Raw genomic sequence first — 288,358 nt, 5'->3', positions numbered from 1 at the left:
CTTATTTATGTGCTCCAAAGTTTTCAAAATTATTAGTCTTTTATTGCATTTAAATATGTTGATGAATATATTGTCAAAAGATTGTAACTACCAGTATGATGTAATGCTGGTATCATGTTACTTGCTGGCATGTCATGTTCCATTCATTGATGTTTAGCGCCCCAAGGAGGGGTTTAATTGTAATTGGACATGTTCATAATGGATGTTTTTATGGATTCCAAAATAATAAAAACACAGTTGATAAAAAAAAAAGCTCTGCTCCAACCAATTACCTTCAGAAGTCACATAATTAGTGAAATTATGTCCACCTGTGTGCAATCTAAGTGTCACAGGTCTGTCATTACATATACACACCTTTTTTGAGAGGCCCCAGAGGCTGCAACACCTAAGCAAGAGGCATCTCTAACCAAACACTGCCATGAAGACCAAGGAACTCTCCAAACAAGTAAGGGACAATGTTGTTGAGAAGTACAAGTCACGGTTAGGTTATAAAAAAAATATTCAAATCTTTGATGATCCCCAGGAGCACCATCAAATCTATCATAACCAAATGGAAAGAACATGGCACAACAACAAACCTGCCAAGAGACGGCCACCCACCAAAACTCAAGGACCGGGCGAGGAGGGCATTAATCAGAGAGGCAGCACAGAGACCTAAGGTAACCCTGGAGGAGCTGCAGAGTTCCATAGCAGAGACTGGAGTATCTGTACATAGTTTATAAGGCTGAAAAAAGACATCTGTCCATCCAGTTCGGCATGTTATCCTGCAAGTTGATCCAAAGGAAGGCAAAAAAAAACCCTGTAAGGTAGAAGCCAATTTTCCTCATTTTAGGGGAAAAAAATTCTTCCTGGCTCTAATCAGGCAATCGGAATAACTCCCTAGATCAATGACCCCTCTCTAGTAGCTATAGCCTGTAATATTATTGCCCTCCAGAAATACATCCAGACCCCTCTTGAACTCTTTTAGTGAACTCACCATCACCACCTCCTCAGGCAGAGAGTTCCATAGTCTCACTGATCTTACCGTAAAGAATCCTCTTCTATGTTTGTGTACAAACCTTCTTTCCTCCAGACGCAGAGGATATCCCCTCTTCACAGTTGGGAAAGGTAGTTGTCTTTGGTTATTGCCAAGAATTTGTTTCCTTTATGAGATATACAGGTTTCAGTTTCCCAGTCTATATCTGGGGAGTTGAAGTCCCCCATAATAACTACCTCATTATGATCTGACGCCTCGTCTATCTTGTTTAGTAGCAGATTTTATGTAGACACTGGTATATTAGGTGGTTTATAATAAACTCCTATTACCCACAGTGACTCCACATGTTCATGTCCCTCACTTATATCTTTCCGGACTGTGGGCTTTAGACAGGACTTTACATAAAGGCAAATCCCTCCCCCTCTCTGGTTTTGGCGATCCTTTCTAAACAGACTGTAACCCTGTACATTAACCGCCCAGTCATAGCTCTCATCCCGCCATGTCTCAGTTATTCCCACCATGTCATAGTCCTCCTCACACATCACTAATTCCAGTACCCCAGTTTTATTAGTCAGGCTTCTGGCATTAGTATACATACAGTACAGACCAAAAGTTTGGACACACCTTCTCATTCAAAGAGTTTTCTTTATTTTCATGACTATGAAAATTGTAGATTCACACTGAAGGCATCAAAACTATGAATTAACACATGTGGAATTATATACATAACAAACAAGTGTGAAACAACTGAAAATATGTCATATTCTAGGTTCTTCAAAGTAGCCACCTTTTGCTTTGATTACTGCTTTGCACACTCTTGGCATTCTCTTGATGAGCTTCAAGAGGTAGTCCCCTGAAATGGTTTTCACTTCACAGGTGTGCCCTGTCAGGTTTAATAAGTGGGATTTCTTGCCTTATAAATGGGGTTGGGACCATCAGTGGCGTTGAGGAGAAGTCAGGTGGATACACAGCTGATAGTCTTACTGAATAAACTGTTAGAATTTGTATTATGGCAAGAAAAAAGCAGCTAAGTAAAGAAAAACGAGTGGCCATCATTACTTTATGAAATGAAGGTCAGTCAGTCAGCCAAAAATTGGGAAAACTTTGAAAGTAAGGGCTATTTGACCATGAAGGAGAGTGATGGGGTGCTGCGCCAGATGACCTGGCCTCCACAGTCACCGGACCTAACCCAATCGAGATGGTTTGGGGTGAGCTGGACCGCAAGTGAAGGCAAAAGGGCCAACAAGTGCTAAACATCTCTGGGAACTCCTTCAAGACTGTTGGAAGACCATTTCAGGGGACTACCTCTTGAATCAAAGCAAAAGGTGGCTACTTTGAAGAACCTAGAATATTACATATTTTCAGTTGTTTCACACTTGTTTGTTATGTATATAATTCCACATGTGTTAATTCATAGTTTTGATGCCTTCATAGTCATGAAAATAAAGAAAACTCTTTGAATGAGAAGGTGTGTCCAAACTTTTGGTCTGTACTGTATAATTAAGAGGTTTATGTATATTTTTTACCCTACACCTTTCCTTCTGAACTGTTCTAGTCCCTCCTTCCATTCCTCCCCCAGTCCCATTCCCTTGACCCCGGTCTCTATCTGCACCATCTTCCCATCCTATAAGGTAATTACCCTCCCCCCAGTCCCTAGTTTAAACACTCCTCCAACCTTCTAGCCATTTTCTCCCCCAACACAGCTGCCCCTTCCCCATTGAGGTGCAGCCCATCCCTACGATAGAGCCTGTAGCCAACAGAGAAGTCGGCCCAGTTCTCCAGGAACTCAAACCCCTCCTTCCTACACCAGTTTTTGAGCCACTTATTAACCTCCCTAATCTCCCTCTGCCTAATCTCCCTACTTTCTGATGTGGCTCGGTGGTACAGGTAGTATTTCAGAAAACACTACCTTTGAGGTCCTTGCCCTAAGCTTGTGACCTAAATCCCTAAAATCATTTTTAAGGACGCTCCACCTACCTCTAATTTTGTCATTGGTTCCGATATGGACCATGACTGCTGGATCTTCTCCAGCCCTCCCCAGTAATCTGTCAACCCGATCCGCGATTTAAGAAGACAATAAGCCGTACGCTCCATAGAGTTGGGCTTTATGGCAGAGTGGCCAGAATAAAGCCATTCCTTTCAGCAAAAAACAAAAAGGCACATTGTGAGTTTGCGAAAAAGCATGTGGGAGACTTTTTGGCCATCAAAGAAAACGCTATGTCTGGCGCAAACCCAACACATCACATCACCCAAAGAACACCATCCCCACAGTGAAACATGGTGGTGGCAGCATCATGCTGTGGGGATGTTTTTCAGTAGCTGGGACTGGGAAACTGGTCAGAGTTGAGGGAAAGATGGATGGTGCTAAATACAGGGATATTCTTGAGCAAAACCTGTCCTACTCTGTGCGTGATTTGAGGCTAGGATGGAGGTTCACCTTCCAGCAGGACAATGACCCCAAACACACTGCTAAAGCCACACTTAAGTGGTTTAAGGGAAAACATGTAAATGTGTTGGAATGGCCTAGTCAATGCCCAGATATCAAACCAATAGAAAATCTGTGGTCAGAATTAAAGATTGCTGTTCACAAGCACAAACCATCCAACTTGAAGGAGCTGGAGCAGTTTTGCAAGAAGGAATGGCCAAAAATCCCAGTGGTAAGATGTGGCAAGATCATAGAGACTTATCCAAAGCGACTTGGAGCTGTGATTGCCGCAGTGTCCTGTTTATAGGGTGAGATTTAGAGCTAGTATCCCAGACATTCATCATTTTTACATCCATGCCCTTTTACTTTCTCTATTTTTGAATATATTATCATTTATTTTCTTTATTTTTGCTGTTTTTGCTATTTTATGGGTTATTTTTAAATACTAATATTAAAGGCTATGTTTTAAATGGTGGTAGTCTGTGATAGCTTTTCTCAGGGGGCATCTCCTTCTCCCTGGCTGTAAGCTGCCCAATCGCAATGGAGAGCATCACAGCCAGGGAGAAGTTGAGCTGTTTTTATCCCTGTCTGTGACACTGCTGCGATTAGACCACACCACATCCAGAGAGAAGGAGATGCCCCCTGAGAATCGCAGCTTCATAAACAGCTGTCATAGTCACACCCATTCCTTTGTCCTGTCAATAAATGATTTGGCCTGCAACATTGCTTTTAGCTACACAGTCCCCTTTGTGTGATATCCCTGAAACATTTATACAGCCAACCTGCTTTCCTGGAAACACATGCACAACACACCCAGAATTACATTAGAGAAAGATATACCATGATCTTGATTGCCTGTTTCTGGCATTACTTGCCAAGGTCTTATAATCTGGTGTACACTTTGCAATCAATCAAAATATTATAACAAAACAGTATTCACAAATTTGGAGTGGCATGACCTTTACTACCCTTTTAATGTATAACCCTATCAATAATAAGCATATTTATTTACTCAAATCCCACTTCTGACACCATGTGTTTTAACAGGAATTCAAATATTTAAAAATATATTATAAGTGAGATTAAATATATTAAATATAAGACAGACAAACAACTCATATACACACAAAAAAAAACAATCACTGTAACCTGTGTTTAAACCAACGAGCAAGCTCCAGTTGGTCATACTACAAACAAGGTAATACAAGAGGTGTAGTGACAGGCATTCTTCTTTACATTATGTCTCCTAGAGCTTGAAGCTCTTTGTTAAATGAGTAAAATTTATATATTCTGGCCCTCCTGAGATGCTTCCCTGTGTGCAGTATGCATGTCCTGTCAGTTAATCACTCTGGAATTTGGCCGGGTGATCCTCTGACACAGACAATGGGTTTGTATATGTTAAATAACTTTCCCTAACTCACGACATTAAAAGGAATATAAAAGGTACTATTATAATTAAAGGACAAAGAGCCAATCAGTATTTAATTTAAAATGATACTCTCCCAATAAACTTATTATTTTGCTGTAATATTGTAATCACTTACATATATGATCATTTCATTCACAAATAGAACATTTAATTTGATTCCAACAACTCCTTTTTGGTGCATTTTTTTAAATGTAAATGACTATTTACAAAAGACAGTGCAGGTGATTTCTCAAAACTTCTGCAGAGAGTAAAAGTGAAATACATGACCATGACAGCTAATTAGGTTGCTACTTTTATTTTCCAAAGGGCAATTGAAAAATGAGAAGTGTAATTTCATTGGTCATCTACAGTGCATTCGGAAAGTCTTCAGACCATTTCACTTATTTCACATCTTGTGGCCTTGCGCTAAAATAAAAAAAAGTTTAAATGTTTCCCCATCATTCTGCGCCCAGTACCCTATAATGAAAAAGTGAAATCAGAATATTCAAAATCTTTGCTAATTTATTGGAAAGAAAAAACGTAAATATTGCATTGACATGTGACATGGCATATGACAAGTATTTAGACTCTTTACTCAGGACTTAGTTGAAGCACTTTTGGCAGAAATTACAGCCTACAGTCTTCTTGAACATGATGCCACAAGGTTTGCACACCTGAATTTCAGGATTTTCTGCCATTCTTTTCTACGGATCCTCTAAGTTCTGTCAGGTTGGGTGGAGACCATCGATAGACAACCATTTTCAGGTCTCTCCAAAAATGTTTGATTGTATTCAAGTCAGGGATCTGGCTGGACCACTCAAGGACATTCACAGAGTTCTACTTATACCACTCTTGTGTTGTCTTGACTGTGTGCATGGGGTCATTGTATTGTTGGAAGGTGAACCTTCTGCCCAGTTTGAGGTCAAAAGCACACTGATCAGGTTTTCATTAATAATATCTTTGTCCTTTGCTCCATTCAGCTTTCCCTCAACTCTGACCAGTCTCCCTGTCTCATCTGCTAAAAAATCTCCATAGTATGATCTTCTATCATCATACTTGGCTGTAGGAATGGAATTGGGCAGTACCTGGCTTCCTTCAAACACGACCCTTAGAAGCAGGGGTGCACCTAGCCTTTCTGCTGCCTGAGGCGAAACCTGAAACAGTTCTTCCCCCTCACGAATGACAATTTCTTAACCTAACCCCTTCCCTTCAGCCATATGGCCTATTGGCTGCCCCCCTCTTGCCCCTACCTGGTACTGACTGAATCGATTGCCTCAACTGGCCTCATTGGTGGTGCACCCCTACTTAAAAGTGATGCCAAATAGTTCAGTCACACAAGAGAATCTTATTTTTACGAACTTTTATGTGTCTTTTACTGAGGAGAGGCTTATTTCTGTCCACTCTGCCATAAACCCCAGATGGTTGGAATACTGCAGTAATGGTTGATCTTCTGGAAGAGTCTCCTATCTGCAGACAGGATCTTTGGAGCTTAGCCTAAATGACCATTGGGGTCTTGGTCACCTCTCTTACCAAGTGTAAGTATAAAGCTGTAGCCTGCTCCATGCATTCATTAGAAGCTGTCTGGCACCAGGAGAGGTAAAGAGTGGGCTCAGCATGCATGTTGGTACTTGCATTCCCTGGATTTAATGAAGGCCATTATGGCACAAAAATGGTAAAAGGAAGAGTGGACCCAGCATGCATGTAGAACCTGCATTCCCTGAAATTTATGCTGGCCAGTATAGCACATAACAGGTAGTATTTAGTGTTCGGTTCACATTTTATAGAGATCGCCTTGATGCCGGCAGATGGGCCCAAATAATTTTGTACAAAATGTATTTGCCAAGAATCTCAAATTTACAAAATAGGCGTAGCATTAGCACCAGAATATTTTCTATATGGTAATTATTGCATTATTGTACGTAAAAAGTAGCTGATGGTCATAGTCCATGTCTTCTGTGGCAATTACTAAGGGTATGTCCACATAAGACATATACACTATAGATTTTCTGTAGTGGAATTGCATGCAAAACTTCTGCAGTGTTTACAGCAGCAGCAAAGTGGATTATATTTTTTGCTGCAAATAATTTTCTCAATCGCATAATTTGACCTGCAGTGTAAATTTATGCTGTGGATTTCTGCCACAAATTTCACTGGGTCACATGTCACAGTGGCGACGTGTCCCCCAATAGCCACGTAACCCAGTGACATGCCGCAGCACACTTGGTACTCTCTACTCTGGAGGTTGACAAGCGGGAAACTTGAACTAAATGAACTGTAGGAGCTACAACTGAGTGGGGGAGGAGAGCAGGTAAGTATGCTTTCTTCGCAGATCTAGTGAGGATGGGATTAGAGAAAAAATTGTTTCAAAACTGGAGAACCCCTTTAAGGACCTGTGCACATACTTGGATTAAAGATTCTTGTTGCATGGATCTGTAACATGGCTCACACAGACTGCTATAGTCCAATACCATACCTTTGGGTGCTTACTCATACTGAACTATAAGTACTCAGTGTGTCACCACCCAAAATCTGTAGGCATGGCTTTTCTGTGTGCATGGATCCTGTGTTGTAAGTGATTGGCATATATTGTACTTTTGTATTTCATTTCAGCTATTTCACTCCCCCTCCTTCACTCTCTAATATTTTCTCCTTTCCGCCTGTCTTTACAAGAATGGCAGATGACTTTTGACGTTGCTAAGACAATACAAAGTTGATTCATTGTAATAATTGTTGATTGAAATACAATTGTTAGTATGTAATGTAAAGCTAGCCTGCTCCTTCTAAGCCTCTGCAAAGATGTGGATGATCTCCTAAGAGGATGACCTACATTATTGTGTGAAACTGTTCTGTGGTCTATCTAGAATTCACACAGCTGGTAAATGCACTTGATTTGTAATAATAGCATACTCTAGGGGGTAGAGAGAATTATCAAGGCCTGCACTCCAGAATTCTGGCTTCAAAAAGTTGCAAAATAATGCTCAGCGTAGCACTGTTTTGGGGCTACTTGTGAAAACATCAGTGATTTTTTTTTTGCATTTTTACACCATTCACTCCACTTTGGAAAAGTCGGCATGTTAAATTTTAATCCTGATTTATTGCTGACATTTGTACTAAAAAGTTGCCGAAAACTTGTACATACTCTAGTAGGAGGTGGCGTAAAAAAATCCTGGAGTAGTATTATTAGATAAAAGTGTTAGGCTTAAAGATGTGCCACATTAAACAAGCATGATACATTTGATAAATTGGATGCAAAGTACTTCATCCCAGATTCAAGCAAAACTGACTTTAATTATTACCCTCATGATAAATTACCCCCTATGCTTTTATTTATGAAAGTTTCTGGCATGATAGAAGCCTTAAAAAGCCTTGCAATTTGGCTAGGTACACCATGTTAGTAAAGTAATTATTGAAATCACATTAATTAAAAGCAAAAAAGAATAGTATCAGTTAGTGCATGGTGGAAGCCGGTGTAGAGGATAGGAGTAGAAGTGCCCCTGATATGGTGATGTAGTGTCACAGTGTCCTACCCTACCTGGGGTCTGTTGCAGTGAAGAATGAGGCCAGAGTTGAATGTAACAAAGTTATTTTTACTAAGTGCAACGTAGAACTTGAAATACCTACAGTAGCAGCAGGCTTTAGTGCAATTCTTCTCTGGCACCAGCTGAGGAGGTATGATGGCAGGTTGGATGGCTGCAGTTCTGCAGTTAGATGTTGCTGGCTTAGTGGTATTCTGGTGACGGGTGTCTTTAACCGTAGTCCCTCACCTCACAGCAGTGTCTGTAAAAGCGGTGTTATAGTTTACTCTGCTATCTGGAATCTCAAGGCTTCACTTGAGCTCTCCTTCAGATGTTGACAGTGGGTGCTCTACGAGATACTTCCCAACTCTCTGGCAAGAGATGGGTATCTGGATCCCGAAGTGGTTCCTGAGAGTTTGTGTTCTCTGAGCTGCTTCACTACACCAGAATTTGTGCTCTATGAGCTGCTTCTCTACGCTCCCCACTATCAGGACATGACCTTTTATGTCCCTTCTCTGCCCTGTACTTCTCTAGACTGCACTAAAACTCAACTCTAGACTTCTCCCTCCTGGCAAGAAGTTGGACCATCCTACTCTACCAGGAAGAGAGGAACAGAGTGGAAGCCCTGTTACAACCAGCCATTGCCAATCATTACCTCCTCTGCTGAATGAAATGACATGGTACATCTCACATTACATAGCTTTGTATTTAAATGTAAGAATGCTGCAATCAAAGAAATATACAGCAATTAAAACATACAATAGTAGTATCCTCAGGTCTTGGGTACTACACATCCTTTTTGCTGTCTGATTCGACAGCCCACCTGCAGCTCAGCCCCATTCACTCGAATGCACATGTACGAGAGTGCCATTGTGTCTGGTAAATCCACTGATCTTGTGATCAGTGAAAGTGTCAATGGTATCCACATGCACCACACATTGATGACATACTCCAGAAATATGACATCAATGTTTATCACAATCTAATCCCTATAAGATTGTTTACAGCATGTGCAGTGAGCCGCAGGGGAGGCGGACAGGATGGGAGTAGTTGTACTCACGATGGCTATGTCACACCCTGTGCTATGCAGTGATTGTAAGGATTCACCCTTCATTTCCTTTCACACCCTGGTTTTGGGGCTCTTGCCTGATGTGAAGTTGGTTGCTCTTGGTGTACATAAGTTTTGAGGTGCAAGGCAGGACCCCTGAATGATGTCACAGCAATGCAGGTGTTGGTGCATACAATGTGGAGACTAGGTTTTATACAAGTCATTTTGGAGGCTGTGTATGGGAGGCTGTCCTCTCTCTCTCTTTTCAAACAGGCTGTACAATCTCTCTTTTCTCAGCTTAAGGGATGCAACTGACCTTTCTCACTCTCACTATATAGTAGTTCTGCAGTATCCTCAGTGGAATACAGTATATGAGCAGAGGGCCCCTCAGTCCTTTTGAAATGATGGGGAACCTGAAGCTTATTACTTCTACTAGTATGCAGAGAAGTCTGTAGCCACAATGTAAATGTGTTACCTTTTTGTGAGAAATGCTCTGCACATTCCCTAATGTGGACACTTAACTTTCTGTTGACTCCAGCAGTTATTTCCCTTGAGCACTGTAACATATGATGTCACATTGCTGCTTTTTAATCCACAGAGCAAATAATTGCCTGGTTAGCTCTGGTCTCTTGCTGCACACACATTCACAGCTCACACTAGACTGCTCCACTTCCTCCTAGAGAGGAAGGGGTGGTGCCAGCCCTGCTTAGCAACTGTAGCTACGAACCTACAGCTCTCTTCATATACAGCTGTGGGATTTAGAGTGCACAGAATACAGTGACATTAAAGAGGGTATCCCATGACTAATATAAAAAATGAGAATCACACATAATTTTGTATATGACAACCTCTTTCTAACAAAGATCTCCCTATTCATTGCTTTAATTGTTCTGCTAGATTTATTTCAAGCTGACAGCTTAGGTGGCATGTCCATTATCAGGGGGCGTTTTCTTTCTTCTGAATCTGGTGGCATAGTATTTACATTATTTATATCTAGAACAAATGGTACCAGCATTAGTAAAATAGCAAGAAGATGATAGATTTCCAAGCTTGTATTGAGAGTGAAGATCAAGAAAGTTCTCATTTTACTTCATCCAAACAGAATCTCAGGTTGTTTCTTAAAATTTAGAAGGAATGTGATGTAGTATGAAATTATCAATATGAATATGAATTCCATTTGTGGAATAAAGGTATAATTGCCTTATTAATGTGACAGCATCAGAAGTCTAAGGCTAGTTTCACACTAGCGGCAGGGGAGTCCGGCAGACTGTTCCGGCGGGTGAACAGCCTGTCGGATCCGTCCCGCCGCTAGTTCACGTGTGCCCCTGGACTGCCGCTCCGTCCCCATTGACTATAATGGGGGCGGGGCAGAGTTCCAGCGGCAGCATGGCAGCGCACGGCGAGAGGCAGCCGGACTAAAAGTGCGACATGCAGTACTTTTAGTCCGGCGCTGCTTGCGCTTGGGGACGCAACCAAACGGAACGGAATGCATTTTGGTGCATTCCGTTTCGTTCAGTTCAGTTCTGTGTCCATTGACAATGAATAGGGACAAAACTGAAGCGTCTTCTTCTGCTGTTGAGATCCTATGACGGATCTCAATAACGGAATTGAAAACGCAGATGTGAAAGTGCAACATCCCAGAGTTATGTTACGAAACTCTTTTACCCCGCTACAATCTCTTAAGTGTATTTGTACGGTCATCTAATGTGATTTTATCTAATATCCTCACAAATGTGCATTGGAATCCTTGTTAAATATACTTTGCTGTAATTTTCATGTTCACCAGCAGGTGGCAGCAATGTGTTACCAGGGACTTAGTGTCAGTTTAGTGTTTCTAAACTGGAATAGTACATTCCAGTTTAGCTCCCCCCTTCTGTGAGCAAAGTGGGCTTGCCCATGGGAAGGGAAGGAAGTTAGAGAGTGTGTGCCAGCCACCCCGGCTAGGGGAAGGCTGTGCAAGTAGGAGCTCCCAGTTCTAGGGACCCAAAGCCAGGATCTTGTCTCAGTTGAGACAATTGATCATCATTCCCAGCCTGAGCCTTGCAGCCTCAGCCGGGGAAAAAGCAAGCAGCCACCTCCAGAACTCCAGGAAGAACCATACCCTGTGAAGTTAACTGTGAGTACCGCCCAGAGACCAGGAGAAGCCAAATTCCTCCTCAGCTAGTCAGTCCCCAATACAGCAGAGAACAGATAGCGCAAAAGATATAAATTCCTGCCACATTACAGAGCCACAAGCAGTCGACTTATCCTGTAAAGAGCTCCAGGCACATGATAGAAGCAGAAGATATAGATTCCTGCCACACATTGCTAATACCTGCTGGGACTTCAGACTAATGCTGTATCTCGCATGGATTAAAGCTGCATCAAGTAAAGACCCATTTGAACTATATTCCAAGTCTGGATCTCAATTATTGCTGCAAATCCCTCAATTACTCTTACTAGCAACACACTCATTTTATTAAGTGAGCTAGGATCCAGGAGTCCAGCCGTACCCAGGTAGGAGACACCGTTGACACCATTACTATTACCACACAGAGACATTACACCACTCAGGCATTCCTAGCCTGGTGATTTTTGGCGTCACTGGAACAGGATCGAGCTGTGTGCCATAACAGAATTGAGCTGTGTGCCAACAGGATCGAGCTGTGTGCCATAACAGGATCGAGCTGCGTGCCAACAGGATACGAATGAAATTGTGTGCTACAACAGAACCGGATCCAATTGTGTGCCAAAAGGATCAAATTGCATGTTCCACAGTATTGCAGAATCTGAGAATTGTGCCAAAACCCTGAAAATTGACTTTATTGCTTTGTTGCTGTGCCAGAAAGCGCTAAAACGTGCGCTCCAGCACTCAAAGGGTTAATTTGCGTTATTTGCAAAATGGCGCTGCTTCTTTATGCTCAGAAGCGGGAAAAGACAAGAAGGACTTCTCAACAGCGCGAAGATGCCGAATACGCCCCCCTAGAAGCGGGAAATCTAAAGCCTGCCCACCAAGAACTTTGCATTGTGAACCAAGGGAATGAAGTCTCCTCCCTCTGGGCTCCACCCTCACTTCCTGAAAGCACTTTGACAGTGGAGCCAAGGAAGATGGCGCTCCCTTCACCAAGATGGAACCAGATGGTTATTGGAGGAGAGCCTGTATACGAAGACCACCCACCGGAGATTCAAGTTTCTCAACTGGTGAAGAGAAGTGGTCCCACCATCTTTGCCGCAAGCCCAGAGGCAGTGGATCCCTCCGCGGCTACGGAGCCTGCAACCCAGATTGCTGCCAGCGCTGAAGAGAAGATGGCCACCGCACTCCAGCCCGCTCCCGCAAAAGCAGATATCAACACCCTCAAGTCACAGGAGGATATGACTGCACCAACCATCTTACCGGCTGCTCCAGCGACTGACGTCACGGACCAGAAGCAAGCCGCGATGCCTGCTAAGCGGACTACAGCTTCGGAGATGGCGTCATCCACCGCGGAGACCCGGCGCATCACCAGGAGGCATCGGAACCGGCCGCGACACCAGGTAGGAGCTGACGCGCTCCCTGAGGCCTAGGCCCGGTCCGTACCTGCCCCTGCACCGCTCCCTGTGGGTCCCGATACTTCCAACAGGCCTAGGCCTGCTCCGCCAAGGACACCTACTGGTGCGGCGGAGGCGGCCGGAACTTCCACTCTGCCGCCCAGTGCTGCTACTACTGCCAAACCAGGATGCCTTAACCCCGAAGTCCCTTGGGAGATAACTGCTTATGCCCAGACGGCCTGGGAATACAAATCCGCCGTTGAAGAGTGGGTGAAGCAAGCAGTAGATGACCCCCAGCCAGGGGACCCCAAATTGGCCAGGCACACTGGGACTGTGCTCTGGTTCTCAGTCGAGAGAGGAGTGGGATTCCTACAAGATAGCCACTCTGGGTCAGAAATATTTGTGGGCCGCCGCTCTGTCAAGCGCCATTACCTACCACAGGCCCGTCACAACCTGTACGCAGGGGATAAAGTGGAGTACACCCCTATGCGCTCCGTCCAAGGACCCTTTGCTGCCGGTGTGACCCTGCTGGCCAAACCGTTAACCCCTGCAGTCACCCCAGAGACCTGGCAGAAAGACCCAAGCTCTGCAGGGAAGATCATATCTTTACAGGAGACCCCAGACGGCAGGTTGAGGTTCAGAGAACATCCCCGACCAGAACCTGAACCACTAATCCCTGACCTGGCCGCACCACCAACACTGTGGGTGGGCTAAATCAACAACTCTGTCCTCACATTTAATTCCAGAGTGCAACCGTATGTTTTGCCGTGGAAGCAACCCCAGGCACCCTCAAGTTGTCTTCCAGGACCCCTTCACCCGGAGGTTTTACCCACCGCTGCACCGGCTAGGGATCCCGGCTTGCAGCAGGCTACAGCAGCTTTCAACAGGCTGTCTGCTCAACCAGTACCTACAGTACACCACTAGAGGGCAGTGGCGTACTACAACAGCTGCAACCCTGAGTTACCAGAGGCAAGAGCGCCCCCTGATGCGCTTTAGTAGCTCCAGCAGCGAGGAGGACATGGCCTGAATTCCTTTCGAACCACAAGTGTTTTTGCTTAATGATCTTTCCAAAATAAATAGCCATAAGTATCAAAAGATCTTCCTAGGTAGGATACTGATGTTGGCCAGAGTTTTGGTCAGTCGGACCTGGTTTGCCCGATATACTCCAGAGATAAATACATGGATAAACCTAATTAACAAGGTAAAAAATTATGAGAAAATCATGTATAAACAGAGGGAAGCTGAGGAGAAGTGGACTAAGATATGGGGCGGTTGGAGGATTTGAATAGCTGGGATAATTTATTTATTTATTTATTTTTGTTGACGCACCACAGGTATGGGGAGGGGGGTGGGTATAGGGAATGGGGATAAGGGGAAAGGAAAATGAAGAATTCTTTTTGTACTGTAATTTGTTTTTTATACATCAATTAATAAAGATAATTAATTAAAAAACAACAACTCTGTCCTCACATTTAATCCCAGAGTGCAACCGTGGAAGCAACCCCAGGCACCCTCAAGTTGTCTTCCAGGACCCCTTCACCCGGAGGTTTTACCCACCGCTGCACCGGCTAGGGATCCCGGCTTGCAGCAGGCTACAGCAGCTTTCAACAGGCTGTCTGCTCAACCAGTACCTACAGCCACCACTAGAGGGCAGTGGCGTACTACAACAGCTGCAACCCTGAGTTACCAGAGGCAAGAGCGCCCCCTGATGCGCTTTAGTAGCTCCAGCAGCGAGGAGGACATGGCTGTCCTTCTCTAAAGTGTCATTCTCTTTAAAAAAAAAAAAAAAAGACTTATGGGAGCCACGTCGTGGACTATTCCTGACAGGTGAGGACCCGTTGGCCTTGTTTTAACATTTTTATTTCAGGTTGCCCTGTTTTGTCCTCGCCCTGATGGTCATGTATTGTAAGGACTCCCCCCATCATCATTTAACCCCTCACATCCAAGTTTACATTGTTTTACCCCCTTTCTCAGGTTACTTGATAACCTTATGGAACTACGGTTCTTAAGCTGGGGATTCTGTCACCCCACTAAACTCATTATATTTTTTTGGGGTACTTATAATCTCTATACTGCGATATATCAATACATAATGTAATTAATCATTTTGGTTCAGTAGATACTGCAAAAAACGTACTTTTATAATATGCAAATGGTAGCAGCCGCATCCTCCTCTCATAAAGACGCCCCCTCCTCATGTTGATTGACAGGGACAGCGGACACGCTCGTTCTCTGCTGGCCCTGTCTGCATTCAAAATCTGGCGCCGGGTCCGTACCTAACTTCAGTCGGCGCAGGCACACTGAGGGGAGGACGCTTGCTCGGCCGCTCATTCCTCAGTGCGCCTGCGCCGGGTGTAGATGTGACGTCACCGGCGCAGGCGCCGTACCTGTCTTAAGTCGGCGCAGGCGCACTGAGGGGAGGACGCTCGCTCGGCCGCTCCTTCCTCAGTGCGCCTGTGCCGGGTGTAGATGTGACGTCACCGGTGCAGGACCATTGAGGATGGATCGGCCGAGCGAGCGTCCTCCCCTCAGTGCGCCTGCGCCGACTGAAGACAGGTACGGCGCCGATGCCAGATTTTGAATGCAGACAGGGCCAGCAGAGAACGAGTGCGTCCGCTGGCCCTGTCAATTAACATGAGGAGGGGGCGTCATTATGAGAGGAGGATGCGGCTGCTACCAGCAAGTAGCCGCCCTACTTGCTGGTAGACAGGTAATTTGCATATTATAAAAGTATCTTTTTTGCAGTATCTACTGAACCAAAATGATTAATTACATTATGTATGGATAAATCGCAGTATAGGGATTATAAGTACCCAAAAAAAAAAAAATGAGTTTAGTGGGGTGACAGAAGCCCTTTAAGCTGCTATTTTAAGTGCTTTTACATGACATTTTATACCTCCCATTGGATTACAATAAACTTTTATCCCTGTGGATTACAATTGACTTTTTACCTGTTTCCAGAGGATTTAACTATTAAACCTACAACACCCCACAATTACAACACATCAGTCCTCAGAAAAAAACAACATAAGGCAAACACCAGAAAACGAGGATACTGTTTGTATAAAAATGTATGTTTTGATTAAATTCCATCAGACAATAAATATCACTTATAGTCAAAAGGGATGGGATATAGAGAAACAAGCCTCTAAAAAATGGGCTCAACAATGCGGAGAATCGCATCGGAGGAAGATCGCACCTTGATGCAGCCACGGTTCAGAAAATACTAAAGAGTCGGGTGACAATCAAATTCATAATAACTTACAATAATGGGAAATATCACATCAAACCCCTAACATGATTATCCAAAAAATCCTCTCACCCTCCTCAATATAGAAATAAATTGGAATATCAGACTACGGCGTTATCTATTATATAACTGGTAATCAAAGCCTACAATCTTGATAACTGCTTTTCACTAGGTAAGTCCGCCGGTCTAAACATCAACTATATCTCCATATTACATACCCATATTACTGCTGCTCGCGGTGACAGATGGTCCCCAAATGCCTCAACCTCGACACGTGTTTCGCCACGTAGGCTTCGTCAGGAGGTGCATTAATAGTACATTCCAGTTTAGCTCCCCCCCTTCTGTGAGCAAAGTGGGCTTGCCCATGTCCTGCCTCATGGGGAGGGAAGGAAGTTAGAGAGTGTGTGCCAGCCAACCCGGCTAGGGGAAGGCTGTGCAAGTAGGAGCTCCCAGTTCTAGGGATCCAAAGCCAGGATCTTGTCTCAGTTGAGACAATTGATCATCATTCCCAGCTTGAGCCTTGCAGCCTCAGCCAGTGAAAGCAAGCAGCCACCTCCAGAACTCCAGGAAGAACCATACCCTGTGAAGTTAACTGTGAGTACCGCCCAGAGACCAGGAGAAGCCAAATTCCTCCTCAGCTAGTCAGTCCCCAATACAGCAGAGAACAGATAGCGCAAAAGATATAAATTCCTGCCACATTACAGAGCCACAAGCAGTCGACTTATCCTGTAAAGAGCTCCAGGCACATGATAGAAGCAGAAGATATAGATTCCTGCCACACATTGCTAATACCTGCTGGGACTTCAGACTAATGCTGTATCTCGCATGGATTAAAGCTGCATCAAGTAAAGACCCATTTGAACTATATTCCAAGTCTGGATCTCAATTATTGCTGCAAATCCCTCAATTACTCTTACTAGCAACACACTCATTTTATTAAGTGAGCTAGGATCCAGGAGTCCAGCCGTACCCAGGTAGGAGACACCGTTGACACCATTACTATTACCACACAGAGACATTACACCACTCAGGCATTCCTAGCCTGGTGATTTTTGGCGTCACTGGAACAGGATCGAGCTGTGTGCCATAACAGAATTGAGCTGTGTGCCAACAGGATCGAGCTGTGTGCCATAACAGGATCGAGCTGCGTGCCAACAGGATACGAATGAAATTGTGTGCTACAACAGAACCGGATCCAATTGTGTGCCAAAAGGATCAAATTGCATGTTCCACAGTATTGCAGAATCTGAGAATTGTGCCAAAACCCTGAAAATTGACTTTATTGCTTTGTTGCTGTGCCAGAAAGCGCTAAAACGTGCGCTCCAGCACTCAAAGGGTTAATTTGCGTTATTTGCAAAATGGCGCTGCTTCTTTATGCTCAGAAGCGGGAAAAGACAAGAAGGACTTCTCAACAGCGCGAAGATGCCGAATACGCCCCCCTAGAAGCGGGAAATCTAAAGCCTGCCCACCAAGAACTTTGCATTGTGAACCAAGGGAATGAAGTCTCCTCCCTCTGGGCTCCACCCTCACTTCCTGAAAGCACTTTGACAGTGGAGCCAAGGAAGATGGCGCTCCCTTCACCAAGATGGAACCAGATGGTTATTGGAGGAGAGCCTGTATACGAAGACCACCCACCGGAGATTCAAGTTTCTCAACTGGTGAAGAGAAGTGGTCCCACCATCTTTGCCGCAAGCCCAGAGGCAGTGGATCCCTCCGCGGCTACGGAGCCTGCAACCCAGATTGCTGCCAGCGCTGAAGAGAAGATGGCCACCGCACTCCAGCCCGCTCCCGCAAAAGCAGATATCAACACCCTCAAGTCACAGGAGGATATGACTGCACCAACCATCTTACCGGCTGCTCCAGCGACTGACGTCACGGACCAGAAGCAAGCCGCGATGCCTGCTAAGCGGACTACAGCTTCGGAGATGGCGTCATCCACCGCGGAGACCCGGCGCATCACCAGGAGGCATCGGAACCGGCCGCGACACCAGGTAGGAGCTGACGCGCTCCCTGAGGCCTAGGCCCGGTCCGTACCTGCCCCTGCACCGCTCCCTGTGGGTCCCGATACTTCCAACAGGCCTAGGCCTGCTCCGCCAAGGACACCTACTGGTGCGGCGGAGGCGGCCGGAACTTCCACTCTGCCGCCCAGTGCTGCTACTACTGCCAAACCAGGATGCCTTAACCCCGAAGTCCCTTGGGAGATAACTGCTTATGCCCAGACGGCCTGGGAATACAAATCCGCCGTTGAAGAGTGGGTGAAGCAAGCAGTAGATGACCCCCAGCCAGGGGACCCCAAATTGGCCAGGCACACTGGGACTGTGCTCTGGTTCTCAGTCGAGAGAGGAGTGGGATTCCTACAAGATAGCCACTCTGGGTCAGAAATATTTGTGGGCCGCCGCTCTGTCAAGCGCCATTACCTACCACAGGCCCGTCACAACCTGTACGCAGGGGATAAAGTGGAGTACACCCCTATGCGCTCCGTCCAAGGACCCTTTGCTGCCGGTGTGACCCTGCTGGCCAAACCGTTAACCCCTGCAGTCACCCCAGAGACCTGGCAGAAAGACCCAAGCTCTGCAGGGAAGATCATATCTTTACAGGAGACCCCAGACGGCAGGTTGAGGTTCAGAGAACATCCCCGACCAGAACCTGAACCACTAATCCCTGACCTGGCCGCACCACCAACACTGTGGGTGGGCTAAATCAACAACTCTGTCCTCACATTTAATTCCAGAGTGCAACCGTATGTTTTGCCGTGGAAGCAACCCCAGGCACCCTCAAGTTGTCTTCCAGGACCCCTTCACCCGGAGGTTTTACCCACCGCTGCACCGGCTAGGGATCCCGGCTTGCAGCAGGCTACAGCAGCTTTCAACAGGCTGTCTGCTCAACCAGTACCTACAGTACACCACTAGAGGGCAGTGGCGTACTACAACAGCTGCAACCCTGAGTTACCAGAGGCAAGAGCGCCCCCTGATGCGCTTTAGTAGCTCCAGCAGCGAGGAGGACATGGCCTGAATTCCTTTCGAACCACAAGTGTTTTTGCTTAATGATCTTTCCAAAATAAATAGCCATAAGTATCAAAAGATCTTCCTAGGTAGGATACTGATGTTGGCCAGAGTTTTGGTCAGTCGGACCTGGTTTGCCCGATATACTCCAGAGATAAATACATGGATAAACCTAATTAACAAGGTAAAAAATTATGAGAAAATCATGTATAAACAGAGGGAAGCTGAGGAGAAGTGGACTAAGATATGGGGCGGTTGGAGGATTTGAATAGCTGGGATAATTTATTTATTTATTTATTTTTGTTGACGCACCACAGGTATGGGGAGGGGGGTGGGTATAGGGAATGGGGATAAGGGGAAAGGAAAATGAAGAATTCTTTTTGTACTGTAATTTGTTTTTTATACATCAATTAATAAAGATAATTAATTAAAAAACAACAACTCTGTCCTCACATTTAATCCCAGAGTGCAACCGTGGAAGCAACCCCAGGCACCCTCAAGTTGTCTTCCAGGACCCCTTCACCCGGAGGTTTTACCCACCGCTGCACCGGCTAGGGATCCCGGCTTGCAGCAGGCTACAGCAGCTTTCAACAGGCTGTCTGCTCAACCAGTACCTACAGCCACCACTAGAGGGCAGTGGCGTACTACAACAGCTGCAACCCTGAGTTACCAGAGGCAAGAGCGCCCCCTGATGCGCTTTAGTAGCTCCAGCAGCGAGGAGGACATGGCTGTCCTTCTCTAAAGTGTCATTCTCTTTAAAAAAAAAAAAAAAAGACTTATGGGAGCCACGTCGTGGACTATTCCTGACAGGTGAGGACCCGTTGGCCTTGTTTTAACATTTTTATTTCAGGTTGCCCTGTTTTGTCCTCGCCCTGATGGTCATGTATTGTAAGGACTCCCCCCATCATCATTTAACCCCTCACATCCAAGTTTACATTGTTTTACCCCCTTTCTCAGGTTACTTGATAACCTTATGGAACTACGGTTCTTAAGCTGGGGATTCTGTCACCCCACTAAACTCATTATATTTTTTTGGGGTACTTATAATCTCTATACTGCGATATATCAATACATAATGTAATTAATCATTTTGGTTCAGTAGATACTGCAAAAAACGTACTTTTATAATATGCAAATGGTAGCAGCCGCATCCTCCTCTCATAAAGACGCCCCCTCCTCATGTTGATTGACAGGGACAGCGGACACGCTCGTTCTCTGCTGGCCCTGTCTGCATTCAAAATCTGGCGCCGGGTCCGTACCTAACTTCAGTCGGCGCAGGCACACTGAGGGGAGGACGCTTGCTCGGCCGCTCATTCCTCAGTGCGCCTGCGCCGGGTGTAGATGTGACGTCACCGGCGCAGGCGCCGTACCTGTCTTAAGTCGGCGCAGGCGCACTGAGGGGAGGACGCTCGCTCGGCCGCTCCTTCCTCAGTGCGCCTGTGCCGGGTGTAGATGTGACGTCACCGGTGCAGGACCATTGAGGATGGATCGGCCGAGCGAGCGTCCTCCCCTCAGTGCGCCTGCGCCGACTGAAGACAGGTACGGCGCCGATGCCAGATTTTGAATGCAGACAGGGCCAGCAGAGAACGAGTGCGTCCGCTGGCCCTGTCAATTAACATGAGGAGGGGGCGTCATTATGAGAGGAGGATGCGGCTGCTACCAGCAAGTAGCCGCCCTACTTGCTGGTAGACAGGTAATTTGCATATTATAAAAGTATCTTTTTTGCAGTATCTACTGAACCAAAATGATTAATTACATTATGTATGGATAAATCGCAGTATAGGGATTATAAGTACCCAAAAAAAAAAAAAATGAGTTTAGTGGGGTGACAGAAGCCCTTTAAGCTGCTATTTTAAGTGCTTTTACATGACATTTTATACCTCCCATTGGATTACAATAAACTTTTATCCCTGTGGATTACAATTGACTTTTTACCTGTTTCCAGAGGATTTAACTATTAAACCTACAACACCCCACAATTACAACACATCAGTCCTCAGAAAAAAACAACATAAGGCAAACACCAGAAAACGAGGATACTGTTTGTATAAAAATGTATGTTTTGATTAAATTCCATCAGACAATAAATATCACTTATAGTCAAAAGGGATGGGATATAGAGAAACAAGCCTCTAAAAAATGGGCTCAACAATGCGGAGAATCGCATCGGAGGAAGATCGCACCTTGATGCAGCCACGGTTCAGAAAATACTAAAGAGTCGGGTGACAATCAAATTCATAATAACTTACAATAATGGGAAATATCACATCAAACCCCTAACATGATTATCCAAAAAATCCTCTCACCCTCCTCAATATAGAAATAAATTGGAATATCAGACTACGGCGTTATCTATTATATAACTGGTAATCAAAGCCTACAATCTTGATAACTGCTTTTCACTAGGTAAGTCCGCCGGTCTAAACATCAACTATATCTCCATATTACATACCCATATTACTGCTGCTCGCGGTGACAGATGGTCCCCAAATGCCTCAACCTCGACACGTGTTTCGCCACGTAGGCTTCGTCAGGAGGTGCATTAATAGTACATTCCAGTTTAGCTCCCCCCCTTCTGTGAGCAAAGTGGGCTTGCCCATGTCCTGCCTCATGGGGAGGGAAGGAAGTTAGAGAGTGTGTGCCAGCCAACCCGGCTAGGGGAAGGCTGTGCAAGTAGGAGCTCCCAGTTCTAGGGATCCAAAGCCAGGATCTTGTCTCAGTTGAGACAATTGATCATCATTCCCAGCTTGAGCCTTGCAGCCTCAGCCAGTGAAAGCAAGCAGCCACCTCCAGAACTCCAGGAAGAACCATACCCTGTGAAGTTAACTGTGAGTACCGTCCAGAGACCAGGAGAAGCCAAATTCCTCCTCAGCTAGTCAGTCCCCAATACAGCAGAAGACACTGAGCGCAGAAGATATACATTCCTGCCACATTACAGAGCCACAAGCAGTCGACTTATCCTGTAAAGAGCTCCAGGCACATGATAGAAGCAGAAGATATAGATTCCTGCCACACATTGCCAATACCTGCTGGGACTTCAGACTAATGCTGTATCTCGCATGGATTAAAGCTGCATCAAGTAAAGACCCGTTTGAACTATATTCCAAGTCTGGATCTCAATTATTGCTGCAAATCCCTCAATTACTCTTACTAGCAACACACTCATTTTATTAAGTGAGCCAGGATCCAGGAGTCCAGCCGTACCAAGGTAGGAGACACCGTTGACACTATTGCTATTACCACACAGAGACATTACACCACTCTGGCATTCCTAGCCTGGTACGTGAGTTGCAACACCTTAAAGGGCCCTGTGTTAGTACCCTGCGCACGCTGCAATTGGCGTCACGAACAAACCATAGACTATTATACCCATATCCTGACCCACTGCATAATTGGTGTCCGTGTAACTGCACCCACGGTCAAAAGTAGCCGAAAAGTTCCAAGTTCTGGCTGAACCATGAGTTATCTCCAGGGTCACTATAGATAGCAAATCCTAACATAGCAATTTCTTACATATGCACATAAATCGTGTTACCCTCACAGAAAAAAACTTCCACTGCTTCTTCAGCTGCTCAACAATGTCAGGGATACTTCAGCTGCACACTGTGTCAGGGCTTCACTGGAGCTTCTTGGAATCAGACTGGCTGATGCTGACTTGCTGTGCCTACAGCAGCCTTAGTTCAACACATTCCATTTGTAATTCTACGCAGTATTGACCCTCGCTTTGTTTTTCACTACATTCTTACTCTAATCCCCTTGACTTTTGTTGACAGCCTCCCCCTGACTCCTGCTTGGTTCCTGATTATGTTTGTGATACTGCTCTACTATCACTGCTAATCCCACTATTCCAGGAGCTGCAACCTGGGGGTTCCCTGCAGCAAAGTCCAGATCCCTGTACAGGGATTAGGGGTGAAAAACAGGGAATCCCCTAGACCTCACACCTCAAGTCAGTGCACATGGAATTGCAGCTTAAAGGCTGAACCACATATTAGCAAAACACTGGTTGACTATAATGAGCTCTTCAGAAGATCCAAATGGCTTATCATCGCAATATGTAGTATACATCCAGGTAATGTAAATTAATTACTTTCCCTAAAACCTGTATTACACCAGCCGATTGAGCAAGCGATTGTCAGGAGGGAAACGTTCCCTCCCAGCAATCACTTGCTAGCTAGTAGAGGAGACCACTGCTATTACATGCAGTGATCTCCTCCACAGCATGGGGAGGTGATCACTATACCATCGCTCATCCCCATACTGTCTAATGGTTTGTCAGGGGCCGATTGTAGTTGCACAGCACGATCTGCTGCCAGCAAATTATGATTTTTAAGCGTGTTTAAAAATCACAATTGCCCAATGAACAAGCGTTTACTTGTTCATCAGGCAAATGGCGGCAGTATTACACTGCAAGATGATCGCTCGCAGGTGTAATACAGCCTTAAAGGGATTTTGCACGCTAGGATATGCCTCCATTGTCTGATAGGTGCGGGTCCTGCCCCTGGGACCAGCACCTAAACCGAGAACGGAGTGGGGAAAGTAGTGGAGGGCGCACTGCACATGCGCAGCCGCCCTCCGTTCATATGTATGGGGCCGCCGAAAATAGCCAAGCGCTGGCTCGGCTATTTCCGTTGGCCCCTTAGAAATGAATAGGAGCGGGGGCCGAGCATGCGGGGTGCACTCCTTTTCACTTGTATGGGAGCAGCGGGGTTGCCACAAATCTCCCCGCTACGTTCTTGTTGTCCTAGCGATATGCCCCCAATGGCAATGCTGCCATCAGTACTAGCTGATATGATCAGGCACGGAAATAATAGCAACAGTGATGTCACATTGCCAGGATGATGCACACAGTAAACATAATCATTGTTCTGCTTCGCGTTATTGAACTGTTGTATAACACTAGTCAGACAGCTTAACAATAATTCAGAAGTCAAAGCAGCCTCACTCCATCAGTGAGAGTACTCACAGACAATTCCATCATTAGTCCAGGAATAGATCAAGAGCTCCTCTGGATGCAGCCTGCTAGATCCAGGAGCAGTGATGAAATGGAGGAAATACAGTTCCAGGTTAAAGGTTACTGCCTCTGCCTCTGACTGTAAAGTTCTGGCGAAGGAGAAACTAACTTTGACCACTAGATGGCAGCAACGTCAAACATAACATTTCAGTATAATCTTTACAGTACATTACATCCATTTATTATGCACAAAATGGGCAGAACACTCCCTGTCTGGCATAATTTATTATGTCACTACCTAAATAACTACTGCAATGCAGAAAAAACATATAAACAGGAATGGAATCCTAGCTAATCTGGAACCAAAACTATAATGTCATTTATAGGTCTAAGATAAATTTTGGGAGTCCCATTCTTTGCAATCTTGACCTCCACCTTCCTAACATTGCCATCCCTGATTGGTAGAGCATTGACAATAAGTCCTACAGGCCACTCGTTCCTGCTCTCTTGGCCGTCCTTCAACAGAACAACATCACCCACTTTTACATTTGGGCGATCCTCAGTCCATTTCCTACGGCGTTGCAGATTTGACAGATACTCCCTCTTCCATCTTTTCCAAAAGGTGTCTGCCAAGCATTGTACTTGCTTCCATTGTTTCGCATGAACTTGTGCTGTACTTATGGTTCCGGATGGAGCAGACAAAGAGTTCCCCTTTTGAGTCAACAACATTGCTGGGGTAAGGACCATAGGTGTATCTGGGTCTGAGGACACAGAAACTATAGGTCTGGCATTCATAATAGCTGTAACCTCTGCCATAAAGGTGCTTAAAGTCTCATGGGTCAAGTGAGCAGTTTTGGTTTGTAGCAACATAGCGTCCAAGATTCGCCAGGCAATACCTATAAGTCTCTCCCAGACACCACCCATGTGTGAAGAGTGTGGAGGATTAAAGACCCAAGTACATCCTCTGTCTTGGAGAAAGTCTTGCAATTGTGATTCGCTGGCACAAATGTTAAGTTCCTTGCAGGCTCCTACAAAGTTTGTTCCTCTGTCAGAACGGAGCAGTTTTGCTGGGCCACGAATTGAGAAGAATCTCCTCAAGGCATTAATAAAGCTTGATGTTGACATGGTTTCAAGTAGCTCTATGTGTACAGCTCGGGTGGACAAACAAGTGAAAAGGACTGCCCATCGTTTACTGTCTGCGCTGCCTCCTCTAGTGCGGCGAGTTAAAACAGACCACGGACCAAATACATCTAAGCCCAAATTGGTGAAAGGTGGTTGAGCAATTACTCTGTCCTCTGGTAGCTCTGCCATCTTTTGACTTTGTAACCTTCCTCGCAGCTTGCGACAGATGACACATTTGTGTATAACAGCGGATACCAAGCGTTTGCCACCAAGAATCCAGAAACCTGCGGATCTAATAGCACCCTCTGTGATGTGTCGCCCTTGGTGAACTACTTGTTCATGATAGTACCTAACAAGCAGTGTCGCAATGTGGTGATCATAAGGTATAATGACAGGCTGTTTCTCTTCCTCTGAAAGTTCTGCAAGAGACAAACATCCACCTACTCTCAACAACCCATTTTTGTCTAAAAAGGGGCTAAGCTTCCTAAGACGGCTTAGGTTTGGGAATGTCTTTTGTTTTTTGATGTAGTCAATTTCCTTTTGGAAATGTTTGTTCTGAACAGAAGAAATTATAACAGACTTTGCCTGAGCAAGTTCTTCTAGATTGACCTGTTCATGGAAACTTTCCCACCTTCTGACCTGATTGCTGCTGGTTTCCCTCTGGAAGGTTTTAGCGACATGGATGAGTCTGGCTAGGGTCTTAACTAATATCTTCCAGCAAGAAAATCTATCAAAGCAATGTGAGTGAAGTGTGGCTTCAGAAGCTCTGGTGCTGAAGCTTGTAATTTCAAATCTGATTTCAGGGTCAGCTTCAGTCTCTATGAGTGGAAAAACATTAGCAGTGTCTATATCCTCACAGTGTGGTTGGTACAGAAAGGATGGGCCTGAGAACCATATAGAGTTCTGAAGGCATGCTGCTTGAGTAGGCCTAGTGGCATAATCTGCAGGGTTTTGCTCTGTAGATACATAGAACCACTGATCTGGGTGTGTAGACTGCCTGATTCTATTCACTCTGTTTGAGACATACAGATGGAACCTCCTAGTGGTGTTGCAAATGTACCCTAGGACAGTCTTGCTATCAGTGAAGAATTTCACTGCATCAAAATCAGTGTCTAGTTCATCTATGATTAGCTCAGACATTTCGACTGCAAGTACGGCAGCACACAACTCTAAACGAGGAATAGTGTGGGCTGGTTTTGTGCTTAATTTGGACTTTCCCATGACAAATCCAACATGACACACATTTTCTGCATCAATTACTTTCAAGTAAGCTACTGCACCTATAGCTGTGGTGGATGCGTCTGAGAAGATGCATAGTTCTTTCCTGCAAGCTGATGATAGAGATACGGGCACATAGCATCTGTCTATCTTTAGGTGCTCTAACGCTTGCAAGGATTCTGTCCATTGAACCCACTCACATAGTCTCTCTTGTGGAAGCAATGCATCCCATTCACTTTTCCCAGATGACAGTTCACGAACTAAGGCCTTACCTCTTATAGTCACAGGTGATACAAACCTTAGGGGATCATAGAGGCTATTTACGGTGGATAGAATACCTCTACGTGTAAAAGGCTTTTCCTCTGAGGAAACTCTGAAAGCAAAACTATCATTTTCTAGATCCCAACTTAGGCCTAGGCTTTTCTGAAAGGGAAGGGTGTCTGTACCTAGGCACTTTCATTCTGTACTCGACAATTTCTTTGTCTATGTCATTGTCTTTGTACCAGAGAAAACGTAGAAAGTCTCTGTGGTCTTCTCTGACAAAAAAGCAATAAAACATTTGTTGCACATCTGCTGTGAAAGCAACAGGCTCTTTTCTGAAGCGCATGAGGACACCTAGCAAAGTATTGTTTAGGTCAGGGCCACTCAACAGTACGTCATTTAAAGACACTCCTTTATACTCTGCGCTGGAATCAAAAACTATTCTGATTTGGTTAGGTTTGTGCGGATGGTAAACACCAAACATTGGTAGATACCAGTGTTCCCTGTCTGTCTCAAGTGGTCCTGCAAATTCAGCGTGATCATGGTCTAGCATCCCCTTAATGAATTCAGTGAAATGTCTTTTCACTTCTGGCTTTCTCTGCAGTGTTTTGCTGAGTGAATGCAAACGCTTCATGGCTTGCTCCCTGTTACTAGGCAGAACACGTCTAGGTGTGCGAAAGGGGAGAGGAGCCACCCAACTGTGATTGTCATCTTGGTAGGCCTCTCTATCCATAATCTGCAAGAAGATCTGATCCTCTATAGAGAGGGCCTGTTTATCATCATATTTAGTTTTCTGAAATACTGTTATCCCTAGATTGTCCGTCTCAATGTTGTAATTGACTTCTTCTTTACCATATAGTGTAGAAGAGTCACAGTGTTGTGTTGACCTGCCAAAGCTTTCCTTGACAATTAAGTTGTTGTGACGGACTGAGAAGGGATGTGCGTCCATTTGTTAAGGCCTCTTTCACACTTGCGTTGTTGGGATCCGGCATGCACTTCCGTTGCCGGAGGTGCCTGCCGGATCCGGAAAAACGCAAGTGTACTGAAAGCATTTGAAGACGGAACCGTCTTCCAAATGCTTTCAGTGTTACTATGGCACCCAGGATGCTATTAAAGTCCTGGTTGCCATAGTAGGAGCGGGGAGCGGTATACTTACAGTCCGTGCGGCTCCCGGGGCGCTCCAGAATGACGTCAGAGCGCCCCATGCGCATGGATGACGTGATCCATGCGATCACGTGATCCATGCGCTTGGGGCGCCCTGACGTCACTCTGGAGCGCCCGGGGAGCCGCACGGACGGTAAGTATACTGCTCCCCCGCTCCCCACTGCACTTTACCATGGCTGCCAGGACTTTAGCGTCCCGGCAGCCATGGTAACCACTCTGAAAAAGCTAAATGTCGGCTCCGGCAATGCGCCGAAACGACGTTTAGCTTAAGGCCGGATCCGGATCAATGCCTTCCAATGGGCATTAATTCCGGATCCGGCCTTGCGGCAAGTGTTTTGGTATTTTCTCCGGCCAACAAACGTTCCGTACCGGAACTGAAGACATCCTGATGCATCCTGAACGGATTACTCTCCATTCAGAATGCATTAGGATAATCCTGATCAGGATTCTTCCGGCATAGAGCCCCGACGACGGAACTCTATGCCGGAAGACAATAACGCAGGTGTGAAAGAGCCCTAACACAGACATCTTCAAAGTGCTAATGTTGTCAGGCTGGTGCACTGTCCCCTGGCAAACTTCTCCTACAATGACCCACCCCAGGTCCAGTCTCTGTGCATAGGGGGCATTATAAGGTCCATTGATTTTCTGGCGTACCTTGTGTACCTGAAGGATATCTCTTCCAAGAAGTAGAAGGATAGAAACATCTGGCTCAACGACTGGGATAAGGTGAGCAATTGAGCGGAGGTGAGGGTGGTGATGAGCCACTTCTGGAGATGGAATCTCAGTTTTGTCGTCAGGTATCATGCCACACTCTATTAGGGTAGGAAGTGGGAACTGCACTTTCTTATTGAAGGATTCTGTAATAACCGGCGTCACGCAAAGGGAGGGAAATGGGAAGGCCCTGTCCAAGGGAGAGGGAAAGGTGGTGACCCCTGACTCACCTTGAGGCTGGCACCGGACTGCCCTGACGTCCCTAGACGGGTTCCTCACCCGTACGCCGATCACGTGCCTAAACCCTGGCTTTCCCTAAGATGAGCCCTATGTAGTGAACGGGGCGGTGGGATCACTAGTCCGCACCACTGACACTAAAAGGAGAACACCAAGGAGAGGACAGACAATACAGACAAACATATAATCCCAGGTGGGCGGCAACAGCAGACCACAAAGGCCCAACAGGGATCCGGAGGGTAACGTTCTGGAACAACAACCAGGGAACACAGCTACACAGCTCCAGTGGGTCAGTATAGAAGTCCAGGCAGGAAGCTCTATATCTGGCAACCAGAGAAGTGGGAGGGGAATATAAGGAGGTTGGGAGTGCTGGACAAGAGACAGCTGAGGAGAAGGAGCAACGGATCCCTGAGTGAGCCAAAAAGGGATGCAAGGCAAACCCAGAAAGCTACCATTAAGAAACAGCACTATTTTTATACATAGAGCGCGCAGCCACCCGCTGCGACTTCCTGACCCCGGGTATAACGGAGTCAGGCGTGGCTCTTGACACCCTCGTGACAGTACCCCCCTCTCTACGAGGGGCCTCCGGACACTCAGGACTAGGTCTCTCAGGATGAGAGGCATGAAAAGCCCGAACTAACCTGTCGGCGTTTACCTCAGACGCTGGAACCTACATTCTTTCCTCTGGACCGTAACCCCTCCAATGCACCAGATATTGAAGAGAGTGGCGGACCTGACGAGAATCAACAATTTTGGATATTTTAAACTCTAGATTACCATCCACAACAACAGGAGGGGGTGGCAGCGGTGACGGTTCTAGAGGTGGAACATACTTCTTGAGTAACGACTTATGGAAGACGTTATGGATTTTAAAAGTCTGAGGTAGCTCCAGGCGAAAAGCCACGGGGTTAATGATGGCTACTATTTTGTAAGGGCCAATGAACCTAGGACCCAGTTTCCAAGAGGGAACCTTTAATTTAATATTCCTAGTAGACAACCACACATAGTCATTCACTCCTAGGTCCGGACCTGGCAACCGTCTCTTATCAGCCATGCATTTATATATACCTCCCATATTTTTAAAGTTAGCTTGCACCTTCTGCCATACAGATGAAAGAGATGGCGAAAACCGTTCCTCTTCAGGAACCCCAGAAGACCCCCCCCTCTTTGAAAGTACAGAATTGGGGATGAAAACCATATGCACCAAGAAATGGTGACTTACCAGTGGATTCCTGACGGCGATTATTTATGGCAAACTCAGCTAACGGTAAATATGATGACCACACCTCCTGGTTCTCAGACACAAAACACCTTAGATATGTCTCAAGGTTTTGGTTGGTACGCTCAGTCTGTCTATTCGACTGAGGATGGAAAGCCGAGGAAAAGGACAAGTGTACCCCCAAACGGGAACAAAAAGCTTTCCAAAATTTAGAAATAAACTGGGTTCCCCGATCCGAAACATCGGAAGGGACCCCGTGAAGCTTCACGATTTCACTGATGAATACCTAAGCAAGAGTCTTAGCATTAGGTAGTGCGGGTAACGCAATGAAGTGTACCATTTTGCTAAACCTGTCCACTACTACCAAGATAACTGTTTTACCCGCAGACAAGGGTAAGTCAGTGATAAAATCCATTGACAGATGTGTCCATGGCCTATTGGGAATGACAAGTGGCAATAAAGACCCTGCAGGACGTGTATGAGAGACTTTCGCACGCGCACAAGTAGAACAAGAAGACACAAAATCCATTACATCCTGACGCAACCTTGGCCACCAAAAACGACGAGACAATAGCTCCAAGGTTGCTTTACTACCCGGGTGCCCAGCAAGTGCCGAATTATGATGTTCCTTTAATAATTCGAGACGCAGGTTTAACGGTACAAACAATTTCTCTGAGGGGCAAGAGACCGGGGCGTCCCCCTGTGCCTCTAACACCTTCCCCTCCAGAACAGAGTGTACCGCAGAGACAACCACTCCTCTTTGTAGAATGGGTACCGGATCACTCACATTACCCCCTCCAGGGAAACAACGAGATAATGCATCTGCCTTGGTATTTTTTGCCCCAGGACAATAGGTAATAACAAAGTTAAACCTGGTAAAAAATAGCGACCACCTAGCTTGTCTAGGGGTGAGACGCTTAGCTGATTCGAGGTACAGAAGGTTTTTGTGGTCCGTAATCACAGTGACGGGGTGGATTGCCCCCTCTAAAAAGTGACGCCATTCATCAAACGCTAGTTTAATAGCTAATAGTTCCCTATTGCCAATATCATAGTTCTTCTCTGCTGCAGATAGTTTTTTAGAAAAGAAAGCACAAGGACGCCATTTGCCAGGAGATGGACCCTTAGACAGCACAGCCCCCACTCCCACCTCTGACGCATCTACTTCAACAATAAAAGGCTGGGAGACATCAGGTTGGATTAGTACAGTGCCGAGGTAAACCTCTCTTTTAGAGAGGAAAAAGCAATTTTAGAGGCGTCAGACCATTTAGAAAAATCAGTCCCCTTCTTAGTCATGTCAGTAAGGGGTTTTACAATCACCGAATAATTTTTAATGAACTTTCTATAGAAATTTGCGAAGCCCAAGAACCGTTGCAGTGCTTTGAGGTTCTCAGGAAGATCCCAATCTAAAATTGCCTGGACCTTCCTAGGATCCATACGGAAACCTGACGCAGATAATAATAAACCTAGGAACTGTATTTCCTGAACGGCGAAGACACACTTTTCAATTTTAGCATATAATTTATTCGTCCGTAGGACCTGCAGTACCTGTCTGACATGCACCTCATGTGAATAAATTAAAATATCATCTAGGTATATCACCACAAACCTGCCGATAAGATGACTAAAAATGCAATTAACGAAATGTTGGAAGACAGCAGGAGCATTGGTCAGACCGAAAGGCATGACTAGATTTTCATAATGCCCCTCAGGGGTGTTAAAAGCTGTCTTCCACTCATCCCCTTCCTTGATACGAATCAGATTGTAGGCCCCCCTAAGATCAAGTTTGGAGAACCACCTAGCACCCGCAATCTGATTAAACAGGTCAGGAATGAGAAGAAGAGGGTATGGGTCTCGGATGGTTATCCGGTTTAATTCGCGAAAATCTAGGCAAGGACGCAGGCCCCCATCTTTCTTTTTAACAAAGAAAAACCCTGCAGCCACGGGTGAAGAAGAGGGTCTGATGTGTCCCTTAGCCAAGCTCTCGGAGATATAATCTTTCATGGCTTGTCTCTCCGGACCCGAAAGATTATATAACCTGGTCTTGGGTAATTTTGCACCGGGAATCAGGTTAACCGGGCAATCATAAGGACGGTGAGGTGGTAACTTATGGCAACCCTTTTCAGAAAAAAACGTCCTCAAAGTCCGAAACAAATGTAGGTAGGGTAGCTATGGAGGCGACTAAGCAATTGCTATTTAAGCTATTTTCTCTGCAATGCTCACTCCACTCCAATATCTCCCTGGCCTGCCAATCACCACTGGATTGTGCGCTACCAACCAGGGAATACCCAACACCACAGGAGTGGGAAGCCCCTCCAGAACATACATGAAAGCAACTCGTTATGGTGGTCCCCTACCCAAAGGTGTAAGTTATGGACAATGTGAGTGAGGTTTCTCTGAGACAGAGGAGCAGAATCAATAGCGAATATGGGAATAGGTCTCTGTAGCGTACAGAGAGACAAACCCATAGTGTGGGCAAAATGGGCATCTATCAAGTTTACCCCTGCTCCACTGTCTAGAAAAAAGGAAATAGTCTCCGTCTCAACACCAAAAACAACAACCACTGGCAACACAAATTGCGATGTTCGTATGGAGGAAACGTATACCCCCCGGCTGACATCCTCCACACAGCCTGGGGTTAGTAGTTTTCCGACAGTCTTTTGTTTTTGAGAAAGGAAGGACAGACATTAATAAAATGACCCCTCTCCCGACAGAAAAAACAAACCCCACGCCTACGGCGAGCCTCAGGAGGATGGACCTGACGAGTAGTTCCTCCTAGCTGCATAGGCTCGTCTAAGTCCGTACAGACTAACTGCTGCTTGGGAGGGGTTACCAATTGCTCCGGATTTTTCAATCTGTCCCTAAGACGTCTATCTATTCTGATAGAAAGGGACATAACCGCATCAAGGGAAAAGGGAGTCTCATACAGCGCAAGCGCATCCTTAATCCTTTCGGATAACCCAGAGCAGAACTGACTCCTGAGAGCCGGGTCGTTCCACTGGGTATCCGTAGCCCACCTACGGAACTCTGAGCAATACTCCTCTACTGGCTGCTCTCCCTGTAGGAGTCTCCGTAATTTTGATTCAGCCAGTGCGACTCGGTCAGGGTCATCATATATGAGACCCAAGGCCCCAAAAAATTCATCCACTGACCAGAGAGCCTGGGAATCAGTGGGTAAAGAGAACGCCCAGGATTGCGGGTCCCCCTGAAGCAGGGAATTAACAACCCCAACCCGCTGTTCTTCATTACCAGAGGAGTAAGGGGGCAGCTTAAAATATAATTTACAGGCCTCACGGAACGTCACAAATTTGCGACTTCCTGACCCCGGGTATAACGGAGTCAGGCGTGGCTCTTGACACCCCCGTGACAGATTCAATGGTAAAGTCAGTAGCTCTTCTCCCTGTGGTTTCAATTGTCCCCGCACATGCCTTAAGGTTAAAGATATCAAAGAAATCTGACTTTGCAAGGGATCTGTTGCTCTGTTCATCTAGCACTGCATACATTTTCACTGCCCTTTCTCTCTTGCCAGTGGGATACACAGTCACTAAACAGATTTTAGAGCATGATCGTGCACTCTTGCCTTGTCCACATACTTCTGTGCAATTAGACATTACAGAGGAGAGTGGGGTCTCTTGTTGCTCCCTGCCCTGATCTTTCCTGGGTTCTACAGTCTCTAGTGGGGCAGGAGCAGGGCCAGGGTGCAAAGCTGCAATATGTCTCTTACTGCCACATTCTGTACATTCTACTGGTATTTTGCAGTCTTTGGCAATGTGATAAGTAGATCCGCAGCACTTGAAACAGATGCCGTTTTGTTTAAGGAAGGACATCCGCTCTGCAATGGGTTTGCTTCTAAAGCCTTTGCATTTCTTTAGTGGATGTGGTTTTTTGTGTATTGGACAATGTCTATCAGGGTTTTCTATGGTGTGTACCTTGTGGGTGCTTTGGTAGTCTGTGACTTCTGAAGGTACAGCTGTTTTGTGTGTGGATACAGAGGTCCTACCGTGAGGTTTGTGGGGTCTCTCAGGTCTGTATGATTGATTGCCGCTAGTGGTGAAGGCGAAACTGGGATCACTTCGGATTTTCGCTTGCTGTCGGACAAACCTAGAAAACACAGAGAAAGGGGGAAAAGCGACTCCATAATCTTCTTTGAATTTACCTCCCACAGACATCCACTTGTCTTGCAGATTTGAGGGTAGTTTCTCTACTATGGGATTAGTGCCTCTAGCTGTATCTAGATACGAAAGTCCTTGCAAGTAGCCATCCTCTTTGGCATATTCTATCTCTAGTAGAAGATCACTTAGTTCTTGTAGCCGCACGTTGTCTCTGTAGCCCACCTTGGGAAAGACTTCAAGTTTTTTCAACAGTGCTCCTTCTATTACCTCTGGGGATCCATACGTTTCTTCTAGTCTTCTCCAGGTCATGTTGAGTCCTGCTGCAGGATTGAACAGGTTGCAGGTCTTCTCATCCTCTTAGCATGCTCTGCTGACTCGGTGCCAAGCCATTTTATCATTAAATTAAGCATTTCTGCTGGTGATAAGTTCAGACCTTCAGTGGCATTCAGAAAGGAAGATTTCCATGCCCAATAGTTTTCAGGACAGTCATCAAATTGGAGAAAGCCTGAGCTAACTATTTCTTTGCGGATGAGATATTTGGTGACATCCACTGCACATTGATGTTCACGCATGTAATCTATGGGTTGAGGTGATGGGAACACTTGTTTTTTGTTCTTAGGGGTTTCTGGTGCTTCCTTCTTGGTTTGCTGGCAGCCGCTGACCTCATGTGGTTGATTGGGCCTGCTCAGGGGGTACGTTGATCTCGGCCTGAATTCCTTTGCTTCAGGTTTAAGAGACTGTTCCTTTGTATGCGCATCAGTAAGGTTCTGGACGTACTCACTTGTACGATCTGCAGAGAATAGAGGTTTTTCTGGAACCTCTGAGTCTTTATATGATTTTTCACTTCCTGACCAACTTGTTGCCATGTAGGCAGTGGCCTCTGCTTCAGCAGCTGCAGCTGCAGTCTGTCGCTGCAGGATGAGCAATTTTGATTCTAAAACCGCTTCTTCTTCTGCTATGGCAGCTTCCCTCGCTGCTCTCTCTTGTGCTATGGCAGCTTTCTTTGCTGCTAACTCCTGCATCATCATGGCTTCTTTTTCTGCGTACTGTAGCTGGACGCGGGCAGCTTCTGCCTTGGCACGAGCTCTAACTGCTGAGAAACTTGCTGAGGACATCTTGCTAGCCCGTGAAGTTCTGGACGCATGCGACTTTGCATCGTCTTGCTGGGCACTAGGAATGTTCTCCCTGCCTTGCTGTGTCGGCAGTAGCGTGGCATCAGCCTGGTACTTTGTTCCTGATCTTAGACTCATGCTGCAGTAATGGCGTCTCAGTTTATTCCAGACCGCCATGTGGGTTGTCTTTTTACTGGCTATTCCAGACCGCCACGTGGGTTGTCTTTTTACTGTTCTGCTTCGCATTATTGAATTGTTGCATAACACTAGTCAGACAGCTTAACAATAATTCAGAAGTCAAGAAACGTGAGACATCAGATCTGTATGTATTCTCTTTTCTGAAAAACTTTGTAAAACTACAATATAAACATAAACAAAACATATGTGTCAGTACATTACACATAATACAGCAACCTCACTCTATCAGTGAGAGTACTCACAGACAATTCCATCATTAGTCCAGGAATAGATCAAGAGCTCCTCTGCATGCAGCCTGCTAGATCCAGGAGCAGTGATGAAATGGAGGAAATACAGTTCCAGGTTAAAGGTTACTGCCTCTGACTCTGAGAACAATACACTTCCTGTAAAGTTCTGGCGAAGGAGAAACTAACTTTGACCACTAGATGGCAGCAACGTCAAACATAACATTTCAGTATAATCTTTACAGTACATTACATCCATTTATTATGCACAAAATGGGCAGAACAATCATAGTTTATCACTATATAGGGATGATGCACAGTGACATCACAACATGAGAATAATGTGAGCTGTGATGTCGCAGTACAGGTCTAGTGTCACAAAATAGAGATAATAGCAAACAACTGTGACATCAAGGAGCACAGTGATGTCACAACACAGATAATAATCTATATATATATATATATATATATAGAAGACAAAAATCGGACTGCACTCCAAGCGACTCTTCAGAAAATGTGTTTTATTCACCCATTTGGTGGCAAAAGCGACGTTTCGGCTCAAGCATGAGCCTTTCTCCTGCTTGAGAAAGGCTCATGCTTGAGCCGAAACGTCGCTTTTGCCACCAAATGGGTGAATAAAACACATTTTCTGAAGAGTCGCTTGGAGTGCAGTCCGATTTTTGTCTTCTATAAGTGGGTAAGCACCTTTTACCGTACTTGGACATTGCACCCGTCTATTTTTCCATACTTCTCAGGGTGGTGCTGCCAGTGGTTTTTTACTTTATATATATATATATATATATATATAAAGAAGGATGTATATATGTGTGTATGTTCCGCGATCACTCAAAAATGCAACCATCGATTTCAGCGAAACTTGGTATACACATCCCTTGCTACCTGGAAAAATTTTTTGTGGGGGGTCACAGCTCTCTAGGACAGTGGTGGGCAAACTTTTTTGTCAACTGAGCCAAATATCGCCAAAACCACGATTGAAATTTCTTTCGAGAGCCACATTTTTAAAACCTAAAATTTTGCGTTAACACAGCCAGAAGCACCACGGAAGCACTCTGTAGCACTCATATCCCGGATCCTGGACCCATTGAAGTGAATGGGTCCATGATGCGGGCTGCACGCGGCTGCACACGGCACATGGACCCATTCACTTCAGCATGCGCTACTTTTTTGCGGTGCGGGCAGTCGGATGCGGATCAGGCACGGCACCATTACATTCGTGGACATGAGCCCAGAGTGTGTTTTTACATACTTTCATATGTACTTTCTTTTATTTGGATCTTGATTATTATTTCATTTTATCTTTATCATTTTTTACTTTTATTAAACTTGTCTGCAGATGTGGATGTAATGTGGATGACGCACTTATGGGGGATATCTGTGGATGACGCACTTATGGGGGATATCTGTGGATGACGCACTTATGGGGGATATCTGTGGATGACGCACTTATGGGGGATATCTGTGGATGACGCACTTATGGGGGATATCTGTGGATGACACATATATAGCATAAGATGCTATATAAGTGCCCTCCACAGATATCCCCCATAAGTGCCCTCCACAGATATCCCCCATAAGTGCCCTCCAGTAAGTAAAGTAATGTATTAGTGGGGGGAAAGGAGGAGGCAGGGACACTTGCGGCGGGGCCGGTGCAGTGCCCGCCGCTGTGCACACACCGGGGGCAGCTCCTACCTTTCTGCTGCAGGACATTTCGCTCCTCCTGGACCTGAGCGGCGGCCTCTTCACCACTCCTCACATGGCCGGTGTTCTGCTGAAAGTCCGCCGCTGCCCGCCCTTCTGTTGCTGTGCGCAGCATGACATCTCACCCTCCGTCATGCGCCTCCTGCCCCGCCTGCCTGCTTCATTCATAAAGTGGAAGGAGCAGACAGACGGGGCAGGAGGCGCATGACGGACATTTTGCAAGCTTGAGTAGCGCGATATGGCTGCGCGGCCGCCCCCCCCCCCACCAGCCCGAACCAAAGAGCCGCATTCAAGGATCAAAAGAGCCGCACTTTGCCGACCACTGCTCTAGGACATACCATTCCTGAGATATTCCCAAAAAATGACCTGCATTACCCAATACAAGCCTGGAAGTCTTTCTATTCATATCCAAACTGCCATACACACGGTCACATGTCCCTTATCAACCAATAGAAGCTCGCAGGCCCTTAGTCTCCACATACACACAGTTTTACTCCAGGTTTCCATAACAACCTAGCCATTTTTCTTCTCCGCTGTAGGTCAGCTTTAGGCTGGGGTTACACGACGACATGTGTCGCGCAACAATAAGTCGCGCGACACATGGGGCACAACTACACTGCTACATGTGTTGCACCAATGTCGCGCGACAATTTTTATAATATTAGTCTATGGTGTTGCACTGCGACATGTGACATGCTGTGACGTGACAGTCGCATAAAAATCCATCTGGGATAGATTTTTTGCGACTGTCGTGTCGCAGTCGCAGCATGTCACATGTTGCAGTCCGACATCATAGCCTATCATTATAAAAATTGTTGAGACAAAATGTTGCACGACACATGTCGCAGGGCGCTGTGGAGGTTACGCTATCACTGAAACCAACTACCTAAAATATAACTTTTATTCAAAATTGCTAAAATAAAGGTCCCTAACGAGGGGACCAAAATATACATGGACAAACACAGAAAAGAGCAACTAAGGACCAGGCAGAGGACTGATGCTGACGGAAGGAGATAGGAGCAACACGTGTGGGTTTCTAGTGTCTGTCCCTAAGGTGTCCCTCAGACTATCCTCAGCCCAGAGATACACCTGGATGGTAGGAGCACACTGTCCACGTGCCTCGACTGCCTGTCCTTATAACGCCCTTGCTAAAGGTATATTAACCCATATGGATGCCTGATTATACACTGATTACTAAATTAAATTACTAAATTAAATACACATACAAAACTTGATATCACATCACTTGTCCCGACGCATTTCCCCTTATAATTCTAAAGGGGACACAGGTATATAAGTGTGTGTCACAGATATACACCAGATACAAAAACAAAACAAAAACAAAAAATGGAGAACCCCCAAGCCAGCACTAGTCAGCGAGGGGAAACACAATATACGTGTAGCCAATAGGCTTAAAAGGAAGAAGACCAGTATGATGCCTGGCGAACAGTTTCCAATTCCTGCTCACAGACCTCGGGTGTCTGGCTTGAGGGGCTCCAGGGGGCAAAAAAGATGTGGCTCCAATTAGTTCATTCATACACACTTCCTTTTAAACCTGATATGGGGCGGTCCCTGATGCTGTTAGCCAATCCTGAGCTGTGCAGCCTACCAGCCGCTGTGGAGATTACTGTTAAAGGGGTGGGCACTGTGGAGGTCACTGTTAAAGAGGCGGGCGCTGTGGAGGTCACTGTTAAAGAGGCGTTCACTGTGGACGTTACTGTTAAGTGGGCAGGCCACTGTGGAGGTCACTGTTAAGGGGACAGGGGCCACTATTAAAGGGGCAACTGCTGTGGAGGTCACTGTTAAGGCAGCAGTGTACTGGGAGGTCAATTTTAAGGCAGCAGGGTACTGTGGAGGTCACAATTAAGGGGGCAGGCCCCTGTGGAGGTCACTGTCAAGGGAGTGGGGTGCTGTGAAACTCACTGTTAAAGGGGCGGGCTGCTGTGAATGTCAAAATTAAGGGGATAGACTGCTGTGGAGGTCCCATTTTAAAGTGGCGGGGCACTGTGGGGGGGTCAGTGTTAAGGGGTGGGGGACTGTGGAGTTCACTGTTATGGGGGATACTGTTGATATCTTTTAACGACACACACAAACATTAAATGAAATAGATGAAATATACCCATGCGAAGCCGGGTCCTTCTGCTAGTTATACAGTATATATACAGCTGAGTGTATGTATGTGTGTGTGTGTGTGCATGTCCGCTAAAGGAATCCACACCATCGCATTTACAATCACGAAATTTGGCACACAGGTACATCAGATGTCCGGGAAGGTTTTAGACCGGGTCTCAGCTCTCTAGTACGTACCGTTCCTGAGATATTCCGAAAAAATTCATTAGTCAATAGAAGCCTGGTCACATGACCCTTATCAGCCAATAGAAGCTCGCAGGCCCTTAGTCTCCACATACACACAGTTTTACACCAGGTTTCCATAACAACCCAGTTATTTTTCTTCACTGCTGTAGGTCAGCTTTAAAGGAAATCTGTCACCAGGATAATCGCTATTGAAGTAAAGCCTTAGCCTAATAGCACTTAGTACCTTATTTCCATATGTGCCTTTGTTCCAGCAATAGATGTTTTTTACCCTCTGAAAATCAAATTTATTTGGTATGCAAATGAACCAGTAAGGTGCCCAACGGGGCGTCACTTTTGCAGGAAGGAGCCCAGGCATGCCTCCTGCCACAATGTGTCTACTCACCCCTCCTACATCACATTCAAGCCATAACTCTGCCCTCCTTTTTCCTGTGCCCAGCATGAGGGCGGGCTTGAGCCTTAGCAGGAGGCGTGCCTGGACTCCTTCCTGCAAGAGATTCTCTTTAAAGGGGCAGGGCACTGTGGATGACAATGTTAAGGGAGTTGAGTGCTGTGGAGGTCACAGTTCAGGAGGCAGGTAGGGTGGCTATTCAGGCCACCCACAAAAGACAGATTTAAAAACCCCGCCCCCAGGTCTCGCTTAGCCATGCCCCCGACCCAGTTAGTGACTTTCTCCCTGCAGCTCACACTCAGACAGCACAGTGCCGCTATCTGAGAGTGAGCTGTTCAAAAGGACATCCCTGTGTCCATTCAGGCCCTGCACCGGACGCAGGACAGGGAGTCTGAAAGCCATACTGTCTGGCCTAAAACCAGACCACTGGCCACCAAGTTACGGCCATTATCAGACACAACCATGCCTAGTTCTAGGTTGAGTGGCGAGAGCCACAGCTCAGTCTGGTCTCTTATCCCCTGCCACAGCTTTGCTGCGGTGTGCTGTTTGTCACCTAAGCAGATCAGCTTAAGCACGGCCTGTTGACGCTTCCCCACTGCAGTGCTACACTGCTTCCCGCTACCGACTGATTGTCTGACTGGTTGACTGGTGCTGCAAGAGGATAATTCTGAGGTGGAAGTTGAGGAGGAGAAGTGAGGGTTGGAGCCACTAACGAAAGTAGTAGCGGAAACCCTAATTGAAGTAGGGCCCACAATCCTTGGCGTGGGTACAGGGCCGGTGCAAGGATTTTTGCCGCCCTAGGCAAGATAAAAATTGCCGCCCCCCCCCCCTTATCAGATGATCTGCCCATATCATGTTCCACCCCTTTCTCAGCTTTTAAATTAAAAGAACTGCTATGTTTCCCTTAGGGTTAATCCAGCTTCTTGTAGCCGTCTCTTTTTGCGGAACGGAATTGCGGACCCATACATTTCTATGTTGTGCGGCCCCGATCAGGAACTGCGGACCCGGATCCGCAATTCCGATCCTGAAAAAAATATAACATGTCCTATTCTTGTCCGCAATAATGCCGGCAATGTGCGGTCCGCAAAATGCGGAACGCACATTGCCGCTGTCTTTGTTTTGTGGATCCGCAAAACACACACGGATGTGTGAATGGACCCTAAATGTGAGGTAAATTAGTCTCCAATGTAGTATTAATAACTAAACAATTACATAATAAACATATTGCATTGTCTGCTTACCACCAGGACAATAAGATGATCTGGTCTCTGGCTGCAGTCTGGCTCTGGGGACTCCCTTGTCACTCTCTTCCCCCCCACCCTCCCTCCTTTGTCACTCTCCCCCCCCCCTCCCTTGTCACTCTCATTATTTCCACCCCCCCCTCCCTTGTCACTCTCATTATTTCCAGCCCCCCTCCCCCCTTGTCACTCATTATTTCCACCCCCCCCTTGTCACTCATTATTTCCACCCCCCCTCCCCCTTGTCACTCATTATTCCCCCCCCTCCCCCCTTGTCACTCATTATTTCCACCCCCCCTCCCCCTTGTCACTCATTATTTCCACTCCCCCTCCCCCCTTGTCACTCATTATTTTCACCCCCCCTCCCCCCTTGTCACTCATTATTTTCACCCCCCCTCCCCCTTGTCACTCATTATTTTCACCCCCCCCCTCCCCTTGTCACTCATTATTTCCACCCCCCCCCTTGTCACTCTCATCATAACCCCCTTCCTTGTCACTCTCATCCCCCCTCCACCTCTAGTGTAGCGTGGCCGAGCTCTGTTAGATCTGCGGTACAGGAGTACAGGAGGAAACAAAAGCTCCTGTACCGCGGACCGAACAGAGCTCGGCCACGCTAGATTAACAGCACACAGCAGGCGCAGGCAGGATTCTTTAGAGCGGCAAGCGCTCAGCCTCAGCCGCTCAGGCGGTGCCGCATGAGGGGCGCTGCCGGCCGCCCGAACTTATATAAGCAATTATTATTATTTATTTTTTTAACCGCAATGGGCGCCGGGCGCCCCCTGCTGCATTGCGCCCTAGGCGACTGCCTAAGTCGCCTTACTGGTGGTGCCGACCCAGCGTGGGTAGCACCTGTGCCATTCCAGGGTACGACTCGCTTCCGGCCTCCACAACGTTCACTCAGTGTGCCGTCAGGGAAATGTAGCATCCCTGGCCGAAAGCACTTGTCCATGTGTCAGTGGTTAAGTGGACCTTCCCAGTAACTGCGTTGGTCAGGGCACGGGTGATATTACGGGACACATGCTGGTGTAAGGCGGGCAAGGCACACAGTGAAAAATAGTGGCGGCTGGGGACTGCGTAACGAGGGATGGCCGCTGACTAGAGATGGCCTTGAGGTTCGCCCAGCGGTTGTTTCGCGGCGAACTCTGCGTGTTCGCGATTCGCCAAACATGCGAACATATGGTGATATTCACGCCCACCATATTCTTTTACATTGTGAAGAACATTGACCCATGACACATCCATCAGGTGGTACAGGACAGCCAATTGAGACGTACCAGCACATGGACATACCCCCTACCTTATAAATAAACTTGATCTGGCCGCCATTTTACATTCAATCTTTTGCCAGTGTAGGGAGAGGTTGCTGTGTGGAGCAGGGACAGGCTGTTAGGGACACCAAACGCTAGCTAATAGGGCCACAAAAGTCCTTTTAAGGACTGGTATAGGTGTGATATCGATAGCTGTGATACACAGAGGGGTGCGATATACTTATAATATACTTTTATAATGAGTCAAAAACACATAGATAGATCTATATAGTGATCACCTGGAAGTCAGGGGCTTAGGGGCTTACTAGGGCCATTTTTATATAGGGTAAGGTTCCGGACGGGGTCGCTCTTATCAGGGCGGGTGCTCTGTGGTTAGGCTATCAGGGCCAGAATAGCACCCCCCTGTAGGGCAATATCAGGGACAGTTCTTTGCCCACCCTGTCCTTCAATACCACATCATCATCTAGCCCAGGGATAGATGTTTTTTGCTTTCCCTCCGGGATTCATCGATGTGCACTGGAACCCCCATATTGTGGTAGGACATATGGTTTCTGATTTGGTGCTGCCGAGCACCTGATTTAGTGCCGCCGAGCACTTGTTATTGCCTACTATGCTTTTTGCTTAACTTTAAGGGTCCATTCTCATGTCCGCAAAATGGGTCCGCATCCATAACGCAATTTTGCGGAACGGGTGCAGACCCATTCATTTTTAATGGGGCCGGAATGTGCTGTCCGCATCCGCATTTGCGGATTCGCACTTCCGCATCTGTGCTTCCGTTTCCGCAAAAAAATAGAGTATGTCCTATTCATGTCCGCAATTGCAGACAAGATTAGGCATTTTCTATTATAGTGCCAGCGATGTGCGGTATGCAAATTGCGGAATGCACATTGCCAGTGTCCGTGTTTTGCTGATCCGCAAAACACTTACGGACGTGTGAATGGTCCCTAATAATTTCATTTATTTTCATTTTGAGGGATATCTTTTAGGGCTCATTCAGACGGCCGTATGCTGTCCGCAAAAATGCGGATCTTTTTTTTTGCGGACAGTTCAGCATGTCCGTAAAAAAACGGATAGCATTCAGTATTTTTGCGGACCCATAGACTTCAATGGGGCCATGTCACGGACTAGTATAGGACCTGTTTCATTGGTTTTGCGGAACCGTGGAATAGAAAAGGGCCCCATAGAAGTGAATGGGTCAGCATCTAATCCGCAAAAAAACGGATCCGCATTTTTGCGGATAGCATACGGCTGTTTGAATGAGCCCTTAATAGTAACATTATTAAAGGTTACGTTTTATCTTTATGTATATTCTAATGGATTGCCTTCCTTGTACAATGTTATAATATACTTTCTAACATAGAAAGTATATTATAGTGCATTTGTATTGTGCGGCAGTTGTGTGCGGTTCTGCTGCGATACCGCAGGTATATAGCGGGACAAGCGTTATTGGAACAAATAATTTCTACTGGTGTGATATACCATTTGCCCCCCCAAAAAAGTGGTTGAAGCGGGGTGTTATATACCAATATACTTTCTTTATAGTGCATTTGGGTACTGCAGCATTTGTTTGCGGTTTTGCTGCGTTCCCTCTGCTACACACATTTACAAACGGTATTGGAACAAATAATTTCTACTGGTGTGATATACCAGTCGCCCCCCCAAAAAAACTGATAGAAGCGGGGTGTATACCAATAATATACTTTCTATATAGTGCATTTGGGTACTGCAGCATTTGTTTGCTGTTTTGCTGCGTTCCCTCTGCTACACACATTGACAAACGGTATTGGAACAAATAATTTCTACTGGTGTGATATACCAGTCGCCCCCCCAAAAAACTGAGAGAAGCGGGGTGTTGCTGTAGTAGGTCGTGCCTATTTTGCGCATGCGCGTACGCAAAAATTATATTGCCGATATTTCGCATTGAAAAAAATAATGAATGGAGATCGCAAATTCGAATAATACATCTGGTATGTCACTGTCCATGTTGTGGGACTATTTGTGCACTTCAAGTAATTATTTCTTGGCTGCAAGGTTTTTCAGGTTCGCCTGCCATTAAAATGAATGGGACCCACCGCGAACTTGCGGTTGGCTAAACATTTGATCGCGTTCGCGAACCGTCCCGGCAGATGTTCGTCCATCACTACCACTGACATCAGGCTGCAGAAGGCCTCAGCGTCCACAAGTCTAAATGGCAATATTTCCAGGGCCAGTAATTGGAAAGGTTCGCATTTAGTGCTATGGCCTGTGGGTGAGTGGCTGGGTATTTGCGCTTGCATTCAAATGCCTCGGGTAAGGCATTTGTTTTGATACCATGTGGCGGATCGTGCTGGTGATGGTGAGGTTGCTAGTGTTCACGCCCCTGATCATTTTTGTATGGCACAGGTTGTAAATTATAATTGTTTTGTCGTCTGCACTTTCCTTAAAAAAGCGCCACACTGTGGAACACCTACCCCTTGGCAAGGGAGATTTCCGCAAGGGTGTGCTCCAGGGAACAGTTGCGGGCCTGTTTGGTGTGGCCCGCCTTCACTCTTTTGGCACTCCACTGCCTCTTCCAGCCTGTTGCGGTGCTGCGGATCCCTCCCCCTCTGTACTACTGTCCTCGCTCGGCTTGCCACCTGCCCAGGTTGGGTCAGTGACTTCATCGTCCACCACCTCCTCTTCCACTTCCTCACTATGCTCATCCTCCTGACTTGTTGACCTAACAACAACCTCAGTTATTGACAACTGTGTCTCATCCTCATCATCAACCTCTTGAGAGACTAATTGCCGTTGACTTATTGGCAACTGTGTCTCATCATCATCCACCTCGTGAAACACTAATTGCCGCTTCCCACCGTCATCTTCTTGTGCCTGTGGATGCTCAAGAGTTTGGGAATCAGGGCACAAGATCTCATGTCCCTCTTCAAGCGGACTTGTTGAGAGGCCTAAATGAAGGAATGGCGCTAAAAATAGCTCCTCGGAATATTCGAGTGTGGGATCACTTGTTTGGCAAGACTCTCCATGGTGGGAGGAAGGAGGATCAGGGTGAGGATTGTGTTGACCAGACTCTTGGCTACTGAGACTGGACTTGGTGGAAGACAAGTGGTGGTGCTTAACCGACTGGAAGCATTATCTGCTGCAATCCAACCGACCACTTGGTCGCACTGGTCTGACTTCAAAAGCGTTGTTCTGCGCCGCCCTGCAAACTGGGACATGAAGCTAGGTATCGTGGATGATTGTTTTTCTTGTGCTCTGACAGCAGGCACAGTTTCAACGTGCCCAGGACCATGGCCTCTGCGTACACCATCAGCATCACGGCCACTTCCGTGTCCCTTACTGCTCGCCTTCTTCATATTAAATGTTATATATGCTTGAAAATATGTCACACGTACAGTAGCGTAGGATTTGTATGCCCAAAAAAATTAAAAAAGGTATTTGGGATTTGGAAACGTCACACAGGAGATATACCGCAGATAATGTCGCCGATGTCAGCAGTGGCTAATATAAAATTACAGGAAATGTCACAGGTATTTTGGATGTGGAAATGTTACACAGGAGATGTACCCCAGGTAATGTCACTGTCCGCAGCGGACACCGTCTACGGAAAGAGTACACTGAATGTCACAGATATTTTTGGGATGTGCATACGTTACACAGGAGATGTAGCACAGATAATGTTGCTATCTGCAGCAGCTAATATAAATTTACAAGGAATTTCACAGGTATTTTGGATGTGGAAACATTACACAGGAGATGTACCCTAGGTAATGTCACTGTCTGCAGTGGACACCGTCTGCGGAAAAGGTACACTGGATGTCACTGATATTTTTTGGATATGCACACGTTACACAGGAGATGTAGTGCAGCTAATGTCACTGTCCGCAGCGGACACCGTCTATGGAAAAAGTACACTCGATGTCACAGATATTTTTGGGATGTGCACACGTTGCACAGGAGAAATACCGCAGATAATGTCGCTGATGTCAGCAGCGGCTAATATAAAATTACAGGGAATGACACAGGTATTTTGGATGTGGAAACGTTACACAGGAGATGTACCCCAGGTAATGTCACTTTCCGCAGCGGACACCGTCTACGGAAAAAGTACACTGGATGTCACTGCTATTTTTTGGATGTGCACATGTTACACATGAGATGTAGCGCAGCTAATGTTACTGTCCGCAGCGGACACCGTCTACGGAAAAAGTACACTGGATGTCACAGATATTTTTGGGATGCGCACACGTTACACAGGAGAAATACCGCAGATAATGTCGCTGATGTCAGCAGCGGCTAATATAAAATTACAGGGAATGTCACAGGTATTTTGGAACTGGTTTTCTGCCGAGCATGTTCGATCAACACTAGTGGCCTCAACCCCCACACACTGAGTGGTCATAGAAGGTGACCCATCACATTCTGAATAAATAGCAACAGAGAAGGTGACCCCCTCATACCTTATCTGTATGCAACTACAAGATGTGTATTTAGGATAACAAGTGAGGTCAACACAGTTTGGGGCCCAGGGTATTGCAGTCAAGTTCAAAGATGGGCCGTTTCTATTAAATAACATCCTTGGTTTCTCTACCCATGCGGCCAGAGGGAGGGGCACTACCCTTTCCCTATTTTCATTTGTCACCCCGATGTTAATGGTTTTATTATATAATTCAAGCATCTCTTCCAAGGTGACAGGAATAGACAGGTAAGGCAAACTGTTTGCGCTCCCCAGGCTATGGGTACAGATCCAACAGTTCTTTAGACTTTCCCCATTGTCCACTAAATCTCTGTGGAGCACCTGGTGGTATCTGACAAGTTTATTGTCCCAGTCATCTTTTAGCATCTCATTCAGAGTCCAAATTCTTTGCATCAGGACCAATAGCCATACAAGGGGAAGGAGGGACATCATGTCTTTCAACTTCAACTTTTCAAACCTTTTTGCAATGGCTGTTGTGGACCAAGTTTGTTTTTCTTTGCAACTTTATGGAAGTGGCAGTTGTCAAGAGGACTTGGAAGGGTCCATCAAACTGAGGGTCCAGGTTTTTTCAGATGTGTCTTTTCAAGACCACCCTATCACCTGGTTCCAAAGAGTGGCTCCCTTCAAGACTGTTGGGATCTGGAATAGATGCAAACACCTGTTTATGTACCTTTTTAAATTGTACATGTAGGCCTGCACATACTCTGACAGTAAACTGTGTTTTAATGGCTAAAACTTGTGGAAAATACAGGATCAGACCCAAAGAGGATTTCATAATGGGACAACCCAGCTTCCCCACTTGGAGTGTACCTTATTGAAAACAAGCAGTCAACCCAACTCTTCCCTGTCTCCTCCATGGCCTCTTGAATTTTTAACTGAAGTGTGCCATTCATTCTCTCTACTTTTCTCGAGCTTTGTGGGTGATAAGGAACATGGAATGCCTGTTGGATGCCCAAGGCCCCATGATTTCCCCATGAAGTGTGCGCTCCTGTCACTCTCTATTACTTCTGGAACCCCTTATCTGCATACTACTACCTTAAAGGGGTTGTCCGAGTTATGAAAAAAATATATAGCACTCTTGGGCAGCAATATATAACTGAGCTAAGCAAGTTTTAGGCAAAAAAAAATTATATTTCCTAATTTCCCTGGTTCTCTTCTCTTCTGGCCGTTTGTTTACATGCAATAATAACAATCTCTGCCCTTCCCCCTGCTCTGCAAAGGTAGTGAATAAGTCTGCCCTGAGTGACATGTCTGCCTGCTTGGAGACTCAGCAGCATTTTGTATGTGTAGGACTACAGGTCCCAGCTGTACAATGACACTGCTGATACACACAGGATCTTCCTTCTACCTGTGCAATGCTCTGCAGAACTCCTCTGTCAGCTCCTGTGCCCAGCATTTGTCTCCTCACTGCATGCAGCTACTCAGTAAAGCCTTCAGCCCTGAGTCTGTACTGCTGAAGGGGTTAAGAATCCAGGGAGAGAGCAATAAGCAGCAGCAAGCAGTGCAGTGGGGCGTGGCCAGCTCTGTGTCCTCTAGTGTACAGACTCATATCTGCTCTCTCAGGCTTGTGCACGAAACATTATCAGAGCAGGGAGAGAAGCTGACATCACAGGTCATGTGACCCTCAGTGAAATCTGAGAAAAGAGCAACTACTGATGCAGTAATTGCATGGTAAAGCTGTTACAGTTGATTAGTTAGAAACATACAAAGAACAAAAAAATAATTCGGAGAACCCGTTTAAGCAGTTTCTGAGCAGTGGCTTTTGGAGTAGCGTGTGTCACTGGGTATGCCTCAGGCCATGAGGAAAACAGGGCAACACACACAATCACATACTCGTATACACCTACCTTGGGAAGTTGTATATAGACAAACTGCAGTCTCTGAAAGGGGTAAAGTGGTTTGGGGGTGTGCTTAAGTGGGCCCTTGACCATTCTCCCAATGTGCATGCCTGGGTCAAGCGGGCAGCTAAGGTGCTAAACCCAGGGGCTATCCAATGTTCATCCACTACTGAGCACATAGCTCTTTTGGACAAGTGAGTCTTTCCATGTGCCATGTCACGAACCAGCGGGTGTGAAACCACTGTGCCACGTGTCCTACCTCTTCTAAGGGCGTTGTCTAAGTGAACCCCTCGATCTTCACTGTACCCCTGATGGTGGGAATAGACTTTCCCAAAGGGAAACAACAGGTCGCTACCTCTTGAGGAGGATAGGCACACGAGGCAGCTGGTCCAGGTGGACCAGGAGGTACCTCAGAAAGGTACCAGAGGTACAGGTGTTGTCAGCAGGCTGAGTCGTTACCAGGAGCAACAGTGCAGGACTGAAGGATGGAGCAGAGGCGAAGTCAGGCAGGCAAAAGGTCAGGGCAGGCGGCACAGGTACACATCAGGCAATCTGGATCGGCAACAGGAGAGTCAAGGCAAGCAGGCAGGGATCAAACGGGTAGCAGCATCCAGGAACACAAGTATGAGTCAGGAACACAAGTGGATATCAGGAATCTTAGCAGGACACAAGGACCTTGGCACTGAGACATCTGGGAAGAGGGCTGAGCCACTTATATATGTGCAGGAGGGCTAGGATTGGTCAGTAAGGTCACATGACCTAACCCATAAAGCCCAGGAAGTGACGAGCGCCTGCCCTTAAGGAAGTGCTGCAGGAAACAAGCAGCAAGGATGCTGTGGCCAGGGCTGAGAGGAAACTGTGGAGCTGATCCCAGAACCACAGTACCTACACAGACAGAGCCCAGGACTGCAGCAGTGAATGGGAAGCACCGGCCGCAGATCACCGCTGAACATGGTGCCTGGGACAGCGGCGGTAAGCAGGGGAACAGCGTCACACAGCAGCTGCTGTTACATGCCACCTGTGCCATCATGGGGAAAAAAATCCTAAGGCAGGCACATCCAGTTTCCCAGGTGCCACATACCATCCTCCCCTTCTTTTGCCCCTACCCTCTCTCACTCCTTCTTTTCCTGGCCAGTTGCCTGTTTCTGTAGGGAGCGGAGAATATCAGGTGTTATCAGTTGTTATTGCAAGAAGTTACGCCTGGCCCTTAATCCTAAGCTTTTGGGCGGCTTCTTTTGCAGCTTTATCTGCCTTTTCATTTCCTTTTGCAATGTCTGTCTCTGCCCTTGTATGGGTCTTTACTTTGATAATGCCTAGCTCCATGGGTAGGAGGAAGCAGTCCATGTGTTCCCTAACTTGTTCTGCATTTTTGATTGGCTTAGCATTCGACATCAGAAATGCCTTTGCTTTCCATATGGGGCAATCCCAAAACCATAACGCGAACCAGTATATGTTAGCTGTCTTACCCTTTGCCACTTGTCTGTCCTCTTGGTACCTGGATCCATCTACAAAAAGCTCAAAATCTGCATTACTAACGGCATTCTTGTGCCGTTAAAGCAACACAGTCATGTGCTGCTAAAGATTCCTCTAGTTCCTTTACTGAGGAACAACAGGAATAGGTATGAATCACTCTCTCCCCCCTTGGAATCTATAGGCAGCAAAGTGGCTGGGTTTAAGGTGGTACATCTCAGAAGGGTGACATTTGGGGACATTAAGAGGGCACACTGCAGCCACAGTTGTCTAGCCATGGAGATGTGTCTAGTTTGGACTTGGGAAAGTACCATGAACATCATGATGAGTAAGTACAGTGACTGGATAATCCAGTACAATCTCAGAGGCTTTGTTTAGCATCAGGTGTACAGCAGCCACAGCTCTGACACAGGAGGGCGCACCTCTCGCACTTGGGTCCAATCTGGCTGAGTAGTATGCTACAGGCCTCTGTTGTTGTCTGTGCGTCTGCGTGAGGACTGAGGTGGCATGTCCTCCTAACTCTGCACAGTAGAGTGAAAAAGGTTTTCTGTAGCTTGGAGTACAAAGTGCCGGGCCGACACAATGGCTACCTTCAGAGAGTAGAAACAGTTAAAGGGGTTGTCCCAGTTCAGCACTGAACCCGGACATATCCCCATTTTCACCCAGGCAGCCCCCTGATATGAGCATCGGAGCAGGGCAAGGGCTGCTTGTCTATATTTTTACACTGCTATGCAGAGGCTTCCGCCTAGCAGTGTTGCCGGTGATGTCACCAGCACTGATGGACAGGCTTTAACGCTGCCCTAGCCATTTTACAGAGCAGGGCAAATGAGAGCATGAAATGCTCCAAAGCTCATATCATGGAGGTGTCACGGTGCAGTGTGTGTGTGTGTGGGGGGGGGGGGGGGGGGTACTCCACAATGAACACCGAAGAGAAAAAGGAAGAGCAACTAGGCAAGGACACTGGGGACAGGGAGCAGGAGACCTCCTACAGCTTCCCTAATCCTTGCTCTGACTCCTATCCGTATGAGCAAACCCAGATGGTAGGAGGGCTCATACACAGGAACCTTGGGCCCTGAGTCACCCTGAAAATCCCTGAAATAGAGACAGGGCTGAGACAACCTGTTCTTCCAAGACACGGAAGAACAGGAGTCTCCACCAGCCTAGATGCAAGGAAAGGGGAAGACAGTGAAAAGCAACTAGTTCAGCAGGTAAGAACCCAGAACAACAAGCACTTACCTACCGCAGCAACACACCAGAAACTGCCTGGACCCCCATGCAAACCGGATACATGACGGCACCAGGCAGAGCTGCTCACTGGCTTGTAGTTCCCCCTCCGGGGAACCCAGGAGCCCTCTCACCGAAGGCAGAGACAGACAGGGGAACATCTAGCATCCATGCAGGACAATACACCAACGACACCCCAGACATGGAACAACAACTAGACATACAACAGACCCTGAACATAACCCACACCAAACATATACTAGGGAAGGTAGGGTAGAATACATAGAAACATAGGGTTAACATTGATGTCTAACTAGGTGGCCCTCACACTGGACAGAAGGAATATCGAGGAAAGGAGCAAGGCTCCAGCACCAACCAAGGCTGGAATACCACTGACCTCTCGCTCGCAGCAACAGGATAAGTAGAGCCATGAGACCACACCCAGATCCACACTATAATCCCATAACCACCAGACTGGGGAGAGGCCAGGAAACAGGAGCAGTGCACACACATGCAGAAACAACTGCATGCACAGCAGACGTGTCACGGCAATCTACACCGGGACCGAGACACAGCCGTGACAGGAGGCTGCCTGGGTGAAAATGGGGATATGTCCGGGTTCAGCTCTGAACCCGGACAACCCCTTTAACTGCCTCTTGTGTGGGTGTAAATGGCGTCGTAGTGCAGTCATAGAGAGGTTGCATTAAATTTGAGGCAGACCCCATCCATGGCCTACAATAAGAAACCAGTCCCAGGAATGTACCTAGTTGGGAGACATTCCTGGGAATGTTCATGGCTTCCACTGCCTGTTTCCTTTCAGGTGACGAGATCCTTGAGATACTGTATGCAGTGGCCCAGGAACACAACCTTATTCTGACAGAACTGAAGTTTAGACATAGAGGCCTTACATCCCTGTTCGGCTAGGAAAGAGAGCAGAGATGAAGACGCTCGAGAGCAAATGCCTCGATCTGCACAACAAAGGAGAAGGTCATCCACATACTGGAGGAGCACCACCTGATTATGGGGAGGATGCCAACCCTGCAGTATAGATGACATGGCTGCAGTGTACATTGTGGGGGAGTTCTGAGCTCCTTGTGGCAACACAGTCCATGTGTATTGTCTCCCCTTGAATGTAAAAGCGAACAGGTACTGACAGTCCAGGTGTAAAGGGACTGATAAAAATGTATTTGCCAAGTCAAGTAAAACAGGCTGAATCATGAGGTATCTGGGCTAACAGTGTGTGCGGGCTCGTTACAACAGGTGTCACTAACTCATTCCCTGAATTCACAGCCCAGAGGTCATGGACCATACGGTAGGTGTCTGGCTGGCCCTTTTCTGTCTTTTTCCCTATTGGTTATAAAGGTGTGTTACATATTGAAGTAGTCAGTTTCAGGGCTTTCCTTAATGGTGACCTCAATGGCTGCCTCTTGAGCTAGGCTAAGTGGGTATTGCTTCTGTTGAGGTGGGATAGCTCCTTGCTTTAGTCGTACCAGAACCTGAGGAACCCATAGCTTCCGTATTTCTGTTTTACTCTGGGCCCATAGTGTGCTTGGGACTTGGTCTAATTCCTTGCACTCTGCAGTAGCTGAAACTGCATCACATACATCATGGGGGTAGTGGACCAGTGCTCCCCAATTTGTTTGTCAGTGAGGTCACTAGAAAAGGACACTAAACCATTTTCATGAAATTGGATATTGGCTTGTTAGAGCCTGTAGTACATCAGCCCCCAAGAGGTTAACTGGTGCAGTGTCACTGACCATTAACTGTGTTATAAGTTTTTATGAAGGGGGCAGCATAATATGCATTGGTTTAGTCAGGGGGTTGTCCACGGGTTTGCCATTAAACACCTGCACACTGGATAAAATCATCTGTTACTTCATAGGGAAAGATATGACTGGTGTGCACAACAGATTTGGCTGCCCCAGTGTTGTTTAAGAAGTCAATGCAGCGCCCATCCCTCAGTGTGACTTGCACCATAGGGGCTGGGCCTACCTCCTCTCCGACTCTTATTGTGTGCACACCCACTTCTACACCTTTGGCTACTTGGAGAAGATCCTTGGGTTCCAATCCTTTCCACTCAGGATGTGCCTTAGTGAGCCCCTCCCTTATGGGTTTACTCAGTCCTACCACGAATGCAGTACCCAACAACCTCATATCCAAATATGTCTGGGAGTATATCCCATGTAAGACCAGTGTATTTGCACCTGAGCAAAGTATTTTTCTACACTTTTTCCAGTAAAACTTCATATAAAGTGACTGACTGCTCTGCCTGTTTTTTCTTTGCCCAGTTTGATATTAAATGACCCCCGAGGCTATAGTTTTCAGCCAGTCTGTGCCTCCACTATAAAAACGAGAATTTTTATGATGACTAGTGACTTGTTCTAGGATATGGTTCGTTGTGTGAAAGATCCATTTTTCCTGCATTTCTTATACACTTCAATAGTTTTCTCTTACGAAGTAGTGCAAAAATTATCTCAATATAGAAATTTCTAAAATTCATTTTGTATCAAATAATGAAATAAAATACAAGGAGGGCTCTAATATGCACATGGGAACTAGCCAAACACTTTCTGGATCAATATTGGAAATGTAATAATGAAAATCTATACCTCAGGTCAAAAAGAGGGACATTTATGGAGCAAAGAGGGACAGAGGGACTTGGGTCAAAAAGAGGGACTGTCCCTCCGAAAGAGGGACACTTGGGACGTCTGCCAGCATAGTGTTGGTAGCCACCTAAAACCCGGCCACTGTACAAACGATGCTACAAACACATACAAAATGCTGACATTGTGACAGAGGACAAACGAACAAACAACGCTACAAACAAACGAACAAGCAACACTGCAAATACATACCACATGCTGACAATGTAAGAGAGGACAAACAGACAAACAAAGCTACAAACACATACAACTAGCTAAAATTGAGTCAGAGGAAAAAGGGGGCATATTCATAAATTATACCTATATCAGAGTGACATGAGGCTTTACCAAAACAGTGCAGGATGTGTTTAAACTCAGGGTCACAAAGAGCCTTTTCTCTGCTGAAATGCTCGGTCTTATACTGGTGTCCCAGGAAGTAATGGCAGGGCGCACCTCCTCCAGCAGTCTGACAATAGTTGGTATCGACAGGCGGCAGAAGGCCATAAGTTTATTTGGGTGCAGATAAATGATCCACAAGAAGAGTATGGAAGTGCCCTTTGCTGGACCGTTGAGAGACTAGATGGTGAACTCATAGTAGCATAGTGTCTCTTTGGTTCTTGCCTAGAAAGGAGCCGCACAAGTGCTAGACGGTGCAAGGGCATGCTGGACATGTTTGCAAAGAAAACCAAACCACCAACAGCCCAAGGTACAAAAGGAAGTAGTCCATCTCAAAAGCTATAAAAAAAAGTCACCTGGGCACTGAGGTTCCTTTTATGTAATTTTAGTGGGCTGGCCTGTAATGGGCCTCATTTCATTTTCTTTTAACATCTATGATTCACAAATGGCACATGAATTGTAAACTACAGATCCATAGACCAAAAATGGAAGCTCACAGATGAAATGCGGTTCACTTTACCATGAATCTAAAATGGAAATGGACGTGTAAATAAGGCCTAATTATGATTAGGAGAACGCATGTTCAGTCTTGCCTCTGTCTCTGCTCCTACAGTATGTAGAGGGAAGCTTCAGAATCAGCCAACTGACCACACCAGGGAGCCCAACTCATACCTGAACAAAAAATCCAAGGATGACAATAAAAGTAAGGAAATATGATTCCTCACAATATGCAAACTAATAAGGCCTTGTGCTTATTATGTTACACTGCTCTGTTCATGGATATAACCTGGTATGCTCTCAATAATATACTACTCCTGCATTTACACCTAAATATTGGGCATAAAAATACTACTTTTATTGAATTACAAATATCAGATTAAAGGGGTATTCCCATCTCAGACAATGGGGGCATATCGCTAGGATATGCCCCCATTGTCTGATAGGTTCGGGTCCCATCTCTGGGATCAGCACCCACATCAATAACAGATCCCGGAAATTTGTGAAGGGCGCACTGTGCATACGCAGCCGCCCTCCATTCGTTTCTATGGGTCCGTCAAAAATAGCCAAGTGCTGGCTCAGCTATTTCCGTCGGCCCCATAAAAATGAATGGGAGCATTTGCCGTGCAAGTGCAGTGCGCTCCCATTCACTTCTATGAGGAGAGTGCTTGGCGGTGGCTGGATGGGAATACCCCTTTAAGGCTTCCTCTACACTTCCGTTTTTCATGGACGTGTTGTCATGCCCTGCTCAGATTATGTGTGGAGTTCTGCCAGGTTAGCAGCACGTGTGTAGTTTTTTGTTTTTGTTTTAGAGTTGAGCTGTATCCGCCTCCCTTCAGGTGCTCTGGGTGGGGTCATTTGTAGGAGTTTAAATCACGCCTCTTCCCAGTGTTCCGTGCGGGTTATAGCTTCAGTCTTGCTCTGTGGAAGGAAGGATTTGCTATTTCTGCTCTGTGACAAGATAAGTTGATTTTGGTTTTCTTTTGGGTGTTCTGTCTAGGCTGTTAGGGAGACGCCTGCCTCCTCCAGGTCCTGAGGAAGCAGGCTGTCTCTTTTCCCCTGTGACCATCTTAGGGATTTTAGGGTATCTTCAGCCTTAGGCACGGGGGCACGTTTATTCCCACCTTCAGGGTCTGAAAGTGGGCACAGTAGTCTAGGGAGAGCTGGTAGGGATTTGTAAGGAGGTGACCTTTTATCCCCAGCTTCTGGCCTAGACACTTGTTTGTGGTTTTCTGTGGTATCTTGTATCCTGTCCAGCGTGACACGTGTGCTGTCTGTATTTTCCACAGACAGCTTGCGTACCCATTGATTTAAATGTGTCATATCAGTATGTTTTTTACCGACCGGCTCTCTCTCCCGCAGCTCAGGGGGCGTGCCCTTAACTGTCACAGCTTCTAGCAAAATATATGGCAGGTGGCAGTTGAAGGATGTGACTGAGCATGTGCGTCCACCTCAGCGAGGTGGACAGAGAAATGGGGTAAAAAATAAACAGCAGGTGGTGCTATATACATATACAGAATATACATTTTTAATTACATACAGTTACAAAAGTATTCATATCCAGGTGCTGGTATGAAAAATGTAGAATATTTTTCATGGGACAACGCCTCTAAATAATGAATGCCAATCGAGAGAGGGCGACATCACTGCGGGAGAGGCCTGTAAAATATATATATATATCTGTCACAAAGAACTCATAATCAGGCTCGGACTGGCCCACAGGGGAATCCCCTGGTGGGCCCCTGAGCAAGGTGGGCCCCTAGTCTCCCACCCGCTGCACAATTGGCGCATAACACAGTAGACTTACTGCACTACATACATATATTGAATGAACAGCACCTCAACCAGCCTATGTTCATATAAAAAACTTGTTAGATTATTTATTATATTTAAATGTATCCGTACAGTGGGCACCCAAAACATATTTTACTGGTACCCCAGTCCAACACTGCTCGTAATGCACCAGTTTTTCATATATCAAACAAGACTTCACAGCGTGAACAAAAATAATTGAAATAAATATAAAGTAATACAATTACTAGAACACTATATCTAAAATTCTGGGTGCAAGCATCACTTTATAAGGTGCTTCTATAAAAGGGAGATGTTCATCTCTGAAGCAGTCTGCAGTGCTTTTGTCAATGACATTCCTCCCACTCCTGTGAGGTTTGACATCACTGCGCAGATGGATCCATGAGACAGAAGATCAGAGATCAGTGTTGACTCAATACAAAAATGTTTTCCACCAAAACAAACCAAAAGCTAAAATGGATGGAGATATAGTAAGTAATATTACAGGTTAATTTCATTACTTGTAGGATATCAATCATTGCACCTTTTACATTGAAGCTCTATATTAAAGGGAACCTGTCAGCACCAAAATGGATCATAAACCGCCAGCAGTACCTTAAAGCTGTTAACATCAGGTTTCTAATGATGTTCTTGTGTAAGACGTCTGAGGCGCATGATCGCTGTAAAACAACTTTCATTCCCCCACAGGTCGGATGCAAATGAGGTTTCCTTGCTTCGAGTCTAGGTAAGCACGCCCCCTAACCGACCCCTCTTTTGTTAGATTGACAGCCTGCAGCGCGGCCGGGATGGCATAAGTCTCGCGCATGCGCAGTGCGCCGCTAAAACCCGGCTAACGGCGGCAGCCGGAGACAGGATCGCGCCTTACCAAGGAGCGCACCGCGCATGCGCGAGGCTTATGCGATCCCAGCCACACTGCAGGCTGTCAATCTAACAAAAGAGGGGACAGTTAGGGGGCGTGCTTACCTTGACTCGAAGCAAGGAAGTTCACGCGAGATTTTATCTATAGGCGCGTTTCTTAGGCGGAGCTGAGGAGCTTGACTCGGGGAAAATATGACTCTGGTCACACAAGTAAGATATGACTCTTTTATGTAAATTTGCATAAAAGGCGGGAAGTACAAAAATACATAATACTTATTTAATTAGTCTGCAAATGAAATTAAAAGTGTAATTTATATGTTTAGGGTAACACAATGAACATTCAGAAATGCTCAGTGAGGTGACAGGTTCCCTTTAAAAGACTGGACTATGGCAACACAAACAAATGATGTAAATGAAAAAAGTTTTTTCATGCAAAAATAGTAAAACATAAAAACCTTTACCACTAAAATTTAACTGTGCAAAGTTTTAAATGCTAAATTCAGTATCAAAATTTTTGTTTTTCTGTTCCCATCCAAAAGCAATTAATAAATGTTAATCATTAAAAGGGTTGTCCAGACTACAGCACCCTCACCAATCAGCTGCCCTCGCCGGAAACCATACAGTGCACAGAGCTGGCAGCAGACTGCTCGGTGCACTGGGTACTGTGGCTCAGTTCTTATTCTCATAGAGTCCCATGGCTTTCAGTATCACTCCTACGCTGACGACACACAAATCTCTGGTCCAGACATCACCACCTTACTATCAAGAATCCCACAATGTCTATCTTCTATATCATCCTTTTTCTCCTCTCGCTTTCTAACACTTAACATGGATAAAACAGAATTCATCATCTTTCCCCCATCTTGCTCAACACCCCCAACAGACCTATCTATCACGTTCAATGGCTGCACACTCTCCCCGGTCAACCAAGTCCGCTGCCTTGGAGTGACCTTGGATTCTGCCCTCTCCTTCAGACCGCACATCCAAGCCTTTTCCACCACCTGCCGCCTCCAACTCAAAAACATCTCCCGCATCCGCGCTTTCCTTACCTTTGAATCTGCGTAAATGCTTGTACATGCCCTCATCATCTCCCGCCTAGACTACTGTAACACTCTCCTCTGTGGCCTTCCATCTAGCACTCTCGCACCCCTCCAATCTATCCTCAACTCTGCTGCCCGACTAATCCACCTCTCACCCTAGTACTCCTCTGCCTCTCCCCTCTGCTAATCCCTTCACTGGCTCCCCATTGCCCAGAGAATTCACTTCAAAGTACTAACAAATACATACAAGGCCGTCCATAACCTGTCCCCTCCCTACATCTCTGAGCTACTTTCCCGATACATCCCCACACGCACTCTCCGATCCTCACAAGACCTCCTTCTCTCCTCTCCTCTTATCACCTCTTCCCACAATCGCCTCCAAGATTTCTCCCGTGCATCCCCCATACTCTGGAACTCGCTACCCCAACATATCAGACTCTCACCTACAGTGGAATCCTTCAAAAGAAACCTGAAAACCCACCTCTTCAGACAAGCCTACAACCAGTGACCCTGCTGCCTCCATACCGCCATGACCAACTTCACCTGCACCTACTGTGTCCTTCTCCCATACCATGTAGATTGTAAGCCCTCACGGGCAGGGCCCTATTTCCTTCTGTACCAGTTTGTAACTCGTCTTGTTTATGATTAGTGCAATTGTCTGTATTATGTATGTATACCTCTACTCATATGTACACCGCTGTGGAATGAATGGCGCTTTAATAATAATAAATAATAATAATAATAATTCAAATGAATGCACCAGTGCGCCGGTGGCGGAAACGACACAATATATGGAGTCTCTGTATACTGCATAGTTTCTGGCCCCACGCCTGCCTGAAGCAGCTGATTAGTGCAGGGGATGCTGGACCCCAACCACTCCGCTATTGAAGACTTTGGCCTCTTTCACACTTGCGTTGTCCGGATCCGTCGTGTACTCCATTTGACGGAAGTGCCCGCTGGATCCGTAACACCGCAAGTGAACTGAAAGCATTTGAAGACGGATCCGTCTTCAAAATGCGTTCAGTGTAACTATGGCAGCCAGGACGCTATTAAAGTCCTGGTTTCCGTAGTAGTAGTGGGGAGCGGGGGAGCAGTATACTTACAGTCCGTGCGGCTCCCGGGGCACTCCAGAATGACGTCAGAGCGCCCCATGCGCATGGATGACGTGATCCATGCGCGTGGGGCGCCCTGACGTCACTCTGAAGCGCACCGGGAGCCGCAAGGACGGTAAGTATACTGCTCCCCCGCTCCCCACTACACTTTACCATGGCAAACAGGACTTTAGCGTCCCGGCAGCCATGGTAACCATTCAGAAAAAGCTAAACGTCGGATCCGGTAATGCGCCGAAACGACGTTTAGCTTAAGGCCGGATCCGGATTAATGCCTTTCAATGGGCATTAATTCCGGATCCGGCATTACGGCAAGTGTTCAGGATTTTTGGCCGGAGCAAAAAGCGCAGCATGCTGCAGTATTTTCTCCGGCCAAAAAACGTTCCGGTCCGGAACTGAAGACATCCTAATGCATCCTGAACGGATTTCTCTATGCCGGAAAAGAACAACGCAAGTGTGAAAGAGCCCTTATCCTGAGAATAGATCTGTGATGGCTAACCTCCGGCACTCCAGCTGTGGTAAAGCTACAACTCCCACGATGTACACTTGCCTGGCTGTTCTCAGAACTCCATAGAAATTAATGAAGCATGCTGGGAGTTGTAGTTTCACCACAGCTGGAGTGCCGGAGCTTAGACATCACTGGATAGATCATCAATATCAGTAGCCTGGATAACCCATTTAAAGGGGTTGTCTCACTTCAGCAAAAGGCATCTATCATGCAGAGAAAGTTAATAAAAGGCACTTACTAATGTATTGTGATTGTCCATATTGCCTCCTTTGCTGGCTGGATACATTTTCCCATCACATTATACATTGCTCGCTTTCTTGGTTATGACCATTCTGTAATCCAGCAGCTGTGGCTGTGCTTGCACACTATAGAAAAAATTATTCGCACTTCTACAGTCCCAGCCACCAAAGAGGCCGGCGCTTTTTCCTATACTGTCCAAAGGAGACAATATGGACAATCACAATACATTAGTAAGTGGCTTGTATTAACTTTCTCTACATGATAAATGTCACTAACTGAAGTGAGATAACCCCTTTAATGTATATGTGCCCTAAAATGGTGCCATTAAAAATGCAACTCATCCTGCAAACAACAAGCCCTCATACAACTATGTTAATGTGGGTGGGGGTTGGATTACTTAAAAATATATGGTTTGGAATTCAAGGGTGCTTGGTCATGAAGCCATGAAGTAGACCTGGTCATAATAATTTAAAGGGGTAGTCTCAGTTCGGCATAATAGCATTTATTATGCAGAGAAAGTTAATACAAGGCACTCACTAATGTATTGTGATTAGAGAGTAGTGCATTTCTCAAAAATTCGATTAGGTCGGTTCACCGAATTTTCCCAAAAGATTCAATTCGATCTGAATTTATTCATGGCGAATCTCATTACAAACAGCTATTTCTTGGCTGCAGAGAGCCTGTATAGTGGTGTAGAACACTGAGCCTAGCAGAAACACGCATAGTGAGTCTGCTGTGGTAGTGAAACAATACTGTGAGTCAGTATAACACGCAGATAACAGGTGTCGCTCTTACAATCACTGCACACTTCATGGGGCCAAAACTGACCAAATAGCTCAAGTGTGAACTCAGCCTTACAGGTCAATGTTAGCACCAGGTATAAAGAACCATGCAGAGGCCCAAGATCCTACTATAGAGTAAAAGAGCGCACTCCATTTACACTGTTGTCAGCTGATTCCACATAGATTTCTGCAGAACCTGTTCTATTAAACGCTGATACAAGTAGAGCCCCGCTGACAGAGTGGAGAGGGTGTCAGCAGTAAGTTGTGTTGACATGAGGAGACCACAGAGTGGCCCAATGACAGAGTGTTGAGGTGGCAGCAGCATGAGGAGACCACAGAGTGGTGAGGTGGTAGTAGCATAAGGAGACCACAGAGTGGTGAAGTTGCAGCAGCATGAGGAGACCACAGAGTGGCCCAGTGACATAGTGTTGAGGGGGCAGCAGCATGAGGAGACCACAGAGTGGCCCAATGACAGAGTGTTGAGGTGGCAGCAGCATGAGGAGACCACAGAATGGTCAGGTGGCACCAGCATGAGGAGACCACAGAGTGGCCTAGTGACAGAATGATGAGGTGGCAGCAGCATGAGACCACAGAGTGGCCAAATGACAGAGTGTTGATGTGGCAGCAGCATGTGGAGACCACAGAGTGTTGAGGTGGCAACAGCATAAAGAGACCACAGAGTGGTGAGATGGCAGCAGCATGAGGAACCCACAGAGTGTTGAGGTGGCAGCAGCATGAGGAGACCACAGAGTGGCCCAATGACAGAGTGTTGAGGTGGCAGCAGAATGAGGAGACCACAGAGTGGTGAAGTTGCAGAAGCATGAGGAGACCAAAGAGTGGCCCAGTGACATAGTGTTGAGGTGGCAGCAGCATGAGACCACATAGTGGCCAAATGACAGTGTTGAGATGGCAGCAGCATTTGGAGACCACAGAGTGTTGAGAAGGCAAAAGCATGAAGAGACCACAGAGTGTTAAGATGGCAGCAGCATGTGGAGACCACACAGTGTTGAGATGGCAACAGCATGAAGAGACCACGGAGTGGTGAGATGGCAGCAGCATAAGGAGCCCACAGAGTGGTGAGGTGGCAGCAGAAGGAGGAGACCACAGAGTGGTGAAGTTGCAGCAGCATGAGGAGATCACAGAGTGGCTCAGTGACATAGTGTTGAGGTGGAAGCAGCATGAGACCACAGAGTGGCTAAATCACAGAGCGTTGAGGTGGCAGCAGAATGTGGAGACCACACAGTGTTGAGGTAGCAATAGCATGAGGAGACCACAGAGTGCTGAAGTGGCAGCATGAGGAGACCAGAGAGTGGCCCAATGACAGAGTGTTGAGGTGGCAGCAGCATGAGGAGACCACAGAGTGGTGAGGTGGCAGCAGCATGAGGAGACCAGAGTGGTGAAGTTGCAGCATGAGGAGACCACAGAGTGGCTCAGTGACATAGTGTTGAGGTGGAAGCAGCATGAGACCACAGAGTGTTGAGGTAGCAATAGTATGAAGAGACCACAGAGTGGTGAGGTGGCAGCAGCATGAGGAGCCCACAGACTGTTGAGGTGGCAGCAGCATGAGGAGACCACAGAGTGTTGAGGTGGCAGCAGCATGAGGAGACCACAGAGTGTTGAGGTGGCAGCAGCATAAGGAGACCACAGAGTGTTGAGGTGGCAGCAGCATAAGGAGACCACAGAGTGGCCCAGTGACATAGTGTTGAGGTGGCAGCAGCATGAGGAGACCACAGAGTGGCCCAGTGACATAGCGGTGAGGTGGCAGCAGCATGAGGAGACGACAGAGTGGCCCAATGATAGAGTGTTGAGGTGGCAGCAGCATGTGGAGACCACAGAGTGTTGAGGTGGCAGCAGCATGAAGAGACCACAGAGTGGTGAGGTGGCAGCAGCATGAGGAGACCACAGAGTGGGGACGTGGCAGCAGCATGAGAAGACCACAGAGTGGCCCAATGACAGTGTGTTGAGGTGGCAGCAGCATGAGAGGACCACAGAGTGTTGAGGTGGCAGCAGCATGAGAAGACCACAGAGTGGCCCAGTGACAGAGTGTTGAGGTGGCAGCAGCATGAGGAGACCACAGAATGGTCAGGTGGCACCAGCATGAGGAGACCACAGAGTGGCCTAGTGACAGAATGATGAGGTGGCAGCAGCATGAGACCACAGAGTGGCCAAATGACAGAGTGTTGATGTGGCAGCAGCATGTGGAGACCACAGAGTGTTGAGGTAGCAACAGCATAAAGAGACCACGGAGTGGTGAGATGGCAGCAGCATGAGGAACCCACAGAGTGTTGAGGTGGCAGTAGCATGAGGAGACCACAGAGTGGCCCAATGACAGAGTGTTGAGGTGGCAGCAGAATGAGGAGACCACAGAGTGGTGAAATTGCAGAAGCATGAGGAGACCACAGAGTGGCCCAGTGACATAGTGTTGAGGTGGCAGCAGCATGAGACCACATAGTGGCCAAATGACAGTGTTGAGATGGCAGCAGCATTTGGAGACCACAGAGTGTTGAGGTGGCAACAGCATGAAGAGACCACAGAGTGTTAAGATGGCAGCCACATGTGGAGACCACACAGTGTTGAGATGGCAACAGCATGAAGAGACCACAGAGTGGTGAGATGGCAGCAGCATGAGGAGCCCACAGAGTGGTGAGGTGGCAGCAGAAGGAGGAGACCACAGAGTGGTGAAGTTGCAGCAGCATGAGGAGATCACAGAGTGGCTCAGTGACATAGTGTTGAGGTGGAAGCAGCATGAGACCACAGAGTGGCTAAATCACAGAGCGTTGAGGTGGCAGCAGCATGTGGAGACCACACAGTGTTGAGGTAGCAATAGCATGAGGAGACCACAGAGTGCTGAAGTGGCAGCATGAGGAGACCAGAGCGGTGAAGTTGCAGCAGCATGAGGAGACCACAGAGTGGCTCAGTGACATAGTGTTGAGGTGGAAGCAGCATGAGACCACAGAGTGTTGAGGTAGCAATAGTATGAAGAGACCACAGAGTGGTGAGGTGGCAGCAGCATGAGGAGCCCACAGACTGTTGAGGTGGCAGCAGCATGAGGAGACCACAGAGTGGCCCAATGACAGAGTGTTGAGGTGGCAGCAGCATGAGGAGACCACAGAGTGTTGAGGTGGCAGCAGCATGAGGAGACCACAGAGTGTTGAGGTGGCAGCAGCATAAGGAGACCACAGAGTGGCCCAGTGACATAGTGTTGAGGTGGCAGCAGCACGAGGAGACCACAGAGTGGCCCAGTGACATAGCGGTGAGGTGGCAGCAGCATGAGGAGACGACAGAGTGGCCCAATGATAGAGTGTTGAGGTGGCAGCAGCATGTGGAGACCACAGAGTGTTGAGGTGGCAGCAGCATGAAGAGACCACAGAGTGGTGAGGTGGCAGCAGCATGAGGAGACCACAGAGTGGGGACGTGGCAGCAGCATGAGAAGACCACAGAGTGGCCCAATGACAGTGTGTTGAGGTGGCAGCAGCATGAGAGGACCACAGAGTGTTGAGGTGGCAGCAGCATGAGAAGACCACAGAGTGGCCCAGTGACAGAGTGTTGAGGTGGCAGCAGCATGAGGAGACCACAGAATGGTCAGGTGGCACCAGCATGAGGAGACCACAGAGTGGCCTAGTGACAGAATGATGAGGTGGCAGCAGCATGAGACCACAGAGTGGCCAAATGACAGAGTGTTGATGTGGCAGCAGCATGTGGAGACCACAGAGTGTTGAGGTAGCAACAGCATAAAGAGACCACAGAGTGGTGAGATGGCAGCAGCATGAGGAACCCACAGAGTGTTGAGGTGGCAGCAGCATGAGGAGACCACAGAGTGGCCCAATGACAGAGTGTTGAGGTGGCAGCAGAATGAGGAGACCACAGAGTGGTGAAATTGCAGAAGCATGAGGAGACCACAGAGTGGCCCAGTGACATAGTGTTGAGGTGGCAGCAGCATGAGACCACATAGTGGCCAAATGACAGTGTTGAGATGGCAGCAGCATTTGGAGACCACAGAGTGTTGAGGTGGCAACAGCATGAAGAGACCACAGAGTGTTAAGATGGCAGCCACATGTGGAGACCACACAGTGTTGAGATGGCAACAGCATGAAGAGACCACAGAGTGGTGAGATGGCAGCAGCATGAGGAGCCCACAGAGTGGTGAGGTGGCAGCAGAAGGAGGAGACCACAGAGTGGTGAAGTTGCAGCAGCATGAGGAGATCACAGAGTGGCTCAGTGACATAGTGTTGAGGTGGAAGCAGCATGAGACCACAGAGTGGCTAAATAACAGAGCGTTGAGGTGGCAGCAGCATGTGGAGACCACACAGTGTTGAGGTAGCAAAAGCATGAGGAGACCACAGAGTGCTGAAGTGGCAGCATGAGGAGACCAGAGCGGTGAAGTTGCAGCAGCATGAGGAGACCACAGAGTGGCTCAGTGACATAGTGTTGAGGTGGAAGCAGCATGAGACCACAGAGTGTTGAGGTAGCAATAGTATGAAGAGACCACAGAGTGGTGAGGTGGCATCAGCATGAGGAGCCCACAGACTGTAGAGGTGGCAGCAGCATGAGGAGACCACAGAGTGGCCCAATGACAGAGTGTTGAGGTGGCAGCAGCATGAGGAGACCACAGAGTGTTGAGGTGGCAGCAGCATGAGGAGACCACAGAGTGTTGAGGTGGCAGCAGCATAAGGAGACCAGAGAGTGGCCCAGTGACATAGCGGTGAGGTGGCAGCAGCATGAGGAGACGACAGAGTGGCCCAATGATAGAGTGTTGAGGTGGCAGCAGCATGTGGAGACCACAGAGTGTTGAGGTGGCAGCAGCATGAAGAGACCACAGAGTGGTGAGGTGGCAGCAGCATGAGGAGTCCACAGAGTGGGGACGTGGCAGCAGCATGAGGAGACCACAGAGTGGCCCAGTGACAGTGGTGAGGTGGCAGCAGCATGAGGAGACCACAGAGTGGCCCAATGACAGAGTGTTGAGGTGGCAGCAGCATGAGAGGACCACAGAGTGCTGAGGTGGCAGCAGCATGAGAAGACCACAGAGTGGCCCAGTGACAGAGTGTTGAGGTGGCAGCAGCAGGAGGAGACCACAGAGTGTTGAGGTAGCAACAGCATTAAGAGACCACAGAGTGACCCAATGACAGAGTGTTGAGGTGGCAGCAGCATGAGGAGACCACAGAGTGGCCCAGTGACATAGTGGTGAGGTGGGGGCAATACCAGTACCAGCTGAAGATGGTGGGTGACAGTAGAAGCACATGGCAGAAGGTGTGTGGCATCAGGCGGGTGGCAGCATCAGAATAGTAGCTGAAGCAGGTAGCCAGAAGAAACAGGTCTCTTTTGACAAACTTTAGGTGTGGCACCATGGATGATCTAGTCTGATGCATCAGGCACTGATGTATGGAAATCCTGGCTGATCCACGCCTGATTCATCTTCACAAAGATCAGTTTCTCCACATTTTGGGTGGACAGACGAGTTCTTCTTGGGGTAACTATGGCCCCCACTGCACTAAACACCCACTCTGATGCCACACTGCTGGACGGGCAGGAAAGCTTGTCCAGGGAAAACTCAGCCAGTTGCGGACATAAATTGAGTTTGGCTGCCCAGTAGTCCAGGGAATCTTCGATGTGCGGTGGCAGGGTGCACTCCAAGTATGCCACAACCTGCTGGTTAGTTCTGCTCTATGTTTACCTGCTGCTGCTGGTGAGTAGTTTCTTCAGTAGGCGGGTAAAGAAAACTTCTCATTGGCGACTCTAGACTTAATTTGCTGCTGATGGAGGGTCTAACATGGTGGAGAGCCAGTAGTCAGCCCTCTGCCGAATGGTGACAATTCGGCTGTCGCTACACAAGCAACTGAGCATGCATCGGGACATTTGTGCAAGTGACTCGGAGGGACTCACTGCCTTCTTCTCCACTGCATACTGCCACAGTGTGTCTGCGTCCTCTGCCTCATCTTCCTGTAGCTCCTCCTGCTCCTCGTCTCCTGTGTAGATAAACCACCCATTTCTCTACGCATTGCTTGTGCTCGAATGTCCTCCTCCTCCTTCTCTAGTTCAGCTCCCACAGGGCTCATGTGGCCTTGAGATATAGTCACCATGTCTCTTGTCCTCTGGCCAGCCAGATTTACTAGCATCTGTTTCAGGACATGAAGCAATGGAATGACGTTATTCATCCCGTATTCCTGGCAACTGACAAATAACGTGGCCTCCTCAAAGGGCCCGAGCAAACGGCAGGTGTCACGCATGAGCTGCCACTGGCTAACCTTGAAGTTACACAAGGGGAGTACCTCTGTCCGCCTATATGATCAAGAAATCGTTTATGGCCTTTCTCTGTTCATATAATCGGTCCAACATATGGAGGGTGGAATTCCAACAGGTGGAAACATCTCATATCAGCCTATGTTGGGGGACGCTGTTCTGCCACAGCAGATTAAGGAGGGTGCGCTTTGCGGTGTACGAGCTTAGTCAGGCAGGCAGAGACGTTACCAGAAGCAATGGTGCAGGACCGAGAATAAGGCAGAGACGTGGTCAGACAGGCAATAGGTCAGGGCAGGTGGCACAGGTACAGGTCAGGCAATCCGGATCAGCAACAGGAGAGACAAAGCAGGCAGGCAGGGATCAGTCGATAAGCAGAGTCCAGGAACAAAGTATAGATCAGGAGCACACGAGAGTATCAGGAACCAGCAAACTCAAGGACCTTGACACTGAGGCATCTGGGAAAGGGGCTGAGCCACTTAAATATATACAGGAGAGCCATTGTTGGTCAGTGAGGTCACCTGACCTAACCCACACAGCCCAGGGAGTGATGCGCTCTGCCCTTAGGGTACTTTAAACACTAATGCCTACACAGCTACTAACCACTCTTGTCCCAGACTAATAAAACATAACTTTTACTTATTCATGTTAAGAAACTAGTGAAAAAATAATTGTGAGCTACCTAAAGGATTAAAAACACTGTGCCCCATGAGATTTGCTGTGTGTGAAGGGGTCTATAAGGTGCATAGGTTGGACTGCCCGACACCCCTGATGAAGCCAGAATAGCTGGCGAAACATGTTGGGGGGGCGGAATTTAGGTTTTTAATCTGCTGACCCTACAGAGCTATTGTAGTGATCTGTGTGCCTGATATAATAACATACGCTGCCATCAGGCTTATCTAACCTTGGTGTCTATACTGTATATCCCCCGGATACGGGGGCCAAGTACATATCAGGCACAGATTTGAATCTGTTTATACAGCTGGGTTGATGGTGCTTTGTTGAGCGGTGTTAGTGCACTCCTGCCAACCTATGCACCTTATAGACCCCTTCACACACAGCAAATCTCATGGGGCACAGTGTTTTTAATCCTTTAGGTAGCTCACAATTATTTTTTCACTAGTTTCTTAACATGAATAAGTAAAACTTATGTTTTATTAGTCTGGGACAAGAGTGGTTAGTAGCCGTGTAGGCATTAGTGTTTAAAGTAATAAATAAACCCTTCCCAGATAGGGTACTTTCACACTAGAGGCAGGGGACTCCGGCAGGCTGTTCCGGCGGATGAACAGCCTGTTGGATCCGTCCTGCCGCTAGTTCACGTGTGCACCCGGACTGCCGCTCCGTCCATTCACTATAATGGGGGCGGAGGCGGAGTTACGGCGTTAGCACGGCAGCGCATGATGAGAGGCAGCCGGACTAAAAGTACGGCATGCAATGGACTAGTGGCAGGACGGATCCGACAGGCTGTTCACCCGCCAGAACAGCCCGCTGAAGTCCCCTGCCGCTAGTGTGAAACTAGCCTTAGAGCAGTGTAACACGAAACCAGCCGAACTCATGCTGTGTCCAGGGCTGAGTGGAAGCTGTGGAGCGGAATCCTCAGAAGCAATAACACCTACAGAAACAGAGCCCAGGATCGAAGCAGTGAAATGGGAAGCACCGGCCACAGGTCACCACTGAGCGCGGCGATAAGCGGGGAAACAGCAAATATATTTTACTTTTGCCACTAATACACACCACAAAAGGCTTTAGAACATATAAATGCACCGCTGAACGGCAAATATATATTTTTTTTGCCACTAATACATAGTAACATAATATATAAGGCCAAAAAAAGACATTTGTCCATCCAGTTTGGCCTGTTATCCTGCAAGTTGATCCAGCGGAAGGCAAAAAAAACCCTGCAAGGTAGAAGCCAATTTTCCTCACTTATGGGGAAAAAATTCCTTTCTGGCTCCAATCAGAATAACTCCCTGGATCAACGACCCCTCTCTAGTAACTACAGGGTGGGCCATTTATATAGATACACCTTAATAAAATGGGAATGGTTGGTGATATTAACTTCCTGTTTGCGGCACATTAGTATATGTGAGGGGGGCACACGAGTCAAGATGGGTGGTGACCATGGCGGCCATTTTGAAGTCGGACATTTTGAATCCAACTTTTGTTTTTTCAATAGGAAGAGGGTCATGTGACACATCAAACGTATTGGGAATTTCATAAGAAAAACAATGGTGTGCTTGGTTTTAACATAACTTTATTCTTTCATGAGTTATTTACAAGTTTCTGACCACTTATAAAATGTGTTCAATGTGCTGCCCATTGTGTTGGATTGTCAATGCAACCCTCTTCTCCCACTCTTCACACACTGATAGCAACACCGCAGGAGAAATGCTAGCACAGGCTTCCAGTATCCGTAGTTTCAGGTGCTGCACATCTCGTATCTTCACAGCATAGACAATTGCCTTCAGATGACCCCAAAGATAAAAGTCTAAGGGGGTCACTGGATATGCAAAGATGCTACATGATGATGTGTTTCCCTCTTTATGCACTGAAGCTGGCACGTTCCCAGAGTTTTTCCAGCAAGATGGTGCACCACCACATTATGGGTGTCAGGTCCGAGCATTCCTAGATGAACAGTTTCCTGGAAAGTGGATTGGTCGTCGTGGGCCAGTTGAATGGCCCCCAAGGTCTCCCAATCTTACCCCCTTAGACTTTTATCTTTGGGGTCATCTGAAGGCAATTGTCTATGCTGTAAAGATACGAGATGTGCAGCACCTGAAACTATGGATACTGGAAGCCTGTGCTAGCATTTCTCCTGCGGTGTTGCTATCAGTGTGTGAAGAGTGGGAGAAGAGGGTTGCATTGACAATCCAACACAATGGGCAGCACATTGAACACATTTTATAAGTGGTCAGAAACTTGAAAATAACTCATGAAAGAATAAAGTTATGCTAAAACCAAGCACACCATTGTTTCTTGTGAAATTCCCAATAAGTTTGATGTGTCACATGACCCTCTTCCTATTGAAAAAACAAAAGTTGGATTCAAAATGGCTGACTTCAAAATGGCCGCCATGGTCACCACCCATCTTGAAAAGTTTCCCCCCTCACATATACAGGGAGTGCAGAATTATTAGGCAAGTTGTATTTTTGAGGATTAAATTTATTATTCAACAACAACCATGTTCTCAATGAACCCAAAAAACTCATTAATATCAAAGCTGAATATTTTTGGAAGTAGTTTTTAGTTTGTTTTTAGTTTTAGCTATTTTAGGGGGATATCTGTGTGTGCAGGTGACTATTACTGTGCATAATTATTAGGCAACTTAACAAAAAACAAATATATACCCATTTCAATTATTTATTTTTACCAGTGAAACCAATATAACATCTCAACATTCACAAATATACATTTCTGACATTCAAAAACAAAACAAAAACAAATCAGTGACCAATATAGCCACCTTTCTTTGCAAGGACACTCAAAAGCCTGCCATCCATGGATTCTGTCAGTGTTTTGATCTGTTCACCATCAACATTGCGTGCAGCAGAAACCACAGCCTCCCAGACACTGTTCAGAGAGGTGTACTGTTTTCCCTCCTTGTAAATCTCACATTTGATGATGGACCACAGGTTCTCAATGGGGTTCAGATCAGGTGAACATGGAGGCCATGTCATTAGATTTTCTTCTTTTATACCCTTTCTTGCCAGCCACGCAGTGGAGTACTTGGACGCGTGTGATGGAGCATTGTCCTGCATGAAAATCATGTTTTTCTTGAAGGATGCAGACTTCTTCTTGTACCACTGCTTGAAGAAGGTGTCTTCCAGAAACTGGCAGTAGGACTGGGAGTTGAGCTTGACTCCATCCTCAACCCGAAAAGGCCCCACAAGCTCATCTTTGATGATACCAGCCCAAACCAGTACTCCACCTCCACCTTGCTGGCGTCTGAGTCGGACTGGAGCTCTCTGCCCTTTACCAATCCAGCCGGGCCCATCCATCTGGCCCATCAAGACTCACTCTCATTTCATCAGTCCATAAAACCTTAGAAAAATCAGTCTTGAGATATTTCTTGGCCCAGTCTTGACGTTTCAGCTTGTGTGTCTTGTTCAGTGGTGGTCGTCTTTCAGCCTTTCTTACCTTGGCCATGTCTCTGAGTATTGCACACCTTGTGCTTTTGGGCACTCCAGTGATGTTGCAGCTCTGAAATATGGCCAAACTGGTGGCAAGTGGCATCTTGGCAGCTGCACGCTTGACTTTTCTCAGTTCATGGGCAGTTATTTTGCGCCTTGGTTTTTCCACACGCTTCTTGCGACCCTGTTGACTATTTTGAATGAAACGCTTGATTGTTCGATGATCACGCTTCAGAAGCTTTGCAATTTTAAGAGTGCTGCATCCCTCTGCAAGATATCTCACTATTTTTGACTTTTCTGAGCCTGTCAAGTCCTTCTTTTGACCCATTTTGCCAAAGGAAAGGAAGTTGCCTAATAATTATGCACACCTAATATAGGGTGTTGATGTCATTAGACCACACCCCTTTTCATTACAGAGATGCACATCACCTAATATGCTTAATTGGTAGTAGGCTTTCGAGCCCATACAGCTTGGAGTAAGACAACATGCATAAAGAGGATGATGTGGTCAAAATACTCATTTGCCTAATAATTCTGCACGCAGTGTACTAATGTGCCACAAACAGGAAGTTAATATCACCAACCATTCCCATTTTATTAAGGTGTATCCATATAAATGGCCCACCATGTATAACCTGTAATATTATTACACTCCAGAAATACATCCAGGCCCGTCTTGAACTCTTTTAGTGAACTCACCATCGCCACCTCCTCAGGCAGAGAGTTCCATAGTCTCACTGCTCTTACCGTAAAGAATCCTATTCTATGTTTGTGTACAAACCTTCCTCCAGACGCAGAGGATGTCCCCTTGTCACAGTCCTGGGGATAAATAGATTATGGGAGAGATCTCTGTACTGACCCCTGATATATTTATACATAGTAATTAGATCTCCCCTCAGTCGTCTTTTTCTAAAGTGAATAACCCTAATGTTGATAATCTTTCAGGGTACTGTAGTTCCCCCCATTCCAGTTGCGCCTGCTGACGTCTCTCCCTGCACCAAGTACTAGAGATGTCCGGTTCTTGAACAAATCGTTCTTTTGAATCGATTCCTTTCACTGAACTGGAGGAGTCGATTCATCTGACTGAGCTGATCCGTTTGATGCAGCTCAGTGTGACGTAGCAGAGACTCTAGCAGGTCTTGTGTAACATGATCCTAGAGTGAAGGCTGGGCCCTCCCAACCCACCTGGTCTTCAACCATTTTAATTATATTAATTACCCCTCCCCTCCAGTCCTGAGTTTTCCCCACCCCCTGGATGCTTGATTTTTTTTTAAACTCCTGAGCCTCGGTTCACTTTGCTTGTCAGCCGACTCAGCAAGTGAATTACATGATTTTCCTATTTTATGATGTAAAGTCATGATTTTATAAAAGACACGGAGGCGAGTATTGCATCAACTCTCTTTACTGTTCACCATAGCAGCAAAGAATGAACAGTACAATCAGAAAAAGAAAACCATAGCAACCAGCTCCACCCCTACATTCCAGTATATATGGGCTCAACCCTCTGGAATCCTCCTCTTTCTTTGTGCGACCACACCACCGCGAATACTTCTGCAACTGTAACTCCGGAATGAAGAGAAACTTCTGATAGGCGACATCCTCAACGGAAGGAGGCCACGAACTAGCGTAGGTATAGAACCCAAACAGGAACATCGATGAACATTCTCAAGCGTAAAGACGCTTCAACCTGTGGGTAGAAAGACAATCGAAAATAAAGAACAAACTGGTTGCCAACAATTACTGTTGCTAAAAGAGATATAGTCATTAAGCATATCTTATGAACAAACTTACAAGTACTACGTACTAACATTACATATAGATACACTGAAAAACCCAGGGTGGGAAAACAGGGCGGGCAATACTCGGCTCCGTGTCTTTAATAAAATCATGACTTTACGTCATAAAATAGGAAAATCATGTAATTTTATAACAAGACACGGAGGCTCATATTGCAAGTTTAAAGCTGAGAAACCACAGTCTCAAAAGCATGCGACTGAGGCCGGAAATAGAATTCTCGAAACGTGGAGACCCTAGACCAGTCTGCCAGCCTCATGACATCTTCAAGGCGAGCCCCCGATACCACCATAGAGGTAGCCGACGCACTGCGAACCGAGTGAGCCGTGAAAATACCCGTGTCTATGCCCGCCAGGCCACGAATCCACTTCACCCAGCGAGAAAGGGTAACACTGGTGACCGGAGAATAAGGTCTGCGAAAAGAAACAAACAAATGAGGAAACTCAGGAGAACGTAAGGAAGAAGTGCGGGACTCGTATTCCTGCAAGCAAGCTACAGGACATAGGTGGGGCGAATGTGAGAAGTAAGGATAAACCACCGAGCGGATATTAGTTTTAGTCCGCCTGGAAATATTAAAGTGAACTCCTTCCGGCGTAAACGAACAGGCGTCGACATCCAAAGCCCGAACGTCCGAGACCCTCTTACAAGAGATCAAGCAAAACAACGTGGCCAGCTTAGCGGAAAGCTGGCGGAGGGACAATTGAGAATTGGACGCCCACTCAGAGAGAAAATTCAAAACTACACAAACATCCCAGGTGGCCGAAAAACGTGGTCTGGGAGGCCGGGAGAGGCGAGACCCTTTTAGCAAACGACACACAAGAGAATGTTGACCTGCAGGACAACCATCAAAACCCTCGTGTCTAGAAGAAATTGCCGATCTGTACAGGTTGATCGTACGATAGGCCTTCCCTGCGTCATAGAGCGAGGACAAAAAGGATAAGATTGAACTCACAGGAGCTCGAAGGGGATCCACATCGCGTTCTCCGCACCAACGAGCCTAAGAGTCCCAAGCGGCTCTATAAGCACGTTGTGTACCTGGGGCCCACGCGCTTTCCAGTAGAAAGACAGTCGTCTCTGAAACGTCCGACATCTCGCTGGGGATCCCGAGACCCTGCATGCAAGAAGGCGAAGGGAACTCGACTGTAAGAGTGGATGAGGTACTCCTGCCGGGTCCAGGAGAAGGGAGGGCAGGTCCGGTAGGAGGAGAGGAAAATCGATCAGAAGATCCAGCAACTGCGGAAACCAAGACTGGGACCTCCAAAGGGATAGGACGAGGATTAATTCCGCCGACTGATGCCGCACCTGAAGAAGAACCCCTAGGAATGAGGGCAAACGGAGGAAATGCATACATTAGTGTCCCTTCCCAAGATTGAAGTAACGCGTCTACCACTTCCGCAAGAGGGTCCGGCCGCCAACTGAAGAACCTGGGCAATTGAGCGTTCAACCGGGATGCGAACAGGTCTACAGAGGGAGGGCCCCAGCGAGACGACAAAGCCAGGAACACCTCCTCATCTAACTTCCAATCGCTGGAATCCCGAATGTAGCGAGAATTCCAGTCCGCTAACGCATTGTGGAGGCCGGGAAGATGCTCCGTCACCACCATGATGCCTTTGGAAAGGCAGAACTCCCAAAAATCTTTCGCTAAACAGGTTAAAACCGAGGAGCATGTCCCGCCCATACCATTGACGTATCGAACCGCAGAGACGTTGTCCATCCGTAGTCTGATACAAGTTGTGACGATGCCATTGGCGAAACTGCGGATCGCCAATGATCCCGCTAATAACTCCAGTCCGTTGATATGGAGACGGGCTTCCTCCGGGGACCAAGGACCCCCTGTGGACACTCCATTGCAGTGTGCCCCCCACGCGTGTAAGTGTAAGTGTCACGAGGGTGTCTAGAACCACGCCTGACTCTGTTATACCCGGGGTCAGGAAGTCGCAGCGGTTGGCTGCGCGCTCTATGTAAGATAGGGCTGTTTCCTTATGGTAGCTTTCTGGGTTTGCTTTGCAAACCCTTTTGGCTCACTCAGGGATCCGTAGCTCCTTCTCCTCAGCTGTTCCTTGTCCAGCACTCCCAACCTCCTTATATTCCCCTCTCACACTTCTCTGGTTGCCAGATATAGAGCTTCCTGCCTGGACATCTATTCTGATCCTCTAGAGCTGTGTTGCTGCGTTCTCTGGTTGTTGGTCCAGAACGCTACCCTCCGGATCCCTGTTGGACCTTTGTGGTCTGCTGTGGTCGCCCACCTGGGTGTATGTGTTTGTCTGTATTGTCTGTCCTCTCCCTGGTGTTTCCCTCTTAGTGTCAGTGGTGCGGACTAGCGATCCCACCGGCCCGTTCACTATCTAGGGCTCATTTTAGAGAAAGCCAGGGTCTAGGCACGTGATCGCCGCACGGGTGAGGAACCCGTCTAGGGACGTCAGGGCAGTCAGGTGCCAGCCGCAAGGTGAGTCAGGGGTCACCACCTTTCCCTCTCCCTTGGGCAGGGCTTTCCCTTTTCCCTCCCTGTGCGTGTCGCCGGTCATTACAGTAAGCTGGCGTCTGACTCTATGATCAGGTCTGGCTGGGGACCGAAGATAGCCTTGCCGTTCCAGACCGAGAGATTCTGGATCCACCATCGCAACTCGTCTTTCGTATCCCTGTCTAAGGAGATGGTGTCGGCATAGGAGGCACCCGCACGAAGGTGGACGATCTTGAGCCGCTGAAGGGCTCGATAGTGCAAGGGGGCTGGGAAAACCGCTTGAATGGAGGAGGCAAGAAGTCCAATCAACCGGGCCAGGTGACGGAGTGACAAGTGCGGACGAAGCAATGCATGTTGAAGCTCCTTGCAGATGGCGCGAACTTTGGTCGGGGGTAGATTGAGCGTAAGCGCAATAGAATCCACTCTGAACCCCAGGAACTCCATTGAAGTGGAGGGGGTCAGGCACGATTTCTCCTGATTGACAATAAACCCCAGGTTCGCAAGAAGGTTGACCGCCATGGTGAGGTGTCTGTAAAGAATAGAACGACTTTGAGCGATAATGAGAATGTCGTCTAAATAGACTATCATGCGGACTCCCCTGCTGCAGAGCCAGGCCACTACCGGTTTCATCACCTTGGTGAAACACCACGGGGCGGAAGAGAGACCGAATGGTAGGCAAGTAAACAGCCAAATCTGCTCTCCCCATCGGAAACGGAGCAAGTCTCTGGAGACCGGGGACACTGGGACAGTCAAGTACGCGTCCTTGAGGTCTAACTTGACCATCAAGTCGCCGGGCAGGAGCATGTCCCGCAATAGATGGATGCCCTCCATCTTGAAGTGACGATATTGAACTATAGAATTTAGCGGTCTCAAATTGATGACGGGCGCATCTGACCTCCCTTCTTTTGCACAAGGAAAATATTGCTGACAACGCCCTCGGTGTAAGCCGAAGCGCGTTCTATTGCCCCTTTGTGAAACCATTCCGTCAGCTCCGAATGAAGCTGATGCAGAGCCAGCACGGACATCCGAATCGGAGGGGGAAGAGGAAGGTGGGACGGGGCCTCTATCAGTTCTATAAATGAAGCCCTTGATAGTGTTCAGAACCCATGGGTCTGAGGTGATTCCTGACCAGGCATGAGAAAAGAAACGGAGTCTGCCCCCTACACAATTTGTCAAAGAAGGTAACAGAGGCTGAAGATTTGTACTTACCCATTGGTCGTCTTGAGCTGGGAGCTCCACGAAACCCTCTGGATCGTCCTGGGATGCCTCTTGAGGGAAAAAACTACGGCTGGTATCGCTGATCTTGAAGGGAGGACCGGTAAGTATAGGAGCCTCTTCCCGAGCCGCGGGAATGGAAATTGGAACGGCCGGACAGACGGCCCCTGGAGCTGCCGGCCCTTCCAGAAAAACGAGGGTTGAAAACCTTCCTCATAGAAGTCTGGGCTTTGTCCAGCGTTGTAAAGGCGCCGACATACTTCCCCAGTTCTTTGATAAAGGGCTCTCCGAATAATAGGCCTTGGGCCTCTTCGCCCGCCTCTGATAAAGCTAGATTAGAAAGCTTGGGCTCCACTTTCATTAATATGGCCTTACGTCTCTCTATGGCCAGGGAAGTGTTAACATTCCCAGTTATGCAAATTGCTCTCTGGATCCAACCTCCTAACTCCACTGGATCCACTTGCCTACCTTCGGCTTTGGCGGCCTCCGCCATATCAAAAATTCTCGCCAGCGGGCCAGTAAGGTCAAGCAGCTTGTCTTGGACGGCCCTAAGGGCTGAATCGAATCCTTTTTAGGGTTAAACCCCGTTTTAGAGAGGAACTGCACCATTTTGGGATCCACCATGGGTGTCTCACATACCTTGTGAGGGATTAATTGTCACGGGCATTCCGCACGCAGTTTGTTACGTGACTCCTTGGATAAAGGAGTGCGTATCTTGGACTCCAAATATTGGGCTACGTGTGTAGCTGGGAGCCACTCCGCGGAGCGGGGGTGATGGAGCTCCTCTGGATTAAACAGAGGTTCCCCCAAAGTGTCTACAGGGAGGTCCCTTCCACGCGCAAAATTTTTCTGCCTAGCGTGGGCAGGCTCTTTTCCACGGGACAACCGCGTGATCCTGGGATGGATTTACACCATCAATCCGAGAGGTTCTGGAGGCTGAGGGCATAATAGCATTTGGGGCTGACATGTCAGACTGCGCACAAGTGGCCTGAGATATGGACTGTGTCAGGGCAGATGACATAGAGCCCATAGACGCGATAATCGCGTTAGATATGGATTGGTGCAACATCGTATTATGCACGTCAGGATGAGGGATAGCTACCCTGTTTTCTAAACTTGGGGAAACCTGAGCAGCTGGGAGGTTATCTTGAACAGGGGCAGTGTTAGAGCTCCGTACAGACATGATGAGGACCCTGTGGTAGGAGTAAGTCACCCCAGACCTCAGGAAGAAAAAAACGGCAGGGCAGCAAAACCACCTGTGAACAAATAAGGACGCAATAAGGGACTATTCCAAGGAATATGTCAGAAAAGAAACAGGCTGTGGGGAGAGGACTCACCAAAAAACGGAGCAGGTACCGATCGGTACAGCAGGCAATGCGGCGGTAATGAGGAGAAGGAAATGGCGGCGAGATCCCGGCGTAGAGGGGGAAGTGTGCCGCAACTCTCACGGATCTCGCGAGATCGTGGGCAGAGCACTAGGAGGAGAAGAAAATGGCGCCCGAAATCTCACCTCGCGAGACCTCGGGCGCAATAGGAACCAGGAGGCGCGAGATGATAGGAGGTGAGAAGCAAGGGAAAGGGGGACTAAGGAGGAAGAACCGCCCGACTAAAGTGAAAGCTCCATTGAGAGCCGCCGGAGACGTTCCGCCGCAGAGAGGGAGGGAGGAGGAGATAAGAAGGAACAACCAGAAAGGCAAAACGAATAAAAATAACCCAAGAGGGAAACGGTCACAAGACAATAAAATATCTAATAGATATATAAAGAGATATATAACGAAATATATAATCCCAAATATACATTCACAATTAAAATAACGAGCTAAAGCACAGAGGTACTTATCTGCTATGGTAGCAGCAAAGAAAGAGGAGGATTCCAGAGGGTTGAGCCCATATATACTGGAATGTAGGGGTGGAGCTGGTTGCTATGGTTTTCTTTTTCTGATTGTACTGTTCATTCTTTGCTGCTATGGTGAACAGTAAAGAGAGTTGATGCAATATGAGCCTCCGTGTCTTGTTATAAAATCGAAGATTTGATTCATGAATCGGTTCCGATTCATTTAAAAGATTTGAACTTCCCATCACTACTAAGTACACTGGTAAATGGCAGAATCCAAGATGGCTGATGGCTGTGACATCACAGGGCTGGCTGGCTGCTGATTGGCTGCATGCATGGCATTCTGGGTGATCCCGCCTTCCCAGAGTTCCCCGCCTTGCTCCATGCCCTCACACGTGCAGCAGCCATTTTAGAAAAAAATGTGATTCGTTACCACAAAGCGTGAGAAAATTTGCATTTGGTGCGAATCAAATTTTTCCTAAAATTCGTATCGAATTCCACTTCGTCAACTTCGATTTGCTCATCTCTAGTTGGTATCTTCTTTTTTCTTTCTTTTTTTTTTTTATCAGATTGTTTTTATTGCAGAAATATGACAAAAAGGCTTTACAACCAATATGTAATTTTTTTGTACAAATAGACGACTCTTGGCCCATTTGGTATGTTTGTTACAAGAAGTACCACTTTTAGTTATACAGGAAAAAGCAACAAACCTTAAAGGGATTCTGTCACCAGGTTTCACCCCTGTCAGCTAAACATATGCTGATGTTCAGGGCGTCTTCACGATTCCTAATGTGGGCTTATAAATGTCATCTGTGGGCTTATTTAGCTAAAAAACAGCTTTTACTAACCTGTCAGTCAAACAAATAAGGTGCCCAAGGGGATGTGAAGCGATGCCAGGTGCCGGCCGCACCCGCCGCCGTTCGTGCCCAGCGCTGCCTTTCCGAACTTCTGCGCCGCCTCCTAATCCTCTGTGCCGCCTCTCGCTCTCCCTCCTTCTGCTGCTGCTGCTGCAAGATCTCGCGCGTGCGCACAGGCCTCTGCCTGATGCGCCCGTGCGGACTTCTCCATTTGGCTTCTTACAGCGAAGTGCGCATGCGCCGGCACTTCGCTCAACCCCTGTATGCGCGAGATCTTACAGCAGGAGGAGGGGGGAGGGAGAGCGAGAGGCGGCACAGAGGATTAGGAGGCGGCGCAGAAGTCCGGAAAGGCGGCGCTGGGCACGAACGGCGGCGGGTGCGGCCGGCACCTGGCATCGCTTCACATCCCCTTGGGCACCTTATTTGTTTGACTGACAGGTTAGTAAAAGCTGTTTTTTAGCTAAATAAGCCCACAGATGACATTTATAGGCCCACATTAGGAATCGTGATGAGGCCCTGAACATCAGCATATGTTTAGCTGACAGGGGTGAAACCTGGTGACAGAATCCCTTTAATAACCCTCCCGACCTCCTCTGAAGTGACAGCCATCTTTTAAGTCAATTATAAAGTAAGGCCTCTTTCACACTTGCGTTGTCCGGATCCGGCATGTACTCCACTTGCCGGAATTACACTCCGGATCCGGAAAAACGCAAGTGTACTGAAAGCATTTGAAGACGGAACCGTCTTCCAAATGCTTTCAGTGTTACTATGGCACCCAGGACGCTATTAAAGTCCTGGTTGCCATAGTAGTAGTGGGGAGCGGGGGAGCAGTATACTTACAGTCCGTGCGGCTCCCGGGGCGCTCCAGAGTGACGTCAGAGCGCCCCATGCGCATGGATGACGTGATCCATGTGATCACGTGATCCATGCGCTTGGGGCGCCCTGACGTCACTCTGGAGCGCCCGGGGAGCCGCACGGACGGTAAGTACACTGCTCCCCGCTCCCCACTACACTTTACCATGGCTGCCAGGACTTTAGCGTCCCGGCAGCCATGGTAACCACTCTGAAAAAGCTAAATGTCGGATGCGGCAATGCGCCGAAGCGACGTTTAGCTTAAGGCCGGATCCGGATTGATGCCTTTCAATGGGCATTAATTCCGGATCCGGCCTTGCGGCAAGTGTTCCGGATTTTTGGCCGGAGCAAAAAGCGCAGCATGCTGCGGTATTTTCTCCGGCCAAAAAACGTTCCGTTCCGGAACTGAAGACATCCTGATGCATCCTGAACGGATTTCTCTCCATTCAGAATGCATTAGGATAATCCTGATCAGGATTCTTCCGGCATAGAGCCCCGACGACGGAACTCTATGCCGGAAGACAACAACGCAGGTGTGAAAGAGCCCTAAGGCGTTGAGACCGAAGCCAATGACTCCACAATTTATCACATTTCTGGGGACAGCCTCTTTTGAGAAAAACAGTTTTTTCACATATCAGCATGTCACGTACTCTCGCTATAATTTCTTCCCTGGATGGGGGGGGGGTCAACTGCATCCAATGTAAGGCAATAAGCTTCCTGGCCACATACAGTAACCTTCCCACCGCTATCTTCCTGTATTCATCTGTCATTAAATCGGATACATATATCAAAATGCTAATTTTAGGACCTTTTTCACCCTGACTTCCATGGAAAGCCGAATCAACTCTAATATATCTGTCCAGTATTTCCCTAAGGTACTGCAATTCCATAAGATATGGTTCTTTGCAGCTTTTAGTAGGAATAATAGAGGAATTATGGCACAACATAGAGTTACAAGTCAGAGTCCTGTATTACAGAAAGGTCGAGATTAGGGAGTACAAAATACAAAAAAAAAAAAATCTTTTCAGTCATGACATTATATCACATTGTAGGCAATAAATGGAGGAAATACTAACATACCCTCAGCCTCTGATATAAACGTATTTACGAGGACAAGTACAAGCACAATTACCGCCGACTGCTAGCTAGTCATGTGACCAGCGTGACGTCACCAACCGACTGGCAGAAGGGGCGGAAGTGACGTGCTGAAGCACTCCTGGGTGATGCTGTTGCCCTCCCTTCTGCTGTTTCGTCACCGGTAGACTGAGTGCGGAGAGTTGGGAGAGGAGTGCAAGTCAGAGGCCGGCGCTGTATTGACCCTCAGCGGGAGGAGGAGGACGGCAGCACCGGGGCATCCCGTCATGGGCACCAGGGAAGAGAGAGCGGAGCAGCTGGGCTTCAGACCGCAGAAGGAGATAGTGTATAACCTCCTGCTGCCCTATGCCGAGCGCCTGGACCGGGAGTCTAACGAGCTGCTGGCACAGATCAAGAGCAGCCTGGGCCGGGCCGTGCACCTGCGGGAGCTGTGGCCTGGGGTGCTGTTCTGGAGCCGAAAGCTGAACACGTGAGTGTCTCCATTGTGCCCGGCGCCTGTCACTGGGGTCATCCCACTGCAGCTGCCCATGGGCGCCCACACAATCCAGCTATTCTGCTGGCACCGGTGATGGGCATGCGCCAGTCCTGCTTTAAACTGTCATTTTAACTGTTCCTTAAAGTGTCCTGTGATCCCCACAGCCTGTTAGATCTGTTATGGTCTGCTGTCTATCCAGAGTTTATATTTTTTTTAAAAAATGGGTTTGTCAAAAAAACAAACAAAAACATTCCGATGACTGTAGTCCGCTCCCCAAAATACGGATCGCGTTAAAAGAACCGGTATTCCTAGTGCGCCTCCATCATGGCTGATTAATCATTGCACACTAATGGAAATTTATTTCTTTTTAAAAAAAATCTTGCTCGCTTTAAGTTTTTAATATTATTGTCGTCTATAAAATGTCTATAGATTGATTATCGACTCCTCAGTCTGTGGGCAGCGGGTAGGGAGAGGTGACTTCTGGCCATGCAGCCTTGTCTTCCAAATCTGTATGCTCCTCTAGGCAGGTGTGGACCTTCCTATGCAGGATCGGGGTGGGCGTCCTTTGTAAGCTATCCTAGTGAAAGCCCAAAAAACTGCAGATCCACGGATCATGTCAGAAGGTCACAGCCATGGTCTGATCTTGGTCACCACCACCGCCTGGAACGATGGGCCTTTTGCTCTCTGTAATGCCCGGGCACCGTTCAGCTTTATGTTCCTGGAAAACAGATACTTTGAGCACAGTACCATTGGGATAGGGGATAACTAACTAATCAGTGAGCGACCTCACCAATCCTGAGAACGGGGGTCCCATGTCCACATCCTGATGGAACAGCGGGCAGAACATGCTTCCTGCAGCTCCATTCATTCTCTGTGGGGCTGCTGGAAATAGCTGAGGCCTGTGTCCAAGACTTGGGGCGCCAAATATTTTTGCATAGTGACCCTCTGCCATGCAAGAAGGTCATCTTTTTTTATTATCCTCTTCTGTCAGATTAAGGGTCCATTCACACGTCCATATGTGTTTTGCGGATCCGCAAAACACGGACACCGGCAATGTGCGTTCCACATTTTGCGGACCGCACATCGCTGGCACTCTCATAGAAAATGCCTTTTCTTGTCTGCAATTGCAGACAAGAATAGGACATGCTCTATTGTTTTGCGGTTGCGGACAGCACATTCTGGCCCCATTGTTAATGAATGTGTCCGAACCTGTTCCGTAAAAAATGGCGGGACAGATGCAGACCCATCTTGCGGACATGTGAAGGGAGCCTAACAGTTCTGTTCAGCCTTCACTTAGATATGTCTTCTTCTTCACAATCAACAATGGCCAACCTTAGGTCGTTGTTTGGTCATATGAAATTCATAGAGGGGCCCCCAGCTCAGGACCTCCACCTTATGAGCCCTGGCTCTGAAGGAGTTGACACGTCCATATAATGTGCATCCGTTTGATTGGGAGCCCTGTAATGCCTTGTACGTGTGGCCACCTGCCGCGTTTCATCTGTTCCCACTAGGGCGTTTAGCTACTGGTCATCATTTTTTCTTTTAGATGGTGGCATCAGGACCCCTGAATGGAAAATTTGCCTAGATGCATCCAGAATGAGGAACCACACTCAAGGGTAAAGATGCAGTTGGGTCTCCTGAGGATCCAGTGACCCCAGAATCTAAAACTTTGAGCAACGTTTTGGGCCTGGATGTCCTTTATAAGTCTGGCTGTAGTGGTGTCTAGGGAGCGGAGTTCTTCAAACCCAGAACATCGCTTACGTTTTTTGTATTCTGGTGCCACTTTATCCTCAAGATCCTAATTGTATCTTTACCCTTTGAGTGCTGGTTCTTATAGTGGATATATCTGTAATACTGGTGATCCCTCGAGTAGTGCCCCACCATTCATATACAACCATAGGGTGTACAACTTCTAGCGATTAAGGCACGTTTACATAGTGATTTTGGCCACCAAAGCTGGCGCGCAACCAAAGATCGCTGGGTAGCGTCGCTGCCTTAGGAATGAATGGGTTTGCAGCGAGACTGGCACATTTGCTGCGGCACACGGTTTGCAAAAAATAAATCAGTGCCGAATTTTTTTGTGACGTGTGACATGTCGCAGCAAATGTGTTAATCCCGCTCTAACCCCATTCATTCCTATGGCAGCCCCACCACTCTGCGATCTTTGTTCAAGCAATAGCTATTGCGGCCAGAATCGTACAGTAGCCGCACCCTTATAGCTAGAAGTCATACACCCTGTAGCTGTATATGAATGGTGGGGCACTAGTCGAGGGTCCACTGCGACCCTATTCATTTCTGTGGAAGCCCTGGTACTCTGCGATCCTTGGTCACGTGACTGCCGTGTAGACGAACCTTTACGGGAAAACCTGCCTAGCCGTGTGGGAGACGGAAATGTAGGAACATCTATGAACTGTGAAGGTTCTGTCTGACAATACTACGTGGTGACTATTGGTTGTCACAGATAAAACTGAACCTGATTGTTACCAACCCGATAAGGACACATCTAGGGCTTCTGTGTATTTAGGGGCGGTTTGATGGGATTTCTGTATATTGGGCAGTGAGCGTACATTTTTGTGGCTGTCTCATGTACCTATGAAGCTCAGATAGCCTCTTCCTGCCATTAGTCTGATATTTTAGTCGTCCGCCTGATGGATGCACTTGGCGCACAGTATAAATCACTCTCGGGTTAATGTGACCTCTGGAGGAGAATGCAGACTGTGCCGCCAGGATCTGCTCTCGTCCTGCAGGACCTGTGTAGCGTACTTGGATCCATGTTCTGTTTGACCTTCATTCCGTTCTGGGTGATGTGACGGGGGCTCCTTGTCGTGTCCTGTGCTCCTCTCTAGGAACGCCATCCTTTCTGCTGATGGTTTGATTAGATGTCTTGTTTACTGAGGATCTGGTTGCTCCTGGCACACGTTTCTCCTTAGTTTCTATATCTGGGACACGTTCTGCTGTGTGATGTGTGGGTCATATTCTCTATTCCCGGAGTGTGATTCAGGCCTGTGTGTGTACTGTGTATAATCACGCTGCATGCCGCTCGTTTTGCACTGTCATGTATGACTTGCTTGTACTTTGTGCTTAGAGGGTTTTCTCTGCTTAGGTAGGAAAGTTTTCCAGGACAAGCGCCTGCGCAGTGTGACATGAGGTGTCAGCCTCTCATCGCTGTTATTTTATTTCTATTTAGCCAGATAAATGCATGGATCTAGCAGGTGTAGAGTGAGGTTAGTGGGTACGCTTCATGTGAGACACAGGAAAGAATTCTTTAAAGAAGTTGTATCGTCTTAGCCCTGTATCACACCAACGGATTATCTGACAGATTTTCTGACCAATCATTACACACACCAACTGATTGGTCTGATTGGACAGATATTGGTCAGATAATCTGTTGGTCTAATACAGGCCTTGGTGACATATTACTAGGACATGCCATCATCGTCATAGAGGTGCATGTCCCACCTCAGAGACCCGCACCTATCTCCCCGAAAGTGAAGGAGAGCTTACCACACATGCGCAGCGTGCTCTCCATTTGTTTCTAAGGGAGTTCTGAAAATAGCCAATCGAGTGTGCTCGGCTATGTTCGGACATTGCATAGAGATAAATGGAGAGCGCACCACGCAACTGCAGCTGCCCCTCCATTCACTTCTATGGGACTGTTGGCTGGTCCTGTCCCAGGGTTTCATCCTCTGTCTTCTTTCTCACTTCAGTTCTTATTAAAAAAAATATATATAAAACTTAATTAAAGGGTTTCTACCACCAGAAATACTGTTATGTAGCTGACTGACATTAGCGATGCGCTAATGTCCACACTACATAACAGTATGTTTCTAACGTTAGTTCCTGCAGCCGTTTTTGTTAAAAAAGCACTTTTATAATATGCTAATGAGCCTCTAGGTGCTATGTGGGCGTAAAATCAGCACCTATAGGCCTGTGTGTGTACTGCACCGAAGACAGAAGTGAACAGCGCAGGCGCGGGATTTCGGCAGCGATGCGGCGGACCGTGCCATCAATCAAGAGGAGCTGGGCGGCATAATGGGTGAGTGGACGGAGCCTCTAGGTGCTGATTTTACGCCCACGTAGCACCTAGAGGCTCATTAGCATATAATAAAAGTGCTTTTTTTTAACAAAAACGGCTGCAGGGACTAACGTTAGAAACATACTGTTATGTAGTGCTGACTTTAGCGCATCACTAATGTCAGTCAGCTACATAACGGTATTTCTGGTGGTAGAAACACTTTAAGTATATAAAATATCTTTTCAGTGCCCTGTAATAAAATCTAATGACTCGCATGGTGGTGACTTTCCATTCTGTTAGGTATTACTATTACTATTCATGTCACCACTAAAAAAGACAATCAAAAGGTGTAATTGGCACTGTTAAAGGGGTTGTCCTATCAATAAAAGTGTCTGATCAGCGGGTGTCCTTCTGCTTGGGCCCCCACTGATCATGTGCTCCCCAATTTGAATGGCGTGGCGGTCACGCATGCACGTTGCCGGAGATACTCGGCTATCTCCTGCAGTGCCATAGAGTTCAGTTGACCAGTGGACACACATGCGTGTCTGCTACTCCATTGAAACAGGGAGCACACGGGTCCTTATTCCTGTGATTGGTGGGGCCCAGCAGTTGGACCCCTGCTGATAAGACACATCTCCTATCCTGTGGATAGGAGATATGTTGTCTTCATGGGATAACCCCTTTACGGTTGAAAGCCTTGACACTGATGTGAACAGAGCCTTAAAAGTGTTTCGAGTTTGATATTGATGGCCTGTGCTCAGGATAGGCCATCAATACCTTATTGGTGGGGGTCTGCTACCACGTACCCCTTCCGATCCCCTCTGGCACTTGAACTACACAGCTCTGTCCATTGTGTAGTGGATGGAGCTGGTTACTGCAGCATCAGTAAGGGGTACCACTGTACCACATAAAAGGTTAGTATATAAAATGAGAATGCTCGGACTGGGAGAAAACGTCTGTATGTGGGTAAGTAACTGCCTGAGTGATAGAAAACAGAGGGTGGTTATTAACGGTACACACTCAGATTGGGTCACTGTCACTAGTAGGGTACCTCAGGGGTCAGTATTGGGCCCTATTCTCCAATATATTTATTAATGATCTTGTAGAAGGCTTGCATAGTAAAATATCAATATTCGCAGCTGACACTAAACTGTGTAAAGTAATTAACACTGAAGAGGACAGTATACTACTACAGAGGGACCTGGATAGATTGGAGGCTTGGGCAGAGAAGTGGCAGATGAGGTTTAACACTGACAAATGTAAGGTTATGCACATGGGAAGGAATAATGCAAGTCACCCGTACATACTAAATGGTAAAACACTCGTTAAAGAGGACCTATCACTAGAATAAAAAAATCTAAACTAAGTATACAGACATGTAGAGCGGCGCCCAGGGATCTCCCTGCACTTACTGTTATACCTGGGCGCCGCTCCGTTCTCCCGGTATAGCCTCCGGTATCTTCATATGTTCGGCTCCACCCAGTGGAACCTGCCGGCGTCTCTTTCTCCCATGTTGTAGCGCTGGCCAATTGCAGCGCTCAGCTCGTAGCCTGAGAGAAAAAAAAAACCCTCAGGCTATGAGCTGAGCGCTGCGATTGGCCAGCGCTACAAAATGGGAGAAAGAGACGCCGGCAGGTTCCACTGGGTGGAGCCGAACATATAAAGATACCGGAGGCTATACCGGGAGAACGGAGCGGCGCCCAGGGATAACAGTAAGTGCAGGGAGATCCCTGGGCGCCGCTCTACATGTCTGTATGCTTAGTTTACATTTTCTATTCTAGTGAAAGGTCCTATTTAACACTGACATGGAAAAGGATCTAGGAATTTTAATAAACAGCAAACTAAGCTGCAAAAACCAGTGTCAGGCAGCTGCTGCCAAGGCCAATAAGATAATGGGTTGCATCAGAAGGGGCATAGATGCCCGTGATAAGAACATAGTCCTACCACTTTACAAATCGCTAGTCAGACCACACATGGAGTACTGTGTACAGTTCTGGGCTCCTGTAAACAAGGCAGACATAGGAGGAGGAAAGAAGGTTTGTACACAAACATAGAAGAGGATTCTTTACGGTAAGAGCAGTGAGACTATGGACCTCTCTGCCTGAGGAGGTGGTGATGGTGAGTACAATAAAGGAAATGAAGAGGGGCCTGGATGTATTTCTAGAGCGTAATAATATTACAGGCTATAGCTACTAGAGAGGGGTCGTTGATCCAGGGAGATATTCTGATTGGAGTCGGGAAGGAATTTTTTATTCCCCTAAAATGAGGAAATTGGCTTCTACCTCAGTTTTTTTTTTGCCTTCCTCTGGATCAACTTGCAGGATAACAGGCTGAACTTGATGGACAAATGTCTTTTTTCGGCCTTATGTACTATGTTACTATCACTCCCATGGAAGTGAATGGGAGCAGGGCTGCAGTAAACAATGGACAGCGGTGGGTAGTACCAGGGCTGGAGCGACCTCTGATGATAGGCCTTCAATAAATTCTAGACCATTCCTTTAAAGAGGATCTGACCTGTCTATACTAGTAAACACTTGTATTCCCCATATCTCCCCAAGCGGCACATGACTGAAAAGTGAGGTGTTGCTTGGAGACGCATCACTGCTGAGACCAGTCATTGGCTGCAGCGTCATACATGACCTGCCCCCCCCCCCCCCCCCCCCCCCGGCCGGAAGTTTACGTGCAGAAGGGAACCATGGAGACTAATGGAGCCAGAACTGGGGGGTAGAAGTATGCTTCTCTTCGCAGGTCTGGTGAGGTGGTATTGGAAAAACACCTTGGTGTTGGACCTACGTTTGTCCTGTAGTTGGGATAAATAACAGCCAAATCAGCTTTGATGCTTTTCCTCCTTCCCATAATTAACTAATTGGCCATGTTTTTCACGCAAACTACCAATTTTCATCAAACATCCTGTTGTAAGTTTGATCTGGCGTCTCCACCGTGTATTTCTTGGCTGGAAGTACTTCTATTGTAATGTCGGGAACGGTGAAAGGTCCTCTTTAAAGCTGAACCTTTTTTTTTTTTTTATCAATGGAACAAAAACACACAGTGGCGCAGATTTACTATTCAAATGTGCCAGTTTTTTTGCAGCATTTTGTGCCAAAAAAACTGGCGTGCGTGCTTTCCATCACGTTTACCATTTTAGACACTTTACTAAGCATTTGATGTCTTGTCCGACAAGGGGGTGTGGTCTCATGGGGGATGGGCGTGGCTTAAAGCGAGGGTGCCTTAAAAATGTACTAAAACAATGGTGAATTTTTGGTGTGAAACTACACCAACTTAGAGGTAGCATTATCTTAGACAACAGTTATTTTATTTTATTTTTTTCGGTGAGCAAAGTTCTGGGCACATGGGCAAATTTTTGGTGCAGTGGCGAAAATCTGGTGTAAATCTGTCTCCCGATTTACGATGCTCCAACTTTATAAAGGTCTATGTGCCAGAATATTACGGTAAATTTGTCTAATATTAAGATTGATTTGTATTTTTAGGCAGTGAAAATAAAGCGCGCCGCTATAAATTAATCTGTCCCTGTGCGTCTTACCACTACTGTTTTCTTCATGGCATTATTTTCCTGTAGAAAAAGTGACGTGGAAATGCCAGAAAATATGCCAAGAACTACCACATACAGAGTTTTTTTCAAAAAGAAGCAAGAAAGACAAAAACGCCACTACCAAAAAAGCACGTTTGTGTCCTGCTTTTCATATTTCCCATAGACCTTCAGCGAATATCTGGAGCTTGTGTTTTTACCCCAAAAATGTGAAAGAACAGAAAAACACCACTGAAAACCTACATGTGAAAGCATCCTTAAGGTGGCAGTGCCCCTACCTACTGCCATCCTTCCTACTCCCATTCTTTTCACTTCGCACAGACCTGACCCAAACATGACCTGTACCAGTTACGTCCCCTCAGGGCGCACAGACCAGAGCCTTCACCCCAGTTTGTATCCTAAGTCAAAGAGAGTGCATGAAGTGGTAGGAATGTGAGTTCAGTGGTGACATCAGGGAGAGGAGTGATTTTGCTTCTCATCCTACTTACAAGGCTTTTCCATCATTGAGACTTCCGGCCTTGTATCTGCAGTAATCCATTGTGCCTTCTTAAGGAGGACCTCTCACCTCTCCTGACATGTCTGTTTTAGTAGATGTGTACACTCCATGTGAAGTGACAATTCTGGAGCTTCTGTTCTTAGAACTCTGCGTTGTTGTGACGTTCCTCTGTTATTCCTCCTAAATATGTATTAATAAGTAGAGTGGTACTCTTGTATCACTGATCTTTTTCTTATAGAAATACTGATGTGTTCTCGGTGCTTTACTGCATACACTGATCATAGTCCCGAGGATCCCCTTGTGTGGATCACAATTCATCAGTATATGGCAGAAAGTGTCCTCTTTAATGTGCGCCCTTCTGGATGCTACTTGACTGTAGGAGCGAAGCAGGTGATGTGACGCCACACAAGGTGGTGCTGATCTTGCCACTGGTCATTTATCATTTCAGATTGTTTTCATGTCACTTTTCAAGGCTATTAACACCTTTTGAGGACAGTTTTTTTATTATTACATTTGTACTCATTTTGAGCTAAAAATAATTTTTTCAGTTGGTCTTTATTACTAATATGGAACCCTTTTTTCTGTACAGGGCTGAGATCCTCTAAGGCTACTTTCACACTAGTGGTTTAGTTTTCCAGTATTGAGATCCGTCATAGGGGCTCAATACCGGAAAAAAACTCTTCAGTTTTGTCCATGTTCATTGTCATTGGGGAGAAAACGTAACTGAACAGAACGGAGTGCTCCAAAATGCATTCCGTTCCCTCTAGTTGCGTTCCCAGACCGGAGAGCAAACCGCAACATGTTGTATTTTGCTTTCCGTCCTGGGATGCGGAGCAAGATTGATCCGGCATGACCCCCAATGCAAGTCAATGGGGACAGTTTTCTCTGCCACAATTGAAAACTGATCTGTCCCCCATTGACTTTCAGTGGAGTTCATGACGGATCCGTCTCGGCAATGTTAAAGATAATACAACCGGATCCATTCATAACGGATGCAGATGGTTGTTTTATCAGTAACGTAAAATTCAATAATAATAAAAAATAATTAATTCAAAGGTGTACATAGCCTTTAAGGATGGTTAACAGTGTGTGGTTGCACCAAATTTAATGAAATGGTGCACAGTTTTCATGTATTTGGTGACTTAAAAAATACACCAGGGATCTGTCTGCAGTAGGATGCAACCTTTCAAGTGTCGCAGACCGTAAATGAGCCAAAATCCAGGTCCAATCTCACTGTTGGCTCTTAAACATAGACCACATTGAAAAGTGGCAAGGGTCGCGAAATGTCGCAAAAATGTCACAGCCTGACGACTTTTTAACGCCACAAAACGGACAGATCTGATTTCATAAATGACCCCCTGTATATTCTGTATGACTTACTCTTATCATTTGCACAGCGTTTCCCTGTTTCTGTAAATAGCTCCTCTAGTCCAGAAGGATGAATACCAGTGGTAGTGGAAACTGCTGGCACACGTGTGGAATGTTTCCATAGAGCCCCATGCCGCCGCTGTATGAATTGGCATCTGTATAGACTGCTTTCTTATACAGAGATACTATAATAAAGGTAGAATGCATGACATAGATTCTCGTTATAGGCGTTTCCTTCTTAACAGTGGTTCCGAAATGTGCCTAAATTGTATAATGTGACGCTTTGAACGTTAAAAGGCCATTTCACTCACCTCAATATGTACGGACACAACCCCAACCTGTAATAGTCAGTTATTAATTATTTATTCATACATTTCTGGGTGGAATAACAGAGGAACAGCACACCACATAGTTCTATGAAGAGATTCTCGGGGTGGTATAAGGTCCCAGAAGACTTTTTGTATTGGCAAAGCCGAGATGCTAATCATTGGAGAGATTTACCAAACTGGTGTAAAGTAGAACTGGCATAGTTCCCCAAAGCAACCAATCAGATTCCACCTTTCATTTTTGACAGCTCCTTTGGAAAATAAAGGTGGAATCTGGTTTCTGTGGGCAACTAAGCCAGTTCTGCTTTACACCTGGTTGATAAATGACCCCATAAATGTTTTCTCCAGCACAGATTAGTGGTTGGTTATCTGCAATAGCGCCCATGATGGAAGATTGGCTGGGTGAGAATTTTCCTTTTTCTGGGCAGCCCATCATTGCCTGGTCTCTCTGCTTTTCAGATGGTTCATGTGGTTGAGGCAAATTACCAATGTCCAGGCAGTAACCCTTCTCCATACTTCACTAGTCTCCGCATGTGGATTCACTTTGCTTTCTGCACTGAGGGGAAATCTACCACTATGGCACATAGACTTTGGATAACCCCTTTAAACCTAACACAGGCCCCCCAATGCCCGACCCCATCATATCAATTATACTTCCCCGTCACACGTGTTGCTCCTGATCCCCGCACGGCCACCGTTGAATCCCTCCCGTCGCACGGATCAAAACATCCGGCGACGGGCGTGGGGGTGGAAAACCAATAGCAGGCCATAATGGGTACAAGCCTCCCAGCATAGGGAGAGGCAGCTGCGGTCGTGCAGGGATCAGGAGCAATGCGGGTGTCGGGGAGCAGGGTAAGTATAATCTATATGAGGGGCCGGGGTGTTGGGGAGCATGAGTTAGACTGGATCCCTTTAATCTACAGTTGGGTCCAAAAATATTGGGACATCAACACAATTCTAACATTTTTGGCTCTATACACCACCACAACAGATTTGAAATGAAACAAACAAGATGTGTTTTAACTGCAGACTGTCAGCTTTAATTTAAGGGTTTTTACTTCCAAATCAGGTGAACGGTGTAGGAATTACAACAGTTTGCATATGTGCCTCCCACTTGTTAACCGCCTCCGAACCGCCAAACGCAGGATCGCGTTCCGGAGGCGGCTCACTCAGGCAGAGTCCCGCATATACACGTCATCTCTCGAGACGCGAGATTTCCTGTGAACGCGCGCACACAGGCGCTCGTTCACAGGAACTGCAGGTAAGCGAGTGGATCTACAGCCTGCCATACGGACGTCTGAATGGAGCCTTACAGGGGGGTGATCAATGACAGGGTGGTGATCACCCCATATAGACTCCCTGATCACCCCCCTGTCATTGATCACCCCCCTGTAAGGCTCCATTCAGACATTTTTTTGGCACAAGTTAGTGGAAATTGATTTTTTATTTTTTTTTGTTTTTTCTTACAAAGTCTCATATTCCACTACCTTGTGACAAAAAATAAAATCTCACATGAACTCGCCATACCCCTCACGGAATCCAAATGTGTAAAAAAAATTTGACATTTATATTCCAGACTTCTCACGCTTTAGGGCCCCTAAAATGCCAGGGCAAGGGCAGTATGAACACCCAAAGGTATTTCGTGAGGGGCATGGCGAGTTCATGTAAAATTTTATTTTTTGTCACAAGTTAGTGGAATATGAGACTTTGCAAGAGATAAAAAATTAACTTGCGCTAACTTGTGCCAAAAAAAAAAATATTCTAGGAACTCGCCATGCCCCTCACGGAATACCTTGGGGTGTCTTCTTTCCAAAATGGGGTCACTTGTGGGGTAGTTATACTGCCCTGGCATTTTAGGGGCCCTAATGCGTGAGAAGTAGTTTGAAATCAAAATGTGTAAAAAATGCCCTGTGAAATCCTAAAGGTGCTCTTTCGAATGTGGGCCCCTTTGCCCACCTAGGCTGCAAAAAAGTGTCACACATGTGGTATCGCCGTACTCAGGAGAAGTTGGGCAATGTGTTTTGGGGTGTCTTTGGGGTCATAAACCGCTGTACGGGCACACGGCAGGGCGCAGAAGGAAAGGAATGCTATACGGTTTTTGGAAGGCAGATTTTGCTGGACTGTTTTTTTTTTTTTTTTTTACACTATGTCCCATTTGAAGCCCCCCTGATGCACCCCTAGATTAGAAACTCAAAAAAAGTGACCCCATTTTAGAAACTACAGGATAGGGTGGCAGTTTTTTTGGTACTAGTTTAGGGTACATATGATTTTTGGTTGCTCTATATTACACTTTTGTAAGGCAAGGTAGCAAGAAATAGCTGTTTTGGCACTGTTTTTTTGTTATTTACAACCTTCATCTGACAGGTTAGATCATGTGGTATTTTTATAGAGCAGGTTGCCACGGACGCGGCGATACCTAATATGTATACTTTTTTTTTTATTTATGTAAGTTTTACACAATGATTTCATTTAAAAAAAAAAAAATCATGTTTTAGTGTTTCCATAGTTTGAGAGCCATAGTTTTTTCAGTTTTTGGGCGATTATTTTGGGTAGGGTATGATTTTTGCGGGATGAGATGACTGTTTGGCACTATTTTGGGGTGCATATGACTTTTTGATCGCTTGCTATTACACTTTTTGTGATGTAAAAATGGCTTTTTTGGCACCTTTTTTATTTTCTTTTTTACGGTATTCACCTGAGGGGTTAGGTCATGTGATATTTTTATAGAGCAAGTTATTACGTAGCGGCGATACCTAATATGTATACTTTTATTTATGTAAGTTTTACACAATATCATTTTTGAAACAAAAAAAATCATGTTTTAGTGTCTTCATAGTCTGAGAGCCATAGTGTTTTTTTTTTTTGTTTTTTTTTTTTTTTTGGGCCTTTGTCTCATATTTTTTGCGGGATGAGGTGACGGTTTGATTGGTACTATTTGGCATACATACGATTATTTTGATCACTTTTATTACCTTTTTTGGGAAGTAAGGTAGGCAAAATTTCTGTTTCATCACAGTTTTTATTTTTATTTATTTATGGCGTTCACCATGCGGGGAAAGTAACATTACTGTTTTTATAGATCAGGTCGTTACGGAATCGGTGATATCAAACATGTGTAGGGAATTTTATTTTTTTCATTTTTAATTATTGATGTGTTGTGTGGTGTTTGTGTTTTTTAACCTTGACCCAGACCCACTTGAAGATCCATGACCCATGCCTTCTTAAAGATCTAGTGGGTCTGATGTCTGTATAGTACAGTACACTACACTATATAGTGTACTGTACTATATTTTCACTTTACGAAGTCTGATTAGACTTCTGCCTTTAGCAGAAGTCTAATCAGCACCATGGACAGCCGGTTGCCATGGTAACCATCACTCGCTGCCACAGCAGAGCAGTGGGTGATGGGAGAGGGAGGGAGCTCCCTCCCTATTAACCTCTTCCATACAGCAGTCCCTACGGCCAGCACAGATGTCAGGCGTTTCAAGCAGAGTGTCAGCAATGTGCTGACACTCTGCAAACCGCTCGGCCATCCTGAGAGAGGGGGAGGGCAGATGATCGCGTGCCTGCCCAGCACCGCCCTGATGATTGCGGCCCGCACTGCCGCACCTCCCCGCGCGCTGTGCCCGTCGGCACATAGCACAGAGGGCTGCAGGGGGGGCGGGGTTAAACATAAAATAAAGCCATTTTGAAGTTTCTGATCCCCGCGGTCTGAAACCTCCCGAAAGCGCTGCAAACCTCAGATCTGAATTGACCTTCGATTTGCAGCGATTGTCGATACGGGGGGGGGGGAGGGTCACAGGACCCCCCCTTGGGCATTGACCCTGGGTGCCTGCTGATGACATCACCGAAATAGAAGACGTCATCTGCGCAGGCGCACTGAGGGAGTGCTGAGGAGGCGAGCCTCCTCATCTCAGAGCGCCTGCGCCGAATGAACACAGGCGCGTGATTTTTGAAATGATGACAGGGCCGGCCGGAGGAGGAGATCACGGCTGGCCCTGTCAATCAACACCACGAGGGGGCGGTTTTTTGCGGCGGCTACCAGCAAGTAGACGCCCTACTTGCTGGTAGAGACCTAATTTACATATTATAAAAGTTCGTTTTTATAAGAAACTGCTGAAGCAAAGTAAGTAAGACCATTATATTTTCATATATCACAGTATAAGTAAGTTAACTAGCCCAAAAAAAAAAAAAAAAGACTTTAGTGGGGTGACAGAAGCCCTTTAAGGATCGTGAAATCAAGGCGTACCGGTATGCCCTATGTCCGGAACAGGTTAAGGGAAAGAAGTGGAATGTTATGCAATGGCCAAGTCAATCACCTGACCTGAATCCGATTGAGCCTGCATTTCACTTGCTGAAGACAAAACTGAAGGGAAAATGCCCCAAGAACAAGCAGGAACTGAAGACAGTTGCAGTAGAGGCCTGGCAGAGCATCACCAGGGATGAAACCCAGCGTCTGGTGATGTCTATGTGTTCCAGACTTCAGGCTGTAATTGACTGCAAAGGATTTGCAACCAAGTATTAAAAAGTGAAAGTTTGATTTATGATTATTATGTTCCGTTACTTTTAATCCCTAAACAAGTGGGAGGCACATATGCAAACTGTTGTAATTCCTACACCGTTCACCTGATTTGGATGTAAATACCCTCAAATTAAAGCTGACAGTCTGCAGTTAAAGCACATCTTGTTTGTTTCATTTCAAATCCATTCTGGTGGTGTATAGAGCCAAAAATGTTAGAATTGTGTCGATGTCCCAATATTTATGGACCTGACTGTATGTGCCCAGGTTCCAAATTATGTAATTGGTGATGAGCGAGGTGAGCTTCGGATGCTACAGGTATTTGATTTTTAAAGTGGAAAACCACTTAAAACTCTTTCGGTTGTGAGGAACCAGTCGGAACTGAAGCGGAGTTCAGCTCCAAGTTTTAAAATGGGTTTCCACTTTAAAAATCAACTACCGAAGTTATTCAACGAAGTCTCGCGCGGCTTCGCGAATAACTAACTTTCTAGTACAGCATGAATCCGAAGTTTTGAGCGAAGCAACTTCAGATGTAGCATCCAAAGCTGGCTTCGTTCATCACTAGTAATAATATAAATGGCCTTTGGAGAATCCACAAACCGCACACACAGGGGGTTATCAATGATGATTTCTCCTTATTGAGGGGTTTATATACAGTCATGGACAATGCTGTTTGCACAGGCGCGTTATTTTAGAATATTACCGTATAGTCTCCATCATATTTGGCTAGCAGCCCAGAACATCTGTAGCCTTAGTCTGGGATGTGAGTGGTTATCAGCAAAACCTTGAAAAGCTACATGGTGAGCTAGCGTTATCTTCAGAAGCTGAAATCATGGTAAAAGGTTAGAAGACTCTTTGAGTCTGATGTGTGAATCTGACAGCTTCTGTAGAAAAAAATATGGAGTAAGCCTGCAAGTACAAAGACAAGATGGAGATCATAGTATTTTTGCTCACACAAGCGTAATATTTTTGCCAAAAGCTGCAGATTTTTGTCCTTTTTCAACTTTTTATTTTTTTTTTAAACAAAGTGAGCGGGATCTTGATGGACCGATTCATTTTAAGGGGTTGTCCGGGTTCAGAGCTGAACCTGGACTTATCCCCGTTTTCACCCAGGCAGCCCCCCTGACTTGAGTTTGAGCAGTTCATGCTCCGATGCTCTCCTTTGCCCTGCGCTAAATCACGCAGGGCAAAGGCATTTTTTTAAGTTCCAGTGATGAACCGGGCTCTCCATAGGGCTGCCAGGCAGAGGCTTCCACCCAGCAGTAAGCCCTGTGACGTAAAACGGCTAGGGCAGTGCTAAAGCCCGCCCATCAGATATATCCCCATTTTTACCCAGGCAGCCCCTCTGACTTGAGCATTGGAGCAGTTCATGCTCCAATGCTCTCCTTTGCCCTGCGCAGGGCAAAGGCATTTTTTCCCTACGCCTCCACAACGGCAGTAAACATGGAGATTATCCCGCCTTCTCAGGGACAGTAGAACTGCTTTGTGGACCAGCCCATATAAGGCCCCCTCCCTCTTACCTCTCCAGTTGTTTTCCTGTCCCTCAGAAGGTCATGACTTGCCGGATGGATCAGTCACGCGCCCAGCCTTTTCGGTTTGTTATCCCGGCTCTGGCCGGAGGGCTGAGGCAGGGGATAGGGTCGTGGAACTCTATTAAAGTTCCTCCTTCCCTGTGGTTTAAGCCCAGCGTTGCTGGCCACCCCGGGCTATGGACCCGCGTCCAGTGCGGATCGGCCCTGTTCTGCGAGCCGGGGGAGCGTTCCTGGGCCTGGGAGCGCTCCCCACATCTTCCCCTATGCGCGCGCGCCGGCGGTTGGATACTATGTGACGTCGGTGGCCGGCGCGTGACGCGAGGGGGGGGTGGAGCATATGTCGTCATCATTGGGAACCAGGAAGTAAAGGAGCGCGGCTGCCGGCGTTCCAATGCAGCTCCTGCGCTCCTCTCCTGAGAAAGATGTCCCAGCAAGCAGACGATTCGCCCAGGCGGCCCACAGATACCTCCAAGCCCTCTAGCCCGGTAAGCCTCCTCCCATTACTAAACAGGTTGCCTTATCCTGTATGGGGGTCTCCTTGGTGGTGGTTCTTTACCCTTCCTTTTTTTTTTTTTTTTTTTTTTTTTTTTTTTAAAGAGACTAAGGATAAACTTTTCCTCTCCAATTTTGTCTCTCAGGGTAAAGAATCCTCAAAAAAAGATCCACCTTTGAAGAAAAAATGCGTAATGTGCAAGAAATCGCTGTCTAGTACATACAAGAAATCCTTGTGCCAGAAGTGTTGTGACAAGGTTGTGTCAGAGGAGACCCCATCTTTAATAGAAAGTCTGAAAACCATAATCAGAGAAGATGTGGGTGCAGCTGTAGAAGCTAAGTTATCTACATTGTCTCCCAGACCATCTACCTCAGGAGCCATAGTCTCTAATGTGAAGGACTCTGACCTGGATGAAGGTGAAATTTCCTCTGGGTCTGATTCTGATATTTCAGACCAAGCATGCGGTAAACCTCTCTGTTCAGTTGAGGAGACGGATTCCCTACTGAAAACAATTAGGGCTACAATAAACCTGGAAGAACCCAGAGAACCCCTTTCAGTACAAGACCAATTGTTTGCTGGATTAGGGGACAAGAAAAAACGAGTTTTTCCCGTCCACCCTAACATCCGGGCATTAATACACTCAGAATGGAGAGACCCTGAGAAAAAACAATCCGCCTCTAAGTGGTTAAAAAGAAAATACCCTTTCGCGGAAGAAGATTCTGTGGCATGGGATAAGACCCCCAAAGTAGATGCCCCAGTAGCAAGAATCTCCAAAAAAACTGCCCTTCCATTTGAAGACCTCGGTCTTCTTAAAGATCCGATGGACAAAAGATGTGAAAGCCTCCTTAAAAAGATGTGGGAATCTTCTACGGCCACTCTAAGACCAGGGATCTCCGCAACTTATACGGCTAGAACCCTGGGCCTTTGGTTGGGACAATTGGAGGAACATCTAGAGTCAGGCACTCCACGAGAAGACATCTTAGCTTCTATACCAATGCTAAAACAGGCCGCTAATTTTATGGCAGACGCATCAGCAGATATAGTGGAGCTTTCAGCCAGATCTGTTGCCCTCTCTAACTCTGCTAGAAGAGCAGTATGGTTACGCACCTGGTCCGGTGACACAGCCTCCAAAAACAAGCTGTGCACTCTGCCATGTGAGGGGGATAGGGTGTTTGGTACGGCCTTGGACGACATTCTAGAGAAAGCTTCAGATAGGAAGAAGGGCTTTCCTACAGAATCAAAAAATTTTCAGCAAAGGCGGTCCTTTCGGTCCCAGAAGCGAGGTAGGCCGGACCAAAAAAGAAAGGACACTAGACCAGCCTGGCAGTCCAATAGGGGTAAAGGCAGAGGGTTCCTGTTTAACCCTGACAAATCGGCCCACACCTCTTCTCAATGACGCCAAAGGCGTAGTGGGAGGAAGACTGTCCCAATTCTATCCTGCCTGGGTAAATATCCAGGCCTCTCCATGGGTTCTGTCAGTCATAAAGAACGGGTACAGTCTAGAGTTAAAAACCTGCCCACCAGACAGATATATGGAGAACCCTCGTCTGGGGGAAATAAGCCAGCAAACTATGGATCATCAGTTGAGACTTCTGCTGAAGAAAGGGGCCATCATCCCAGTCCCAAAGCAGGAACAGAGGAAAGGGTTTTACTCCCCGATCTTCTTGATAAAGAAACCAAACGGCTCGTTCAGATTAATAATAAACCTGAAGATGTTAAACAAATACATCATATACAAAAAGTTCAAAATGGAAACCATAAAGACAGTCATCAGCCTGATCCCAAAGAACGGCGCCATGGTAACATTAGATTTGGCAGATGCCTACTACCATATACCCATCAGAAAGGAAGATCAGAAATTCCTGAGACTGGCGACATGGTTCAAGGGAGAGCTGTGCCACTTCCAATTCCGGGTACTTCCGTTTGGTCTCAGCTCAGCCCCAAGGCTTTTTACAAAGGTCATAACAGAGGTATCAAAGTTCTTTCACCTAAAGGAAATTCTATTTTTTCCGTATCTAGATGATTTCCTATTAGCAACCCCATCATCGTATCGGTTACTCCTGCAGCTCCAGACAATCCGGACCACACTTACCAACCTGGGGTGGATAATCAATACGGAAAAATCCTGTCTCCTACCCTCAACCCAGATAAGCTTTCTAGGAGTGCTGTTAGACTCGGAGAAAATGATCTCTTTTCTTCCTCTGCAGAAACAATATTTCCTGATCACGACAGTGAGAAGTTTTCAGAAACAAGGCGTGATCTCTTTCAGAGATATAATGGTCATCCTGGGTCTAATGACATCCACTATCCCTTCAGTAAACTGGGCACAGTTCCACTCAAGGACCCTCCAATCATTCCTCTTAAGAACCTGGGACAAGAAACAGACATCCTTAAACAAGAAGGTAAAAATCCCTCAGGCAGTAAAGACATCCTTGAATTGGTGGGTAGATCGGAAAAACCTTTTGAAAGGAGTACCCTGGAGACCATCAGACCAGGTAGTTATTACTACAGACGCCAGCCAACAAGGATGGGGAGCCCACATGGAAGGGAAACTAGCTCAAGGCCAGTGGGGTCTCATTCTGCAAAAAGCCTCCTCCAACAAGAGAGAATTGTCCGCGGTTTGGGAAGCACTGAAAACATTTGCACCCTCCCTCCTGCAGAAGAATGTAAAGATCTTGTCGGACAACTCTACGACAGTGGCATACCTGAACAAACAGGGCGGCACAAGAAGCCTATCGCTAGCCCTGGTGGTGAGAAAAATCTTCAGTTGGGCGGAAAAAATATTCAGTCTCTTTCAGCAGCCCATGTGAGAGGAAAAGAGAATCGGGTGGCGGACTTCCTCAGCCGGGACCAGCTAAACGCAGGAGAGTGGATGCTAAACCCCCAGGTATTCAAGCAGATCTGTTCCAGGTGGGGAACGCCGAAGATCGACCTGTTCGCCAGGAGAAAGAACAGACAGGTTCCGAATTTCTACTCTCTGGCAGTAGAAGATCAACCCTTAAGAGTGGATGCGCTTTCGGTACCCTGGCCACCAATCCTGTTATATGCATTCCCACCATTCTCCCTCATACAGCGGGTCATAGCAAAGATTTTGGAAGAAAGAGTACGAATCATCCTGATCACTCCATTTTGGCCCCGCAGATCATGGTTTCCGATCCTGAAGATTCTGGCAGGAGAAGAATTCTGGATCCCCCCCCCCCCCCCCCCCCTCGCCCAGACCTTCTACTTCAGGGTCCGGTTTCTCATCCTCAAGTCTCTCAACTCCGTCTGACGGCCTGGAGGCTGAAAGAAATATCCTGAGGAACAAAGGTTTCTCCGGGAAAGTGATCTCCACCTTACTACTTAGTAGGAAACCGGTCACCTCGAAAATATATCTGAGGGCCTGGAAATCCTTTCTACTTTTCGGGGAGAACAAATACGACCCATCAGGAGAACCTCAAATGTCCCTCATACTGGACTTTCTCCAAGCAGGGTTGGATAAAGGCCTCGCAGTAAGTACATTGAAAGTTCAGATAGCAGCCTTGAGTGTATTTATGGATTGTAAACTGGCTAACATGGAAATAATAAAAAGGTTTTTTAAGGCGGCCATCAGGATTCGCCCTAGGTTAAGATCCCTAGTGCCTCCCTGGGACTTAAACTTGGTACTGTCCAAGCTTATGTACCCTCCATTTGAGCCAATTACAGATATACCCTTAAGAATTCTTACTCTTAAGACATCATTCCTGCTAGCCATCACTATGTCCAGAAGAGTAGGCGAAATACAAGCCTTTTCTATCCTGCCTCCATACCTTTCTGTTTCAGACGACAGGATCACGCTAAAACATGCTCCTGAATTCCTTCCGAAAGTAGTCTCTAAATTTCACTGCCAACAGGAAATTATCCTTCCCTCCTTTTGTTCTCAGGCAAAGAACGAAAAAGAGAGACTTTTTCATAACCTGGACGTCAGGAGATGTATCCTCCAATACCTGGAAGCCACTAAGGAGATTAGGAAGACTAATCAACTTCTAATTCAATACCTGGGCATGTTGAAGGGGAAAGCTGCCAGCAAGACTTCAATATCAAGATGGATCAAGTCCTGTATCTATCTAGCCTACCAGACAGAGGGTGTTCCTCCTCCACCGTTTCTCAAAGCTCACTCTACCAGGGCCCTAGCCACATCCTGGGCCGAGGGTGCTTCAGCTTCCTTAGAGGACATCTGCCATGCAGCCACATGGTCCAATCCATGTACATTTTTTAGACATTACAAGTTAGATGTTTCTGCAAATAGGACCCTCCGCCCAAAGGCTAAATCCCTATTTGCAGTTGTCCCACCCTAGGCTATTCTCCTATGTTATTTCCTCCATGTTTACTGCCGTTGTGGAGGCGTAGGGAAAAGACTTACATTACTCTTACCGGTAATCGTTTTTTCCCTTTAGCCTCCACAACGACAGGAGGAATTCCCCCCCCCCCCAAAAAAATTTTTTTGGGTGTATGTGTGTGTGTGTGTATATATATATATATATATATATATATGTATGTATTCATGCTTATGTGTATATTCTATTGGTGAAATAGATATGTTCTTCTAATCCTATAAGTTAGAGCAGACTGGCTCTGATATTTGTTACTTTTGTTCTTTATTAAACCTTCCTTGCACTTATCTCTGAGTACTAGGGTACTAACTGGAGAAGTAAGAGGGAGGGGGCCTTATATGGGCTGGTCCACAAAGCGGTTTTCCTGTCCCTGAGAAGGCGGGATAATCCCCATGTTTACTGCCGTTGTGGAGGCTAAAGGGAAAAAACGATTGCCGGTAAGAGTAATGTAAGTCTTTTGGAGTTCCGGTGATGTACCGGGCTCTCCATGGGGCTGCCAGGTAGAGGTTTCCACCCAGCAGTAAGTCCGGTGACGTCACTGACACTGATGGGCGAGCTTTTGCGCTGCCCTAGCCTGTAAAATGGCTAGGGCAGCGCTAAAGCCCGCCCATCAGAGCCGGTGACGTCACCGAGACATGCTCCGATGCTAACATCAGGGGGTCTGCCTGGGTGAAATTATGGGTCTGTCCGGGTTCAGCTCTGAACCCGGACAACCCCTTTAACAGAAAGCTGGTGAATATTATCTATCATGGTGTACTAAGCACAGCGCCGTACATTGTATAGTGGCTGTGCTTAGTATTGCAGCTCGATACTATTAACTTGAATGGGACTGAGCAGCAGGAAGGTCATGTAACCAATGGACGTGACGGGCTGAGAAGGATGCTACAAAACTCTCCTGAGCACCGTGACCCCATTCTATAAGAGGTTGCAACATTCTTGAACACCGTGACCCCCACCAATAAGTCATATTGAGATCCTAAAAATTGAAGTCCTGGAAAACCTCAGGGGTTTTCTGGAACTTAAAGGCTATGTGCACCTTCGGAGGCAATTTTTGTTTGATTGCATTTTACTCATTTTTGGCTAAAAATCATATTTTTAATTGGCCTTTATTAAAAATATTGAGCTGTTACAAAGGGTTAGTTTTTTTTTTTTTTTCTGTGTCTGGTACTTTCACTTTGTGCTGGTCATCTAACAAACCTTATTTCTAAACTACTAAGAGGTCAAAAACACTTACCGTATATTTTGCTTTATAAGACGCCGTTCTCCCCGTGTCCGTGTGTCTTATAAAGCGAATACTAAATTATGGAAGTGCTCACTAGTCTACATTAGGAGTGGGGAAGAAGTCCAGCAAGCGCTTGCAGCACTCACTCTTCTTTGCTGGTGCTGCACTGTCCTGACCCAGTTAGAGTTGTTGCGATAACAAATTTTTGATTCGGTTTCGATACCATGAAAAAGTATTGCGATACTCGATACCATTCGATACCACGCGAAAAAAATAAACAAAAAAAGCCACGTGCATTCCTCATTTTTAAAAATGGCGAATCGCGCAGTTTTTATTTTATTTTTTCTGTTCCGGCATTCACCACCTAGATTTTTTTTTTTATATTTTAATAGTTTGGACTTTTCTGACGTGGCGATGTAATATGTTTATTTATATATTTTATATGTGAAATTGGGAAAAGGGGGGTGATTTATACTTCATATTTTAGTGTTTTTTTTTTTTTTTCACTTTTTATTTAATAACTATTTCCCCCCTTAGGGGCTAGAACCTGGGATCTTTCATCCCTTTTCCTATTCACCCTGATAGATCTCTATCAGGGTGAATAGGACTCCACACTGTCCCTGCTGCTCTGTGCTTTGTGCACACAGCATCAGGGATGTTACCATGGCAACCAGGGCTTCTGTAGCGTCCTGGCTGCCATGGTAACCGATCGGAGCCCCAGGCTTACACAGCTGGGGCTCCGATCAGAAGCTGCCACTGCACCACCAATGAGGGGGAGTGGAGAGGTCCCTGTGGCCACTGCCACCAATGATTTTAATACTGGAGGGTTGAGAGGGGCCGGCGCACTGTGCCACCAAGGATTTTACCCCTTTATACAGGAGGCGGGTACTAGCAGATCAGCGGCAGTTAACTGCCGCTGATCGCAGCTCCCTGTCAGGGGCAGGGTGCCGGCAATGCGATTCTGCTGCCGGCACCCGCCTCCTGTATGTGTTAAAGACTGACTACTGTATATGAGTCCAGACTTTCACTATTAGGCCACACAGAGCGGCGCCCAGCGATGTCTCAGCACTCACCATTTAGTCCTGGGCGCCGCTCCGTTCGCCCGCAGTGCCCCATTACTGTCTCCTCTCCTGCTCCACATGCTGCTGATTACTATCGGAGCGATGGGAGGAGACATCAGCTTCACTAGTGGGCGTTCCTTCTCCCTGGCTGTAGCGCTGTCCAATCGCAGCGCAGGGAAAAGGAACGCCCACTAGTGAAGCTGATGTCTTCTCCCATCGCTCCGATAGTAATCCTATCATTGGGGGCGCAGTGCGCCCGCCCCTCCTCCGCCCCTCTCTTCTCATTGCCGCCCCTCCTCCACCCCCTCTCTTCTCATTGCCGCCCCTCCTCCGCCCCTCTCTTCTCATTGCCGCCCCTCCCCTGCCCCTCTCTTCTCATTGGTGGCAGCGGCAGCAGCACAGGGGGAGGGAGGACAGCTTCCTTCTCCCCGTGCTGCTGAGAGAGAACATGAGCGCGCCGATAGCAGCGCGCTCATGTTCAGAGATTTTAGACTGCGCAGAAGCGCAGCCCAGTATCGAAAAAACGGAAATCCCGGTATCGTATCGATACCGGGACAAAAGTATCGATTGGGTATCGAAATTTCGATACCCGCAACAACCCTAGACCCAGTACAGCATCAGGATGTAGTGCGTTTACTATGACCTGAGAAGACGGGGGCGCGAGATGCCGGAGCGGAGCCGCGGTGCAGGAGAGGTAAAGAAGTTTTTGATTTTATTCTGATCTGAGGTCTGATGGGGTTAATATAATAAAGGGCTGATCTGAGGTCTGATAGGGGTTAATATAATAAAGGGCTGATCTGAGGTATGATAGGGGTTAATAATAAAGGGCTGATTTGAGGTCTGATGGGGGTCTGATATGCTGTCCTGATATGGGGGTCTGATATGCTGTCCTGATATGAGGTCTGATATTTTTTTTCTTATTTCCCTCCTCTAAAATCTGGGGTGCGTCTTATCAGCGGGTGCGTCTTATAAAGCGAAAAGTATTGTAATTAAGCCACATTCCTATCGATAAGAACTCAGCTATAATGAGTGTTTATAATGTCAGAGAGCAGCGAGAAGGAGCCCGTCAGCTCCCCACAGAAGCCGACAGAAAAGAGAGAAAATCCAGAGGCTGTTTCTAGAGCATCTCGGCTCAGTACACAAAAAAGGACTCCATATTTTTAATAAAGACCAATTGAAAAAAATGATTCTAGTTCAAAATAATTAAAAAAAAATTGCCCCCAAAGGTGTTCATAGCCTTTAGGTTTTTAAAGGGTTTTCCATAGCCCTTCCCGGGAGCTCTGTCTTGTGATGTTCCTCTTCATCAAATCCATCTTCCCCATCACATCTATTACCAGGTTTCCGGCTTAGGCTAGGAATGGGGTGCCAGTTCCTCTGTGGATTTGGCCAGAACTGGTCATCTCCTTTGTTGGATACGCAAACTTATAAATCAACTTCCGCTGCACAAGCACCAGGGAAAGGAATAATTCTGCCCCATCCACAGCAGAAGTGATGTCCTGTCCATAGCCCATGCCGGAAACCTGGTAAAGAACATGACATCAGCAGAAGCTGAATTTTCAGAACAGGAGCTTGACATCACTAGGTTCCTAGGAAGTTCAGTATATCGCAGCCTTTCTCTTACAGGCATGTTATGTGTAATTAAGATGGGTTTTGAACCCCTCTTGATCCCAGAAAATGTCTAAGTAACATGAGTGCCTTGACCCAGGATAGGCCACCAGAATTGGATCAGTGGGGACTCTCGACACCCCCACAGGATCAACTGTTTGTAGGGGCTGCTTTGTTTCCAGGACTCCTCATTACAGTAATCTGTATGCCGTACATACACTGGCGACCGCAGGATATTGTGCAGGGTTATTCCATCCAGGCAGTGGTGCATCAGTGAGCCTTGAGTGCCCAAGACCCTGTTGCTAGTTCACTGCTTCTCCCTCCTTTTTGAAAACTTTTTGTAGATACTAACCACTTCACAAACGCAGGAACACCTCCCCCTGGTTATCAGAATTTCACCCTTGTCAAAGTCGCTCAGATCCTTCGTCTTGCCCATTTTTCTTGCTTCCAGCACATCAGCTTCGAGAACTGACCGTTCCTTGAATATATCCTTATATACACTGGAGAAATGCCCTGACTCATCCCAGTGGAAGTTTTCTAACAATCAGTGCTAATAAAGCCTGTGTGGGAGGCGTTCTCCGACTTTCTGTAAGCCTCTATTATCACACGCGGTATATGCTGTGATGCCGGTAATACTTGAAAACAATTTCTGACTATTAGCGGTAAGACCTTGTGAGTCTGTTCCCTGTCGGGAAAAGTGGTAATGCTCTTTTTCTTTTTTTTCTTTGATTGGCCAGTCTTTTAATCAGTTTCGCTGTGTCCTACTTCCTTTTAGCTAATAATATTATCGAGAATGTGGGGTATTCTCCTGCACTTGTCACTTTCTCATTTATTCCATTTACATAATATGTTTTGTACAATAAAGCCATATACGTGGGTGTTTTTGCTTTTTAAAGGAGTTCTCCGGGACTAAAGACTTTGTCTCTAATGCCTTCCGCCTGCCTCCGTAAAGAGAAGAGTATACTTAGCTTTTCTGCTCCGATCCCCTGCACTGGCTACCGCATGTCGTTGTTCCGGTCACTGGACGGTTTACATCCGCCGCTGCACAAGCATGGTCGCGTGCTCCGCTGCAGCCAATAACTAGCTTTAGTGAAGTCGTGGCCACAAGCGGCACATTCCAATGAAGCCAGTTATTGGCTGCAGCGGAGCACTTTACCATACCCATGCAGCCGGAGCAGGTAAGTATGAATCTTTTAATACACTGAGGAAGGCTGCGGGTAGTAGAGAAAAATCTCATACACATGACCTTGTCTGAATTGCAAATATGAAAAACACAGATACCGGCCGTGTGCGTTCCGCATTTTTCTGTTCCACACATCCCGCTCTGTGTTAAAAATGTTCTATCTTTTTTGCAGATCAGATGTGTGGATGTGGACAGCACACATTGTGCATTGAGGCCACATTGAGATGAATGGATCTCCATTGCATTTGCAAAAAATGCTGATTGGATACAGTACAAAAATACATGTGCTTGGGGCCGTAAGGTCAATTTCTCAACATGCACTGCTTTTTAATCTACATCTACAGCAGGTTCTGCTGTGTGAGCAGGTATCGTATGCACGCTCAATGCGTTACACATAAAAAATCTTTAATCATGCGGTCCCTGCTCACACAAGGTTTTTAATGGATATCTAATTAAATGGGTTCTCCGTGCTTTTAATATTGATGACCTATCCTCAGGATAGGTCATCAATATCGGATCTCCAGGGGTCCGACACCCGGCACCCCCGTCAATCAGCTGTTTTGAGAAGAAGGCGAGCCTTCTCTTTAAACAGCTGATCGGCGGGGGTGCCGGAAAACCTCTTTAATCTTTGACTTTTATGGAGCTATCGGGTGCTGGAGTTTTTTTGCTTTTACATTATTATTTTCCCTAGTCGTCTCCATGCCTCATTCACACATCAGTGTTTTGGTAAGTGATTTCCATCAGTGATTTTGAGTAGGGGTGCACCGAAATGAAAATTCTGGTCCGAAACCGAAACCGAAAATTCAGGATGCCCTTGACCGAAAACCGAAACCGAAACCGAAACTGCCTTTTTGCCCAAATACTTTTAAAATACTTTTTTTTTAATGATTTTATTAATAATTCTTTTTCATGAATGAAATTCATCTGTGGGTGGCTCTGTTATGGAGAGGGGGATCTGTGGGTGGCGCCGTTATGGAGAGGGGGATCTGTGGGTGGCGCCGTTATGGAGAGGGGGATCTGTGGGTGGCGCCGTTATGGAGAGGGGGATCTGTGGGTGGCGCCGTTATGGAGAGGGGGATCTGTGGGTGGCGCTGTTATGGAGAGGGGGATCTGTGGGTGGCGCCGTTATGGAGAGGGGGATCTGTGGGTGGCGCCGTTATGGAGAGGGGGATCTGTGGGTGGCGCCGTTATGGAGAGGGGGATCTGTGGGTGGCGCCGTTATGGAGAGGGGGATCTGTGGGTGGCGCCGTTATGGAGAGGGGGATCTGTGGGTGGCGCCGTTATGGAGAGGGGGATCTGTGGGTGGCGCTGTTATGGAGAGGGGGATCTGTGGGTGGCGCTGTTATGGAGAGGGGGATCTGTGGGTGGCGCTGTTATGGAGAGGGGGATCTGTGGGTGGCGCTGTTATGGAGAGGGGGATCTGTGGGTGGCGCTGTTATGGAGAGGGGGATCTGTGGGTGGCGCTGTTATGGAGAGGGGGATCTGTGGGTGGCGCTGTTATGGAGAGGGGGATCTGTGGGTGGCGCTGTTATGGAGAGGGGGATCTGTGGGTGGCGCTGTTATGGAGAGGGGGATCTGTGGGTGGCGCTGTTATGGAGAGGGGGATCTGTGGGTGGCGCTGTTATGGAGAGGGGGATCTGTGGGTGGCGCTGTTATGGAGAGGGGGATCTGTGGGTGGCGCTGTTATGGAGAGGGGGATCTGTGGGTGGCGCTGTTATGGAGAGGGTAATCTGTGGGTGGCGCTGTTATGGAGAGGGGGATCTGTGGGTGGCGCTGTTATGGAGAGGGGGATCTGTGCACTGTTATGGGCATAACAGTGCACAGATCCCTTTCCCCATAACAGTGCACAGATCCCTTTCCCCATAACAGTGCACAGATCCCCCCTCCCCATAGCAGTGCACAGATCCCCCCTCCCCATAGCAGTGCACAGATCCCCCCTCCCCATAGCAGTTCCATAGACCGATCCCCCTACCCATAACAGCCCCGGCCCTGCTGCTCACAGCATCTTTATTTTACCTTACAATCGTGAGGCTCCAGTAACTAACAACTCTGCAGGCAGAGCGGAGGGCGGCGTAACGTCACTTACTCACGTGACGCACCTGCTCCGCCCACTTTATGAATGAAGGAGGCGGAGCAGGCGCGTCACGTGAGTAAGTGACGTTACGCCGGCCTCCGCTCTGCCTGCAGAGTTGTTAGTTACTGGAGCCTCACGATTGTAAGGTAAAATAAAGATGCAGTGACAAAGTAAACCGCCCGCCCGGCGCCCGCCCGCAGATGGTGGGTGACAAATCCCACACCCCATATTTTCGGCCGATATGTAACAATATCGGCCGAAGTGGATTAGGTGCATTTTCGGCTGCCGAAATTTCGGTGCACCCCTAATTTTGAGCCAAAACCAGGTGTAGATCTAAACACAAAGCAGGTACAGATCTTTCCCTTTATACCTTGTCTGTGGAGGCTCCAGTCCTGGTTTTGGCTCACAATCACTGATGGTAATCACTGACGTGTGAATGAGGCTTTACTCTGATAGGACAGGAAAAACACAGAGGTTTAAATCCCACCCCTCCCCTCCATCAGTGTTTTGGGCCCACCTGTGAAGATGCAGGCCAAGGTCGGATCCGGAGTGCGGCTCTCCCTCCTCTTCTTGGTGCCTGTGCACGGGTGCAGACGGTTGCTGTCCCATGTGAAGATCCCCCTGCAGCTGTCCAGGTGGATTACATTCAGAGGGGAAGTAACATGGAGGCCGGAGCTACACTGTGATGCGCTCCGGCCGGCGCGTGACGTCAGACGCTGGGGGCGGAGCCGGACGTCATGGCGTCATCTCGGCGCCGCAGGACCTGCAGGAAAGATAAAAGGCTGTAGGACCTGCTCAATGGAGTCCAGACAGCGTAATCTTTTCTGCAGGAGGAGAGCAGTACAGTGTCTGCTGGCGGACGGGAGCGTTTACAGATGAGTGCCCCCATCACACCGGGCTCTGGAGCCGAGCCTACAACAAATCCAGGAGTTGTGAGTAACCTGGTATCAGGCACATGGGGTGCACCCATATACCATAAGATCCTTCTCTCCCTTATTCTTTCAGGGAGAAAAGTATTCTCCATCAGCTCCTAAAAAGACAAGAAAATGTGGAATATGTACAGGAGCTAAACCCTTATGTAAAGAATGTACTTCTAATGTGGTAAAAGCCGAATCCTCTAGTTTCCTGGAAGGTATCGGGTCATTAGTTAAAGAAGTTTAATCCGCACTAGCTTCCTTGGATTCAGCACCCCCTAAAAACTCTCCTCAAATCATCCGTGATAGTCGCAAGCCGGTGTCTGACACGGATTTTGATATTTTGAAAGGCTCGGACTTTGATACGTATAAAAAAACATATGCATCTTCTGATGAAGATAATGCATATACAGGTATCTTATTTAATCTGGATGACATTGATGAGCTTATAAAAGCGATTAGAGCCACAATACAGATGGAGGTGCCTAAAAAGCCTAAGTCGGTGCAGGAAGAGATATTTGGGGGGCTGGGGGAAAAAAGAAAATCTGTATTCCCAGTTCCAGATAATATTCAAAAGTTAATCAAGTCAGAGTGGGAAAAGCCAGATAAAGGATCTTTTATTCCTAGGGGTATCAAGAGGCGCTATCCTTTTAACGATGAGTATTGCGCCGATTGGGAATCCATTCCCAGAGTGGACGCACCTGTGCCAAAGGTAGCAAAACATACTGCCCTGCCATTTGAAGATTCAGCGCAACTTAGGCTACTTTCACACCTGCGTTAGGTGTGGATCCGTCTGGTATCTGGACAGACGGATCTGCACCTATAATGCAAACGATTGTATCCGTTCAGAACGGATCCGTTTGCATTATGAAGAACAAAGTCCAAACGGATCCATCCTGACTTGCATTGGAAGACAATGGGGGACGGATCCGTTTTTCAATAGCACCATATTGTGTCAGTGAAAACGGATCCGCTCCCATTGACTTGCATTGTAAGTCAGGACGGATCAGTTTGGCTCTGCATCGCCAGGCGGACACCAACACGCTGCAAGCAGCGTGTTGGTGTCCGCATCCAGAGCGGAATGGAGGCGGAACGGCGCCAAACTGATGCATTCTGAACGGATCCTTATCCATTCAGAATGCATTGGGGCTGAACTGATCCGTTTGTGAGATCCCTGAAACGGATCTCACAAACAGAATTTAAAACGCCAGTGTGAAAGTAGCCTTAAAGCCGCCATGTATAGGAAAGCAGAGATCCTACTAAGAAAGACCTGGGGGGCTACTGCAGCTCTTCGTAAGCCAGGGGTGGCTTCTACTTGTGAAGCTAGAACCCTTAATCTGTGGCTAGATCAATTGGAGATTCATCTATTCAATAAAACGCAGAGAGATCAGATTATGGGGAGCATTCCGTTACTAAAAATGGCAACTAGTTTCTTAGCAGATGCTGCGGCTGAATCCGTAAAACTTTCAGCACGCACAGCAGTTTTATCTAACACAGCCAGACTTGTTCTATGGCTCAAGGCATGGGCAGGGGATATTACATCCAAAAACAAGCTAATTTCTCTTCCATTTCACAGCCAATACGTTTTTGGGCCAGATCTAGACAAGATCTTAGAAAACGCCACCGATAGGAAGAAAGGGTTTCCAGAAGAGAGAAATAAATCTAAAATAATTTTTGGGGCCGTCGGTACCAATCGGAATAAAAGAAAGATGAGGGGAAAAACGGGGAGGTGGAGTTATGCAAAGGGGGGTAGGGGAAGAAATTTCCTTTACACCCCTAATGCCTCCTTCACACACAAGTGTTTTGGTCAGTGATTTCCATCAGTGATTGTGAGCCAAAACCAGGATTGGAGCCTCCACAGACATAAGATATAAGGGAAAGATCTGCTCCTGTTGTGTGTTTAGAGCCGCACCTGGTTTTGGCTGAAAATCACTGATTGAAATCACTGACCAAACACTGATGTGTGAATGAGGCTTAACAGAGGGGAAACCGCCTTCTCTAATCCGAAACAATGACTCCATACAAGTAGGGGAAAGACTCAGCTCCTTTTTTTTTTTTTTTAAGCACTTGAGAGCAAGTAACATCAAATTCGTGGATCCTAAACATCATAAGAGATATATAGTTAGAATCTTCCCGTCCAGAAAAGTTTATTACCACTCTAACTCCCTCTCAGCAAGGTACCTTAAAAAATCGGTATAGAAGATTTACTAAAATTAGGAGCAATAGAACCTGTCCCGAAAAATCAGCTAGGAGAGGGCCACTACTCTTGCCTATTCTTAATAAAAAAAATTAAAAGTGGGAAATCCTGAATTATAATAAATCTAAAACCCTTAAACAAGCATGTTACATATCAGAAGTTCAAGATGGAAACTTTAAGATCAGCAGTAAAATTAATAAAAAGAAGAGCGGTAATGGCCTCAATCGATTTGAGGGATGCTTATTACCATATCCCGATACACAAAACATTGAGGAAATTACTAAGATTTGCAGTCCAGACGAAAGTTCACATTTAACATTATAAATTTGTATGTCTCCCTTTCGGAATTTTCTCAGAGCCAAGAATCTTTACCAAGATCAAGGCGGAAGTGGTAGCAGCACTGAGACAAGAAACAATCAGTGTCTTCCCGTATCTGGATGATCTTTTAGTGATAGCGGACAACAAAAATCTATTAGACAACCATTTACAGATGGTTCTAAACCACCTCCAATCGTTAGGGTGGATCATCAATTGGGAGAAATCAAACCTATCACCAAGCAGCCAGAAAACGTTTCTAGGGATATCTTTGGATTCCGTTTCTGAGAAATCATTCCTTCTATCTCTCAAAATGGGGAAATCTGCAAAATCAGAGCAGAATCTCTTCTTTTTGAATTCTCTTATCAGGACAGGAATAAAGATTCTAGGAGGTTTCTCCTCATGTATCCCGGCGGTAGCTTGGGCTCAGTTTCATTTTAGACCCCTTCAGAAACTCATTCTATCCAGGTGGAACAGGTCACGAGTGACCCTAGACAAACAGATTTTTCTAGGATGAAATGTAAAAAACTCTCTAAACTGGTGGCTCATAGACAGCAACCTAAAGAAGGGAGTATACTGGAACCAGGAACGACACCTCGTAATCACGACGGACGCCAGTCTTCAGGGTTGGGGGGCTGTGGTTCAACAGGAAACCTACCAGGGCAAATTGCCACACCTCATAAGACGGCAATCCTCAAATTTAAGAGAACTACAAGCAATATGGGAAGCTCTGAAGAAGACATCACATTTATCGAAAGACCGTCATGTTCTAATTTATTCGGACAATTCAACAGCAGTGTCCTTATTTAGTACGCAGATTGATAATCTTTTTGTTTTCTTAAATCTAACTTGCTTATTATCTCTTTTATCCTGGTTACGTTGAAAATACACTGGTGATGGAAGGGAGGGGTGGGATTTAAACCTCTGTGTTTTTCCTGTCCTATCAGAGGAAGTCTGTCTCAGGATGTGGGGTCATGGAGACTTTAAGGAAACCAGATTACCGGTGAGTGTAATACTCATTAATGACCATTCCTGGGGGCAGTGGGAATGTGTTATCAGAAAATAACAACCTATTTTTCAATCACATTTTTATGTTTAACATTTTTAAAGAATTTTTTAAATTTTCCACTTTACTGCAGTTACCTGCTTATCTGTCATTCTAATCCTGCATTTAATGGTATCACCTATGTGTATAGATAAGACAGGATCCACCATTCACAATATGTGATTTGTCAAATCTTATCTATTCTTTACTTGTACAATGACCACTGCACAGGTCACAGAGCATGCCTAGAAAACTCTAGAAGTCAATGAGGTCTTCTCATGACTATTGTGTCTATGGTCCATGTGGCTGCTGTAAAGCAATTTTCTTAATGCTTTCTAAATGATGTTAAGAACTGCTCAGGCAAGATGGCCGCCCCATAGTCATGTTCAGAAAATAGTAAAAAGAATTCTGCAATCAGAAAATAAAAACAGATTAGAAGAAAAGGATGTGCGTCGCTATCTGGTTTTAATTGGCAGGGGAAAAAAATTTGACACATTTCCTTTAAGCGCTAACAAACAGCACAGCAGGACTGGATGTCTCATTAGCCTACAGCGCACGGGCAACTTGCAGACTTCCTGCAGGGGAGTAAAAGGGACTTCCATGATAATCATTACCTTGGAAACTATGATGGGAATTTATTAAGGATATCTTCACACGTGGCAAATTTTGTTGCAGGAATTTCTGCATCTGAAAACTGCTCCGTTCAGATGAGTGTTCCTGAAATTTCTGCAACCAAATCTGCAGTGTGTGAAGGCGGCCTAAGGCTGCCATTTCATTCAGTCTTGTTAAAATTGGCACCTTTTAATCCAGCGCACTTCTGATTTGACAAGACCATGTCTCTTAACCTCTTCTTGCACCTGGGAGTAACTGTATGTCCATGGTGCTGGAGGGGTGTGTGGAGTGAGCTTATGATCTGAACCCACTCCATAGTAGCAGGTGCTGGCTGCGTAATACAGCTGACACCCGGCCACAATCACCAGCATTCGGTTACCACATTTAATAGTGACTTTGGCATCTAAGAGCTTAGACAGAGAGAGGGCGCTCTTTCTGAGTTCCATTCGGTTACTATGGCAGCCTAGACCCTCGTAAAAAGTGGATTTTGATATTGATGGCCTATTCTCAGGATAGATCGTCAGTGTCTGGATAATTTTTTTAATTTCTTGGTGTTTTTTTTTATTTATTTTTTTACTCCTGGCATCCCTGCCTATCAGCATTTTGAGACACGTAAGTAAATTTAATGTAAAAATAATTTTAGGTTGAAAACCTGTAAAAAATAAACAAATGAAATAAGAATCATTGGTATCACTGCTTATGTAAATGTCAGAGCTAAGTATTACTAACTTTTCACATAACATTTGATATGTTATAGAGGCATATCAAAATTTGTCATCAGTGGGGTCTGAATGCGGAGACCCACACCGTTCTCTATAACAAGGGGAGAGAAGTGTTTTTTTATAACAATACACTAGAGCTTTATATCACTTGGGCTTCTAATCCCATGCATAAGAAAATTGGGTGTTATGCTGCTTTTGTGTAAGACAGAATAAGGGGATGTGTGCGTGGAATGAACAAAATGTTCAACAAGCTGTAATGTTTTATATATTGATCCATCCTTAGGACAGGTCGCTGATATATCAGATTGGTCTAATACCCCCACCAGTCAGCTGTTTACAGCAACCTCGGAGACATAACAGTGGAGTCAGACGCAGACGGCTCTATCTATTGTGTAGTGGAGTGGTCATGGAGCTGTACTGCAGCTCTGCTCCCATTCCCGTGAATGTCCGGTTACTACAGCTCTGCTCCCATTCCCGTGAATGTCCGGTTACTGCAGCTCTGCTCCCATTCTAGTGAATGTCCGGTTACTGCAGCTCTGCTCCCATTCTAGTGAATGTCCGGTTACTACAGCTCTGCTCCCATTCCAGTGAATGTCCGGTTACTACAGCTCTGCTCCCATTCTAGTGAATGTCCGGTTACTACAGCTCTGCTCCCATTCCCGTGAATGTCCGGTTACTACAGCTCTGCTCCCATTCTAGTGAATGTCCGGTTACTACAGCTCTGCTTCCATTCCCGTGAATGTCCGGTTACTACAGCTCTGCTCCCATTCCCGTGAATGTCCGGTTACTACAGCTCTGCTCCCATTCCCGTGAATGTCCGGTTACTACAGCTCTGCTCCCATTCCCGTGAATGTCCGGTTACTACAGCTCTGCTCCCATTCCCGTGAATGTCCGGTTACTACAGCTCTGCTCCCATTCCCGTGAATGTCCGGTTACTACAGCTCTGCTCCCATTCCCGTGAATGTCCGGTTACTACAGCTCTGCTCCCATTCCCGTGAATGTCCGGTTACTACAGCTCTGCTCCCATTCCCGTGAATGTCCGGTTACTACAGCTCTGCTCCCATTCCCGTGAATGTCCGGTTACTACAGCTCTGCTCCCATTCCCGTGAATGTCCGGTTACTACAGCTCTGCTTCCATTCCCGTGAATGTCTGGTTACTACAGCTCTGCTCCCATTCCCTTTTTTCGTGGTGTGTATTTCGATTCATTGCTATGCAGTGCTTCCAGCTATTTAAATGGTAAATGTCCTATACATATTTTTACTGTGGATCTATAATCTGGATTACAGCAAGGCATTAATGGTTTAGCTTGAGCTGACCTGGCAGTGCATTATAAATCCCCATTTTCCCTGTTATTTATCTGAGCTGTGTGATGGAAATCTTGTGAAAGTAAATCTAATGGTTTTCTTTTCTTTACTCTCCAGGTATATACGGCTCTATGGCAGAAAATTTAGCAAAGAAGACCATGTGCTCTTCGTGAAGCTGTTGTATGAGTTGGTGACTATTCCCAAACTGGAGATCAGCATGATGCAAGGTTTTGCACGCTTGTTAATTAGCCTTTTGAAGTAAGTTTAAAGATAATTAATAGATTTCAATGTTCATGTTGTAACGAGAAACATATATGAAACATAAGATGGGCACCACCAAATAACAAAACATGTGAGTTCTATCTGCATGAAAAAATAATCAATGATATACAAAAGTTCATGCCAAAAACTGATGCACACCATATAGTAAAAAAAATATGTATAGTAAAGCTTTGTTGGCCAATTAAGAAACACCACACTAGGACATGAAGGTCTCAAAGGATTGTCTGTGTGAGAACCTCCCCTCAAAGCACAATAAATCCTAAAAAAGAGGTTGAGTATATCAATAAACCAGGCAAATCAGAAATATTTCTTAGGCTTCGTTCACATCACCGTTCAGCCTTTCCATTCTCCTGTGCCGTTATAGGAGCAGGAGAACGGAAAAGACGGATTTGGCAAATAGACTATAATGCGGTCCGTTAGGTTTCCGTTCAGAGGAAGATTTTGCAGCGGAGACAAAAGTTGTGCCCGCAGGACTTTTGTCTCCGCTTCAAAAATCTTCCTCTGAGCGGAACCCTAACAGACCCAATTATAGGCTATGGGGTCTGTAGGCTCCGTTCCGCTCAGTTATGTGCCGAATCCGTCCCTTCCATTCTCCTGCTCCTATAACGGAGCAGGAGAACGGAAAGGCTGAACGGTGATGTGAATGAAGCCTTAAAGAACAGAATCCACATAAGGTAGGAAAAAAAAACAGCAAAAAAATCCCAAAACATATGCATATTGTCACGAACCAGCGGGTGTGAACCCACTGTGCCACGTGTCCTACCTCCTCTAAGGGCATTGTCTAAGTGAACCCCTGGATATTCACAATACCCCTGATGGTGATAGATTTTCCTGAGGGGAACACAAAGTCGCTACCTCTTGAGGAGGATAGGCACATGAGGCAGCTTGTCCAGGCGGACCAGTAGGTACCTGAGATGGGTACCAGAGGTGGAGGACCAAAGTATGAGACAGAGGCGTAGTCAGACAGGTAAAAGGTCAGGGCAGTCAGCACAGGTACAGGTCAGGCAATCCAGGTCGGCAGTGGTAAAGTCAAGGCAAGCAGATAGGGATCTAACAGGTAGCAGAGTCCAGGAATACAAATATGAGTCAGGAACCTTAGTAGGACACAAGGACCTTGACGCTGAAGCATCTGGGTAGGGGGCTGAGCCACTTATATATGCGCAGGTGGGCTAGGTTTGGTCAGCGAGGTCACATGACCTAACCCATAAAGCCCAGGAAGTGACGCGCGTCGGCCCTTAAGGAAGTGCTGCACAAAACAAGCATGCTGTGGCCAGGGCTGAGAGGAAACAACAGCACCCACACAGACAGAGCCCAGGATTGCTGCGGTGAATGGGAAGCACTGGCCGCAGATCACCGCTGAACACTGAGCCCTGGGATCGCAGCGGTAAGCAGGGGAACAGCAGCGCACCGCAGCTGCTGTTATACATATAGATTCATAAATAGATAAAATAAACTTAATATATAGGGTGACATCAAATGAACAAGCAACAATAAAGTGCCAGTGCATCAAATTGTATATAATAATAAGAAATGTACCTTACAGCCTCTTTGATGCAACGAGGCTGGACCCAATGAGTATCGCCGCAATAAGTTAAACAGCTTCATCAGGGGTGGTGTTGCCAGTGACAAAAAGCCCACTACATAGCCATAGTAATTGCTCGATTAAACGTAGGTGTGAGACTTGCAGATAGTCACACATGTGGCAGCTTCAGAGTCTGGAAGAACCCCCACTGCCCATGATCAGGAAGGAAGCTGCGATCAAAATGAAAGTATGCGCATGCGCAGTGCACTCAAGGACCACATAATAGTATCCTGAAGGTACCTCCAAAGTATAGGCAGCGCATGCAACTAATTACTAGACAGCCTATTTAGGCTACTTAGACTGATCTAGCATTTTTGCCGGAATGCAGCCGAATCTCCGCCAGACTTAATGGTTGCTTGCGTCGGTGCCTGATTCGGAAAATTCACGTCACAGGTGTGAAAGTAGCCTTTAATACAGTATATAGATCCATAGTGACGCGTTACAGATGGAATAAGTTAGGTAGGATGATAACAAACACATCGTATGAGCAATACACAGATATAAGTGGGTGAACGTATTGCGTACGCATTAACAAAGCTTGCTCTACACTGCAAAATTGAGGCCCCATATGGATACATTAAAAGTACAAGAGAAAATAAATATTTGTGATAAGTATATTCCCCACATTGAAGTGTGAATGCAGCCATTAAAGGGGTCGTGCCATGGTTGATGTAAAAAAAATTAATCTGACATCATATAGTGTATGACAATTCCATTCTAACAAAGCCAGAACCAGCCCTGTGCCTCACATGGATCCAGAGATCTCCACATTCACTGCTCCAATTGTTCTGAGAGATTCTCTTCAGCCTGGCAGCTCAGGGGATGTGTCCTTTCTGCTGCAGCTCTCTCCCTGTAACTGTTACAGCTTCCAACAGAACATATGGCTGGTGTCAGTTGAAGATTTAAACTGAGCATGTGCGACCAGCTCAGTGAGATGGATAAAGAATAAGGAAATGAAACAAACAGCAGGTGGCGCTATACAGATACATTTTATTTTATAGCTCACTGGCTACACAAAGTGTTTAATTACCTGCAATTACAAAAGTATTCAGATCTAGGTGCTGGTTTGGGAAATAGCCCCTTTTAAGGTATATAGAAGACAGTTATACCCAATAAGTATATGTAAAGCTGGCCATACACATCAGATGTAGCCGTAGATTTTTGGCAGGTTTCAATCTGTATGGACATGACTCTCCCCAGACAACTGATGTCGGGGAACATAAGGATTGGGCACGTTAGATTTAATTGCCCGATGCTTTTGTGAGCGTGGAGATAAGCCGTGGCACGATGAGTCTATTTGTTATACTACATATGTACGCTCCGTCAAGCCTGTCACGTGTATGTATGGGAGGACTGAGATAGCTGTCAGTTCTGTATGGCCAGGAAAAAAAAAACTGCAGCAAAACTGCCTTGTGTGAAAGAGGCCTAGAAGATCATGTGTAGGACATTAGTTCACCCTACACAGTATTTTTTTGTTTATAATGTTACATTGATATTTTTTACTTATAAAGGGCACAGATATGCTGTGTGGAATATCCACATGGTTCATGATTAAACATGGTTTTCCTTGACTGATTGCAGGAAGAAAGAGCTCCTTTCTCGAGACGACTTGCAGTTACCCTGGAGACCTTTGTATGACATGCTGGAGAGAATACTGTACTCGAAAACAGAACACCTTGGACTTAATTGGTTTCCCAAGTAAGTAAATCAGTTTGCCTTTGGTTCTTGTTCTGAATGTCCTGCGCTGTTCTTAAAATGAACGAGTAGCCTGCGGTTACCTTGTTTCCTATGATAGGATGGAATAAATACCCGCTGCGGAGGTCGTAGCAGTGAATGTGATTACTAATTGTTGGGCAATGACCTTACCTCGGCTTGAACGCTGCAATTTCTCTACCACACCCATGTGGCTTCTTGAAGAAGCCATTTTTCCCTTAAGTGTACTTGTTTAGTTTATATAAAATATCACACGTTTTAAATACATTAAAGCGTAACTGCCATTCGTTTTTATTTTTGCAATTTGTTTTTAAAGGGATTATGCTATTATTGATGTAAAAAAAATGAAAATCAGACATCATGTAGTACATGACCATCTCGAACAAAGCTACAACCAGCGCTGTACCTCACATAGATCCAGAGATCTTCCCATTTGTTTCTTCAGTTCCTCTAGATTTATTTAAAGCTAGCAGTTCAGGGGGCATGTCCTTTCTGCTATGGCTCTTTCCTACTGTAACTGCCACAGCTTGTGACGGCAGATATGGCTTGTGGCAGTTGACGATTTGTGTGACCACCTCAGTGAGGTGGACGGAGAAATAAATAAAAACAACGAACAGCAGGTGGCACTATACAGGTACATTTAATTGAATAGCTCAGCGGCAATACTAAATTTTACATTACATGCAATTACAAAAGTATTCAGATCCAGGGGCTGACCCCCTGAATCTGGCACCCCCAAAAGTATTCAGATCCAGGGGCTGACCCCCTGAATCTGGCAACCCCTTTTGACTCTGAAATTGGCTTCTTAAACATTATTTGTTGTCTGCCTATATCCCCCAGCGTGACCTGTGAACTTAGAGGAAAATTAAGAACTTCTGTACATACATTCTGTAGCTTCTGACCATACAGGTCGCCCTCCTGCAAAGGAAGGATCAGTCCCAATAGTGCTTGGTGTTCTTGTACATGGGCTATCGTTGTGATGTCATGGAATGCTGTGATGTCATAAGCCAAATATCAGCAGCACAATGGTAACATCCACCACTATGACTATAATGATCTTTACCTCAGTCTGTGCACACGGTATTAAGGTGGATTTACGATATTCGGGCAGGTTATTGGGAACAAACGTAACTGTGAACTCTCTTTCCTGAAAATCTAGTCCTCTAAATGTGCTGCCGACCACTTGATGAACTAGTGAAACGCTCATTTATCGAGTGATCCTTTCGTTTGTGCAGGCACATAAATTGCTTCTGGGCAGCAGATGGTGCCGTCTAAACAGCGTTTTGCTGCCCAGAAACAATGCAGTTGTATGAGGACAGAGGTCTCCTCCACCGAGCGAGCAGCTGACTGTCGGGAATACTTACTTCCCAACAATCGGCTGTTAGATCAGAGCGTGTAATCCCGCCTTTCAGATCTTGGCTCCAGACCCACGTCATGAATATGCATATAAGGACCACAGCACTTTTTATTCAATGCAAAATAATCCGTTATTCACTGAACATGGCAGAGTCTTTACCAAGCTTTCTGTCTAACAGGAGTCAAAATATTGCCATGTTTGGTGAATAAAGGATTACCGTAATTTTCACTGTATAAGGCTACATTCACACGTCAGTATTTTTCTATAATCCGATTTTCTGTCCGTTTTTTGCGGATCCGTTGTTCCTGAAAATGTTTCCGTATGTCATCCGTTTTTTGCGGATCCGCAAAAAACGGAAACATGTATAAATTTCAATAAGCAAATAAAGTTGTTTGGATTTCTTTGAAAAAAAATAAAATAAATTAAAATGTAATTTCCAGGAACGGATTCCGTATAAAACGGATGACATACGGAATGACATCCGTATGTCTTCCGTTTTTTGCGGATCCATTGACTTTGTATTGTACCAGGATCTGATTTTTCAGGAAAAGAATAGGACATGTTTTATATTTAAACGGACATGCGGAACGGAACAACGGAAACGGACAGCACACATTGTGCTGTCCGTTTTTTTCCAGGACCCATTGAAAATGAATGGGTCCAGATCTGGTCCAGATCTGTTCCAGAAAAAACGGAACAGATCAGGAAAGAAAAAACGGACGTGTGAATGGACCCTAAGACGCACTTTTTAGCAAGAAAAAAATCTTACTTAGTGCCTGCATCTTATAAGTGGCAGTCAGGAAAATCCAGCATGGCCAGACCCCCTGGCTGCTTCCTTAATGATCTGGCAGAGTGAACATACAGCACTTTGCCAGATCAGTGAGAGAGCTGTGCATCTGCACTCACCTCTCTCTCCCTGTCGACCCCGATCTGTATGATCAACGGCAGCAGGCGAGCGCATGGGGAGGAAGGTCCTACACTGTACTGAAAGGAAATAAAAACTCCAAGTAAAGCTTAAAGGGGTTGTCTCATCATACACAATGGGGGCATATTGTTAGGATATGCCCCCATTGTCTTTATAGGTGCGGGTCCCACCGCTGGAACCCGCACCTATATCGAGAACAGAGCCCCGCAAGGTGGTGGCTGGAGGACTCCAGTCCGGCCACCACTAAGACCGCTCCCCATAGAAGTGAATGGGATCGTATCGTGCATGTGCGGCCCCCGCTCTTATTCATTTCTATGGGGCCGATGGAAATAGCCGAGCCAGCCCTCGGCTATTTTCTCCGGCCCCATAGAAATTTAATGGAGGGCGGCTGCGCATGCGCAGTGCGCCCTCCTTCACTTGTGGGGCTACGTTTTTGATATAGGTGGGACCCGCACCTATAAGGCAATGGGGGCATATCCTAGCGATATGCCCCCATTGTCCATGATTAGACAACCCCCTTTAAGGACCTTAGATGATGATGTAATCAATGGGAGGAGCCAGAACTGAAGAACTATACAGATGGCACTAGTGCAGGGAAATGTGAGTAAGTGTGTGTAGCAGTGCTGTGCGGGTGTGGCAGAGCTATATGTGTGTATAGCAGAGATATGTGTGCACCAGAACTGTGTGTGTTTTGCTGACAGATTATTTCAAATAATCTAGCAGGACACAACAGAGCAATGACAGGAGACACATTTATTTGGATAGGTACTTTTAATGAGGTGACCACATGCACCATTGCTGGTTGTTACACTAGTCAGCAGATGACACACAGAAAGGGTAACAGGAGCTGACCAAAACTGTTTCCCCCCATACTACACCCTAAAGTTACTGACATTGACCCCTTCACTAAAGTAAAACATGAGTAACCACATTCCCTTCAAAGAGGACCTAGAAATCTTTTTTTCTAATTTTCTGTTGTCTCAATCTGGGTGTGCGTCTTATAGTCCAGTGTCTCTTATAAAGTGAAAAATACAGGTGTTTTTTGCATTTAGTGAAGAATACTACAGTCCTTCTATGCATAAACATGTTGTGATGGCATATGCTCATTTGCATATCCAGCAGCCAATCTGCTGTCTTTTAAACTGGGGAAAACACTTTAACTGCCTTCCAGCCTAAAATCTCTTCACTTATTGGATGCTGTGGAAGCAATGTGAAAAGAGTTATTAAAGGAGTTATCTGATAATAAATATTGATGACCTATCCTCAGGATAGGTCCTCAATATCAGATCGGCCACCCATGTTTTCTGAGAGCATAAAGAGAACTGGAGAACCTCTAGAACCTCCATATGTATATAACTGCTGCAGCCTCTGACCATGCAGGTTGCCCTCCTGCAAAGAAATGAGCAGCCCCAATAGTGTCTGGTGGTCATTGTGATGTCATGGAATGCTGTGATGTCACGTGTTCATTTGCATATGCAGCTGTCAAACTGTGGAAAAGCACTTTTAATAAACACGATCTCTGTTTAGCTATCAAATATAAGTTGTCCACCGTTTTCAAGTTACATGTTTGCTGTCATTGAATGGGAACACTCTTCTGTCTTACCCAGTTTTGCGCAAACGCATATACTGTAAATAATGTATTAGAATATGACTGTGATTTTTTTTTTTGTAATAAGTAGCTCAAATCCAATTTTTGGCCTGGGAAATTTAGGGAGTGTTACATCCTGTTGAGAAATATTTTGGTTAGAATTATCTTTTGTTACATTGTTAATTTAAAGGGGTATTCTCATTACTGACCCATATCTACCATAAATGTCTGATTAGATGCAGGTCCCACCTCTGCGACCCAGAACTATCTCCAGAATGGGGTTTCCTGAATCCCCGTTCTGACTGGAACCACAGCTTGTCCATTTACTCCATTCTCATCCACAGCCACGGTCAACGATCATCGCAGATGCACGACTCGCTCCATTCACTTCTATAGGAGTTCTACGAGCAGCTGAGCAAGTGAGCTTGGTTGTTCTAAGAACTCCCATAGAAGTGAGTGGAGTGCGCGGCCACCTCTCCTTTCACTGTGGCACCAGTCGATATGGGGTTTCAGGAACCCTATTCTTCAGATGGGTGGGTGAGAACTACAGACAATTATGGCATATTTTGGCAAATCTTAAGCCGGTCTGTAGGCACACAACAGAGCTGACCTCTGTCTACCACTAAAGCCCCTACAATGGCATTCGAATAATCAGTCTAGACTTTGGAGCAATGGAAGAAGATGGCTTGACCTGATGAATCACATGTAGTTTGACATCATATGGACAGCCAGGGTGTAAGTGTGTCTCTTACTGGGACAGGCATGGCTCCAGGGTGGATTTTGGGAAGAAAGCAAGCCAGCAAAGGCAGTATGATGCCCCAAGCAATGTTCTGCTAGAAAACCTTGGGTCTTCGCATTCACTTGGATGTTACTTTGACACGTATCTAAACATTCTATAGACAAAACAAATCCCTTCCTGACAGTGGTATCCCTAATGGTAGTGGCTTCTTGTTGCTGCATGCTGTTCATGATGCTTTGAGGATCATGACACACCCTTCACGGTGTTGACTTGGCCTCCAAACTCTCCAGATCTGAATCTGATTGAGCCATCTGTTCGATGTGCTGGAAAAACAAGTCCAATCCATGGAGTCCCCACGTTGAAGCTTACAGGACTTAAACTGCATTCACACAAGCCAATAATCGTCCAGATTATTGGGAAGGACCGTCCCTGGGAACGTAATATGGAAAACTCCCGGCAGCATTTCTTAGATTCTTCAAAGGTTTTTATTTCATAATTCAAAAAACATACAAACAGGACGCATTTTTTGAAGAATGAAAAAAACTTTTGAAAAATCGCTGCTGGTTGTTTTCCATATTACGTGATTCAAGTGTCCCGTAGCAGCGGAGCCAGGACCGAGTTTCTACCTTTGACGTTCCTGGGAATGGTCGGTCCCAACAATCTGCCCATGTAAATGTGCCGCTGATGAACGAGTGAAATTCATTCATCGGGTGATCCCGTAGTTCATGCAGGCACCACCACCGATTGTGGCTTCTGGGCAGCAGATTGTGTGGTCTGAACAGTGATCTGCTGCTCAGAAACCATGAATCTGTATGATGGAGAGGGATCGCTATAGCTGCATGTAAATACAGAGGTCTCATTCACTGAACGAGCAGCCGATTGTCTGATTGTACTGAGAGACTATAAATGTAATTTCCTTACGTATGAGTATGAATATTCATGGCTAGCCTTACCTGCAGTGCTATTTACAGCAGAACCTGTCAGTTATTTTCTGCGGCCAGCTATATATAACATAACGTGTAGTGAGGACGCCTTGCAGTTGCTTATGGGTCAGCCTTTGAAGTGAATACATTTTTATAGGGAACCGGTCATCAGGTTTACGGCTCATGCACACGAATGTATTTTCTTTCCGTGTCTTTTTCTTTTTTTTTTTTCTTTTTGCGGACAGTATGCGGAGCCATTCATTTCAATGGGTCTGCAAAAAAAAAAAAAAAAAGTTACTCTGTGTGCATTCAGTTTCCGTATGTCCGTATTTCCGTTCCCCCCAAAAATAGAACATGTCCTATTATTGTCCACATTACGGACAAGGATAGGACTGTTCTATTAGGGGACAGCTGTTCCGTTCCGCAAAATACAGAATGCACACAGACGTCATCCGTATTTTTGCAGACCGCAAAATACATACGGTCGTGTGCATGAGCCACTATACTGCCCAAACCACTGGGCAGTTTGAAATCTCAACATGCTCCCTCCTGATAGTGAAAACATAGCTTTAGAAATGAGCGAGGCACAGGGAGAAGTCTGCTGTGTAGCTTCTCCCCGGCCTCCTCCTCTTCTCCCTGTCAGTCATCCCTGTACCTGGTTCATCTTTGAACTGTGTTTATTCAGAAATGCTAACGCATTTCAGAGTAAAACCAGTATTACACTGGCTGATTGTCGGCCAGATCATCAGCAATGAGTTTTCGTAGTAATCTGGCAAACGCTTGTTCATTGGGCAATCCAGATTTTTTTAAGCACACTTTGCCGGCGGCAGATCATGCTGTGTAATCACTATCTGCTGCCGGCAAACCACTAGTCAGCATGGGGACAAGCGATGGCATAACAATCGCTCCTTCCCATACAGTGGAGGAGATCGCTGCTTGTAACACCTGCGGTCTCCTCCACTAACGAGCAGGCGATTGTCGGGAGGGAACGCTTTCCTCCCAACAATCGCCTGCCTGATCGCTAAATGTAATTCAGCCCTAAAACATGGCTCGTTGTCTACAGATCATGCTGACTGTAGTTCAGGCACCATGAACCAGATGGGTCAGTCTTCAGACACGAATGGTATTTAAAGTCTAGCTGGCCAAAATGTTTAACATGTCATGGTGATAAGTCAAATGTTTTGATCAGTAGGGATCCAAGTGCAGAGAAGCTGCTGAACTCCAATAACCCAAACTGTTGACATGCCACTATGACATGTTAAAGAATTTTTGGACTGTCACAATGGTCACCGTGCTTTCACACAACTTAAGTTCATCTGATGTCAATGTCCTTAATGGCAAAAAAGTTTATTTCATTTAAAGGGAATGTCTCATCAGAAAATCAATAAATCATGTTTTTTGTTAGGCTACTTTCACATTGGCGTTTCTGGGTCCGCTTGTGAGATCCGTTTCAGGGCTCTCACAAGCGGCCCAAAACGGATCAGTTCAGCCCAAATGCATTCCGAATGGATAAGGATCCGTTTAGAATGCATCAATTCGGCTGCGTTTGGTCTCCATTGCGTTTTTTAGACTGTTACTAAAACGCAGCTTGCAGCGTTTTGGTGACTGTCTGACTATGCGGAGCCACACGGATCCGTCCTGACTTACAATGTAAGTCAATGGAGACGGATCCGTTTTTCACTGACACAATATGGTGCAATTGAAAACCGATCCGTCCCCCATTGACTTTCAATGTAAGTCAAGACGGATCTGTTTTGAAGTAGACTTTTTTTTTATTTTTATGAATAATTTAAATGGATCCGTTATGAACGGATACAAGCGTTTGCATTAAGCGTTTGCATACAAGACGGATCCGCACCAAACGCGAGTGTGAAAGTAGCCTTAGACGTATATATATTTTTTAGAATGATTCTTTTTAATTTTTTCATGTCAGTATATATTATAAAAAATTTATATATTCCTGAAAATTCCACTGTGGCCACTAGTCCTTCAGATATTTAAGACTTGCTATTTTCTCGGAGCTGCTGTGGATTTCAGTTTAGGCGCACGGACTGCCGGAGAATGCACCCGTCATAACTTGGGCATATTCTTCCTCAGTTCAAGGGATATCATAGACCAGCGTGAAACGCCGGGCTGATAAATCTCTCCCATAATGTGGCCCTTCCCAGCTCCTCCATGTGGTTTTGTCTGTGCACCCCAGCATACATGGTCTCTGCTGCTGAAAGATCTAATGCAGCACACAACACCCTGATGCTGCGTAGCATCAAGACCTTCTATGCACCATAGCATATTTGTAGCCACATGGAGAAGTGAGTGAGGGACCAGGTCCGAGCCATGGGATGTGCATCACTCACTTAATAGTCTGACCCTTTCCTTCTGGTTGTGCAACCCCTGTGACTGCAATTATCATGCAGCTACATGTCGAGAAGAATGTTCTCATTCACTGACCGCAAACAAATGGTGAAGAATTGAAACGGTATATCAGAACGTTGCAGAACATTTTATTTATACAGTGATTCAAGCTTTATTCCCATCTGGATAGTTATGACATATCTACAGGATATGCCATAATTATCCCATAGGCGCAGGTCCTATCTTGAGAACAGAGCTTTAGAGTTGCACTCCATTTGACTTAAAGGGCTTGTGCAGAGATTTATATTGATGTCCTATCCTCAGGATAGGTCATCAATATCTGATCGGCGGGGATCAGACACCCATGCCAATCAGTTGTTTGACGAGGAGGCCGTGCTCCATGCAAGCGGCTCTTCCTGGAGCAAGTACTTGTCATTACACTGCGGTTCCGAGATGACGGTCATTGTAATGAACAGGAAGTAGTGCTCGCATGGAGCACCGCCTCCTCGTCAAACAACTGATTTGGCGTGGGTGTCTGATCCCCGCTGATTAGATATTGTGACCTATTCTGACCATAGGTCATCAATATAAATCACTGCACAACCCCTTTAATGCAGAGCCCACTTTATGTTGTGCCTCCACATTTGGTCATTTTTGAGCCTGCTCTTTAGAACATAAAGCATACCCAACCTTTCAACATACTTTGCATTAGAGTAACTATTTTTAGGTCGTTATATGACTTGTATCTGGTATTTTATTTTAGCAATTTTAGATATTTAGTTTGCAGTTCTCCCTTATCTGGTGGGTGGAAACTAACTCCCATCTACTGCACGCAGAATCTGCTTCCTAAGGGTGCATTTATTCAACCATAAGTGTGAAGCCCTTTCTTGTTCTTCTGCATCTGTGTGGCTGCGCCACAAACGATAGGACATGTTCTATACTTCGCAGAAACATGTGGACCAAGGACCCATTGAAGTCAATGGGTCTGCCCCTTAATGCCGTGGGCACACGGCCGGTATCTGTTTTGAGGATCTGCAGTTTTTAGGCCCAACTTTGCCACACTCGCTCAGAAGCAGCTACAGGATCATGGAGAGCATTACAGAGAAGTACTGACCTGTATGGCTGCGAATATACCACTTGATCTGAGATATAAACTTACTATTTAGCTGCAGCAGTCTCTTTGGTGTCTATGGGTTGCAACTGGCTCTCGTTAACTAATGAAAACCTTAATTGTTTACTTGATCTGCATTGTTAATGTCTGTGTTGTATTGAAGATGCTACGTGGCCATTAACAATGCAGACAGACTAAACCGTATAGTCTTATTGGTTTAACAAAAGCCAGCTGCAGCCTGTACGGTAACTCAATACTGCGCAGTGTCGTCATACCCTTAGTGAGCACCAAGACAGATTTCTCATAAATTTCAGAAACAAAGTAATTTTAGAAACGTGGGGAGGAGGTGAAGAAACAGCTGATAACTCTAGAACAATGCATTTTTCTCTGATAAGATATATTACAAACTTTCTTATAGTCACTTGTACCATTTGATGTATACAAAGTTGTGTGAAAAGTTAGTGACCGTTTAATAATGATCTGTTGGTTTCGCACAAAATAAGAGATCTTGTCATGCCCTGAACTTCAAGAGAAGATTATTTTGATTCCCCTTGAGATAAATGGCTTCTCCCCTCTGCATGTCTGAAAAGCCTATCACACGTGGTGTTGGGGAGCTGGAATTGATGCCAGTGACTTCCAGGTGTCCATAGAGTTGTTTTGTTTTGATGACTGTAAAAGATGCCTGCAAATATTTTCTCAAAATGTTACTTGGATAATAAACACCTACAATTTCTCTCTATAAATCTTCCCGTCTGTTTTTCAGTGTTGATAGATTACTATATACCTCATGTGACCGGTTACACTTCCATATACACCTGCTATTGCCTCATGTGCTGAGCGGTCCTGGAGATGTTTATTCCGGGTGTTTATTGGGAGATGTTCATCAGCTTGTAGTATGATCCTTTTACATAATCTGTGATGAGGACAACCGTGTTATTTTCCTGTTTTGACTTCTTCCTATGGAATGTAAAGCCGATTCAGAAGAGTGGCTTATGTCTCCTCCATGAATATATCATTTCAACGATTTTCTTCTTGCATTTTTTTCATATTTAAAGGGAACCTGTCACCTGGATTTTGGGTATAGAGCTGAGGACATGGGCTGCTAGATCGCCGCTAGCACATCCGCAATATTCAGTCCCCATAGCTCTGTGTGCTTTTATTGTGTCAAAAAAACGAACATGAACTATACAATTAAGGCTACTTTCACACTAGCGTTCGGGGCTCCGCTTGTGAGTTCCGTTTGAAGGGGCTCACAAGCGGCCCCGAACGCATCCGTACTGCCCTAATGCATTCTGAGTGGACGCGGATCCGCTCAGAATGCATCAGTCTGGCAGCGTTCAGCCTCCGCTCCGCTCAGCAGGAGGACACCCGAACGCTGCTTGCAGCGTTCGGGTGTCCGCCTGGCCGTGCGGAGGCAAGCGGATCCGTCCAGACTTACAATGTAAGTCAATGGGGACGGATCCGTTTGAAGATGACACAATATGGCTCAATCTTCAAACGGATCCGTCCCCCATTGACTTTCAATGTAAAGTCTGGACGGATCCGTCTGAACTACTTTCACACTTAGAATTTTTTCTAAGCTATAATGCAGACGGATCCGTTCTGAACGGATCCCAACGTTTGCATTATAGGAGCGGATCCGTCTGTGCAGACAGCAGACGGATCCGCTCTGAACGCAAGTGTGAAAGTAGCCTAACACATAATTTATCCTGCACGATGAATGCTGTTAAAAACAAAAATAAATTGTTTCTGCTACCAAAAAGGATTACATAACAAAATGAAACGAATGAGACGTACAGGTCGTTCTGCAAAAATCAAGCCCTTGCACAGCTCTGTAGAAAGAAAACAAGAAAACTTAAAAAGTTATTGCTCTTGGGATGCAGAAATGCAAAAACATTATTATTTTAAAAAAAAAATTCTCTTTTATTGTGTAACAGTAAAAAAAAATCTAGTTGTATTTGGTATTGCTGTAGCCGTACTGACCCATAGAGTAAAATGATCATGTTATTTGTGCCGCAAAGTGAATGCCACAAAATTTACAACATAAAAAGGCTTGGGCGGTATTTCTGATTTTTCTTTTTCTATTTCTTCCCAGAAAGAGTTAATCAGTATATGCAACCCAAGACGATAAAAAATAAAATGAAGAAAAAAAATTACTTGGTCACTAAGGCCCAAAAAACAAACAGGAGGAAGGGGTGAACTGTGAATATTACTTTATTAGTAGTTTTATATTATAATAATATCACTTAAAAAACCTGCCAGAAGCTTCCTTCTGCCTAACCACAGGCAGCCTGAGATAGCGAAACTCCCTGTTTGCAAACAGCGATGTTTTACTGTGGCCAGGAACATGGAAATGCGTTATCTGGGCGGCTTCCTGTCTGCTTCTCCCGCCAGCTTAACAGATCTCTGCCTATTGATGTATACGGAGAGACCTGTCGGTCAAGCTGGGCGGGGAAGGACTTCCCTGTATTTACTGCCATCCACCTTTCCTTCAGTCCTGACCAGTTTTCCGGTCTCTGCCGCGGCAGCATCCCCACAGCATGATGCCACCAGCGCCATGCTTCAATGTGGAAATGGTGGTCTTTGGGTCATAGAAACTGTTGGCTTTTGTGTCAGACATAGTGTTTCTTATGAGGGCCAAATTGTAGTCTCATCTGACCAGGGAACCTTCTTCCATGTTTTTGGAGAGTCCGTCACGTGTTGTGTGCCGGACTCCGGACATGTTTTCTTACGTTTTTCGTCAAGCAATAACTTTTTCTGGCCGCTCTTCTATTAACCCCAGTGTGCGGAGTGTACGGGTTATAGTGGTATTATGGACAAATACTTCCATCTCCTCTGTGGATCTTTGGCTCTCCTTCAGGCTACATTCACACGACCGTATGAATAAGTCCGCATCCGTTCTGCAATTATGGGTAACGGGTGCAGACCTATAGATTTCTATGGGGCAGCAAAAGATGCAGACAGCACACAGTGTGCTGTCCACATCCGTTGCTCCATGCCGTGGCACCGCAAAAAAATAGAACAGGCATCTTCTGTGATAGCGACGGCATGTGTGAACCGCAAAACACCACGTTCGTGTGAATGTAGTCTCGGTGTTACCTTTGGTGTCTGATGAATCTGATTATAATGCCCTCCTTACCTGCTCTAAGTTTTCTCAGGTTTTTAATCTGTGCTGTATTTTTATTTTGTTATAATGGATTTGATGGTGTTTGGTGGGATGTTCAAATGTTTTTGTTTTTTGATTACCCAACCCTGATCTATACTTCTTTAAAACAATGGGGGAGATTTGTCAAAACTGGTGCAAGGGAAAACTTGTTGCCCTTAGCACCAATCAGATTCCATCTTTCATTTTCCAAAGAAACTCTGAAAAATTAAAGGTGGAATCTGATTAGTGGCTATGGGCAAGCCAGTTTTCCTTTGTTACACTGAGGGTATGTTCACATGGCAAAATCCACAGCAGAAATGTCAGTAGCAGATTACTAGCTGAAAACACAGCGCCGGCAGGTGGAGAGACCCAGCAGCCCAACAGTACCTGTTTGGTTTTGGTCTCAGTCAAATCACTGATGGGGATGAGCGAACTTGTGTTTTCAAGTTTGGCGTACAGGGTTGGGTTATCTAAGTATTCTGTTATGGATTCCGCTACCACGGTCCATAACGGAATTCTATGACTGCATGCACAATGGAAGCCTACAGTGAGCAACAGAAGTATTTGAACACCCTGCGATTTTGCAAGTTCTCCCACTTAGGAATCATGGAGGGGTCTGAAATTCTCATTGTAGGTGCATTCCCACTCTGAGAGACAGAATAAAAAAATAATTCAGGAAATCACATTGATGATTTTTAAAGAATGTATTTGTCTTGCACTGCTGAACATAAGTATTTGAACACCTGAGAAAATCAGTGTGAATATTTGGTACAGAAGCCTTTGTTTGCAATTACAGAGGTCAAACGTTTCCTGTAGTTCTTGACCAGGTTTGCACACACTGCAACAGGGATTTTGGCCCACTCCTCCACACAGATCTCCTCTAGATCTGCCAGGTTTCGGGGCTGTTGCTGAGCAACACTGAGTTTCTGCTCCCTCCAAAGATGTTCTATTGGATTTAGGTCTGGAGACTGGCTAGGCCACTCCAGAACCTTGATATGCTTCTTACGGAGCCACTCCTTGGTTATCCTGGCTGTGTGCTTCGGGTCGTTGTCATTTTGGAAGACCCAGCCACGACCCATCTTCAATGCTCTGACTGAGGGAAGGAGGTGGTTGCTCAAAATCTCACAATAAATGGCCCCATTCATCCTCTCCTTAATACAGTGCAGTCGTCCTGTCCCCTTCGCAGAAAAGCACCCCCAAAGCATGGTGTTACCACCCCCATGCTTCACAGTAGGGATGGTGTTCTTGGGATGCAGCTCACCCTTCTTTTTCCTCCAAACACTACAAGTGAAGTTCAGACCAAAAAGTTGTACTTTGGTCTCATCTGACCACATGAGTTTCTCCCATGCCTCCTCTGGATCATCCAGATGGTCATTGGCAAACTTCATACGGGCCTAGGCATGTGATGACTTGAGCAGGGGAACCTTCCGTGCAATACATGATTTGAAACCATGACGGCGCAGTGTTCTACCGACAGTGACCTTTGAAACTGTGGTCCCAGCTCTATTCATGTCATTGACCAGCTCCTCCCTTGTAGTTCTGGGCTGATTCCTCACCTTTCTTATACGAGGTGAGATCTTGCATGGAGCCCCAGTCCGAGGGAGAATGACAGTCGTCTTTAGCCTCTTCCATTTTCACCAGGCTGCTTGGCAATTGCCCCGTAGCCCTTTCCAGCCTTGTGGAGGTCCACAATTCTGTCTCTGGTGTCTTTTGACAGCTCTTTGGTCTTGCCCATGGTAGTAGTTGGCGTCTGACTGACTGTGGGGTGGACAGGAGTAGAGGTGGACTTTTTAAAGGCACAGTAACAGGTCTTTGAGAGCCTGAATTCTTGCTGTTTCTCAGGTGTTCAAATACTTATGTTCAGCAGTGCAAGACAAATAAATTCTTTAAAAATCATACAATGTGATTTCCTTAATCGCAGGGTGTTCAAATACTTCCGTTCCTCACTGTATAAGAGGCATTTCGTATTTCATTCCGTCATAATAGAAGCCCATGGCCAGTATACACATCTATTATGACAAAATGCAATATAGAATGCCTCTTATAGGCTTCCGTGGTGCATGTTGTCATAGAATTCCGTCATGGACCGTGGTAGCAGAATCCATAACGGGATTCTTAGATAACCCGAACTTGAAATCACAAATTCGCTCATCCCTAAACACTGACCAAAACACTGAAGTGTGAAGTAGGCCTAAGCAGGGGTTTTGTTGGACTATACTGGGTCATGCCAAAGGGTAAGTATGACTGCAGAGGTGCTGTTGGCTGGCTGCAAGACTGTGTATGTTTGTGTGTGTGTGTGTGTGTGTATATGTGTATATATATATATATATATATATATATATATATATATATATATATATATATATATATATATATATATATATACACTGCTCAAAAAAATAAAGGGAACACAAAAATAACACATCCTAGATCTGAATTACTTAAATATTTTTCTGAAATACTGTGTTCTTTACATAGTTGAATGTGCTGACAACAAAATCACACAAAAATAAAAAAATGGAAATCAGATTTTTTAACCCATGGAGGTCTGAATTTTGAGTCACACTCAAAATTAAAGTGGAAAAACACACTACAGGCTGATCCAACTTTAAAGTAATGTCCTTAAAACAAGTCAAATGAGGCTCAGTAGTGTGTGTGGCCTCCAAGTGCCTGTATGACCTCCCTACAACGCCTGTGCATGCTCCTGATGAGGTGGCGGACGGTCTCCTGAGGGATCTCCTCCAAGACCTGGACTAAAGCATCTGCCAACTCCTGGACAGTGTGGTGCAACGTGACGTTGGTGGATAGAGCGAGACATGATGTCCCAGATGTGCTCAATTGGATTCAGGTCTGGGGAACGGGCGGGCCAGTCCATAGCATCAATGCCTTCGTCTTGAAGGAACTGCTGACACACTCCAGCCACATGAGGTCTAGCATTGTCTTGCATTAGGAGGAACCTAGGGCCAACCGCACCAGCATATGGTCTCACAAGGGGTCTGAGGATCTCATCTCGGTACCTAATGGCAGTCAGGCTACCTCTGGCGAGCACATGGAGGGCTGTGCGGCCCTCCAAAGAAATGCCACTCCACACCATTACTGACCCAATGCCAAACCGGTCATGCTGGAGGATGTTGCAGGCAGCAGAACGTTCTCCACGGCGTCTCCAAACTCTGTCACATCTGTCACATGTGCTCAGTGTGAACCTGCTTTCATCTGTGAAGAGCACAGGGCGCCAGTGGCGAATTTGCCAATCTTGGTGTTCTCTGGCAAATGCCAAACGTCCTGCACGGTGTTGGGCTGTAAGCACAACCCCCACCTGTGGACTTCGGGCCCTCATATCACCCTCATGGAGTCTGTTTCTGACCGTTTGAGCAGACACATGCTCATTTGTGGCCTGCTGGAGGTCATTTTGCAGGGCTCTGGCAGTGCTCCTCCTGTTCCTCCTTGCACAAAGGCGGAGGTAGCGGTCCTGCTGCTGGGTTGTTGCCCTCCTACGGCCTCTTCCACGTCTCCTGATGTACTGGCCTGTCTCCTGGTAGCGCCTCCATGCTCTGGACACTACGCTGACAGACACAGCAAACCTTCTTGCCACAGCTCGCATTGATGTGCCATCCTGGATAAGCTGCACTACCTGAGCCACTTGTGTGGGTTGTAGACTCCGTCTCATGCTACCACTAGAGTGAAAGCACCGCCAGCATTCAAAAGTCACCAAAACATCAGCCAGGAAGCATAGGAACTGAGAAGTGGTCTGTGGTTACCACCTGCAGAACCACTCCTTTATTGGGGGTGTCTTGCTAATTGCCTATAATTTCCACCTGTTGTCTATCCCATTTGCACAACAGCATGTGAAATTGATTGTCACTCAGTGTTGCTTCCTAAGTGGACAGTTTGATTTCACAGAAGTGTGATTGACTTGGAGTTACATTGTGTTGTTTAAGTGTTCCCTTTATTTTTTTGAGCAGTGTATATAAATACCACAAATAATGCAGCAGCACAGTCAGATGTGGAGCTCTGGGTGCAAGAAATCCTCACAGAGGCTGGCTTGTCCTCCAAGATATATATTCAAAGAATGAAGAGGCAGCACTTCCAGTTGTTAGGTGATAGGGTGACGACCCCAAACTTTATTCCAGCTACGTTTCTGCCTTCTCAATGAGGCCTTTGTCAAGCTTGACAAAGGCCTCATTGAGAAGGCAGAAACGTAGCTGGAATAAAGTTTGGGGTCGTCACCCTATCGCCTAACAACTGGAAGTGCTGCCTCTTCATTCTTTGAATATATATATATATATATATATATATATATATATATATAATCAGGTACTGTAATGAGATGTTTATAAAAAAGATTCTACCTATGGCAACGATGTTATTATCAATAGGAGAAAACATAAAAGACAACTTCTGGAAAATCTATAAACAACCAACGTCAATAGAGAAAAAAGGCAAGCGCACTCTGTCCATGAAAGCTTGCAATCTAAAGTCTAGGACAGGAGTATGCCACCTCCGGCACTCCAGCTGTTGTGAAACTACAACTCCCAGCATGCATACTTCCTTTGCTCTTCTCAGAACTCTGACAGAAATGAATGGAGCATGCTGGGAAATGTAGTTTGACAACAGCTGGAGTGCCGAAAGTTGCTGATCCCTGGTTTAGGAGGATCCATGAAATGGATGACCTGGCCTTCAGCTGCTCTGCAGGATTGTGTTCTAGTTACTGTCTAGAACATGCCCGTTGATACGGTGCGGGTAGATCGGCATTATATCCAGCCACCTTCTTCTGCATCATATTTGACTTCTATACTACAATTCTTCTCTCCAGGTTTTTAGTACTTTCTGTGATCTAATCTTCAGTTTATTTCCATTGTCTGATCTCCATTCATTTCTAAGTATATTTCTGGTATATCGCATGCCTTGGCCTACATTTGTCAGCCCATTGGAATATAATGACTATAATTTAATATCATGGGGTTTTCAGGCTTGGTCTTAAAGCATCACCATTATGAGACAGTCACTTCTGACTAGTGAGTGCTACAAATCCACTGCATAACGCCTAATAAACAATATGGAATGCTGTATACTCTGCCTGGCATCCAGCTGAAAGAGACCTTTGGGAGGAGGAGGATGTGTATAGTAGTGGTGAAAGCTGGTGTCTCGGGCACGTTGCATTGCTGAGAATGCAGCAGACAGACTGGGCAGTCCTCACAGTGCTCCTCCCACATGTCCATTTCAGCTTGATCCCAGGCGTGGTGTGCAGCCTCTTAAACCCCCCGGTTTCTAGCAGCCGCTAGTTATCTTCTTTATGTCTCATACCTGAGGCGCTTTAAAGCTAATGCTAAACCTTTTCTGGGAGCAGAATACTGTGATCTCATTGTATGACTTGTGCTTTTGTCTCCATTTCCATATTTAGTTCATATCGACCAGGCTTGTCCTCCACTAAAACAATTGTGCTTAATGTTTTACGTAGGTGGTAAGGACCATTTTTTATCTATATTTTTGTTGTTGACGTATTGTTGCTGCTCGTTGGCTTTTTTTTTCTTTTTTTTTTTTTTTCAAATTTTTATTTTTCCTTCCTGCATGTCTAATGCCATTAAAACTCCTGACACGGGTGCTGTGTTGGCACAGCGTCTTCTGTGCACAATGTTAGCATGTGATAAAACCTATGACAGAATATCACGCCATCACCCACCGGTTACCCTTCATTAACTTGTTTGTTACACGCCGCCTCACCGTGAGACACAGCTAAAATGTTAAAATGTCCAACTTTCTTACTTAAGGGAATATTTAATATCTTGTTGAATATTGTGTGTGTGTGTGTGTGTGTGTGTGTGTGTTTTTAACCTTCTGGAAAGCAAAAAACGATTTTTATCATGCTACAGCAAAGCAGCAGCCATGCCTTCAAAGCCCACGTCCAGTTGAGGTCTTTCTATATCGCTCATCCATTCTTTGTTTAGTGCGGCTCTGCTATTTATTGTCACATTGTTAGCAGCTCGTAGCTTTTGCTTTGTGTAGACGAAGCTATGATCGGGGGCCTGAATCCCGACACTTGTCTCATCAAAGGTTCAGGCCGATGCCCTCCCCTTTGCTTTAGGCCTCATGCACATGACCATATTTTTGGTCAGCACTTTTTGCTGATCGAATGCAGAACCATTCATTTCTATGGGCCCACAAAATGCGGATGTCATCTGTGTGCCGTCCACATCCCTGCGCCCGTCCTGTGGTAGAACATGTCCTATGTGCAGGAGGTTTTAGGGCTCATGAACACAAGCGCAGGCCGCCGGTGTCCGTATTGCGGACCACAATACAGCGGTTCCGCAATATCTGGGCACCGGCTGTGTGCACTGCGTATCACGGGTGAGGCTCCATTGACTTGAATGGGTTTGCAATCCTCAAGATATGGAGCGGAATGGGAGGCATGGATCAGAAGCACTACGAAGCGCTTCCGTGGGATTTCGGTCCGTTCCTCTGCACTGTGCGGAATGTATCTTGCAGTTCTCTGAACCATTCAAGTGAATGACTCCGCAAACAGTGTGCACACTGACACTGCCTGTGCATTTCGGTCCTCAGCATGGGGTGCACACGGTGGTGTGAATGAGCCCTTAGGCTGGGTTCACACGGGCGTTGCGGGAAAATGTGCAGGTGCGTTGCGGGAACACCCGCGATTTTTCAGTGCGAGTGCAAAACATTGTAATGCGTTTTGCACTCGCGTGAGAAAATCACGCATGTTTAGTACCCAAACGCGAACTACTTCACAGAAGTTCGTGCTTGGGATCGGTGTTCTGTAGATTGTATTATTTCTGAATACAGAATGCATAGTAAACTAGCGCTGGAGGGGTTAAAAAAAAATAATAATAATTTAACTCCCCTTAGTCCACTTGATCGCGTAGCCCGGCATCTCCTTCTGTCTCCTTTGCTCAACAGGACCTGTGGTGAGCATTAATTACAGGTAAAGGACCTTTTGGTGACGTCACTCCGGTCATCACATGATCCATCACCATGGTAAAAGATCATGTGATGGATCATGTGATGACCGGAGTGACGTCACCAAAGGTCCTTTACCTGTAATGAATGCTCACCACAGGTCCTGTTCAGCAAAGGAGACAGAAGGAGATGCCGGGCTACGCGATCAAGTGGACGAAGGTGAATTTATTTATTTTTTTTTTTTTTTAACCCCTCCAGCGCTAGTTTACTATGCATTCTGTATTCAGAATGCTATTATTTTCACTTATAACCATGTTATAAGGGAAAATTAATAATGATCGGGTCTCCATCCCGATCGTCTCCTAGCAACCGTGCGTGAAAATCGCACCGCATCCGCACTTGCTTGCGGATGCTTGCGATTTTCACGCAACCCCATTCACTTTTATGGGGCCTGCGTTGCGTGAAAACATATATAGAGCATGCTGCGATTTTCACGCAACTCACAAGTGATGCGTGAAAATCACCGCTCATCTGAACATAGAAATGAATGGGTCGGGATTCAGTGCGGGTGCAATACGTTCACTTATCGCATTGCACCCGCGCGGAAATCTCGCCCGTATAAACGCAGCCTTACACTGTATCTCTGCTTGTTCAGGTTGGCTGCTTCTGAAGCTCTACATCAAGTAAATGCATGGAGAGCTGATTCCCTTAACCCTTAGATTAAAATTGTGCTTCACAGTCTAATAAAAAGCCTCGTTAAGGGGGATCCAAGAGACCCGGTATAAAATTTCCCTCAAAATAATCTTTAAAGGGGCCCTGCAGTCAGCTTCTGTTAAAGGGGTTGTCCCACCTCCTGTTACTAGGATATGCCACCAGTGTCAGGTGCAGGTCAGCATCTATCTGACATTGATGGCATATCCTTACAATATGCCACCAATGTCTCAGATGATAAAACATCTGTCAGCAGTTTTGTTCTTATGACACTGGCTGACCTGTTACATGTGTGTTTGGCAGCTGAAGGCATCAGTGTTGGTCCCATGTTCATATGTGCCTGCATTGCTGAGAGAATGTTATAATATATTCAAATGAGCCTCTGGGAGCAGTGATTCCACTAATAATTAGCACAGGAGTGTGTAATGTCACCCCCTTCGTTTCCTTCTCTACTGTCTAGAGCCATTTTATTTCTAGTAATTTAGAAGTAGAGTTGAATGAATGAAAGTTGTCAATGAACCCACACTGAGAGGAAGACAAGAGCAAGGAAGCTACTGAGCATGTCAGTCCACCAATGAATGCAGAAGAAGGTGGATCAGAAGGATGAACAGCAGGGGGCGCTACCAGAGAGGGAAATGTAATGGGGGAAAAAAACCTTACCAAATTTTTATTGCATGTTTGTTGCAATAATACTTCATTTAAAATTTGCGTGTTCATTGCATAGTAATACTTCTTGTCGAGTGACCCCTTTAATGGTTTAATTGGGCCGACTTCATTACAGACTTACTAATCTGCATGGTCACCCATTACTGTGGCTTTTTCTTCTACCACACTCCCCACATTTACTAGGATTTACAATGATGAATTTGCTTCCACCAAATCTTCACTTTAATTTTATGAGGAAAACTCTGTAGAAGCAAAAAAGTGGTGATGCTGTAAAAATGTGCAACCTAGTGACGTGATGTATACATATCAAATTCGAAATGGTAGTTTTTCTGGTACTTATAATAATTGAGGAAAAATTGCCATTTTGGAAACCCAGCAGGATATATTGTTTGGTGGTCCACAGGCAGGGTTGCTGAGAATTTCATTTATGTAATGCTGCGGATGTCTATAGACATAATGGAGGTCGTGTTGAAGAGAACCAGTTTATTAGATATATAGTTTTATGGGAAAAGATTTAGTATAACTTTTTTACATTTTTTATGATTTCATTACTCACATGGGAGGTGCGATTAGTGACTGACGGCTATCTCTGTATACACACTTATACAGAGAATACTATCAATCACTGAGAACACCTTCCCTATGTACAACTATCAGTGACTGATGGCTATCTCTGTATACACACTTACACAGAGAATGCTATCACTGAGAACACCTTCCTGTGTACAACTGAAGTACGAAAAATGCAGCAATATGTACGTATGAAGTTTTGTTGAATATTTTCCCAAAAAGATGATTTATCAATCTGCACAGCCCCTCCTGCTCTAACATGCTGGCTGCAGAACACATTGTATTTTGTGGTGACAGGTCTTCATTAAATAACCTATTTAAAGGGACCCTCCACTGTAGCATATACCATTATCTAGGTAATGCTTAGTAAAGTTGCCCTCTCTTTCTTTCTTTCATTTATTCTTTTGTTTTGGTGACCTGGACTCCCTTTCCGCCCTGCTTTCCACTTTTGTCAGACAGTACATCAGTAGTCTGAGGATCCCCCCCTGTTCTCGGAAGGGGAAGCGCTGATCAGATAGATTCCCTAGATAATGTTATATTTTTATGTCACAGGGGAGGGTAACTCTAACTTCTTTCTGAGGCTCTGCGTAAACCTACGTCAGCAGTGTGGAGGGGTGGATTGAGCAGGCTCTAGCTCAGTGTTTCCCAACCAGCGTGCCTCCAGCTGTTGCAAAACTACACCTCCCAGCATGCCCGCACAGCCAAATGCAGTCCGGGCATGCTGGGAGTTGTAGTTTTGCAACAGCTGGAGGCACTCTGGTTGGGAAACACTGCTCTAGCTGCTCCTTGCATGCAATGACCGGTCTGACTCCTGGCACCCCTGCTCATCAGCAGTTGGAAGCAGTGATCGCTGCAGCCTTTTCCTGGGCTTCATCAGTCCATCAGTCATATGGCCTTTGTGCAGCCCAGTCCATGCTAGTGAATGAGACTGACTTGCAATACCAAGACTCTATACATTGTATGGTTCTGTGCTTGGTGTACTATGAAGAGGTCACAGTGAACTTCTGAGCACCATGGTCCCTTTAGATAGCTGATTGTCAGAAAGTGCCAGGGGTCAGAACCCATCTAATTAGATACTGATGATCTATCAATATTTAACATACCCATGCGTTCCAGTAAAACTTGCCTTAGAGAAAGAAGTTTTAATAACTTCTGCACCGTATACTTTAGGCATGTCCACTTGACGTTCCTGTTTTTAAAGGAGTCTTCCAAGATTTTTTTTACCTGGTGACCGATCCCCTGAGCTGCGCCTAGGCCGTGTGACTGATGAACGTTATGTCACATGATCTAGGTAAAGCTGCAAGAAGGCGGTGGCGCTACTGCTAGCTCTGGTGCTTTCTCAAACAGCTGATCGGCGGGGTCCCGGGTGTCGGACCCCCAGCAATCAGATACTGATGACCTAATCTGCAATTTTCAACCACAGCTTTAGTATGTGTGCCCCATTATTATTAGTGCATTTTACGCTAATGTAGTAGGTACGAACGGTAACCAGTGAATGCTTTCACTTGGTCCGGTTTTATGGAAAGTCAGTTTATTTGGAGCAGGTGTACCCAGACAAAACATTCATACAATCCAGTGGGAATGTAGAAATTCCATGCAGATAACACTACCCTGTCTTTAAAAGCATCAACTCGCTTCTAATCTAGGGTTCCAATACCTCTTACCACAGGGAACCTGGTTAATGATCAGGTTGTCCAACCACAACAACTCATCCCCGATTTACAGGATAGGTGATAATTATTCGATAATTGGGGTTCCTGGAGATAATGTAGCAACAGTTGTATATAAACACTGCCACTCCATTCATCTCTATAAGACTTCTTCATTCACTTGTGGGACTCGGAGACCACTGTTCTTGTGATCGGTGAGAGTCTCAGTGGCCAGACCACTGCCCATCGGATAAGTATCCTCTATCCTGTGGATAGATGTAGTTGTTATGGTTGGACAACCCCTTTAAAGATCTTTGCAAAATTTGGAATGACTATCCTGGTGGAAAATAGTTTCAAATGTTGCAAATATAATTTATGGCGCACACTTTTCTGGCTGTTGTAACTTGATGCGGTCAGTAGTTCAGTTGGGACAGAAAGGAATGAGGGAAGTCTGTGCAGGGGCTCCATTCTCTGCTCACTTTAGCTCCCTCTCCACTGCTGAATACAGGAGTGTTTGCAAAGTGTAGTATGTATGCGTGCATTGTTTGTCTGTTATAGGAGTACAATATATGTCTGTATAAGCATTGTATGTTAGCAGTACAATTGATATTTTCTGGTTAGTTGCTTTGCAACAAGTATCATGACCACACAGGCACTCAACAAATATACTGCTCAAAAAAATAAAGGGAACACTTAAACAACACAATGTAACTCCAAGTCAATCACACTTCTGTGAAATCAAACTGTCCACTTAGGAAGCAACACTGAGTGACAATCAATTTCTCATGCTGTTGTGCAAATGGGATAGACAACAGGTGGAAATTATAGGCAATTAGCAAGACACCCTCAATAAAGGAGTGGTTCTGCAGGTGGTGATCACAGACCACTTCTCAGTTACTATGCTTCCTGGCTGATGTTTTGGTCACTTTTGAATGCTGGCGGTGCTTTCACTCTAGTGGTAGCATGAGACGTGGAGGAGGCCGTAGGAGGGCAACAGCCCAGCAGCAGGACCGATACCTCCGCCTTTGTGCAAGGAGGAACAGGAGGAGCACTGCCAGAGCCCTGCAAAATGACCTCCAGCAGGCCATAAATGTGCATGTGTCTGCTCAAACGGTCAGAAACAGACTCCATGAGGGTGATATGAGGGCCCGACGTCCACAGGTGGGGGTTGTGCTTACAGCCCAACACCGTGCAGGACATTTGGCATTTGCCAGAGAACACCAAGATTGGCAAATTCGCCACTGGAGCCCTGTGCTCTTCACAGATGAAAGCAGGTTCACACTGAGCACATGTGACAGACGTGACAGAGTCTAGAGATGGCGTGAAGAATGTTCTGCTGCCTGCAACATCCTCCAGCATGACCGGTTTGACATTGGGTCATTAATGGTGTGGGGTGGCATTTCTTTGGAGGGCCGCACAGCCCTCCATGTGCTCGCCAGAGGTAGCCTGACTGCCATTAGGTACCGAGATGAGATCCTCAGACCCCTTGTGAGACCATATGCTGGTGCGGTTGGCCCTGGGTTCCTCCTAATGCAAGACAATGCTAGACCTCATGTGGCTGGAGTGTGTCAGCAGTTCCTGCAAGACGAAGGCATTGATGCTATGGACTGGCCCGCCCGTTCCCCAACCTGAATCCAATTGAGCACATCTGGGACATCATGTCTCGCTCTATCCACCAACGTCACGTTGCACCACAGACTGTCCAGCAGTTGGCAGATGCTTTAGTCCAGGTCTGGGAGGAGATCCCTCAGGAGACCGTCCGCCACCTCATCAGGAGCATGCACAGGCGTTGTAGGGAGGTCATACAGGCACGTGGAGGCCACACACACTACTGAGCCTCATTTTGACTTGTTTTAAGGACATTACATCAAAGTTGGATCAGCCTGTAGTGTGTTTTTCCACTTTAATTTTGAGTGTGACTCCAAATCCAGACTTCCATGGGTTGAAAAATTTGATTTCAATTTTTTTATTTTTGTGTGATTTTGTTGTCAGCACATTCAACTATGTAAAGAACAAAGTATTTGAGTAGAATATTTAATTAATTCAGATCTAGGATGTATTATTTTTGTGTTCCCTTTATTTTTTTGAGCAGTGTATTACCCACCTGCTCTGCCATGGTGCAGCGTTCGGGTCCAGGGTTCAAATGTGACCAAGGAAAACATCCTCATGGAGTTTGTATGTTCTCCCTGTGTTTGCATGGGTTTCCCGTCATACTCTGGTCTCCTCCCACGCTCCAAAAATGTACTGATAGGTTAATTTGAACTTTTAATTGTGATTTTCATTGGGGACAGGTTCTGATGTGAGTGATTACAGTCTCTATACAGCGTGGTGGAATATGTTGGCGATTTATAAATGAATAAAATAATATTCAAATTTTGTGTATTTGCTAAGACCGAAGATTTAGACTCCGGTCTTAGTCCATGTCCGTTGCCGCTTGATGCGCCCAAGTTATGTAGAGGCGCCGGCTTTTACGTGACTTCGGCGCTTTACCGGTGGCCGTGCGACTTGTTCAAATCTACGCCAGCTCCCTTGCTGTAGTAGATTAAGTAATGTTCTATGCCAAAAACAGGCGTAGAAAATGATGAATCAGACGGGCACCTTCCCTGCCCATGCCACGACCCTTTTTCCGCCAGTGGCGGGAGTGGGGACAAATTCGGCCACAAAGCCCCTTTGCAACCAAATTTGCTGCAAAAGTATGCCAAACAGTGGCGTACTTCCCATGATAAATGATAAATGATCTTTATATTTATAAGTTTAAATGTGTTGTCCAAGATCTTGATAATGATGACCTATCCTCAGAATAAGTCATCAGTATTGGATTGGCAGGGGTCCAACTAATGGCCACCTCTTGATCAGCTGTTTGAAAAGATTGCGGTGCTACGGTCTCTTCCCAAGCCAATGTTGTCACATTCATCGGTCACTTGGCTTATGTGCAGCTCAGTCCCATCAACTGAATGGCGCGGAGCTGCAATACCAAGAGCACAGCCGTTATCCTTTGGATGGCATTGTGCTTGGTAAGCTGTGAGAAGGCTGTGGTCAACTGATCGGTGGGGTCCCGGGAGTCGGACCTCGCCGATCTGTTATTGATGAACTATCCTGAGAATAGGTCATCGGTATTAAACACCCAGAAAACCCCTAACTGCAGCTGTTCTAAAGGGCAACTGTCCAACAATATACTTCGCTGGGAAAAGGCTTCCATCATAACCACTAGCATGAGGACGAATGCCTAGAACCATGTGATTGCTGTGAAAATCCAAACTATATATTTTGTAAAAGTGAATTTTTCCCTTTATTTAACCCTCAAATGGAATGAAGACGAACATTGCGATTTTTGCTACAAGCCACTTTGTGCTCTGTCATCACAATCTTCCCATTGCTTTGCTGAATGGGTCCAAACATTTTGCATGCTGAGTGTTGGTGGACAGACTCTGCAGCAATACACTTTGCTTGCTGTCATTTAGTCAGAACATTTTGAATTTATTTTGGGGATAAAATGTGTCCTGGTAATCTGCTGGACCCTGGGTGCAAAAAGAAAACTAAATCAACTCAGCCCGCCATTTCTCCGACCACAAGTCGGACTGTGCGCGGATCAAACTGCTTCGGCTGCAGTAACTTGATACCATAAAAAGGTCCATTCCAGCACTTCATCCATAACAATCTTTAATCTTTATTTTATCTTAATAAAAAGCAGAAGCATGCATATTAGGTACGTCCAACTCGTTTCGGGCAGTTACAACCATGGTTAAGGACAGATTGTAACTGTCCGAAACACGTTGGCTGTACCTTCCATGCATGCTTCTGTTTTTTAATTACCTGAAATGAAGATTTTTATAGGTGAAGTGCTGGAATAGATCTTTTCATGGGAACACATGGCTGCGTGTCTCTTTGCAAGACACAACTCTGCTGGCTTTATTGTACTTAGTCTTGGGAACAGGTTTCTATATTGTGGATGTAAATATAGAATGACTGCAAGCAGAGATCTTTAAAACCGTTAAAGGGGTTGGCCATGTTATCATTATTTTCACAAAAGTATTGGAAACTTTTTTTTTTTAATCATCGCATTTCACTCATTTTGGGCTAAAAATCATTTTCTCAATTGGTCTTTTATTAAAAATATTTTTATACAATATATACAATATTTTTACACAATAAAAGCACACAGAGCTATGGCGACTGGGTATTGCGGAGGTGCTATCAGCCATTTAGCAACCCATGTCCTCAGCTCTATACAAAAAATCCCGGTGACAGGTTCCCTTTAATACCCCTTTAAATCCACAGTTTTATGGCTCCCATTGACATGCTGCATGTTCAGAAATATATTTTTATATTAAAACTTAACCCCTTCCCCACCCCAGTTGTATTCTATTGTGCTCTAAGGTTTCATTTATAATAGCTGATATTAGGCCCATCAATGAGGAATAGCCAGGTGGAGCCATGTGGGTATTCCTGCTGAATTTATAATGGTAACCACTAATCAATAATTCTGTGATGTGGGGGCTATCGGGGGTTCTCAGTCTTGTAGCAGCGGTGTGTGCAGGCTGGAAGCCCGGGTATTTCCATATAGGAGTCGATGAAAGCACGGACGTGATGTAAATGAATTTCTAGGAAGCGAGATTTTGAATCCTAATATTACGGTTTGCGTGCATTCAGCATTGCATTTTTGCATTAAATCAGTGAGCGATATGAAAGCTGTACTTCTAATAACTGATGTAAAGTTCTGAATGGCGACATTAAAGTATTTCTTCTTTTTTTTCCAGCTCTGTAGAAGGAGTCCTGAAAACACTAGTGAAAGCCTGTCGACCGTAAGTCTGCCAATGCCTAGCATGTGCGTAAAGTAGAAATGTAGCCATGGAATACCTAGACATATTCCCCTTATGTGACCGTGCTGGTATACGATCTGATCTCTAGACAACAAACCTTAAAGGTGCAGCCACACAGCGATGCCATAACAATGATTGGGGTCGCATCGCAACTTGCACTGTTAGATTTTTTGTGATGCGTGTGACGTGGTCGCAGCATTCGTGTGAGTTGCGCTGTGACCCTATTCATTCCTATAGCTGGGTGCATGACGCATGTCGCCCAGAATCGCCTTGTAGTCGTACCCTAAAGGGGAAATCCAGTCAAAATGATCTACTGATGTGTCATAGACATTCATGGCAAGGTCACATCGGTGAAGTATGTGGCCTCAGACCACCTTTGTTTCCAGAAGGAATGGGCTCTATAGAAGGTATAAACTCCTTTAGTTCTGCTCAGGGATGACTGAGATTTTTCAGAAAACCTGACATCTGCATATGTAATTGTAAGCCCTTCCACTCAGCAGATCTGTGCTGGTCGCAGATGACACTACACCATATCTGTGACCAGCAGACCCCCTTTAAAGGGGTTTTCCAGGCTGCTGGATAGGTTGGCAATATCTGATCAGTGAGGGTCTGACACCCTGAACCCCCGCAATCAGCTGGGCTGGAACAGGATTTTTACTATTAATGGCTTAAAGGGGTTGTCTGGGTTCAGACTTGATCTGCACTCCTATTCCATGAATGAATGGAGTATCGGAGCTTTTCGCGCTCTGATGCTCTCCCTTGCCCCGAGCTGCATGTGGCAGGGCAAGGGCTGTTTGTTTTCTTTTGGACACTGCTAGGTGGAGGCTTCCGCTTAGCAGTGATCCCGGTGACGTCGCCTGCTCTGATGGGTGTAAAAACAGGCTATGGCCGTGCTAAAGACCGCACCAGTGACGTCACCGGGCTCACTGCTAGGCATAAGCCTCCGCCTTGCTTACCCACGGAGAGCCGAGTACGTCACCGGATCTCAAGAAAATTCCCTTGGAGGGCAAAGGGGAGCAACGGAGCGTGAAAAGCTCTGATGCTCCACCCTCTCACGATGAATGAGTGCAGATCGGGTTCTGTCTGAGTTCAGACAACTCTCTTTAATCTCCAGATAGACTATCAATATCTGATCAGCAGGTGCCTGACACCCCACATCGCCACTAATCCGCTGCTTCGGGGTTGCTCCAGCGCTGTAAGTGCACAGCTTTTTCCATTGTGCAGTGGATGGAGCTGGTCACTGCAGTGCAGCTCCCTGTGAAGTAACCCACTCGGTCCATTACTTGGTGGTCGGAGCTGTGTAGTTTTGGCACTAGAGATACTGCAGAACAGCTGAGCAGCAGGGGTGTAGGGTGTTAGATCCCCCCAGTGAGATATTGATGCTCTGTCCTGAGAATAGGCCATCAGTGGTATAAATTCTGGACAACCTCTTTATCCATTTCTCAGACCTTAGGCCCCTTGCAGACGAGCGTGAGCGGAATAGGTCCGTATGCGTTCAGTGAAAAATGCGCGATTTCGCAAGCAAGTCCATTCTGTTTTGTTTGCGATCGCGTTCAGTTCAGTTTTTATCGAGCGGGTGCAATGCGATTTAATGCGTTTTGCACGTGCGTGATAAAAAACTGTTTACAAACGACATCTCTGAGCAACCATCCGTGAAAAACGCATCGCAGCCGCCCTTGCTTGCGGATGCGATGCGATTTTCACGCAGCCCCATTCACTTCCATGGGGCCAGCGTTGCGTGAAAATCGCAGAACATAGAACATGCTGCGATTTTCACACAACGCATAAGTGATGCGTGAAAACCAACGCTCCATGTACACAGACCCATTGAAATGAATGGGTCCAGATTCCGTGCAGGCGCAATGCGTTCGCATCACGCGTTGCACCCGCGCGGAATACTCGCTCATGTGAAAGGGGCCTTACAGTTTTTCCTTAGTGCATGAGTTTTTAACCTCTGAATGTAAATGGAAACATCTAAAAAAAAAAAAAAAATCATGAGGAATTGAAATGCAAATTATATTAATCAATTAAGACGAGTAACCTTTTATTAAGTAATTTAATAAGTAATTTAGTACATTTGTAAATACTTCCATTCACCATAGTATATCAATTCTGGAACAACGTTTCTTACAAATCTTCCTGGTCTTGTTTCTCTGTTATTCCTGCTAGAATGTGACCCTACAGACTCTGATGCGATCAGTGATGACTAGGGGAATGGCGACACATAGTTGTCAATGTATTCATAACTTTTCAGGAGGAATAGTAAAGGGACAGCAGAACACAGAATATCTGTGAGAGATATGAGGAAGGTTTCTCCACCATTATTATATTATGGGAAATACAAGCATTTACTAGAACATAAAACTGGGAAAACCCTTTAATGTCCATGTACAGATGGACAGAGTAGAGTATCGCGCCTTTAGAAAATGCAGTCGGTACAGTGTTTAAAAATTTATGATGTTCTGTTTTTTCCAGTTATTTCCCAGATGATGCAACTGCAGAAATGCTTGAAGAATGGCGGCCTTTATTGTGTCCTTTTGATGTAACCATGCAGAAGGCTATTAGTTATTTAGAATTATTCTTGCCTACCTCCCTGCCTCCAGAACTGCATCATAAAGGCTTCAGGTGGGTAAATCTGGCAGAATGTATAGGAATATAGTGGGGGACGTTTATGAAGACCAGCATTTTACGCGCCAGTCTTAAAGGGGTTCTGTCATCGTAAGCCTCGGTGGCATATCGCTAGGATATGCCACCGATGTCTGATAGGAGTGGGCTTGGGACCCACACCTCTCTCTAGAACGGAGCCCACTCAATTCACTTCTATGGGACTGCTGAAAATAGCCGGCTCTCCTATTTCCATCAGCCCCACGGAAGTGAATGGAGCGGTGGCCACTCCTGAATGGTGCACTTCCCATTCATTTCCATGGGACTTCTGAAAATAGCCGAGCGCCCGCTCTCCTTCACTTTGCAGGCTCCGTTCTATAGATAATGCAGGGTCCCAGGGGTGGCATATCCTGGCAATATGCCAGCAATGCTTGAGAGGACACAGCCCCTGTAACCTATGCCCTTCTGGCATCGGATGCAGCACAATTATTAAGATGCATACACCTCTTATTTGTGCAGGTCCATGCGCCAGAACTGCAGACTATATCAGCAAGGGAGCTGCTGTAGAATCTGTGCCAGTTTTCTAGTGTAATGACTGGGCCAGGTCTGCTATGCCCGATCACGAGAACAGGGGCCTGTGTTCCCCTCATGTGAATGGACCAGTTTGACACGCATGTGCGCCACCTCTCCATGGGGCTGCCAGAGATGGCCAAGGGCTTGTACACAGCCATCTCCGGCAGTCCTATAGGCTTTAATAGAGCGTCAGCTCACATGTCTGTTCCTGCTCCATTCACACAGGGGTACATGGGACCTCACCAGTCACTCTTCATGTGGTTATGGGTCTATCCCTTTAAACATATGAGCCATTGTCTCGTTCAGATAAGATGCACTTTTTCTGTAAATAAGTTTCCTTGTTCGTTCCTTTCCCTAATGGACGGTTTTCTTTTACAGGCTTTGGTTTGATGAACTTATGGGCCTATGGCTTTCAGTTCAGAATCTCCCGCAGTGGGAAGGGGTATGTAACATCGTCTTTATACTCCTAATGTCATGTGTTACTGTGTTAATATTGCAGACTTACGATTTTCCATGTTTGCTGTCATTTATATAGGTTGGTTTCCAATGAACAGCATTAATGGCATATATATTGATTAGATATACTATTAGTGTTTGTTCAAAGGGGGTCCGGCTACCAGGACACCTCTCCTGTCCAGACTCTGGGGTGTAGCAATTTCAAGACTGCTATGACTGGTGGGCTGTGTTAAGTGTAGAAAGGCCCATGGACCCATCATGATGGACATCGTGGGGTCTCGCTCCTCACTGATCAGACATGGACAATGATGAAAGAGGGAGGAAATGTTGTAAGATTTCATTGTGACATGACCATCAAATCCGAGTACTGGCTGCACAAGAGTCATCCCTGAGCACCAGAGTCTCTCCTTGCGTCGGCTGTGAGGATAGTTCTGATGGAAAGTCCATCGTGTGCTTGATTATTTTCATCAGTGGTTTTAAAGGTGATCTTGGGAAAGCCGACCAGCACCAACATTTGCATCAGCTTGCGTGTTCTGTTTCGATAGGATATCCATTACTCCATTTTCCTCCCACACTCTAAATCCCAGATCTCATCAATATATCGCCTCCCGATGGTAAAATGGCCATGCTATATATCATAAATGGCAAAAATTAGATTGTAAGCCCCACAGGGAAAGGAACTGTTGTGAGTGATTACAGCCCACTGACCTCATCGTGGAATATGTCTCCTCTCCCGAGTTGTTTGTTTTAGTAAAGATTTGGATCCCTCATGAAAGAACAGTTTTGGAGCATCTTTATGGAGCACTGTATGGTGGTGTTCTGTTATTCCTCTTGGAATTGCATGATTACATGGATTACTGGGTGTTAGCATTTCCCGTTTCAGTGGGCTGTGTCTATACACTGTCCAACTAGGGCCACATGCAGCCAAGCTGCGCTCTCTAGTCTCCTTAAGGCCTCATGCACACGGCCATTGACCGTAATGCTTCCGTGGGGTTCCATGCCTCCGTTTCGCACCAGACCTTCCGGATTGATGAAGGGTGCACACGGCCGATGCCCGCAATATGCGGGCACAGCCAGGCAACGGCCCTGTGCATGAGGCCTAAAAGAGACTTCTTCGCTCATGGGGAATTCAGGTATTTCATAAAGCAGACATGTCAGGAGAGCTGACGGATCTAGGGCTGCAGTAAACAAATATTTTAGTAATCGAGTATTCTATCGATTTATTTTTTACATTAGATCGAGTAATCGAATAAGAAAAACCTTCCTAAAATAACCTATTCTTTTTTCTTACAGTGGTATAGCACATAATTGCACACACATAAGGCTTCTTTCACAGCTGCAATAGACATTCTGTCAGAAGAACAGCCGGAATGTACCGTATCGGGTATAGCTGGATACTGCCGGCTGCTGCAGTGATTGACTGTAATGGGGTCCGGCCTTGTTACAGCATTCAAGCTGGGTTTTGGCCGGACAAAAAAAAAAGCAAAGCTTTGGACGATACCCAGCATGTATGCCGGAACATGGCCAGGTGGCCTTGGACCACATTATAGTCAATGAGAGCATATAGCTGGTTGTATCCGGCTATACCCAATACGGTATACTCCTGCAGGCTGTTCTTCTGCCAGAATGTGTATCCAAGGTTATATAACTTTATACCTGCCAAATCACAGGTGCCCCGTTTAACCCCTCTCCCCTCCACCAATAACTTTATACATGCCAAATCACAGGTGCCCCGTTTAACCCTTCTCCCCCCCGCCAATAATTTTATACAAGCAATTGCCAAATCACAGGTCCCCCCACCGCCACTGGTGCTGCTAACTTTATACTTGCCTTTCCTGGCAGTGCGGCGTGCGCTGACATATGGAGTCCACAGGAGACGCGTCTTCATCCCAGCATGCACTGGGACCTGACGTCACACACAGCATCATCCAGCGCGCTGACCATGTGTGTACGCAAGGCCCTGGCCAGTGCACCGCGGTGCCGAGTCGGGAGGCCACGGAGCGGTGAGCGAGAAGCTTCACTTCACTCGCGCTCCGTGGTCATGTGATTTTAAACGAATCCTCGATGCAGGGAAACTGCATCGAGGATTTCTTTGCCTCCATTTCATCGATTAAATCGATGAATCGTTTCAGCCCTACAGTGAGTGCAGAATTATTAGGCAAATGAGTATTTTGACCACATCATCCTCTTCATGCATGTTGTCTTACTCCAAGCTGTATAGGCTCGAAAACCTACTACCAATTAAGCATATTAGGTGATGTGCATCTCTGTAATGAGAAGGGGTGTGGTCTAATGACATCAACACCCTATATTAGGTGTGCATAATTATTAGGCAACTTCCTTTCCTTTGGCAAAATGGGTCAAAAGAAGGACTTGACAGGCTCAGAAAAGTCAAGAATAGTGAGATATCTTGCAGAGGGATGCAGCACTCTTAAAATTGCAAAGCTTCTGAAGCGTGATCATCGAACAATCAAGCGTTTCATTCAGAATAGTCAACAGGGTCGCAAGAAGCGTGTGGAAAAACCAAGGCGCAAAATAACTGCCCATGAACTGAGAAAAGTCAAGCGTGCAGCTGCCAAGGTGCCACTTGCCACCAGTTTGGCCATATTTCAGAGCTGCAACATCACTGGAGTGCCCAAAAGCACAAGGTGTGCAATACTCAGAGACATGGCCAAGGTAAGAAAGGCTGAAAGACGACCACCACTGAACAAGACACACAAGCTGAAACGTCAAGACTGGGCCAAGAAATATCTCAAGACTGATTTTTCTAAGGTTTTATGGACTGATGAAATGAGAGCGAGTCTTGATGGGCCAGATGGATGGGCCCGTGGCTGGATTGGTAAAGGGCAGAGAGCTCCAGTCCGACTCAGACGCCAGCAAGGTGGAGGTGGAGTACTGGTTTGGGCTGGTATCATCAAAGATGAGCTTGTGGGGCCTTTTCGGGTTGAGGATGGAGTCAAGCTCAACTCCCAGTCCTACTGCCAGTTTCTGGAAGACACCTTCTTCAAGCAGTGGTACAGGAAGAAGTCTGCATCCTTCAAGAAAAACATGATTTTCATGCAGGACAATGCTCCATCACACGCGTCCAAGTACTCCACAGCGTGGCTGGCAAGAAAGGGTATAAAAGAAGAAAATCTAATGACATGGCCTCCTTGTTCACCTGATCTGAACCCCATTGAGAACCTGTGGTCCATCATCAAATGTGAGATTTACAAGGAGGGAAAACAGTACACCTCTCTGAACAGTGTCTGGGAGGCTGTGGTTGCTGCTGCACGCAATGTTGATGGTGAACAGATCAAAACACTGACAGAATCCATGGATGGCAGGCTTTTGAGTGTCCTTGCAAAGAAAGGTGGCTATATTGGTCACTGATTTGTTTTTGTTTTGTTTTTGAATGTCAGAAATGTATATTTGTGAATGTTGAGATGTTATATTGGTTTCACTGGTAAAAATAAATAATTGAAATGGGTATATATTAGTTTTTTGTTAAGTTGCCTAATAATTATGCACAGTAATAGTCACCTGCACACACAGATATCCCCCTAAAATAGCTAAAACTAAAAACAAACTAAAAACTACTTCCAAAAATATTCAGCTTTGATATTAATGAGTTTTTTTGGGTTCATTGAGAACATGGTTGTTGTTCAATAATAAAATTAATCCTCAAAAATACAACTTGCCTAATAATTCTGCACTCCCTGTAGACGGATCCATTTAATAATTTATGCTAACTTTTTTCTCCACCTGGCCAGTTGAAGGACTCTGGAGGAATGGAGTAAACCTCTCTTGGGATATTCAGTTTATAAAAATGTCTATTCACTGTCTTCTCTCTTGTATTTGCAGCATTTGGTGAACATCTTTGCACGTCTGGCTAATGATAACATCGGCTACATTGATTGGGATCCTTATGTACCAAAGGTAAACGAGTAGAGCTTTTTTAAAAAAAAAAATTGGCAGAGAGAATCCTCTTCTGCATCTATGGCTGGGTTCTTGGAGGATGGGGACCCAGCAGATATTTGCTGCATGGTATATCTATGCAAGCTTCCATTGTGTTCTATTGTCTGATGAGCCTTGTACTGACATGCAGGTAATAATAAAGGAGTCGTCCAGTTATGTAAGTAAAGGTCCCCATACACATTAGTTTATTGTCTGCCCAACCCAACGAGAACAGCATTTGTGTGGGGAGCTCCCAACTCTCCTCAAACAGATAACGTCAGGGATAGGAGGATCGGCCCATGTGAATATTTTCACCCAATCCTTTTGTTCTCCCGGGAGGTAATCTGCCACAAGAAGTGTCTAGCCAGCGGCCTTCTCTACTCTCCTCGTAGAATACACATTTGGCTGAGCTGAACGGGCACATACAGTCAGGTCCATAAATATTGGGACATCGACACAATTCTAACATTTTTGGCTCTATACACCACCACAATGGATTTGAAATGAAACTAACAAGATGTACTTTAACTGCAGACTGTCAGCTTTAATTTGAGGGTATTTACATCCAAATCAGGTGAACGGTGTAGGAATTACAACAGTTTGCATATGTGCCTCCCACTTGTTAAGGGACCAAAAGTAATGGGACAGAATAATAATCATAAATCAAACTTTCACTTTTTAATACTTGGTTGCAAATCCTTTGCAGTCAATTACAGCCTGAAGTCTGGAACGCATTGACATCACCAGACACTGGGTTTCATCCCTGGTGATGCTCTGCCAGGCCACTACTGCAACTGTCTTCAGTTCCTGCTTGTTCTTGGGGCATTTTCCCTTCAGTTTTGTCTTCAGCAAGTGAAATGCATGATCAATCGGACCCCTTCCCCATTGACACAAGAGGATGAAGTATCCGTAAGCTAGGATAAGAGCTGTAGGAATAATCAAGTAATGGATATGACACACAGGGCGTTATGACACTACTACAGGCATGACATACCAGTGTTTAATGTGGGACAACCTTCTTTCATTGAACTTTTTGTTTTTCGGGAATGTTAAATTATGTTGATTTCCATGAGGGACTTCCTAGTTTCCAAAAACTAAAAAACATTTGCACTTTGCACAATGAGCATTCCCACTGTAATTTGTGGGAGCTTCCAACAGGTTTGGCCACAGCCATTTATGATGCCTGGGGTAGGGTGTGTGCTCTGTGACTATATATTACGGTATGTATCAGTGTTTCCTGGGTGGAGGGGTTTGTTACTGTCCATAAGGTGGACACATGGAAGTATTTTTCCTATAATGATTTTTTAACCACTGTTTTCTTCTTTATGGTCTTTTTTTTTTTTCCCCAGGTTTTTACCAGGGTTCTACGTAGTTTAAACCTCCCTGTCGGAAGCAGTCAAGTGATTGTCCCGAGACAGATAGCGAACGCTTATGACATTGGACATGCAGTTATATGGATCACAGCAATGATGGTAGGAAATGATTGTAGCTGGTTGGTTTAAAAGAAACCCTGTATATAAACGCTGTGAGAGTCATTTATTAATGAACGGCCTAAAGCGCCGGTCTTAATAACCCCTATAGCTGGTGCTGAATCGCCGAAGTTATGTAGAGGCGCCAGTCTAAATCTAAGCCAGCTTCCGAGCTGTCTTACGTTTAGACCATTTTCTACACCTAAAACAGGCTTAAAAAATGATGAATGAGAAGGACCTTCCCTGCTCATAAAAGATTGCGGTTAAAATAACCTTTGCGACACAATCTGCGCCAGAAATACACCTAATATAGGCGTATTTCTTGTTATTAAATGACTCCCTATGTGTTTATCTTCTGCTTCTAATCATATTTTTGAACATTGGAGACCAAATCCCATTCTCCACTGTTGCCTTACAAAACAATCTGCTTATCTTCAATTTTATTAAAATGATCACCTGGTATGAAAAGTTTGGCGCAGCTTCCTAGACACATTTGACACTTTTTCTTATGATGCATCATGGCTGGCATATTTTATGTGTTTCTCAGCAAAAATGTTGCATTTTATAACTCGGCAGCACACCTATTTCTTGACATTTTGGTGCACACCATGTCCTTCACCGTCAGAGTTCTGCGCGTTTTGTTCTAAAAATCTCCCTCATAGGGTTTCTTAAATCAGCCCGTGCCTTCTAACTGGCAACAAGGAATCTGCAAGGTTCCTCATCTCCCTGCGGCATTCCTGCTCTGCTAAAAGTCCACACAAGGGGCATGATTCCAATAATAGGAGTACGTTAGAGAATTGTTTTACTTGGTTACCTGGTCTACAACCTGAAGGCGTTGTGGCTGACAAAACATCTTGTCCTGCATAGCAATGATTATTGAGCTGAGCTGAGAAGGTACTGTTAGTGTACATTATTATTAATTTTCTAGTGACATTATTTCCAAGATACAGTACATATAATAAATGTAAACATACAAAATATGTAATAACAAAAATTCAATAAGTGTGGACTAACGTGTAGACATGCTGGTGTAGATTAACATAGAACCCTCCCTGGGAGGGCTACAACGGAAGGAGACAGGGTAGACGCTGCTTATATGGCTGGGTAATGGCAGCAGGTTACTGTAGGCTTTTCTAAAGAGACAGCTTTCAGGTTCCTCTTGAAGGTCTGGATGGTGGGGAGATGTGCTGGGTTAGCAAGGTCCAGTCAGTGGGGAATGCATATGAGAAATCTTGGACATTTTTGTGTGAAGAGCAGACAGGTGGAAATCAAAGAAGAGCATTTTTTGAGGATTTAAGATCATTCATGGGGATGTATCGAGGCGGTAGGTCTGCGATGTATGGAGGGGACAGCCTGTGGACGGCCTAGCATGTTATTGTTAGTGTTTTGAACTTAAATTGCTGGGCAGTGGGGAGCCAGTGAAGGAATTTTTTAGAGGAGAAACGAGAGAGTGGAGGATAGGTTGGAGGTGCACACAAGTGTTTCGATAGGAGGTCAGAAAGGTTTCAGTAGTCTAGGTGGGACATGATGAGGGCTTGCGCTAGCAAGTTTGATGACTCAGGCTTACGTTAGTTCACACTATACAGATTTTTAGCCAAAAGCAGGAGTGAGGCCTATACAGAGATAAGTTATTACAAAATGATTTGTACCTGTTCTGTGTTTTTGACCCGCACCTGGTTTTCGCTCACAATCACTGAGGAAAATCACTGACCAAATCGCTGAAGTGTGAACTAGGCCTTAAGGTTGAGGAAGAAGCTGATACAAGAAATGCTTTTGAGTGAGAAACGGCAGTAAGTGTTAAAGGCTTTGATGTACAGATTGAAGGTCGGGGCAGAATCAAGTGTTGTATCAAGTCAGTGGCCCAGTGAGACTGGAGAAAGTGTGAAGCCATTAACGGTGATTGATGGGTCTGGTGGGGGGCTGAGTGACATGAGGAATGTATGATTAGGGTATGGCCCTATTCACACCACCGTATTTTGCAGACAAACGGAACGTATGCAGATGCAACACGGAAATCAATGTGACCATTTTGCAGAATAACGGATCCACTAAATACAGACAGTAAAGGTGCATTCACACAACCGTATGTGTTTTGCAGTCCGCAAAATGTGAATCTACAAAAAATCCGGACGATGTCTGTGTTATATATGTGTTGCATGCTTTTTTTTTTTTTGCGCGGATCTATTGTAACAATGTCTATCCTTGTTTGCAAAACGGACAAGAATGCAACACATGGGAGTGCCGGTTTTCTTTCATTCTTCTGATTTTGGGATTACCTCCACACAAACCGAGCACCCCTCAACCAGTACGCTGTGCCGCCTGACTTCATTACACAAGAATAGGATATGTTCTATCCTTTTTGTTGGCTACAGAATGGATGTGCAGATGTGGACCCATTGTAATGAATGGGTCTGCGTCTGATCTGAAAAAAAAATGCGGATCGGATGCGGACCATAAATACGGTCGTGTGCATGGGGTCTTAGTCCGTTTTCTCCATGTTGAGTTTTAGAAAAGAGGAGAAGCCTGCACTGATTTTGTGCATCTTGGTTAGTGCTAGACATTTAGTATTCACTTACTTTTTATTTCATTTCATTGTCTGATCTTGGTTACATTCACACAAAAAAAATCAAAAATCAAGGCTTCTGAACTATTCCACTGTTTTATATGTGAGGTCAAGAGAAGTCATCCATGACTTCCTGCCTGTCAGCGAACACTGATAAACCTTTAATTAATGCTTCCAGGATTCATTAAAGGGGTTGTCTCACTTCAGCAAATAGCATTTATTATGTAGAGAAAGCGAATACAAGTCACTTACTAATGTATTGTGTTTTTCCATATTGCTTCCATTGCTGGCTTGATTCATTTTTCCATCACATTATACACTGCTCGTTTCCATGGTTACGACCACCCTGCAATCTAGCAGCGGTGGTCGTGCTTGCACACTATAGGGAAAAGCACTAGCCTATGTGCGGTCCCGGCCACCAGAGAGGCTGGCTCTTTTTCCTATAGTGTGATATCTTTGATTGTTATATTAAGTGGTTTACTTGTAAAAATATGATTTTATGCTTATTTTTTTACATTATTATACTAAAGTTTTTTAATGTTTTGTCCTTTGCAGGGAGGACCAAGCAAGACTGTGCAAAAACATCTTACAGGGTTGTTTAACAGCATTGCCTCTTTCTATCACCCGTCTAACAATGGCCGGTGGCTGGTAAGTACTTTGCTTACATTTCTTTGCAAGTTTTCCAGGCACTTGAGCTCATCAGCATTCCTTAGTAAATCTTTCTTGGAAAAGTCACTGCTGTTTTAGGGGAAGACATCCAGGATATACACATATCATGACTTTGCATCTCTGTGAGAGGACAGCACCTGTTACTTAGTGTTCAGGCTTTACTAGGAAATATCCTGGCCAGTTCTTACGCTATTAAATCCCTTCTCTTAAGTCCTTGATCTTCTTTAGTAAGAATATTTATTATGCATTGCTTGCTTCATCCTTGGTTATGTACTAGGTGCTACATTGACTCTCCCAGGCCTTTAAAAAGGAAGTCATTAGTTGATTCTAAATGCCAGAATACATAAGTAGCAGGTTGTCTTCACATTTTCTGATATTAGTGCCTCTTAGTTCACACTTCAGTGATTTCCATCAGTCATTGTGAGCCAAAACCAGGTGCGGGTCAAAAACACAGAATAGGTGCAAATCGCATCAGTACGCTTGATCTCTGAGGAGGCTTCACTACTGGTCATGGCTCACCATAACTGATGGAAATACCTGACCAAATAACTCAAGTGTGAACTCCGCCTAAGGCCTATTTCACACGAACAATATTGTATAGGCTTTTTAGAGACGCAGTTAAGTATGGACGCTGACTTTCTAAATAATATTACCCAATAAACATGATGGCATACCAGCAACTCTATTCTTATCATGGCCTTCCCTTGTGATTTCCCAAGGGCCTCAGGTATTTGGATTTCTTCATCAGTAAATGCCACCGTTACCATTACTTGGTTTCTTGGGCATTGTGCCACAGACACAGAACAGATCATTTACAGAACTCGTGAAACCTAAATTCATACATAAATCTCCTAGGTTTTTCCGCAATGCACAGACAAGATATCAGCATGTGATGTTGAAACGTCCTTTTTGTTTACTTGATGCATGAGATGTGCTAAAAATAAGAGCCGATGGTGCTAAGAAGTCAAACATCAGGAGCCTTGCAGATGTTGTGTAACCACAATAGAGCGTGTGACCAGGAAGCTATTTATATTTAGGCTTTGTGAACGGATTTATTTTTGCCTATTGCTTAAACTCTCTCTGGATGGCAATACAGGGTGTAAGATCAGTGCATGAGCAGGAACTGTATCAACTTTTATTGTTCTTAACCACTTCCCGCAACTGTAACGCCGAAAGGCGTCATTGCGGCGGCTCCCCCAGGCTACGCTAACGCCAATAGGCGTCATCTCGCGTGAGCCGAGATTTCCTGTGAACGCGCGCACACAGGCGCGCGCGCTCATAGGAACGGAAGGTAAGAGAGTTGATCTCCAGCCTGCCAGCGGCGATCGTTCGCTGGCAGGCTGGAGATGTGTTTTTTTTAACCCCTAACAGGTATATTAGACGCTGTTTTGATAACAGCGTCTAATATACCTGCTACCTGGTCCTCTGGTGGTCCCCTTTGTTTGGATCGACCACCAGAGGACACAGGCAGCTCAGTAAAGTAGCACCAAGCACCACTACACTACACTACACCCCCCCCGTCACTTATTAACCCCTTATTAGCCCCTGATCACCCCTGATCACCCCATATAGACTCCCTGATCACCCCCCTGTCATTGATCACCCCCCTGTCATTGATCACCCCCCTGTAAAGCTCCATTCAGACGTCCGCATGATTTTTACGGATGCACTGATAGATGGATCGGATCCGCAAAACGCATCCGGACGTCTGAATGAAGCCTTACAGGGGCGTGATCAATGACTGTGGTGATCACCCCATATAGACTCCCTGATCACCCCCCTGTCATTGATTACCCCCCTGTCATTGATTACCCCCCTGTAAAGCTCCATTCAGATGTCCGCATGATTTTTACGGATGCACTGATAGATGGATCGGATCCGCAAAACGCATCCGGACGTCTGAATGAAGCCTTACAGGGGCATGATCAATGATTGTGGTGATCACCCCATATAGACTCCCTGATCACCCCCCTGTCATTGATTACACCCCTGTCATTGATCACCCCCCTGTAAAGCTCCATTCAGATGTCCGCATGATTTTTACGGATGCACTGATAGATGGATCGGATCCGCAAAACGCATCCGGACGTCTGAATGAAGCCTTACAGGGGCGTGATCAATGACTGTGGTGATCACCCCATATAGACTCCCTGATCACCCCCCTGTCATTGATTACCCCCCTGTAAAGCTCCATTCAGACGTCCGCATGATTTTTACGGATCCACTGATAGATGGATCGGATCCGCAAAACGCATCCGGACGTCTGAATGAAGCCTTACAGGGGCATGATCAATGACTGTGGTGATCACCCCATATAGACTCCCTGATCACCCCCCTGTCATTGATTACCCCCCTGTAAAGCTCCATTCAGATGTCCGCATGATTTTTACGGATCCACTGATAGATGGATCGGATCCGCAAAACGCATACGGACGTCTGAATGAAGCCTTACAGGGGCGTGATCAATGACTGTGGTTATCGCCCCATATAGACTCCCTGATCACCCCCCCCTGTCATTGATCACCCCCCCCTGTCATTGATCACCCCCCCCTGTCATTGATCACCCCCCCTGTCATTGATCACCCCTCTGTAAGGCTCCAGACATTTTTTTGGCCCAAGTTAGCGGAATTATTATTTTTTTTTTCTTACAAAGTCACATATTCCACTAACTTGTGTCAAAAAATAAAATCTCACATGAACTCACCATACCCCTCACGGAAACCAAATGCGTAAAAATTTTTAGACATTTATATTCCAGACTTCTTCTCACGCTTTAGGGCCCCTAGAATGCCAGGGCAGTATAAATACCCCACATGTGACCCCATTTCGGAAAGAAGACACCCCCAGGTATTCCGTGAGGGGCATATTGAGTCCATGAAAGATTGAAATTTTTGTCCCAAGTTAGCGGAACGGGAGACTTTGTGAGAAAAAAAATTAAAAATATCAATTTCCGCTAACTTGTGCCAAAAAAAAAAAATTTCTATGAACTCGCCATGCCCCTCATTGAATACCTTGGGGTGTCTTCTTTCCAAAATGGGGTCACATGTGGGGTATTTATACTGCCCTGGCATTCTAGGGGCCCCAAAGCGTGAGAAGAAGTCTGGTATCCAAATGTATAAAAATGCCCTCCTAAAAGGAATTTGGGCACCTTTGCGCATCTAGGCTGCAATAAAGTGTCACACATCTGGTATCGCCGTACTCAGGAGAAGTTGGGGAATGTGTTTTGGGGTGTCATTTTACATATACCCATGCTGGGTGAGAGAAATATCTTGGTCAAATGCCAACTTTGTATAAAAAAATGGTAAAAGTTGTCTTTTGCCAAGATATTTCTCTCACCCAGCAAGGGTATATGTAAAATGACACCCCAAAACACATTCCCCAACTTCTCCTGAATACGGCGATACCACATGTGTGACACTTTTTTGCAGCCTAGGTGGGCAAAGGGGCCCATATTCCAAAGAGCACCTTTAGGATTTCACAGGTCATTTACCTACTTACCACACATTAGGGCCCCTGGAAAATGCCAGGGCAGTATAACTACCCCACAAGTGACCCCATTTTGGAAAGAAGACACCCCAAGGTATTCCGTGAGGGGCATGGCAAGTTCCTAGAATTTTTTATTTTTTGTCACAAGTTAGTGGAAAATGCTGATTTTTTTTTTTTTTCATACAAAGTCTCATTTTCCACTAACTTGTGACAAAAAATAAAAAATTCTAGGAACTTGCCATGCCCCTCACGGAATACCTTGGGGTCTCTTCTTTCCAAAATGGGGTCACTTGTGGGGTAGTTATACTGCCCTGGCATTCTAGGGGCCCGAATGTGTGGTAAGGAGTTTGAAATCAAATTCTGTAAAAAATGACCTGTGAAATCCGAAAGGTGCTCTTTGGAATATGGGCCCCTTTGCCCACCTAGGCTGCAAAAAAGTGTCACACATCTGGTATTGCCGTACTCAGGAGAAGGTGGGGAATGTGTTTTGGGGTGTCATTTTACATATACCCATGCTGGGTGAGAGAAATATCTTGGCAAAAGACAACTTTTCCCATTTTTTTATACAAAGTTGGCATTTGACCAAGATATTTATCTCACCCAGCATGGGTATATGTAAAATGACACCCCAAAACACATTCCTCAACTTCTCCTGAGTACGTAGATACCAGATGTGTGACACTTTTTTGCAGCCTAGGTGGGCAAAGGGGCCCACATTCCAAAAGCACCTTTCGGATTTCACTGGTCATTTTTTACAGAATTTGATTTCAAACTCCTTACCACACATTTGGGCCCCTAGAATGCCAGGGCAGTATAACTACCCCACAAGTGACCCCATTTTGGAAAGAAGAGACCCCAAGGTATTTCGTGATGGGCATAGTGAGTTCATAGAAGTTTTTATTTTTTGTCACAAGTTAGTGGAATATGAGACTTTGTATGAAAAAAAATAAAATAAAAAAAAATCATCATTTTCCGCTAACTTGTGACAAAAAATAAAAAGTTCTATGAACTCACTATGCCCATCAGCGAATACCTTAGGGTGTGTACTTTCCTAAATGGGGTCATTTGTGGGGTGTTTGTACTGTCTGGGCATTGTAGAACCTCAGGAAACATGACAGGTGCTCAGAAAGTCAGAGCTGCTTCAAAAAGCGGAAATTCACATTTTTGTACCATAGTTTGTAAACGCTATAACTTTTACCCAAACCATTTTTTTTTTACCCAAACATTTTTTTTTTATCAAAGACATGTAGAACTATAAATTTAGAGCAAAATTTCTATATGGATCTCGTTTTTTTTGCAAAATTTTACAACTGAAAGTGAAAAATGTCATTTTTTTGCAAAAAAATCGTTAAATTTCGATTAATAACAAAAAAAGTAAAAATGTCAGCAGCAATGAAATACCACCAAATGAAAGCTCTATTAGTGAGAAGAAAAGGAGGTAAAATTCATTTGGGTGGTAAGTTGCATGACCGAGCAATAAACGGTGAAAGTAGTGTAGTGCCGATTTGTAAAAAAGGGCCTGGTCTTTAGGGGGGTATAAACCTGTGGTCCTTAAGTGGTTAAAGTGTACCTCCAGTTAAAAACACATTTTCAGAAGTGAATAGTACATGTGACTATAAGAAACCTTGTAATATATCTTATTAAAGAATTATGCTATCCCTTGGGCTTCTCAGGGTGCTTTCTTCCCCTTCCCCTTTACCCAGCCTAATCTCTAGTAGCTCGGTCTCCAGCCTCACACACAAAAGGCTATGGAGAGAAGAGTAGGGATGAGGAGACTCCTGCCAGCTAGTAAATTATTAATTACCTCACTCTGGACAGTGGTATAGCCCTGTCCTACTAGTAGTATGGTCAAAAGTGCTAAGTGTAGCAGAACTAAGAAGCTGCAGTTTGTATCTCTCTCATCCAGCATCCCAACCCCCCCCCCCCCCTTCCCCCATCTCTCCAAAGACATCAATGTTAAAAGCTGGAAAAAGCAAAGCAGCCTAAAATAAAGCATATGGAAGCATTTTTTCCTTTAACAAGATATATTACAAAGTTTATTATATTCACTTGTGCTATTCATTTATGGAAAGTTTTTTTATATGTGGTACTTTCAGGTAAAATTTAAAATAGTTGCAAATGTATTTCATCCAACATGAAGTCCTCTGCAACTGAATAGAATTAAATTAAAATATGCTAGTATCGTACTTGCAATGCCACACAGACCATTAACTTTTACTTAGATCTCACTGAACATGCTCATTTTACTAACCATCTGAAAGTCCAAATGATCATGGAAAAAACAAGAGAAGTTTTTGAAGACTTGTGAAGAAAAGTATTTGAAGCCATTGTAAACCTTTTATAATTAATTTCCTTTTATTGTGCTAATGCATCTAAAATTAAGCTAAAGATGCTATTGTTCTGTCTGCACAGCTCCTCTGCAGACCTATGGGTCCACACAGTAACAGACAATAAACAGTGTAATCAGATCCTGTAGTCATTCAGTTTTTTTTTTTTTGTCTACATCTTGCTAACCTCTTAAGGTCCCTTTACACGGGATGATACAGCAGCAGATTGTCGGGAGGGAAGTGTTCCTTCCCGACAGTCGCCTGCTCGCTGGTGGAGAAGACGGCTGCATTTACATGTAGCGATCCCCTTCACAGTATGGTGAGGAGCAATTGCACGTCTCCATACTAACTAGTTGTTTGCCGGCAGCAGATGCGGTTTACTTGTGCTACGGGCAAACAATAATTTTTGTGACCGCACAATTGATCTATTACCCGATGTGTTTCGCTTGTTCATTGGGTAATCGACGGTACATTTACAATGCCAGATGATCGCAAACGAGCGTTTTTATGATTCAGGATATTTAGCCCCTGTAAAGGGCCCTATAGCAAACAGTGGGGGACAAAATGAAAGTCTGCAGGATACATGCGGGTAACGCAGCTGAGATAGCGATCACCTGATATGACTTGCTCTCACTCCCCCCCTCTCATACACATGCCTGTGCAACTAAGCATACTTGTGTTGTGAATGGGAGAGGGAAAAAAGCAGCTGCCAGACACCTCATGGTGGCTTATCTCCCCAAAAGCAAAAGGATCGCGCCTAAAAATTAGTTTGTTGCCAAATGCAGTTTGAAAAGTATTATATAAACTTTTCTTCTTTTTTTTTTTTGTTTGTTTTTAATAGACAAAACTTATGAAACTGCTGCAGAGACTGCCATGCTGTGTTGTACGAAGGCTGCATCGGGAGAGGTATAAGAAGCCGTCCTGGCTGACCTCCGTGCCGGACACCCACAAGCTCAGTGATCAAGATGTGACAGACTTTGTGCAAAGTGTAATGCAGCCTGTTCTCCTGGCAATGTTTAGTAAAACTGGAAGTCTGGAGGCAGCACAAGCCCTGCAGAATCTTGCACTGATGCGTCCAGAGCTCGTCATTCCTCCAGTACTTGAAAGGTAAGTAGATAATTCCATGTATGTTCTTCATTAGTTCCTGTATGAGCATGCAGAAATGTCAATGTCCTTCACGAGCTAAAACCACCTTCTGGACTCCTAGGCCTAGAAAGAGTAGGGATTTAAATTGAAAAGTTGCAAGTTACACTTTTTCCCATAAAACTATCTACTGGTATATATCAATCTGCTCATCTCCTCCTACTTTATATCATGCACACAGATAGGACTGCACGTTTCCTTTAGGGGTGCACAAATTTCTGATTTGCAAAACATGGACACCAGCCTTGTGCGTTCTGCATTTTGCGGAACGGGGCTTGCTGTTTTATTCTTGTCCGTAAATCGGACAAGAATAGGACGTGTTTAATATTTTTTTTTTGCGGGGACACGGAACGGACATAAAGGACAGCACACGGGTGTGCTGTCCACCTCATTTGCAGCCCCTTTGAAATGAATGGGTCCGAATCCGACCCTGAAAAAATGCAGATCGGACACCTACCAAAAAGACTTGTGTGCATAACCCCATAATGTCGTGAGGCATATATTGTTTTAATATATAATAGAATTTGAAATGCCTTTCTTGTCTAAGCATTATTTAAATATTCCGTACTGTTTAGACCTTGGATGGAATGGTATTGCCCAGTTTCGGCTATTGATTGTACCCAGTGGGTACCTACTGTAATTTTCATTGTGGCTGTAAATAAAGAAGACAGGCCTACATCAGTTGTGGCTTGAAATAAAAGCACACTACAGGTACACCAAGCATTGTGTGTGTCCAGTGACTTTTTATCTTAACTTGCAGCACAAACTTTGACCTATAATTGCTGTCACTTTGAAGAAAGTCTAGACTTCAAGTAAAGGCATGGAACTACTCCATTAGAGGGGGTCGTCCAGATCAGTGTTCATAGACCACCAGTTACACAAGTAAAAATAAGCAATAAATTATAGTAATATTTCGGGTACAACATTTTAATAAACTAGTGTTTTTGAACAGTACCACGTGTCCCTGTCTGTGATTCCAGCTCCCCAAACACTCCACTGTACGGAAGACATTTACACATTTTCCGCCAAATATAATGTTTAAAGGGTGCCTGTTTTTTCACTTTTCACTTTCCACTTTATACAGAACTTATCCAGCTATGGAAACCCTAACTGAGCCTCACCAGCTTACAGCAACTTTAAGTTGTGTCATTGGGGTGGCACGCAGCCTGGTGGCTGGTGGCAGGTGGTTCCCAGAAGGCCCAACGCACATGCTACCTCTATTGATGAGAGCGCTCCCTGGTGTGGATCCAAACGATTTTAGCAAATGCATGGTATGTACAGAAGATGCGGAAGAGGGTTCAAGTGAAATGGTCTTATGTGCTTAAAAGGATAAAGTGATCCCGTTTTTTTATGTATGGCAAGAATTTTGTGTAAAGTATTGAAATGAAAGCGATTTCTAGAGTTTACCATTGTGAAAAGTGTTTCCAGAAGTTCTCTGCAGCGCCCCAGATTTGGCTGGTGTCACAAATTCACACTGGAAATCGATCAGAGCCACCCTTCACTTCTGCCTTTCCACAGTGTTTAAAGGGGTTATCTCATGACTAATGTAAAAAGTAAAAATTAGATATCATATAGTACATGACAATCTCTTTCTAACAAAGCTAGAACCAGCCCTGTACCTCACATAGATCCAGAGATCTCCACATTCATTGCTCTGCCTGATTTATATCAAGCTGACAGCTCAAGGGAGTGTCTTTTCTGCTGCTACTAAGGGGGCGTGTCCATGGTCTGCCTATCACAGCTCAGGAGGCAGTTGAAGGATGAAACTGAGCATGTGCGGCCATCTCAGTGAGCCGGACAAAGAAATAAGTAAAAAAACAAACAGCAGATGGCGCTAAACAGATACATTTTATTGAATAACTCAGTGGCTATGCAAAATTTTTAATTACCTGCAATCACAAATAATTCAGGTGCTGATTTGAAAACTGTAGAATATTTTTCGTGGGACAGCCCACTACTTATCTAAACATGGTGTTTTTTTAAATAAAAATTTACAGTGATTACATCATTAAAGGGATTGTCTCATCTTGCCATTACTAAGGCGAGATGAGCCTAAGCTCTGACCACCCGGTGGCTGGGAAACAGTGGAGTGGGATGACGCCATTGCAGTGAACCGGAGCTACGGGAACAGCATAGCACAGCACATTTTGCTGTTTCCACTCTGAAACAGCTCTGCTGTTTCCCTGCCACCTTGTGGTCAGGGCTTAGACGCATTTCGCCTCAGTAATGACACGATGAGACAACCCCTTTGAGTCTGAAATTGTTTTTTTTTTTTTCTTAGGGTTGTTTCCATTGTTCGATTATCTATCTAAATGTCTTTTATTTTGCTAATTTTGTGACATTCATTTTTATCTTTTATTTGAAAACAGATCACATTCCAATTTATTGCAACATTTTCCACTTTGGTGCCTTTAGTAGACTGCTCATCAGTACTTCAAGAAAGAAACGATCTGTCAGAGGTAAGGATCCATTCTTTATTGTCCTTTTTACATGGGCCAATGTTGAGGGCAATTAACCATTCGTTCCTGATAATTGCCTGATTGTCAGAGATGGGGAGAGCTGCCTTTACATGCAGCAATGATTTCCTGAATGGGGATGTGTGATTGCTCGTCCTTTTGGAGGATCATTGCTTTTGGACAGCAGATCCCTGTTTATACAGGACGATGTGCTGCACAGAAAGAAGGATTTCACTGTACAATCGCCCAATGAACAAGGCCAATTATCGGGAGCGAGCGTTTCTACATACAGTCAGTCATACCCTGATAATTGGATCGCTGCTGGGGGTCACATAGCATTATATTGATTTATGATGCTATGTAACCTTTTACAGTTCTGGAATGTATTGGATAACACTGACATAATGCTGCCAGTGTTATGCAATACATTCCAGAACTGTAAGGGTTACATAGCATCATAAATCAATATAATGCTATGCGACCCCATCAGTACTGGGAGGTCAGGCCGGGAGCTGCGCTGTGGTGAGAAGCACTTGTCTGCAAGGGGCCTTATGGTCCTCTTACTTGAGCCAATAATAAGACAACTATCGATCAGTGATTGTTTAAAGCGCCTTTCACCAGGCCCAATGCAAATTATCATTCTCAGGCTGATGTGCTGCCATTAAACCTGCGTTTTAGCGCCATATGAAAGATATGATCACCTGACAAACAATTGTCCATTTCCAATAATTGACCCCAATAATCTACCCTTGGGAATGGGTCCGAACTTCTTAACTGTAAATCTCTATTTGTCACCAAATCCGTGTACGTATCTAGGTTTATCTAACAATCATACGTCCCTGTATTAGAAACGCAACATTTCAGTTGAATTCCATTCAGCCATTTCTCAGGTCTACTATTATACTGCTACTTATATGTTTCAGATAAAGCTAAAGATAGCCATACACATGAAATCATGGTTCAGCCAATAGAAATGTCTCCAAACTGCCCCATAAGTGTCCACAATCAGAAGCCGATCATGGCCTGAAGGAGGGCAGTCAGAGAGCCCCCCATGGGCATTGGACCTTTCGGTTTAAATGACTTTATTGATAAATAATATGACTGCCCTCACACTCCTATGGGCTTTAAATGCTGAATTCTACAACTTTTGTGTTATTTCTTCAGGTGGAGAGGGAGCTGTGCTCGGCCAGTGCAGAGTTTGAAGACTTTGTGCTCCAGTTCATGGACAGGTGAAAGGATATTTCTACGTCATTTAAAATGAAGGTTGCTTTCACGCTGCGCTTTGTCCTGCCATATGTGTTGGGAAAGGTGTTAGTGCCTACGCCAAATGTATTCTTGGCCCCCATTCACCCAACAGAGATCTAAAGAGTTTGCTTTTAGCCCCTGTCAGGCCTATATACAATGTATGACATGGCACAGTTTGCTTTAGAAATGCTGAAAAAGCAGTGTAAATGCACCTTTGGCTACTTTCACACTTGCGTTGTTGTTTTCCAGTATTGAGATCCGGCAGAGGATCTCCATAATGGAATAAAAAACGTTTTCGTTTAGTCCTAATGCATTCTGAATGGAAAGAGATCCGTTCAGGATGTCTTGCGTTCCGGCAGCAAAAACTGATCCAGCACTGAAAACAATGAAAGTCAACAGCGGCGGATCCGTTTTTTAGGGACCTAAAAAAATAGATCCTTCAACCGTTGACTTTCAATGTATTGAATGATGGATCTGTTTTTTTTTTGTTTTGTTTTCATTTTCCTAACGGAAGGGATGCATCCTGATGTGCAAAATCAAAATGGATACGTTTAATTCCGTTATGGAGATCCTCTGCCGGATCTCAATACCAGAATTAACAACGCAAGTGTGAAAGTAGCTTTACTTGTCAACTTACCGCCACTGATACCTGAAAGCAGAAATATTGTTCTGCAGGTATATATTTTGCAACTCTTTTATAGAGGTTCTTATCCAAAGTTATTTTAATATTTTCTTTCAACTTTAAAAATTTACAGTAAAATTCCAATAAATCTTGTAGATTTAGGACCATTAGCATGACTGATTAGCAGAAGTACACATCTGAAACCCCCCTTTTTAAAGGGGTATTTCCATCCTAGACAATGAGGGCATATCGCTAGGATATGCCCCCATTGTCTGATAGGTGCGGGTCCCACACCTATATCGAGAACGGAGTGGGGAGCGCTGTGGCTGGAGGACCCCAGATTTCCCGGGGTCCGTCCACCACCAAGCGCTAATCCCCGCCTCTCCCATGCTTCCATTCAGTTCTATAGGGCAGGCGGCAATAACAGAGCCAGCGCTCGGCTATTTTCGGCGGCCCCTTTGAAATGAATGGGACCCGCACCTATAAGACAATGGGGGCATATCCTAGCGATATGCCCCCATTGTCTGAGATGAAAAAACCCCTTTAATCCTTTTGGTTTTGAAATCTCTTGGTTTCTATTAGATGACAGCACTATTGATTAGCAAGCACCATAGAACATTACATTTAACGTTAATGGATGTTAATGTATTTTATGCCATGCACATTTCTATATTACAAATATATTAACATACAGCCACACATTTTTTTTGTGTATGTATCAGGTGTTTTGCTCTGATTGAAAGCAGTGCTCTGGAACAAACCCGAGAAGAGACGGAGACTGAGAAGATGACCCATGTTGAGAGTTTGGTGGAACTGGGCTTGTCGTCAACCTTCAGTACAATCCTCACTCAGTGTTCCAAAGAGATTTTTAAGGTGGAAAATGACTTTCTCTGTGATTAGCTCATTTCAGTGTAGTGGAAGTAGGGTACCCATATATAAGGCCTAGCTGTTGACTGAACCATTCTTCGGCTGACAGCTGTGTAGACATCTAAGGGCCTGTCCACATGGAGTTCATTGCACAGGTTCCACCCCAAAAAGCCACCAGGTGGCCGCATGGAAATCTCCTTCCATTGTTTTCAGTGGGAGAATGTGCTGCCATTCCTGTGGCTGTGGTCCATGCTCCTACCCATTGAAAAGAATGGGAAGGGTCGCCAATGTCGCCGCCTGGTAGTTTTTTGGCACACAATGCACACAAAATTCAGTCCACAATAAAAACGGACAAGCCCGTCAGTAGCTGCTGGGTGAACTCTCATTCGGCCGACAGCTGTCTCCCCCAACTCACCTATACAGATGCATGCTCAGTTCCGCCTATAATAGGTTCTGTCCGCTTTCCGGCATAAGTTACGATTTTTGGCCAGCCCTAAAAGCCAGCTGGCTGAATGCTGCCATTTTGTTGGAAAACGGCTGGATCCCATTATAGTCAATGGGATCCAGCAGTGAACACCAGTATTCAGCTAGGCCGGATCCAGGGAACTCCATCAGACTGTTCTCTGCCAGAACAGCCTGCTTGATCTGTTAAACGCCATCAGTTTTGTAGTGCCAGTTGTTGCTTGATATTAAGCTCTGTACCGATTGGCGTATGATTATGTTCTATCAGATTTCCATTGCCATTGATGAGAGGAATGGCATAGTGTACTGCACAATGAAAAGAAAGCCTGATGGGCTATTTTAGCTGTATATGGCCATTGCAGCTTTATAATACCTAATGGTCTACTTTATTACAGGTTGCCCTGGAGAAAGTTTTTAACTTTGCCGTGTCCAATATATTTGAGACGAGAGTTTCTGGCAGGATGGTGGCAGATCTCTGCCGTGCTGCAGTCAAGGTAATCATACAGACTGGGTCTTTCTGTGTGTGTGTGTGTGTATGTGTGTATGTGTGTATGTATGTATATATATATATATATATATATATATATATTTATATTTATTTATTAGTCTTCATTAGAAATCTCCTAACAATTTGTTGCAGGGGTGCACAACCTTTTCTGGTTGGGGGTCACATAGTCAGACTGAAGAAATCCCAGGGGCCGAAAATAAAAGTTAAAGGGGCATTACCAACTGAAATACTGTATTTATGGCATATTGTACCTACTGTATATACCATAAATGTCTGGTTACACCTCAAGGACTTCCATCTAATGGAAGAATCCATGTGAGCAGCCACAAGACTTAGACATACATGTCTGTCACCAGACATGGGGGCCGCACAGAATGATATCAAGGGCTGCATGTTGAGTTTGTGCTCTCCTGCTTTAGAGTCTGTGCAACTCCTGTACATAGCTGGCAGTGCTGCTGCTTCTAAGTCAGGAAAGCTGGGTTACTTATTCCGTTATAGTCCAGCATGTCTAATTAATAGCTCCGCACAACCAACTGCTCAGTAGGCTCCAAACGCCATTAAAAATAGCCCGCAGACAAACTGTAATGGAGCCTGCCAGGCATTGGACTTCATTTAGTAGACAGCAGGCCTTGATTTCTCCCACTTTGACCGGTTTGGCTGTGTGTGGAATGTTTTAGACACAGATAGTCAAGAAATCCTCTCCTAGTCCGTGTTTTTTAATTGTGTCTTTTGTTACCTTCATCATTGCAGTGTTGTCCTGTGGATTCTCTGAAGCTCTTTCTACCTCATTGCTGCAGTGTTATAACTCAGCTCACTAGCAGTAAGTTGAAAAGCTCACTTTATTAGCGGTTCTGTCTTGTCTTGGGCAGTGCTGCAGTTTGAAGAAGGCTGCTATTATAAATGCGGTATAAAACATCTGACTCCTTATGGCACTATTGGATGGGTATGATCACATGGGTATTGCATTATCAAATCTTCCACTATGGTGTGTATATATATATATATATATATATATATATATATATATATATATATAATATATTGCTCACTGGGGGCGTTGAGGTTACACCTAGAGGCTCTGCTCTCTCTGCGACTTCTGCTCCCTCTGCGCTTTGACAGGTCCAGGCGTGACCACACTGCCTGTCCCTGTCAAAGTGCAGAGAGAGCAGAGCATCAAGGTGTAACGGCAACGCCCCCGTTGCTCCTAGAGGCTCATTTGCATATATTATACGTTCATTTTTCTCAGCCATGTGGGCACATATGAACATGGGACCAACACAGATTCCTTCAGCTGCCAAGCACACATGCCATTTTCATAGGTACAGATCTGCTGACAGATGCCCATTAAGCCATGCCCTCTAGCCTGACTAGGCACAGATAAAGTCTCTAAACCTAGATGTACCGAATTGCCCCACATTTTGGAACGGGTTTCTGCCACAATTTAGGTGCCCTCACATTATTAAATGTGGGCCAGTAACCTTGTATGTGAGGTGTTAGGAAACCAAGTTCTTGCTGTTTATTCTAAGGAACTAAAGCCAATGACAGATCTGTGGCGTCTCCTGATTTCCCCCCCATTTTTTGTGGAGCCATTGTATGAGCAAACTACGTACAGAAGCAGCCCCCACATTTGGGAATGCCATTTTTTCCCCTGTAGAGTGACATCACTGCATTCCCGACCCATGTAGTTTGACATCACTATGTGCTTTATCTTTTTGTACTTCATTATACTGTGTTTATTATCTCTGTACTGTAACGTCTATGTAGCCTTGTGACGTCACTGTGGCCTCACTGTTCTGTGACATCACTGACCGTATTCTCATACTATGACATCACTGTATGCATTAACCCTTTCCTATGTCTTCAGTGTTTATTTTCCATGTACTTTGACATCATTGTGTTTGTTGGTCATCATTTGTGACATCACATTGTGCTTTCATCCCCATGTAATTACATCACTGTGTATATTATCCCTGCAGTGTGACATCACTGGTACTATTATTCCTGTGCTGTTACTTCCCTTGGTCATTGCCCTTTTGCTGTGGCATAACTGTCTTTATGATGCCAGTGCAGAGATACCAGTGTTTAATGGGGCAGACTTACTAATGTTGTCCAACACTTCGACAGTGCAAACTGGCAGTCTAAAGATGTGCCTAATTGTTCACAGTGGCTGATGCTGGATGATAAATCTGGGTCACCTTTAGCCTGTCCAGTCGGTACTGACCCACCTTGATAACGCCGTCCCACACAGTTTGGTTGGACAATGTGGCCGCATGGAATGGCCACGTCACCTCAAAGAATAAACATGCCCTGATCAGTATTTACCTATTTTGGCCCATTTTTAAGCACATGGGAGACTAAACATGACCCAGTCAGTTCTGTGTACTTATTTTTTGCTGCTTCATCTGGGACCTGGTCACTTAGGTGGTCGAACACTTCCCCTGAGATAGGAGACCAGTTTTATTAATTGCGTGTTAAAAGGCGTGAGGGTGCCTTCACATGGGGCAGATTTTGTGGCAGAAAATTCTGCCACTAAACATCAGTTCTATTAATTTGAGTGGAGCAGCAAGCACACGGCTCGGTAAAGGGTTTCTGTCACCACAATTATCCCTGACATTATACATGTGCAAATATCAGCTGAATCTAGCTGTGCTATTTTTTTACGTATGCCCCCGTTTTCGCGCAATTATAAGCCTCTAGAAGCTCCGTTCTCCCACCACATTCCACACCTTTCTACTGTTGATTGACAGGGCCCCGGCCAGCGTTCGTCTCCTCCTGCCAGCCCTCTGTGCTGGGGAAATATCGCGCCTGCGCCACCCCGTTCAGTATTCGGTGCAGGCGCAGTGAGGATAGGACGCTCGCCGGCTTCCTCACTGCGCCGAATAAGTCACAGTGCTCCCGCAAGAGAAGACAGCCGGCATCGCAAAGAAGGAGTAGAGTGCTAAAATTCATTTGATTCGTTGGTGATATTGTGTTCATAAATTAAATCAAATTATTAGTACTGCTTTTTTATATAAAATATTGTTTCATTTAATGCCCCCTTTGATCATTGGTGGTATCAGTGGGAATAAAGCACTGGCCAATTAGGAAAATACTCGCCACATAGGAGGATCCAGTAATAGGTTGTCAGATCTTCACATATTTACATGCGTAAACATTCAGCACGGCCCCTGAGGAACTCCATGGGAGAAAAATTTAAAAGGGAATCATCATATTTTTTATTGTTGCCCTTTTTAAAGGCTTGTCCAGCCTAGGACAGCCCCAATGCACCTAACTTGTACCCCATTGGAAAAAACAAAAAAAACACCAGTCCACAACCCCCTGTGCCTCTGCCCCGTTCTTTACTGCCTCCCGTCCCTGCAGGAACTAGAAGTTAAATGACCGTCGCAGCCACTTATAGGCTCCCAATTCAGAGCTGCTTGAAGCGGAAAAGGGACCAAGCCACGTCCTGGTCCTTTGGGGACCGTAAGTGGCAGATAACGGGGCAGGGACACCGTGGACAGGTGTTTGTGTGGGTTATGGAGTATAGGTTACAAGCAATAGGCGTTGTCGCGTCCCAAGCCAGGCCACTCTTTTAACATGTGCATAGATCTACCTGCTCTTTTCAGTGTTTCAAACTTGTGTGCTACTTATGCTTAGATGATGATGTCCTCCATGAGGAAGAATTGGACAAAGAGCTGCTCTGGAACCTACAGCTCCTATCAGAGGTAATTGAAAGCTTTTCAGAAATGTGCTGGACAGTACATGTGTTACATACAGATCTTCTTTTTTTTTTTTTTGTGTTGGTGTTCTGTACAATGCACATCCTTGGGGACCTAGCAGATTTGCATTGGCTTACATTGCTGCTTCTAATCGCATTGTCTTTGTTCCTTTTTGGTAGATAACCAGAGTGGATGGGGCAAAATTTCTTCCCTACAAAGATCAGCTTGTAAAGATTCTCCAGCAGACCTTACACTTCACTTGTAAACAGGGTTATACTTTGTCATGTAACCTGCTGCATCACCTCTTGAGATCCAGCACTCTCATCTACCCCACGGAGTACTGCAGCATACCTGGTGGATTTACTAAGCCACTTTCTGAATACTTCCCAATTAAGGTAATAATATGCCAATGAAAAATGTATATAGGTGACACAGGCATGGAATATGCCCTTGCCAATAAGGATAGGACGGCGGTGGAGGGAGGGGTTTGTAGTAACTTTTCTTACCCTTTTTATGTACAGTATTTGAGCTGTTTGTATTTGTACTATTCCCTTGTAGTCTATAAATTGTGTAATTAAAAATAAAATTAAAAAAGACAGGCATCTGCCAGCTTTGACAGAAGCACATTAACACTGCTTTTTAAAGGGAGCCTGACAACCGTTTTGACCATGCTAAACTGCTCACAGCACTAGGTCGGGCTGAGGAGAGATAGACAAACATACCTTTTGCAGAGCTTTTCTCATCAGAAGTAGTGTGAATATGATCTTTTCTTCTGCTGTTTTCTGCTCCTGCAAGTTCCCTTCATTGTGAAGTGCTCTCTGCATTGAACCTGCTACACAACTCCTCCCCTCTGCCCTGAGTGATGGCTATAGCATCCAACCAGGAGGCCACTATAGCTGTCACTCAGAGCAAAGGGGAGGGGCTGTGAAGCAGCTCATTGCAGAGAGCACTTCTCAGTGAAGCTCCGCCTCCTGGGCACTTGCAGGACAGAGCACTGCGCAGACTCCCACTGATGTCAGTGTACTATAACTGAAGGTACAGTATTTGCTGCCACTGCTACAGCCTTTCCATTACTGGAAATAATGCCTTATGTAATGTGGCTTATATTTGTCTTACAAGGACTGGGGCAAGGCTGGAGACCTGTGGAATCTCAAAATCAAGTGGCATGTGCCATCAGCAGAGGAGATTGAGTTTGCTTACTACCTGTTGGACAACTTTTTACGCCCAGAATTGGAAAAACTAGATGCTTATGGCAGCGGAGAGCTTGAAATGTCAAGGTATAGTAATAATATGCCTTGTCGGTTATCAGTCATTAGACTCGTATATGTCCCCATAGATACACACATGTACATTTTTAAGGTTTCATGTGTAATAATCTTTGTCCGACTTGACCTTTTGTTTGTGTGGTCATTAATAATGGTCATATAAGGCTACTTTCACACTTGCGTTTTTGCCTGATCCGGCAGGGCTCAGCAAAAAGACTTCCGTTACTGATAATACAACCATCTGCATCCGTTATGAACGGATCCGGTTGTATTACCTTTATAATAGCACCAGCACTACAGATCCAGCACTACAACCATTGAAACTCAGTGGGGGGCGGATCCGTTTTCTATTGTGTCCGAGAAAACTGATCCGTCCCCATTGACTTGCATTGTGGGTCATGCTGGCTCCGTTTTGCTCCGCATCCCATGACGGAAAGAAAACCCCAGCTTGCTGCGGTTTGCTCTCCGGTATGGGAACGCAACTGAACGGAATGCCTTCTGGTGCACTCCGTTCTGTTCAGTTATGTTTTGTCCCCATTGACAATGAATGGGGACAAAACTGAAGCGTTTTTTTTTTTTTCCTGTATTGAGACCCTATGACTGGTCTCAATACCGAAAAATAGAAACGCTAGTGTGAAAGTAGCCTAAGTCATACTAATTGTTAATTTTGTATTTCTTATAAGGGATGATGTGCAGCAGTGTCTCACCATTGTACACAACTGTCTTACCGGCTCAGGGAACCTTCTTCCTCCTCTGAAAGGGGAGAGAGTATCTCATCTGTAAGTATCTGCCGGTATATTCTGCTGAATGTTTCTGTGATCCCTTATTTACTGGTTTTACTTTTCCTGTGTTCGTCTGACCACAGTCATGAGATTGACAAAATAAGCATTAAGTATTAACTTGTAATTTTAAAGGGGTTTTCTGGGAGTATATTGATGGCCTTTCATCAGGACAGGTTATCAATACCTTATCATTGGCGGTCCAGCACCTGCTCCCGCCACCGATCAGCTATTTGAAGAGGGCACAGCTCTTCCGTGATCTCTGATGTCACCTCCTCACCTTTACTAAGCATAGCAGCTGTGCTCGGTATTGCAGCTCAGACCCATTCACTTGAATGGGACCGAGCTGCAAATAGGCCATGTGACAGATGAATATGACATCACTGGCCTAGGGCGCCAGGAGTCAGACCCCCACCGATCAGGTATTGATGACCTATCCTGAGGATAGGCCGTCGATAACAAAATTCTGGAAAATCCCTATAACCCCTTAAGGACTCAGCCCTATTTCACCTTAAGGACTTGGCCATTTTTTGCAAATCTGACCAGTGTCACTTTAAGTGCTGATAACTTTAAAACGCTTTGACTTATCCAGGCCGTTCTGAGATTGTTTTTTCGTCACATATTGTACTTCATGACACTGCTAAAATTGGGTCAAAAAAGTTAATTTTTTTGCATAAAAAAATACCATATTTACCAAAAATTTTGAAAAATTTGCAAATTTCAAAGTTTCAGTTTCTCTACTTCTGTAATACATAGTAATACCCCCAAAAAGTGTGATGACTTTACATTCCCCATATGTCTACTTCATGTTTGTAGCATTTTGGGATTGATATTTTATTTTTTGGGGATGTTACAAGGCTTGGAAGTTTAAAACCAAATTTTTAGGGACCACTACAGGTCTGAAGTCACTTTGCGAGGCTTACATAATAGAAACTGCCCAAAAATGACCCCATTCTATAAACTACACCCCTCAAGGTATTCAAAACTGATTTTACAAACTTCGTTAACCCTTTAGGTATTGCACAAGAGTTATTGGCAAATGGGGATGAAATTTGAGAATTTCATTTTTTTGCCTAATTTTCCATTTTAACCCATTTTTTCCACTAACAAATCAAGGTTTACCAGCTAAACAAGACTGTATCTTTATTGCCCTGACTCTGCCGTTTACAGAAACACCCCATATGTGGCCATAAACTACTGTACGGCCACACAGCGGGGCGTAGAGGGAAAGGTGCGCCGTTTGGTTTTTGGAGGGCTGATTTTGCTGGGCTGTTTTTTTGACACCATGTCCTATTTGAAGCCCCCTGATGCACCCCTAGAGTAGAAACTCCATAAAAGTGACCCCATCTAAGAAACTACACCCCTCAAGGTATTCAAAACTGATTTTACAAACTTTGTTAACCCTTTAGGTGTTGCACAAGAGTTATTGGCAAATGGGGATGAAATTTGAGAATTTCATTTTTTTGCCTAATTTTCCATTTTAACCCATTTTTTCCACTAACAAAGCAAGGGTTAACAGCCAAACAAGACTGTATCTTTATTGCCCTGACTCTGCCGTTTACAGAAACACCCCATATGTGGCCGTAAACTACTGTACGGGCACACAGTAGGGCGTAGAGGGAAAGATGCGCCGTATGGTTTTTGGAAGCCAGATTTTGCTGGACTGTTTTTTCGACACCATGTCCCATTTGAAGCCCCCCTGATGCACCCCTAGAGTAGAAACTCCAAAAAAGTGACCCCATCTAAGAAACTACACCCCTCAAGGTATTCAAAACTGATTTTACAAACTTTGTTAACCCTTTAGGTGTTGCACAAGAGTTATTGGCAAATGGGGATGAAATTTGAGAATTTCATTTTTTTGCCTAATTTTCCATTTTAACCCATTTTTTCCACTAACAAAGCAAGGGTTAACAGCCAAACAAGACTGTATCTTTATTGCCCTGACTCTGCCGTTTACAGAAACACCCCATATGTGGCCGTAAACTACTGTACGGGCACACAGTAGGGCGTAGAGGGAAAGATGCGCCGTATGGTTTTTGGAAGCCAGATTTTGCTGGACTGTTTTTTTGACACCATGTCCCATTTGAAGCCCCCCTGATGCACCCCTAGAGTAGAAACTCCAAAAAAGTGACCCCATTTTAGAAAGTACGGAATAGGGTGGCAGTTTTGTTGGTACTAGTTTAGGGTACATATGATTTTTGGTTGCTCTATATTACACTTTTTGTGCGGCAAGGTAATAAGAAATAGCTGTTTGGCACCTAATATGTATACAATTATTTTTATTTATGTAAGTTTTATACAATAACTTCATTTTTAAAACCAAAAAAAGTTGTAGTGTCTCCATAGTCTAAGAGCCATAGTTTTTTCAGTTTTTGGGCGATTATCTTGAGTAGGGTCTCATTTTTTGCGGGATGAGATGACTGTTTATTTTGGGGTGCATATGACTTTTTGATCGCTTGCTATTACACTTTTTGTGACGTAAGATGACAAAAAATGGCTTTTTTTACACCGTTTTTTTTATTTATTTGTTACGGTGGTCACCTGAGGGGTTAGATCATGTGATATTTTTATAGAGCCGGTCGATACGGATGCGGCGATAGCTAATATGTATACTTTATTTTTATTTATGTAAGTTTTACACAATGATTTCATTTTTGAAGCAAAAATAAACATGTTTTAGTGTTTCCATAGTCTGAGAGCCATAGTTTTTTCAGTTTTTGGGCGATTATCTTGGGTAGGGTATGATTTTTGCGGGATGAGATGACGGTTTGATTGGTACTATTTTGGCGTACATGTGACTTTTTTGATCACTTTTATTACCTTTTTTGGGAAGTAAGGTGGGCAAAATTTAAATTTTCTCATAGTTTTTATTTTTTTATTTTTATGGTGTTCACCGTGCGGGGAAAGTAACATGACCGTTTTATAGATCAGGTCGTTACGGACGCGGCGATACCTAATATGTGTAGTGTATTTTATTTTTTTAATTTTTATTCAGTGATGAATGTTTTTTTTTTTTTATCTTAACTTTTTTCACTTTTTTTTACTTTTTTTTTTTGACCCAGACCCACTTGGTTCTTGAAGATCCAGTGGGTCTGATGTCTGTATAATACAGTACAATATATATTGTACTGAACTGTATTTTACTTACACTTTGTCTGAACAGATCTATGCTTTTACATTGCAGACGGGGTCTGCCACAACTTCGCAGACGGGGAAGGGTAAGGACAGGGCTGTCGGGGGGCTCTCTCCCTCTCCATCGGGGGGCTGCAAAGGCACAGCAGCCCCCCGATGGTGAGGGAGGGAGCTCCCTGACCAATGACAGTTAACTTTTTCCATACAGCGGTCCGTACGGACCGCGGTATGGAAAGGGTTAAACGGCTGACATCTGCACAGATGTCAGCCGTTTATACCAGGGTGCCAGCAATGTGCTGGCACCCTGGTATACCCACTAGAAGCCAACGATCATTCATGGGGAGGCGGGCGGGGGATCGCGATCCCGCCTGCCGCACCTCCCGCAACGCCCCCACCGCATGCGACACCCCCCCCCCCCCCCCCCCGCACCTGCCGGCATCAAATCGTGCAGGGGGGCAGGGGGGGGTGAAAGATATTGATTTTAGGCACTCAAAAGTTTCTGATCCCCGCGGTCAGGGACCGCGGGGATCAGAAACTGCAAAAAGCGCAGCAAACCGCAGGTCTGAATTGACCTGCGGTTTGCTGCGATCGCCGACACGGGGGGGTCACATGACCCCCCCTGGCGTTGTCACAGGATGCCGGCTGAATGATTTCAGCCGAAATCCCGTTCTGATTAACCCCTGGGGCGCCGGAATACTGATTTCAAGTTAGGACGTACCGGTACGCCCTGAGTCCTTAAGGACTCGGGAAATAGGGCGTACCGATACGCCCTGCGTCCTTAAGGGGTTAAATGGTTGGTTTGAACAGCTGATATTATTTTTACACCTTAATGGGGGTTGTCTTATGGCAGAGGCAGCCATTATAGAGTGTACATGGATGTGGGACATACAACCCTCAGCTAGCTGATAGTGTCTGGAGTTACTGCCATCGACTGATCATTTCTCCTGTAGTTGAACTGTAGTATTACATGGAGGCCATTCAGGTATTGTTACCTACTGTCTGCTCCTCTGTGAGGTCCATATATCCTGTAAGGTGGTGTTCTGATTGTGTTTGCCTGTGTATAGTCAGGAAAGTTTTGGGGGCACTCTGTCAAAAAAAATGCAGACTTCCAACTTCAATCTTATGGTTGAGATTGGCAAAACCTACTTGCCCACAGACTAGTTTATACTTGGAAGCACACAAAACTTTAAAGGGCATTTGTACGTATGAAACTGGCTGGCCTGCTGTATGTGCACTTGGCAGCTGAAGGCATCTGTGTTGGTCCCATGTTCATATGTGACCACACTGCTGAGAAAAAGGAAGTTTTAATATATGCAAATTAACCTCTAGGAGCAATGGGGGTGTTGCCATTGCACCTAGAGGCTCAGCTCTCTCTGCAAATGTCACACCCTCTCCACTTTGCCTTTGGGAGACATCAGGCGTGATGACGTTTTCACTGCCTGACCGTGTCAATAAAAGTGCAGAGGACGCAGCAGTTGCAGAAAGAGCAGAACCTCTTGGTGTAACGGCAACGCCCCCGTTGATCCTAGAAGCTTATTTGCGTATATTAAAAATTCAGCAATCTCAGCAATGCAGACACATATGAACATGGGACCAACACAGATGCCTTCAGCTGCCAACCGCACATGTAACAGGTCAGCCGGTTTCATAGGAACAAATCTGCTGACAGATGTCCTTTAACACAAAAAAAGACCACATATACTGAAATAGCAGAGCCATATTAGTAATGTGCATTAGTTACATGTTAATGAATGAACATGCACCACGTTCTTGCCATTAAAAGGGGTTGAGCAGTGGTGGGGGTCCAACTCCCAGCACCCTCTCGTGCGAGCTTTGCTTCCTCTTTAAATGTTTTCCGCATGTTATCTCCTTTGTAGAGCCGGTGCAGTGTAATTACAACTGCGCCATTCCATTCAAGTGAATTGAACGAGGGTCTTTAATTACACTGCACCGCTGCTGCAAAGGAGATAATATGTAGGTAGCTTTGAAGAGGAAGCAGGGCTGATGTTCCGGGGGTCTGACGCCCTCCCATCTGGTATTGATGACCTGTCCTGAGGATAGATCATCTGTATTAAGCCACCACGCAACCCCTTTAACTCCTTAAGTACCAGGCCCATTTTCATCTTTATTTTTTCCTCCACACGTTCCAATAGCCATTCTTATAACCATATGAGGGCTTATTTTTTGCAGCATAAGTTGTAATTTTTAATGGCACCATTTAAATTGCTGACTTGTATTTGAAAATAGGTAAAAAATTCTTCAGGGATTAAATTGAAAAAAAAAACACAATTCCGACCAGGTTTTTGAGATTTTGATTTTAGGATGTTCATGGTGTGCTAAAAATGACATGATGTCCTTATTCTATGGCTCAATATGACTACGGCGATACCAAACAGTTGTTTTTTTTTTTTTTTTTACTATGTTTAAAAAAATATATATAAAAACCTTCGAAACAAATCTTAATTTTCTTTGCATCACCATTTTCTTACAGCCATAGCTTTTTTTATATTTCTGTCCACAGAGCAGTATGAGGACTTGTGCATACATCTTTTTGATCAGTGTTATTAAATTTTTTGGGGCGATAAGGTGGCCAAAAAATGGTGAATTGCGTGTTTTTATTTTATTTATTTTTTCCATTAGTTTATACTGCTCAGGAAAAATATTTTTAGAGTTGAGACATTTTCGGACACAGCAATATCCGTTTTGTCTATGTTTTACTTTTTTCATAATAACTTTTAGCACGATTAGGGGTCTAGAACCAGGGATCTTTTGATCTCCTGTCCCATTCACTGTAATAGAGATCTGTTAGTGTGAATGGGATTCTAATGTGCCTCCTGCTGAGCTGTGCCTGCTTAGCAGGAAGCGTACCATGACAGGCTCGGGAAGCTTCAGCAGCTCCCAGGCTGTCATGGTAACCGATCGGAGCTCCGCGATTTCACTGTGGTGGCTCTGATCGGAAGGCAGAGGGAGATGCATCCCTTTGTCTAACCTCACAAATGCCACGGTCGCAGTTGAACGCGGCATCTGAGGGGTTAAATGACGGGATTCAGTAGTATACAGCTGGCACCTGCCATGTATGGAGCGAGCTCATTGCAGCAGCCCGCTCCATACAAGCTCTCAGCCGTTGTGACATATGGGTACATCACGGTGGCTGAAGGGGTTAAACATACAGTAACAAGATGTCCTCATTTGACAAATTCTATACATTGAGTACTGGTAAGGGAAAGGAAATAATAAAAAGTAATATAACTAACAACACAATGATGGAGGATGGACAACCTCTTACAGGATATATATATATATGTGACATGGCCTCAGAGTAATGCTTTCATGAAAGAGGTTTCATACAGTATTAGTATAGCGCTATATAGTGCGTCTCCTCCCTACAGTGCGTCTTTCTACCCCACGTAGTGCTCAGAGGTGGACGCACAGGTGCTATTTCTGGTGGAACTCAAATTTGGTGGTGTGGAGGGATCCCTGCTATGGTAAGCAGACTGTGCCGTAATCTCCATTGTCTTCTCTGCTTGTCATCTGAGATGCTGAGCACACATACTGGTGGTCTCCTCTGACAGACAAGATATACCCAGCAGGTTCTGTGAATTCTACCTCTCCTCAATTTACATGATCATGAGGACGCACCGCTTTGTGTGCTGCTTGGGCAGGGGAACAGCACTGTACCGGGCTAAAATCACAAAAATCACATGCATTGCATTCTGTTTTACAGGGTAACAAGCTTGGTGTCTTTGAATGAGACAAATCTTTTTACCGGCATTGACCATGGTGAGTTCACTTCTGTAGGACTATGGGGATCATTTATTAAATGGTTAGTTGCGCCGCTATCTGCGACTTCACCCTGCTCACGCTAGGTCTAAAATTGTGGCGTGGGAAGGGGACAGCCCGGCCCGTCTCAATTATCGTTTTCTACGTCTGTTTTAGGCGTAGAAAATGGTCTAAATGTAAGGCCCCTTTCACACGGGCGAGTATTCCGCACGGATGCGGTGCGTGAGGTGAACGCATTGCACCCGCACTGAATACCGACCCATTCATTTCTATGGGGCTGTTCACATGAGCGGTGATTTTCACGCATCACTTGTGTGTTGCGTGAAAATCGCAGCATGCTCTATATTCTGCGTTTTTCACGCAACGCAGGCCCCATAGAAGGGAATGGGGCTGCGTGAAAATCGCAAGCATCCGCAAGCAAGTGCGGATGCGGTGCGATTTTCACGCATGGTTCCTAGGTGACAGTCTATTGACTGTATTATTTTCCCTTATAACATGGTTATAAGGGAAAATAATAGCATTCTGAATACAGAATGCTTAGTAGGTGATCAATTGAGGGTTAAAAAAAATAAATAAAAATTAACTCGCCTTCTCCTCTTGTTCGCGTAGTTCCCGGTCTCTTCTTTACTTCTCAAAAGATGAAAATACCGGCTAGGACCTGTGGTGACGTCAGATCACATGCTCCAATCACATGGTCCAATACCAGGGTGATGTACCATGTGATTGGAGCATGTGATCTGACGTCACCAAAGGTCCTTTAGCCCACAGCTCATCGTTAAAGAAGTAAAGAAGAGACGGGAACTACGCGAACAAGAGGAGAAGGTGTTAATTTTTTTTTTTTTTTTTTAACCCTCAATTGATCACCTACTAAGCATTCTGTATTCAGAATGCTATTATTTTCCCTTATAACCATGTTATAAGGGAAAATAATAACATCTACACAACACCGAACCAAACATGCGTGATTTTTCTCACGCGAGTGCAAAACGCATTACAATGTTTTGCACTCGCGCGGAAAAATCGCGGGTGTTCCCGCAACGCATCTGCACATTTTCCCGCAACGCCCGTCTGAAAGAGGCCTAAGACAGATAGGAAGCTCTCTTACATTTAGAACTGGCGCTGGATGCGCTGAAGTTATGGAGGGGCCGGCGCCTCTTCATTACTTCGGCCGATCTTCCGCCAGCTATGGGTCTTTATTAAGACCACCATCTAAAAAGCCAGTCTTAAAGGGGTTGTCCGGGTTCAGAGCTGAACTCGGACATACCCATATTTTCACCCAGGCAGTTCCCCTGATGTTGGCATCGGAGCATCTCATGCTCCGATGCGCTCCCTTGCCCTGCGCTAGATCGCGCAGGGCAAGTGCTCTTTTGTTTACAATAATACACTGCCGGGTGGAGGATTTATACAGAGGGACACATGAGTGAATGACACATGCCATTATATGTAAAGATTATATTTTAAAGTGTTTATGCTGCTATTCTTTTGAGGACATATCTGTACATTTTATCGATTTCTTATGTACGTATTTCCTAGTTTTATCCAATTTAGAATAAATAGTTTTATTTGCTGTCCATTAGTGGTCAGATATAGAGTGCTCCCCACTGTCTATCTAAAACTCACTCCTTCCATTATGGTACTGGGGTTACCGCGGGGTGTGCACCTGGTAATTTTCGTGATTTTGATTGAGCCACTTACCAGTATATATTTTCATAATTTTATATTTAACGGACTGCGCTAAATCAGTTTAACGGAGCATTCCCTAAACCTTATTTTCAGTTCATGTCCAGTCCGCATTTTTTGTGCATCACACACTGACCCATTTATTTTTTATGGGGCCACAAAAAGTGCGGACCAGTAACAGATGTCATCCATGCATGTCCAAGTTGTAAATTATAGAACATGGCCTATTTATTGTCTGTTTTGCAGACAGGAATAGGGATTTTTTTTCAATGGGGACCCCGAATATTTTGGGATGCCCACTGACCGCATCTGTATTTTACGGATCCGTGATTTGCGGCCCTCAAAACGGACACTGACCTGTTAATAAACCCTTACAATATACTTTTTTGGGGGTTGGAAATCACCTATAGAGTTACGTGCTTGCAGCCACCACTAGGGGATGCTTACTGCATGCTGTTTTACCATAAAGTTCAATGATGTAGAAATCTGTAGTAGTGGCTCACTCAGAATATGGTAGCAGATTTGTAGCTTCAGCAGAGAATTTTGGATCAATTTAGATTAATAAGCACAAAAAAGATGGATATTCACTTTAGACCTCTTTCAGATGAGCATGTCCTGTGTGGAAATCGCACTCCATGCGGGAGTATGATTTTCCGTTATGTACACTGCTTGTTTCGCGGGAGCACACGACATTCTAATGATTTATAATGCTGTGTGTCTCTGCATGACCTTGCTCCTACAGAAGTATTCTGGCACCATTATGTCAGTATATTTTAGTAGATCCAAGGTCATGCAGAGACACACAGCATTCTAAATCATTATAATGTCGTGTGCTCCTGCGAAACGAGCGGTGTCCATCACGGGAGCGTGATTTCCGCACAGGACACACTTAACTGAAATTAGCCTTAAGGTAGCCAAATCTTCAATCCCCTCAGAATATTTAATTTATTTTTTTTATAGATTATTCTAGGGAAAACTACAGAGAATCCATTGCAAAAACACTCAGGAAACTCTTGCGTAAGTATTTCTAACTGAAAATGGATGCCTTTTAAAAGGGGTTGTCCCAAGATTTAAATTTAGAGACAAAGAAGAAAAAAGCTATTATTCTCATTAGTGTAATGGACATTTGGGCTTATTGAAAGTTTCATTAATTTAAAAAGGTTGTCTCAAGAGTTACATATTCCCTGTCCACAAGAGAGGGAGATTAGTGTCTGATCAGTGATGGTGTAACTGATGGGACCCCCATCGTTGAAGAGAACAAGGGTCCTGTGCCTTCCCATATGAGTGAAGCCTCGGTTGAGCATTCACGATACCACTCCATTCCTCTCTATGGGACTGCTGAAGAGAAGCAGAGTAAGGCTACTTTCACACTCGCGTTTGGTGCGGATCCGTCCAGATAATACAACCGTCTGCATCCGTTCAGAACGGATCCGTTTGTATTATCTTTAACAGAGCCATGACGGATCCATCTTGAACACCATTGAAAGTCAATGAGGACAGATCCATTTTCTATTGTGCCCAATTGTGTCATAGAAAACTGATCCTTCCCCATTGACTTACATTGTGTGTCGGAAACGGTTCAGTTTGGCTCAGTTTCATCAGACGGACACCAAAACGCTGCAAGCAGCGGTGTCCGCCTCCAAAGCGGAATGGAGACGGAACGGAGGCAAACTGATGCATTCTGAGCTGATCCTTTTCCATTCAGAATGCATTAGGGCAAAACTGCTCCGTTTTGGACCGATTGTGAGAGCCCTGAACGGATCTCCCAAACGGAAAGCCAAAACGGCAGTGTGAAAGTAGCCTTAAGCGAACAGTTGTCTCCAGCATTCCCATACAGATGAATGGAGTGGACCGCAGCTCCATCTGTTTATATGTGTGGGGGCGCACAGAACCCCTCACTGATCAGACACGTCTGCTGCGCCTCCATTCAACTCTGTGGGACTTGTTTTCTCCTCAGTGATGTGGTGATTGGTTGGGGTCCAAATGCTGGTCTGGTACCCCTTCCAATCACAAGAATGGGAATTCTGTGTCTCCCCTCCCTGTATGAGTGTAGGAACAGTCGAGTGTGCATGATGCTACACCATTGACCTCTACCGGATTGCCAGAAGTTGCTGAACTCTGTTCGCGGCTTCTTTTTCTCGCCCATATTCATTGGAGGACACAGAAACCGTGGTATAGCTATGTCCTCTAGGAGGCGTTGACACTATTAAAAGCTGTTAGCTCCTTCCCTGGCAGCTATACCCCCTCCAGCCTGGAGAGAGAGCTCCAGTGTTTTCTAGTGTCAATAGGAGGCAAGACCTCCCTGCTCTGCAGGGATATCCTGAAGATTTTTTATTTGTTTTATTTTTTTCCTTTCTTTTCAGATGGGAAAACAGTGGACGCCTCGCCTCCCTGTTCTCCCGGGGTCGAGTTGCGCCAGTGCTGCTCACCCGCACTGCTGCCTCCCCCACAGAAGACAAGGTGGACCAGGGCAGCCTCGCTCCCCTGCATCCCGCCAGCCAAGGGGTCACCCATCCAAGCCCCCCTTTTCCAGCGTCCTGACACTTCGGTGCCAGTAGCTGAAGGGGTGACCCTGCTGGACCAGAGGAGGGGTGAAGATGGCGGCAGGAAAGAGAAGAGAGGTGAATACACGGGACTAGGTAAGTATGTCCCTCCTGGGTCGCCCCCTCCCTCCCTACCTGGTGGCAGTAATGCAGAGGTTAACAAGGCAATCCAGCTCTTATAGCTGTGTGGTTGAGTGCCTTGCCTCTGATACAGAAGGTCGTGGATTCAGTCCCAGCAGAAACAGGGCTTCAGTATAGCCCAGCACCCTGCAGCCATTCCCTTCTTCCCCCTCTGGCAGGTTTTATTCATTGCCTAGCAGGGCGGCACATAGGGGGTTAATGTCAGTGGAACCCATGGCAGACTTTTTCCATGACAAAGCGGTGAGCAGGGAGTCCGAGTGCACGGCCAGACAGATAATCTCCGCCTGTGTTGTCACTGAATGCAGAGCGGAGTTCTTATTGGGCTATGGACCGCTAGGACCAGAGATCCGAAGGGTTAAACTGCAGGAAACTCAGCCGTGCACTGCACATGTTTTTTTGCCCGGACACTCGTTGTCCGCCCGGCCCGCGGGGTGGAGCCTCAGTCCGTTGCCGGGCGGGCTCATATCGCAGTGCTTGGTCCTTCTGCAGTCCGGCCGATGCACTAATCGGCTGTGCGCAGGGGCCTTGGATTGCTGAAGGGCCGCACTTCGTCCCCCTGGGGGGGGGGGGGGGGGATGTGCACTCCGGCGCGAAAACTTTGCGCCCTTCTCCCCCCTCCCCCAGTAACCTGCTAGCTCTGCCCCCAGTCATGAAGAAGACCTTAACCCTTTGTGGCCGGCATATCTGGGGAGGGGTAGAGTTCTAAGGGGGCGTGGCACTCCCAGTGCAATGTTCCTCATGATGGAGGAATTTAACCCTTTCCTGCCTCTTGTGCTTGAGGCCGTCATTTGAGTTAAAATAAAATAAAAAAATAAATAAATAGAGATGTGCGTCCATACGGCCCCCTCCCCACCCCTCATTACCGACTGTCTGTTCTATCTCGGATAAGGAGCACCTCTCTTAGTTCCCAATCCGCCCTCCGAGCCGTTTGGTTGATAATTATCCTCCTCTGCAAATCCCGTGGAGGACAGCTGATGTATTTCCAATTCACCCTCCGGGTCGTTTGGTTGATAATTCCCTGCGCAATTTAGTGATGGACCTCTGAAGAATTCCAATCCGTCCCCTGGGGCCTTTGATGATTCTCCACCTCCGCAATACAGTAGAGAGCCTCTGGAATTCCCAATCCACCCTCAGGGTCGTTTGGTTGCTAATTCCACCTGCGCAATTTAGTGATGGACCTCTGAGGAATTCCCAATCCGCCTTCCGGGTCGTTTGGTTGATAATTCTCCACCTACGAAATTCAATAGAGGACCCCTGACATTCCCAATCCACCTCCTGGGTCATTTGGTTGATAATTCCCCACCTGCGCAATCCAGTAGGGGTCCGCTGGAACTCCCAGTCCACCCTCTGGGGTCGTTTGGTTGATAATTCTTCGCCGGCGCCATTCAATTAGGGACCTCTGACCTTCCCAATCCGCCCTCCCGGGTCGTTTGGGGGATAATTCTCCACCTATGCAATCCACCTCCGAAGTCGCTTGATTAGGATGCATTCTAATGCACTACTTCAGGATACAGTACCTGCCTTATACATTATCCCCTGCCATGGGTGGACTAAGTACAATGACATGGGTTTCGGGACCTGCTATATGACATTGTCACTGGTACATTGTGTGCTGTATGCATTACCCCCTTACTTAGGTGCAACAATTGCACTCCCACGTGGTACAGGACTCGCCATATGCACTAGTTCTCGCCGTGGGCATTCGCCCCCCTCTTCATAGGTGGGGTATTCTCCCTAGTCCCTACCACTGACTTGTACTTGCCGTATGCATCCACCTTCCTTGGTTAGCTAATTACGCTACCTTTGAATACGGTTCCGTCTGTCGCACTAGCCTTTCTTAGGTGTAGTGTTGCACATCACCGTGCTTCTGTTGCATTACCCCCTTCTGCAAGTGATCAATAGTGGTGAATAACTAAACATCTTCGGATGCTGCAATTCTGCGGCACCACAGCTCTAGGTGCCTTCGCTTATTTCCAAGGGGGGCGTGACAACAGTCGGTTCTCGCAGGTGCCCGGCACTCTTACCCTAGTGCTATATGGGTGCCACCAGTGGACACTGTGGCTATTCCTTCCTTTGGTACTGGTTTCACGCATGATTATAACATCCTCTGTCTTCTCAGAGGGTTCCTATCAACATCCATCAGGCGGGTGTCTAAGTTGGGGGTGCTCTCTTGCAAGATCCCCTTCCTGGTTCTTCACAAGGATACGGCAGTTCTCCGGCCCATTCCTCCTTCTCCCGAAGGTGGTCTCTGACTTCCATATCAATGAAGGAATTGTCCTTCCTTCACTGTCCCTTTCCTTCGCACCCTACGGAAGGGAGTTACATTACTGGACGTTGTCAGAGCTCTACTTGTTGTTAGCAGCCTCCAGTCCCTCTCGGCGTACGGATCCCCTTTTCATTGCACGTTGGATTCGGTCGGCATGTGCTGACGCATGCCGCGCCCGGAGCAGGGTTCCACCCTTAGGTGTCACGGCTCACTCTCCCAAAGTGGTGAGCACTTCTTGGGTGAAGAGGAATCGCGCTTTGACTGCACAGTTGTGAAAGGCAGCTCCCGGTCCTCCTTACACATGTTCACAAGAAATTACCAGGTGCATCCTTATGCATTGACGGTCGTGCCGTGGGCCGCGGGTCTTGCAGGTGGCAGTTTCTTAGATGCCTGCAGGGACGCTTGCTTTCATGGGTCTGTGGTTTTTCCCTCCCTGTGGACTGCTCTCGGACGTCCCACGGTTCCTGTGTCCCCCAATGAATATTGGCGAGAAAAGGAGATTTTTGTATAACTTACCAGTAAAATCTCTTTCTCGCTCTTCATTGGGGGACACAGCACCCACCTAGTATTGTTGTCCGGCCACTGTTGGGCAGTTGCTGGTTTGCACCCCGTTTGGTCCTGTGACATGGTTGATTTTCCGCTTGTTTTCTCTTTGGTTGGCTTGCTTCTCCTACTGCTTCTCACAAACTGAAGCTCTCTCTCCAGGCTGGAGGGGGTATAGCTGCCAGGGGAGGAGCTAACAGCTTTTACTAGTGTCAACGCCTCCTAGAGGACATAGCTATACCCACCGTCTCTGTGTCCCCCACAGCGAGAAAGAGATTTTACTGGTAAGTTATACAAAAATCTCCTTTTTTCAGTCTCGTAGAGATAGTGTTAGTGCACATCCTCAACCACAATATGTTTACATTTTTGGACAACCCATTCAAGTTACTGAATACTTGAACTGAAAAGGGTATTCCAGTTATAGAAAGTTATCCCCTATCCACATATATAACCTGAATACCCCTTTAATCTTCAATAAACTACAAGGAAGAATTACTTTATCTTCTCTCTGACTGATATAGCGGAGTGCTCCACTCAGCACCCCCTTAGAATTGAATGGAGCAGAGGTCACGTATATGCATTCACTCAGGAGACATGAGAACCCCCTTTCTGGAGATTGGTGGGGGCAGGCATGGGATTCGGCCAGTTCCCTTAGGTTCTCCAGATTCAGTTGTTAAAATTACAGCGGCAGCTGGAGATGAGCCCTTCCTTTCCATAGTTTAGCTCCTTAGGCTTTCTAAAAGTTGGGAGGTGTGTGTGTAGTGTATATATGGTTTATTTACGTGTATGTGTGTTGTATGTATATGTGAACATGTGTCGTGACGCGGTGTGTCCGCTGTTCCCAAAGATCAGACCCCTAGAAATCTTGTATTTATCACCTTTCCTGTGGATAGGTGATAAATGTTGTTCATGGGCCAACCCCCTTAACCACAATTTTGTATGTTCTTTCTTACAGACTACATCCTTGACAACTCAGAAGACGATACCAAGTCCTTATTTCTGATAATAAAGGTACACTGCATTTTGTCGGTTTTAACTCCTATTGTCCTCACTGATCACTTAAATTTACCTATATCATTGTCGTCTGCTTCGTGTATTCAGTCAGCCTTGTCTCTTTCAGATCATCACTGACCTCCTGCAGTTCCGGGGATCCCACAAACACGATTTTGACTCAAGATGGAAGAGTTTTACTCTGGTCAAAAAATCAATGGAAAACCGGGTCAGTTTTGCACATTAGCATGCTACTAGAGGCATCCAAGTGCTGTATGTCAAATTGATGATATACCGTTATCTGCTGCTTGTGATAATGGTCATCTCTGCTGTGACGTACTGCAGGCAACCACTCAAGTCACTGAGGGTCATTCACAATGCCCCTCTACACCAGAAACTGAAGTTTAGTCCCAAGTCATGTTTCTCATCGTAAATTAAGCGCATCCTCTGGCGGCAGAGAGGATATCAAAGACCAGCGTAAAAGGCCGGTCTTTGATAAATGACCCTCGCTATCTTCTGTGTGTTATTTACTTTAAAGGGTATGTGCTCCTTTGTGAGCAACATGCTGCAATTAAAGTAAAATAAAAAATTAAGCAACTTTGCAAAAAGTCTTTAAAAGATTTCAAATATATAAACGATCCTATCCTTTAGCGTATACAGCTTTTGTGCAGACATACGCACTATAAACCAGGGATGGCCAACCTGCGGCTCCCCAACTATTGTAAAACTACAACCCCACCATGCCCGGCTGATAGCTGTAGTCAGTCTGGGCATGCTGGGAGTTGTAGTTTTGCAACAGTTGGAGAGCCGCAGATTGACCAACCCTGCTATAAACACACTCGACGTATTCCGTTTTTGCGGATGTACACACTTCCATCCGTCACCAATTTCTTACTTGGGGACTGTTCAAACCGTGGATTTTTGGATAAATCCACCGTGGTCGGGACTGACCCTTGGATTTCTGCTGCAGATTTGAATTTTGACTTGCCATAGATCCAGCACCTGAATTCAGCACCATTCAATGAGGCTAATCCGGATGTGGCCACTTCATATAATTTCAACAATAAAGATTTTAAATTCATGGCGGAAAAATGTGTCAGCATGTGAACTGCCATATAGATTTACCATTGAAAACAATGGGGTTAAAATGCATGTTAAAATTATTTATCTAGCTTTAGTATGTTAAAGGGGATGTCACTTCAGAAAATGGCATTCATTATGTAGACACAGCCAATGCAAGGCATTTACTAATGTATTGTGATTGTCCATATTGCCTCCTTTGCTGGCTTGATTCATTTTTCCATCCCATTATACACTGCTCGTTTCCATGGTTACGACCACCCTGCAATCCATCAGTGGTGGCCGTGCTTGCACACTATAGGAAAAGAGCCACTCCCATGGTCCCGGCCACCAGAGAGGCCAGTAGTTTTTCCTGCAGTGTGTAAGCACGGGCATCGCTGCTGGATTGCAGAGTGGTGTATAATGTGATGGAAAAATGAATGAAGCCAGCAAAGAAGACAATATGGACAATCACAATACATTAGTAAGTGCCTTGTATTAACTTTTTCTACATGTTAAATGCCATTTGCTGAAGTGAGACAACCCCTTTAAGTTGCATTGTCCAGTCGTCTCTTACAGTCCTTGAACACAATTTTGTTTTGTTTTTTGGTCTCTAAATAGGTTAACCCCTTAAGGACTCAGCCCTATTTCACCTTAAGGACTTGGCCATTTTTTGCAAATCTGACCAGTGTCACTTTAAGTGCTCATAACTTTAAAACGCATTGACTTATCCAGGCCGTTCTGAGATTGTTTTTTCGTCACATATTGTACTTCATGACACTGCTAAAATTGGGTCAAAAAAGTTAATTTTTTTGCATAAAAAAATACCATATTTACCAAAAATTTAGAAAAATTAGCAAATTTCAAAGTTTCAGTTTCTCTACTTCTGTAATACATAGTAATACCCCCAAAAATTGTGATGACTTTACATTCCCCATATGTCTACTTCATGTTTGTTGCATTTTGGGAATGATATTTTATTTTTTGGGGATGTTAGAAGGCTTAGAAGTTTAGAAGCAAATCTTGAAATTTTTCAGAAATTTACAAAAACCCAATTTATAGGGACCACTACAGGTCTGAAGTCACTTTGCGAGGCTTACATAATAGAAACCGCCCAAAATTGACCCCATTATATAAACTACACCCCTCAAGGTATTCAAAACTGATTTTACAAACTTCGTTAACCCTTTAGGTGTTGCACAAGAATTATTGGCAAATGGGGATGAAATTTGAGAATTTCTTTTTTTTGCCTAATTTTCCATTTTAACCCATTTTTTCCACTAACAAAGCAAGGGTTAACAGCCAAACAAGACTGTATCTTTATTGCCCTGACTCTGCCGTTTACAGAAACACCCCATATGTGGCCGTAAACTACTGTACGGGCACACAGTAGAGCGTAGGGAAAGGTGTGCTGAATGGTTTTTGGAAGCCAGATTTTGCTGGACTGGTTTTTTGACATCATGTCCCATTTGAAGCCCCCCTGATACACCCCTAGAGTAGAAACTCCATAAAAGTTACCCCATCTAAGAAACTACACCCCTCAAGGTATTCAAAACAGATTTTACTAACTTTGTTAACCCTTTAGGTGTTGCACAAGATTTAATGGAAAATAGAGATACAATTTCAAAATTTCACTTTTTTGGCAGATTTTCCATTTTAATATTTTTTTTCCAGTTACAAAGCAAGGGTTAACAGCCAAACAAAACATCATTTATGGCCCTGATTCTGTAGTTTACAGAAACACCCCACATGTGGTCGTAAACTGCTGTACGGGCACACGGCAGGGTGCAGAAGGAAAGGAATGCCATACGGTTTTTGGAAGGCAGCTTTTGCTGGACTGGTTTTTTGACACCATGTCCCATTTGAAGCCCCCTTGATGCACCCCTAGAGTAGAAACTCCAAAAAAGTGACCCCATTTTAGAAACTACGGGATAGGGTGGCAGTTTTGTTGGTACTAGTTTAGGGTACATATGATTTTTGGTTGCTCTATATTACACTTTTTTGTGCGGCAAGGTAACAAGAAATAGATTTTTGGCACGTTTTTTTTTTTGTTATTTACAACATTCATCTGACAGGTTAGATCATGTGGTCATTTTATAGAGCAGGTTGTCACGGATGCGGCGATACCTAATATGTATACAATTTTTTTTATTTATGTAAGTTTTACACAATGATTTCATTTTTAAAACAAAAAAAATGTTTGTGTCTCCATAGTCTAAGAGTCATAGTTTTTTCAGTTTTTGGGCGATTATCTTAAGAAGGGTCTCATTTTTTGCAGGATGAGATGACGGTTTGAGTGGCACTATTTTGGGGTGCATATGACTTTTTGATCACTTGCTATTACACTTTTTGTGACGTAAGATGACAAAAAATTGCTTTTTTTACACCGTTTTTATTTTTATTTTTTTACGGTGGTCACCTGAGGGGTTAGGTCATGTGATATTTTTATAGAGCCGGTCGATACGGATGCGGCAATACCTAATATGTATACTTTTTTTATTTATGTAAGTTTTACACAATGATTTCATTTTTGAAACAAAAAAAATCATGTTTTAGTGTTTCCATAGTCTAAGAGCCATAGTTTTTTCAGTTTTTGGGCGATTATCTTGGGTAGGGTATGATTTTTGCGGGATGAGATGACGGTTTGATTGGTACTATTTTGGCGTACATGCGACTCTTTTGATCACTTTTATTACCTTTTTTGGGAAGTAAGGTGGGCAAAATTTCAATTTCCTAATAGTTTTTATTTTTTTATTTTTATGGCGTTCACCGTGCGTGGAAAGTAACATAACCGTTTTATAGATCAGGTCGTTACGGATGCGGCGATACCAAACATGTGTAGGGAATTTTATTTTTTTCATTTTTAATCAGTGATAAATGTGTTTTTTGATTTTTACTTTTTTTTTCACTTTTTTTCACTTTTTTTTTGACCCAGACCCACTTGGTTCTTGAAGATCCAGTGGGTCTGATGTCTGTGTAATACAGTACAGTACAATATATATTGTACTGTACTTTACTTACACTTTAGCACAGATCTGTTCAGCACCATGGACAGCAGGATGCCTGAGAGGCGTCCTGTTGCCATGGGAACCTTCCCCGTCTGCTCAGTACTGCTCAGAACTTCGCAGACGGGGAAGGGTAAGGAGGGGATCTGTCGGGGGGCTGTCTGGGAGCTCTCTCCCTCTCCATCGGGGGGCTGCAAAGGCACAGCAGTCCCCCGATGGGAGAGGGAGGGAGCTCCCTCTTACTGTTAACTTTTTCCATACAGCGGTCCGTACGGACCGCTGTATGGAAAGGGTTAAACGGCTGACATCGCATCATCGATGTCAGCCGTTTATACCAGGGTGCCAGCAATGTGCTGGCACCCTGGTATACCCACTGAACACCAACGATTATTCAAGGGGAGGCGGGCGGGGGATCGCGATCCCGCCTGCCGCACCACCCCCACCGCCCACAACTCCCCCCCTGCACCACCCGCCGGCAAAAAAATCATGCAGGGGTGCAGGGGGGGTGTAAAATATATATTTTAGGGACACTAAAGCTTCTGATCCCCGCGGTCAGGGCCCGCGGGGATCAGAAACTGCAGAAAGCGCAGCAAACCGCAGGTCTGAATTGACCTGCGGTTTTCTGCGATCGCCGATGCGGGGGGGTCAAATGACCCCCCCCTGCATGGTTACGGGATGCCGGCTGAATGATTTCAGCCGAAATCCCGTTCCGATTAACCCCTGGGGCGCCGATTTCAAGTTATGACGTACCGGTACGTCATGGGTCCTTAAGGACTCGGGACCCATGCCATACCGATACGTCCTAAGTCCTTAAGGGGTTAAAATTTAATGCAGATCAATAACTTTTCATATCTGTAATTGTTTGTGCTCATTTTTTCCGATGCAGAGTTCTAAAGTGTAAATGGTAAGATGCAGTCACCATGAGAAGGGGCATTGCAGCTTACTGCATGATACCTGGGCATGAAGTCGGCTTCCATGCTCCCTCTAGTGGTGACTGCCAGCATTTTATCATTTCATTCTGTCAATGCTGGAGTTATGGAGCTCTGTATCTGAAAACCAAAGCTGGTATAAAGATATAAACATTAACTGGAACATATTGTTGTCCCTAAAAAAAAACAAAAAAACACAATGATAGAATGTAGATATTCACTTTTAGACATCCGAGTCACTATATTGACTCGGCATACCATTCTCTCACTCACTTCAGTCATAATGATATAATCTTGATATAAACATGTTAAAGGCTATGGATGCCTATGGGGCAGTTTTAATTGAATTCTGCTTACCTTGGGCTAAAAAAAAAAAAAAAATCCCAATTTTTTTTTATTAAATGTCAACAGCTTGCTTTCTACGGCTCTCAGTTTCTAAGCAACTGTTTCTTCTTAGTGAATCCATCAGAGAGCTGCCCTGATGGCTTGATCTGTAGCCCTGATCTCTGGTCTTCTGACCACACTAAATTAAACAAAATTTTAATGAAACTTATAGGAATATGGCTTCAATGAGTGTTTATTAGCAAAAGTATAGCTAGGGGCTACTCATCGAGCAGTCAGTACAGCTCTCTGATGGATTCATTGAGAAGGGGAAGCAACCGTCTGCAGATGCGCAAAAACTGGAGGTTGTAGAGGGCAAAGTGTTGAAAATTTTTGATAAATGCCAACTGGAAAAAATATTTTTAGCGTCAGATAAAAACGAAAAAAAATTGCCCTGGAGGCGTCCTTACCCTTTGTCTTAAATGGTGTATGACTTACAGGCTTTTATTATTTGCATTTTCAGCTCCAAGGGAAGAAGAGACACATCAGAGCGCTGTTGATCGACAGAGTCATGCTGCAGCATGAGGTAAATAGATGGAAAAGGAAGATGTGACTTCTCTTTACAGAATGGGCTGGATAACACCATACAAGGAAGGATGGAGACTGCGTTGTCCATCTGTGAATCTATACATTTAATAAGTGCAGTATTAGTAAGGCTACATGCACACGACCGAATGTACTTTGCGGTTCACAAAAGCGGATCTGCAAAATACTTATAGCGCCACTGTGCAATCCACTATTTTTTGCAGACCCATTGGCTTCAAGGGGTCTGTGGACCTCAATTGGACATGTTGTTCTGTAATTTGCAGAACAGACATACAGATGCGCGTTAAGCAAGTTACTGTACATGTCCTATTCTAGTCTGCAAAACACAGTCCACCAAGCAATTGAAGTCATTGGGTCCACAAAAAAATGCGGATAGCACACTGGATACAGTAGTGTCCTATGTCCTCATGCACACAACTATTTTTTTGTTTTGCAGCCGATCTAAGTATTTTTCTTTTTTCAGATCAGATGTGGACCTATTCACCTCAATGGGACTGCAAAAAATGCGGACAACACCCCGTGTGCTGTCTGCATCTGTATGTCTGTGGCCTAGTGACGCAAAAAAAATATAGAAAAGCTCCTGATAGGACATTTCTATAGAAGGGAGAAAGAAAATGGCGGCGTGCATACGGCCGGTGTCAGTCTTTCATGGATCCACGGTTTGCAGACCTCAAAACACATAGTAATCTGCATGTGGCCTTAGGGCTCATGCACACGACCATATGTATTTTGCAGTCGGCAAAAACCGGATCCGCAAAAAATGTGTGACGTCTGTGTTCCGTATTTTGTGGAACGGCACTGCTGGCCCCTAATTGAACAGTACTATCCTTGTCCGTAATGCAGAACGGACACACTGACATATGGAAATGGAATGCACACGGAGTAACTTCAGTTTATTTTTATTTATTTTTTTACAGACCCACCCCATTGAAGTGAATAGTTCCGCATACGGTCCGCAAAAGAAAAAACTGAACGGACACTGAAAGAAAATACGGTTGTGTGCATAAGTCCTAAGGGTCCATTCACACAGCCGCATGAATGGGTCCGCATCTGTTCTGCAATTTAGCGGAATGGGTGCGGGACCATTAATTTCAATGGGGCCGCAAAAGTTGCAGACAGCGTGTGGTGTTTGCCTCCGCCCTTCTGTCCGGTGGTCCCGCCAAAAATATAGAGCATGTCCTATTCTTGTTCACAGCCACAGACAAGAATAGGCACGTCTATCATAGTGCCGGCCATGTGCGTGTCCGTGTTTTGCGGATCCGCAATTTGCTGAGCGTAAAAAACACTTGTGGATGTGTGAATGGACCCTAAGGCTGTTAGTGTAGATTGTTTGGTTAAAAAGGGGCTGTTAATTTTTTTTTTTTATAACAATCTGCTTTGACGCTTCCACCAGTTCCATGTTTGTGAGCAAAGCCATTGTTGAGGCATTTGAGAAAGTTATAGCTCATAAGCATCACATGACCAGATCTGGAGAGCAACAATTATTTTATATTCATATATTTTTTTTATATATATATAGCTGAGAACATTGACAGTGGAAGGGTGTGAATACAAGACCGTGCACCAGGACTTGGTACGAGACCTTCTGCGTCTCTCGACGAGCTCATACGGCCAAGTAAGTCATAGGTTGCCTTGTTAACATCAGTAACATCTTCTCACAGGGAACTTTTTTCTTTTATCCATTAACTCTCTATCAAATGTGATTAGATGAGGTCATTGTGGCAGTAAAAATTGCGTTGTTAAAGGGTTTCTGTCACCCCACAAAACTCTTTTTTTTTTTTTTTGGATAGTTACATTCCTTATAGCGCGATATAGGAGAATATAATGGTCTTACTTACTTTCATGCGGCCGATTCTTTATAAAACGAAGTTTTATAATATGTAAATGAGGGCTCTACCAGCAAGTAGGGCGTCTACTTGCTGGTAGCCGCAGCAGCAATCCGCCCCCTCGCCGTGTTGATTGACAGGGCCAGCCGTGATCTCCTCCTCCGGCCGGCCCTGTCAGTAATTCAAAAATCGCGCGCCTCTGGTCATTCGGCGCAGGCGCTCTGAGATGAGGAGGCTCGTCTCCTCAGCACTCCCTCAGTGCGCCTGCGCCGATGACGTCTTCTCTTTCGGTGATGTCATCGGCGCAGGCGCACTGAGGGAGTTCTGAGGAGACGAGCCTCCTCATCTCAGAGCGCCTGCGCCGAATGACCAGAGGCGCGCGATTTTTGAATTACTGACAGGGCCGGCCGGAGGAGGAGATCCCGGCTGGCCCTGTCAATCAACACGGCGAGGGGGCGGATTGCTGCTGCGGCTACCAGCAAGTAGACGCCCTACTTGCTGGTAGAGCCCTGATTTACATATTATAAAACTTCGTTTTATAAAGAATCGGCCGCATGAAAGTAAGTAAGACTATTATATTCTCCTATATCGCCCTATAAGGAATCTAACTATCCAAAAAAAAAAAAAAGAGTTTTGTGGGGTGACAGAAACCCTTTAAAGTGGTTTTCCTATGATTGATGTAAAAAAAAAAAAATCTAAATCAGATACATTCTAAAAAAGCTAGAACCAGCTCTGTATCTCACATGGATCCAGAGATCTCCCCATTCATTGCTTCTGTTGCTCTGTTATATTCTCTTCAGGCTGGCAGCTAAGGGGCGCACCCTTTCTCAGGGGCATGTCCTTTATGCTGCAGCTCTCCCTGTAACTATCACAGCTTCTAACAGTAGATATGGCTGGTGGCAGTTGAAGGATAAAACTGAGCATGTGCGACCAACTTAGTAGGTGGACTTGCACATTACTATACAGATTAAACACCAGGGGGCGCCATTATGATGTAGTAAAGAGAATATCTCTCAACTGGAACACTTTGGTAACAAAGTAAGTAATGAAAGTAGCTAGTTTTTCTTGCTGAATTATATTAAAATAACATTTTAAGTTGGGGCTGCACGGCAACTTTGCGCCTCATGATTGTCAATGGTATCGCAATGTGACTTGCAACATACTGTGACGTGACAGTCGCAAAAAACTCTGGATCTGATGGGTTTGCATGGGGTCTGTATGAGTTATTATTTGCAGTGACACAATCATTGCTAATGTGACTTCATTGTGTTGACAGGTCAGGAGCAAAGCTCAACAAGCCTTCTTCACAGCTCTGGGAACCTATAATTTCTGCTGCCGTGATATCATTCCTCTTGTACTTGAATACCTGCGTCCAGACAGACAAGATGTGACTCAGCAACAGTTCAAAGTAAGTATTTCCATCCCCTTTTACTATGGAAAACTTCAGATATAAAGAGACCGTAGAGGGTTGGGTCTCCCCCATAAGCATTCCCACGTTTGTCAAAATGTTTGGTTTTTCAGCGGATTTACTATAAAAAGAAAAGCTTTTAAAGTTAAAATGCATTAAAGGGATTGTCTTATCAAAAATTAGCTTCAGATCTGATCAGATCAGCTTTTTAAAGGGTACCAATAGTAATACAAGTGGCAGGCACTATATATCCTGGAGTTGCATAGACAAATCAATCAAGTAGGTATATATACGTACATATTTTATTATCTAACATAATTTAAAAAGGGGTAATTCATATTGGGTTAAAAATACAGTATATAAAAATAGATGAAAACAATGAATATCTCCCTAATTTACCTATAAATGAACATAATGATTGGCCCTAGCTAATCTGCCTGCGTATATAACAATATGTATAAATTAGAAACACATAATAGGTCCAGACTGCAGTAGAAAATATAATATGCTGTATGTTATAAATAAATACTTGAATAACTGTAAATAGTTGGTAAATAAATGATGCTGAATTCCTTTAGCCCTTGTTTAAAGAACAATGTAGCTCCGTAACAATAAGTTAATGAATTCATAAATGAATATATCCAGTCAATATTATCGTGTGCATTAAAAAAATATAAAAATACATGCCCTGACAGGTTGGTCTCCATAAACAATCCCTTTTAATATGTATTTATTATATGGCCTGTGTATTTGATTACTGCATCCACTAGACTGCACACTGGAAAATTGTCTGAAATAAAAAACTAAAAAAACACATGTTCAGTCACTCGCGTTAGGAAGTTCTGTTAATGGAGGGTTTTTTTGTTTGCTACCATCACCTTTAAACAGTGCCTCCTGCGCAGAAGGACCCAGCACGTTTATGCATTACATGAACAGCCCATTGATTTCATTGGGAACTGTGTGGTGCTTCATTTACTTCTATGGTGGCACGACAGGGAAATTAAACCCTTTCTGCCATGTTCCCAGATTGGTTAAAAATGGCATAGCTGGCATGAGATAATGGACAGTCACAGAAATAATGTGACTAATAATAATATATTAATTTCACACACAAAAACAAAACACAAAAAAAGAGAAAAAAAACACTTAAAAGGGACACAGCCGCCATACCGCAAAAGACATCAGGGCATGCAGCATGGTAAGTTCCCAGATTTGTTGATGGCTTGGGAAAGTGGGAGTCCAGCAGGGGTTACCCTATGATTAGCCTATTGTCAGGGGGACCCTTGTAGAAAAAGAGAGATCAGATTTAAAACACTTAATCCACCGCAGCAAGTGAGTTTACATTAAACGGAACCAGTCACCGCTATAATGGCCTTTCAGTTGTCACCTGTGCAGTGAGCCTCTGAAGCCAAAGGTGCCAAAAACAAAACCGAACGGTGCATGCATGTGATCACAGGGGCTTTAGATCCAGAGAAAGCAAGCACTGATGTCTCAATCGGGGGAAGAGGCAGGACAGAGGAATGGCTAGCTTCACTTTTTAAAGGGGTATTCCGGTTGTTAGAAGTTATCTCTAGTGTTGAGCGAACTTGCGATTTTCAAGTTCTGCATTCGGGTTATCTAAGGATTCCGTTACCACGGACCATAATGGAATTCTATGACTGCATGCACCATGGAAGCCTATAAGAGGCGCTCTGTATTGCATTCTGTCATAATAGAAGCCCATGGCCAGCATACACATATGACTGAATGCAATACCGAATGCCTCCTACAGGCTTCCATGGTGCATGCCGTCATAGAATTCCGTTATGGTCTGTGGTAACCAAATCCATTACAGACTTCTTAGATAACCCGAACTTGCAAATTGCAAGTTCGCTCAACACTAGTTATCTCTTATATACCACTGGGACCCCCACCAATCACGAGAATGGGTGCCTTGTACTCCCTACGGTCCCCCTGAAATTAATGAAGTGGGAGGTCAGGCGTGCACTCTGCCGCTCTGTTTATTTCTATAGGAGTTCCTGAGAGAGCCGAGTATAGCGCTCGGCTGTCTCCGGAATTCCCATAGAAATGAATGGAGCGACAGAACACACGCCTGACCATCTGCTCTGCTTATTTCAGGGGGACTGAAGGAGTACGGGGCCCCCGTTCTCGTAATCGGTGGTGGTCCCAGTGGTAGGACCCCCACTGATCTAATAGTTATCCCCTATCCTGTCCCTAATTTAAGCAGCCCATTTGTATAGAGGGGACAGGGTAAATAAAGTTGTTTTTTCGCCAAACTTTTCCATTGGCTGAAATGGGGATTGGAGACATGATTACAGCTATGAGGTAGTGCGGGCACCTTATGATGGTAAGCTTAAAGGGAACCTGTCACTGGGATTTTGTGTATAGAGCTGAGGACATGGGTTGCTAGATGGCCGCTAACACATCCGCAATATCCAGTCCCCATAGCTCTGTGTGCTTTTATTGTGTAAAAAAACTATTTGATACATATGCAAATTAATCTGAGATGAGTCCTGTCCCTGATATGAGTCAGGGACAGGACTCATCTAGGGTTCATTTGCATATGTATCAAATCGGTTTTTTTTACACAATAAAAGCACACAGAGCTATGGGGACTGGATATTGCGGATGTGCTAGCGGCCATCTAGCAACCCATGTCCTCAGCTCTATACCCAAAATCCAGGTGACAGGTTCCCTTTAAAATGTCATGCCATGTATATTCTATAAAACCATTACTGTTCTTCGATATCGATGCCTACAGTGTAATACTTAGTGTGTTTTTTTTTGTTTTTTTCCACTCTTAGGGTGCCTTGTATTGTCTGCTTGGAAACCATGGTGCAGTCTGCCTAGCAAACCTTCATGACTGGGAATGCATTGTACAGACCTGGCCAGCAATAGTGTCATCAGGTCTCAGCAAAGTAATGTCCCTAGAGAAGCCGTCCATTGTCCGCCTTTTTGACGATTTGGCTGAGAAGATCCATCGGCAGTATGAGACAATTGGTTTAGATTTTTCAGTAAGTAACAACTTGCATCAATTTTATGAGCGCTGAGAGAGTTCACATTTGTTAATCTGAAGCTCGTGGTGGTAATTGACTGCTCCTCAGAGCCTCACATTGCATCAGTATCGGGCGCAGAAAATAGCAACGTAAAGCCATTCAATCTTAAAGGGACACTGTCATCTGGATTTTACTTACTGAGCTATTAACATCACCACATCAGTCTCCACGATTTACATTAAAATATAGTAGTATTACTGCCCTGTGTCCTTTATTTGGTCTATAAAATCGCTTTTATTAATATGCAAAGTACCTCAATAAGGAGCCCAAGGGGACGTCCTTTCGGCAGCTGGAGCCCAGCCGCACACATTACTTCGGAGCCCAGCACCGCCCCACTGCTAATTTATTCACTGCTCTTCGCCGACGTAATGTTTGTGCAGTGCTCGTAATCCCACGCATGCGCCCTTTATACACATGTCAGCGCCCACGCGGTGTCCTGGCATCGGCCTCACAGAAATCATTGCGCATGCGCCAGCTTTGCCACTCCTGCTCCTCCGTCGTGCAAGTTGCCCCGCACCACTCTTCCTTTTCGGGTCGAGCGAAGCTGGTGCATGTGCAGTGACTTCTGTGAGGCCAATGCCAGGACACCGCGCGGGATTACGGGCACTGCACAAACATTACGTTGGCGATGAGCAGTGAATAAATTAGCAGTGGGGCGGTGCTGGGCTCCGAAGTAATGTGTGCGGCTGGGCTCCAACTGCTGGAGGGACAGCCCCTTGAGCTCCTTATTGAAGTACTTTCCATATTAATAAAACTGATTTTATAGACCAAATAAAGGACACAGGGCAGTAATACTAGTATATTTTTAATGTAAATCGTGGAGACTGATGTGGTGATGTTATTCGCTCAGTAAGTAAAATCCAGGTGACAGTGTCCCTTTAAGAATCAGCAGCTTAAACAGTGCTGAAAAAGTGTGAGATCTGGGTTATTTCAGCGCACTGTCTCTGCCGGAGGATCACCCAAATCTACACGCCGCTGCCTGCCATCAGAGTGTGTGAAAATCGTCTTTCTGTAAAATAATTTCCTTGTTTATTTTTATATTTGGGCCATAACCTGCTATAGCAGTCTGTGCCAATACTATGTTGTCATATATATTGCCTGCTTCATTTACAGGTCCCAGAGAACTGTGTACAGATTGCTATTCTGCTGCAGCATTCACAGAGCCCCTCTAACAATGCAGAGCTGCCTCATCCAGATCAGCTTGCCATCGCCCTGAAAAGACAGGAAGAGAAGAACGCAGAGTCTGTAAGGTGAGTCCTGCTTCTTCAGTGGATGCAGACACCCTCTTTAAAGGGGCTTTTTCACTTCAGCAAATAGCATTTATTACGTAGATATAGTTAATACAAGTCACTTACTAATGTATTGTGTTTGTCCATATTGCTTCCTTTGCTGGCTGGATTCATTTTTCAATATAACAAAACAATAACAAACACAGGTGCACTCTGCAGTCTCACTAAACCCTCAAACTGATTTTAAAATTGAGAGATTAGTCAACATGTCCTACGGTGTAGAACATGTCTAAGCCCGGGCACCACGCCAAGGTTTCTCAAATAGCCCGGGACCTAACACTCTCCTACCTGAGCCGTATGGGCGATACCAGGAGCCAGTGGGCAAATTACAGGAGCATAAGGCCGACTCACAAACAGCTCACCAGTTACCTCCAGCATGTAGCCATGCTTGCAATGGGAGGAGTCTGCGAGTCCCACTCAAGACTGGCTGATATGTCCCAGGCCTCACAGGTGCACCTAAATGTGGCCTGTAGATGGAAAACAGGCACATTTAAATTGGAGTTTATACACCTCCAGGAATCTATATATACAAACTAAGAAGACAGGTTGGCATTAGCAGGGGGTGCTCGAACCCACATGCAGTTGTGCATATATATATAGGGGAGCAAATCCTGCACTTGTGGCCCGTTGCTAATGGCAATCCCCAGCAAAATGCATACGGTGGAGGATGCCCGCGGCGAACCACAAGTACCACAATAGACATCCTACACAAGGTAACAAGTGTGGATGTCATAATTAATATAACAATATAACAAAACAATAACGAACACAGGTGCACTCTGCAGTCTCACTAAACCCTCAAACTGATTTTAAAATTGAGAGATTAGTCAACATGTCCTACGGTGTAGAACATGTCTAAGCCCGGGCACCACGCCAAGGTTTCTCAAGTAGCCCGGGACCTAACACTCTCCTACCTGTGCCATGTGGGCAATACCAGGAGCCAGTGGACAAATTACAGGAGCATAAGGCCGACTCACAAACAGCTCACCAGCAAGCATGGCTACATGCTGGAGGTAACTGGTGAGCTGTTTGTGAGTCGGCCTTATGCTCCTGTAATTTGCCCACTGGCTCCTGGTATTGCCCACATGGCACAGGTAGGAGAGTTTTAGGTCCCGGGCTACTTGAGAAACCTTGGCGTGGTGCCCGGGCTTAGACATGTTCTACACCGTAGGACATGTTGACTAATCTCTCAATTTTAAAATCAGTTTGAGGGTTTAGTGAGACTGCACAGTGCACCTGTGTTTGTTATTGTTTTGTTATATTAATTATGACATCCGCACTTGTTACCTTGTGTAGGATGTCTATTGTGGTACTTGTGGTTCGCCACGGGCATCCTCCACCGTATGCATTTTGCTGGTGATTGCAATTAGCAACAGGCCACAAGTGCAGGATTTGCTCCCCTATATATATGCACAACTGCATGTGGGTTCGAGCACCTCCTGCTAATGCCAACTTGTCTTCTTAGTTTGGATTCATTTTTCCCTCACATTATTCCATGGTTACAATCAACCTGCAATACAGGAGCGGTGGCCGTGTTTGCGCACGATAGGAAAAAGCACTAGCCTATGTGTGCTCCCACTGTCCTGGCGATCAGAGAGGCCAGTGCATTTTCCTATAGTGTGCAAGCATGACCACCACTGATGGATTGCAGGATGGTTGTAACCATGGAAATGAGCAGTGTATAATGTGATGAAATAATTAATCTAGCTAGCAAAGGAGGCAATATGGACAGTCACAATACATTAGTAAATGCCTTCTATTAAAGGGGTTATGCAATTTCTCAAACCCCCCCCCCCCCCCCCCCTCACACACACACACACACACACACACACACACACACGCGTGTGTCGGGCCCCTCACCGGTAATATACTTACCCTGCTCCTGGCGCCACTACGAGTCCCCGCACCGCCGCTGCTGCTTCTCCCTGCTCACAGATGAAAACCTCCAGTGTCGGGGGGGAGAGCAGCCAATGGCAGATGGGGACGAGCCTCCCTAGCATTACGGGTGACGCTAGAGAGGCTCGTCCCCATCCCCGTCTGCCATTGGCTGCCCACCCCCGACACTGGAGGTTTTCATCCGTGAGCATGGAGAAGCAGCAGCGGCGGTGCGGGGACCAGGAGTGGCGCCGTGAACGGGGTAAGTATATTACCGGTGGGGGGGGGGGGTTTTGAGAAATTGGATAACTCCCTTTAACCTTATCTTCATGATAAATGTCACTTGCTGAAGTGAGACAAACCCTTTAAATTGTGCATGTGGGGAGTTTTATTCACTGGACTTCTACATTGGCACATGTGCCTGTATTTGATAATGTGCCCTTTTGTTGTTTTTGTTGTTTTTTAGTTTTTTATATGATGAAGCTAGAACTATTTGTTTTCACAGGAACTATGAATGTTTGATTGACACATTGCTTGATTGTGTCACACAGAGAAACCTGTAAGTAGCTTACATTTCTGTCTTATTATTTGAACTTTCTGGAGTAATAACCGTGTAATACAGCATGCAGAATTTGCAGCAGGGCTGATTTTATGTTACTGTTTTGGGGCCTTGAAGACTTCAGATATTCATAGCCATGCACCCTTTAACTTAAGGGGGTTGTCAGAGATAATTAAAAATCTTAGATAAGCCCTACAGTGGCTTAAAATAATAAAAAATACAATACACTCACCCCTGTCTCCAGCACCGTTCTCTGCAGGGATAATCCGGACCTCCTGCTTCTTTTTGTGATGTGCGGATGCAGCACATGACCACTGCAGTTTGTAATCAAAAAAGGTGGCAGGAGAACCGAACCAGCACCACAGAGAAAGAGGTGTGTAACTTTTTATTTTATTTTAAGTCATTTTAAGGCTTTTCTGAGATTTTTGTAATTGTTGAGTGCGTGTTCATTATTGCTAAGATGTCTTTTATATTTGGTTATACTTATGTGCACTTACCACCTCTTTGCAGTCCATGGAAGTTTGAACACATCGGCATTGGGTTTTTGTCCCTGCTCCTGAGAGATGACTATGTGCTACCTCTTCATGCAATCAAATACCTGGTCCAGTGTCTGAATCATGACGCTCTTATCGTGCGCAAGGTGCAGTCACTTTTTTTTTCAGTATATGTGTGAAAGTTTCAAGGGGTTTTCAAGGATTAGAAAACCTTGACTGCTTTCTACCAGAAACAGCACCACACTTTTCCATAGGTTGTGTCTCGTATTGCCACTCAACTGAACTCTGCGGACGTGTGGTGCTGTTTTTGGAAGACAGAAGCTATATTCTTCTAATCCTGGGTAACCCCTTTAACAGGTGCTCCTTATTGTGTTTTATTTTATCATTGACTGCTTCAAGAGTAACTAAACGTTTGTATAAAAAAAATTTAACATGTCCCTAATGCCCTAATAACACTTTTTGTAATATAGTTTATTAATGTTTTTGTTTTTTTATTAAACTTTTCCCTAGTGCTCTGTTCGCTGTGCGCTTAAAATCTACTTCTCTGTACACTGCTGACTGCTCAGCGGTGTACGGAGTACGGACATGACATTTTATCAATGGGGCTGCAGCAGCGCTGTGAGTATGGGCAGGAGCGCATATTGCTGCTCGTGCCCCCCGGAGGTTTACTAAATCCTGGCATAGCACATGGGTACCCTGTAACCCTGTGCTATGCCAGGATTAGCTCAGCGGAGCGGGCTTCTGCCTGCTCCGCTAAGCTTAGAGTCCTGCATGTCAGCTCTTAACTTAGAGAAGCAGGCAGAAGCAGGAGCCTGCTCCGTCCAGCTAATCCTAGCATAGCACAGAGCTACAGGTTACCCATCTGCTATGCCAGGATTCAGTAAACCTCCAGGGGGCATGGGCAGTAGCAGCAGCAATATCCACTCTTGCCTGTACTCTCTCTGGGATATAAAGCAAATGCTTTATATAAAAGAAAGGCTCAGAGGAAAAATTTCAGAGGGAATTGATCCTAGAAGTGGACATATAAAACACCTCAAAAAGAGATTGCACAATATAATGAAATTGACAATCGGTAAAATAAGGTACAAGCGTCTATGCAAAAATATAAATTATTATACAATAACTCAGAATACAATCAAAGCTTAATCAATACAAAAACTCAGTAATATGCAATAACACACATTGATATGCAGTGCCGTAAGTTCGCCACTAGATGGCTTTAACACGACTACCAGCGTTCTATATCACCTCTCAAACATAAAATGTAATACAAGCGCCCCGATGACAATTATTGGATATACACAATAGTGATAAGGACAGATACGAACCATTGCTCTGCTCAAACTATGACCAATCTCGGATATCGGGTAGTATTTCTACATAAGTTATAAATTATTTAGCATGATATGGCTATGGAATGAATATTCCAATCAGAGATTCTCTCTGATATCAATACTAGATCTTTTATTCAGTAATATGCATCTTTACTGAATAGTGATAATATTGATGTAGTACATCTAACATTACACATCCGCAATAAAGCAGGGATTTTCCTAAATATCAAGCTAATTAATTCAATCAATACTACACATAATAAAGTTATACGTTACCCGAGAGTGCAGTTGATATGCAGAGTCTAAGGGAAGTCAGCTCTGAAGTACGTTCTGATCATTGGGATTTTTCTCCTGGGGTCTCTCCATTCTTTCTTAGTTTCTGTGTGTGTTCTCCCCTTCCCTCCATCTGTGTGTGGTTTATGATCACAAACTTATCAGTTAGACACACCTTCCTAACTTGGAGTTTTCCAATCCTTGTCGGTTAGGCGTGTACATATGATGTCACTGTGATGTCACTATATCACCCAGAATGTATTTTAGCTGTTTGTGCAATGTTACCTATTCATACCTAGGTGGCACTATTGCATAAGCTACTAGCATCACCACTATTAAGGGTTAACTGTCCAGGTCTGATTTCTCTTACATTCTATACACATATGTGGATACCTAAATCAGAGCTAAGGGATTATCACATAAACCAATTAAGGCATAGACTTTGTGGGACCATTTAAACTTTTCCCATACTCTCAAATTTATGTAAAGATTAAGAATATAATGGACCGTGTACTCTCACAGACGTGTGTCTCTTCTGTTACTCCAACGGTTGATTGTTAATAAGAGTGTTATTTTAACTAACAAAGTTTACACTTAATTCTGCTCATCATGCTTTAGGAGTGTATGCGTTCCTGGTGAGAAATACAGAAAATAGATGCATTGACGTCCTTCATAATATTCAACAATACAAACCAATATATATATGTCCTATTGGTTATCTTATACTAAAACTTAATGTTCATTATACATATACATATACATCACAGATTTTCTGCTTCATCAATAGACATTAAACCATAGGGATAATTAGTTCCATACACATCTAGAGAATATCTTTTATCTCAGTCACAAATCCACAAGGAGACAAGAATGACTCTTCTCAGACTGGCACATCTTATAGAAAAGAAACCTTATGAACAGTGTCCTTTCCATGAACCTCTTTTGGCCTACTTTAAAATACATACAAAATGGCTTTATATGTTACAATATGGCCGCTCATAGGTAATCCACTATAATTAGTATATAAAAATGTTATTTCTCGCCCATTCCATTGGGGGACACAGACCATGGGTATAGCTTAGTCCACCACTAGGAGGAGACACTATGCAAATAATAAAAAACAGCTCCTCCACTGCCTATACCCCCGTGCTCCAACAGGAGGACCTCAGTTTTAGCTTAGTGTCGGATAAGGAGGTGACACTCCTGCTCCTGCAGGGTTGTCCCTGTAGTTTTTTCTTCTCCTGTTTGTTTTTTTTTCTAAACAGAGGACGCAGGGTCGCATGGTGCGTCCCTGGTCTCTCAGTGAAGCGAGCGCCGGGGTCGAATGGCCGTCCCCGTCTACCTCCCTTTCCCCCCAGAAGATAAGTGGAACCGGGCTCGACCTGCAGCTCCGGTGGCCTACCAGATTCGGGGTCACCTAGTCCTGCCCTCTATCCAGTGCACTGCCACTCCTTGTGCCAGATGACTGAAGAGGTGACCCCTTGCTGGTCCGGTACAGAGGGTGAAGACTGCAGGACTCAGATAAGTACATCGGCTCTCCTGCAAGCTCCCCCTAACCCTCCCCCCCCCCCCCCCATGCTCACACTGTGACACGGTTCTTTAGGGCTTACCTGTGGATCTGGGAGGGCCGGCTGGTTGAGAGGGAGGAGGGATTCCTTCTTGTTCCCTGCATTCTGGCGGTGGGCGCCATTTTCGGAGCCGGGGCATGCCTTTCGTCATAGTTCCCGCGCGTGAGATTTTTTACCGCAATTTTTTTCGCGCGATCTGTGACATGACTAGAGGGCAGAGCCTATCGCGTCAGCTCCGGCGTTTCCGCTTTGCCTCAGCGCCTTTCTACGCTTGAATGCTACTCCAGCTCCTCACAGGACACGGTAGGACAGATAGTGTTCCGCAAAGCTGTAGGAGACCCTGACTCCGGGATTGCCGCCATCATGCCAAGACCTGGGGCCCCCCGAAAATCTAAAGCGATACCTCAGGTCCCACTGGGATCCTGTAGGTCTGCTGCTTGTCACTATCGGTTACAGGCTCCTGTGACTCTTGCCTTGCCTCGGGACGGGATCATCCACCTCCTCCCCCTCCACCAAACCAGCCCAGTCCCACCTCCGCCCCTTCGGAGCTCACGGAGCACTCCTGGGCCTCTGCCATAGCTCTGGCGGTCGCGGACTTGGCCTAAGTCTCGCGCCCGGCCATGACCTTTATGGAACGCATGGCGGCCACTGATCCACCGCCTGTGGTTAGCACCGCTCCACCTCCCGGTGCCCCTCACAGAGGACGCTCGACCGTTAAGAGGCAGCGTACGCAGCAGCATCCCTCCTCGGATGACTCTGCTTCCTCTGCCGTGCTTTAGGGTGTACCTGTCGGTTACTGCCCCATTTCGCCGCTCGGACTCCCTTTTTGTGGTTCCCGAGGGGCCTCGTAAGGGTCTGGCGGCCTCCAAGGTCACTGTGGCTCGGTGTATTCGGTCGACTATTGCCATGGCCTATCGGTCCCGGGGTAGGGTTCTCCCAGCGGGGGTTACCACGCACTCCACCAGGGCGGTGGGGGCCTCCTGGGCTAGGCACAATCGAGCCTCTACATCACAACTTTGTAAGGCAGCCACCTGGTCGTCCTTACATACCTTTACAAAGTTCTACCAGCTGCACTCTTTGGCGTCGGCTGATGCTGCCCTAGGGCGCAAGGTATTGCAAGCTGTGGTTCCTGTTTAACCGTTGGACGTTTTCCCTCTGGAGGTGCTGGTCTTCCCACCCCATGGACTGCTCTAGGACAGTGTTCCTGAACTCCAGTCCTCAGGGCCCACCTACCGGTCTTGTTTTTAGGATTTCCTTAGTATTGAGCAGGTGATATAATTAGTGTCAATGCCTTAGGACTTACCACAGGTGTTCATTCTGTGGGCTATTCCCAAATCCTGACTGGTAGGTGGGCCCTGAGGACTGGAGTTGGGGAACTCTGCTCTAGGACGTCCCATGGTCTGTGTCCCCCAATGGAATGGGCGATAAAAGGAGATTTTTTGTGAAACTCACCTGTAAAATCTTTTTCTCGTCTTTTCCATTGGGGGACACAGCTCCCACCCATTCTTGTCTGTTGCAGGAGGGGTTGGTTCTATTCTAGTGGGACCTTATGGTTACCGGCCCGATGGCTTTGTTAATATTTGGTCTCTGATCTCCTTCTCCTACTGCTTTTGCACGCACTGAGGTCCTCCTGTTGGAGCACGGGGGTATAGCCAGTGGAGAAGGAGCTGTTTTTTATTATTTGCATAGTGTCTCCTCCTAGTGGTGGTCTAAGCTATACCCATGGTCTGTGTCCCCCAATGGAAAAGACGAGAAAAAGATTTTACAGGTGAGTTTCACAAAAAATCTCCTTATACCTATGAAAAAGCACAACATCTCTGCAATGCGCCCCATTGATAAAAATGTCAACTCCGTACACCGCTGAGCAGTCAGTGGACAGAGACGTAGATTTTACGCTCGCAGCGAAACGTGCGCTTTAGGGAAAAGTCTAATAAAAATACAAAAAACATTAATAAACTATATTACAAAAAGTGTTATTAGGGACAAGTTTAGTTAGTCTTTCAGGTCTGAATGACTAGCAGTACAGTTTCAATGTCACATGTTATTTCCAGTACAATCCACTGTTTTATTACAAATACACTACTGTCTTGCTTTGAATACTGAAAGTCTATTTAACATCAGCATTACTGTTTAGATATTGTAACCCACACACACATTTTTGAATTCAGATTTCTTGGAAATAATAGTTAAACAGGTTAGTGCAATCTGACACTAGGCTGAAGGTCTTCACCACATTCAGCTGAAAATGATGCATCCACATCCAGTAGCAAATCCAGTGCAATTGTTCCAAGTGCTTTGTAGCCAAAAGAGACTTCCACCTTCCTCTATAGCCTGTAAAACAAGAAAAAGTCGTAATAGCCTTCAATGGTATTGCATCGCAAGGCTCTGCTCCTCCAACAGAAGGGCTTTTATTGTTCTCACAAGATCTCCATTAAAAAAACATAATCGTAAAATAAAATTGCATCCACAGTGTATGTGACCTGGCCCTACTCGAATCTAGGGGCTTTTTCAAGGGCATGACCCCTCTTAAAAAAAAAAACTGCTTTTATAATTCAGTTTTCCAGTCGCATACAATGTTCATTTTGCTAAAGGCAACCTGTCGCCTCCAAAAACCATCCCAAGCCGCCAGCGGTACCTGACAGTAGCCCAGCAGCGTGTTTCCGACGATAATTTTCTTCCTGAAGGCTGATGCGGCTAAAGCTCCGAAAACTTTCTTTTATCCCCTGCCGGCGCGCTTCTCTAGACATGCTTGAAGTCAAGGGGGCAGCGGCCTTCTTGCTTCAAGTTAAGTTAACCACGCCCCCTTCCCTGCCCCTTCGCTGTGACTGACCGCGCTTGTGCAGAGAGTTCGGCGAAGGGGCAGGGAAGGGGGCGTGGTTATCTTGACTTGAAGCAAGAAGGCCGCTGCCCCCTTGACTTCAAGCATGACTAGAGAAGTGCGCCAGCAGGGGATAAAAGAACGTTTTCTGAGCTTTAGCCGCATTGGCCTTCAGGAACATAGTTATCGTCGGAAACACTCTGCTGGCTACTGTCAGGTACTACTGGCGGCTTGGGATGGTTTTTGGAGCTGACAGGTTTCCTTTAAAACCACATCTCAAATCATATTCCCAAACTGTACAGCGTATAAACTTATGTAGTCAAAATATCACAAAACATTACATCAAGAAAAAAACCACATCAAATCTACATCTGCTAAAATCAGAACAAACCTGTGTGTACTTGTCAAAAATTATCCCCATAATAGGATGCCTGCTCAGATGGTGCTACAGAGGTCAGTCCCCTGAAGAAGGTGCCAAGCGAAACTCAAGTAGGGCCAGTACACACATATACTGTGGATGCCATGTCATTTTATTTTATCATTATGTGATAAATGTTGATAATAAAACCTTTCTGTTAGAGGAGCAGAGTATTTTTAACAAGGATATTGCTGCGGTATTCTTGCTGTCAAAAATACCGGAATGGCCAGCAGAACCCACAAAAGGGCAGCCAATGCTAGTGTGAGAAGAGCCTTATCCAGCATTATCCAGTATATTAGCGGGACACTCTGCTGCCAGTTGCTATTTTTTATCATTATATTTCTTATATGTACTGTACTTTCAAAGAACAGTTTTGTAACCTCCCCTTCTTCAATTCCAGATGGCGATCTCCACTGTTGCTGGGATTCTTAAACAATTGAAGAGACCTCACGTTAAAGTGCCCATTTCTCCATATGAAATTGGTATGTAGAAATGTTTTGAATATTGGTGGATGTTCCTTTCTTTACCAGATCTAATCTAAAGGGGTTTTCCAGGTTTTTATATTTGCAGCCAAGCCTGCTGTACCTGCTGAAAAAAGCAAACTCCCCTTCACTGGTCTTCCGATCCCCGTCTGTAAACTTCTGGATAGACATGTTCCCAAGCAGCACATCGCTGCTGGATCACGTGCTGCTTGGGGAAACAGTAACTGCTGAAGCCAATCATCGGCTGCCGCAGTGCATATGGCCCCATCCCTCTGGAAGTGTACAGACAGGGACCACAAGACCACAAAACAGAGTCAGAGAGCCAGAACAGAGCAGCAGGCTGTGGCTTCAAAGTTAAAACCATGTAAAAACATGGAAGACCCCTATTAAAGCTAGTGTAGTGTCTATACACAGCCGCAAATCACAAGTTTTATTTTAATATGATATTACTATTGGTTGTATAATTGTGCTAATCTGTTAAAGGAGGATGTCCCAAACCTGACACCATCATGGCTGGAGACAGGCCAGACAACCTGTGGATACATTATAATAGTGCCGGCCTACCAAAGACGAAAGAAGTTTGGGAGGTCAGCCGCTTTGTGGAGAAGACCCACTGGGGCTATTACACCTGGCCTAAGTGAGTTTTTGTTTTGGGGTTTTTAGTTTGCTTTCATTTCTGGATAAGAACTTTTACATGAACAAATACGTTGACGAACAGAGTATTGGAGGACACGTAGGAAAATTCACATATTCTACAGTTTTATTCCTTTTTATAACAGTTAAAGGGGAACTCCACTCTTTATATTGTATTTCTCCATAAAACAATCAAGTAATCGAAAACACTACAAACTATATTTAATAGTGTGTTATCATGGTCAGATTATAAAGTATTTATGTTTAAAATGTCATCTCGATTATAAAATATCTGATAAATAATATGGTTATGATTCAGATTACCATTTTTCATTAATGGGGCTGTGTCACTTCAGCAAATAGCTTTTATCATCTAGACAAAGTTAATACTAGGCACTTACTAATGTATTGTGATTGTCCATATTGTCTCCTTTGCTGGCTTGATCCATTTTTCCATCACATTATACACTGCCTGTTTCCATGGCTATGACCACTCTGCAATCCAGCAGTGGTGGTCGTGCATGCACTAAAAAGTACTAGCCAATGTGCACTCCCACAGTCCAAGCCAACGCTTCTTCCTATATTGTGCAAGCACGACCAGCACTGATGGGTTGCTGGGTGGTTGTAACCATGGAAACAATCAGTATAGAATTTGATGGGGAAAAAGTAAATCCAGCCAGCAGTAAGCAATATGGACAATCACAATACATTAGTAAGTGCCTTGTATTACCTTTCTCTACATGATTAATGCCACTTGCTTTAGTGAGACAACCCCTTTTAATACCTTGTTATTTTTTTTGTTTTTACTTACTGCAGACTCATCAAAGCACATATTAAAGGAGTTAATATTTTATTAACGGATGACCTACTCTCCTGATAGGCCTTCATTAGCTGATGGGCAGGTGACCCGCACCAATCAGCTGTTCGGCAATAGTTCCAGTAGAAGCAGCGCTGCAATGCCGAGCTCAGTCCGCTACAGAGTTCATAGGGCTGTCTACTTCCAGTGTCAGAGCTATTGCCGAAAAGCTGATCGTCAGGGGTGCGAGGTGTCGCACCCCCACTGATCATAGTGATGGCTAGAGATGAGCGAATTTCATATTTTGAAATTCGTTCACACTTCGTTTGTTGGTAAAAGGTGAATTGCGTTTTGGTCCGTGGTAACGGAATCCATAACGCAATTCTATAACGGAATGCCTTTAGAGGCATTCCGTTATTCATTCCGTCATTATAGAAGACTATGGGCTGCAAAACGGATCCGTCCCGTTTCCGTTATGCAGGGGAGGAACGGGATCCATAACGCAATTCACCTTTTACCAACAAACGAAGTGCGAACAAATTTCATAAGCGGAGATTCGCTCATCTCTCGTGATGGCCTATCCTGAGGATAGGCCACCACGTAGTAAAAAGTGGACAACCCCTTTAACCATAGAGTGTTGTACATATCCCTATTAACTGTATAAATGAACTTGTTAAACAAAGCTAAATAGTTTAAAAATAAAAAAGTATAACTCAGTATATCTCAGCTCCGTACTTTTTGTTAGTCTGTGCCTAGTATTGCGGCTCAGTGCCATTCATTTGAATTGTAGTGAGTGGTAATACCAGGCACAGCCAAAATTACAGAGCTGCACCTGATAAACTGAAAGGCTCATAGCTGATCAGAGGGGGCTGCCAAGAGTTGGACCCCCACCAATCTGATAATTGATTGGCCTAGCCGAAGTAGAAGCCATCAGTTTTGTGGATCCCCTTAACACATTTACCCAGTACCAAATACTGTACAGTAGTCTTACTGCTTTGTCAGTTTTGCATACTGATCCTTGACTTAATCATCCATTCAGAACCTTATTGGTGTATGCACCTGTTGACCAGCAGCCAACACTTGGAAGACCTCGGGAGGAAATGTCTGAAGTAAGTACTACATATAAACTCATTTGGGAAAGAATATTTGAAGTTTATTTTATTTATTTTTTACCTAAGAAAGATCAGACGTCTGTTTTATAAGCAGTGTCACTTATATGTGCTGTTTCTAGATATTTCTTGATTTGCTGGTGAAGCATGCTTCCAGTAATCCACTAAGAACCTCTTAGGATGTGTTCGACAATGTGTAAATTCAAGTTTGTAATCTAGAAATTAAGTAATGGGTGCTCAATGTGGATTATTGGCTTGACTTGCAGGCAGCATACCTTTTAAAAAGGTTATCCAACCCTTGAAATGCCCCACCATATGCCCGTGCTCCTCACACACAATGTACTTACCTCGCTCCCCCGACACCTGCATTTCTTCTGAAGCCCGCGCGATCGCCGCTGTATCTCCCTGTCGCGCAGATGAAAACATCTGGGGGGGGGGGCAGCCAATAGCAGGGGGTGACTGGGACGATCCTCCCTAGCGCCACCCGATGTTTTCATAAGCTCGACAGGGAGATGCAGTGGCAGCCGTGCAGGCTTGAGCAGAGATGCCGGTGCCGCGGAGCGTGGTAAGTACATTGTGTATGATGGTGTGAGGGGCCCTGGCATATGGGGGACATTTTCAGGGGTTGGATAACCCCTTTCATTGTTAAATTTGCGAATGGGAGGAGACTTTAATGCAGTCCTTTTTTTCCTCCCCAACTGCAGGAACAGTGCGTTAGATTGATAAAAGCATACAGCTAGAATAACAGGTTTTTTTGTCTGTAGAGTGTACTTTAATGACATTAATAAAGTCATGTGATTACAGCAGCCTTGGAACCGATTCAGTTAGCGAATAGAAAGTTACTAACATGGGGCTGGGAAGGAGTGGTAAATGTGATGCGAGCTGGCAGACCTGTAGAAACAGTGACCCTGACCAGGCTGCAGCTCCACTGTATTTGAAGTATGGCAGACAATATTAACAACTTCCTGTTAGTGAATTTTGAGAAAGCGCAAACTACTGAGCTTTGAGAGTAAAAGCTCAGCAAAGATACTGTGTGTGAGAGTCTAGGTTCACGGTGAAGTTAAGTTTAAAATGGAGTACATTTATATTAATGCTTATCTGTACTCGGGTATCGCTGTTGCAGAGAGCAGAGCCTCTAGGTGTAAAGGTAACGCCCCCGTTGCACCTAGCGGCTAATTTGTATATATTAAAAGATTATTTTCTCATCAATGCGGGCACATATGAACATGGGACCAACACAGATGCCTTCAGCTGCCAAGCGCACATGTTCAAGGGAACTGGTCATCAACTTTATGATGACCTCACTGAGGGCAGCATAAAGTAGTGACAGAAATGCTGATGTCAGCGGTTTGTCACTCATGAGCTAAAAGTAAGTGGTTGCTGAGAACCAGCATCATAATCATTGCAGCCCAGGAGTCAAAGAGTCAAATCTACCAGAGTCCTGGTTATTCATAATCTCCTGCACTCTCGCCCATCTGCTGATGATTGGCAGTTCTCTCCCAGAGAGAAAGGGAGAAAACTAGGTATTAGACGGTCAGTCATCAGCAGGTGGGCAGGAGAGCAGGAATTCATGAATGACCATGACTCTTCTCAGGTGGCCGTGACTCTTTTCCAGGCCCAGTCTGCAATGGTTGTGATGTTGGTTCTCGGCAACCACTTACTTATAACTTATAAATGACAGAGCGCTGAAATCAACTCACCTGTCTGTACTTTATACTGCCGTTAGTATGGGCAGCATAAAGTTTGACAGGTTCCCTTTAAAGGTCAGCCAGTTTCATAGGTACAGGACCTGCTGACACATTTTTTTCTTTTTTTGGGTATAGGGGACTGAAATTGGGTCTGTTAGCATGTCCCTTCACTATGGACAAGTACAGTAATAATAGGCAGCAAAGAACCGGTTCATTTCCTTGCAGGAGTTTGTCTGTATACATGTAGTTAGTGTCAACCACTCTCTGGCCCATGGTTGAGGTGTACAAATCGGCAAGAATTGGATTTAACTCACTAGTAAATGGTAATGTGCATATTTATTTTCTTTTACTTATATCCTGTACAAAACGTTTCTTATGTCACTTTTTCTTATTTCTCCTTGCAGGCAGAACAGATCATATATGATCACTTCACTGATGAAAAATTCATTGAGCAGCTCATAACGTTTCTGTCTTTAGAAGATCGAAAAGGAAAGGACAAATTTAACCCACGCAGGTTTTGCCTTTTTAAGGTAAAATAAATTGCCATTAAAACTAAAATCATCGTTCTGTGATGTGTATTGTTACCTGCATCAGATATGTCACCCTAGAGAAGAGAAAGTAATGGAAGGACTGATGGGATAAAGCTCCAGCAGTGATACAATGAGTTCATGCCACATGTAATGCTGTTCACCTATGCTTGGTCCCAACGCTTTTTCCATCATATGACCTGTGGGCCCTTCAGGAGACCTAGATTGCTAGCCTCAGAACTGAGGCCATGAAGAGAGTTGCACATATAAGCTGGGACCCCACATGTAAATACCCTAGACTCCAATGAGAGTAGTATTCCTATCCATTAGCTAGCACCTGTTTCAGATTAGAGTTTGGCCACCACAAGGCTACTATATTTCCTAGCACCTTCTTTACGGTTTGTTACTTCCCCTTATTTTACATGATGGATGGAGGGGATCTAATATTTTGGTAGTTCTTTCTTGATCAGTTCGTAGCCTTGTTATGCTTATCTAAAGTCTGTAAGGAGGCATTCTAGCTAAATAGAAGTAGTATATATATTAGTAGTAGTAGTAGTAGTAGGAATAGAAGCTATATCCAGATATCAGTGGCTGCTTGTCGGTCAGCTGTGCTCCTATATGGTCTGTTCTTCTACCGGTCTAATGTAATATAACATGGGCTGCATTAATGGCTGAGGGGTGGGCATGTACTAGACAGGGAAATGCTATGAAAGCGGTCTTCACACCTGCATTGGGGGCATCTGGAGCCTCTGTCCCACATTCCGTCCAAAACACAGCCCGTCTTTATTACTCTGAAGGATCAGCTATACGGAATGTGGTTTCTTCAATTGACAGGCCCCTCTAGGGTATCTGCCCTGCACAGGGCAGACTGGCCATAGACCTTACAGGGAAATTTCCCAGTGGGCCGATGCCCAGGGGGCTGCCCAAGTCCTCGTCTCTGCCACTGACCAGGTACATAATAAGCTGTCAGTGGTAATTAAAGGGATTCTGTCACATGGATTTTGCCTATAGAGCTGCGGACATGCACTGCTAGAACGCCGCTAGCACGTCCGCAATATCCAGTCCCCATAGCTCTGTGCTTTTATTGTCAAAAAAACGATTTTATATATATGTAAATGAGGCAAGTAAGGAGCCCAAGGGGCTGTTACTAATGTTTCTGGAGCCCAGCACCGCACCCTCTGAATCTACTCCTTGCTCCCCGACGTCACAAAGTTAGAGCACCGTAATCTCGCAGCTAGTGCATGCGCAGTTCGTTCCCTGAGGCTGATGCCAGCACAGGGAAGGAACACTATGCCGGCACTGACATGCGGCGTACTCGCGCATGCGCGAGATTACGGCACTCTAACTTTGTGATGTCGGGGAGCAAGGAGGAGATTTGGAGGATGCGGGGCGGTGCTGGGCTCCTTCACAGTGGGCGTGATTGGGCTCAGGAAACGTTGGTAACAGCCTCTTGGGCTCCTTACTTGCCTCATTTATATACATATAAAATCGTTGTTTTTTTTACACCATAAAAGCACTGAGAGCTAAGGGGTATGTATTTTACGGACGTGCTACAGCGATCTAGCAGCGCATGTCCGCAGCTCTATAGGCAAAATCCAGGTGACAGAATCCCTTTAAGGCTGGTTTCACACTTGAGCGTTTTACAGCGCGTTCAAACGCGCTGTAAAACGCTCAACACATGAAAACCAATGCTTCCCTATGGCCCTGGTTCTCACTTGAGCGTTTTACAGCGCGTTAGAACGCGCTGAAAAACGCCCTACGCTCAAACAAGTTCTTGAGCTTCTTTGGGGTGTTTTGACGCGCGTTTGTGGCCATAGGACACTGCAGTCAATCACACAAACGCGCGTCAAACGCGCGTTTACTATTGCAAAAAAACGTGCATAAAAAAACGCGCGACAAAAACGCGCATTAAACGCGCATATCAAATACGCTCAGGTCTGAACCCAGCCTCAAGGAAACCTGTCATCAACTTTATGCTGAGCTCACTGTGGGCAGTATAAAGTAGTGACAGAAATGCTGATGTCAGCGGTGTGTCACTCATGAGCTGAAAGTAAGTGGTTGCTGAGAACCAGCATCATAATCATTGCAGCCCAGGCCTTGAAAAGAGTCATATCTACCTGAGAAGAGTCCTGGTTATACATAATCTCCTGCTCTCTCACCCATCTGCTGATGATTAGCAGTTCTCTCCTAGACAGAAAGGTAGTAAACTAGGTAGAAGACATCAGCAGGTGGGCAGGAGAGCAGGAATTCATGAATGACCAGGACTCTTCTCAGGTGGCCGTGACTCTTTTCCAGGCCCAGTCTGCAATGATTGTGATGTTGGTTCTCGGCAACCACTTACTTTTAACTTTGAAATGACAGATCTCTGATATCAACTCACCTGTCTCTACTTTATTCTGCCGTTAGTATGGGCAGCATAAAGGTGATGACAGGTTCCCTTTAACGCTATGAGAATTAGGTACTCATGTACCCGGCCAGCAACCGCACACTCCCTCCTGAATTCAACTGTTGTGGTTACATCTCACCTCCTAAGCCCCCGGCTCCATCTTAATCAGACACAACTGGAGGAGGAGAACAGAAAATAGTATCTATTGATGGCCACCACAGAGGGACAGCTTTTGGACATTATGTTGTGCTGCATTGTGGTATATGGTTCTGCTGGGGTGGTATTGCTGACCCTACCTGCTTGTTTTTCCGCCTTTTGTCAATTTGGACCCACCTACAACATGGGGCCACTTTTAGTTTTTTTTGCCAGGGCCACTTTAAGTTCCCTGTCCGCCCCTGGCCCTACATAAACATTTGTGTCTTCCGGTTACTCTAGCGATGGCCACAGCCCTTCCGGTAACAAAGTAGACCTGTACAGTTTTTGATTTAGGATTGGTCGCCATTTAGCCAATGAATAATGAGCAAAGAAAATTTTTGGTACATTAGCTAAGAAATAATTTACATGTGCAGCAAAAATCATTAGATAAGTGACTAAGATGCTTCTATCGGATGAGTACTCGTGTGCGTGTGTTTATACTGAAACCTTTTTTCCTTTTCTTAAGGGTCTTTTCAGAAACTTTGATGACGCTTTCTTGCCAATCTTTACTCCCCACCTGGAGCGTTTGGTGCAGGACTCGCACGAAAGCACGCAAAAATGTGTGGCCGAAATTGTTGCCGGATTAATCAGAGGATCGAAGCATTGGACATTTGAAAAGGTAAGGTTTGTCCAGTTCACATTCAGGTGATATGAAAGGCCCTATTGAAACGCATCAATATGTTATTCTGAATGCTACGGTACGGATCCTAATTACGTTCATGAAAACCCCTTCAAAAAGGAGTCTGGCACAGTGATCAGTTGATTGGCACAGGTTCTGAAGCTGTTGCCAGGGATATATTTCCTAACGCTGAATGTAGATGTGGTTAATCTGACAATGATGTAGTAGTCTAACTGATAGGAAGCGGGTATGATGTAGTAGTATTTATTATAGTGCCATTTATTCCACGACACTGTACATATGAAAGGAGGCGAAGATACACAGAACAAAAGCAGTACAATAAATACAACCTGGCACAGGTGGAGAAAGGACCCTGCCCATGGATGGATAGATAGATAGATGCACTTACATGAGAAGAAGCAGTCACATGGATTCATCCACTGATTGGGGGAAATGTATCAAGTCTTAACACCAGTTTTCTGGCGTACAAAAGCCACCGATTTTGACTTAGATAAAAAAAAAAAAAAAAACTTGCTAAATCACCCCATTAGGAGGATGGCATAGGAAAAGTGGCATAGCATTTCAAGACAAAAGTGTTATGTTTAAATATGCCAAATGTTGCCCGCATTTAGCTACACGTATTGAAAGCAGACCTATCTTCAAAAACTCCCGTCATGATACATTCCCCCCCATTGTGTTTGGGGCCATAGGATGCGATGCATTCGAGAGAACTTCCACTGCTGACTATCTAAGTCACAACTACAAACTATTAGGTGTTTATATATAGAAAGATTATAGGAGTCCTCCGTGCTTCTACGATCAATGACCTATCCTCAGGATAGGTCATCAATATCAGATCAGTGGGTGTCTGACTCCTGACATCCCCGCCAATCAGCAGCGGTGAACAGGAAGAGACACTGGAGACGGCACATGCACAACGTCTCCTTGTACTGCTGATCTAGGTTATCAATAGTAAAAGCCCGGACAACCCCTTTAAAGGGATTCTGTCACCAGATTTAACCCTATTAAGTGAAATCTCCCGCCGTTCAGCATTCGGCGCAGGTGCGGTGAGGGTAAGACGCTCGCAGGCTGCCAGCTTCCTCACCACGCCTGCGCCAAATACTGAACGGCGCGTAGATAAAAGTAGGAATAGGGCATAGATAAAAGAATGGGGGCATAGATAAAAGTAGGAATAGGCTAGTTAGGTTTAGCTGACATTAGCGATGTGCTAATGTCAGCTAGCTTAATAGGGTTAAATCTGGTGACAAAAACCCTTTAATGCTCATGTAGCAAAAGCATGCATGTGGCCCCATGGGGGAAGGATAGTGCCAAATCTAAGATCATAGAAGTTAACAGTATATATCCAATAAAGTAAGGTCAGTGTGGCCATGCCAGTGAATGATTGGTTTTAGGCTACTTTCACACTGACGGCAGCAGGGTCCGGTGTGGGAACAGCCTGCCAGATCTTTGCTAGCTGTAGCCCACCGTGCTGCCGGAAGTCCGCTCCGGCCCTATTCACTTTAATGGAGGTCCAGCCGCAGAACGGCAAACAAGTTGAGAGGCGGCTGGACAAAAACCGCAGCGTTGCGCTAGCGATAACTCGGATCCAGCAGGCTGTTCCCCTGCCGAAACAGCCTGCTGGACCCTGCTGCCGCCAGTGTGAAAGTAGCCTTAAATGTTATGTATGTGAATTGTATATTAAAAGTATTGTTTTATGGATTTTTTTTTCTACAGGTTGAAAATCTATGGAAATTTTTGTGCCCACTACTGAGAACGGCCTTGGCCAATATCACAGTGGAAACCTACAGTGACTGGGGAACATGTGTTGCAACTTCATGTGTAAGTCATGTCATGTCTATAAAGGGCCTTTTACGCGGGGCAATTATCGCCCGAACAATCATTGGCAGTAATTGCCCAGTCTAAATAAGTCACGAGATTAAAAGACAAATGATAATTGGTTTGTTTGTCACCATGAAAAGTGCCCTAAGTTGACATGCTTAGTGCTATTTTTGACCTTTCCAAAGGAACCTGTTGTAATATATAAAGTAACTTTCATCTGATAAGTAACCTACAAAACTACCTCGGGATAATAGGGTCATCAGTATTCCTTTGTGGGGGTTTTTGTTTAACCTCCTAACAGTCACATTAAAATTTGAAAAACCCTCCCAAAAATGTCACTTTTTTTTATTGTAGAATTTTAATGTGTCTGCAGTAAATCTTGTTGGAGCACAACTCAGGGGACACAATTGCATTTTTAACCACTTAGTGACATAATTCATTTTAGCCAAAAGGACCAATAATATTTTCCCCCTTTTTATATTCATGACCTTTTCATTTTTTCTTCTAAATTCTTTTTTTATTATTTTGCAGGATTAGTTGTAGGATTTTTTAGGAACTATTTTGAGGGTATATATAGTGTAGTAAATAACTTTTTATTATTTTATTTTTAGACAGAAAGATAAAAAAAAACAGCAATTTTAACATTATTTTGTGGAATAATGTTATAACATTAAAAATAACATAACTTTATTATGTGGGTCAGTACACTGATGATGATATATACTTTTTTTTTACTATTTTTCCTTTCCTCCTGCAGGCTGTCAGCTCTGCAACTGCTGACAGCCTGCACCAATCAGGAGATATCTGCAGCTAAAGCAGCCCCTCCCCCCACTTCTGCCCAAGACCAGCTCAGACAGTTAGGTGGTTAAGCTTTAATGTGATCCTGCAGCCATACTCTCTTCCATTTTTCCGGTATTCCTTGCTTAAAGGGGTTGTATCACTTCAGCAAAGAGCATTTATTATGTAGAGAAAGTTCATTCAAGCCACTTACTAATGTATTGTGATTATCCATGTTGCCTCCTTTGCTGGCTCAATTAATTTTTCCATCACATTATACACTGCTCATTTCCATGGCTACGACCACCCTGTACTCCAGCAGCAGTGGCTGTGCTTGCACACTGTAGGAAAATGTGCCGACCTCTCTGGTGGCCTATGGTGTGCAAGCACGGCCACCACTGATGGATTGCAGGGTGGTTGAAACCATGGATACGAGCAGTGTATAATGTGATGGAAAAATTAATCCAGCCAGCAAGGGACGCAATATGCGCAGTCACAATACATTAGTAAATGACTTGTATTAACTTTGTCTACATAATAAATGCCATTTTCTGAAGTGAGACAACCCCTTTAAGCAGCTGATTGTATGTAAGGCTGTATTCACAATGTGCTAGAGCCTACCATTGTATCTATACACCTGAAGAATTTCCCAACGTATACCTCCCAGAACGTTGCAATATAGACATATCGTGGCAAATGTCGCCAGTAGCCTCCTGGATAGAATAATGTAGTCTAAAAGAAATATTTTATTTCAAAGTATACTGTACTAAGCTTGGAAGGCTGTTGCAGCCTGATGGGTTAAAGGGATCTGCCACCAGCGACCTCCCTATCCAGCTATAGCTGTAGTTCACCTGATTAGAACACAGTTTTTCTTTTGTTAATCTGAGGCTCTGTTCCTGAGTCATACTTTTTGTTAATATGCAAATTAGGTCGTTAGTGCAGTGAGGGCGTCCCCACTTCTTTTGTTGCACACTCCACTTATTTCTGTTGCCAGCCCCTCCCTCACTGCTTTGATTGACGGGAGCAAGGGAGGGGCTGGCCGCAGAAAGGAGCGCAGCTTGGGTGCAACAAAAGCAGTGGGGACGCCTTCACTGCACCAAAGGCCTAATTTGCATAAAAGATAAGGCACCATAACTCTCGCATAGAGCCTTGGATCCAAAAAAGAAAAAAAAAAAAAGGTTTTAATCAGGTGAACTCACATGGTTAATTGGGAGTTTCTTTTCTCCCCTGACCATGTGTGCTGCATTAGGCTGGTTTCACACAAGATAATGTCACGCTCCGGACTCGCATCGAGAGTATCCGACAGCTCCCTCCTGAACTTCCAGCACTGCCGGGGTCGCATAGCATTATATTGATGTATGATGCTATGTAACCCTTACAGTTGTGGAATGTATTGGATAACACTGACAGCATTATGTCAGTGTTATCCAATACATTCCAGAACTGCTAGGGTTACATAGCATCATAAATCAATATAATGCTATGCGACCCCGGCAGTGCTTGAAGTTCAGGACGGGAGCTGTCTGATACTCGCGCTGCAAGTCCAGAGCGTGACACACTCGTGTGAAACCAGCCTCAGGCCTCATGCACACGACCGTATTTTGTTTCCGTGTCCATTCCGTTTTTTTTTGCGGATAGGATGCTCCCATTCATTTCAATGGGTCCGCAAAAAACGCGGACAGCACACCGTGTGCTGTCCGCATCAGTATGTCCGTTCCATTGCTCCGCAAAAAAAATAGTGCATGTCCTATTTTTTTCTAGTTTGCGGACTAGGATAGGCATTATTACAATGGATCCGCGCAAAAAAACGGATGCCATACGGAACGTCATCCGTTTTTTTGTTTTTTTTTGCGGACTGCAAAACACATACGGTTGTGTGCATGAGGCCTTAATCACCTATTTGTCATGTATTTGTAATGGACTTTCAGTAAATTAATGCTTTTATGTAAAAGATGTTTCCCTTGAGTGACAGATGTTTTCCTATCATTTGGTTAATCAGGTAAAGCACAGCTATGTGTCTATGCAAACAGTTTGATAGGGAGGTCGCTGGTTACAGATTCCCCTTGCGATTCTTGTCTTTTATGATGCTGCTGTGTCTCCATCAGATCTATTGTGTGGGTTGGTGGGGGTGGTTGATATTGTTATGGGTATAAGTTTTTATTGAACATTTTATAAAACTTATCTGATAAAAAAAATATATACCGTATTTTTCGCTTTATAAGACGCACCTGATGATAAGACGCACCTAGGTTTTTGAGGAGGAAAATAAGAAAAAAATATTTTGAACCAAAAGGTGTGCTTTTGGTAGCTTTTGAACTAATGGTGGTCTGTGGATGACTCACTGTTATGGGGATCTCTGGATGACACTGTTATGGGGGAATCTGTGGATGACGCACTGTTATGGGGGAATCTGTGGATGACACTATTATGGGGGAATCTGTGGATGACGCACTGTCATGGGGGAATCTGTGGATGACGCACTGTTATGGGGATCTGTGGATGACGCACTGTTATGGGGGATCTGTGGATGACACTGATGGGGGATCTGTGGATGACACTGATGGGGGATCTGTGGATGACACTGATGGGGGGATCTGTGGATGACACTGATGGGGGGATCTGTGGATGACACTGATGGGGGGATCTGTGGATGACACTGATGGGGGGATCTGTGGATGACACTGATGGGGGGATCTGTGGATGACACTGATGGGGGGATCTGTGGATGACACTGATGGGGGGGATCTGTGGATGACACTGATGGGGGGATCTGTGGATGACACTGATGGGGGGATCTGTGGATGACACTGATGGGGGGGATCTGTGGATGACACTGATGGGGGGGGATCTGTGGATGACACTGATGGGGGGGATCTGTGGATGACACTGATGGGGGGGATCTGTGGATGACACTGATGGGGGGATCTGTGGATGACACTGATGGGGGGATCTGTGGATGACACTGATGGGGGGATCTGTGGATGACACTGATGGGGGGATCTGTGCATGACACTGATGGGGGGGATCTGTGCATTACACTGATGGGGGGATCTGTGCATGACACTTATGTCATCCACAGATCCCCATAAGTGTCATCTACAGATCCCCCATCAGATGCATCAGTGTGGAGGGAGGAGGCGGGGCCCGGTGCAGTGACTCTACTCTAATACACCGGGTCCCGCAACTGTTAAACATTCAATCTGATAGTATATGCTCTGTACGGGCGGCTCTTACTGTAGTACCGTAAGTATAGCGCAGACCGGCATCTCCATCGGTCATGCGCCACCTGCCGCAGCTTCCTCTGTCATGCGCCGTCTGCCCCAGCTCCCTCTGTCATGCGCCGCCTGCCCCAGCTCCCTCCTCATGCGCCGCCTGCCTGCTTATCTCACTTTATGAATGAACAGGCAGGCGGCGCATGACAGAGGGAGCTGGGGCAGGCGGCGCATGACAGAGGGAGCTGGAGCAGAGGGCGCATGAGGAAGGAGTTGCGGCGCATGACCGATGGAGATGCCGCTCTGCGCTATACTTACGGTACTATAGTAAGAGCCGCCCGTACAGAGCATATACTATTAGATTGAATGTTTAACAGTTGCGGGGCCCGGTGTATTAGAGTAGAGTCACTGCACCGGGCCCCGCCTCCTCCCTCCACACTGTCACTGATACTTCGCTGGCCGCGCTGTGCGGCCATTTTCCCCCCACTTTTGGGGGGGAAAAAGTGCGTCTTATAAAGCGAAAAATACGGTATATATAATTTTATACAGCCAAAAAATGTCTATACATTCCAGACTGATGTACGGCAAAACGACTCCTTTTTTGGCATGTAATGGATGAATGGGGCCTAGGATACCACTAGGAATAGATAGAAAGCACTTTACATAGGTTTTCTGCTTCAGTAGGTTAAATGTTATTTAAAGCATACCTGATTTTTCGAAAAGTTTGCATAATGGCTGTGCTTCATTGTACAATAATAACTGTGAAGGAACAGGTAGGTTTGGACTTCCGTAATATATTTTTCAGCCATATTATTCCCTATTTCTGCTGCACAACTAGATGCATTTCACTCAGAAGCAGGGGGTGTATCCCTTCTGTCAGCACTATACTGCTATGACATCCTTTCCCTTCCCACTATGTTTGTTTTCAGCTCTGGAGCTCACTGAACAGATAAGGAGGGGATAAATCACACTTGCAGAAAGTCGGTAAACTCGTGTGATGTTCAGAAGCAGTGTAGAAGCAGTTGTTTTATCAGGCTGAGGATCTCAGCTAGCTCTGACACACACCCATTTTCTGTGAGCCTTCTTCTGAGTCTCTGGTACCAGGGGCAGATCTTGCCTGGCACCAGTCAGTGGACTGCAAATTAGGTGGAAGTGAGACCCCTAGTGGCCATGACAGCTTTTTTTTTTTTTTTTCAGGCGCATGCAGGCACATTTTTTAAATGAAGTGATTTATAAATTTGCTAGCTACACCATTCTCTATTAAATGAAATTGTGTAAAAGTACAGTGACTCTTTAAAGCTGATACCCATTAGTTTATTTGCTCTAAACTCCAACTCTCCACCTATAATATTTTACTTACACATTGGTTTTTTTTTGTTTGTTTTTTAGGAGAGCAGAGATCCTCGGAAACTTCACTGGTTGTTTGAGCTGTTGCTGGAGTCTCCAGTGAGTGGAGAAGGAGGGTCCTTTGTCGATGCTTGGTATGTACACAGCAAAGCAATCCAAAAGGCCCATATCTGTACATCACACATTTACATGAATATATAATATATGGCACATTCTTATTTGCACATACTTTCATCTAGCAGATGGGCTTGTTGGATACACCAAACTGCCATAGATAAATTGGCACCATGCTGTATTTCATGCATATATAAGCATGAAAATATTCAAAATGTAACAATATTAAGACATAAAAAAATGTGTAAAAAGGTTTAAAGGTTGTGCAGGGGTTTTATATTGATGACCTTTCCTCAGGACCTCCTGCACCCCAGCCGATCATCTGTTTAAGGAGGAGGCGACGGTGCTCCATGCGAGTGCTGCTTCCTCTTCAAAACACTTCCAGTCGTCTTGGAAGCGAGTGTCATTACAATGAGCGAGTACTTGTAATAACACCACGCCGCCGCTACAGGGGAAACAACGCGCAGTGTAATGAAGAGGAAGCAGCGCTAGCATGGAGAACCGCCTCCTCTTCAAAAAGCTGATCAGCGGGTGTGTCAGACCCCTGCCGATTAGATATTGATGACCTATCCTGAGGATAAGCCATCAATATAAAACCCCTGCACAACCCTTTTAAGTTATTAACCGGTAAACTAAATATTATTAATAGGAAATAGAGGCTCAATGGCCGTGGAAATAGAAAATAAACCCATAGAGGTTGCTAGGAAACCCCTTATTCAATTTAGTCAAAGACTAATTGGAATAGAAATTGGTGCTAGGGTACCAACAGAATAAATAACCAACACAAAAAGAGTGAAAATTTTCAAGTTTTCAAATAAACCAATATAGTAGATCCTAAACAGAAGCAAAATAAAAAAAATAAAAAAATATGAGCAATTGCTAACATGGCAATTACGAGAAAACTGTGATGAGGAAAAATAGAAATAAATTATCAATGATCATGTAGTGCAAAAATAATAGTTAAAATTACATGAAAACAGGGGCATACTTAAATAAAAGAAATGCAGAGTTAAGTTCAGGTGACATTTTCACATCTATAATGTCAGCCTGTTTAATAGCGAAAATTGGGGTGACAGAAACCCTTTATGTAAGGACTACTATGAAAGTGGAGATAACTTTTTAACTTTAAAATGTGTTTTAGTAGCAATAGTATTTTTCTTTTGATTTAAAAAGGGTCAGATTGAGGAAATCAATAGTATTAGGTGAACAATGGGGTATAAAACTCCAATCTCCAATTGGTATTGTTCACTGTTCAGAGTCCAAGGACTGTTCCTCAAGACCTTTACAGTTATTACTATTGTTAAATTCTGAATTGTTAAATTCTGAATCTTTTAATGTGTATGCATTTATTTTAAGAATAACAGTTACACTTCTAGGTTAGAGTGGGTTCGCACTTGCGTTACAGCATTCCATTATAGGTTCTGTTTACAAGAGAATGCCCAGATGGAGTGAAAAACGGAAGCCTTTAAGAGGTATTCCGTTTTGCTCCATCCTAATAGAAGTCTATGGACAGCATAACGGATTCTGTCGACAGAACTTTTTTTCGGTTCTGCATAACGGAAACCAGACGGATACATTATGCTTGCCTATAGACTACTTTTGTGACGAATCAAAACGGAATGCCTCTTAAAGGCTTCCGTTTTGCATTCCGTCTGGGCTTTCTGTTATAAACGGAACCTATTACGGAATGCTATAATGCAAGTGCAAAACCCACCCTTAAAGAGATTCTGTCACCAGATTTAACCCCATTAAGCTAGCTGACATTAGCGATGTTCTAATGTCAGCTAAACCTAACTAGCCTATTCCTACTTTTATCTATGCCCCCGTTACACCAGAAATCTAACTTTTATAATATGCTAATAAGGCTCTAGGAGCAGGGGGGCGTTGTTCCTGTTCCTAGAGGCTCCGTTCTCCCACCTTTGTCGCCTCCCTCCAAGTCCTGATTGACAGGGCCAGGCAACGCTCTCATCCGTCTGCCAGCCCTGTGCTCTGGTGAAATCTCACGCTGTTTAGCATTCGGCGCAGGCGCGGTAAGGAGGCTGGCAGCCTGCGAGCGTCTTTCCCTCACCGCGCACGTGCCGAATACTGAACAGCGTGAGATTTCACCAGAGCACAGGGCTGGTAGACAGATGCGAGCGCTGCCTGGCCCTGTCAATCAGGACTTGGAGGGAGGCGACAAAGGTGGGAGAACGGAGCCTCTAGGAACAGGAACAACGCCCCCCCCCCCCTGCTCCTAGAGGCTAATTAGCATATTATAAAAGTTTGATTTCTGGCGTAAGGGGGCATAGATAAAAGTAGGAATAGGCTAGTTACAGATGTAGCAGGGTTAAACACTCAAATTTCTTAACTCATTGCGTTATCTTGAAATAAAAGCCATTGAAAAGCAATTGAAGGTGTTTGCTTAACGCATTTAGTTTAGATAACACGTCTCATAAAGCACGTGTTAACTCTACTACATCTGTAGGTTTAGCTGACATTAGCACATCGCTAATGTCAGCTAGCTTAATAGGGTTAAATCTGGTGACAGAATCCCTTCAATAGTATTTAATCCACTCGAGGATGCTTGAAAATGGTGGATCGCCGCCAACACACATGGCACAGACTATCTTATACTTTATATTGTTTTATACAGTTTTTATTAACTGGTTTTAGTAGCTCATCGTTCCACCAGTTTTTTTTATCCTTACTCCACTCTGTATTATATGGACTGTAAGGGCGCCTTATGAAACTCCAGCACCTGCTACGTTTATATGGAGAACTCTAAAATTAATGAATATTAATAACCACAATTTATCTGTTTCCACAGCCGATTATATGTCCTTCAGGGAGGTCTTGCACAACAGGAGTGGCGAGTTCCAGAGTTACTTCACAGATTGCTGACCTATCTGGAACCTAAGTTAACCCAAGTCTACAAAAATGTCAGAGAGCGGATTGGAAGGTAAATGACTCTTCTTTGTAGGGATTTGTGTATTTCCGTTTAAAGGGGTATCCTCATGCAGATTCTCACCATTTTTGCTCATAGTCTTCAGCTGGGAACATTTTTGTGAAGTCCCCTTGCTAGTATGTCTGCCGGCACTATTGACTGCAGGAGATCTGGCTGCCACCCGGCAAATATACTGGGATTCAGCTTGACCAAAAAAAAAAAACCTGCATGCGATGGCTTTTGTTTATCGTAGATCCTGAGTGTGGCGTCGGTCCATTACGCTACCTAACCACAAGTGCTTTTCTTGCAGTGTGCTCACTTACATATTCATGATTGATGTCACTTTGCCAAACACTGCACCCACCAAATCTCCTCGTATTTCTGAATTCACTGCACGTGTTCTTGAGAAGTTAAAGTTCCTTGTGGAGGCAGATGAGGAGATACAAAACCACGTGATGGAAGAAAATGGAGTCGGGGAGCAAGATGAGAGAACCCAGGCCATTAAATTGATGAAAACCAGTAAGTGGTTGAAGATGTTTGTGAAAAAATGGCCAAAGACGTTGATGCTCTACAGACTGCAGCGTTATGACTAGATATTGAAAGCAGCTGTCATTTAATGGCTTTCATGTGTATATTATTTTTTCAGTATTGAAATGGATTATGGCAAGTGCAGGAAGATCCTTCTGTACTGCGGTGCCACAGCAGCTGCAACTTCTACCCCTCCTGTTCAAGGCAAGTTGGCCTCTGTACTGGCAGCAGAAGTGCCAAAGCTCGTGCTGTATATTTATTTTTGTCATTTCTAACCTTTTTTCTATATGTCTGCCCCACTAGATTGCACCTGTAGAAAATGACACCAACTATGATGAGCTGAAAAGAGATGCAAAAATGTGCTTATCCCTGATGTCTCAAGGGTTACTCTACCCTGAGCAGGTGCCGCTAGCACTTGATGTATTAAAACAAGTGAGTATCTAACCTGTACTTTAACTGGCAGCTTGTCCTGTCCTCCAGTGGATGGTCCATGATCAATGCTTCTGGCTATTTTCCCCCTTTTTTTTCCCTAAACATAATTATATTCATAGGAAATATGAAAAAATCATCAGGTAACTGACATCACAAATATTTTCTTGTTTCATACATTCTTGCAAGCATTTAAACAAATAAGAAATGTCATTAGGAATGCTCTTTTTAACTTTCAGACTGTGTTCCTATGCTGGTGTGTGCATTGTATACATCCTGCTTCCTTTCATTATCTCATTGTATGGGATCCGGTCATTAGTATATGTTAATGTTTTTTGTTTTAAAATCTATAAAAATAATTTTAAAAAGAAAAAGGAATGCTCTTTAACGCCAAATTTATGCAAGCCCCACCCATTGTCTTGGGGGAATTATACTACCAAAATTTGGACAGATGCCAAGTATGTTGTTGAGCTCAGAACCCCACCATTGTCTGCCCCATTGCGATGCCTTGTGTGTTGAAGAGACTCCTGCACACAGGTAATCGGGGCTGCCAGGGTTGTCTTGTAGTTTAGCCCCAGGCTAATGGATCTTAAAGGGGTTGTTCACCTTTTTAGAGCTTTTCTACAGACCCCACAGTATGACCAGACCTGCAGTGGTAATTATACATATGCTGGTAATTATACATATGCTGGGTTTCCGGCTCCATCACTGCCCCGCTGGATCAGCAGGTCCTGGGTCTCCCTTTGTCAGCCTCCAGTTTCACACAGGTCACGTGACCACTGCAGCCAATGACTGGTCACAGCAGTGGTGTGTCACCTGTGCGGCATATGTGACGTGCCACATGGGTGACACCTGACCGCTGCAGCAGTGACGTGACCTGTGTCAAACCAGATGTTGACATGGGACGACCTGGGACCTGCTAAGCCGGTGGGGCAGCGATGAAGCCGGTACCCAATGGCAGGTATTAGGTGGGTTTGCATCACTTTTTATGCCTCCAATTGACATATACGTTTGGAAAAAAAAAAGGATCCAAAAGCGCAGAACACCACGTTCTTGTATTCTGCACAGTCCGGTAAAAAAAATGTATGCAATGGTAAAATTTTAAATGGAACTCTCTTGTGAACGGATGCCACTGTATGGCATCAGTATGAGGCATACGTTTAACATATACGTTTTTTTTGTATACGTTAGACGGATGGGAAAAACGCAATGTGAACCCACCCGAAGTATGATTTCCATCATGGGTCCAGCTATGCTGTAGGGGTGTGCAGAAGAGCTCTAAAAAGGGGAAAAAACCCTTTTAACAAAAGGTGACATTTTCCATCCACGTGTTACTGTATGGTATCTGCACAGGTGGTTCGAAAAGTGCTATACTTTCACTCCTTAGGCTACTTTCACACTTGCGTTCAGAGCGGGTCCGTCTGATGTCTGCACAGACGGATCCGCTCCTATAATGCAGACGTTTGGATCCGTTCAGAACGGATCCGTCTGCATTATAGTTTAAAAAAAATTCTACGTGTGAAAGTAGCCTGAACGGATCCGTCCAGACTTTACATTGAAAGTCAATGGGGGACGGATCCGTTTGAAAATTGAGCCATATAGTGTCATCTTCAAACGGATCCGTCCCCATTGACTTACATTGTAAGTCTGTACGGATCCGCTTGCCTCCGCACGGCCAGGCAGACACCCGAACGCTGCAAGCGGAGCTGAGCGGAGCGGAGGCTGAACGCTGCCAGACTGATGCATTCTGAGTGGATCCGCATCCACTCAGAATGCATTAGGGCAGTACGGATGCATTCGGGGCCCCTTGTGAGCCCCTTAAAACGGAGCTCACAAGCGGACACCCGAACACAGGTGTGAAAGTAGCCTTAGAGACCCCCAGTTATATGGTAAAGGAGGGGTACAGAAACATGAAATTATCCCACACATGGTTCACCGACGAAAAATCTACAAAGTGATCTTTTTGCTGCATATTGATCCTTTTTCTTCATCTGCACTGAATGCATTCTACCTCACCTTATTTAACTCCATGATGGAGTATGGGGGATGTGGAAGAAAGTCCAGGGCCCTGACCATTACTCTGTATGGTGTGTAGATATTTGGATTGCCGCCATACAGATAATGGAGGGGATCTCAATAGTGTTTTTTAAGGAAAACTATTTAGAAAGTAGTTTCATTTTTCATGTAGGATTCAAATTGGAAATGGAAAGTCAGTACAAAGGTGTCCATGGCATGTAAAAGTCAGTACAAAGGTGTCCATGGCATGTAATGCAGTGCATTACCAAAAAGGATGTTTATTTTTATGCTGCCCTTTATTATTAACACGACCTTTGATAATAGTAAAGTTGTAGCCTCAGCGGCCATATTGCACCAGTGGCTTTGCTACAGTACATGACCCTCTTTTTATTTTGTCCCTTGCATACCTGTGTTTATAGAGGGAGCACAATCTTGCAGTTTACATAGTATATGGTGACAGACCATGTGCATTTCTCAAAACCTTTGCTAAAATGTTGCTTCGATAAATGTGAAAAAAGTGCGTCTGAAGCTGTCTTTCTTACTGAGCTTTTCTGCTGTTTGAATCTGTAGACCGCAAGAAGTAGCTCCTGGCATGCAAGGTACACAGTCTTGACCTATACTCAGACGATGGTCTTCTACAATCTCTTTATATTGCTTAATAATGAAGAAACTGTTCAAGGCATCAAGTGGCTGGTTCTACAGCTGATGGCAGATGAGCAACTGGAGGTAATTTAATGGCATAACTACTCAAAGTTGTTGTTGCTCTAAAAAGGTCTGTTCATGAGAAGGAACTGAATGAATGGGATTCTAAAATCTGAAAGAGAACCTGTTGCCATGAAATGCGGTGCAATCTGCTGGCAGCATGTTATAGACTGAACAGATTAAAGGGGTTGTCTCACTTCAGCAAGTAGAATGTATCACGTATAGAAAGTTATTACAAGCCACTTATGTATTGTTATTGTCTATTTTGCTTCCTTTGCTGGCTGGATTCATTTTTCCATTGCATTATACACTTCTAGTTTCCTTGGTTACAACCACCCTGCAGTGGTGGCCGTGCTTGCACACTGTAGGAAAAAGTGCTGGCCTCTCTGGTGGCTGAGACCACAGGAGTGAGCATAGACCGGTGCTTTAACCTACAGTGTGCAATCACAACTGTTGCTGATGGATTGCAGGGTGGTCATAACCATAGAAATGAGCAGTGTATAATGCAATGGAAAAATGAATCCAGACAGCAAAGGAAGCAAAATGGATAATAACAATACATTAGAAAGTGGCTTGTATTAACTTTCTCTACATGACGCATGACATTTGCTGAAGTGAGACAACCCCTTTCATGTAGTTTTGTGGGAAAATAATTCAGCGGAACTTGTAATTTATACATTTAGGTCTCTGCTCTTTCTGAGATTAGTTGTACACGGGGCCATCTTATCAGTGAATGACAGCTATCTCTGTATACACACTAAAGGCTCTTTTACACAGGCCGACACAGCAGGCAGTTTTCGAGAACATGCAGCAATCCTCTCCTCTGTATGGGGACTAGTAATTTCTCCTGCGATAGCTTGTCCCCGTAGAGTATCCCTGTTTCTGAGCAGCAGATCTCTTTGCACAGCACGATCTGCTGCCCAGCAAGGATGATTTCGATCTTTGTATCACCAATGCTTTCACTTTTGCTCATTCATCAGGTGATCAGCGACTCCTTTACATGGGAAATTATCAGGAAGGGGCATTCCTAGGATTGTCTCCCCGTGTAAACGGGCCTTTTACACAGAGAATGCGGTCAGTCACTGATAAGGCAATCCCTTTGTACAACTGAACTCAAAAAGAGAAGGGATTTAAGTGTATAAATTCTGAATTTGCTGAATCTTTTCAGAATATAAAGACCACAATTGAAAAGGTTGAGCTGCTTGAGATTGCTCTGCACAGCTTTTTCTATTCAAGGTCTGTGACGGGACTGCAACGGAGAAATATCCACTTGAATGCAGATGCTGAAAAAGATTTCTTTGCACAGTGCCTGGTTGGAAGTGGCACTGTGCAGTAGGGCTGGGCGATATGGCCTAAAATCTATATTGCGAAATAATTTTAAGCATGTGCGATATAACGATATATTATTTTCTATATTATATATTATTGCTTTATGAAAACAATATTTTTATTTATCAGCCCTATGCCATTGCCATTTGCCATCATCCATGTCCCCAAGCCAGTGCCATCAGCCCCATGCCATTACCATATCATCCATGTCCCCAAGCCAGCGCCATCAGCCCCATGCCATTACCATATCATCCATGTCCCCAAGCCAGCGCCATCAGCCCCATGCCATTGCCATTTGCCATCATCCATCTCCCCCAGCCAGCGCCATCAGCCCCATGCTGCCATTGCTATTTGCAATCATCCATGTCCCCCAGCCAGTGCCATCAGCCCCATGCCATAGCCATCCATCGCGCCCACCACCCCCCAGTAGATTCAGGCCCCTGCTAATATACTTACCTTTCCTGTAGGGTGCGCGGCTGGCTGATGGAGTCCGCAGGAGACGGACCGTGTCTTCTTCCCAGCATGCACTGGGAGGGACCTGACATCACACACAGCGTCAGCCAGCGCGCTGACAATGTGTGAATGCGAGGCCCTGGCCAGTGCAGAGTCGGGAGGCCACAGAGCGGTGAGCTGCTTCAATTCACTACCGCTCCGTGGTCATCTATGGCGATATAGACAAAATCTATATCGTTGCCCGAATTTATATCGCCCACTCCTACTGTGCAGATAAAATGTGGAAGGGACCTTGTTCTCATGATTGGTGGGAGTTTCTGTAGTTGGAACCACACAATTGTAGCAATATGCTGTCACTTGCAATTGGAGATCTGGGGAATTTGGAGGCCAAGTCATCAAACCATTGTTGTCGTGAAGGTGTACTGGGTCTGCAAAAATGTTTAGGAAGGTGGCACATGTCAAAGTTACATCCACATGAATGCTGAACATTGCCCAGATTATCTCCCTGCCACTGCCAACTTGTCTCCTGCCCATAGTGCATCCTGGTGTTATCTCTCCCCCAGAGAAGCGAAACGTACACCCTCGGCCTTCCACATGATATAAAACAAAATGTGATTTATTCGACTAGGACACTTTCTCCCTCTGCTTCATGGTCTAGTTCTGAGGTTCCTGTGTTCATTGTATCAGCAGTGGACAAGGGTCTGTATGGGCACTCTGACCAGTCTGCGACTACACAGCCCTGTACACAGCAAGCTGCAGTGGACTGTGTGATCTGACTTCTGTCATAGCAAGGAATCACTCTTTCTGTTTGTGCTACAGTAGTTTTTGTGTGAGAATGGACCAGATAGATTAGCCTTTACCCCCATAACCATCAATGAGACTTGGGAGCCCATAGCCCTGTCACTGGTTCATGGGTCTTCTTTGCTTGGACCATTTCTGGTAGGTACTAACCGCTGTATCCTGGGAGCACCCCACAAGACCTGCTGTGTTGGAGCAGCTCAGATCTAGTTGTCTAGCCAGCATGATTTGGTCCATCTCAAGGTTACCCATATCTTTTTGGTTGCCCATTTTTCCTCCTTCCAACTCGTCACCAGCAAGAACTGACTGTTCTCCTATACCATTGTTACAAGATAATCAGTGTTATTCACCTAGTGGTTTTAATGTTACGACTGATCTGCGTACTATGTATACAGTACGGCAAAACAAAGCAGTGAATATTTCATGTGAGTAGGAGTGGACATAGTCAGCGTACCTTCTGACCCATTTCTGGTTTGTCTGAGAATAATTTGAATGTACAAAAACTGGAACTCCATGCAGGGAACAGCGAGAGACAAATGTCGGGCTCCCCAGTGAGTGTGTTCATTTTACAGCCGAGCCTCCACTTATTCTGCCGTTCCCGCTACACTTCATGTTTCATTTATTAACGCGGTCCCAGAGTGGGGCCTGCAAATTGCCGGCAGAATTTTGAACATACTTTTTCACTTCGTACGTTTGACAATTCTTAATCAATTTGATCACATTTTAATAATGTACGATGGACGTGCAAATGAGCTCATTGTCAAGTTGGTCTATTTAATTAGATCAGCACTTGCCGTCACACTTACTGATTTGTGCGACTCTAGAACATTATGTTCAAGGAGATAATTTGCAATAATATGGCAGATTACATGCAGAGTGCCGGTCCTTGCTTTCTTCACTAAGCAGATGAAGCTCTGTGTTTACATTTTACCATGTAACAATATGTACTTATTAGTAATTGTGGCCTCTTTTATTAACGATGATTAATCTACAATGCACTTAACCTCTTCACGGCAGCAAAGCTGCACCTAGGCTCTCCATAGTCCAAGCTACATTACGCGTAGCCGCGTTACAGGCAAAATGCTTATAACTGGTCTATGAGTCCCATAATGTAGCTTGGACTACTTTATACGTCGTGGCAGTAGGCTCTTAACTGTAACCCGACATATAAAAGCATTACATTGCGATCTGCCAGCGCCCCGTGGCACCACAGATCGCTGTGACCGTGCTGTCATTGAACAGCTGTGGTCACAGCATCCCTGAGACCAGCAGAAGTTTTTCAGCGTGGCATCATTGTAGCAGGGTGTTACAACAATCCATCACAGTGTAAAAGCCGGCAGGAGGGTGCTCTTCTGGATGTAAAATTATCTGTGAGCCTGCAGTCTGTGAATTAGACTGGTGGGAAGGGGTTAATTCACTTTTTTTTTTTCCATAAAAAAATACTGTAAGTAAAAAAATAAATAAAAAAATGAGTTAAAGCTATAGTTTTAGCAATAGTATAGCAGACTACATGCGCACACACATCCCTTCCCCTTTACATTCCTAAAAATATTAGTTTTAGCAATAGTATAGCTGTGTGTAAAATATACAAACATACACACATTTTTTTTTATCATTTTGCTTGATTAAAAATATTTTTAATTTAGAAATCATTTGTCTTGAAATATTTTGTTATAAAAATTGATAAGGAAAAAAATTTACTATATTTTATGGGCTATAAGATGTACCCAGGATTTAGAGGAGGAAAATAAATTTTTTATCAGACCCCTAACCTCCATCATCCTCAGATCAGACCCCTCAGCTCCATCAGCCTCAGATCGGACCACCCATTTAGACCTCATATCGGACCCCCTCCCCCCAATCAGACTTCAGATCAGACCTCCTACTGCGTGCCTACATGCAGGGCCCCGAAGAACACCAGGTAGGATGAGTAGAGCCAGCTCAGCTTTTCCCTCATTGCTTCCCGCACCTCCCACATGCTGATGATCGCTTCCATAATGGAAGCAATCATTAACATTCGGACTATAAGACGCACTGCTGAAAAATACTGTAAATTTTTTCATAATTTCAGTTTTTCCTTAAATTATATATATTTTTTATATTATATCTGTCATCAGAAGGTCTAAGGCAGGGGTGCACAACCTTTTCTGGTTGGGGGCCACATTGTCAGACTGAAGGAATCCCAAGGGCCGAAAATAAAAGTTAAAGGGGTATTACCAACTGATATACTGTATTTATTGCATATTGTACATACAGTGTAAACCATAAATGTCTGGTTACACCTCCAGGACTCTCATCTAATGGGAGAATACATGAAAATGCATATGAGCAGCCACAAGACATAGACATACATGTCTGTCACCAGAGGGTCGCAGGTTGTGCACCCCTGGTCTAAGGTGTCCCATGAAAAATAATAAGTTACTTGCAGTTAGATAAAGATTTACACCACTGAAAGTTGAGCCTCTGCATGGTGTAGACCAGCCATGCTATTCTTTCATTCATATATTGTTTTATGTATGTTCCATTATATTCTTCACTGCAGAGTGTGTGTTTTGTCTTCAGGTCAGAGAAATGGCCGCCACGACGCTGAGTGGTCTTTTACAGTGCAACTTCCTAAGGATGGATGCTGCTATGCAAGAACACTTTGAAAAGCTCTGCAAAACTAGGCTTCCGAAAAAACGGAAGAGGGACCTAGGTACAGCGGTGGACACTATACCTTCCGGAGGTTGGTAGCATCTAGTGCCATGTCTTAGGAGATGCCATGTTTTCATGAATAAGAATGTATTTTTATGATATGGAGGGACACTGTAAAGGGAAGGCAGTGGACCTCTGGTGATCATATGTTATCAGTGGGAGAACTGCTCTCTAGGTGCTCATTTCAATGACTTATTACACGCCTCTGATTAAAATCCATGGTCGTCCTCCAGAACGAGAACTGTACTTTACAGTGACTCTCTGCTCTGGCTAATACAATGTGGCCCCTATTAGAGAACCTTCTCTATATCAAAATGCCCTGATGGGGTATATGGAGAGGGGTCACCTATACTGGACTGCCGTGCAAGTGAAATAACATCTTCATCCCGTCATTTCAGTGAAGGGGACATAGAAGGGGAAATTGTGAGTCATTTGTGTCCAATATTGCTATACAGTTCATTATATAATGGACTTGTGAAAATGTAGTCAAACAATAACTGATGGTAGTTACGTATGCTTCCACCTATTGGTCTCCCATTGTCTATTTATTCTGTTCCTTTTCTGCACAGATCTTGTTAAACGCCACGCTGGAGTACTAGGGCTCAGTGCATGCATTTTATCCAGTCCCTATGATGTCCCTACTTGGATGCCACAGCTACTAATGGATCTCAGTGCCCATCTCAATGATCCTCAGCCCATAGAGGTAATTTGCAGCTGTAACTCATTGTTTGCTCTCAATTTTCTTGGATTTACACCAATAATTTATATCAAATTGTAAAATTACTTATTAAATATAACGGCCCCTTTATACTGCACGACGTTCCGGCAGATTATCGCTAACAAGTGTTCATATGAACGTTCATTAGGAATAATCTGCTGATGTAAAGGTGGCGCTGATTACCCGACAAATGAGCGAAACGCTCGTTCATCAGATAACAGGATCGTTTCTGCAGACTCCTACATCAGCGTTCCAGCTGATCGTTCCGTCGAAACAGCCTCTGGTGCTGGCAGATAATGATTCTGTATGGGGACGAGTGATGGTTTTAGTAATTGTTCCTCCCCATACTGTGGAGGAGATCACTGCGTGATAATGCAGTGGTCTCCTCTATTGACGAGCAGCCGATTGTCAGGAAGGAAACGGTATTCCTATCTGTGTATTTAAAAACATTATAAAATAGTAATCCGAAGTTGGCTTTGGTACTGACTGGTACCTCTGTACCAAAGCAGACTTCAGATTCCTATTTTCGAATGTACACAGATAGGAATACTGGAGTCATTCACCGAAGTCTTCGGGTATACACGGAACCAATACATTTTAATACTGTACGGAAACGGCATTAAAAACGTTGAAGGGGTTGTCCCATTATAACAACTTATCCCGTATCCGTTTTTCATTTTCCTTAAAAAAAAATATAAAAAATTCTCTAGTTTCAGTATTAACTTGCATTAATTTGTGATTTGTTTTTAGATGACTGTGAAGAAAACTCTGTCTAATTTCCGGAGGACGCACCATGATAACTGGCAGGAACACAAGCAGCAATTCACAGATGACCAGTTAGTGGTACTGACCGATCTCCTGGTCTCTCCTTGCTACTATGCATAACAGGTGAGATTTAGTTAGAATTGTGTTTGCAGGCACATGCCGCTCATTTCCATAGCCATACCATGCTCCCTTTTTTCTGTGGGCACACACGATCACATGTCTTGAAGCCTCACATCTGTTTATGCACACATAAGTACCAGGTTTGAAACTTTAAAGAAAATCTATCCCCAGATGTTTGCCACATAGCTGTGGTTCACCTGATTAAAACGCTGTTTGTCTTTTGTTGATCTAAGTCTTTTGGTGCAAAGAGGGTGTCCCTATTGCTCTGGTTGCACCCAAACGCTACTCATTTCTGTGACCACCCCCTCCATGGCCACTTTGCCACTGCCTAGCACTGTCAATCAAAGCAGCCGGGGAGGGGCTTGTGACCCAAACGCTCCTTAAAGTGACCAGTAGATCCATAATATTCATCTTTTCTTCTCTGGTGGTTTAGTCTGTATTTTATTATCATTCTGCCCTTGTACTGGAACCTGGCCCTCCATGTGCTGAGCCTGTGATAGACTTGAGCAGTGCACCCTCCGGCACTTTGTGGGGCTCAGTTCTAAGTATAGGGACCTGCACCTATCAGACATTGGGAACATTTCCTATTAATATGCCCCCAATGTCAAAGATGGGAATACCTCTTTAAGTCATAGGTATCCAGTACCTATGCTTGCCTTTTTACCTTTCCTCTGATCTAAGGCTGGATAGTCTGAGACGCACTCCCAGTGTAAGCATGGGTTTAGGCTTCTGCTCTCCCCCTCCGCACCTACCAGACGTTGGGGGTATACCCTAGCAATATGCCCCGATAACCAAGATGGGAATAACCCTTAGAGTATGATTACTGAGGACATCACTGGAAGTCGTGTTAATGTTTAATGTATAGAAATTTTATTTAACATTGAATAGATAACTTTTTACTATTATTTGATCACTGTAAGGTGGTATTTACTTAAAGGGAGTCTGTCAGCACATTTTCCCCTTTTTAACAGTTCCCATAGCGCTGTAGCCACAACACAGATGATTAAAACGGTACCTTTTGTGGACTTGTAAAACTGCCAAAAACTAACTTTGATGCATATGTAAATGAGGGCTCGCAAGTGCCCAGGGGCGGCGTCCACCACATTGGTGCCCAGGCATCTCTGCCTCTTCGGCTCTTATCCCCGCCCAGCCTCTTCCTCTGCCCGCCCATCTGTTTTCTCTCCCCCTCAGCGAGATCCCGCGCCTGTGCGCTGACTTCCTTGGCCGGGGCATGCGCACTGCGATGCCCATTGCTGGCACGGCATCGCAGTAGCTTATTCGCTTGCGCAGGCTAACGGATCATACAGAGAGGTAAATTTATCTGTATGATCCGTTAGCCGGCGCATGCGCATAAGCTACTGCGATGCCGTACCAGCAATGGGCATCGCAGTGCGCATGCCCCGGCCAAGGAAGTCAGCGCGTAGACGCGGGATCTCGCTGAGGGGGAGAGAAAACAGATGGGCGGGCGGGGATAAGAGGAAGAGGCTGGGCGGGGATAAGAGCCAAAGAGGCAGAGATGCCTGGGCACCAACGCGGTGGACGCCGCCCCTGGGCACTTGCGAGCCCTCATTTACATATGCATCAAAGTTCGTTTTTGGTAGTTTTACAAGTCCACAAAAGCATTTAAAGGGACAGACTCCCTTTAAAGACACTGCTACTTAAAGGGGAATTTCAACCACAGCACTCCACAGAAAAGTACATTTTTTAAATACGTTATCCTTTGGTCACATCTGCATTGAAAATTCCATTACGAATGTCAGACAAAGTAGCATATCCTGCTCACTATTTTTGGTGGGTAAAATGCAGGGATTTGCCAGGTTCGATTTGTTTCCATCATGTAGTGGATCTAGCGAATCTGACATTTTTTATTATTTTTTTTCAATACAGATATGAACAAAGCCTTCCAAGGTATATTAAATGATGCCATTAAAAAAACATGTGCCCCTCAAAAAACAAGCCCTCTTTATGGCTATGATGATGGAATAATACAAAAAAAAAAGTTATGCTGGGAAGGAAAAGAAAAACTCAATTGGATGGGAAGGGGTTAATAACATTAAAGGGGTTTTCCAAGACACTTATTTCAGTATCTGATGGGTGGAGGTCTGACACCCGAGATCCCCACCAATCCTCTGTTTGAGAAGGCAGTGGCGCACCCAGTAGCTCCACAGTCTTCTACATTGTACAGCAGCTGTGTTTGGTATCGCAGCTCAAGCCCATTCACTTCACAGAGGCGGAGCGCCTATACTATGTGACCGATAAAAATTATGTCACATGGCCTAGGCTTAGCTGCAAGAAGGCTGCGGCGCTACTGCCAGTGCCTCCTCCAATAGGTGATAGTGGGGGTCCCTGGTGTCTGACCCCCAACAATCAGATACTCATGACCTTTCCAGAGTGTAGGTCATCAGTTAAAAAAATCTGGGAAAACCCCTTTAAGAAACATGGACTGAATGGTCCTGTATGTGATTATGCAGGGAAATGGGTACAGTGGACCCTGCTTGTACATACCCTAATATGTTAATGCTTTCTTTTCCCAGTGCGCCATTTAAAGGGAAGAATTTGTGTGATGTGAAGGACCGAGGCCCAATTTAGGAGCTGAAGTTTTTGGCATCTAGCCACCCATGTGTGTTTTTTTTTTTTTTTGTGTTTTTTTTGTTTTTTTTGTTTTTTTATCATGGTAGTCCAATAGAAGAAGTGTCTTGGTGATTTTAATGGATGGATGATACTTGTGCTTGAAAACGTTTGATGTATCAGACTACAGAAAGACAATAATTGGCTCCTTTGCCACAAAACACAAGGACTCAATAAGACTTTTTTTTTTTTTTTTTTTTTTAGATGTGTTTAATAAATGTATAAAATGTAGAAACAGTAGTAAAACAAAAATAAGAAAAAAACATTGTACAGGTTGCAACCTTTTACAAGAAATGACCGCATTGGTTTGTAAAGAGCAGACTGCAGACGTTTGAGCTAGGTTTCAGCTTTGTATCGGGCGACATGCCGTATGTTTGTGTTTTTAAATTATTTTGCTCTTAGTTCAACGCACTTACATGGGTTTTATTTAATGTATGCATGTCTGTGTGTACATAGCAGCATGTGTATATCTACACACATAGATATACATACGTACATAACATCTGCATTTTTGCAGCTTTTTTCTGTGCTATACTCCTGTTGCTGATATGTTACTAGGTGACATTTTTAGCAAGGTACTTTATACGTGGAGATAATTCTCATTTTGGCAAACTCATCTTCCCTCTGTAAAGATGTGTACGGTGTTCCTTGAAGGAATGCCGTTATTTTTATTGCCTACCTGCTGAGCAAGTGACCCGGTGATACTTTGAAGCACAGCAGAGACCTAGTGTGGGATTTACCAGCACTCAGCACACAGGTGTAACCACTGTATAGCGTAGTGCCAAATCCGTTCTTTCAATTGTACACTTAGTTTATTTTAAAACCAAATAAACCGATTGTTTCTAACCACTGTTTTTCTTTTATTTGTGTCTCTCTTGCATGCGGGTCTGCAGACTTCACAAAGCATGATCATTTTTATAAAATTTTTGCATAAGTCAATACCGTATTTATCGGCGTATAACACGCACTTTTTCCCCCTGAAAATAGGGGGCAAATCATGTATGCGTGTTATACGCCGATATTCATTGCGCTGTATGAGCCGGGAGAGAGGAGGGGCTGGAGTCCGTAACTAGGGGCGGGGCCCGGTGCAGTCACTGTACTCTTACACCGGGCCCCGCCGCTCACCAAAGTATTTATAAACGTGAATCCTTATCCTGTTATTAAGCTGCCCTCTCCCATGTTCCCATGTCCCCCCTGTATCCCCATAGCGCTTACTTAAGCTTCAATAGCAGGCAGAGCGGACGGCAGCAGTAACGTCACTCACTGACGTCGAGCGCCTGCTCCGCCCCCTTTATGAATGAAGCAGGCGGAGCAGACGCTCGACGTCAGTGAGTGACGTTACTGCTGCCGTCCTCCCTGCCTGCTATGGAAGCGTGTGAATCGTAAGTGCTGTGGGGATACAGGGGAACATGGGAAAATGGGAGAGGGCAGCTTAATAACAGGATAAGGATTCACGTTTATAAATACTTCGGTGAGCAGAGGGCCGGTGTATTGGGGGACACTGTTATGAGGGGGATCTGTGGATGACATATAGCAGTGTCATCCACAGATCCCCCCCATAACAGTTCCATCCACAGATCCCCCCACCCCATAGCAGTACAATTTGAAATTTAATTTTTTTTCCTGAAATTTCCCTTAAAATGAAGGGTGCGTGTTATACGCCAGTGCGTGTTATACGCCGATAAATACGGTACATTTTCTAGAGAAAGTCGCATCCTCTTCAATTCAACAGCTTATATATGGCCTTTCCCTGGTTGCAGGCCCTCTATGAATGTGCAGGAACCTCCTTATTTAAAAGCGTGTCTACAGTAACATAAAGGAGTAATTTATTATAGTGTTTGCCTGTTTTAGTTTAATGTTTCCTATTTTAGACTTTTTTTTTAGGCACATCTACTAATGAAATTGCTTTAGATTCATTTGTGCCTTGTTCTAAATTTGTCAGTTTTAGACTAATTCTGGCACAAATTAGGTTCAAAAACATTCTAATTAGTGATGAGCAAAGCGAGTTTCAGATGCTCGATCTGAAGTCGCTTTGCCGAAAACTTCAGATTAATGCCATACGGATATCCGTCACCGTACAGCATTAAAATGTATGGCCTCCGATGAGGCGAAGTTAGTTATTCGCAAAGTCTTGTAAGACTTTGTTGAATAACTTCTGTATCCAAGTTCGGATGCAAGTTTTAAAATGTTTTTTCAGTTTAAAAATCAAATACCTAAGTTATTCACTGATGTCTCGCAAGACTTCTGGAATAACTGACTTCGCCTCATCGGAGGCTGTACATTTTAATGCTGTACGAAGACTGATCTCCGTACAGCATTAATCCAAAGTTTTGAACAAAGAGACTTCGGATCTAGGATCCAAAGCTTGCTTCGCTCATCACGAATTCAAATTTTTACTCCACTCCAGGGGTGGTGTAGTGCTGCTCGTCTGCTTTGTGTTGGCACGTATGTATATGGCTGCAACTTTTTTATATCTAATATGCGACTTTTTAATTAATGTGCAACTTGTTTTTTATCCAATATGGGACTTTTTTGCTGCACTTTTGCACCTAATTTGTGAGCTGAGCAACAAGTAGTTTGATTGCTCTCGATCCACCTGCGCCCTGATGAGTACAAAGACACCTTGCTTAATTCCTGCTGTGCGACACTTTTAAATACTATGCAAAATAGTGACAGGTTAATATACTACACCGGTCAAATCGCACTCTAAAAAACAGACGAGCGTGATAAATGACCACCAATAGCTGAAGACACATTGAAGAGATGGGAAAGAGGTATATGATGCTGAGGTCTTTCTGCTTTGTGAGGAGCGGAGGAGCAGTCTCTTTAACATGCCTTCACAAAGGGCATATTTAGTAGATAAGAGACCATAGAACTGAAGATTGTAGCCATTAAACCAGGGATGCCCAACCTGCTCTCCTCCAGTTGTTACAAACAAATCCCAGTATGCTTGGACAGCCTACAGCTAATAGGGCATGCTGTGAGTTGTAGTTTTTCAACAGCTGGAGGGCTGCAGGTTGAGCATCCCTGCATTAAAGGGGTTGTCTCACTTCAGCAAATAGCTTTTATCATGTGGAGAAAGTTAATACAAGGCACTTACTAATGTATTGTTGTTGTCCATATTGCTTCCTTTGCTGCCTTGATCAATTTTTCCATCTCATTATACACTGCTCGCTTCCAGGGGTTACGTCCACCACTGCAGTACAGATACAAGGTGACGGGAGGGAAGCTGCTGTGCATGCTTATGCACGCTCCCACAGTGTGCATATCCCTTATGCACATACCCATTTAATTGTACACATGTGATATATGTCAAAAGAGCTGGCCTGTACTGCTGGTGGACAACCACCCTTCCCTCCCCACTCCCACAACCGGACCCTTGTTCTAGGATATTCAGAAGAGCAACACTGGGGAAATAACTTGTTACATTTTCAAACAAAAATTGACTGCTGTAAACAGGAGATCATAAAATTTTCACCTCCATCCATGTCCTGCTTAACCCCTTCTACCCCGGGCCAGTTTTCGCCTTCCTGCCCAGGCTATTTTTTGCAGATCTGGCATGTCAGTTTATGTGGTAATAACTTTGGAACACTTTTATTTATCGGAGATTATTTTCTTGTGACACGTTGTACTTCATGATATTTATAGATTTGAGTCAATATATTTCACCTTTAGGAAAAAATCCCAAATTTACCAAATATTTGGAAAAATTCTCAATTTAAAAAATTTAAATTTCTCTGCTTTTAAAACAGAAAGTGATACCTCATAAAATATTTTTTACTTAACATTCCCCATATGTCTACTTTATGTTGCCATCATTTTGTAAATGTCATTTTATTTTTTTAGGACCTCAGAAGACTTAGAATTTTAGAAGAAATTCTTAAAATCATTTTTTTTTTCCCAAACCTACTTTTAAGGACCAGTTCAGATCTGAAGTCAGTTTGTGGGGCTCACATAGTGGAAACCCCCATAAATGACCCCATTTCAGAAACTACACCCCTCAAGTTACTCAAAACTGATTTTACAAACTTTGTTAACCCTTTAGGTGTTCCACAAGAATTAAAGAAAAATGGAGATGAAATTTCTAAATTAAACTTTTTTGTCAGATTTTCCATTTTAATAAAAAAAAATCTTTAATACATTCAGGGCTAACAGCCAAACAAAATACAATATTTATTAACTGATTCTGCAGTTTACAGAAACGCCCCACATGTGGTCATAAACTGCTGTATGGGCACACGGCATGGCAGAGAAGAAAAGGAGCGCCATATGGTTTTTGGAGGACAGATTTTGCTGGGCTGGTTTTTAGATGCTATGTCCCATTTGAAGCCCCCCTGATGCACCCTTACAGTAGAAACTCCCAAAAAGTAACCCCATTTTGGAAACTAGGGGATAAGGTGCCAGTTTTATTGATACTATTTTGGGGTACATATGATTTTTAATTGCTCTATATTAAGTTTTTTGTGGGGCGAGGTAACCAAAAAATGGCTGTTTTGGCACCTTTTTATTTTTTACAACATTCATCTGACAGGGTAAATCATGTGCTATTTTTATAGAGCAGGTTGTTACTGAAGCAGTGATATCAAATATGTCTACTTTCTTTGTTTCAGTTTTACATAATAAAGCATTTTTGGAAAAAAAAAATGTTTTTGTCTCCATTTTATGAACGCCTTATTTTTTTTATTTTTCTGCTGAACGTCTTGTGCAGGGGCTCGTGTTTTGCAAAAAAAGGTTGGTTTTTATTGGTACATTTTTTGGGTACATATGATTTTTTGATCATTCATTATTACACTTTATGGGGCAAGGTGACCAAAAAATTGGTTGTTTTGGAACAGTTTCTATTTATTTTTACAGCACTCACCAGAGCGATTAGATCATGTGATATTTTTATAGAGCAGATTGTTACGGACATGGCAATTAGAGATGGCCTTGCAGTTCGCCCGGCAGTCGTTTCGCTGCTAACTTTGCGCGTTCACGATTTGCCGAACATGCGAACACATGGCGATGTGTCATGACCCATGACACATCCATCAGGTAGGACAGGACAGCTAAATGAGACATTACAGCACATGGACATATCCCCACCCTATAACACACCAGCAAAACACAGAAAGTAAAATGGCTGTCAGATCGGGTTCTAAGAAGAGGTTGCTTTTTGGTGCAGGGACAGGCTGTTAGGGACACCAAACGCTAGCTAATAGGGCCACAAAAGTCCTTTTACAGACTGGTATAGGTGTGCTATCGATAGGTGTGATATACTGAGGGGTGTGATATACTTATAATATACTTTCTAACATACAAATGCACTATGATATACTTTCTATTGTGCAGCAGTTGTGTGCGGTTCTACTGCGATACCGCAGCTATATAGAGGGACAAGCGCTATTGGAACAACTATTTGCAATGGTTGTGATATACCTGTTGCCCCCCAAAAAACTGATTGAGGCGTGTGATATACCTGCTTCCACAAAATACTGATTGACGGCTGCGATATACCTGTTGCCCCAAATAAACAGGGTGGTGTAATATAACCGTTGTGGCAAAAAAAAATTGAGGGGTGTGATATACCTGCTTCCACAAAATACTGATTAAGGGGTTTGATATACCTGCTTCACAAAATACTGATTGAGGGCTGCGATATACCTGCTTCCACAAAATACTGATTAAGGGGATTGATATACCTGTTTCCACCAAGTATTGATTGAGGCCTGCAATATACCTGCTTCCACAAATACTGTTCTTCTCTAGGCACAGGGTTCCGCAGGGGTGGTAGGTTTCGGGGAGGTGCACCAGGCCGGAGCCTAAGTGGGAAGTTGGAGAAGGCGCATGCGATTACTTCAAAGGACACCAGAATTGGTTGAGTGGCTCATTCAGCCTTCCGCTTCTGCACTCTCCTCATCCTCCATATCTGCACACTTCTCACTCTCTGCTGTGAGGAGACACCACCACCACAGCACCTCCACTCCAGGCAGAGGAATTATTTTCCCATCCATTTCCAGACCTTACCAATGCGCAGACATTCTTGACATAGGATGAGGAAGAGGAGATGGCAACGGCTGCCACCCAGCGGTCTGACGACAGTACCCACATCAGCCCAAGGAGGGAGGTCCCCGCTGTTGCTGCCTACTCTGAGATCTCAAATATCAGTGGTGGTGAAGGTGATGACGTGTCGATGGACGTCACGTGGGTGCCCACAAGAGAGGTAAAGGAGGGGAGTTCAGAGGGAGAGACGGAGAAGCAGGCAGGGCGCAGGAGGCCAAATGTATCCGGAGCGAGCCATCCACCATGCATGGTCCCTTCTGGCGCTCCCAGGATGCTGGAAGATGGCTCTGCAGTGTGGGCTTTTTTTTAACGTGTCAGCTGCTAACAATAGTGCTGCCATCTGCAGCCTGTGCTGTCAACGCATAAGTCACGATAAGCCCAACACTCACCTAGGGACGACCGCCTTAACCCCTTCAGGACACAGCCTTATTTCACCTTAAGGACCAGGCCATTTTTTGCAAATCTGACCAGTGTCAATTTATGTGGTGATAACTTTAAAACGCTTTTACTTAGCCAAGCCATTCTGAGATTGTTTTTTCGTCACATATTGTACTTCATGACACTGGTAAAATAGAGTAAAAAAAAAATACAAAATTTACCAAAATTTTGGAAACATTTGCAAATTTCTAACTTTCAATTTCTCTACTTCTACAATACATAGTAATAACTCCAAAAAAAAGTTATTCATTTACATACCCCATATGTCTACTTCATGTTTGGATCATTTGGGGAATGCCATTTTATTTTTTGGGGACGTTACAAGGCTTAGAAGTTTAGAAGCAAATCTTGGAAATTTTCAAAAACCTATTTTTTTAGGGACCAGTTCAGGTTTGAAGTCACTTTGTGAGGCTTACATAATAAAAACTACCCAAAAATGACCCCATTTTAGAAACTACACCCCTCAAGGTATTCAAAACGGATTTTACAAACATTGTTAACCCTTTAGGTGCTCCACAAGAGTTATTGGCAAATGGAGATGAAATTTCAGAATTTAATTTTTTTTGCCAATTTTTCCATTTTAACCCAATTTTTCCATTTTAACCCATTTTTTCCACTAACAAAACAAGGGTTAACAGCCAAACAAGACTGTATCTTTATTGCCCTGACTCTGCCGTTTACAGAAACACCCCATATGTGGTCGTACACTACTCTACGGCCACACGGCGGGGTGTAGAGGGAAAGGAGCGCCGAGTGGGTTTTGGGGGGCTGATTTTTATGGACCGGTTTATTTACAGTGTCCTATTTCAAGACCCCCTGATGCACCCCTACAGTAGAAACTCCATTATGGAATCTACGGGATAAGGTGGCGGTTTTTTGGGGACTATTTTTAGGGTACATATGTTTTTTGGTTGCTCTATATTACATTTTTGTGAGGTAAGGTTACCAAAAATTGAAATTCTGAAATTTCATCTCCATTTGCCATAAACTGTTGGAACACCTAAAGGGTTCATAAAGTTTGTAAAATCAGTTTTAAATACCTTAAGGGGTGTAGTTTCTTAGATGGGGTCACTTTTAGGGAGTTTCTACTCTAGGGGGGCTTCTAAAGGGACATGGTGTCAATAAAAAAAAAGCCATCAAAATCGGCCTTCCAGAAACCATGTCGGTCCTTTCCTTTTGCGCCTCCCTTTTACTGATACAGCAGTTTACAACCACAAATGTGGCGTTTCTGTAAACTGCAGTATCAGGGTAATAAATATTAAGTTTTGTTTGGCTGTTAACCCTTGGTTTTTACCGGAAACGACGGATTGAAATGGGAAAAGTGCCAAAAATGTTTCTTTTGGCACCATTTTTTATATATTTTTTGGACTGTGTTAATCTGGGGGGTTAGGTCATATTTTTACAGAGGAGATTATTACAGACGCGGCAATACCTAATAAGTCTATTTTTTTACAATTATTTAGGTTTTAGACTATTTATTCTTTTTGGATACAAAAAAATAAATTTTTTGTATCTCTATAGTCTTTTCAGCTGATTGTATTAGGTAGGGGCTAATTTTTTGCGGGATGAGGGGACGGCTTTATTGGCACTATTTTGGGGGCTATATGACTTTTTGATCGCTTGCTATTACACAGTTTTTTTGGTTTTACCGTGTTAATCTGGGGAGTTAGGGGTATATTTACAAAGGAGATTATTACAGACGCTGCGCTACCTAGTAAGTCTACTTTTTATTTTTTTTAGTTCTACAAAAAATTTTTTTTTTTGCTGTCTCAAGTCTGAGAACCATAGTTTTTTTTGAATAGTCAGTGGTGAAGGTGATTATAAATTTAGAACTCCATGGAAGTGTGGTACTCCCTGAAGCAACTAATAACGCAGAGGCCTGGATGATCGGGGCACGTGTCACATTGAGTAGTGGTGTCCTTCCGTATCCCCCTCCTGCGACACACTCTGCATTTTTCGGGGGTTCGTCCCTTCTTTCCAGTATGGGGGACCACACCTGGAAAGTGTTGGCCAGGGACGATCCGGGCGCCTCCAATTCCTGAGGTACTCCCACCTGCTCTTTCCCGGTCAGAAAAGATTAGGGTCTTGAGGACTGCCTCATAGAACTGGAGGAATGTCCCTGTGTTGCCAGCACTATGGAACAGTACAAAAGAGTTGTACATGGCAACCTGCACCAAGTAGACCGCAACTTTTTTGTACCATGCCTTGGTTTTGCGCATGGCGTTATATGGCTTGAGGACTTGATCAGAGAGATCAACTTCTCCCATATACCGATTGTAGTTGACGATACAATCAGGCTTGAGGACCGTTGCTGCGGTACCTCGCACAGGGACAGGGGTGATGCAGTTATCGTGAATTGTGGACAGTACAAGGACATCCCTCTTGTCCTTATATCTGCCCAGCAGCAGGTTTCCACTGGTAAGGGCACGGGTCTCGCCCCTGGGGATAGGTACCTGGAGGGGGTAGGCAGGGAGGCCACGCTGATTTTTCGCACGCTTCCACAAGCGAACGTGGATCTGGCGGCGAGGGACTGAAACAAGGGGATACTAGTATAAGTTATCCACGTATAGGTGGTAACCCTTATCTAGCAGTGGGTGCATAAGGTCCCACACAAGTTTCCCGCTAACACCCAGAGTGGGGGGACATTCTGGGGGTTGAATACGGGAATCTCGTACACATGAAACTTGTAAGTGTACCCTGAGGTACTCTAGCAAAGTTTGTACAGCTTCACGCCATACCTCGCCCGCTTTGAGGGAACATACTGGCGGAAAATGAGTCTCCCCTTGAACGCAATGAGAGACTCATCAACCGCGACCTCCCTTCCAGGTACATAGGCCTCCATGAATTTGGCCCCAAAGTGATCGATGACCGGCCGTATCTTATACAGACGGTCATAGGCAGGATCACCTTGGGGGGGACATGCTGCATTATCTTCATAATGCAGGCATTTACGGATGGCCTCAAATCGGGAACGTTTCATGGCCATACTGCAGAGTGGGGTCTGGTCCCCACTCCAGTACAGCCTGACACTGGGCTTTTTCACTAGGCCCATATGCAGCACGAGGCCCCAAAATGTCCTCATCTCGGCTGCACTGACCGGCGTCCAGCCACGAGGCCTAGCCAAAAACGAGCCTGGGTGTTGAGCGACGAACTGTTGGGCGTACAGGTTCGTCTGCTCCACCATCAGGTTTACCAGTTCCTCACTGAAAAAAAGACTGAAAAAGTCGTATTCAGTGAAGCCCACTGTGTAAATCTGGATTCCTGATTCACCAACAAAATCAGGAATTGCGGGCTCAAAGTTCTCTGGGGTACACCAGACAAGTCCACCTGCAGGGGGCTCAGGTGGACTCGGCGCATGCAAAGAAAAAAAAAAAAAAACTTGCAGCCCCAAAAAGTGTGTGTGGGGGGGGGGGGAGGGGCAAGCTGCAGCACCCCTGGGGGGGGGGGGGGGGGGGTCTAGGGTCACAGCTAACTGCTGTGGACCCCAGACACCTTTTTTGCCTAATCTAACCCTAAACTTGCCCTAACTACCCCTGCCTACACCTCCCACTACCTGCCTGTCCCTGCCTCCTAACGTTGATGGCACCAAAAACTCACAAGTCGGCGATCTCCTGCTGCTCTCTCCGCTTCACGGACCGGAATGAGGGAGGAGAGCAGCGGCGGAGATTCAAACTTGCCGTGCTTTGCCCACATGCCGCATGGGGACCAATCGCAGGTGATCCTGAGAGGTGGCGTGATCGCCACCTCACAGGATCGCAGGACGGTGATTGGTGGTGTATAATCACACCACCGATCACCGTCCTTTTCGGGTTATCGTGGCATCAAAGACCCGAATAACCCGGAAACGCAGAAAACCGCAGGTCTGAATTGACCTGCGGTTTTCTGCGATCGCCGACATCGGGGGGTCACAAGACCCCCTGGGCATTGGTACAGAGTGCCTGCCGGATGATTTCGGCAAGCATTTGGTTCCGATCACCGCAGGCGGCTCTGCGGTGATCGGAAATTCTCAGGACGTACCGGTACGCCCTGTGTCCTGAAGAGGTTAAGAAGGCACCTGGCCTCCCATTACCGAGCCCAGTGGGAACAACGACGTCAAAAGCCACACTCCCGGCGCTCCACGTCCTGCCTCTCCTCCTCTCTCCTCCCATTTGTCCTCCACTCCACCGTGCCGTCGTCGCGTTCATCTGGCAGAAGGTAGGCTTCCGTGGCCCAAATAACTTTTACTGCCCACTGGGTAAACCTTCTGACGGCAGTCAAGCATGTAACCCGTGGCTCCCGTGTGGATTTGGTGTTACCGCCACGGATTGCATGCCTGCCTCTTCTTCTCCTCCTACTCCATCCTCTGTCTCCTCGGCTGACTCCTCCTCTTCCGCTGCGCCACCCAAGCCCCCCAGAACCTATTCGACGTGCCAGGTGAGACGTTGCCATGCTGTGCTGTGGCTGTTGTGCTGGAATCCAAGAGCCACACCGGTCCTGCACTGCTTTCAGATCTGCGGTCACAGGCAGATCAGTGGCTAACCCCGCTCAATTTGACAGTTGGTAAAGTGGTGTGTGACAACGATGCTTATCTGCTGAGCACACAAACAGGGCAAAATGACACACGTGCCGTGCATGGCACACGTCCTGAACTTAGTTGTGCAGCGATTCGTTGCCAAATACCCCGGGGTCCAGGACGTCTTGCGGCAGGCCAGGAAAATCTCTGGACATTTTAGATCTTACACGGCCATGGCTCGCCTTGCTGACGTTCAGCGGCGACACCACCTGCCCATCAGACGTCTGATATGTGACAGCCCGATGCGCTGGAACTCCACCTTGTATATGCTTGATAGGCTGCTCCAGCAGCAACGTGCCGTTAATGACTACCGGTACGAACTCTGCAGCAGGACAGGTTCTGGGAGCTTGGTTTCTTTTCACCGCGCCAGTGACTGCTCATGTGCGACGCATGCAGACTTCTGTGGCCATTTGATGAGATCACCAAACTGGTCAGTCACAGCCAGGGCGCCATCAGTGACATCATACCTTATGCCTTCTTTCTGGGGTGTGCATTGCATCGTGTCATTGATCAAGCCGTCGAGGAGCAGGAGCTGGAAGATGAGGAAGTAGCAATGCTGAATGAATTCCAAGGGGGGGCTACTCCTTCTGAGACAAGTCAGCAGGAGTCTGAAGAGGAGTAAGAGGAGGATAGTGGCTGGGGGGAGGAGGAGCAAGAAGAGCAGGCTTTGAGGGGGACTTTAAACTTTTTGGGGATCCCTAGTGTTGTCCGTGGCTGGGGGGAGGAGACAGAGGACGACATTCTACTGGGCGGTGAGCAGGAGCCAGGGCGCTCCACCACTTCCAATTTAGTGCAAATGGGGGCCTTCATGCTCCAGTGTTTGAAGAGGGAACACCGTATAAAAAGCATAAAGGGCAAGGACCAGTACTGGGTGGCAACATACTTAGACCCACTGTACAAACACAAAATGGCTACATGTTACCAGCATCACAGAGGGCTGGCAGAATGCAGTATTTCAATGCATTGCTGCGAGAGATGCTGCATTCTGCTGTTGTGGGCGCTGGCAGAGAAATTTCCACCCACAGCGAAACAGGTGTGGGTACCAATCCTACCGCGCCTGCAAGAAAAGGGCGGTTTGAAGATGTGTTGGTCACTTCGGATATCAGATTATTTTTGCAGTCAACCCATCGACAGCCGCCCTCTGGATCCAGCCTCAGGGAATGCCTAGACCGACAGGTGTCCGACTACATCGGGTTAACAGCCAATGTGGACGCTCTGAGAAGCGAGGAACCTCTGGACTACTGGGTGTACAGGCTTGACCTGTGGCCAGAGCTGGCAATATTTGCCATGGAACTCTTGACTTGCCCCTCATCGAGTGTCCTGTCCGAAAGGACGTTCAGCGCAGAAGGGTGGATCGTGACCGATAAGCGTACTCGCTTAGCTCACGACAGTGTGGACTACCTCACATTTCTAAAAATGAATGATTCATGGATCTCTGAGGAATTCAACACCTGTGACGACCACGTGTAATTGAATTTCCTCATGCCAGGCCACCCATATTCGCCACCACCCAGAACAAAGAATGGTCCTTGTCTCATGTATATACAGCGGCATAAAAGGCCTTTTCTGTCCGGTGAATGCCTAATTATTGGGGCCTCTACTCCAGTGCCCTACAGTAAAACTTTTATCCAGTTTAGGAACGTACAAGGGGTCGTCATTAATGGCAAGTATGTGTCACCGAGGTTCCTGGCCTTGGTGAAGTCACAGCCTGTATTTTCATGTGCCGGTGGCCGCTAATGCTGATTGACAATTTTGCTATTTAGTATGGCTGTAAATAGCTGATCTGAGACGGCTCTTATTGGGAGTAGTCAAAGTGCAGGGTGGGTGACTAATCCCTACATGCCAAGTCGGGTTTTGACAGCACCTGACTATCCTTAAAAAGGCAGCTGGGCTCAGCAGCAGAGAACACTCTGTCCTGGGTTGAAAAGCTGAGACCTGTGTGTTGGGAGAGCAGGCCACCTAAAGCCTGCATTTAGACTGCTGGAGGCAGAACCACCGACAAGGTGACGTTTTTTGTTATGCATGAACTTTCTACTCAGTGTGAACAAACCCCAACCCTGCATAGAGTGTTTTTTGTTTGACCTTATGTGTGAATAAACAGACATTTGAATTACGAACTTGTACTTTGCCTCTGTGCTGCACTCGCTTATCCCAACTACCAGAGAGAATCCCCACAATTGGTGGAGGATGCGGGCAAATACAGTGAGGCAGGCGTGAAGGCCGAAATATTTTTGTTTTCCCGGGCACAGTTTTATGTCTTACATCAAACCAGCGAGATTACAACCCGTGTCTCTCGATAAAATGGAAGCTGTCATGAAAGCCTGGTTTTTTTTATTTTTTGAGTGATTTTCTTATGTAGGTGCTCATTTTTTGCGGAATGAGGTGACAGTTTTATTGGTACCATTTTGTTGGACATATGCCTTTTTGATCACTTGATGTTGCACTTTTTCTAATGTAAGGTGACAAAAAAGGCTTTTTTTACACAGTGTTTTTTTTATTTTTATGGTGTTTATCGGACAGGGTGGATATATTTATAGAGCCAGTCATTACAGATGCGGTGATACCTAATATGTGTGTTTTTTTTCCTTTTTTTTCTATTTTTTTATTATAAAATCAGGGAAAAGGGGCGTTTTTTTCATTTTTTTTACTTGAAACTTTATTTTTTTTTATTAAAAATATTTTTTTGCTTTTTTTTTAAACTTTATTTTTGTCCCACTGTGGGACTTTAACTTTTGAGGGTCTGATCCCCTTTGCAATGCATTACAATAAAACTGTATTGTAATGCATTGCCTGTTAGTGTATAACACTGAGTAATACACTAACAGGTTGCCTAGAAAACAAGCTTAGGGCTGGATCTCCTCAGCCCCCGTAGAAGGCAGGTCCCGATGCCGTGCAAGGCATTGGGCAGCCTGTGCTCCCTCACCCGCTGCATGCACATTCTATGCCGCGGTCAGCACTGACCGCGGCATAGAAGGGGTTAATCCGCAGGCATCTGCTTTTACAGCGATGCCGGCGGATACAGCAGGGGCCCGGCTATCAGTGACTGCCGGGCCCCTGCAGTGATCGGGCGTGCACCACTTCGGTGCCCGCCCGATCACCATGATGTAATAGTACCTCAAAATGCCGCAAGTTACTTGCCGCCATGACGTACTATTAAGTCATATGTCGGGAAGGGGTTAAGAGCATCTGTCAGCAGATTTGTACCTATGAAAATGGGTGACCTGTTACATCTGCACTTGGCGGCTGAAGGCATCTGTGTTGGTCCCATGTTCATATGTGCCCGCATTGCTGAGGAAAATGATGTTTTAATATATGCAAATGAGGCTCTCGGAACAACGGGGGCGTTATCATTACACCTAGAGGCTCAGCTGTCTCTGCAACTGCTGCGCCCTCTGCACTTTGATTGACAGGGCCAGGTGTGATGATGTTTTCACTGCCTGGCCCTGTCAAAGCAGAGAGGGCGCAGCAGTTGCAGAGAGAGCTGAGCCTCTAGGTGTAACAGCAACGCCCCTGGCTCAACTCTGGAGATCACAGGCTGAAATCAGGTATGCCCCCCCCTTGTGCCCCGATGCTCCTTTTGTGTCCTTGATGCCGCCTGTGCCCCTGATTCCCCTTCTTGCCCCCTGCACCATTACGTGTGAAGATGGTGGCAGCCCAGTAAGTGAGCCGCCGCCACCATCAGCAGCAGGTGTCTGCTGTAACATACAGCTGACACTCTGCTGCAGCAGCCGAGATTGGTGCTGGCACTGATCCCAGATGCTAAAACCCTTACATGCCACATTCAGTAGCAACAGCTAATGTAAGGCCAATGGTTGCCATGGAAGCCATACGCCTTACAAAGGCAACCAGGCTTGCCATGTACCCAAGCCTAAAATTGACAGTACTGTCCACTGCAAAAGGTGACTATTGTAGTGTACAGTATAGCCATCAGACCCACTGGATCTTGAAGTGGGACTTGACTAAAAAAAAAAAAAAAAATTAAAGGGGTAATCTCATCATGGACATGATGCCCCAAATGTCTGATAAGTGCAAGTCCCACCTCTGTAGAAATGAATGGAGGGTGGTTTTGCATGCGTGGTCCGCCATGCGGCACTTTGCAGGCTCGGTTCTAAGTACAGACATGGGTCCTAGAGGTGGTAACCGCAGCTATCAGACATTGATGTCCCCAATGTCCAAGATGGGAATAACTTTCTAATAAAAATATCAATTAACATTTTTTCCCATATTTGCTCATTTAGAATTAATTAAAAAATGAAAATATAAACTACACTTAATTGGTATCACCGCGTTTGTAATGAACGGACGGAATAGCTGTTTTTGTCATATCGCCTAAAAGAAATGAATAAAAAGTGATCAAAAAGTCATATGTAGCTCAAAATGGGACCAATAAAAACTACAACCCATCCCACAAAAACCAAGCACTCACACAACTACATTGGCAAAAAAATAAAAATGTTATGGATGATGGTATATGGCCATGCAAAATATAACTTATTTTTAATACAAAAGTGATTTTATGCAAAAAAAAGTAGTAAAACATAAACAAACTATATAAATTTGGTATCGCCATAACCGTATCGACCCACAGAATAAAATTATCATATATATCCCATGAGGAACCCCATAAAAAAACACAGAGAATTGCAATTTTCGCCCACCTCACCTCCTTAAAAATGGTATAAAAAGCGATCAAAAAGTCATTTGTACCCCAAAATGGTACAAAACAAAAATACAGCTTGTCCTGCAACAAACAAGCCCTCACACAGCTCAGTTAAAAAAATAAAGTATATATATATATTATTTCAGACAATCACATGTTAGAAAATCCCGATGCCACTCTTTCCCTTCTGAATGCCGTTGTGCACCCAAACAGCATTTTACGATGGGGTGTTGTCTTATTCAGGAAAAAATGCATAACAAATTGTGGGGTGCTTTTTCTCCTGTTACGCCTTGTGAAAATTAAAAATGTGTTCTATTTGAAATAAAATGTAACTTTTCAAAAAAGTTGTCACTTTTTGGGGGTTTCCTTTCTAGGGGTACCTCAGGGTCAGTAGCGTAGCTAGAAATAACTGGGACCTACTGAATATTTTTGAATGGGGCCCCCCTTTACCCGGTAATTTTTTCGCAACCTCTTCCTTTCATGCCGCCCCCATTCCTGTGGCTAGTAAAGATCGCTCTCTCAGACCAGGCCCGGCAACTGTTCCATCAGTTTTATACGCTGTCTATACTGTAACTGTATATAATTTCATTGTGTAATACTGTTGAGGGGGCCCTGACAAAAGCTTTTAGTCCTCCTGGATGGGCCCCTTCGGGGTCAGGGCCCCAAAGCAGCTGCTTCCCCTATAGTTACACCCCTGCTCAGGGTCTCTTCAAATGTCACATGGCACTTGAAAACCATTCCAGCAAAATCTGCCCTCCAAAAACAACATTGCGCTCTTGTCTTTCTGAGCCCTGCAGTGTGTCCATGAAGAGATTTACGACCACATGGAACACCTAAAGGGTTAACAAAGTTTGTAAATTTAGTTTTGAATAATATTAGGGGTGCAGTTTCAAAAATTGGGTCATTTTTGGGCGTTTTCTATTATGTAAGCCCCTTTAAGTCACTTCAAAACTGAACTGGTCCTTAAAAAAATTGTTTAGAATTTTTGTTTTTGAAAATTTAAAAAATTGCTTCTAAAATTTTAAGCCTTCTAACATCCTAAAAAAAAAAAATGACATTTACAAAATAATGCCAATATAAAGGGGCACACTTATTAAGACCACTTCCTTGCTGTATTACATTTAGACCATTTTCTACGGCTAAAACAGGTGTAGAAAATGGTAAATGATAATGCAGAAAGGAATAGGACATGTTCTATATTTTTGCGGGGCGACGGAACGGACATACGAATGCAGACAGTACACGGTGTGCTGTCCCTATCTTTTGCGGCCCTCTTTGAAATGAATGGGTCTGCATCTGACCCGCAAAAAATGTAAAACTATAATGAATAAAAAAAATAACAAACTATATATCCTATATATCCCCATATATCAAAACGACTGTTATGGAAAGGAGGGATAACAAATAGGTATTTTAGTTGAACTATGTGCTATTAATAAATAAAGCTAAAATAAAAATGACAAAAATAAATCCCATGTATTACCAAAAGAAGGTGCAAAAATTATTTACATTACCGAATAGGAAATAAAAAAGTTATTTCTTTCAAAGATGCATGTACCAGTAAAAAAAACTGTGGCCTGGTCTGTTACTGGTTAATCATCTCGAACAACCCCTTTTAAGCTTAATAATGGTATGAAGGCCTGTAATGTCCTCTCAGATACTTGACTAAGTCCTGATTCTGTAAAATCTAATGATTGGATGTGGTTACGTGTGCAGTAACGGAGATTAGGCTACCTGCTCTCTAGCTGAAACACTCTGCTCTCTTGACATCTCATCTACTTCATCTGTGCCAAAGGGCAGTAATAATGAAAGTGAGTGATATTTTTAAAAGAGAACATTAACACCCAATGTGACAAGTGTGAAATGAGTTTATCATGACATGCTGAGTCTAAATATAATGTGCAACTAAAGTAACGTTTTTTGGTTCCTGTTAGATGCACAGTGCGCTCATTTATAATATTCACCATATGTTCTATACATGTGGGGTCCGTTATTTGCTCTTTAATCTAGATATTAAATGCCTATTGGAATCACCTTTCAGAATGATATTTAAAAAAATCTATTTTTTTCTTTTCTTTTTATTTAGAATTTAGAAATTATTGACCTTCATGCATAAAGGGGTCATCCCACAAATTTAAAACTCTTTTTTTTTTTTCATATCACGGACCTGTTATTTTGAGCATCCATTTTTGTCAGTTCTGTTAAAAAGTCCTGTCTAAAATAAAGGAACTCTAAAAGGAACTGACACAAACTGATCATAACCGATTTTCAAAAAAAGAAGGATGAGTTATTTTTAGTGCTGACTGAGCATAACTGATGCTTAAAGTAACAGATCTGTTTTTTGGGGTATTCTTTCTGTTCTGGTGGATCAGAAGAATGGAAAAAAAATGGTGATGTGAATGCGCCCTTAGGGCTTATTCAGACGGTCATATGCTGTCCGCAAAAATGCAGATCTGTTTTTTTGGTGGATTAGATGCAGACCTTTTCACTTGTCAGTGAAAATCAGGACATGGCCCCATTGAACTCTATGGGTCCACAAAAATGCGGACAGCATACGGCCCGTCTGAATGAGCCCTTATCTGGAGGGCTTGATTCCCTTTCTGTGGGTGGGCAGGAGCTCATCAAGGATCTGCATCTCCCAGCAGTGCATAGTAAATAGCTCTTTTTAACCCCTTCATTCCCTGCATAGAAAATACTCTCACACAGCCTCAGAGACACACATAGTATGTACCCAATAATTACCTTCTCCACTGTCTAGAGGGAGTTACAGCTGCTATATATTTCTATGAAATTCAAGTAGGAATGAATGAATGGTGTTTGGACTGCTTCTCTATGAGATCACTATGCTGGCACTGAAGGGAGGGGAGCATGGAAGCCACTGGGCATGTTAGTTCACCACTGACTGCAGGAGAAGGTGGACCAGAAGAATAAACAGCAGGGGGCGCTACCAGAGAGGAAAATGTACTTAAAGGATTATTTCCATCTCAGACATTAATGGCATATCACTAGATATGCCGTCAATCTCAGATAGGTGCAGGTCTCCCCTATGAGAACCGCTCCTATCTCCTGAATGGACCCCTAAAGTGAAGGAGAGCACATTGAGCATGGGTGCTGTGCTCTCCATTCACTGCCCTGGGAGTTCTGAAAATAGTAGAGCGAGCACGGTCAGCTATTTTGAGAAGTCCCATAGCAGGGAATAGAGAGCACACACGCATGGATGGCTACCTCCTCAGTCACTGCAATGGGACTGCTGGAAATAACCAAGCCAGCACTTGGCAGCAAACAGAGGGTGGCCATGATTGCCCGGTTGCTCTCCCTTCACTTCAGGGGACCTATTCTGAAGGTAGGTGCTGGTCCCACCTCTGGGATTTGCATCTACCTGACATTGATGGCATATCTGGAGCAGAGCAAGCGCCTTCGCTAGTGGGTGTCTGCTGTTTCATAGAGTAGACACCCACGGCTAATGTCCGCGTCTGTCGGTAATACTAATCGCTGACATTTTACTTCTCAGATGCCGAGGTCAAATGCGGCCAGAAGCCTGGCTGGAACAGTTCCCCCCGAATAGATTGGGGAAGGTGTTCATTCACAGTAGTGAGCTTGAGCCTGTATTAGGACCCTTGCAGACCAGCGTGTCCGAATGCGTTCAAGGAAAATCGTGCGAGTAGGTACGCAATTGTAGTCAGTTTTGACTGCGATTGCGTTCCGATGTTCAGTTTTTATCGCGCGGGTGCAATGCGTTTTGCACGCGCGTGATAAAAAACTGACTGTGGTACCCAGACCCAAACCCGGACTTCTTCACTGAAGTTCGGGTTTGGGTTAGGTGTTCTGTATATTTTATTATTTCCCCTTATAACATGGTTATAAGGGAAAATAATAGCATTCTTAATACAGAATACTTACTAAAATGTGGCTTAAGGGTTAAAAAATGTAAAAATATTAACTCACCTCATCCTGTTGTTCAGGACCTGCCAAAGGACCTTTGATGACGTAATCACACTCACTATGTGGTGAGCGCGGTGACGTCAGACCAGGTCCTGCTGAATGAAGATAGAAGATTACGTCATCAAAGGTCCTTTGGCAGGTCCTGAAAGAAGAAGAAAGAAGATGATGCCGCCTGCGCGAACAACAGGATGAGGTGAGTTAATTTTTATTTATTTTTAACCCCTAAAGGCACATTTTAGTAAGCATTCTGTATTAAGAATGCTATTATTTCCCCTTATAACCATGTTAGAAGGGAAAATAATACAGTAAATTGACTTTTATAAATTCACTTACATAATCTCCTAGCAATCATGCGTGAAAATCGCACCGCATCCGCACTTGCTTGCGGATGCTTGCGATTTTCACGCAGACCCATTTATTTCTATGGGGCCTGCGTTGCGTGAAAAACGCAGAATATAGAACATGCTGTGATTTTCACGCAACGCACAAGTGATGCGTGAAAATCACCACTCATCTGAATAGCCCCATTGAAGTGAATGGGTCCGGATTCAGTGAGGGTGCAATGCGTTCACCTCACGCATTGCACCCGCACGGAATTCTCGGACGTGTGAATGGGGCCTTAGGCTTCCAGGCTCTTTACTTGCATTTTACAGTTCAGGTCAGCAGGTGGCAGCACAGAACTGTAAAATACCTATTTATACAGTCGGGTCCATAAATATTGGGACATTTACACAATTCTAACATTTCTGGCTCTATACACCACCACAATGGATTTGAAATGAAATAAGCAAGATGTGCTTTAACTGCAGACTGTCAGCTTTAATTTGAGGGTATTTACATCCAAATCAGGTTAACGGTGCAGGAATTACAACAGTTTGTATATGTGCCTCCCACTTGTTAAGGGACCAAAAGTAATGGGACATAATAATAATCATAAATCAAACTTTCTCTTTTTAATACTTGTTTGCAAATCCTTTGCAGTCAATTACAGCCTGAAGTCTGGAACGCATAGATATCACCAGACGCTGGGTTTCATCCCTGGTGATGCTCTGCCAGGCCTCTACTGCAACTGTCTTCAGTTCCTGCTTGTTCTTGGGGCATTTTCCCTTCAGTTTTGTCTTCAGCAAGTGAAATGCATGCTCAATCGGATTTAGGTCAGGTGATTGACTTGGCCATTGCATAACATTCCACTTCTTTCCCTTAAAAAACTCTTTGGTTGCATTTGCAGTATGCTTTGGGTCATTGTCCATCTGCACTGTGAAGCACCGTCCAATAAGCATTTGGCTGAATATGAGCAGATAATATTGCCCAAAACACTTCAGAATTCATCCTGCTGCTTTTTTCAGCAGTCACATCATCAATAAATACAAGACAACCAGTTCCATTGGCAGACATACATGCCCACGTCATGACACTACCACCACCATGCTTCCCTGATGAGGTGGTATGCTTAGGATCATGAGTAGTTCCTTTCCTTCTCCATACTCTTCTCTTCCCATCACTCTGGTACAAGTTGATCTTGGTCTCATCTGTCCATAGGATGTTGTTCCAGAACTGTGAAGGCTTTTTTAGATGTCGTTTGGCAAACTCTAATCTGGCTTTCCAGTTTTTGAGGCTCACCAATGGTTTACATCTTGTGGTGAACCCTCTGTATTCACTCTGGTGAAGTCTTCTCTTGATTGTTGACTTTGACACACATACACCTACCTCCTGGAGAGTGTTCATGATCTGGCCAACTGTTGTAAAGGGTGTTTTCTTCACCAGGGAAAGAATTCTTCGGTCATCCACCACAGTTGTTTTCCGTGGTCTTCCGGGTCTTTTGGTGTTGCAGAGCTCACCGGTGCGTTCCTTCTTTTTAAGAATGTTCCAAACAGTTGTTTTGGCCAAGCCTAATGTTTTTGCTATCTCTCTGATGGGTTTGTTTTGTTTTTTCAGCCTAATGATGGCTTGATTCACTGATAGTGAGAGCTCTTTGGATCTCATCTTGAGAGTTGACAGCAACAGATTCCAAATGCAAATAGCAGACTTGAAATTAACTCAGGACCTTTTATCTGCTCATTGTAATTGGGATAATGAGGGAATAACACACACCTGGCCATGGAACAGCTAAGAAGCCAATTGTCCCATTACTTTTGGTTCCTTAACAAGTGGGAGGCACATATGCAAACTGTTGTAATTCCTACACCGTTCACCTGATTAGGATGTAAATACTGTCAAATTAAAGCTGACAGTCTGCAGTTAAAGCTCATTTTGTTTGTTTTATTTTAAATCCATTGTGGTGGTGTATAGAGCCAAAAATGTTAGACTTGTGTTGATGTCCCAATATTTATGGACCTGACTGTATATTCAATAATGAGGAAAATTCTATTACCCTATACAACTTGCAATCTGATGATTGCATGTTGTGGTTTACTTGGGGACCTAATAAAAAGCCCCAAAAAAGTTAAAAAAAATATAAAAATTCCAATCACCCCATTTCCCCCAAATAAAAATAAAAATACTTAAACAATTTTAAAAAATTTACATCATGGGCATAGCCGCACGTGAACACACCCGTACTATTAAAATGTAAAAAAAATATCCCATACAGTGAATGGCGTAAAGGGAAAAAAAATGGCCAATTCGCTGTTTTTTTCAGCACTTTACTTCCCCAAATATTTTTATTAAAAAAGTCAGCACAAAGTTATACACACCCCAATTAGCAAAGACTACAGATCATCACGCAAAAAATGAGCCCTCACACATCTCCATAGACATAACTATGTAAAAGTTATGAGGCTCAGAATATCGCGATGAAAAGAAAAAGTTTATTTTGTTCAAAAGTTTTTAGGGTTTTTTTCAGTATTAAAATGCAAGAAAAACTATACATATGTGGTATCGCCGTAATCATACTGACCTGGAGAATGAAGAACATAAGTAAATTTTACTGCATAGTAAGCCCGTAAAAACAAAACCTGTAAAACTGTGGCGGAATTGCGCTTTTCTTTTCAAATTCTCAGTACATTATATTCAACATTAACCTCTTACGGACTGTACGCCCTGATGTCCGAGTCCTTAAGGACACAGGGCGTACAGGTACGCCCTGTGTATTTCCGATCACCGCTGCGCAGCGGGCAGTGATCAGAACGGGGTGCCTGCTGAAATCATTCAGCAGGCACCCTGTGACAATGCCGAGGGGGGTCCTGTGACCCCCCCGTATCGGCGATCGCTGCGGATTAACCCCTTCTATGCCGCGGTCCACGTTGATCGCGACACAAAATTTGTTTGTGGTTGAGTGAGCGCATTGAGTCTCCGCGCTGCTGTGGCGGGGACATGATGCGTGACAAGGCAGCCTGATGCGGTGCAGAGGCTGCCCAATGCCTTGCACGGCATCGTGACCTGCCTTCTACAGGAGACGAGGAGATCCAGCCTCAGGCTGGGTCTCCTAGGCAACCTGTTAGGCCTTATTCACACATCCGTTGTTTCTTTCCTGATCTGTTCCGTTGTTTGCGGAACAGATCTGGACCAGATCTGGACCCATTCATTTTCAATGGGTCCTGAAAAGAAATCAGACATTGAGCTGTCCGTTTTTTTTCAGGACCCATTGAAAATGAATGGGTCCAGATCTGGTCCAGATCTGTTCCGCAAAAAACGGAACAGATCAGGAAAGAAACAACGGACGTGTGAATGGACCCTTAGTCTATGACTCAATGTCATACACTAACAGGCAATGCATTACAATACAGATGTATTGTAATGCATTGCAGAGGGGATCAGACCCCCAAAAGTTAAAAAAAACTGTAAAAAAAAAAGAAAGTTTCAAGTTAAAAAAAGAAAAAACGCCCCTTTCCCCTAATTTTATAATAAAAAAATAGAAAAAAAAAAAGGAAAAAGCACACATATTAGATATTGCCGCGTCCGTAACGGCTGGCTCTATAATTATATCACATGATCCACCGCGTCCGATAGACACCATAAAAAATAAAAATAAAAACTGTGTCAAAAAAAGCCATTTTTGTCACCTTACATCACTAAAAGTGCAACACTAAGCGATCAAAAAGGCGTATGCCCCCCTAACAGTCACCTCATCCCACAAAAAATGAGCTCCTACATAGGACAATCGCCCAAAAAAAAAAAAACTATGGCTTTCAGACTATTGAGACACTAAAACATGATTTTTTTTGTTTGTTTCAAAAATATTAGTGTAAATAAAAAAGTAGACATATTAGGTATCGCCGCGTCCGTAAAAACTTTCTCTATAAAAATATCACATGACCTAACCCCTCAGGTAAACACCGTAAAAAAAAGTGTAATAGCAAGCGATCAAAAAGTCATATGCACCCTGAAATAGTACCAATCAAACCGTCCTCTCATACCGAAAAAAAAGAGCCCCTTCATAAGATTTTTTGGAGTTTCTACTCTAGGGGTGCATCAGGGGGTCTTCAAATGGCAAGTTAAAATTATCCCAGTGAAATCTGCCCTCCAAAAACCATATGGTGTTCCTTTCGCGCCCTGCCGTGTGCCCGTACAGCAGTTTACGACCACATATGGGGTGTTTCTGTAAACTACAGAATCAGGGCAATAAATATTGAGTTTAGTTTGGCTGTTACCGTATTTTTCGCTTTATAAGACGCACCTGATGATAAGACGCACCTAGATTTTTGAGGAGGAAAATAAGAAAAAAAGAATTTGAACCAAAAGGTGTGCTTTTGGAGGGGTTTTGAACTAATGGTGTGCTTTTGGAGGGGTTTTGAACTAATGGTGGTCTGTGGATGACGCACTGTTATGGGGGGACCTGTGGGTGACGCACTGTTATGGGGGGACCTGTGGGTGACGCACTGTTATGGGGGGACCTGTGGGTGACGCACTGTTATGGGGGGACCTGTGGGTGACGCACTGTTATGGGGGGACCTGTGGGTGACGCACTGTTATGGGGGGACCTGTGGGTGACGCACTGTTATGGGGGGACCTGTGGGTGATGCACTGTTATGGGGGACCTTTGGGTGACGCACTACTACGGGGGATGTAGCATCATATATAGCATCTTATGTAATGGGGGTCACTATTCACACAGGGACAATATACTGTGACACATATGATACTGTGACCAGCATAAGATGATCTTATGCTGGTCACAGTATCATGTGTCACAGTATATTGTCCCTGTGTGAATAGTGACCCCCATTACACCACAGGGCACACAGTAGACTTTATATGTAAAATCTTTTAATGGCTCTGCTTTCTTCTATACCAGTACTCACTATAAAAGCAGCAGTCCGGCCAGCACGTGACGTCACTCACTCAGTCAGTCACGCTCCTGCCAGCTTCATTAATGAAGTGGGAGGAGCATGACCGAGTGAGTGACGTCACGCACCGGCTGGACCGCTGCTTTCATAGTGAGTACTGGTATAGAAGAAAGCAGAGTGTAATGAAGCCGTTTTCATATGTAAAGTCTATAATCTTCAAGCAGTGTCTCTGCTTTAAACTAGGGCAATCCTCTGTAGTGCAACTCACTATGAAAGCGGCAGGCAGAGCGGCAGCGTAACCTCGCGATTCTCACTCATTAATGCTCCTCCCACTTCCTTCCCATGAATGAGTGAGAATCGCGAGGTTACGCTGCCGCCCTGCCTGCCGCTTTCATAGTGAGTTGCACTACAGAGGATTGCCCTAGTTTAAAGCAGAGACACTGCTTGAAGATTATAGACTTTACATGTGATAATTACCGTGAGCGGGGTCCGATGTATTACAGTACAGTGACTGCATCGGGCCCCGCCGCGAGTGTTGCCAGCCTCCGTCCCCTCCTCCCACCCCGCTGATACATTGCGGCTTGCGATGTATCAGCGTCAGCAAAGTAAACATGGCAGTGTTCGCTTTATAAGACGCACTGCCATTTCCCCCCCACTTTTGGGGGGGAAAAAGTGCGTCTTATAAAGCGAAAAATACGGTAATCCTTGATTTTTAGCGGAAAAAAATGATTAAAATGGAAAATCTGCCAAAGTGAAATTCTGAAATTTCATCTCCATTTTCCATTAATTCTTGTGGAACACCTAAAGGGTTAACAATGTTTGTAAAATCAGTTTTTAATACCTTGAGGGGTGTAGTTTCTAAAATGGGGTAATTTTTGGGTGGTTTCTGTGACGAATACACACCTCGTGCCCGCTTAACGTCGAGCTCACGAGACACGGTATGGTCCTTGGTTACCAAAAACGTGACGTTACGCCCTCCAGAGGAGCAGGTAAGGTCAGGTTGGTACAGTTTACTCACACACCTCCTGTCCACGCGGGCACAGAGAGGCAACAAGCTGAGAGAGCCTTTTCCCTGCCGCAGTGAAAACAGCGCTGTCTCAGCCCTGGAAATCTGCCACCAGCTTCTCGTTTGATATAAGCCCGGTCCGCTAAAGGGATTATATAGGGTGAGAAACCAACCCGCGGTATCTTATAACTAGGCCAAAACACGGACGTGGGGATTCGTGATCGAGATACAAGATAGCACAAGATTAAATTATATATTTAATCGCCGTAAGGGCACACTAGATTTAACACAATATACACAGAGGATATATACACTGGTCTGAGGTTACAGATACAGATTATTTGGGTACGACAGGGCTAAGCAGTGTAAAAGTCAGTTACGGGGTAGTTTAAAGTTCCTTTGGGTCGTAAGGGTTGAATAGTCCCTAGCTTCAGTCACGTGGGGGCGGTGATGTCTGCAGTTTCCAGGTCTCTCCAAACACATTTGCACGATGTGACCCCCTTTCAGAGAAAGACACCACCCGCTGGCTTGCATGGGCTTATGACCTGTAGCTGGCCATGCCCCTCCCCGCCTATGGGTAGGGTCCACCCCTCCTTCTCTGGTGCTGGGAGCAAATGACCCATAAAACCCCTTAGGGCTCATAGCACCAGGCCCAGACCAGGTTCCGGCTACAACTAGAGTCCAAACATGGTACCGTTATTTGGTTTCTGTGGGGAGATATGGATATCTCCCTTCCTTGACATCGCCCCATCAAACACAGACCATGGGCACGTACATCGTGGCCACCAGGACACAAATATGTATCCGGTTTGCGCCTGCGATGGCCGGGCAATTCATAATTCCTTATGAAATGTAGGTGCCAACATGTCTGGGAGGTAGCATTGATCCTGGCAGGGCTGATACCTCTTGCTGGGGGATTTTCCTGCAGGATTTAGCTTGCTTCCAAACTGACTGATGGAGGTGTGACATTCTCCACCTGGGGCCTCCTGGAAGCCTGGGCCCCTGGGGCTTTCTTCCTTGCTAGCTGACAAACAGATGGCTGGGGGTGGGAACTTATTTTGCATGTACACTGATGTGCATGCCAAAATGTGAATCAAATGACAATCAGGGCTACCAGTAAATAATAATCCATTTTCCTCACACCTCCCCCTTTTAGAGGGCGCTCTTCCTGGCCCGTAGTGTCAACCTGGTTGAGTACGGCACCGAGGCCAAAATCACTGGCGTCGGTCTGTACTATAAACGGCCGCGTAAAGTCGGCTGCCTGTAGTACAGGGAAGCTCGATAGGGCGGCCCTCAGTGCCCGGAAGGCCGTCTCGCAGTCGTTTGTCCAATCGACTGCGGAGGGCAGCTTCTTCTTGGTGAGGTCCGTAAAGGGCTTTGCCAGGCTACTATAGTGGGGGACGAATCTCCTATAGTACCCGGCAGTGCCCAGGAAGGACATCACCTGTTTCTTGGTCCTGGGGGTGGGCCAGGATGCGATAGCATCCACTTTCCCGGGCTCTGGCTTGAGGGTCCCCCCGCCTACCAGGTGCCCCAGGTAGTGGACCTCGCTCATGCCCAGCTGGCACTTTTCCAGCTTGATGGTCAAGCCTGCCTGGTGGATCCTCCCCAGCACCTGTGTCAGGTGTTGTAGGTGATCCTCCCATGTGGGAGTGAAGATGGCAATGTCATCCAGGTATGCGGCCGCGTACTTTTTAAGTCCCTTAAGCAGCGCGTTGACCATCCGCTGAAAAGTGGCAGGGGCATTCTTCATGCCGAACGGCATCACCGTGGATTCATACAATCCAAAGGGGGTAATAAAGGCAGAACGTTCCCGCGCCTCGTGGGTCAGGGGAATCTGCCTGTACCCCCAGCTCAGATCCATGATGGTCCGGGCCCCGGCCAACTGATCGAGCAGGTCATCGATGCGTGGCATAGGGTACGCATCGGTGACCAAGACAGCGTTGAGTCCCCTGTAGTCCACGCAGAACCGGGTGGTCCAGTCCTTCTTTGGGACGAGGACCACAGGCGAGGCCCAAGCGCTGTTGGATGCCTGCTGCACCTCCAAGGAAACCCGATATGCTGAACGCTGGATTGGGGGGTGATCTCTAGTGTCCACGTGATGGATGGCCAACTCCGTCCTTCCGGGCTTGTTGCTGAACAACTCCCGGAAGGGGTGAAGGGTGGCCCATAGCTGGGACCGTTGGTCCTTCAAGAGCTGTTTACCCACCTCCACATCCTCGATGGACCCACCCACCTTCACCTGGGCGAGCAGGTCCAGGAGGGTTTCCTTCTCCCCCTCTTCGGGGAGGTTGCAGACAGGGAGGGCACATGCCTCCCTGTCATGATGGGCCTTCATCATGTTCACGTGAAAGGCCTTCTGCCTTCCTCGGGCGTGGTCCAGGGTGACCAGGTACGTCATGGCATTGAGGCGCTGATGCACGAGGTATGGGCCTTCACAGGCTGCCTGAAGCTTGTCCTGAGGTACGGGGACCAGTACCCATACCTTTTGACCCACCTGGTAGGTCCTCTCACAAGCGTTCTGGTCATACAATCGCTTCTGGTTGGCCTGGGCCCGCTCCATATTATCGTGCACCAGCTGCGACAAGGCCTGCATCTTGTTCCGGAAGTGCATGACATACTCGACGACCGACACTCCGGGGGTGGCTACATCTCCCTCACAGGCCTCTTTCACCAGAGCCAGGGGCCCCCGCACACGTCGCCCGTACAGGAACTTGAAGGGGGAGAACCCCCGTGGAGGCCTGTGGGACCTCTCAGTAGGCAAACAGAGGATGTTGGAGGTACCGCTCCCAGTCACGCCTGTGGGAGTCAACCAACATCTTAAGCATCTGCTTTAAGGTGCCATTAAACCGTTCACACAGGCCGTTTGTCTGTGGGTGGTCCGGGCTGGTCACCAGATGTTGCACCTGTGTTTGCCTACAGAAGGACTCCATCAATTGCGACATGAACTGGGTCCCCCAGTCGGTGAGCATTTCCTGGGGAAAGCCCACTCTGTAGAAAATCTCCAGCAAGGCAGTAGCCACCTTGTCGGTCCGAATGGATGACAAGGCTACCGCCTCAGGGTAACGGGTGGCATAGTCACTACCGTCAATATGAAGCGTTTCCCGGAGCTGCTGGGAATGGACAGCGGTCCAATTAGATCCACAGCCACCCTCCTGAAAGGCTCTTCAATTATGGGCAGCGTTACCAGTGGGGCGCCGCCCCGCCTTCCCCACCTGATGGCAGGTGTCACATGAACGGCAGTAGGCAACCACATCAGCCCCCATCTTTGGCCAGTAGAAATGCTGGGCTAATCTGGCCCTTGTCTTAACGGAATCTCATGCGCAACCTGCAACAACTCCGTCCTGAACTGATAGGGTACCACTAGCTGTCGGTCCCTAGGCCACGCCTCCCGTGAGCCCTGCTGGACCATGACCCGGTACAGCCGTCCTTGGTCCCAGACCATCCGCTCGAGGTCTGAGTCCGAGGGGTGCTGTTCCGCTTGCTTCTTGAGAGCGTTCAGGCTGGTGTCAGCCACTAACACTGTCTGAAACTCCTGACTGGACGTGGCCAAAATCGACGAGACTGCCACGACCCCTGTCAGGTCCCCGGGACCTGTCTCCTGGCCTCCATCTTACTCGGCAGCCACTTGGTCGGAAGGGGGAAAGCCATCAGACCCCTGAGGGGCCCCTAGGGCCCAGCACTCCCACTGCACTTGACAGAAGCTATGGCCGCTGCCACCGCTGGTAGTGCCTGCTTTCCCTCGGCTCCCGACCAAGTCGCCAGTCCAGACAGACTAACCTGGCCCTCTGACATCCCAGTGGTGGAGGAACCCTGCACTGAGGCTTCACCTGGCAGCCCTACTTCTCCTGGGACAGCCCTGACCTCATTTGCATCCTCCTTCCCCGCAGCTTTCTGCCCCCTGCTTGTTCCCTCAGTCACCACCCTGGAGGACAACAGGTTCCAGCAAGCTTGCTGGCCACACCCTGGAGCTTCAGCCCAGCTGGCAGGAATGACCCCCTCCCCACTAAGGGGTCGAGGCACACATTACATCCCCCACCCCAACATCCCCATCAACAGGCATGTTAGGTACATTCACAGTATCATCAGGGGTGGACATTACATCACATTCTGGGGAATCGGACCTCGGGGTGTCAGCGGCCACGTACTTAGACACAAGCCACTCCAAGTCCATCCCCAGCAAAACACTGGCGGGGATATTTGCGGATACACCACCTCCCTTAGTCCTCGACCGGCGCCCCAGTCCAAATAGACCTTGGCGACGGGCAGCGCCGGTTCTACTCCTCCAATCCCGGAGACAATAAGGTATCTCCCGGGCAGTAAATCATGGGGTGCCACCAGTTCAGGCCGTACCAGTGTCATCTCAGCGCTGGTGTCTCTAAGTCCCATGGCAAACGGCCTGGCCCACGGTGACCGGTTTCAAATTGTCAAGGGACCTCCCAACACCTTCACCCACACACAACACAGTGGACGGTTTCCGGGTTGATGACTCGGACGGATCCCTCGGGCGCTGGGGACACATGGCTTTGAAGTGTCCTGGCTGCTTACACAGGTGGCACAGTCGGGGTTCCCCCCCCCCCCTCATGACGTAGAAATTGTAGCAGGGGCTGGTGCCCACTTGGGCCTAGGAGCAGGGGTAGCAGGTGCAGCGTGCGTCTTACCCTTTCTCCAGCCGACAGGTTTCCGGGCCTCTGAAGTCCTGTTGTTGGTGTATTCATTGGCCAGGGCTGCTGTTGCAGAGGCCCCCTTTGGCTTCCGGTCTCGGAGGTACTGCTGTAGGTCCTCCGGGCAGTTCCACAAGAACTGTTCTGTGACGATGAGCTCCTTCAGCTGCTGGACGGTGGTAAAATCCAATCCGGTGGTCCATTGGTCGACCGCTCTCAGCAAGGCCCACATGTGATCGGCCCAGCTCTGGGTAGAACCTCGCTACAAATTCCTGAGCTTTTTCCGGTACGACTCAGGGGTTAAGTTATACTGCCTGACCAGAGCCTGTTTGATGTCCTCATAGCTCAGGATGGTGTCGCTGGGCAGGTACCCGAAGATTTCAAGGGCTTTTCCCCTGAGCCGTGGCGTGAGGAATCTGACCCACTGGTACTCTGGAAGCTGGTACTGATGGCAGGCTGTCTCAAATACCAACAAAAAGGTGTCCAGGTCACCATCTGTAACGGTCGCTTACACACACACACAGGGGGGAGGGAAGTGACCACTGCGCTCCACCCTTACCCCTGGCCCTGCCTACTTGCCTCGTGAGTCCTAATGACAGGGGACAACTGGACGGCAATCCCTCGCTTGGAATAAGTGCAGGGATGACAGACAGACAAACAGAACGTGAACGGACCGAGTCAATACCAGGAAAGCTACAAAGTACAAATGGAGCAAGTAGAGAATTGTCAGGAGAAGCCAGGGTCATAAATACCAGGAGAGTCGTGAAGTACCAAAGGAGTCAGCAGAGGATCGTCAGGAGGAGGCCGGGGTCAGTATACCAGGATAGCAGCAAAATACACAAGGAGCAGGCAGAGGATCGTCAGGAATTCAGCAGGAGGTAAGTACGCCAGGAAAGACCAAATCACAGGTGGAACCTAAATTAACAGGCAACCTGTGGCCAGCAGGCTGCCTGTATTTATAGTGGGGAGTGAGGGTCATGGGACGTGGCCAGCGTCACATGACCGACAGACCAACCAGTCGAGCACCGAGTGATCAGCTCGGCGCTCAAGGCAGACTTAGGAGCAGGGGGCCTCCCAGCTAGCAAAGCCGCCCTGGGAACGAGGTCAAACACAGATCCTCGCTCCTGAAGCTAAGCAGCAGGTCTGCGGCTAATGGGAGACCGAGTGCACCTTTGGAACCCCGTTACACCATCCTTGTCCAGTAGGGGAAAGTCCTCCGCCCGCAGTTTGGGAATCCGGACCTCTGGAGACTAACATCGGACTGGGGAGGGCTGCTGGAATTGGAGCTTCAGCTGCAGCATTTGTATCTGGTGCTCACGCTCGGCCTGTGCTTGCTCGCGACGCTCTGCAGCCGCCAGGAGGAGCTCAGAGGCTGCCTGGTCTCCGGCCTGGAGACGGTCCATGGCAGCTTGTAGGAGAGCAGCTGAGCCAGCTTGGCTGGGGGGATGGGCAGGTGGAGTGAGGCCCATTGCGGACCTCACCTCCGGCAACTGGCATCTTGGGGAGCTTTGGCTATGCTCCCCCTCGCCTTGCACCTCTCCGCCCCCCATCTGGACTGCATCCTCCCCACCACCATTCAAAGCATCGGCCATCTCCTTAGCTTTTCTCCTTGTGATACTGGCCGTCATTGCAACGGATGGTCACTGACACAGACTGCAACCTGATGCCCACACACCTTATTGTATTTTTACTCAGACTGTCAAGTGTTGAGCTGATCTTAAGACTCCAGCGGCAAAGACTACTGCTGGTCGTCTTTAGTGTCTGGGAGTATGGGTCTCACACTTACACACACTAGTATCTCGATCCCACTTTGCTGCCACCAATATGTGACGAATACCACACCTCGTGCCCGCTTGACGTCGAGCTCTTGAGACGCGGTATGGTCCCTGGTTACGTGTACGTCCTCCAGAGGAGCAGGTAAGATCAGGTTGGTACAGTTTACACACACACCTCCTGTCCACGCGGGCACAGAGAGGCAACAAGCTGAGAGAGACTTTTCCCTGCCGCAGTGAAAACAGCGCTGTCTCAGCCCGGGAAATCTGCCACCAGCTTCTCATTTGATATAAGCCCGGTCCGCTAAAGGGATTATATAGGGTGAGAAACCAACCCGCGGTAGCTTATAACTAGGCCAAAACACGGATGTGGGGATTCGTGATCGAGATACAAGATAGCACAAGATTAAATTATATATTTAATCGCCGTAAGGGCACACTAGATTTAACACAATATACACAGAGGATATATACAGTGGTCTGAGGTTACAGATACAGATTATTTGGGTATAACAGGGTTAAGCAGTGTAAAAGTCAGTTACCGGGTAGTTTAAAGTTCCTTTGGGTCATAAGGGTGGAATAGTCCCTAGCTTCAGTCACGTGGGGGCGGTGATGTCAGCGGTTTCCAGGTCTCTCCAAACATATTTGCACGATGAGACCCCCTTTCAGAGAAAGATACCACCCGCTGGCTTGCATGGGCTTATGACCTGTAGCTGGCCACGCCCCTCCCCATCTATGGGTAGGGTCCACCCCTCCTTCTCTGGTGTTGGGAGCAAATGACCCATAAAACCCCTTAGAGCTCATAGCCCCAGACCAGAATGTTGCAGGAAGATGGATTCGGGCCCAATTGATCCGCCTGGGTTCCGGCTACAACTAGAGTCCAAACATGGTACCGTTATTTGGTTTCTGTGGGGAGATATGGATATCTCCCTTCCCTGACATCGCCCCATCAAACATAGAACATGGGCATGTACATCGTGGCCACTGGGACACAAATATGTATCCGGTTTGCGCCTGTGATGGCCGGGCGATTCATAATTCCTTATGAAATGTAGGTGCAAACATGTCTAGGAGGTAGCATTGATCCTGGCAGGGCTGATACCTCCTGCTGGGGGTTTTTCCTGCAGGATTTAGCTTGCTTCAAAACTGACTGATGGAGGTGTGACATTCTCCACCTGGGGCCTCCTGGAAGCCTGTACCCCTGGGGCTTTCTTCCTTGCTAGCTGACAAACAGATGGCTGGGGGGTGGGAACTTATTTTTCATGTACACTGATGTGCATGCCAAAAGGTGAATCAAATGACAATCAGGGCTGCCAGTAAATAATAATAATCCATCTTCCTCACAGTTTCTATGTAAGCCTCACGAAATAACTTCAGACCTGAACTGGTCCTTAAAAAGTGGATTTTGGAAATTTTCTGAAAATTTTAAGATTTCTAAGCCTTGTAACGTCCCCAAAAAATAAAATGGCATTCCCAAAATGATCCAAACATGAAGTAAACATATGGGGAATGTAAATTAAAAACAATTTTTGTAGGTATTACTATGTATTATAGAAGCAGAGAAATTGAAACTTGGAAATTTGCTAATTTTTCCAATTGGAAATTTTTGGTAAATTTTGTATTTTTTATAAATAAAAATGAATTTTTTTGACTCCATTTTACCAGTGTCTTGAAGTACAATATGTTCTGAAAAAACTATCTCAGAATGGCCTGGATAAGTAAAAGCGTTTTAAAGTTATTCACACATTCCCGCTAAATCGAAAGGTCCCCGAGGGAGGCTTCCGGGTTCGGATATTGTCCAGGGATGACTCCCTGGAATATCTGGGGATAAGGATAGGCCTTCCTATAGGTAGATTTTATGAGTTAAACCTTGTCCCGGTGATAGATAAGGCAAAGGGGAAAATTAGAGCTTGGCAAAAATTAGTAATATCGCAAACTGACCGTCTGGCATTAATAAAAATGATTATATTACCGTTGGTTTTGTACCCGATCTGTGCTTCCCCCATCTGGATAGAAGATGCCTTTTTTTTTTACAGATTGGAGGTTCTAATAAATTATTTAATCTGGGGAAGGAAGAGGGTCCGCATAAAGCAGAAGTATTTGTGCCTGGCCGAATCAGATGGGGGACTATCGCTCCCCTTTTTCCAAGGTTATTTTTTATCTGTGCAGATACAAAGATGCTGTAATGCTGGTCAGAATGCACTAGGGCAGTATTTAAATAGGGTATCTGGTAGGTCACTAGGTAATATTTTTACGCATTTAGAAACTGCACATTTTCTCACTTTGGATATTAGATGTTTAATCACGACAAAACTACAGAGGGTCTGGGACACATTGAAAACGATTTTGCAGGTACGACACGTTTTCCACTTTACCCCGTTGTGGCAGAATCTGAATTTAGGGGAATTTTTGAAAATAACTGATCACACTTATTGGAGTAGTAAAGGCATCACTAGAGTGGCACATCTGTTTGTTGCAGATCACTTCAAAGGTTTAGGGGACTTCAACCATACAAATACTTTTTTAGATCAATTTATGTATGCATGTTTACATCACACTCATGAAGCTACACTTAATAAAACATATATGATTACACAACAGCATTTGTTCTTTGATTATGCATTTCTTCACGTAGGGAAAAATATTAAAATGGCACAGATCTATTCCAAAATGCGAAACTGACAGTCTATGGTATTTCCCTTTAAAAGCACATTTAAATGGGAACAGGATCTCAAAACCTTCCCCCTTCCTTGGCCACAGATTTTTCAAAATATAAAAAAGGTATTATTGGCAGCTAGTTATAGACTGATCCAGTTTAAGATCATACACCGGCTATACTATACACCACAAATACAGGCTAAGTTTGTTAAAAACCGAGGACGGGATTTTCCCTGCCAAAAGTGCGGTAGACCCAATGTTGGATATACTGTATTTACCTTCTATGGGAATGCATTGTGATAGAGCGCTTTTGGGAGCAGGTATTTACAGCATTGCAGGTGGAATTTCCTCAAGCTAGCGTACCAGATATGAGCTCTGTAATTTTGGGCTATTATACACCTGACAACCCTAATCCCTCTGATCATCGATTAGCCTGGATGAAGGGCTGTTTGATGGCAAAGGTTCTGATAGTCAAGAGATGGGGTTCCCCCATTTCCCCGGTATTTGATGAGTGGAGACGGATCATGACTCAGATAACACTATATGAGGAGGTGGAGAGGCGAAATAGGCACGACACGCGTAATTGCGCAGCTTCGCAGTAGTGAGGTAATAAAGGTCCAACTGGGAGACCAGTTTGTGTATGGGGAACGGGGGGTGCCTGCACAACCTGCCAACGTCCAATCAATGTTGCCATTGTCAGACTGTGCATGGACACACCCCAATTGGTAACACCCAGTTGGACCTTTATTGCAGACTGCTAGGAATTCATTCATGAACTTCTAGAAGGAATAACAGAGGAATAGCATAACATAGTGTGATATGAAAAGATGCTCCAAAATTGTTATTACATGGGGAATGCAAGTAGTTACTAAAACAGACATGTCGGGAGAGGCGACAGGTCCTCTTTAAAGGGAGGACTTACCCCCACCATTAAATAAGCAGCTATCAATTTGAATTTCCCCATAGCAGTTGTTAAAATCAGCAGCGTCTAGAGCAGGGATGCACAACCTGTGTCCTGTGATGCCATTCTGTGTGGACTCAACCACATGCTTGTCTGTTTCTGCTCACATCTATTTTCCATGTTAGAAAGGAGTGGATTCGCTCCTAGCACAGGAACCAGGACAGGTAAGTACCAGTGGTTCACTGTGTGGTCATCTCTGGAACTCCCAGAAATTGGCAGAATGGATGTCTCCTGACTTGTGTGGCACTCTAGAAGTAGTAGATGAGGCGGAGAGGTTGCCATGCTTGCAGCATCTACGTTCATCGCAGCTTTATGGGAATAGTGTAACACTACAACATAAACTACAGTGCACGGTCTGAGTGTGACCCCCATTATCTTTATGTCTTAAAGGAAAATAGTAATATTAATATCAATAATTTATATTAAAATTAGAGGCTTCTTCGGACTCCAACTCCTTTCTCAACGCTCTGTATCCTGATGTGCATACGTACTTGGACTATGCAGAGGAGCACCTAGCCTTTCTGCTGCCTGAGGTAAAAATTTAAACGTCACCCACATGCCATATTCTCAACTTAACCCATTCCCTCCAGATTGGCGGGGGTCCGACACCCGGCACCACCGCCGATCAGCTGTTTGAAGAGAAGGCAGCGCTTTGAGAGTTCATCTTGCTAACAGCAGCATTTGCAGTGACAAGCTGGTAAACGGAGCATAAAAGGCAGCGCTCGTACGGAAAAAAAAAGCAGACACCCCCTTTAAAAACATACTTGGAAAACATTACATACAGTGCTATAGAACATACAGGAGAATACAGCGCCACATATGTACCTCTTACATCCAGTGACGTCTCCTCTGATGTAGATGTTCTTTTTCCTTATCTTCTCCATTCAGACCAGACCACCATGATGATTTATTTTAGCCATCTCTCCTTTCTGCAGAGTTTGCGCTCATGCACACGACCGTGCGTATTTTGCGATCCGCAAAAAATACGGACGATGTCCGTGTGCATTCCATATTTGGCGGAACGGAACAGCTGGCCCCTAATAGAACAGTACTATCCTTGTCTGTAATGCAAACAATAATAGGAGATGTTTTATATTTTTGCGGAATGGAACGGTCATACGAAAACGGAATGCACACAGAGTAACGTCTGTTCTTTTTGCAGACCCATTGAAATGAATGGTTCCGCATACGGTCTGCAAAAAACAGACAATGAAAGAAAATACGTTCGTGTGCATGAGCCCTTTGACAAACAGACATCTTAGTTTCCTACTTTTCCATCATCCTCCCACCTTCCCATCCATCCAACACCTCATCCTGCCACCTCTAATACTGTGCCCGCTGTGTTCCCCAATACTATACTGCAGAAACTGTTCCCCTGAAAATACTGGTACCCCCTTACCTTTCACATCAGACCCCTATATCAAACCTCAAATGAGACCCCCATCTCAGACCAGACCTTCTTTAGACCTCTATGTCAGACCCCATATTAGACCTCAGATCAGACCCCCATTAGACTTCCATGTCAGAAACCCCCCATGTATCAGACCTCAGACCAGACCCCCATTAGACCTGTTAGACCCCCATATCAGACCTCCACCTCAGACCTGACCCCCATATAAGACCCCCATTAGACCTCCAGACCCCTATATCAGACCCCAATTAGACCTCCAGACCCCCATAAGACCTCCAAGCCCCCATTAGACTTAGATCCCCAATCAGACCCCCATTAGACTTACAAACCTCCATATCAGACTATAAAATAAATAAATGAACTTACCTCTCCTGTTCTGCTGCTCCTCTCCCGGTCCGGCGGTCTCCACGGCTCTCATCTTATCACCCGCGCTGCACAGTCACCTGATTGCCTGCAGCGTCAGGTCACAGTGCACGCTATATGTCCTGATGCTGCAGGCAGCCAGGACACAACAGTGTGGACTGAGAAGAAGAAGCAGCAGGAGGAGGGGTAAGTACAGCGCTATTATTCCCTTTATAAGATGCCCTGCATCTTATAAAGGGAAAAGTACAGCGCCATTGACAAGGGGGGCATCAGCAACAGGCTGTGCCAAAGCCGCCCCTTAAAAGCCAGCACAAGATGCCGCCTGAGGCGAGCTTCTCATCTCGCCTTATGGCAAAAGTGGGCCTGGGACTATGCCTACTAGTGTTGAGCGCGAATATTCGTATTACGAATTTTCATCGCGAATATCGGCACTTCGAGAATTCGCAAATATTTAGAATATAGTGCTATATATTCGAAATGACGAATATTCCTTTTTGTTGTTGTTTTTTTAAACACAGTACACATCAGGTGATCATCCCTCCCTTCATCTAGCTTGTGGGCCAATGAGAAGTCTTTGTCACAGCTTAGCAACATCCCTAGCAACCAATAGAAAAGTTGCCTACTCCTTACTATACAGGGAGTGCAGAATTATTAGGCAAGTTGTATTTTTGAGGATTAATTTTATTATTGAACAACAACCATGTTCTCAATGAACCCAAAAAACTCATTAATATCAAAGCTGAATATTTTTGGAAGTAGTTTTTAGTTTGTTTTTAGTTTTAGCTATTTTAGGGGGATATCTGTGTGTACAGGTGACTATTACTGTGCATAATTATTAGGCAACTTAACAAAAAACAAATATATACCCATTTCAATTATTTATTTTTACCAGTGAAACCAATATAACATCTCAACATTCACAAATATACATTTCTGACATTCAAAAACAAAACAAAAACAAATCAGTGACCAATATAGCCACCTTTCTTTGCAAGGACACTCAAAAGCCTGCCATCCATGGATTCTGTCAGTGTTTTGATCTGTTCACCATCAACATTGCGTGCAGCAGCAACCACAGCCTCCCAGACACTGTTCAGAGAGGTGTACTGTTTTCCCTCCTTGTAAATCTCACATTTGATGATGGACCACAGGTTCTCAATGGGGTTCAGATCAGGTGAACAAGGAGGCCATGTCATTAGATTTTCTTCTTTTATACCCTTTCTTGCCAGCCACGCTGTGGAGTACTTGGACGCGTGTGATGGAGCATTGTCCTGCATGAAAATCATGTTTTTCTTGAAGGATGCAGACTTCTTCCTGTACCACTGCTTGAAGAAGGTGTCTTCTAGAAACTGGCAGTAGGACTGGGAGTTGAGCTTGACTCCATCCTCAACCCGAAAAGGCCCCACAAGCTCATCTTTGATGATACCAGCCCAAACCAGTACTCC

The 288,358-nt window shown here is 45.3% G+C and overlaps 1 protein-coding gene and 1 long non-coding RNA gene across 4 annotated transcripts; one reads left to right on the top strand and one right to left on the bottom strand.

The window, feature by feature from the left end:
- The first annotated feature begins 82,062 nt into the window (after positions 1–82,062).
- On the top strand, positions 82,063–250,065 carry PSME4 (proteasome activator subunit 4). 3 transcript variants are annotated; one of them, XM_040429738.1, is made up of 48 exons: positions 82,063–82,397; positions 117,424–117,564; positions 120,752–120,868; positions 138,425–138,484; positions 148,289–148,333; positions 150,827–150,976; positions 151,907–151,970; positions 155,828–155,902; positions 157,270–157,392; positions 160,508–160,600; positions 167,276–167,541; positions 168,662–168,848; positions 169,947–170,036; positions 171,198–171,262; positions 172,623–172,773; positions 173,625–173,723; positions 174,488–174,557; positions 177,374–177,441; positions 177,615–177,830; positions 178,555–178,712; positions 179,384–179,479; positions 186,336–186,391; positions 189,032–189,088; positions 194,520–194,575; positions 194,685–194,783; positions 200,392–200,454; positions 201,994–202,089; positions 203,577–203,708; positions 206,513–206,722; positions 207,878–208,014; positions 210,434–210,487; positions 210,998–211,127; positions 217,793–217,874; positions 218,358–218,511; positions 220,343–220,412; positions 222,505–222,630; positions 225,675–225,827; positions 227,562–227,666; positions 233,045–233,136; positions 235,923–236,054; positions 236,350–236,558; positions 236,686–236,771; positions 236,871–236,999; positions 239,583–239,738; positions 244,857–245,019; positions 245,558–245,691; positions 246,457–246,594; positions 249,126–250,065. In XM_040429738.1, the coding sequence occupies exons 1-47, from the start codon at positions 82,195–82,197 to the stop codon at positions 246,589–246,591; spliced, it is 5,553 nt and encodes a 1,850-aa protein (XP_040285672.1). In that variant the 5' UTR covers positions 82,063–82,194; the 3' UTR covers positions 246,592–246,594; positions 249,126–250,065. The 3 variants fall into 3 exon arrangements, with proteins under 3 accessions (XP_040285672.1, XP_040285674.1, XP_040285673.1); XM_040429740.1 differs by lacking the exon at positions 169,947–170,036; XM_040429739.1 differs by lacking the exon at positions 138,425–138,484 and having other exon boundaries at positions 82,064–82,397.
- Positions 245,789–263,615, bottom strand: LOC120998870. The gene is made up of 3 exons (XR_005778496.1): positions 263,473–263,615; positions 256,201–256,210; positions 245,789–245,798 (listed from the first exon to the last, which is right to left on the bottom strand). It is a non-coding gene; the product is annotated as an uncharacterized LOC120998870 (long non-coding RNA).
- Positions 263,616–288,358: the final 24,743 nt, after the last annotated feature.

Source organism: Bufo bufo, chromosome 4, assembly GCF_905171765.1.
Source record: "Bufo bufo chromosome 4, aBufBuf1.1, whole genome shotgun sequence".
NCBI lineage: Eukaryota > Metazoa > Chordata > Amphibia > Anura > Bufonidae > Bufo > Bufo bufo.
Note: the sequence above shows the minus strand (reverse complement) of the source record. Positions and strands in the feature narration are given on the sequence as shown.

Excerpts from the sequence above, each read along its gene's own strand:
- PSME4 (XM_040429738.1), top strand. The coding sequence starts at position 82,195 with ATGGGCACCAGGGAAGAGAGAGCGGAGCAGCTGGGCTTCAGACCGCAG. Across the intron at positions 236,055-236,349 it reads GTCAGAGAGCGGATTGGAAG|TGTGCTCACTTACATATTCA; the intron begins GTAAATGACTCT and ends CTTTTCTTGCAG. Across the intron at positions 236,772-236,870 it reads TTCTACCCCTCCTGTTCAAG|ATTGCACCTGTAGAAAATGA; the intron begins GCAAGTTGGCCT and ends CTGCCCCACTAG.